Source organism: Hypanus sabinus, chromosome 14 (genome assembly GCF_030144855.1).
Source record: "Hypanus sabinus isolate sHypSab1 chromosome 14, sHypSab1.hap1, whole genome shotgun sequence".
Lineage (NCBI taxonomy): Eukaryota > Metazoa > Chordata > Chondrichthyes > Myliobatiformes > Dasyatidae > Hypanus > Hypanus sabinus.
Window position 1 is genome coordinate 62,253,695 of NC_082719.1, and position 250,207 is coordinate 62,503,901.

The 250,207-nt window shown below is 41.1% G+C and overlaps 2 protein-coding genes across 2 annotated transcripts; both read right to left on the reverse strand.

Moving 5' to 3' along the window:
* Positions 1-4,830: 4,830 nt before the first annotated feature.
* On the reverse strand, positions 4,831-189,659 carry LOC132404804 (uncharacterized). The gene is made up of 54 exons (XM_059989308.1): positions 189,572-189,659; positions 188,537-188,647; positions 186,141-186,300; positions 185,763-185,872; positions 180,960-181,119; positions 164,281-164,387; positions 154,610-154,769; positions 154,139-154,248; positions 148,172-148,337; positions 144,429-144,538; positions 143,488-143,647; positions 143,107-143,216; positions 141,344-141,503; positions 138,976-139,082; positions 131,029-131,188; positions 130,548-130,657; positions 129,335-129,500; positions 124,414-124,523; positions 116,495-116,654; positions 116,002-116,111; positions 111,893-112,058; positions 110,072-110,181; positions 108,093-108,252; positions 107,740-107,849; positions 103,683-103,842; positions 102,348-102,454; positions 98,466-98,625; positions 97,990-98,099; positions 94,147-94,312; positions 92,371-92,480; positions 89,917-90,076; positions 88,870-88,979; positions 88,304-88,463; positions 86,106-86,212; positions 82,005-82,164; positions 81,352-81,461; positions 80,395-80,560; positions 79,650-79,759; positions 76,995-77,154; positions 76,660-76,769; positions 74,955-75,114; positions 73,963-74,069; positions 64,011-64,170; positions 56,175-56,284; positions 44,764-44,929; positions 42,574-42,683; positions 36,335-36,485; positions 36,147-36,253; positions 34,882-35,065; positions 27,334-27,509; positions 24,348-24,440; positions 13,939-14,078; positions 7,794-7,949; positions 4,831-7,669 (listed from the first exon to the last, which is right to left on the reverse strand). The coding sequence occupies exons 2-54, from the start codon at positions 188,604-188,606 to the stop codon at positions 7,658-7,660; spliced, it is 7,050 nt and encodes a 2,349-aa protein (XP_059845291.1). The 5' UTR covers positions 188,607-188,647; positions 189,572-189,659; the 3' UTR covers positions 4,831-7,657.
* A 2,609-nt stretch (positions 189,660-192,268) lies between these two features.
* Positions 192,269-246,393, reverse strand: LOC132404806 (cytochrome P450 4V2-like). Its single transcript, XM_059989309.1, has 11 exons — positions 245,766-246,393; positions 241,549-241,661; positions 231,594-231,679; positions 223,702-223,892; positions 221,114-221,183; positions 216,023-216,149; positions 212,144-212,335; positions 206,465-206,567; positions 205,175-205,309; positions 196,196-196,375; positions 192,269-194,553 (listed from the first exon to the last, which is right to left on the reverse strand). The coding sequence occupies exons 1-11, from the start codon at positions 245,944-245,946 to the stop codon at positions 194,390-194,392; spliced, it is 1,542 nt and encodes a 513-aa protein (XP_059845292.1). The 5' UTR covers positions 245,947-246,393; the 3' UTR covers positions 192,269-194,389.
* Between the last annotated feature and the right edge of the window lie 3,814 nt (positions 246,394-250,207).

The window sequence follows — 250,207 nt, forward strand, 5'->3', positions numbered from 1 at the left end:
GGGTTGCTTTCAATGCTGTATTGCTCTGTGTCTATAAACCAGTCAATGTTAGCCTCTATTCTCTTCTCCATATGCTTATCCAGTCCTTCCTTTAATATGTCCTACTATTAGCTTCAATCATTCCCTGTGATAATAATCTTCATATTCCCACATGTATAAAGAAGTTTCTTCTGGATTTCTTATTGGATTTTGTTTTACTAGTCATGATGATGACTTCTATTTATATTCCATTTATATTTAAACATTCCACATGCATCTACTCTATAAATGTTCTATTATTTTTAGAACCAGTGTTAAGTCATTCGTTGGTGCTTTCTCAAAAGAAATAAACCCAATCTGTTCACCCTATCTTGATAAGTGTGCCTTTGTATTTTTATATCATAGTCATAAATCTTGTCTGCACGTCCTCCTTTGACAGTGCACCTTTTTAATAAATGGCACAAATCTTTGAGCTTGGAAGGCACTTGAGAAAGCATTTGCGATTTCTTTGAGCTTGCCTTGAGTTCCAATATTTTATATTGACCTTGCCTAGAGGAAATCATATCAGTGACCATTTTCAAGTGATACAACCCCATATAGACACCAACAGCATAGTAAATTTTATATTGTCCAATTCAGGCTGAAAGATTTAATTGCTGAGGAGGCTTTCTTATTCTTCTGGGTTAATGTCTTTCCTGACCAGGGAGATCTCTTTGCTTGGCAGGTGAAACTTGTGTCTGTGAAACAATCTCAGGTCCTGGGACCTCCTCCGTGGTGGTGGTAGGAGTTGAAACTGAGACTGCATGAAGTGATTCTGACAGATGTAGCCAACTTTCTTCTCTAACAATTGACTTTGCTCTCCTCAACTGATCGATGTGTCATTTCCAGATGATATCAAATGCAATCTCCACGATGTAGGAGAGTGGTCTAGTTTTGTCTTTAATTTTACTGTGTGTAGGTTAATGTAATTAGTGGAAAAACATAATTCACAGCCACTGACATTGAGTTGGGGTTCACGTTAGGAGGTGGGTATGTAGTAATTAAGCAAAGTTCTTTTCCCAAGCTTTGTCTTTAGTGTTTGGAGTACAATAAATGAGTTGTTATGGATTTTATTAAACATAAAATGACTCATGCCATTTTATTTGTGAAAACCTACATGAGTACCCACTTTTGATCACCTCTGTTGTCCTTCACCAGGACTGTTTGTCTGGGATGAAACAGTGAACATTTTTGTTTGAGGAGACTTCAATTTGTCTCAACTGTTTGTCCTGCGTACTCCTACTGAGATTGGGTTTGAGGAGATCCAAACATGAACACGAGCGACAACACAGCAACAGCATTGCTGGTAAGTTGTTGGTTGTGGAATATGCAGAACAAATAGCTAGGAAAAAGTGTGGGCTCTTCAAACAAAGAGCTTCAATATTTCACTCCTGGACAAGTAGTCCAGGCAAATGACTCAAGTGGTGATTAAAAGATGGTACTCAGAAAGATTAAGAACAGAACTGGACCACTCTTCTTCACAGTGGCGATTGCCTCTAATATCATCTGGAGATGACACATCAAACTGTTGAGGAGAGCAGAAATAATTGTTAGATAAGAAACATTTGCAAAGATATCCTCTATCCTAGTCAGAGGGTATTAATCAACTTTCAGTACTGCATTAATGGTATCCTTAAAATCATTACAGATCCTGGCAGATCCATTCTCCTTGGCTACAGGACCCACTACTGTTGCCCATGGGCGCCTCTCAATCTTGGAAAGAATTTCTTCAGCCTCAATGCGATCTTGCTCACCAGCTGCTTTATCTTGGATGGTGTAAGGAATCAAAAGGACTTTGTAAAAACTTGTGCATAGCATTCTCATTTGACTCAATTTTACCCTTGATATGCTTGAGTTTTCCAACGCCATCCTTGAATGCTGCTATGGCAGCATTCAGTACCACTCTTAATTTTCCAACATCTGCAGATTTTCTCATTTGTTCCTTCCATAATTTTTCTACTTTTGACTCTATTACAAGGATTGTGGCATGCAAATGGTGGATGGATCTCCAATCAGATTGTAGTTGTCTCAGCCACTCACAACCTCGCCCTCCTGTTTTTACCACATACAAGCCCAATGTGGCTTTTCGGCTGTTGTATTTAACTATAAGGAATGCGATTCCCATAAAAGTTATCTTCTCTCCAGTATAAGTTCTTAGTTAGATATCTGCAGGCTTCAGTACAGTATCTTTGAAATGCTTTTCAAACTCATTTTAGGAATGACTGAAACAGCCGAGCCAGTTCCTAATTCCATTTTAATTAATTTACCATTCATTTCTGGTGTAAGCCATGTTGCTTGTTTATTGTTACTTTTCACATTGTAAATCTTACGGCTGCACAGTCCTGTGTAACTCTCATCAATATCAGATTTTTCATCAACACCATGCAGGTTAATGTTCTTTTTGAAAATGCAGCTTAATGTTTTATCTTTATTTCTTCCCTGTGCAGTCCACTTATTTTTGTCTGCCCAACATACTCCTTGTACGTGTCCTACTCTGTGGCATTTTCTGCAAGATTCACCTTTAAATCTGCATTGGTCTGGTGTATGTGAATCCCTGCCACAACAGTAACACAATTTGTTCGGCCAGGCACTTTCTGTTTAGACATTGCAATTTTGTTCACACTCCCTTTCATTCCTGACAGTAACTCAATTGAATCTCTGTCTGCTGTTTCCATTGATACAGCTATTTTAACTACTCTTAAATGTAAATTATACTTCAGTTAGGAGCATCTTTGAATGATTCCTTGTAAGATTCCACAAACTAAATAATCTCTCAGTGCATCATTGAGCCCATCACTGGACTCAATTTCTCAATGCCAATGCTCAATTTCTTCATTTCAGCCACGTGCACTGAAATGGACTCCCATTCCTTTTGATTCTGCTTATGAAACTAAAAGCGTTCTGCTATCAACAATAGCTTTGGTTCTAAATGTTCCTGCATTATTTCCATGATATCAGCAAAGCTCATTTCAGCTGGTTTAGTTGGAGCAGGTAATCTTCTAAGCAAACTGTATGCCTTTAAATCTGATGCACTAAGCAAAAATGACCCTCGTTTTTCATTGGCTATTTTATTTGCTTCAAAATACTGCTTAGTTCATTCAATATATAAAATTCTGTTATCTTCTGTGCAATGGAATGTATCAATCTTTCTGATGTAGCCAGCCATCTCTACTTTTTTTTAGTTTATTTGTGATTATTATCTCCTGGTACTCTCTGTCTATGAACTGTGGATTTGTCCATTTTCTGCCTTTTTTAACTCAACCATGTTCTCTCCTTTCTGAAGAGACAAGTGCTGCACTTATTTTAAAACTCAAATGTCTCGTATTTCAACAGGTAGGTACCATCTCAAGTTCATTTTAAAAATACCTTGTCACCACGGTTATGTTTTCTAACTCCAAAACATTAATTAAAACAAAGACACAGAGTTGAAGAGTTGAAGAGATTGAGAGGAAGTTAGGTGTCATGACCAATAAGATCAAGCAGAAGCAGGGTTAAAAAAACACAGAAGGAAAGGTTGAAGTATTGTGGTGAAGGTGGTGAACTTAGAGCATGGATCAGTACATGGAGCTATGATGTTGTGGCCTCAACAAGGACTTGGTTGAGAGTGGAACAGGAATGAATGCTTTGTTTTCTACCATTTCAATATTTTAGAAATTATAGAAAAAGAGTTAAGAGGGGTGTGAGTTGCACTATTAATCAGGGACAATATCACAGCTGCACCCAAGAGGGTTCATCCACTGAGTCTACATGGCTAGAACTCAAAAATAAGTAAGGTGCAGTCACTCTGATACTATTATACTACAGACCCTGCAGTAACCACTAGGACATTCAGGAAAAGAATTGCAGGTAGATTTGGTGTAATAACAGAAAGGTTGTTGTTGTGAGTGATTTCAACATCCCTAATATAGACTCCTTACTGCAAGAAGTTTAAACAGAGCATAATTTGGTAGGTGCATCCTGGAGAGTTTCTTAAGTCAATATATAGATAGATCAAACAGTGGGGCCATACCGAACCTGGTGTTGGATAGAGTATGGCCAGGTGACAGAACTTTAAGTGGGAGAATAGCTAGGAAACAGTAATCAATACTTCAGTTTTATGATATCTATAGATAAGCATAAGTACAAGCCTTGCCAGAGATTATTAAGTTGGGTAAATTATGAGAATACGAGCCAGGAACTAGGGAGAGTTAATTGGGAAGCAAGTGAAGAACTTAAGAAGAGAACAAGGAGAGTCAAGAGGGGTAATGAAAAGTCATTTGCTGGCTTGTATTTTATATAACCACTCATATACTTGTAACTGCTTAGTATGTTTCCTAGAGGTCACAGTATGTAAATGTGGTTGTTCAGTGTATGCCTTGTGGTTACAGTTATTTATATCATTTGGAAAGTTCTGGAAGCTTCTCTGGTGTTGTGTTATTTGAATAGGGACTATCTGATTGGTTGACTTATTATGGAATGTTTATTATCTATGGTATAAAAACAGCTGACCACACTGCCTCACCATCTTTTTCAGTCTTTCACTTTCTTTGTTCTTAGCTACTAGACTATTGCAACTCTACACTTCCAATTTCGTTATTCTATTAGTACTTATTAAGATGATCATCAAGTGAAGCAACAAGTTTTATGCCTCTTCCTTGACTTCCAAGAGAACCTTTGATCAAAACATTGGAATCCAATAGAAGTAAAAGGACAAATTGGGAAGACCTCATCTTGTATATTCAGAATTAGAATCAAGTTTATTATCATCGGCATGTGATGTGAAATTTGTTAACTTAGCAGTAGCAGTTCAATGCAATATATAATCTAGCAGAGAGAAAAGAATAAATAAAATAAAACATAATAATAAATAAACAAGTAAATCAATTACATGTATTGAATAGATTATTTTTAAAATGTGCAAAAACAGAAATACTGTATATTAAAATAAAATGAGGTAGTGTCCAAAGTTTCAAAGTCCATTCAGGAATCAGATGACAGAGGGGAAGAAGATGTTGCTGAATTGCTGAGTGTGTGCATTCAGGCTTCTGTATCTCCTACCTGATGGTAACAGCGAGAAAAGGGCATGCCCTGGGAATAAATATTTGAAAATTCTTTGCCATGAAGGAGGTATTAGTCTTGTAAAGGTTTCACTACGGGCTCACTGTGAACTGAGCATCATAGGGGCATGGAAAGCGGCTCTTCATCCCACTGAGTCTATCCCCACCATCACATACATGTTTAGACTAGTCCTCACTAATCTCCACATCCCTCTCTGGCTTACATCTACAGTGCAGGATGCAGACCATCTGCGGCCAGAAGGTGCATGTTTCATGTCAGCCCTCATTTCCACATTCTACAATTTTATCATCCTCTTACTAATCATTTTTTACTTTCAGAATATTCCTAAAATTATCTTTTTCTTCATTATCTCCAGATCTTTCTTAAAATTCTTCCAAACTTCCTTTTTCTGGCTTTGTAATATAATTTGTAGTTTCTTCATTATTTCCTTTTACGCTGACATTAAAGGAAATATTACTTTTCTTACACGCCTTTTTTCAATGAGCCAGTTGAGTTATGATAACATTATTTACACATTGAGTTTAATCTTTACCTTCCTGTTTTGTGGAAATATCCAATCCTAAAAAGGAATATAATTGTCTATGGCTGATATTTTTTGATGGAAAGCACAGCAAAATATTTTTGTGTGAAATCAGTGATTTTTTGATATGGGAAATTATTTTATCTTGAACACAAATTACAGCCAAACGATTGGGATGATGAATTGTATAAGCTTTTGGTGGGAGATTAGATTAAAGAAGGAGAGGTCCCCTAAGGTTTTTCATGGTTTTCATAAGTCACATTTGAAGCATGGTCTCTTTTTAATTCTGGTCTCTTTGCCTGAATTAAAATATATTTGCTTTAGAGAGCTTTAACAATGATTTCTGACATTGGAGTGTAGTAATTGAGAAACCTCAATGCTCTCTTATATTTAGCCAAATGAGAAAGCATTTCATTGATTATTCAAGGAATTGAAGGAGCTTCTAGTTAGAGAATACAAAGTTAGAAGCAATGCTCTTAATATAATAGCCGCAATTTAAAAATGAGATGCAAAGAATGTTCTCTACAGAGAGTGTTGTGAATCTTTGGGATTATCTACCAAGTGTACTATGATTGCTTACTCTACATCCATTCAAGACTGAGATTGATAGAATCCTAGCACCTACAAAAAAAGTTAGCAGACATTAGATTGTTATCTAATCATTTGAATGCCCCATATAATGGAATGAACTTCCTTCTTCCTTTGTGATGAAGTAACATTTAAGAAATTGCATAATATTGGGACTAATTATTATTAACTAATAATGGTTCCTTCATGTTGTTAGTGAAATACTGACAAGCATCACAAGACAATAACTGAATTCTAGGTAGATCCACTATATTGAAAATTAAGTCCACTTCAAATTGAAGTCTGTCAAAATTTGATCCAGGTTCCATCAGGCCTGCAGTCCCCATCAGTAGCTGAACAGGTCAAGTTCATGGGGAATTTCACTATAAGAAAACAGGATCTAGTCTGCTGCAGCACCTCTATCACCAATGAACATGTCACCAGACAGGAACGTCGGGCTCTGCAGAGAAGAGGAGACAGCAACCTCATTCACATCGAACGGGAAATGATGTGGGCGACTGTAGGATCAACATTGCTCGCCACCGTTCATCCTCAGTAATGGCCATACTCACCATGCTGGCCAGAGTGCAGCCCAGAGCACGGAGCAACCGTACTGCTCAGCCTGGCTTGCCCAAAAACACAACACTAAGCCACAGGTGATTCTTTGCCGAAGAAGAATGCAGCACATAGGACAAGGGTTCATAGCAGGTCTGGCAGTGCAGTTTGCAATCCTCAGACCGAGCACAAATCACTTCTGAAGTACAGTGGTCAGTGATATGCATTCTGGTCAGTGTTCAGACACCAGGGACAAGAACTTCATAATGAATCTGCACTCCCTCTCCAGGGTAGTATTGAGCAAGGAATTAATGTACAGAAATGTTGCTGTCTGTGATCTTTGTAAGCATCTTTCTTTTGGCATCTGTAAGAGGATAGCCTTTTCTTCTGGTGGATGTGCTGAAGTGGGACAAGTTACTTTCATCATTAGTATTTATCTTTTGATTGTCTGAACTTAGGAATAATGTTACTTCAAATATAAATTTCCAATAAAAAAATTCAGTGCTTTGTAAAGTATAACTTTTAATCCAAAATTTTGGATCATCCAGTAAGGAAACACTATATGACTGGATTAGCAATTTCACTCATTTGCTTTTTAATATCTTAGCCATTACAGACAATTAAAAATAATAAATCTACTGGTCAATGCTTTCAGACTTTTTGAGATCATCATATTATGAAGGTTTTTTTTCTTCAAAGGCAATAAATGAATCTACTTTTTATAAGGCACCCTTCACCATTACAGAAAAATTTTTAAAAGCTATATTTCAAAGCTTTCAATCATTTCCAGAATAACAAAACAGATCATCAATATATTTTGGAAGTCTTTTTGTCCTTGCATACAACAAACAAAGCATGTTTTATGATACACAACTCCTCCAATGGAAATTGTTTCTCCCCAAGATTTCCAGGTGATTTCCAGCTGGGATTTTCAGCCTTCTATCGATGATGCTGGGATTTTAAAGAAAGACATTAAATCTCCTCACGTTTAAACTTACAAAATTATTTTGCCAAAACTGAAGAATTGCAAATAAAAATTAAAAGGCAGCAATGAATGTAAACTTTTGAAACTTACTTCTGAAACTTTTTTGTACACCCAACCACGCAATTTTGATAAACGGGTATACACTCCAGGTCTTCCTTCCTCACCACATCCATGGCCCCAGCTTGTAATTCCAACCAAGTACCATTTTCCATTATGTTTGCATGCTAAAGGACCTCCTATATCTCTCTAAACAAAATACATTAGACATTATTGCTTAAAATTTCCAAAATGATAAATTATTATCCTAATTTATTACCTGATAGAACAGCAAAATAAACTTCCCCAATCTCATCAGGGTGTAATGGAATTTGTCAGCAGAACAACAACAAATTCAAAATTCCATCCAGTATATTAAATGAGTCAAATATGAGGTCAAGCTCCTGCCTGGGAGTTTGGTCTACAGTGAACAAAAATTACAAGAAGTAAAATTATCTATATCCAGTAATCCATAAGCCGGAACCATGGTGACATGGGCTGCCAGCATAACGCTCACTGCTTTGACTTGGCCTGAATGATTCATTTCACTATATGTTTCAATGTTCATATGACAAACAAAACTAATCTTTCCAATAAATCTTGACTTTCATAATAGTCATAGTTAAGAATTAAAGTAGACGAGCAAGCTCCTCAAGCCTGCTGACCTGTTCAATAATTTGATAGCTGATTTGATCTTTGCTTCTCTATTTCTCTGTCCATTCCTTCTGACCCTCATTTTCCCTATGGAATGCTTAATATATAGATATTTGAATGTATTATCCATTGTTTCTTGGCTGACTATTACTCATATTTCTTCCTCCAACCTGCCTCTCTGTTGACGTTTGATATTTTCTCACCCTGCTGACCTCAAAAGAATCAAGTACAGTATCCTGCTTAGATCAACATACACCGAATTGTAAAAGTTAATTTAGTTTATTTGCAACCCCAATGGTAACAATCAGATGTTTCACTGTGTTGTAGGGGAAAGAATAATGAGGGCTAATAAGGCCATAAGACCAAAAGATATAGGAGCAGAATTAGGCCATTTGGCCCATTGAGTCTGCTTTGCCATTTCTCATTGCTCATCTAATTTTCCTCTCAGCCCCAATCTCCTGCCTTCTCCCTTTATTGCTTCATGCCCTGACCAATTAAGAAGCTATCAATCTCTACCTAAAATATATATAAAGACTTGGCCTCCACAGCTGACTGTGGCAACGAATTCCACAGATTCACCACACTCCAGCTAAAGAAATTCCTTCTCATCTCCATTCTAAAAGGACACCCCTCTGTTCTGAGGCTGTGTCCTCTTGCCTTAGACTTTCCCACCATAGGAAATATCCTCTTCACATCCACTCTATCAAGGCCTTCCACCACTCAATAGGTGTGAATGAGGTCACCCCTCATTCTTTTGAATTCTAGTGAATGCAGGCCCAGAGCCATCAGACACTCTTCATATGACAAGCCAACTAGTACACAGGGATAGATATGGAGTGCGCTAATGTTGTAACAGTAAATCACAAAGCCTCGAGGTCGAGACATGGAATGCACCCAAGTTTCAATAACTTCATTATAGTGCGCACCCATTCTTGTAGTATAAAATGGATTTGCTGTTAGCCCTGTGGGTAATCATTTTATTCTTTAATCAGTACTAGTTTATTACTCAACTACGTTGTTCTATAAGCACCATTCTGCTGTCAAAATGCAGCTTTACTAGTATTCTCATTAACCAAGAACTTAAAGGCTGTACCAAATTCATGTTCAGGTAGATCAGCTTTAGCTGGTCTCCCGATGTACAGCACTTTTTTCAATAAACTGTCCACTATTCTGAACATCGACTCCATGTGGCCTCTTCAGTTTTGTGTGTCTCTCAGCGTTCTTATCCATTAAAATTCACTTGCACAAATAATCCATTACTAATTTTTATATTAATGGTTCTCTTTTCCAGTGATATTTGCAATATGAGACAAGAATCTCAGCAGATGTCATTTTCAGTTGGGAGGTCAGACTTTAAAGATTGGTCACATGAGTCATGGTAATCCATGCCAACATTAATGCCCATTAACCTTTGATAGAGGTGGAGAGTTGGAGGTGAGTCTGTCCATGTAAATGGAAACAAAATCTTCAATTACTGTCATGATCAGAATTTTTATTATTTTATTTAAGGATACAGCACGGAACATATCCTTCCAACCCATCAAGCCGTGCCACCTACTTAACACTCACCTGGTCACAGGACAATTTACAATTAACCCACTAACCATTATATCGTTAGACCGTGGGAGGAAATTGAAGGACCTGCAGGAAACCCACATGGTCACTGGGAAAATGACAAATTCCTTACACACTGCACTGGAATTGAACTCTAATCTCCTAGGTTCTGAGATGTAACAGTGTCGCACCAACTGTTATGCTACCATAATGCTACATCTGATTTTATTCTAACCTTCACAAAATGGTGACAAGTTTAAAGGGACATTAAAATCTGACCAAGAGATTTTTTACAATATTCAAACAATGCAACTATAGTAGGAACCTATCTGCAGAAGACCAAGGCAAATAACTATCAATATATTATTTCACTCTGTAAATTCCTGCTTTAACAGAAAAATATACCTTTTTACTTTAAAGCAGTGATGCAAATTTTAACAGATCTTAACAGATTCCTTACAGTATAATTTCTGCCCCAATTGTGGGCAGAACGTGTGAATTCAGATCCGCAACATAGGAAGATTTTTTCAATGCTAGAATCAACCTGGAGATACAGCACAGAATGAATGAATGAATTGACCGTATTTCTTCCATCTTTCACATACATGAGGAGTAAAATCCTTTACGTTATGTCTCTGTCCAACATAAATATTTTTACTCCTCGGGTAAACATGTCCTTCTAGACTTTGACATTCTGCGGTCTACATCAAGTTCATTTTTCTTGATTTGCTTTGTGGTCAAGGGCTTTGATGGTAAGGCTGCATCTAAAACCGCTACATGAACAGAAAAGGGATTATAATAGGTACCATAGCTAACAGAGCTGCTGCCTCAAAGCTCCATTAACCTTGTTTCAATCCTGACCAGCACTACCTGATGGAGTGTGCAAGTTCTCACTGTGATTACATGGGTCTTCTTCCAAACATGTACAGGTCAGTCGGTTGATAGAATTACTGGCTACCGCAAGTTGTCTTTAATGTGTAGGGAAGTGATAGAATCAAAAGGAAATTATAGCTATATGGGGAGAATAATATCGGATTAGTACAGATGTGTCCTTGAGGTCTCAGCGTGGACTTAGTGGCCTCAATGGCCTCTGTGACCTTTTATATTTTTATTTATTTTTTAAAAATTAATACTTTTATATACCAAAATACTATATGATTCTGCACTTCAATTTGTCTAAGCAGGGCTGACTAGCGAAAGTAGCAGAAAGTAGCCAAATGACCTCTTTCTAAGCTACAGACAAGAAAGTAAGCCACTGACTTTGGTTTCACCAAAAGATCTTCCCTAGCTGCTGATAGTGTTTAGTTTCTCAGTCCAGAACCAAACTATCTGCAACCTCGGCATCCATGATGGAGTACTTGGTGACACAGGACAAGCTAGTGAGGAATTATATGCAGAATTTAAAAGGCCAGAACTTAATTGACTTATTGGCAGCTTGACAAGTCGTTCTGTGAGGATAATTTGTGAACAAAGAAGTCTTTTTGCATGGGAAAGCTTCTCAGCCTACTTTTATCTGTATGTGGTAACAATGTAGAACAGTGGCTCCACACACTATTCTGGGCTCACTTGGCTGCAGATTTTCTCAAGCTCAGCAAGCAGAAACTCTGTGTTGGCAACTGAGAATGCAAGCTTGCTAATAAACAGTATGTACTTTTAAGTAAGCGGTGTATTCCCAGGGTCTGAACCTAGAGGCCTCTGGGTAGAGAGGCAGGTTGACAATAGTACAAAGTCAGCATGGTTTCCTTCAGGGAAAATCCTGCCTGATGAGCCTGCTCGAATTCTTTGAGGAGATTACAAGTAGGATAGATAAAGGGGATTCAATGGATGTTGTATATTTGGACTTTCAGAAGGCCTTTGACAAGGTGCCACACATGAGGCAGCTTGCCAAGTTAAGAGCCAAGTTAATTACAGGAAAGCTACTAACATGGTTAAAGCATTGGCTGATTGGTAGGAGGCAGCGAGAGGGAATAAAAGGATCCTTCTCTGGTTAGCTGCCTGTGACTAGTGGTGTTCCGCAGGTCAGTGTTGAGACAACTTCTTTTTATGCTGTGTAAAAATGATTTAGATGACGGAATGGATGACTTTTTTGCCAAGTTTGCAGATGATACAAAGATTGGCAGAGGGGCAGATAGTGTTGAGGAAACAGGTAGGATGCAGAAGGACTTAAACTGATTGGGAGAATGGGCAAGAAAGTGCCAAATGAAATACAGTGTTGGAAAATGCATGATCATGCACTTCGGTAATAGAAAAAATGTGTGAACTATTTTCTAAACAGGGAGAAAATTCAGCAATCTGAGATGCAATGGGACTTGGAAGTCCTTGTGCAGAACAGCCTAAAGGTTAACTTGAAGGTTGAGTCAGTGGTGAGGAAAGCAAATGCAATGTTAGCATTCATATCAAGAGGTCTAGAATACAAGAGCAGGGATGTGATGCTGGGGCTTCATCTTGAGTATTGTGAACCGTTTTGGGCCCCTCATCTTACTGGCATTGGAGAAGGTCCAGAGGAGGTTCACAAGGATGATTCCAGGGAATGAAAGGTTTATCATATGAGGGATATTTGACGGTTCTGGGTCTGTACTCGCTGGAATTCAGAAGGGTGAGGGGGGATCTCATTGAAACCTTTCGAATATTGAAAGGCCTAGACAGAGTAGATGTGGAAAGGACGTTTCCCATGGTGGGAGAGTCTAGGACAAGAAGTCACAGCTTCAGGACAGAGGGGTGCCCTTTCAAAACAGAGATGCGGAGAAATTTCTTGAGCCAGTGAATTTATGGAATTCATTGCCACATACAGCTGTGGAGGCCAGGTTAATAGATGTATTTACGGCAGAGATTGATAGGTTCTTGATTCGACATGGCATCAAAGGTGACGGGGAAGAAGACTGGGAACTCGGTTTGAGGAGAAGAAAAATAAAGGATCAGCAATGATTGAATGACAGAGCTGACTCGATGGGCCAGATGGCCTAATTATGCTGCTATGTTTTATGGTTTTATGGTCTTACATTGATGGCACTTGTGCACCCAACTGGACAAGATAGCCTTCTGCATTGAACGCTAATAAAATATTGAGTATTAAATCACAGCATTCTGTTTGAAAGAGGAGATCAGTCACATCATGAGGTGCAGGTTGCAATTTTCAACTGCAGTCAAAATATGGACATCCAAGATGCAATAACAATTAAACCATTGATTTAAAAGGGTCCAAGTTTGATTTAAGATTGAGCTAGTTGATTTCAGTCATGGTTGGTAGGTATAATATTAATGTTTTCAGCTCCTCACATCCAGCGAGAGAAGATATTAAGCAAGAATTTCTTATGTCATGATTCCAATTTGAAAGTGCAGGCCTCAGTTATGAATGGTTGATTCTAGCATTAAAAAAATCTTCCTATATTGCAGATCTGAGTTTACACAACACTCTGTCCTCAACTGGGGCAGAGCTTATACCGTAAGGCATGGTGCATTTTTCAATATCCACCTCATCTATGCTAGCATATCTAAATATGAATTTTGTAATTTTTCTGCCTTACACGTTATTTCCTCTTCTCTTGCACAATGGAAATTCTTGATGCCTCTGCACATCAGAGGTAAGCATTAGAGCTGCAGTCTATAATTGGAATTGTGCATAAAAATTTAACCCATTGAATGTATGCCTACTCCCAGCAGGATATTCCCATCAGCCCCATTCTCCTTCCCTTGTTGCCTTTAAGCTCTGCAACCTACTCTCTCTCAAATGTCCAACAATGATGCTTTTCGATTCTTAGCCAAACCTGCTTTAAGTAGTAAATTGCTTAGATGAAGGAGTTAAATGTCGGTTCTGTGCAATTACCATTCTTTCACCGTAGGGCCAAACAGGCAGTTGCATTTGCTTGGAGTCACAGAAAATGCAGACTTGCTTTAATTCCTCCCCTTCTTGGGATATGTAGTGATAGAACAACAGTGAGAGTGTTCAGCTAACTGTGATCATTAACTATAAGTACACAATGATATGTATTACCTTGCATGTATCAACTTTTTCATCTCCTTTGCCAGCACACACCATGTTTTCCGTTATAATGCTTCCTGAATAATATGTTTGGCATCTCTCATTGTCTATTACAGGAACATTTGCATTCAGAAGAATTTGAGATGTTTTACCTAGGATGTTCAACAAGAGGGTATTGAAATGAATAAAATCAAAGGAATTCATTTCAATGACTAAACAGAAAACACTTCCACTACTCAGCAGGTCAAGCAAAACCTGTGAGAAACAAAGTTAACCTTACAGGGTGATGGCTCCAATGGAATTTGATAAAATGTTATTGACTGAAACAGTAACACTGTGATGGCTTGTCACAGTAATAAGAAATTATATAATTGGTTCGATAGAAGTGCAGGGAAAATTGTTGGGAGTGCAATGACCCTCCATGGAAAAATTGACCAACACTTATTGGATTTTAGGAGGATATGATATCAGAATCAGATTTGTTATCACTGACATATACAGTAGTGCTAGAAAGTTTGTGAACCCTATAAGTGTACTCTATTTCTGCATAAATATGACCGTAAGTCCTAAACCTAGATAAAGAGAACCCAGTTAAATAAATAATACAAAAAACATTATACATGTTCATTTATTTAGTGAGAAAAATAATCCAATATTACATGTATTTGTTGGAAAAAGTATGTGACCCTTTGAACTGGTGTGACCCCTTGTACTGCAATAACCTCAACCAAACATTTCCAGTAACTATTGATCAGACCTATACATCGGCTTGGAGGAACTTTAAACCTTTCTTCCTTACAAAACGACTTCTGCTCTGGGCTGGTGGTGGGCTTCCTTGCATGAACTGCTTGTTTCACATCCTTCCACAGCATTTCTATAGGATTAAGGTCAGGACTTTGACTTGGCTATTCCAAAACATGAATTTTCTTCTTTTTAAACCATTCCGTTGTTGATTTACTCTCACCTTTCGGATCATTGTCTTTCTGCCTTATTCAACTTCTATTAAGCTTCAGGTGATGGACTGCTACCTTGAGATTCTCCTGTAAAATATCCTGATACAATTTTGAATTCATTGTTCCCTCAATGATTGCAAGCTGTCCAGGCCCTGAGACAGCAAAACAGTCCCAAGGCAGAATGCTCCTTCCACCATGTTTCACAGTTGGGATGAGGTTTTGGTGTTGGTGTGCCGTGCCCTTTTTCCTCCAAACATAACGATGTGCATTTCTGCCAAAAAGTTCAAGTTTTATCTCAGCTGTCCACAGAACATTGCCCCAGAAGCATTGTAAAACATCCAGGTGGTCCTTTGCAAATTTGAGACATGCAACAATGCTTTTTTTTTAAAGAAAGCAGTGGTTCCCTCCATGGTGTCCTTCCACAAACACCATTCTTGTTCAGTGTTTCTTGATCACATGAACAGAGACTTTAGCAAGTTTTGGCAGGTCTTTTGCTGTTACCCTTGGGCTCTTTTTCACCTCCTTCAACATTGTACGTTGTGCTCTTGGTGTGATCTTTGCAGGATGCCCACTCCTACAAAGAGTAGCAACAGTACTGAGTTTCCTCCATTTGTAGACAATGTCTCTTACTGTGGACTGATGAACACTCAGGGCTTCAGAAATGCTTTGGTAGCCTTTTCCAGCTTCATGCATCACTACTACTCTTTTTCTAAGGTCCTCTGAAAGTTTGAGGCATGGTGCACATAAACAGATCTTCCTTGAGAAGAGCAAGCTCTGTCAATAACCTGACTGTGTGTCTTTTTTATGCGACAGGGCACCTCTACATTTCTAATCTCATCTCATTGATTAGAACATTCGACTCTAAATAGCTTCTGTAGAAGATATTACCCCAGAGGTTCACATACTTCTTCCAACAAACACCTGTAATAAAGACGGAGCTTTCATAGTGTGCTGTGTCTGCGAGGCTGAGTTGGACAGTGCCGTGGAAGTCCATAGCGGGGGTATTCCCTTCTGCCGCCGGCGTGGGATGGCAAGTCTGTCGGGACCTTGAGGACTTGTGGAAACTGTGTGGTGATTTCTTTTGAACTTTTCTTCTTTCTTTTTCAATCTTTTTATTGAATTTTATATATAATAAAAAACATATTGTGAAATTGAATAGGTTATGGGTACATTAGACTTAGTTAAATTAGTAATAAAATAACAATATCTTATTAAAATATCAGCAAAAAAAACAGTATATTAATCAATGTAACCTATATTAATTATACATGAAAAAAAACAAGAATCATCAAAAAAAGAAAAAAAAATTATAAAAATGCAAGAAAAAAATATATATATTGAAAAAAAAACCTAAACTAAACTAACATGGGCAATAGTAACAGTTTATATATATATATGATAGTATCAAAAACTCCGGAACTCCATACCAGAACAAGAATAAAAAGAGAAAAGATCTGAAAGAGATCAAATTAATTCATATGAAAGTGTCAAATGAACGGTCCCCAAGTTTCTTCAAATTTAATTGATGAATCGAAAATAGTACTAATTTTTTCTAAGCTCAGACAGGAAATAGTTTGAGAGAACCACTGAAATGTGGTAGGAGGATTTACTTCTTTCCAATTTTGTAATATAGACCTTCTGGCCATTAATGTTGCAAAGGCGATCATTCGTCTAATTGAAGGGGAAAACCGGTTACCATCCTCATTTGGGATACCAAAAATTGCAGTAATAAAATGAGGTTGTAAATCAATATTCCAAATTGAGGAAATAATAGCAAATATGTCCTTCCAATAATCATGTAAAGTGGGACATGACCAAAACATGTGGGTCAATGAGGCCACATCTAAATGACATCTGTCACATTGAGGGTTAATATGAGAATAGAATCGAGCAAGTTTATCATTAGACATATGGGCTCTATGTACAACCTTAAATTGTATTAAAGCATGTTTAGCATATATAGAAGAAGAATTAACCATTTGTAAAATTTTTTCCCATTTTTCTGTTGATATATTGTATTGGAGTTCTTTTTCCCATTCTTGTTTAATTCTACCTGATATTTCTGGTTGTATTTTCATAATTTTTATTCCTAAATTTTTTTTGATAACATTGATTCTAAAATTTCCTCATTTGTGTGGCAAAATAAAAATCCCAGGTTAAGTAAAAGGCAGTTACAAAAATCTAAAAAAAAAGGTGGTTTAGCTTTACCTAACTTTAGATTTTACTACTGGGCGAATAATATTCAAAATTTAATATATTGGAAATTAGATTTGGATTCACCATTGTGCCCACAGTGGGTAAATTTAGAATGCAATGATGCACAAGGATATTCTCTATTCTCTGTTCTTGGTTCTTCTCTTCCTACTGATTTAGTTAAATTTAATAAACAGTTATCCAATCCTATTGTCAAGCACACATTACGAATTTGGTTTCAATTTCATAAGTTTTTTCCTCTGAAAAACTTTGTTCTAGATAGCCCTATCTTACTTCACTTCTTTTTTAAACCTTCTTTGACAGATCAAGCTTTTAGCATATGGAAAAGGAAAGGTATAATATGTTTTCAAGATCTTTTTTTTTGAAGGTAGCTTGATGTCTTTCGACCAACTTTCCAACAAATTTAAGTTACCTAAATCTAATTTTTTTAGATACTTACAAATCAGAAATTTTTTACATAAAGTTCTACCGTCCTTCCCCAATTCAACTTTGATAGACTTTTCAGATATGATTTTTACCTTGAATCCTTGTCAGAAGGGATTAGTGGCTCTTATTTATAATATGATTATGAACTTTTAACATCATTGGACTATTTTTACTGTGCCAATGGTCTGTTTTTTTTAATCAATTATGCTATTGTTTGCACTGTCGTAACTATATGTTGTAACTATGTGGTTTTGTGCAGGTCTTGTAGCTTTAGATTTTGGTCTTGTTTTTGTCTGGTGGATTTGGAGCTCCTTTCCGGGGAACGCGCTAGACAGTAGTGCGATATTAATAAACAGCAGCCTCTCCGGACTCTGGATTGGGGATTGTCTAACGTTATGCAGATTTTCTGGTGTAGTCTGTTTTGTCATGTGCTTTTGTGATATCATTCTGGAGGAACATTGTCTCATTTTTTAAACTGCATTGCATTTGTAGTTTCTAAATGACAATAAACTGAATCTGAACATTGGATCATTTTTCTCAATAAACAAATGAACAAGTATAATGTTTTTATGTTATTTATCTAATTGGGTTCTCTTTATCTAGTTTTAGGACGCATGAAAATCTGATCACATTTTAGCTCATATTTATGCAGAAATAGAGAAAATTCTACAGGGTTCACAAACTTTCAAGCACCGCTGTACTCTATGATGTGAAACTTGTTGTTTTAATGCCGCTGTACAGAGTAAAGATAGAAAAATTATGATAACATACAAGGACAAATAATACAATAAAAAGGTTCAGAGACCATTCAGACATCTGATGGTGGAGGGGAAGAACTCACAAGTAATCTTAGGCCAAGTACATTTTATATTTCTGAACATTGCGTTATTCTCATCCAGTCCTCAATGATTCTCATTTTGAATCAAACAAGATTTCCATTGTTATTTGACAATTTCTTTGTTATTTGTCCAGTTTCATTTCCAAAAACCTAAATAAATCAATGTACTTTCACTGTTCAACTAGAAGAGTAGGTCAGAAATGGAACTGGATGTATTCTCAAGGGCAATTAAATAATCCATTACATTTTCCCTGTTCTTTTTTACCTTTCTCTCTGAATTGTTCCTACCATAATTATTCATATTTCTAATTCCTTAGATTTGTTTGTGAGTGTTGGATGTTCAAATACAGACAACTCAACAATGATTTTGATTTATTAAAATATGAACAATATGTTCCTTTTCTTCCCCCTCTTTCAGTTCATCAGTTTCTTCCCCATTCTAATCATTTTTACAATTATGTTTCTTTTCAAATAGAATAATTAATTCTAAATAACCAGTTTATTTCAAACCCAGCATTTTTAATCTCTTCACTACATTACTTCACCCTCTCCACAAGTTTATGGTTACCAGTTGGTTCAGCTGAAGGCTGCCCCTCCCTATCGTAAACTCTCCCTCCCTTCTGAACTATCTCACCATGTAATAATTTTCCTCACTGAATGACATTGAGAGCAACACAGAAGTTATTGGTCAGGACCCTGCTTTTCAACCTAGTACTAAAACTTTGTTTCTTTCTAAAACACAAATCCAATTCATTCCCCTCTAGTATCACTCTCCTCCATCTAGCACAACTTGTGCTACCCTGAAAAATCCCTCTTTTGATTCTTCCCACTTTCAAAAGTGTAATCATGAGCACTTGCACGGGCCTTAGCTACGCCTGCTTTCTCATTGGCTGCATGGAGCAGTCTTTGGTCCAAACCTACTCTGACTTCACTCCCCAGCTCTTTGATAGCTGCATTGGTACTGTCACAGGCACCCATGTGCTACTCGGCAATTCTGCTACCAATTTCCCCCATTTCCTCAAGTTTACTGGGTCCATTTTGAACACCTCTCTCCCCTTTCTGGATCTTTTTGTCTTGATCTCAGGAGACAAACTATCTACCTACGTTTACTGCAAACTCACCCACTGCTACCTGGAGCGGAAAGATTTAAGAGGAACTTGAGGGGGAAGCATTTTTACGCAGAGAGTAATATCTATGTGAACTCAGTTGCCAGGTGAGGTAGCTGAGGCAGGTACATTAACAACCTTTAAAAGACAGCTGGGCAGGTAGGTAGATTGGATAGGTTTAGAAGGTTATGGGTCAAATTCTAGCAAAATGGGGAATTTTGGTCAGCTTGACCAGTTGAGACGAAGAGCCTGTTTTCATGCTGTACAGCTCTATGAATCCAGGACTGTACCTCCTCCCACCTGTCTTTTACAACATCACTTTCTCTGTCTCCGCCAGACCTCTTCTTGAGATGAGGCCTTCCTCCTCAGACAACTGAGATGTCCTAATTTTTCAGGAAATGGAGCTCACCCCACCCTTCCCCTCATTCGCCGTCATTGGAGGATCTCTCAGCAGCACCTCCTCTATTTCCTGCACTTCTGCTCTTATCCCATCTCCCCCCAGACAGAAGAAGAATGGGGTTTCCTTGCTCAGTATGTTTCAGTCCACCGCCCTACACATTTCACACTTTGATACTACAATGTGCTACCACCACAAGTAACAGCTTCTCCTCTATACCTTTTTCCGATCTCCAGAAGTACCACTCTCTCCGTGACTCTCGAATGCATTCACCCCTCACGTTCCACTGGCACCTTCCCCTGTAACCAGAAGGGGTGTAACACCTGTCTCCACACTTCCACCATCCTCTTGCATCCTGAACAGTCCTTCCAGGTGAGGCAAAGATTTGCATGCAGTTTCTCCAATATTATTTATTGCACTTAGTGATACCTGACAACCTGTACACTCCAGACTGCGTGTCCACACTCTGCCCTAACATTTGTAGTGCATCACTTCTCAGATGCCAGCTGGTGGCACAGTAACACCGGCGCCAGACTCCGGAGCGAAGGTTCCAGAGTTCAAATCCGAGCGGGCCGCTCCCAGACACACTTTCCATCCCTGCTGAGTTGAGCGTCGAGCTCGCAACTTAGCCTCATTAAAAAAAAACACTGTGCTGTGAGAACTCTCACAGAATCTTTCCTCCAAGAAAAACACTTGAAAAAACAAAGTGGTCGCCAACGCTCTGGCAGACTATGGCACACAAAAAAATACCTCAGATAATGCAGAGTCAGAGTAGAGAAAGGAAAAGAGATGACTTGGTGTCATGAAAACAACATTTTCCTCCATGCCAAAAGAGAATAAAAGAGCTGGCCATTGACTTGAAAGTTCGGTTAATGTACTACCAAAGTACACATATGTCAGTATATACAACCCTGAGATTCATTTTCTTGCAGGAATACTCAGTAATAGAATCAATCACTCAGCAGGGTGGGCAAACAACCAATGTGCAAAAGACAACAAACTGCAAATACGAAAGAGAAAATAATAATAATAATGATAAATAAGCAATAAATATCTAGGACCTGAGATAAAGAGTCCTTGAAAGTGAGTCCGTAGGTTGTGGGAGAAGTTCAGTAGTGGGGCAAGTGAATTTGAACGAAGTTATCCCCTCTGGTTCACGAGCCTGATGGTGGCAGTGCCCCCATCGGAAAGGGGAAGTCGCATACTCCAATCTACACTAACATCCTGGAGTACCGCGTTCAGTTCTGGTCTCCTTACTTAAAGAAGGATATACTGACTTTGGAGACGTTGCAGAGGAGGTTCACCAGGTTGATTCCAGAGATGAGGGGGTTAGACTGTGAGGAGAGATTGAGTCGCCTGGGACTGTACTCACTAGAATTCAGAAGAATGAAAGGAGATCTTATAGAAGCATATAAAGTTATGAAAGGGATAGATAAGATAGAGGCAGGAAAGCTGTTTTCACTGGTAGGTGAGAGTAAGACTCGGTGACATAGCCTCAAGATTTGGGGGAGTAGATTTAAAACAGAGATGGGCAGGAACTGCTCTTCCCAGAGAGGTGGTAAATCTGAGGAATTCTCTGCCCGACAAAACAGTGGAGGCTACCTCAATGAATATATTTAGGACAAAGTTGAAAAGATTTTTGCATAGTAGGAGAATCAAGGGTTATGGGGGAAAAGGCAGAAAAGGTGGAGATGAGTCCATGGCAAGATCATCCATGGTCTTACTGAATGGCAGAGCAGGCTCAACAGGCCAGATGGCCTACTCCTGCTCCTATTCCTTATGTTCTTATGTTCTAACAGTATTGAAGTCCAGAGAGTTGAGAGATTCGAGTCCTTAGGTGTAAACATCACTAATCGCTTGTCCTGGTCCAACCTTGTTGATGTCACAACCAAGACATCTGACCAACACCTCTACTTCCTCAGGAGACTACAGAAATTTAGCATGTTCATACCAACACATACCCAATTCTGCACTGGAGAAAGCGTTCTATCAGATACGCATCCGGTGCTCCCAGAGTGAGTATATTAGTGAGACTTGACATAGATTGGGAGACCTCTTTGTAGAGCATTGATGCACCATCCACCAGAAAAAAACGGGATCTCCCAGTGACCATCCATTTTAAATCCTCTTCCCATTCCCATTCTGACATGTCAATCCATGGCTTCCTCCACTGTTGCGACGAGGCCAGACACTCAGGTTGGAGGAGCAACCACCTTATATTCCATCTGGGAAGCCTCCAACCTGAAGGTATGAACATCGATTTCTCAAACTTCCGGTAATTACCCCCCAACACCTGCCCCCCACCTTCACCATTCCCCATTCCCTTTTCCTTCTCTCACCTGATCTTCTTACCTGCCTATCACCTCCCTCTGGTGCTCCTCCCCCTTTTCTTTCTCCCAGAGCCTTCTGTCCTCTCCTATAAGATTCCCCCTTCTCCAGCTCTGTATCTCTTTCACAAATCAACTTCTCAGCTCTTTACTTCACCCCTCCCCCTCTATACTTCACCTACCACCTAGTGTTTCTTCCTCCCCTCCCCCCACCTTCTAACTCTAACTCCACATCTTTTCTCCCCCAGTCCTGATGAAGGGTCTCGGCCCAAAATAACGCCTGTTTATTCTTTCCCATAGATGCTGCATGTCCTGCTGAGTTCCTCTGACATTTTGTGTGTTGACTGCAATATCCAGCATCTGCAGATTTTCCTTTGCTCTCTTGATATATAATGGCTTGGCGTGGCAACTGCTCTGCACATGACTGCAAGAAACTGCAGAGCTGTCAACGCAACTCATCACATCACAAGAACTGGCATCCCTCGTCAGAGTCTGTTAGTTCTTCTCACTGTCTCAGTAAAGCAGACCCTGTTCATCTCAGACAGTCTCTCTTCTTCACTCTCATTGGACAGAACATACAGAAGCCTGAAAGCAAGTAACATCAGGGACAAAGACAGCTTCTTTGCCACTGTGGAATGGATCTTATACAATAATTTGGACTCTTGGCCTCACAGTATACAGTGCCTTCGTTATGATCTTGCACTTTATCATTTATCTGCACTGCACTTTTGCACTTTCTTCCGCATTTTTAGCATCTTACCTAATTCTGGCTCAATGCACCGTGTAATGATTTCATCTGTATAAACAGTATGCAAAACCAGCTTTTCTGCCAGGACTGTGCAAGCAGGCACATCCTGTTCTTCACCAAGCTAACAGGAGTCACCTTCCACTCATTTCCAACATCACCTGCGGCCTATTTAAACCCAGCTCACACCCGTAGTCCTTGTTTACCCTTTGAAGTAGCTAGCCTCAACCAGTTGCTGCTAGTCTTAATTTACCTTGTTGCCTTGTCCTATTAGGGATCTATTCCTGTTTTGTGGCCTTTCATTGCTTTTATTTGCAGTCTATATTAAAGTTATCATTCATCATTGAATCATCTCCACTGCTCATCTATCGGGTCAAGCCACCTCTACATTTCTTGGCACATGTGACAATAATAATAAGCCAGTGCTTTTGATGTGGCCTTGTCAAAACACAGATTATGCTGAACAACTTTGCCCCATTCACCATAATCTTTTGGAGCTCCTGACTGCTAACCATTGAAATTTCCCTCCCCATTTCACACCAACCTGTCTGTTTTTGTTGTCCTTCACTGCCAGTATGAGGCCAAATACAAACTACAGAAACAGCACCCTTATATTCCACCTGGGTAGTCTATAACACAATCGCATATACATTAAATTCTCTGATTTCAGGAAGCCACCTCCCCCCGTCCCTTTTCTCTCTCTTCTCCAAATTGATCCAGCTCCTCCTCCACTCAGTCCCCAATCACCCTGCTTTGTTCCTGGTCCCTCACCCAAACAATCCTCCCAATGAGCCACCTCCTCCCATCTACCCACTCAACTTCCCTTATTTGATTCCATGCTCCACCTTCCCTTCTATCGGATTCCATCTGCAGCCTTTTGTCGTCTCCACCTATCACCTCACAGACTTGATCGGTCTTTTCACAGTTCCCTTCTCCATCTGCCTCTCATCCTTCCTCAACTGCTCTACCGATCGCTTGCCAACTCTTGCTCTACCCCCTCCCCTCACTTCTTTATACTAGCTGTCTCCCCTCTGCACTTTCAGTCCTGATTAAGGATCTTGACCTGAAGCATCAGCAGACCCTTTTCAGCTACAAACTCTGCCTGACCCACTGAGTTCCATCAGCAGTTTGTTTCCTTAAACAGTCAAACTGTATTTCGATCTGTGGCATTGATTGCAAATACAGTAGACTATAACTTTTGCATTCACTGGCCCTTTACAATCGGTGATGTTCTTCATCCTGAGAAGAAGGAGCAGACTACCTGGGACTCATAATCACAGTTGAGAAAAGAAGCTGTCTTACTGCAAACTATCATATTTTGGTGCTGGGAAACTGTGCCTCTGGCGTAAGAATAATAGTAATTCCAGAGTTTGTGTTGCCAGTGGCAGCGATTCATCAGTTACAGTATAACTCACCTGCCTTTGTTTCTCCCCAACCTGTTACCCAGCACTGGCTTCCGGAGGGCACTTGCTTTTCTAAAGCTGGAAGGCATATTGGCATTTGATGATCTGTGTAAATATAATAAGATTACATAATTGTGAATAACACAATCAAGATTTCAAAATTAGCAACAGCTACTAAACTTATGACATAAACACCAAAGTGATTGCTTCTTAAAGCATTTCTGAGGCCCCTTGAAAGATCAGGACAACCCAGAAGAGAAAAAAATCTGGGTGTCACAGCACACATTGTGGAACTTGCCCCGTTTGGTCAGGAGGACCTTCATTTGCCAGAGTTCATTCAGTCAAAAATAAATGTCAAATAAATGAGGTCATCAATGGTCCAAAATTCAAATTTCACCCAAGTTACAGTTCTTAGTTACTCAAGGAATAATCAGAATTTTAGCCCTTGAAATCATGCATTTTAAATTGCCAATAATCATACAGCATTGCTTGTGTCACAGACCTCCTACAAGATCAATTTTTTTGAAATGAGCTTTAATGTACTTTGATCATGTCCGTTTAACAACTGTCTCTAGTGATTGCAAGTGCTGTGCATCATGCTGGCGATTTGTGACACATCAGAAAGAGATACTGCACTGAAAGTGACAGTATCAACTCCACCATGGCATTACATGGAGAAATCCGACACTGTCCTATGAACCTCACAACTGAAAATGTTAGTCTCAATGGTCACAAATTGCATAATGGTGACTTCCTTCTTTAGGGCTCTACACAAAATACATCTTTGAGTAAACTTTTCTCCATCACCCTGACACATATTTCCCACTGGTTTTAAATGTACCATCAAAACTGCATACATTAAGTATAAATATACTACTGTACATTTTCATTTTTAATATTATTAATTTGCCTGTCCAATTTTTTTTATAAAACTATGTTACATGTACATGATGTGCATTGGTTAGAATTAAATTTAGAATCTTCTTTGTAATATTATGGGAATCAATGTCAAATATCCACAAAAGGTTCAGAGAGCTAGGTAATGTTTGAGATCTAGAAGATTATAAGGTAATAGGAAGGAGCTTAAGAAGGAAATTAGGAGAGCCAGAAGGGGCCATGAGTAGGCCTTGGTGGGCAGGATTAAGGAAAACCCCAAGGCATTCTACAAGTATGTGAAGAGCAAGAGGATAAGACATGAAAGAATAGGACCTATCAAGTGTGACAGTTAAAGTGTATATGGAACCAGAGGAAGTAGCAGAGGTACTTAATGAATACTTTACTTCAGTGTTCACTATGGAAAAGGATCTTGGTGATTGTAGTGATGACTTGCAGCAGACTGAAAAGCTTGAGCATGTAGATATTAAGAAAGAGGATGTGCTGGAGCTTTTGGAAAGCATCAAGTTGGATAAGTCACTGGGACCAGATGAGATGTACCCCAGGCTACTGTGGGTGGTGAGGAAGGAGATTGCTGAGCCTCTGGCAATGATCTTTGCATCATCAATGGGGACAGGAGAGCTTCCAGAGGACTGGAGGGTTGCAGATGTTGTTCCCTTATTCATGAAAGGGAGTAGAGATAGCCCAGGAAATTATAGACCAGTGAGTCTTACCTCAGTCGTTGGTAAGTTGATGGAGAAGATCCTGAGAGGCAGGATTTATGAACATTTGGAGAGGTATAATATGATTAGGAATAGTCAGCATGGCTTTGGCAAGGGCAGGTTGTGCCTTACAAGCCTGACTGAATTTTTTGAGGATGTGACTAAACACGTTGATGAAGGAAGAATAGTAGATGTAGTGTATATGGATTTCAGCAAGGCTTTTGACAAGGTACCCCATGCAAGGCGTATTGAGAAAGTAAGGAGGCATTGGATCCAAGGGGACATTGCTTTGTGGATCCAGAACTGGCTTGCCCACAGAAGGCAAAGAGTGGTTGTAGACAGGTCATATTCTACATGGAGGTCGGTCACCAGTGGGGTGCCACATGGATCTGTTCTGGGACCCTTACTCTTCGTGATTTTTATAAATGACCTGGATGAAGAAGTGGATGAGTTAGTAAGTTTGCTGATGACACAAAGGTTGGAAGAGTTGTGGATAGTGTGGAAGGCTGTCAGAGGTTACAACAGGACATTGGTAGGATACAAAACTGGGCTAAGAAGTGGCAGATGGAGTTCAACCCAGATAAGTGTGAGGTGGTTCATTTTGGTAGGTCAAATATGATGGCAGAATATAGTATTAATGATACGACTCTTGGCAGTGTGGAGGATCAGAGGGATCTTGGGGTCCGAGTCCATAGGACACTCAAAGCAGCTGCGCAGATTGACCCTGTGGTTAAGAAGGCATACGGAGTATTGGCCTTCATCAATCGTGGAATTGAATTTAAGAGCTGAGAGGTAATGTTGTAGCTATATAGGACCCTGGTCAGTCCCCACTTGGAGTACTGTGCTCAGTTCTGGTCACCTCACTACAGGAAGGATGTGGAAGCTATAAGAAGGGTGCAGAGGAGATTTACAAGGATGTTGCCTGGATTGGGGATCATGCCTTATGAGAATAGGTTGAGTGAACTCAGCCTTTTCTCCTTGGAGTGATGGAGGATGAGAGGTGACCTGACAAAGGTGTATAAGATGATGAAAGGCATTGATTGTGTGGATAGTCAGAGGCTTTTTCCCAGGGCTGAAATGGCTGCCACAAGAGGGCACAGGTTTAAGGTGCTGGGGAATAGGTACAGAGAAGATGTCGGGTTAAGTTTTTTTTACGCAGAGAGTGGTGAGTGCGTGGAATGGGCAGCTGGTAACGGTGGTGGAGGGGGATACGATAGAGTCTTTTAAGAGACTTTTAGATAGGTACACGGAGCTTAGTAAAATAGAGGGCTATAGTTAAGCCCAGTAATTTCTAAGGTAGGGACATGTTCGGCACAACTTTGGGGGGCGAACGGCCTTTATTGTGCCGTAGATTTTCTATGTTTCTATCTATGAATTGTGTAAATTTTCAGCCTTACACTTACCATTAAAGACAATGGCTTGTTTGAGTTTAAGGAGAGCAATGTCGCAATCTTCTGTGTCACTGTTGAAATTTTCGTGGATAATTATCTTTTCAATTTCGTAGAAAGTGGTTTCATTTGTAATATCAGACAAAGTTGTTATACCAGCATATATTCTCCACTTTTTGTTTTTCTCAGCTCTGTTGAAATGTAAATTTTAATTAGCAAAAGATTAAAACATTATTTTCAAATCTATCATAACAACACCTGCAATACTAATTAAAGGGAATAATTCTAAGCTAAAGGAACAGAAAAAAAACACTAGAATATTTGTATAATGGCAATATCAATAGATAAATATTACAAAGATTAATTCTTTCTTTTATGTTACTAACAGATTATCATGTGCCATTTCCAATATTGAAGTGAGTTTTGTTTTAAAATGCAATTGCCTAAAAATAGGGTTTCATCCTTTTTTGGTGATGCTAAACTAGTAGTGCTTATAGTACTAATCTCTATTTGGTTTCCCAGGCAATAAAATTGAGAGGCAAGCCGAAAAGACATTGGTAGCAGTGTTGAGCTGGTCTTTCTTCAACATCATGTGCTAAGTCATGTTCTGGGCATCTCCTGACAGGACCAGGCTGCTGAATGCAGATTTCAACAATGTGCCATGCACAGCTAAGAAAGATGTACACCTCCTACAGCTTCTAGGCACCAGCAATTCACCCTGTGGCTGACATGTAGGAGACAAAGGCTGCAGAGCTGCTACATTCCTTGAAAGACAGCTGGCTTTCACATCAGACGAGTGAGATCAGATATACAGGGCCCGAACACTTGCAGAGACCGCCAAAGCAAAAAATCTGGTAAGAGGTAGCTAACATTGACTTAACCTGTTGTAAGAATATACTTAGGAATAATAAGACATCCATTCATTGTTATGTAAGCATAAGTTTCCATTGAACCACCCAGCCTCTCACTTCAATAACCCACACCACGCACCTACCTTCACCCTCACCTATCACCTGCTAGTTTGTACTTCTCCTCCTCCACCTTCTTATTCTTGCTTCTTCCCAGTTCCATTCCATTCCTGATCAAGGGTCTCAACTCGAAACATCAACTGTGTGTTCCTCCCCACAAATGCTACCTGATCTGCTGAGGTGTTGGGTGTTGCTTTGGGTTTCCAGCATATGCAGAATCTCTTGTATTCAAGATAATCTTTAGTTCCCCTCCGCTACCACCTTCCATCTGATGGAATTGGTCCTCACACTCAGCAATTTCTCTTCTGGTTCCTCCCACTTTCCAAACTCAATGTGTAGTCATGGGAACCTGAATGGACCCCAGTTCTGCCTGCCTTTTTGTTAGCTGTATGGAACAATCCATGTTCAAAGCCTTCCTTAGTAATTCTCCCCAACTATTTCTATAATACATTGATGTCTGCACCCACATTGAGTTTATCAATTTCATCAACTTTGGCTCCAAATTACATGCTGCCCTTAAATTCACTTGGTCCATTTCTGACTCCACTCTCCTCTCTCTTGATCTTTGTCTCCATCCCTGGAGACAAGCTAACTATGGATATCTTTTATAAACTGACCAACAATCATGGCTATCTTGATTATTTCCCTTCCTACCCTGTCTCTGTAAAAATGACATTCCCATGTCTCAGTTCCTTCAACTCCACCGCATCTGTTCACAGGAGGAGTCTTTCCTTTTCAGAACATCTGAGACATTCTTCAAAGCACAGGGTTTCCCTTCCTCTACCACTGATGCTGTTCTCACTTGTATCTCCGTCCTTTCCAGTCCTGAAGAGGACTCTCAGTCCAAGTTCAGAATCAGGTTTATTATCACTGGCAAAGTCGTGAAATTTGTTAACTTAGCAGCAGCAGTATAATGCAATACATGATAATATTGAAAGAAGGAAAAATAAGTGTAACCCCCTGGGTCACCTCAGGCTCGCTCAGCTCGTTCTCGTCTAGGGGGAGCAGCCTTCGGCCCCGCCAAACTGGGTAATCAGCTGGTATGGATGCTGTGTGATGTCCCCGCCTCGCCCAAAACCAGACAGTACACCATAAGCGATTAAATGAGTACAATTTATAAAGGTTACTATAACTAAGTGATTAATAATGATACAGTATATATGAAGAGAAACAATAAAGAAAAGGCGCCAAACTTATCAAAGTCCAAACCACTTCGTGCACAACCGTTGGAGCTCAATTACTGAAGTCTTCTGGCCACCATTCGATCCCCTCCGAACTCCTCGACTCGCAGCTCAGGACCCTCCGAACTCCTCGACTCTCCAAACAGCTCAGGACCCTCCGAGTGGTCAACCAAGCACATCTAGCTTCAACCCCCTCCTCGGTGTACCTCCTGGCCTCGGACCCCCGCTTGGGGTCCGTTCCTCGCCCAGCTTACAGCATTGCGTCCTCTCTCTCTCACCCCCTCGCACCAATCTCCCCAAAAGCACGTCAACAAAAGCTTACATACTCAGAAGAAAGAACATTAATCCCCATTTGGTTTACAAAGGAATACAATTCTCCCAGCACTCTCTCGCAACAAAGAAACATTCCTGCTTTTAACAAAACAAAAGAAGCCTTTTCCCAACAGTAACAAAGAAAAAAGAAGAAACCTCCTTTACACTCTCCCCCCACCAAATAAAAGTCATGTCCTCATGACTATTAAATAACTCGCCACCTTTCCTGCCAACACACCATAACCCAAGCACAAACAATGACATCTCCTCCCCACACAGTAAACCTCACGCCCTGTTCCTCAGGTGCTACTTAGGCCAACTATCTGGGAGTTCCCTAACCCTTCTGAGACCTCCGTACCCCCTCACCTAAACCCTTCAGGCTCGGACACAACTGGGGATACCTTGGGCCCACTACCATCTCCTCTCTCAACCTCTCAGTCATGCCCCACACTGCACACAGCTAACCCTCCCCGCTACACCTGACTCAATGGGAGAAGGGCCAAAGGTCTCTTCCTCAATCGAGGGAAAGTCAGCAAAAGGCAGCATGTACCACACATCCAGCACATCATCCATCGAATCTGTATTCTTCCTCATTTCTGTGATCGGTAGCTGCTGTTTGATCTTCTCCAAACGGAAACACGTGGCCTGCACTGCTCCCGTAGTCTCTTCAGCCTCCTGTTCAGTATTTACTGCACTTCTCTCCAGCTTTTTCTTCCTCATGACTTCTTCCAGATCAACTTGCAGGTTTTGCACTTCATTTGAACTGTCGATGGTCATCTTCAGGTTCCCTTCAAGCTTCCGCTTCTCTCTTCTGAGATTTGTCTATAATTTCTTCACCTCCGCAAACTCCCCTCTCCGGGTTCTCAGTTTGCTATTGCCCTCAGTCAGACAACTTTCTTCATTCTCTCCAACTTGTAAGTCTCCCGAATGGTTCCAGATCACTTTTTCCAGTCTCTCCGTCTTCATTTCAAACTTGATTCCGTAGAGTCAGTCACTCACGAGCTGCGACCTTCGCCAGCCCTGGCACATGTCCAGAAAACACTTTAACTCGGTAGTTCTCAGCTGCTCCTGCAACGACCTCACTTCATATTCTCCTGAGGCAAATCCAAATACCAATAGATCATCCACATACACCAAAACTCCAAACGCCTCCACATCCCCTATGGTCTTCCACCTGCCCCGCAGGAAGGTTGCAAGGGCTCCGGATATGCCCTGTGGCATCTTTTCAGACCGGAAGGCTCCTAGGGAATTTATAACAGCCGTCTTCTCCTTGTCGGCCCCACTCATCGGGATCTGGCAACATCCACTCCTCAGATCCAGCACCTTAAACCACATCGCACCACTCAGATAGGCCATCGCCTCTTCGGCCCTCAGGGCCATATTCTGGTCACTGACAGTGCGCCTCTTCAACGCAATATAATCCACACACACGCTGCCTACGTCTTCCACGGCTTCAGGGGCTAGTCGTCGCAACCTCTCTCTCTCTCCGAGGTGTCTTCAGCAGTCAACTCCCCTCCCTCGTGGTATTTCGCAGCGTCCACTAAGAGGGTCTCACCCTCAGATACTTCCCCCAGGCCGTACCACCACTGGCTCTTGTTTGAATTCGGTATCGGCCCAATGCTGCTACACACGTCCGCACAAACAGCTCGAAACTCTGGGTGCATCGACAATGCCTCCAAACAGCGCTCACCCACCTCCTCCGGGCAGGCCCCCAAGCACACCAGCAGGATATTGGTTCTCTCTAAAACAGAAACGCTGCCCGTCTCAACAGGGTCCGGACACATCAGCATTAACAATTCATGCATCTCAGTCACCTCCACTTTTGCCTCCAAGAACTCCATTTTCACTGACCAACAACCGTCGTCTGGATAATCACCGGCACTGGTACCCCAAATCTCCAGTGCCCTCAATGTCATCAAGGGTAAATGCTTCCAATAACGGTTATGAAACAAACTGTACAGCAACTTAACCGGCGCCCCGGTGCCAAGGATGGCTTTAACTTGACTTCCATCCATCCGTAACAACACCTGTGCACTTGGTCCCTCTAAGCCTTCAGGAATAGGGTCTGCTCCTTTCGGGAGTTCGTTGGTACATTGCTGGGAACGTGCTCCCCCAGAGACCCCAGGCCGTTCCCCCACTGGGCCTCCTCTAAGTTTCCTGACACCTCTCGAATCAACGGAACAACTGATCCCCTTGACAGATCCCTTTGGCACCGCAAGCAATTTATCTGCCCCCCTAGGCAAAAAGGGATACCCTAAAAACTTCCCACCAATCTCCTGTCACGGATATGATAAGCCCCCCAGCTGTGGCATTTTAATTCCAGTCGAACCAAACACATTTTCCCACACTCTCCCAGAACTGGCAGCTGTCACAATTGCGCCCAACAGTTCTAACAACGTCACCAGCCCACCTACTCAAACTTTCAACCAGTCCCTGTCGCTTTCCCTCAGCCAAGCACTGTCACTCACCCAACAACTGAGAGGTCCGCTCCGCCCACGCCTCCGCCCCTTTAGGGCTGGATATTATTCCAACAACCGGGCGAAGCCCACCACTGCTGAAACATCCCAACCTGTCACTCCTCACTCTCCAAACAGCACAGACAACCACCATTTCGTCAGCACTAGTCGGAACTTGAACAACGACCTCCAGGCTACCAACAGCAGTCACCCCACCTAACACACACGCAGTGATAATCAGCAATCGCACACCCACAAAGGCACACCAGCTCTTCGCCGCAGACACAAATGAAAGAGGGTGATCACACAGCTTCCACAGAAATCAATCCCAGACGAGCCCCCACAATGTAACCCCCTGGGTCACCTCAGGCTCGCTCAGCTCGTTCTCTAGGGGGATCAGCCTTTGGCCCCGCCAAACTGGGTAATCAGCTGGTGTGGATGCTGTGTGATGTCCCCGCCTCGCCCAAAAACAGACAGTACACCATAAGCGATTAAATAAGTACAATTTATAAAGGTTACTATAACTAAGTGATTAATAACGATACAGTATTTATGAAGAGAAACAATAAAGAAAAGGCGCCAAACTTATCAGTCCAAACCACTTCGTGCACAACCGTTGGAGCTCAATTACTGAAGTCTTCTGGCCACCATTCGATCCCCTCCGAACTCCTTGACTCACAGCTCAGGACCCTCCGAGTGGTCAACCAAGCACATCTAGCTTCAACCCCCTCCTCGGTGTACCTCCTGGCCTCGGACCCCTGCTTGGGGTCCGTTCCTCGCCCAGCTTACAGCATTGCGTCCTCTCTCTCTCACCCCCTCGCGCCGATCTCCCCAAAAGCCCGTCAACAAAAGCTTACATACTCAGAAGAAAGAACATTAATCCCCATTTGGTTTACAAAGGAATACAATTCTCCCAGCACTCTCTCGCAACAAAGAAACATTCCTGCTTTTAACAAAACAAAAGAAGCCCTTTCCCAACAGTAACAAAGAAAAAAGAAGAAACCTCCTTTACACAAGCAATAAATAAGTGAATCAAATATATACACAGGTATGTCTATTAAATATATTAAAATAGTGCAAAACAGAAATTATATTAAAACAAAAAAGTGAGGTAGTGTTCATGGGTTCAATGTCCATTTGGAAATCTGGTGACAAAAGGGAAGAAGCTGTTCCTGAATTGGGCCTCTGTACCTCCTTGCTGATGGTAACAATGAAAAGAGGGCATGCCCTGAGTGAGGGGGTAGGGTCCTTAATAATGGACATCGCTTTTCTGTGGCACCGCTTCTTGAAGATGTCTTGGATACTACAGAGGCTAGTACCTAAGATGGAGCTAAATAATTCTATCACTTTCTTTTGGTCCTGTGCAGAAGCCCCCACCCTCATACCAGAAGGTGATGCAGCCTGCCAGAATGCTCTCCATGGTACATCTGTAGAAGTTTTCGAGTACTTTAGGTGACAAACCAAATCTCTTCAAAATTCTAATCAAATATAGCCACTGTCTTGCCTTCTTTCTAGCTTCTTTAAATGCCAACTAATACATTCTGCCTGACCTGCAGAGTTCCTCCAACATTTTGTGTGTGCTGCTCTGGATTTCCATTGTTACGTACCCCATAACTGGGTTAACAAACCAGCAGAAATGGACTGATATGTTGGAGTCTGGTGGTACTGCAACTAAAGGTGTTTATTAGTACACTAAGCTATACAGTATTAAAAATAAAATGCAAATATGTATATCTTACAGGTTAGCAAATATATATATATATATGTATTTATACAGAAGTGTGGTAAAAGGAATCAAAAACCAAGCTCTTCCAAAGTCTAGGGGCAAATGAATAGTCTTTGGAGATTATGAAAGTTCAGTTCAGTTTAGCTTAGATTTAAGTAGCTGGTGTGTGTGTGTGTGAGAGTGTGTGTGTGTGTGTGTGTGTGAGAGAGAGAGAGAGTGTGTGTGTGTGTGTGTGTGAGAGAGAGAGAGAGAGAGAGAGACCCCCCCCCCCCATTCTCCGCTAGACCATTCTTCCGTGGTGGACTCGTCATTCTGGCGTGAGTGGATACACACACAAGCCCCCCCAACAGTCCTGCCGTCACACTGTGAGTTTTGTGACCGATCTCCTGATTCGGTCCTCCAAATCCCCACCTTCCTGTGGATGCACAACACTCTTGCAGTGTCTCAAGGCATGTCTCTCGGTGTCTCAACAGACCCGTCTTTTATCTCCCCTGATGGGGTATCAGCCTTCCATCAATTGACCATGTCCATGTCCATCAAACTGGCCACTCCCTCCTGTCTCAGCAGACACCTGGCGTCACTCTGCTGTCTCAGCAGGGATCCACACCAACAGGCCAAATGTCCTTGGCATCAACAATTAGCGAAGAAACCATAATATTAAATCATCCATTTTAATCCTCGTCTCTCTCTCATTAGCAGCATCAGTTCATGGGGGGTGGGGGGGGGGGGGGTGTCAGTGTCCAAAAGCCAACCTCGTTCTCCCAACATTTTAAAGTGATTGGCCACAGAAAACATGAACCCTAGGGGTACCTAACACCACCATCTGCAAAATCTATTCTGTTTAATTTGCTCTTGGACCAGCCATTCTAGTATTTATAGCTAACAAGAAATGTCTTATTTCTAAAGGCAAATAGTCATACCTTTCAAAGCAGTGTGCAGCTGTGATAATCCAATGATCAGATATAATGGATCCCCCACATGAATGTCTAAATTTACCCTTTTGTTTAAGGTGGAGAGATATTTGCCATGGCCATTCCCCAGGAAGAGAAACACGTCCACCATAAGCATGGGGTTCAGGTCCAGGTCCATTGACTTGCCCACAAGCTGGAATGAATCCATTAAACAAATTAATTGTCAGTGCACGAAAATGACATTCATTGATTAACTATGTCAAAGTGTGCCAACTATGGCTTGCTGTCCCAAAGGGGACCGTCAGTGTGCAGCCACTTCCAGATACATAGATCCCACACTTAAAATGAGTCTTTGTAGGGACATGCAGGGGAATATCACACTGCCACCTTACAGCAGCCACACATGGCTTAGGTTAAAGTTCCATTCACCTCAGCGGAGGATATAATGCTAAAGGATGTTAATTTTTCATTCATATTTTAATCAATTCTTGATAGTTTAATATGCTTTCATTGTCATTTTTTAAATTATTTAAAGCAATTTTAATCATATGTAAATGTCTCTGACTATGAGAGATTGAAGAAAATAACAGATTGGGCCACCTTTTATTACAGCTTGTCTCTGCCCATTGGAGGTTGCTCAGCAGTATGTATTCTAAATCATGGGCACTCTGCCTTACCCTTGTCAATGCTGAGATCTCACTGAAGTCAGGGCATCACAATCATTGCTTCAGCAAACAGTCATCTACTTTTCATATTTCATGTGCAGCGTAACTTTTATTGTACACAAACTAGCCACATTTTCATGGGTATTTCACAAAACCACGGGTACATCTTCATCTAACAGTTTTTTCAGTAACCAGCTTTGATTTACCGTGGTGGCTAAAATGCAATCTGCATATCAGACTGATCAGAATGAAGACAGCAGAGCTGCAGTGGGAGCCTGCATTGACCCCTACATGATGAACTGCCAGTGCTCCTGCAGATTACAAGCTGTTTGATACCATGATCCTTCTGCTTTACACTTTTCAATGGTCATAAACTAGATATAACCAAAACCTTTATCAAAATGGTGTCTGATTTCACACACATAGTGTGTATGCTGACACCTTTTCAGAATGGTGTCCTGTTTCAGAACTCATCATGGTTACCATCTAGGTCACTAAGGGTACTCACTCCCCTTCAAAAAAAAGCACAAATGATCCAAATACTTTGACAATCCTCTGTACAGCATGTTTAATGCTCTTTAGTTTTCACTCTACAGAAAATATACTTACTTCTGTTCGAAGCACATAACCTCAAAGAAAAGCCAGAGATTGCTCCAACAGATTCATCTATTCTGGATGGTATTCCATTATTAGATCTTTGTAAGTAGCAACTGTGCCTAAACCAAAGGAAAATGTGTTAGCAGAGGCTTTCAATGTTTTAAAATTGTAAAGCTAAGAGTAAAATAAAATGTTTGTACATTTTCTGATCGTGGGTTTCTTCAAGGGTAAAAAATTGGCAACGTCTGTGGTCTGTGCAACTTTCCTGACAGCGGCCATAACTCTCAACATGTTTAACTTGCAGTACTTTCCCTTCAAATGATCTGTCATAATAAACATCAGATTCACAGGCTGTAAAATAAGTACACTGAAATTGAGCAAACATGCGGACAGGAAAGAGGACAGATGCAAGTTCTCATATTTAGATATTCAGTGAGGAGGCAGACACTGCAGTAAAAAGATAGCAATCAATACAAAATCTTCCCAGAGCTAAGGAATTAGCCTCTGATATTTTATCTTGGTGGAGATATATATTTTGGCCGCAGTTTCATCTATGCATTTCTGGCAACCTCCTGGGAGTGCATATCTCGCACAAAGTCTCATAGTTCCAGAACACACAGGACGGCTCACCAATGCTGCTGCTTTCTGAAGAGGCTGAAGAGAGGTGGGTGATGCACATTTAAACTAATGTCATTCTACAAATGCACTGTGAAGAAAATCCTAACAAGTTGCATCACTGCTTAGTACGGAAACTGCACTGCAGCAGTCAGGAAGGCTCTACAAAAGTGCCCAACCCATCACCAGCACCAGCTAACCTGCCATCAAGGACATATGGAAAAGTGTCGGAAAAACGGCCATCATGAGGGAACACCACGAAGGATCCCACCCACCCTGCTCATGGACTGTTTGTACCAGTCCCTTCTATGCCAGGACCATCAAACTCAAAATGCAGTCACTTTCCAAAGCAGTAAGGCTGTTCAACACCTCCACCACTAACCCACCCCTCCACCCCTCCCAACCACTACTACTTTATCATTTCCTGGGCTAGTTTCACTTTATGGGCATACAATCAATCTAAGCTATCTTATGTTTTATATTTTTGAGTGTTTTTATTATCATGTTCTTTATCTTATTGAGGTTTTGCTTGTGCTGCATTGGATCCAGAGTAACAATTATTTCATTCTCCTTTACACCCGTGTACTGGAAATGACATTAAACAATCTTGAATTGTGCCTGTATCTCTTTCATTATTGGTGAAAAAGTGAAACACCGAGGGGCACCATAGTCCAACCTTTTGCACAGTCCCAGCTCTGACTTGCCCACAAAACTGCATAAAATGATGGTTTGGGCCTTCATGCTGGAAAAGCTGCCATGATGACTGGGCAGGCCAAGTCATTCACATGCCAGGGTCCAGACTCCCAAATAGATTCTCTATTCTGAGCTGCTAAAATTCAATTCAATACTTACCTTAAAAGAATAAATTTGGAGGTCTGTGGGGTAAGAGCAAGAAAATGGGACTAAGTTCATAAAGCTTGGGTGATGCTGACCTAGATGCCAGGTTCAGGGATGTCTCAGATCAGGTCTACAGCATTGTAGTCTGGTGAGCACCCAGGGGTTGTGGTACATATTGGTACTAATGACATAGGTAGGAAAAGGGATGAAGTCCTAAAGAGAGAATACAGTAGAGGGAGATTGGTAAGAAACTGAAAAGCAGGACCTCAAGGGTGGTAATCTCTATATTGCTGCCTATTCCACATGCTAGGGAGGTAAGAACAGTATGTTATGCCAGTCCTGAAAAAGGTTGACTGAAATAACCCAAAACGTTGACAGTTTACTCTTTTCCATAGATGCTACCTGGCTTGCTTGAGCTGCTCCATATTTTGTGCGTGAGGCTTGGATTTCCAGCATCTATGGATTTTCTCATGTTTGATATATGACAGATTAATATTTAGCTGAGGAATTGGAGTTGGGGGGCAAGGTTTCAGAATTTTGGATCATTGTAACTTCTTCTGGGGAAGGTATGACCTGTATAAAAAGGATGGGTTACACCTGAAGTTCAGGACAGCCAATATCCCTGCAGACAGCTTTTTAAAACCTATTTTAAGTTTATGGGAAAAGATAGGCAATTGATAAAACAAAATTGTAGTCCATGGGATGGTTAAAGTGTGTCTATTTTAATGCAAGAAGTAGAAACAAAGGTGATGAACTTAGAGCTTGAGTCAGTACATGAAACTATGATATTGTGGCAATTATAGAGAATTGGCTATCACAAGGGCAGGAATGGCTGCTGGTTGTTCCTGGGTTTAGAAGTTTCTAAAGGGATAGGGAGAGATAAACGAAGTGGGGGAGTTGCATGGCTAATCAGGAGTAGTATCAGATATGCAGAAAGGGAGGGGGGACATCCTGGAGGGATAGGGTGTGGATGGAAGAAAAGAAACAGGAAGGGAGCAATTACTTTATTGAATTGAATTTCAGTTTATTGTCATTTAGAAACCACAAATACAAAGCAGTTAAAAAATGAGACAATGTTCCTCCAGAATGATATCACAAAAGCACATGACAAAATAGACTACACCAGAAAATCCACATAACGTTTGGCAATCCCCAATCCAGAGTCCGGAGAGGCTGCTGTGTATTAATATTGTGCTACCATCTCATTGCGTTCCCCGGAAAGGATCTCGAAACCCACCAGACAAAACCAGACTAGCCAGACATACCAAGTCAAGAGACCAACTCTACCACCCGACAAACCAAAAACTAAAGCTACAAGACCTACACAAAACCACATAGTTACATATATAGTTAACATATAGTTACAACAGTGCAGACAATACCATGATTGATAAAAAAAAAACAGACCACGGGCACAGTAAAAAATAACCCAAAGATGTTAAAAGACTAAGTTCTATTTTTGGATCAATTACTTTATTGGGAGTTTTCTATAGACCCAAAGGAACAGAAATTCAGAGGTGCAGATCAGGTGGTAGATTTTGGAGAGATGCAAAAGTATCAGAGTTGTTGTCATAGGTAACTTCAAATTCCCAAATATTGATTGGCACCTCCTCAGTGCTAAAAGGATGGAGTGGAATTTATTTGGTGTGTTTGGAAAGGATTATTGATACTGTATGTAGACAGGCCAACTAGAGCAGAGATCATATTGGATCTGGTACTGGGCAATAAATCTGGTTGTGACACATCGCTCAGAGGCTGAGCATTTTGGAGACAGTGACCAAAATCTGACTTAACCCATAGCCCTTGGACAGGGTTAGGAGCAGACAGCATTGAAAAGCATATAACTGAGAGTGCCAAAATATGATATTATTAGGCAGGAACTTGGGAGCATAAATTGGGAAAGGCTAGACACAGAAATTTACAACAAAAATATGGTGATTTTTTAGGGAGCACCTCCATGGGGTTTTGCACAGGTTTGTCTCACTGAGGTAGCTGGAGGAACCATGCTGACAAATGATGTGGAACATCTGGTCAAGGGGAAGAAAAAAGCATACTTAAAGTTTAAGAAGCAAAGATCAGACAGGGCTCTGAGAGTTGTAAGGTAGCCAGGAGGGAGCTTAAGAAGGGATTTAGAAGAGCTAGAAGGGGACATGAGAAGGCCTTTGCAAGAAAGTTAAAGGAAAATGTCAAGGCATTCTATATGGACATGAAGAAAAGGAGCAGGACTAGAGTGAGGTTAGGACCGATCAGGGATAGTAGGGGCAACATGTGGTTGGAGTCAGAGGAGGTAGAGGTGGTCTTTAATGAATTATTTACTTCTGTATTCACCAGTGACAGGGACCTTGACAAATATGAGGGTTTTCTCACTAGAGCTTTTGTACACCATCCATATGTGAATTGTTTGCTAAATGATGCTTTAAAAAGTCAGCATTCCAAATATTACTCAACTTCTTCCCACTTCCAAATTCTCCAGCAATTTTTGCATCACAACAAAACACACAGGTAACAACTGTTTCTGTACTCTACATGAATATTTCTCATAGCTGCACATTCCTGACCTCATGAGCTATTGGTGTAGCAGTTTCTACTGTTTCATTAAGACACTTTGCTTTAAATGAACTAGCACAACTTTTGCACTTCATGCCCTTTGCTTCTTTGGAATTTGACTGTGGTGAATCAATAATTTCTTCAATAAATACAGTATAAATATGCCAGTTCTAAAATCTGTGGAAAAATCATCGCTCCCAATTGGAGACTCTATCAGAAGTGAAAAGGAGACAAAAGAAATTTGTAAAGCTGCAGAACAAGTGACATCGAACCCTACACCCTCCTTGATATTTTCTTAAAACTTACTAATAAGTTTAAATTGTCCTGGAAACTGGAAAAGGAAAAGGAAATATGATTGTGTACAATCGTGAAATATACTTAACATGCCAATGAGGTAGAGGGTGACAACGTTTTATGCAGTTTAAAATCTTTCATGTGCTAGCAAAAGATGTGTGTGCACATGCACGCACACCTTAGAGGGAAAACTGTCCTGGAAAATGTAAACCTTCGTAGACATTGAAGACAAAAGTTGCAAATTAAGTTTAAAGTGAGGTCATAGAAAACATATGCTCTGTAACTCTCAGTTCATTTATACAGGAGAAAAGCTATACTAACAACAGAAAGAAACCAGCAAAAGTCAAAGAAAAGCCACAGCTGCTGCAAATATAAAACAAAAACAGGCCAGGGCGCATATGTGAGAAGAGAAGCAGTCAATGCTCCTAATTGGAGACTCTATCAGAAATGAAAAGGAGACAAAAGAAATTTGTAAAGCTGCAGAACAAGTGACATCAAACCCCACACCCTCCTTGATATTTACTTAAAACTTACTAATAATTTTAATTATGTTTACATTCAGCGCATTTCACTGTTCTTGTTTGAGTTTAAACCAAATGCACATTTTTTTAAAAAATCCTGTATGAGAGTAAATATATTTAAAACTGGACAACATTCAAGCATGAATTTGAAAGTGGGAAGTAACATGGCCAACAAAACAGTCTAACCCAGGGATGTCGAATGTATGGTACGGCTGCCCAAGATAAATGAACAGTTATAATGACAATACTATTTATAAATGATGTTATCTTTCAATTGTCTTTTAAAAAGATTAATAATAATAATTCCTGAACAAGTTTTCTAAAATGCTTTATTCATTTCAATCTTTCTGTTATTAATAGTAAAACGATGAATATGCATACATAAGAACCTGGAGTCATCCTTTTTCCTTAGAAAATCTATAATTATTGTTAATAATTTATAGATCAATGACAATCTCTGCTCAAAATTACCATGGCACATGAGAAAAGACTTTCTGAAGATTGGTGTCAATTTGAACACATGCTCTAAAGAAGTTTTGCCATCCCTGGTATTGAATCTATCATTCACCCTTTCACAATTAGGTAGGGAACCCAAGAATTTTGCACACTACTGTAGTCATTTTACGTATTGCACTGTACTACTGCTGCCTCATAGAAAACTTTCATGACACGTGTGTGATGATAAACTTAATAGTAATATGGGTCTCTTTGTAGACTGAGATTGGGAAGGGGGCAGGGAGAGGGGAATCATGGTTGGGGAAAGCAGACGGGAGAGGGAGGGAGCAGGAAGCACCGTAGAGACATTCTGTAATGACCAATTGTGGGAATTAAATGACCTTATCTGGTTTCTCAGGGCTGGCTGTGTCCCCACCGACAACCACCACACTCCATCTCTGCCACCTGTCCGAAATCCCTCCCACATTAATTGAATACTATACCAAATGCTTTCAATCAACTAACTGCATAAATGAACTGGAGATGAGCATTGATCAGAAATTCAAACAGATCTGCCACATAAATACGAGAGTTGGATATCCAGGTCAAAATCTCACTTTGTGACATCCAAACGTCCTTCAGCACCTAGGATGTGCAACAGGAGGATGAGGCAATGCCCTCTACTTGCCTGGATAACTGCAGCACCAACCAGCCAGCCAGAACAAAGCAGCCTGTTTTATTGGTACCTCATCAACCATCCTAACCAGTCATTCTCTCCACCATCAACACTCAGTCTCTGCATGGGGCCCTCTCAAGAAAATACACCATAATTATTCACCCACGGCTACTCTGACAGCATCTCAAATCCATAGACTCCACCAGCAATGAGAACCTAACAAGCAGGTGCATCAGAGCTACTGTCAGTTTCCTTTCAAAATCCTGACTTGAAACAATATTGCGGTCCTGTCAACTTCACCAAGAACAAATCCTGGATTTTAGAACAGCAGCACAAGAAAGTCACCCCACTCCCCTCCCTGATCTTCTAAAGGGCAATTAGGAATAGACAACTATTTCTGACCTTGCTAGTGATAATTCAGTTCCCAAATTTTTAAAAATTACATCTGTTCATTTGTGTCAATAATAACAATGAAAAGAAACACAGAACTAGAAGTGATTACATATTTACTTACAACTCATCAGGTTTTGGCACCATTTGAGGGAATACCCACTAACAACGTTTTGTAACGGTGTTATCCTTGATGGTATTCCAGATGCAGTCTCCTTTAAATAACAATAAAATCTGGAAAATGTTAAGTTATAATGTTAATTAATATATTACAACCAATTGTTAACAAATTAAATAAAGAGAAGTGCAGTGAAATTCTAGGCTCTTTTGAAATAACCTCTTAACCCTTCTGAGTTGGACATAAGGAAAGCAAATGTTATTGTCAGCATTTATTTTGAAAGAACTGGAATATAAAATCAAGGATATACTGCTGATGCTTTATACTGCATTGGTCACACAACATTTTGGGACATTATGAGCCCGTACCTAAGGAGGGAGTCCAGTGCATGAAACTGGGAATGAAAGGTTTAGCACTTGTTGCCTCCGAGTCTGTGCTTAATGGAGTTCAGAAGGTTAAGTTTGCAACTTAGTGAAACCTACTGAACACTGAATTCTTGTGTTTGTGAATACTGAACTGCCTGGATAGAGTAGAGAAGGTGTAGAGAAGAGAGTCTAGAATGCAAGGGCACAACCTTAGAATAAAAGTAGATCCCCCCTGAAATGAGATGAGGAGCAATTTCTTCAGCTGAGGAATAGTGAACTAGTGAAATTCATTGTCATGGGAAGCTGTGGAGGCTGAGCTGTCGGGTGATTTTAAGGCAGAGATTGATACGTTCTTGTGTGGTGAGAAGGATAAGAGTTAAGGAGAGAAAATGGAAGAATGGAATTGATAAAAATTAAATCAGCTATAAATTAATGGTGAAGCAGACACAATGGGTCAAATGCCTTTATTCTGCTCTGATATCTTACGGTCTTAAGGTCCACACAGAATTACAATTTCTTCCAGTTTGTGGAAGAAAATCTCCCTCGCTGATAATAGGTAACGTATCGTATCTCAGAGCCTGTAAAATAACTTATTGATAAAACCACATTTAAAGTCACACTTTAAATGTCTGACAATTCCAGAAGTCAGGCAAAACTAAACAGCCATCAAACAATATAATAACTGCTGTGGAGCAAGATCCTACAAAGAACATGGTGATGATAGCCAGATAACGTTGTTGCAGATGACACTGTTCTCATCCATGTAAAGGAGAGGAACCAGGCCTTGGTTTACAGATGTCCGTCCTTCAGAACTGCACTGGAGTATCCCCTAGAATTGTGCACTTAGGTTTCTGGAAAAGGATCCAAACTCACTATTTGCTGACTCCATGGTACAAGTATATGCAAGATATACTTTCTTATCCCTTCAAAGTGTAATTCTTGACAACAAACAAAAATTTGGAAGATCCAGTTTCTCAGCCAGTGTTAGGAGGTGATAGCTGTACAAAAGTATGCTCATTCACCGTCTCCTTGCTCTCTTCCTTCCTCAGGGCTCATCAATAATTGGAGGCCTGTACTCCTTCTTTAGCTCTCTTTGTTCCAACGACACCACACTTCACGCACAGCCCCAAAACTCTTGTCTTTCGGGCAAGAGTTCAGACAAGAATTTAACACTCACGCACCGCCTGAAGAGGTAGTGGAGCCAAGCCCAATCACAAAATGTCACATGTACCTGGATGAACACTTGAATGGCCAAGCGGCAGCAGGCTATCACCAAGTGCTGGCAAATAAGGATTTAAATAGATGGGTAGTTGAAAGTCAGCATGGATATTGTGGGCCAAAGAGCCTTTTTTCTGTGTTGTGTGACTCTAACGCAGGCCACCTCACCCTCATCTTTTTTTGTGCAATAGACAGAAAATGTTGGGGTAACACAGAAGGTCAGGGAGCATTTATGGTGGGAAATCAGCAGCCTATGTTTCAGGCCACAACTCTTCATGAGTTCATGAGTTCATTCCTCATGAGTTGGATAAATCAATTTGATTTAAGAAAAAGATCTGTAAATCTACTGATGCAATGTTTGGCAACCAATCAATAGATAAACATCAAACAAATGAAATAAAGTGACAAGATCAATGAGGAAATAAACGTAGAGTGAGATTAATTGAACAGTTCTTTCAAAGAGCTGGCACAAGAACACTGGGCCAAGTGAGGTCCTTTCCTTCAAATCATAGTGCAATTCCAGTGCAGCTGAAACTTCACAATGAAGAAATAGAAATCTTTGAGGAAACTTTCAATCAAAACACATTACAAATCATATAAGCTGTATTGATACCTCCTATGGTCAGTGCTCCATTCTCTCTTCAGAAATGTGAAGAACAAACAAAGTGGGTGATAAGTGCATACTTTTTGACAGAAGCTCACGTCAGGTGCAAGGACCCAGGTGATATCATTTCCAGGGAAATCTACGTCTTCATAAAGATCACCTCTACATTCTGAAACTAAGCAAAATGGTGTACAACTTTACAAGGCAAGAGCAGTCATTTATTGATCTGAAATTAAAAGTGTAATTAAATAATTATTTTAAACAATCATGAAAGGAAAACTAATTTTAAAGGTCCGATCAATATTAGTAATACTTCACCTATTTGAAAAAAAAAGCATTAAGGAACTTGCACAATAATGCACATATAGTTCTGTAAACAAAATAGGGCTTTCACAATTTATGCTCATAAATTCTGCTGAATTCTTGCTAAACCTGATGTTATCCTGCTCATTTCAGCAAATCCGTGGGACAATATAAGAAGCGAGAGGTTTGCCGTTTAAATGCGCTACCCAGATTCACCAACCGTCATTGGGGTTCAACCAGCGGCATGTGAAAAGAAACCAAATGACCTCTGTACTAGACCAAAGATGCAAGCAAAGAGATGCCTCCACAAAGTTTCTCCCTGACCCGGTTCTCCATCATACCAATGTTCACCTCTGTTGAAATGCTGAGTTAAATAAAGGATTGTAAACTTAAGTCCTTGAGAGAATGGACAATAAGTTCCAGTAAATAACAGCAAACAAGTTGTTTTCTTTGTAAATAACCCCCTGCTCCCTATGAGCGTAAGTGATCCCCATAATGTTCTGAAAGCATCAATATTCTTCATTAGTATGCACATTGATAAATAAAAAGTTAACAAATCTCATTGATATTTACAAGAACCGACCCGTTCTGAAGTTACATTGCAACCAAGACTGCTCCCTATTCAGGCAGGGCACAGTTTTAAGGTGCTTGGAAGTAGATAGCTCCATAGAAACATAGAAAACCTACAGCACAATACAGGTCCTTCGGCCCACAATGCTGTGCCAAACATTTACTTACTTTAGAAATTACCTAGGGTTACCCATAGTCCTCTACTTTTCTAAGCTCCATGTACCTGTCCAGGAGTCTCTTAAAAGACCCTATCGTATCCCCCTCCACCACCACCGCTGGCAGCCCATTCCATGCACTCACCACTCTCTGCGTAAAAAAACTTACCCCTGACATCTCCTCTGTACCTACTTCCAAGCACCTTAAAAAAGTACAAAACTGCAAATGTTCACTAAGGACGAACAAAACTGTTCAATACATGTTTGATACTTGTTTGACCCTGAGGAGCCAGTGTCGCAGGTTTTTGCCAGTCAGTTTACAATTGACACCCGTGCGCTACGGAGTTGTGCTTTGTTCGTCCTTTGTGAACATTTGCAGTTTTGTACTTTCTCAAAAATTAAACCTTGCTTTTACGTTCAGTTACCCATCACAGTGCAAAAGAAAATGAGCAAAAGAAAAGCAGGAAGTGATAGTAAGCATGAATTCAATGAACAATAAGAAAATGAATTCTTATTTATAGCAGGTCCGTCTCACATAATAGAAGACATGATCTTAATAGGCACTATAAAACACAACATCAGACTGAAATAGAAGGAAAACTGAAGCTAGTACTTGGGTCTGAGTTACAGAAAGAATATGTGATTAAGAAAAAGGAGGAAATCAAAAGAAGACAAAATATATTTGTTAACAGTCTCACTAAGGTAAGTAATGTTTATCTTGTTTTTATATTAAATCAATATATCGTGTAAAAATGCCAAATATGTCTATATTAACATATTTTTACAAGAATTGAATGGGGGTACAAGGGTTGTATGGCGCACCTGAATTCTTGCATGAAAAAACTGATGCATGGAATGTAAAAGGTTGGCCACCCCTGGCTTAGGGCATTTCAACTCAGTGTTATCTGATGAAATGTTAGACTGCTGCCACAAGAGGTCCCCAATGAGTTTCGTACTGAGAACTTGGACAGCTAGAAAGAAACTCCTTACAGTAGGTAATATTAAATGCTTTACAGCAACATTACATACCTGTGCTCCTTCTCCAATATTCAGATACGTTGACTTCACTGGAGTTGTACATGTTTAATACATTGAAGATAGTTGCTAGCTTTACAAAGTCACGCTGCAGGACCCTCATCAGAGAGCTCCCTTAATCACCCCTGCCCCAACAACGTCAGCATCGGTGAAGAAACAACTGTATGCTTACTACAGCTCAGTGGATCATCCATGCATTAAAACCCCGCAATGGCACCACCTGGTAGAGGAGAGTGGCCTTCTATCTGATTAGCTAACCCCAGCCCTTTGTTCAAGCACCAGACCCCGACTCATTCTTTCTGTCCTCCTTCACACCTCGATAGCTCTATGCCCACAGATGGCTCTGAAGGATTCCGGTATAGCAGGCAACTTTCTGGACTGGACTCGGTGTGTTCAACTTGGACTCCCTTCCAGGCTGATCTGTCACCCATTCTGCATCATGACTATTGACGGGCCTTGGGGTCTGGGATGGGCAGAGCATGCAGGTCATGAGCATCAAAGAGCACCATGAGTCCAACCAATTTCTCCTTCTCGACTCACCCAACACTCCTCTCATCTTGGGTTACCACTCAGGAATCTCACCTCAACTGATCACTGCTGGGTTGGGGACCCACTTGCTGCAAAGTCAGCTGACTTTGCCCCGTAAATCCAAGGAGACAGAGGATACTCTCAACGTCACCAAACTTTCACAAGAATACCACAACTTTGCCTTCATCTCCAGTAATAGGGAAGCCAGCATCCTGCTGCCTCACAACTGTGCGAGCGACTCCTACTGGGCATCACCCCTCTCGGAGATTGTCTGTTCTTCCTCTACCATCCTGACACCTAAACCATGAATGACAACATCACCAAAGCACCACAGCATGGCTTCATTTGACCATCCCAGTCTCCAACTGCTGCAGGATTCATCTCTGCCAAAAAGAAAGATGGATGTCTTCATAAACTACTGTGGATTCAACAATATTAACAGTAAGAACGTTATCCTCTCTGCTTGATGGGTAGTGCATTTGAAACACTCCATCGGACCCAGATCTTCAACAAACTGGATCTAGAGGTGGACACATCTGACATGATCACTGAGGCCATCCTCTCCCAGTGAGGACAGGATAGGAAGACATACTCTTGTGCCTTCTTCTCACACAAGTTGAAATCTACATTGCACTGTTATGGAGTAGGTGACGGGGGAGAGACCGCCTCTGTCTGTCGATGGAGTAGCAGTAATTTTGTGCTGCTCTTAGTTTTCTCTCTCTCCCCCCAATTTAAGTTTTGAATTAAAAATTTTTAATTGCTGATTCTTGAAGGGGAGTAATCTGTCTATGCCTACGAGAAGTGGGAAGAATCTGCATGAACCTACTGACAAAGGTAATGGAAAAGGAAAGATGCCGAAGGAAAGATCTGATGAAATGCCATCATGGGCTGAAGATATCGTTCGGACTCTGAATTCAATTCAAGATCAGAATAGGGCAATTAAAGATCAACTGGAAAAGAATAATAATGAAATGAAGTTATTTCTGGAAAAACTTAAAGATGCGAAAACTCAAGTTACATGAAGAGGAATTGAAGTTAACTAAGCAAAAGTTGTCTGAAGCTACAACCCATTTGGAAAAATATCAAAATAAGATTATAGACATGGAAACTAGGTCTCGCTGAAGCAATATATGAATTGTTGGATTGCAAGGAAGAGCTGAAAATGGAGACTTAACGGTTTACTTTGGTAAGCTCTTTCATATTCTATTTCCAACTATTTTATCACAGCCGCCTGCTATTGAAAGAGCACATAGAGTGTTTACTTTGAAATTTATGGATTCAAGCAGACCAAGATTTATTCTGGTTTGTTTTCATCACTTTAAAATTAAAGATCAAATAATGTGACAGGCAAGAAAACAGAGAGTTTTCAGATTCAATGACTCTGAGCTCCGTTTTCATGAAGATTATCCAAAAGAAGTAATGGAACAAAGATCAAGATTTGCTTTGGCAATGAAACAAGCACATGATAAGAAACTATTTCCCTCTTTGAATTACCCAACAAGAATGAAAGTTTTTCCTCCTAATTCTTCTCCATGCATTTTCTTTGACCCAAAAGCCGCACTGGATTTTGTTCAGGCTATACCTGTCACCATCACTGACGCTACTACCGAATGAACTATCTGAAAAGCTGTTTGATTATCTGTATATTATTCACATTTTGAAAAGATAATATATGAAGGTTATTTGGATATTTCATTGAGAGATTAATAAAAGAAGATAAGAAAATCTGCTCATTATTGCATCCTACTGGATTTTTTTTTTGGAAAGAAGATTTACGGTTCAAGTTTGACTGTTTAAATGGCTAATTAGATATTTGACTGAGAAAAGAGGATAAAAGGATTTGTTCGTTTTATCTAATATTTGGTTTGATGTTTCTTTTTGTTGTTTTTTAATTTACTAATTGGTAGTTTTTTTCCTACTAATAGGGTTTCTTTTTTTTTATATATATATCCAGGAGAGTTTAGTTACTTATGATATTACTAATTAACATGTTTGTAAATTTAGTTTGGTTAAATATACTATTAACCTGTTTTTATCTGTTTTATTTTAGCATCCTATAACCGAATTTAAAGTTTTCTTAGAGTTTTAAAGCTAAACTTAAGATGGCGCTTGTTTTTTTCTCTCTAAGAGATTATATTATTTTGGTTCTTTTTTTGTTTAATACATGATGGAAAGTAAACACTTTCCTTTGTTGAGACGTTACTGTCTTTCTTGCAAGGTCATTTTATTTTTTGTGTGTTCTGGCTGGGGGGGTGGGAGAGAGGAGACCGACAGAATGGCCCATGGCTTTGATTCTATCTTAGTTTGCTTGCCTTTTCTTCGGGCTTTTGGGAGGGTGGGTGGGTCTAGAGTTAGGAGATGTTTCCCATTGCGTGTTTTTTAAATGGTTGTATTCTTCATCACCGCCATTTTTGATAATCCCGTATTGGTATGTGTTCTGCGCATGTATAAAGCAAATTAGAATAAAATTATAGTATGGCAGTTAAACAGATTAATGTAATAAACTGGAACGTACGTGGTTGGAATCATCCTATTAAATGAAAAAAGACTTTTAAAATTATTAATCGATTCCAACGTGATATAATTTTTGCTCAGGAGATGCATATCAGGGCGGGAGATCAAAAAAGGTTTTTTGTATGGTGGAATGGAATACAGCTCCATGCTACTTCTCAGAGTAAAACTAAAGGTATATCTATCTTTATTAAATCTAATATATTTGCTCAAGAGGATATTGAATCAGATTCTAATGGTAGATTTTTAATTGTTAAAGGAATGTTTTGGAATAGAAAAGTTGTTTTGGTCAATTTGTGTGGTCCTAATTTAGATGATCCTTTTTTAAAAAACATTTGCTTTATTGCTGGATTTAAATGAATATATGTTGATAATGGGTGGGGATTTTAACTGTTGTTTAAATCCTATGATTGACAAGAGCTCAACTAATCAGCGACTTCCAAATCGTTCTGCGTCAGTTATTAACTCCTTTTTGATCGATTTCGGGTTGATCAAATTATGGAGGCATTTGCACCCTGGTAAAAGAGAATATTCCTTCTTTTCGCATGTCTATAAAAAATATTCGAGTACTGATTATATTATAGTTGATCCCCATCTTTTGCCTAATGTTAAAAACTGTGAATATGATGCTAATGCTATATCTGATCATGCGCCTTTGAATTTGATTATGTCATTTTTGCCTGTCCACCATGGCGCATGTCTCAGACTTTATTGCAAATCTCTGATTTTATCAGTTTTATTGAAAGCCAAATAAAATAATTTTTTCTTTTTAACGATATAGGATGTATGTCCAAATTAATTATATGGGACACATTCAAAACATTTTTACAGGGTCAGATTATTTCTTATTCAGCTAAACTTAAAAAACAGACTGAAGCAGAATTAGATAAAATTTCAAAACAAATTAAAGATTTAGATAATATCAATGCAACTTCCCCTAATATTGACTTATTTAAAAAAGGGTGGAACTTCAATCATAATATAACCTATTATTAACTCATCCGATTGAAGGTTATCTACTTGTTAAAGAGCCAATTTTATATGTTTGGAGATAAAAATAACAAACTACTTGCATCTCAATTAAAATTGGCTGGAGCCAAAAGGCAAATTTCGAAAATTCGTAGAAAGGATGGTACCCTGGCTTGGGAATATGAAGAAATTAATAAGATTTTTCCAGATATTTATACTGAACTTTATAAATCTCAATGTCCAGTAGATTCTTCTGAAATAAATGCTTTTTTACAAAAGATTGCTTTTCCTAAAATTTCTGTTGAGGATCAAAAAACTCTTGATGCTCAAATTACTGAATCCGAAATTCATAAAGCTATTTTTTCAATGCAGTCTGGTAAGGCCCCGGGACTTGATGGTTATCCTGTAGAATTTTATAAAAAATTTGGAAAATTGCTTTCTCCATATATGTTGGAGATGTTTAAAGATTCTTTTGTGAAAAGTGATTTACCCTCTACTTTTTATGAGGCTTCTATTTCTTTAATTCTAAAAAAGGATAAAGATCCTACTGATTGTGCCTCATACAGACCTATTTCATTATTGAATGTTGATGCTTAGATTCTTTCAAAGACAATGGCCAATCAGTTAGAGAGTATTTTGGGTAAAATCATTTTTAAAGGTCAAGCAGGCTTTATAAAGGGTCGTTATTCTTTTTCAAATGTTCAGAGACTATTTAACATTATATATTCGCGCTCTTCTAAAACTCCACAATGCATTGGATCTTTGGATGCTGAAAAAACATTTGATCGAGTCGAATGGAAATATATATTTAATGTTTTAGAAAAAATTGGTTTTGGTATTAATTTTAATAATTGGATTAAAATGATATATAAAGCTCCTATTGCTACTGTTGTCACTAATAACTGTAGGTCTTTTTGTCAGCTATCACGGGGGACAAGACAAGGTTGTCCATTAAGTCCTTTCTTATTTAACTTAATATTAGAACCTCTTGCTATTGCTCTTCATGAAGCCAAAAATATTCATGGGGTTGTTGTGAATGAGACCATGCACAAGATCTCTCTTTACACTGATGACTTATTGGTTTATATATCTAAGCCTGAAGAATATATTCCTGCTTTGCTAAAATTATTTGACAAATCTGGAGATTTTTCAGGATATAAAATAAATTTTAGTAAAAGTGAACTACTTCCTTTAAATGAATCTGTCTCTATATATGATAATATTCCTTTTAAAGTTACAGATTCTTTTAGATATTTAGATAATTACTAAAAAATTTAAGGATCTTTATAAAGTCAATTTTCCTCCTTTAGTGGACTCTATGAAGTACTCATTTAGTAGATGGAGCCCACTTACATTTTCACTTGTTGGTCGTATTCATGTAGTTAAAATGATGATTTTAACAAAATTTTTATATTTATTTCAGAATATTCCTGTTTTTTTGACTAAGAAGTTTTTTGATCAGATTGATTCTATTATTCTATCTTTCATTTGGGATAATAAAAGACCAAGAATTAGTAAATGTCATTTACAAAAGTTGAAAAAGGATGGAGGTCTCGCTTTGCCTAATCTAAGATTGCATTATTGGGCTGTTAATTTGTGATATATGTCCTTTTGGTTATATTGGGTGATAGGAATGATCGGCCAATTTGGGTAGACCTGGAACTGAGAGCTGTGAAAGAGTTTTATTTAACTTTATTATTAGAAGTTGCTCTACCTATACAATTAGCTAAAGTTGATCTTTTAAACCCATATCCGGTGGTTAAACACTCTTTACAAATTTGGCTCCAGTTCCGCAATTTTTTTAATCTTAAAAAATTTAAACTTTGTAGTATAATTTATCGTAATTACTTTTTTAAACCTTCCTGGAGTGATCCAATTTTTTTACTTTGGAAAAATAAAGGTATTAATTCTTTTTTGGATTTATTTAAAGAAGGCAGATTGATGTCTTTTGAACAATTAGTCAATAAATATTCTCTCTCATATTCATACTTTTTACAATACCTTCAAGTTAGACATTTTTTACAAAAATATTTAAGTAATTTTCCTTACATATTAGAGGCTGACTTGTTAGATACTATTATGAATATGAACCCCTCAATAAAAGTTTCTATTGGAAGAATTTATAATTTATTATTACAATGGGATCGCGTCCTTTACTTAAGATTAAACAGGATTGGGAAAAGGAACTCAATTTGACTTTTATATGGGAGAATTGGACACGGATTCTGAAGCTGGTTAACTCTTCTTCGATCTGAGCTAGTCATTCATTGATTTCAATTTAAAATTGTACATCATTACCATTTGACGAAGGAGAGACTTTCTAAAATATTTCCCAATGTTGACAAATATTGTGATAGATGTAAAACTGAAATAGCTACACTGACACATATGTTCTGGTCATGTTCTATATTAAAACAGTTTTGGAAGGCAGTCTTTTTGAGAATTTCTGAAGCACTCAGAATCAACTTACAACCTAATAAATTGACTGTGCCTTTTGGAATAATTCCTCAAAATATCCATGGTATTTCTGAGTCTGACCAACATGTTATTGCATTTGTTACATTGATAGCTAGGAGGGCCATCTTGTTGAAGTGGAAGGAGAGATCAGCTCCTACTTTGTCACAATGGTTCTCTCAAGTGATGCCGTGTCTCAGCTTGGAGAAAATTAGAAGTCGAACCTTTGAACCTTTATTTGATTTTGAGAAGAGATGGGGATCATTTGCTCGTTATCATCATTTCAGTTAACTGAGATTTCCTCCACGATCTAAGAGTAATTTTTTTTGATATATCTTTCTTGTTGGCAGTTTGATGTTTATCTTTAGAAGCTTTCTGTATGATGTATGGCTCCGGGGTTGTACCCCCAATGGGTTTCTTTTTTTTTCCTCACTTTTCTTGCCTAGTAGGGTTTTTTTTTATTCACAAAAATTTTCAGTCTTTAAGATAATTTCTTTTTTTTTGAGACATTGTTAGTGTTGTTACTTCAATGTACCTGTGTTATTTTTGAATAATAATAATAATAATAATAATAATAATAATAATAATAATAAAAAGATTTGAAAAGAAAGAGAAGCTGACAGGGAGATTCTTGCCTTCAAATGGGCCTTAGAGGAATTGGGACATTGGCAGATGGGAAACACTGAGCCCTTCCTGATCTGGACTGACCACAAGAACCTCATATCCATTCAAAAGACACACCAACTCAACCAACAGCAGGCTCACTGGGCTCTCTTCTTCAAGTAATTCAACCAACCTGGCTCTAAGAACACTGAGGCAGACGCCCTTTCATCACAGTTCGACATAGCTGAAATGGTGATCGACCCTCAGCCCATCATTCCATCCTTGCCCAGTCATCTGGATTCTTGAGAACTAGATAGAAACATAGAAAACCTGCAGCACAATACAGGCCCTTCGGCCCACAAAGCTGTGCCAAACATGTCCTTACCCTAGACCTACCTAGGCTTACCCATAGCCCTCTATTTTTCTAAGCTCCATGTACCTATCCAGGAGTGTCTTAAAAGACCCTATCATTTCCGCCTCCACCCCCGCCGCAAGCAGCCCATTCCAGGCACTCACCACTCTCTGTGTAAAAAACCTACCCCAGATCTTCCAGGCCTTACAGCACGAGCTTGCTCTGGCTGACACATCTGACAACCTCGTACATTCCGGTGGCTGTGCACTCCAAGGCGCTCCAGTAGGTTCAATCCTCACCCCTCTCCAGCCATCCAAGCACACAGCAGATGCCAGACTTTATGCAACACCAGTTCAGGGGGCCCAACATGATTGCAGATATTGCTGACTGGCCTCAACGTACCCATCCATTTCCTCCATCCCGCAGCCCTCCCGCGACCCCAACAGACCCTCAACACCTGTGGTCCTACATTGCCACGATTTGTTTGCCTTTTTCCGTTGGGGCCAGGGTGAAGTGGCCATCTTCCTTGCCCTCCCCACACTTCCGTCAGCTGCTGAGATGGTGGACCTGGTTCTCCAACATGTAGTTCACTACCAGGTTTTCCCTCAGAACACTGTGTTGCACTGCGGCCCACAATTCATCTCCTGCTTCTGTCAAGCCTTCTGCTCCTTCCGCTGTACCTCAGTGAGCCTGTCCTCTGGCTCTCATCTGCAGACTATTTGTTGGTGGCCATGAAGCACTTTTCCTGACACTTCTATTATTCTAAACTGCAAAACTGTAAAGAAGGGACACACACTTGCAAATTGAAGAACTGTCATGCGGCTATCATAAGACCATAAGATATGGGAGCAGAAGTAGGCCATTCAGCCTATCGAGTCTGCTCCACCATTCAATCATGGGCTGATCCAATTCTTCCAGTCATCCCATCTCCCCTTTCACCCCATACCCTTTGATACCCTGGCTAATCTAGAACCTATCTATCTCTGCCTTAAATACACTTGATGAGTTGGCCTCCACAGCTGCTCGTGGCAACAAATTCTGCAGATTTACCACCCTCTAACTAAAGTAAATTCTCCGCATCTCAGATGTAAAAGGACGTCCTTCAATCCTGAAATTGTGCCCTCTTGTCCTAGAATCCCCTATCAAAATTATCAAATAACTTTGCCATATCTAATCTGTTCAGGCCTTTTAACATTTGGAATGTTTCTATGAGATCCCCCCCCCCCACCCTTATTCTCCTAAAGTCCAGGGAATACAGCCCAAGAGCTGCCGGATGTTCCTCATACGGTAACCCTTTCATTCCTGGAATCATTCTTGTGAATCTTCTCTGAACCCTCTCCAATGTTATTATATCCTTTCTAAAATAAGGAGCCCAAAACTGCTCAGAATACTCCAAGTGTGGTCTCATGAGTGCCTTATAGAGCCTCAACATCACACCCCTGCTCTTATATTCTATACCTCTAGAAATGAATGCCAACATTTGTCTTCTCCACAACTGACTCAACCTGGAGGTTAACCTTTAAGGTATCTTGCACAAGGACTCACAAGTCCCTTTGCATCTCTGCATTTTGGATTCTCTCCCCAACTAAATAATAGTCTGCCTGTTTATTTCTTCCATTCAAAGTGCATGACCATACACTATCCAACATTGTATTTCATTTGCCACTTCTTTGCCCATTCCTCTGAACTAGCTAAGTCTCTCTGCAGGCTCTCCGCTTCCTCAGCACTGCCCGTTCCTCCAACTGTCTTTGTATCATCATCAGGCATTAGAAATGAGAAATTCTGTTCATGAATTCATTAATTTACATGCTTTCTTACATGGACAAATCAGGTACTTTTGTGAGAAATGAGGAAGGAGGAACATGGTGCTGTGAAGGCATTTTATATTGACAGCTACTTTTTCTTCCAATTATCACTAAGTAAAATTGCTATGGACATACCTAAAGTATTGAATCCACATTCTCTTAATGGAAATCCAGATACAACATTCTCAAGAGTTGTTATCCTTGATGGTGTTCCTTGCTTGCTCTTTTTGAGGTAGCAAATATAACTGAAAACAATCAGAGAAAATCATATTTATTAAACCATTAACCAAACTGTCACACTTCTTGAATCATCAAAAATATTGCAGAAAGTGATCCGCGGTAAAATATTTACAGAATTGTCAAATATTTCAGCAACACACACAAAATGCCAGTGGAACACAGCAGGCCAGGCATCATCTATAGGAAGAAGCGCTGTCAATGTTTCGGGCCGAGACCCTTCGTCAGGACTAACTGAAAAGAAAGATAGTAAGAGATTAGAAAGTAGGAGGGGGAGGGGAAAATGCGAAATAATAGAAGACTGGAGGGGGTGGGGTGAAGCTGAGAGCCGGAAAGGTGATTGGCAAAAGGGATACAGAGCTGGAGACGGGAAAGGATCATGGCTCGGGAGGCCTAGGGAGAAAGAAAGGGAGAGGGGAGCTGATGCACTATCAATAACTCCAAAAGACTGGAAGTAGAGTAGATACTGAAAGGCTTTTATTAGCAGTAAACTGGACCATGTCCATGCTGGATGACTGCCCTGGACTGTGGGGGGAGCAGTGACACAATCACCTTTATACAGGGGTCTGTGGGAGGAGCCACAGGAGCAGTCGGCAGAGGGGCGTGTCCAGACACGTATACATGGTTTACCACATTCACCCCCACTGTGTTTCAAAAGAGAGTCCCACAGGGTGAAGTGACTGACAATATTTAAGACAAGTATATTTACTGGTTAAGTCTATCAGGCGGTCAAGTCCCTCGCTGCGATCTATGTAGCACTGGTGGTGATTGCACCGGTGACGGTGGTTGTGCTGGCACTGGCCTGACTTGAGGTGCCAGCCCATTAGGCATCAGTAATCCCTCGTGCGTGTGCGTCGCGCCCGGTATGGGAGTGTCGTGAGGTGTCTGTGTAGGGCTTCGCGTGCGCGGTGACTCGTGGGTATATACATCGGTGTGTACGGGGTTCATAGTCACCGTGGAGTGTTGAGGGTAGGGGTCTGGTGCTCCTGTGGGCACCAGGTCACGGATGGAGACCGTGTCCTCCCGCCCATCGGGTAAGACCACGTAGGCATACTGGGGGTTCGCATGAAGTAGGTGAACCCTCTCGACCATCGGGGAGTATTTATTGCTCCTCGCATGTTTCCGGAGCAGCACAGGCCCCGGGGATGTCAGCCAAGCCAGTAGGGTGGTCACGGTGGTTGACTTCCTGGGAAATGAAAAGAGTCGCTCATGAGGGGTGGCATTGGTGGACGCGCATTACAGGGAGCGGATGGAGTGGAGTGCCTCGGGGAGGACCTCCTGCCAGTGAGAGACCGGCAGTCCCTTTGACCTAAGGGCTAAGAGTGTGGCCTTCCACACCGTGGCATTCTCCCTCTCCACCTGTCTACTCCCCCAGGAATTATAGCTCGCGGTCCTACTAGTTGCAATATCCCTAGCCAGCAGGTATTGGTGCAGCTCGTCACTCATAAACGAGGACCCTCTAGCACTGTGGATATAGCAGGGATATCCGAACAGAGTGAAAAGCTGGCTCAGGGCTTTTATAACTGATGTGGTAGAGGTATCGGGGCAGGGGATGGCAAAGGGGAACCGCGAGTACTCGTCGATAATGTTGAGAAAGTAGACATTGTGGTCGGTGGAGGGAAGGGGGCCCTTAAAGTCGATTCTCAGTCCCTCAAAGGGGTGGGTGGCCTTGATAAGTTGTGCCTTTTCAGGACGGTAGAAGTGTGGTTTGCCCTCAGCGCAGACTTGACAGTCCCTGGTCATCGTCCTGATGTCCTCAAGGGAGTAAGGCAGGTTCCAGGCTTTCACGAAGTGGAAAAACTGGGTTACCCCTGGGTGGCAAAGATCTGCATGTAGGGCATATAGCCGGTTGATCTGCGTGCTGGCACACGTTCCCCGGGATAGGGCATCTGGGGGCTCATTGAGCTTTCCAGGCCTGTACGTGATGTCATAGTTGTAGGTGGAGAGTTTGATTTTCCACTGCAAAATTTTATCATTTTGATTTTGCCACACTGTTGGTTGCTGAACATGAACACAACTGAGTGCTGGTCGGTTAGCAAGGTGAACTTTTTGCAGGCGAGATAGTGCCTCCAGTGCCTAATAGCTTCCACTATGGCCTGGGCTTCTTTCTCCACCGCGGAGTGCCGGATTTCAGGGACCTGAAGGGTACGAGAGAAGAATGCCACCGGTCTTCCTGCCTGATTGAGGGTAGTAGCCAGCGTGAAATCGGATGCGTCACTCTCTACATGGAAGGGAATGGTCTCGTCCACCACACGCATCGTTGCTTTGACAATGTCCCCTTTAATGTGGCTGAAGGCCGCATGGGCCTTGGCTCAGAGGGGAAATGCAGTGGACTTGACCAGGGGGCGGGCCTTGTCTGCGTTGTGAGGGACCCATTGGATGTAATAGGAAAAGAAGCCCAGGCACTGTCTGAGGGCTCTGAGGGTGGTGGGAAGAGGGAGTTCCAACAGGGGGCGCATACGGTCAATGACTCTGTTCTCCACGACACACCCAAGGATAGCAAGACAGGTGGCTCCGAACACACTCTTGTCCCTGTTATAGGTAAGGTTAAAAGCTTTGGCCACTTGGAAAAATTTTTGGAGGTTGTTGTCGTGATCCTGCCAGTCGTGACCACAGATGGTGATGTTATCCAGATATGGGAATGTGGCTTTCAGTTGGCACTGGTCCACCATCCGGTCCATTTCCCTCTGGAAGACAGAGACACCATTCGTGACACCGAAGGGGACACGCAGGAAGTGATAGAGCCTGCCGCCTGTCTCGAAGGCAGTGTAGGGGCGGTCCTCCAGTCGGATGGGGAGCTGATGGTAAGCAGATTTCAGGTCTATGGTCGAGTACACCTTGTACTGAGCTATCTGATTGACCATATCCGCGATGCGGGGTAGGGGGTACGTGTCAAGCTGTGTGAACCTATTGATGGTCTGGCTAAAGTCCACGATCATCCTATTTTTCTGCCCAGTCCGAACAACGACCACCTGGGCCCTCCAAGGACTTGTGCTTGGCTCAATGATTCCCTCCCTGAGCAGCCGCTGCACCTCCGACTGAATGAAGGCCCTGTCCCCTGCGCTGTACCTCCTGCTTTTAGTTGCCACAGGTTTACAGTCGGGGGTCAGGTTGGTGAACAGCGGTGGGAGAGGGATCTGGAGGGTGGAGAGGCTGCAAGTGGTATCAGTAGTGCGGCTGTTGGCATGGTGTTGGGTGGGATGTGTGGGTCGGTGTGTGTGTGTGGTCAGTAGCAGGGTAAGTGACAAAGTTCCACAGAACTGAGGATTTCTGACAGTGATTGGTGGGAGGGGCCCATCATACTCCATTGTCACACTTTTCAGGTGGCTCTGGAAGTCGAGCCCCAATAGCACAGGGGCACACAGTTGAGGCATGACCAGTAACGTAAAGTCTCGATATTCTGTGCCCTGCACCACTAGTGTCGCTACACAATCCCCACCCGGATGTCTGTGGAATGCGACCCAGAAGCCATGATGACCCTCTGGCTTACCGGCCGTGTCACGAGTCCGCAGCATTGCACCGTGTCCGGGTGGATAAAACTCTCAGTGCTGCCCATGTCAAACCGGCAGCTAGTCCTGCGCCCCTCCACCAGGATGTCCATCATTGACCTTGCGAGCTTGTGGGGAGCGCTTTGGTCGAGGGTCACGGAGACCAGAGTTGAATCGCTGTTTTGGTCCGGTGCAGTGGGGTGCCCGTTAAGCACCCGTGGGTCGCAGGCGGTGCGAGGTGGCATCGACCAAGATGGCCACTTCCATGCCTCGCACGCGGCGGTGGGCAGGCAAGATGGCAGCAACCATGATGGCAACCCCCATGCCTCGCACGCAGCTCTGCTCAATCCCGCTCGCAGTTTGGACTTACAGGCCTTTGCAAAGTGGCCCTTCTTCCCGCAGCTGGAGAAGGTAGCTTCTCGGGCCAGGCAGCATTTTTGGGGGTGCTTCTTGAGTCCACAGAAGTAACACTTTGCGGACTCACGTCTGGCAGCAGTCGTGATCAATTCGCCGGTGGGTTGCGGGGTCTGCGGCGTCCACGAGGTCGTCGGGAGATCGCGTGCCTGGAGAGCATTAGAGTTGTGCAGAGCGGCCTCCAGCATGTCGGCCAGCAAAATCGCCGAATGTAAGGTAAGATCGGCGTGTTCCAGCAGTCGTTGGCGCACGTACACTGACCTGATCCCTGTAACGAAGGCATCTCTCACTAGGAGCTCCGAATGCTGTTCCGCAGTCAGCCCCCGGCAATTGCAGGCCCGCACGAGTGTCTGTAGGGCCCGGACAAACCCAGCGCTCGACTCTCCTGCCCACTGCTGCCGTGTCGCTAAGCGATGTCTTGCATAGACGGTGTTTACCGGCCGCAGGTGTTGTCTTCTGAGGATGCTCATCGTGTCGTCATAACTCGGCTGGTCTCTAATCAGGGAGTAGACATGTGCACTGACCCTGGAGAGGAGAACTCTGCACTTCGCGGCCGACTCGGTCACTTCAATCTCCTCCAGGTATGATTCAAAGCAGGCTAGCCAGAGTTTGAAAGCGTTGCCAGCCTCAGCTGTTTGCAGGTCGATGTCCAGTTTGTCGGGCCTCAAAACGTGCTCCATGTCTTAAAATTACTGCTAATAAAATTGATGCACTATCAATAACTCCAAAAGTCTGGAAGTAGAGTAAGTACTGAAAGGCTTTTATTAGCAGTAAAATGGATCTACGTCCATGCTGGATGACTGTGGGAGGAGCAGAGGCACAATCGCCTTTATCCAGGGGTCTGTGGGAGGAGCCACAGGAACAGTCAGCAGAGGGGCATGTCCAGACAGGTATACATGGTTTACCACAGGAGCACCAGAGTGGGATGGAGAACAGGCAGAGTGTTGGGCAGAGAGAGAGTGAAAAGGAAGAGGAGGGGGGATAAAAACTAAATACATCAGGGATGGGGTAAGAAGGGGAGGAGGGGCATTAACGGAAGTCAATGTTCATGCCATCAGGTTGGAGGCTATAAGGTGTTGTTCCTCCAACCTGAGTGTGGCTTCATCTTGATAGTAGAGGAGGCCATGGATAGACATATCAGAATGGGAATGGGGCGTGGAATTAAAATGTGTGGCCACTGGGAGATCCAGCTTTCTCTGGTGGACAGAGCATAGGTGTTCAGCGAAACGGTCTTCCAGTCTGCGTCGGGTCTCACCAATATATAAAAGGCCACACTGGGAGCACTGGACGCAGTATACCACACCAGCCGACTCACAGGTGAAGTGTCGCCTCACCTGGAAGGACTGTCTGGGGCCCTGAATGGTGGTGAGGGAGGAAGTGTAAGGGCAGGTGTAGCACTTGTTCTGCTTACAAGGATAAGTGCCAGGAGGGAGATCAGTGGGAAGGGATGGGGGGGATGAGTGGACAAGGGAGTCGCATAGGGAGTGATCCCTGTGGAAAGCAGAAAGAGTGGGGGAGGGAAAGATGTGCTTGGTAGTGGGATCCCGTTGGAGGTGGCAGAAGTTACGGAGAATTATACATTGGACCTGGAGGCTGGTGGGGTGGTAGGTAAGTACAAGGGGAACCCTATCCCGAGTGGGGTGGTGTGTGGATGGGGTGAGGGCAGATGTGCGAGAAATGGGAGAGATGCATTTGAGAACAGAGTTGATGGTGGAGGAAGGGAAGCCCCTTTGTTTAAAGAAGGAAGACATCAGCAAATATTTCAGCAAATAGTTTCTCCTTGGCTATTACTAATAACTAAGCTTAGTTCCCCAAATTGGTCCCACACGCGGCAGTGAGGTTGTAATCCTCGACAAACACTGCTGTAGAGTAAAAGAAATAGGTAAAAATTGCTAGAGGAATAGTGTTGTGCATTTAATATTCAGAATTAGTTGAGTAATATTCTAAATATATTGTTTGATTAAGCATCCTTGTTCATTTAAGTAATTAATTATGGGTAATATGTAAATGATGTGACTGGCATATGCCATCAGATCACCAGATCTCACGGGCATGCTTCAGTAGAAGTAAAAACAAAACTAGACATGTTATCTCTCAGCTCCCTTTTTTCCTTTCAATTAGTTCAATGCTTTGGAATTACAAAACATAACACCGGTGATGAGGAGCGTACCGTTAAAGTGAACACGAGACAACTACTTAACTATTAAACCGCAGTGGGACATTTGAGTTTTTAAATAGCGCAGCGAGAAACAGTCGAGTAAAAAAAACACGCAGAATGTTTTCTTTGGAAAGGACAAATAAGGTTGAGTTTTTTAAAAAAGGCAGAAAACGGAAGAATTGAAGGAATTATTTCCAAGGTTAGGTGGACAATGCCAGTGGACACAGTAGACAAGAAGAATGTGTCTGTCTGGAACTGTGGTTGCTTGAATGTCACCATCAACCCAGCATTGAAAGTACACTAACATCCTCTGCCCAGGATAGAAAATACGTATCTTTGCAAACTTTTCTGGAGGGAAATTCTTCAAAGAAGTGGACTCAGCTGAGGTCTACCTACAGTTGGAGATGGAATAGGAGTCCAAAGTGTTTCTCATCATAAACACTCACAAATGTTTTTGTCACCATAATGGACTTATTTTGGGGGTAGAATTTGCACCTGCAGAAAGCTATGGAGCAGGTGTTGCAAGGCTACCAGGCACTCAGTGTCACCTCATGACATCATTATTTCCTGTAAGGATGACCAGGAATATCTCCAAAATCTCAAGACAGTGCTAAAAGGATTCAAAGATTATGGGCTCCGAGCACGACGCAACAAGTGTGTATTTTTAAACCAAGGATCGCTTACTGTGGTCACACAATTGATGCACAAAGATTCACAAGTGTGCTGAGAAAATTCAAGCAACGGTCCAAGCCAAAGGACATTTTAGAGTCGTGGTTGTCTTTCAGATTTGTCAATTACTATAACAGGTTCCTGCCAAACCTGGCAATTGTGCTCCATCCCTTCAACATATTACTGCAGAGCAGGAAGAAATAGCAAAGGACAAAGCAGTGTGAGGTGGTATTACAAAAGAGAAAGGAAATGGTGACACCGGGTACTGCCTCGCACATTATGATCCACATCACCCAGTGAAACTTGCCACGCACTGTTTGGGATACCAACACATCCAGAAGGGCGGTGTCCAGAGCTGCCAGAACTACATCCTGCAGTTGTAGTGTCAGCCCCTACAACTACCATGGAGAAGGCCCCAGAACCTGAAAAAGTTTTACAGCCAGAAGTCTCTTCTGCCAAGCAGAGTGACCTCCCTTGTTAGGTAAGTTTCATATTCCAGAAGAATATGAAATCCTCCACGCTGATTAATTTTTTATGCCTGAATGGGACAATTTAAAATTTATATGCAGTGGGCATCTAAATACAAGCTGCATTATATAGTATATTATGTATATAGTTGAGATGCATTCTATACTGAGTTGAAGTTTATAGCTAAGCAGGGAGGAGCATTGTGTATTGAGTATTTCAGTAATATTTGAGTAATATTGTAAATATATTGTTTGATCATACATTCTTGCTTGCTTCAATAATTAATTATGGGTTAAGTGTAAATTATGTGAATGTGGTATGTTTTCACATCACATCATACGTGCACACCTTGCTAAAAGTAAAAATGAAACTGGACGTGTTTTCTCTTGGCTCCCTTGTTTTCCATTCAATTCTTTTAATGCTTTGGAATTACAAAATATGAAAAGGATTGATGAAGGATCCAAGTCAGCTATCCTCTACACAAAACTGAGTTTTTTTTTGTTCCTTGTTCCTGGGTTGTTTGAGAGTTTGACTCACCGCTGCCGAGCGTTGCGATAGAACCCATTTGCAAAGGTGAAGTACTGACAGTCAGGCTCCTCTGTACATTCTCTTTGGCAGCTGTGTTCATCGGCTACTACAAATTGACGGAAGTCATCTCCTGGGAAATCCAGGCCAACAGACAGGTCTTTAAAACAAGCTGAAAAACATGGGAATGGGTGCTGATGAATAATTGAAAAGCTACAGCAAATGGACAACAATCAAATTAGAAATGAATGAGAATAATTAATAGATTTAGCACATGTGTTTATGGCATAGTTTGCCTTTCCATAGACAACTTGAAAATGATGCTAGAGAGATAGTAATGGGGACAAATGATTGTTGGATGAACTGAAAAAGACACTACCAGTGTGACAGAAATTCAAGAGTCTTTCAGCAGAAGTAAGTGTAGTCACCGTTACTAAGGAGAAGGTTCTTGGGAAACTGAAAGGTCTGAAGGTAGATAAGTCACGTGCACTAGATGGATTACATGCCAGGGTTCTGAAAGCAGTAGTTCAAGTACATTTATCAAGTTATGATCATTATACATACTCTCCATTATACTTTATACATACTTCCCAGTTTGCTTATTGCTCAAATTAATCCACTGACGATACAATAGCCTCGGCCCTCCACTCTGCCCTGTCCCACATGGAAAATGTCGTCTCATATGCCAGACTGCTGTTCATAGTTCAGTGTTCGACACCATCATACCCCTGAAACTGGTGGGAAAACTGTCCACACTGGGTCTCAACATCTCCCTCTGCAACCAGAAACTGGACTCCTTAACTGAAAGGCCACAGTCAGTCGGCAACATCTCTCGTCCCATTGCGCTGAGCAATGGTGCTCCCCAGGGCTGTGTGCTCAGCCTGCTGCTGCTCACACTGCTGATGCATGACTATGTCGCAGGATTCAGCTCAAACCGTGTTTGTAGATGACACAATAGTGGTTGGCCTCATCAGCAACGAGAGTACTGAGAGGAAATGGAGCAGCCGTTGGACTGGTCTGAGAATAAAACCTGAGACTGAATGTGGAGAAGTCCGAGGAAATCATTGTGGACTTCAGCAAGATGCAGATGAACCATCCCCCTCCATGAAAACATGGCTCCTCCATAGAGAGAGTGAAGTGCACCAAGTTCCTGGGAGATCACATCACAGATGACCTCACGTGGTCCCTTTATATCAGCTCTCTGAACAAGAAGGCACAGCAGTGCCTCCAATTCCTAAGGAAACTGAGGCAAGCAGGGATCTCTCCCCCCCCCCCACCCATCTTAACTGTGTTTTATAGGAGCACCATTGAGAGCATCTTGACAAGTTGCATCTCCATCTGGTATGTGAGCGGTCGAGCATCAAACCTGAAGTCCCTACAAAGAACAGTGAGAACAGCTGAGAGGATCATGGGGGTCTCCTTACCATCCCTTAGTATTATTATGGATCTCACTCATCCATCTAGCATCCTCTTTGACTTTCTACCATCAGACAGGAGAGTCCAATGCATAAAAACAAGAACAGTCAAGATGATAAACAGTTTCTTCCATCAGGCTGTTAGACTTCTGAAATCTTGGCCGCATCATATTCGAAGTGTCACTGGTTAATCTGTTCTGTACCTTACAATATTTAGTTCATGCATTTTCATTTGCTATTTATGCATGACTCTTCTATAGATTTATCCTTACTTTCATAACTTGTGTGTTATGTGTACTACTGTGATTTACAACCTGGTTCAGAGAAACAACTCCTTTCTATATCCATTATTATATATGTTATATACATGAATATAGTTAAATGACAATAAACTTGACATGACTTGTCTGCTTACAGGCAGTCACAAAACAAGAAACCCAGGTGAACACATTATAAACCTGACAAACACACAATGTGCAGAGAAGGGGAAAAAAAATCATGCAAACAATAATAGTAAGCAAACTGCATATAGAATGAAAGTGAACCCTCAGACATGAAGCCCAGAATGTTACTGAGCCCAGAGCAGCCAGGGCAGGCCCACAGCCTCACCCTCAGTGCAGCACAGGGCACAGTAAATGTTATTGTGGTGAACTACATATACCTGTCTGGAAACGCCCCTCTGCTGACTGCTCCTGTGGCTCCTCCCACTGACCCCGGTATAAAGGCGATTGGAGGCACTGCTCCTCCCTCAGTCTCCAGGATGTTGTGTGGTCGTTCCTTGCAGCTAATAAAAGCCTATCGTTCGCTTCCCGTCTCCGAGAGTTATTGATGCATCAATTTTATTAGCTGTAATTTTTAAGACATGGAGAGCATGTTACGACCGGATAAATTGGACATTGATCCTCAAGGTCCCGAAGCAGCTATTGCCTTTGAACTCTGGCTTGCATGCTTCCAATCGTACCTGGAAGAGATTCCTGTGACTGAGCCTACTGTCATGCACAGAGTTCTCCTCTCCAGAGTCAGTCCGTGGCTGTACTCCCTCATCAGAGACCTGCCAACCTACCAAGGGGCACTGGACACCCTGAAAGGGCAGTAAAAGCGGCCGGTGAACACCGTCTACGCAAGACATCACTTAGCGACGTGGCGGCAGCGGGCCAGAGAGTCGAGCGCTGAGATTGTTCGGGCCCTACAGACGCTCGTGCGGGCCTGCGACTGCTGGGGACTGACGGCAGAACAGCATGCGGAGCTCCTAGTGAGAGACGCCTTCGTTACGGGGATCAGGTCAGTGTACGTGCACCAGCGGCTGCTGGAACATGCCGATCTTACCTTACAGTCGGCGATCGAGCTGGCCAACATGCTGGAGGCTGCTCTGCACAACGCTGATGCTGTCCAGCCGCGCGATCTCCTGCTGGCCCCATGGACGCCACAGACCCCGCCACCCACCAGCGAATCGACTTCGGCTGCTGCCACTCGCGAGTCTGTGAACTCCCCGCAACCCTCCGGTGAATCGACCACGGCTGCTGCCAGTCACAAGTCCGCACAGAGTTACTTCTTTGGACTCCAAAAGTACCCCCAAAAACGCTGCCCGGCCCGAGAAGCTACCTGCTCCAGCTGCGGCAAGAAGGGCCACTTCGCCAAGGCCTGGAAGTCTAAACCACGAGCGGGGTCGAGGAGCGCCACGTGCGAGGCATGGGGGTCACCATCTTGGTCGCCGCCATCTTGCGAGGCATGGGGGTCACCATCTTGGTCGCCGCCATCTTGCCTGCCCGCCTCCGACCCAGGGGTGCTTACCGGCCACCGAGACGGCAGTTCAACCCTGGCCTCCGTGACCCTCGACCAAAGCGCCCCACACCAGCTTGCAAGGTCAATGGTGGACATCCTGGTGGAGGGGCACAGGACTAGCTGCCTGTTTGACACGGGCAGCACTGAGAGTTTTATTGACCCGGACACAGTGCAACGCTGCGGACTTGTGACATGGCCGGTAAGCCAGAGGGTCACTTTGGCTTCTGGATCGCATTCCACAGACATCCGGGGGGGGTGCGTTGTGGAGCGACATTGGTGGTGCAGGGCACAGAATATTGGGACTTTACGTTACTGGTCATGCCTCAACTGTGTGCCCCTGTGCTATTGGGGCTCGACTTCCAGAGCCACCTGAAAAGTGTGACTATGACATATGACGGGCCCCTCCCACCAATCACTGTCAGAACTCCTCAGTTTTGTGGGACTTTGTCACTTACCCCACTACTGACCACACACACACACCGACCCACACATCCCACCCAGCACCATGCCGACAGCCGCGCTACTGACACCACTTGCAGCCTCTCCACCCTCCAGATCCCTCCCCCACTGCTGTTCGCCAACCTGACCCCCAAATGTAAACCTGCGGCAACTAAAAGCAGGAGGTACAGCGCGGGGGACAGGGCCTTCATTCAGTCAGAGGTGCAGCGGCTGCTCAGGGAGGGGATCATTGAGCCAAGCACAAGTCCTTGGAGGGCCCAGGTGGTTGTTGTTTGGACTGGGCAGAAAGATAGGATGGTCATGGACTATAGTCAAACCATCAATAGGTTCACACAGCTTGATGCGTACCCCCTACCCCGCATCGTGGATATGGTCAACCAGATAGCTCAGTACAAGGTGTACTCGACCATAGACCTGAAATCCGCTTACCATCCACCCGGAGGACAGCCCCTACACCGCCTTCGAGGTGGGCGGCAGGCTCTATCTCTTCCTGCATGTCCCCTTCGGTGTCACAAATGGTGTCTTTGTCTTCCAGAAGGAAATTGACCGGATGGTGGACCAGTGCCAACTGAAAGCCACATTCCCATATCTGGCTAACATCACCATCTGTGGTCACGACTGGCAGGATCACGATGCCAACCTCCAACGATTTTTCCAAGCAGCCAAAGCTCTTGACCTTACCTATAACAGGAACAAGTGTGTGTTCTGAACCACCCGACTTGCTATCCTTGGGTATGTCGTGGAGAACGGAGTCATTGGCCCTGATCCCGACCGTATGCGCCCCCTGTTGGAACTCCCTCTTCCCACCACTCTCAGAGCCCTCAGACGGTGCCTGGGCTTCTTTTCCTATTATGCCCAATGGGTCCCCCATTACACAGACAAGGCCCGCCCCCTGGTCAAGTCCACCACATTTCCCCTCTCAGCCGAGGCCCGTGCGGCCTTCAGCTGCATTAAAGGGGACATTGCCAAAGCAACGATGCATGCGGTGGACGAGACCATTCCCTTCCAAGTAGAGAGTGACACCTCCGACTTCGCACTGGCTGCTACCCTCAATCAGGCAGGCAGGCCAGTAGCATTCTTTTCTCGTACCCTTCAGGTCCCTGAAATTCGGCACTCCGCGTTGCAGAAAGAAGCCCAGGCCATAGTGGAAGCTATTAGGCACTGGAGGCACTATCTCGCCGGCAAAAGATTCACCTTGCTGACCAACCAGTGCTCAGTTGCGTTCATGTTCAGCAACCAACAGCAGGGCAAAATCAAAAATGATAAAATTTTGCGGTAGAGAATAGAACTCTCCACCTACAGCAATGACATCCTGTACCGGCCTGGAAGGCTCAATGAGCCCCCTGATGCCCTATCCCGGGGAGCGTGTGCCAGCGTGCAGCTCAACCAGCTATACGCCCTCCATGCAGATCTTTGCCACCCGGGGGTCACCCGATTTTACCATTTCGTGAAAGCCCGGAACCTGCCATACTCCCTTGAGGACATCAGGACGATGACCAGGGGCTGCCAAGTCTGCGCTGAGGGCAAACCGCACGTCTACCGTCCTGAAAAGGCGCAACTTATCAAGGCCACCCACCCCCTTGAGGGACTGAGTATCGACTTTAAGGGCACCCTTCCCTCCACCGACCACAATGTCTACTTTCTCAACATTATCGACAAGTACTTGCGGTTCCCCTTTGCCATCCCCTGCCCGGATACCAATGCCACATCCGTCATAAAAGCCCTGCGCCAGCTCTTCACTCTGTTCGGATATCCCTGCTATATCCACAGTGATAGAGGGTCCTCCTTTATGAGTGACGAGCTGTGCTAGTGCCTGCTGACTAGGGGTATTGCTACTAGTCGGACCATGAGTTATAATCCCCGGGGAAATGGACAGGTAGAGAGGGAGAATGCCACAGTGTGGAAGGCCACACTCTTAGCCCTTAAGTCAAAGGGATTGCCAGTCCCTCGATGGCAGGAGATCCTCCTCGAGGCACTCCACTCCATCCGCTCCCTGTTATGTACGTCCACCAATGCCACCCCTCACAAGCGCCTATTCTCTTTTCCCAGGAAGTCTGCCACTGGGACCACCCTACCAGCTTGACTGACATCCCCAGGGCCAGTGCTGCTCCGGAAACATGTGAGGAGCAATAAATACTCCCCGCTGGTCAAGAGGGTTCACCTTCTACATGCGAACCCCCAGTATGCCCACGTGGTCTTACTTGATGGGTGGGAGGACACGGTCTCCATCCACGACCTGGCGCCCGCAGGAGCAGCAGACCCCTATCCCGAACACTCCAGAAGTGACTATGAGCCCTGTACCCACCGATGTATATACCTACGAGACACCACACACACCAAACCCTACACAGACTCCTCACGACGCTCCCATGCCGGCGCCACGCACACACATGAGGGATTACTGATGCCTAATGGGCTGACATCTCAAGTCAGGCCGGAACCTGCACAACCTCCATCTCCGGTGCAATCACCACCGGCAATGGTGTAATCACCACCGGTGCTACGTAGATCACAGCGACAGATTCGACAGCCTGATAGACTTAACCTGTAAATATACTTGTAAGAAACTTCGCCCCATAGGGACTCTCTTTCGAAATAAAGTGGGGGGGGTGAATGTGGTGAACTACATATACCTGTCTGGACACGCCCCTCTGCTGACTGCTCCTGTGGCTCCTCCCACAGACCCCTGTATGAAGGCGATTGGAGGCACTGCTCCTCCCTCAGTCTCCAGGATGTTGTGTGGTTGTTTCTTGCAGCTAATAGAAGTCTATTGTTTGCCTCCCGTCTCCAAGAGTTATTGATGGTGCATCAGTTACTGAGCCCGGAGCAGCCAGTGCAGGCCCACAGCCTCACCCTCAGTGCAGCGCAGGGCACAGTAAGTGTCATGGAGCAGCAAGTAGAACCTCTTGTTCCAACAGCCTGCCTTTTCAATCCATCCAGCTCGGAGTTCAAATCGTCCAAATGTGGGGTCATTCCTCACACTAGGACCCAGGCCCTGTAGCATCAATACGCTCTGAACCTGGACCCCGCTGCCACATTTCAGCTCATACCCGACCTTTCCAAAATCAGCCTGGCGCTTAGATCAACTCAATCTCACTCTCGGTTTAGGTTGACAGGCTCCCAATCTACCTCTCCTCCTTTCCTCCATTCCACACACTCCCACTGTCTGCAAAGTGCCTTGACTCACTCTCACCTGTACACTTCAACCTTTGAGTCAGGCTCACTTTCGCTTGCCTCTTCCTTGTTTGCAGTGTTTTTTTACCACAATTTTTTTAACAGAAATAGTGTTACTAATAAAATACTTACTTGTATTTCTAGTTTTGGGAACTGGCAGTAAGTTATCACTTCCCTTCAGCAGTGCCATCTTAGAGCAGAAGATTTGAAGATAATGTGGAGGCATTAGTAGCGATCTTTCAAGGATTATTAAATCCTGAACAGCTGGTAAATTGCAAATATCACTCCACTCTTTAAGGGCAGTAAAAGACAGACAATCATATGCCACTTAGCCTGATTTCAATGATTAGAAAGGTGTTAGAGTTTATTATTAAGGTTGAGGTTTCAAGTATTTGGAGATAAATGATAAAACTGGCCGAAGTCGACATGGTTTCCTGAAAGGGGAATCTTGCCTGACAAATCTGTTGGAATTCTTTGAGGAAATAGCAGACAGGATAGACAAAGAAGCGTCAGTGAACACTGTTTACATGAATTTTCAAAAGGCTTTTGACAAAGTGCCGCACATGAGACTGCTGAACCAGCTAAGAGCCCATGGCATTTTAGGAAAGATACTCGCATGGATAGAAGATTGGCAGGAGGAAAATAGTGGGAATAAAGGGGGCTTTTACGGGACATTGATAGGATGCAAAACTGGGCTGAGAAGTAGCAGATGGAGTTCAACCCAGATAAGTGTGAAGTGGTTCATTCTGGTCGGTCAAATATGATGGCAGAACGTAGTATTAATGGTAAGACTCTTGGCAGTGTGGAGGATCAGAGGGATCTTGGGGGCTGGGTCCATAGGACACCCAAAGCTGCTACACAGGTTGACTCTGTGGTTAAGAAAGCATATAGTGTATTGGCCTTCATCAATCATGGGATTGAGTTTAAGAGCCAAGAGGTAATGCTGCAGCTATATAGGACCCTGATCAGACCCTACTTGAGGTACTATGCTCAATTTTAGTTGCCTCACTACAGGAAGAACGTGGAAACCATTGAAAGGGTGCAGAAGAGATATTGCCTGGATTGGGGAGCATGCCTTATGAGAATAGGTTGAGTGAACTCGGCCTTTTCTCCTTGGAGCGACCGAGGATGAGAGGTGACCTGATAGAGGTGGACAAGATAATGAGAGGTATTGATCGTGTGGATAGTGAGAGGCTTTTCCCTAGGGCTGAAATGGCTAGCACAAGAGGGCACAGTTTTAAGGTGCTTGGAAGCAGGTACAGAGGAGACGTCAGGGGTAAGTTTTTTATGCAGAGAGTGGTGATTGCGTAAAATGGGCTGGCGGCAGTGGTGGTGGAGGCAGAAACAATAGGATTCCTGGATGGCTACATCGAGCTTAGAAAAATAGAGGGCTATGGGTGAAGCCTAGGTAGTTCTAAGGTAGGACCATGTTCAGCACAGCTTCGTGGTTTGAAGGGCCTGCATTGTGCTGTATGTTTTCTGTGTTTCTGTGTTTCTATGTTTATTGGTTGATTGCCAGTGTCTAGTGGTGTTCCGCAGGAATTGGTGTTGCAACCGCCTCTTTTCATGTTCTATGTCAATGATTTGGATGACGGAATTGATGGCTTTCTGTTTGTGCCCAAGTTTGCAGACAATACAAGGTTAGGTGAAGGGGCAGGTGGTGTTGAGAAAGCAGGGAGGATTCAGAAGAACTTAGACAGAATGGGAGAATGGGCAAAAAAGTTGCAGATGGAATATAGTATTTGGAAGTGTATAATCATTCACTTTGGTAGAAGAAATAAAGGTGCAGACTATCTTCTAAATGGGGAGAAAATTCAGAGATCAGAGGTGCAAAGGACCTTGGGAATCCTCATGCTGGGATGGTAAGCTTGTAAAGGTTAACTTGCATGCTGAGTCGGTGGTAGGCTGGCAAATGCAATATTAGCATTCGCTTTGAGAGGACTAAAATATGAAAGCAAGGATGTAATGCTGAGGCTTTGAAGGGTACTGGTCAGACCATGTTCTGGAGCATTGTGAGCAGTTTTGAGCCCCTTATCGAAGAAAGTATGTGCTGGCATTGCAGAGGTTCCAAAGATGGTTCAAGAGCATGATCCCAGGAATTAAAGAGTTAACATATGAGCAGCATTTGATGACTCTGGGCCTGTACTGACTGGTTTTTAAAAGGATAAAGGGAGATTTAAATCTACGCAAGATTGCAAGGCCAAGATAGAGTGGACAAGGAGAGGAAGTTTCATATAGCTTGGGAGTGTAGGACCAGAGGGCACATCCTCAGAATACAAGGATGTCCCTTCAGAACCGAGATGAGTGAGAATTCCCACAGCCAGAGGGTGGTGAATCTATGGAATGCATTGCCACAGGCAAATACAGAGGCCCTGTTATTGTGTTTGTTTTCATGTTGATAGGTTCTTGATTTGTAAATGTGTCAAAGTTATGGGGAGAAGGCGAGAGAATGGGGTTGAGAGGAAAATCAGCCATGATCTAATAGTTGAGCAGAGTTGATGAGCCGAATGGCTTAATTCTGCTCCTGTACCACTGTATATGGTCATATGCCTGTATATGACTGAAGTGACATGTGACATGACTGAAGTGATTGTGGCATCCAACAACTGAGCCCGGGATCTCCTGTAAGTCCACAAAGTTTCACTTATTTAAGTGAAACTCTACATACAGCAATGAAAACGTAAATTCATTAAACCCACTCAGGGAAAACATACAGATCCCAACATATCAAACTTTCAACCAAATACAACTTCCTCCTCTAATCACCAGCTTCTGTCTTGACAATAAATCCCCAAGCTGAATATTCTTTTGGGGCATTGATAGCCTCTCAAAGCTACAATGTGTAAAACAGTATCTCTTGATTGAAGTGTCTGGGATTTCGCATTTCATGATACGCTACAGTATACAAGAGATAATACATTCTTTATTTGGGGCCTTAGACTCATTTCTTTGAATCTCATTCAGGCTGATCCATGTTGGACTAAATTAACTTGCAGATTCTTATCTTAGCTGGAGACTAATGATCTCTCCTCTCAAAATTTATTCCTACATTGCAATACATTATTTTACATGGAGGTAAGACAAGTAGCAGATAAAAACCAGAACTCAATACAACATGTCAATGTTTTACTTACAGTTATGCATGTTGCACAGTTTCAAAGAATACCCTGAGATAACATTCTGTAACTGTGTTTTAAGTGTTGGGTCCCCTTTCTCGTTCCTTTTAAGATAGCAATAAAATCTGAAACATAATTTGGGAAACAGCTTGTTAAATAATTTGAAGGTGTTTGTTGATCAGTACAGGGAGGATGTCAGAGGTAAGCAGTTTACAGAGAGTAGTGGGTGCATGGAACGTGTTGCCTGCAATGGTGATAGAGGCAGATACATTAGAAACATTTAAGCGCCTCTTACATAGGCATATGGATGATGAAAAATGGAAGGCAATATGGTACAGAAGGGTTAGATTGATCTTAAAGTAGTTTAAAAGGTTGGCACAGCATTGTGGGCTGAAGGGCCTTATTGCTCAGTGCTGTTCAATGTTCTATGCTCCAAGTTCTAAATACAGTGGGTTCTAGTTCATTGGGACACATCAGGGCGAGTACGTTTTAGCCCAATTAAGCAGCTGCCCCAATTAGCCAAAGCACTAACAAGCTGTGTTCAAATTCAAAAAGTTCCATTTATTACCAGAGAATGTATACAGTATACAACATGAAATACTTAGTCTTCGCAGACACCCATGAAAAATAGTATTCCAAAGGAATGAACAACAGAGACATGTTGGAACCCCAAAGCCCCCTCTCCCCCTCCCCTGCACCAGCAGCACCAATGCATAACCTCCTCCTCCCCACCCACCCACTGCAGCAAAAAGCATCTACACTCACCACCCACCAAGCAACAGCAAAGCCCCCAAAGACAGACGATGTTCTGCAGTCAACAAAAACTATCATTTACCCAACATGGCACAGGCTCTCTCTCACCAACAATGGACAGAATGTTTTCAGAATCTCACTCATAACCCTCAGCATAGCGGAACGCATGTTCTTTAGTGCCCTCAAACACCACCACATAAATTTCAGATAGATTTTTTGTATTTTGCTTAAATTTAAGAATGAAGTTATGAATTTACCTTCGTTGGTCCATGTTCCAATCGCTTGTCAAGTAGGTAAAAAACTGACAATTTTTATGCTCAGTACACAATTTTTGGCAGTAGTTAACATCTGGGGCAAGAACTGACTCAATATCATTTCCAGGAAAATCAACGTTCGCAGCCAGTTCATGGACACATCCTGAAATAAAATAAGATGAACTTATTTTGTATTTATTATCTGTAAATAAATGTTCATATTTGGACTAGTAAGGAATAACATCCAATTTTGATTTCCATAAATTCATCCGAACAGTTAACCTCATTACAATATATTTCAATATAACCCAAAATCTAAACCCATTTTAATGCCATCAAATATTCCAAACTATAGCATGGTCCATATTGGATCATCCACATTGCATCGTCGTGACAAACAACATTGGAATGCTGCTGACAATTAACAACACTCATCATTTTCTATCTTGAGGTTAATTTATCACAAATCCAGTGAATCTCAGTCATAGCGTCTTGGCTTCACCAAGAAGATGAAAGGTTGTTCTTGCTTTATGTTAACCACATGGATCAGGTCCAATGTCATTTCATCTCACGTTTTTACTCACTGAAGAAATTTTGAGGCCATTTTAATTGACTTTGAATCCATTTATTTCCAAAACAGATTTGTACTTACAGGAAAGGAAGCTTAGCATGGCCTTTCTCAATCAGCCTGTACATGTAACCTTGATGATCACGTGGAATGATGGAATCCATTCTCATTGTGCTCATTGTCAGAACTCTCCAGTGTATTTCTTCCTCAGGGTCCTTCCCCCAGAGGCCACAAACTTCTGCAATGCCTTTATGATTATCATTGAATTGACTTACACTAGTCATTCCCAACAGAATTATTGGCTATCTACAGTTGACATCTCAGTACACCCTGAACTTCTGTGTTCACTCACAGCAAGAGAGTAAAGTTCCATCCCAGCTTTACCTTCTGTCAAAGCAGAAGCAGAAATCTGATGAGAGCACATTTATCCACTCACTCTTGACTCAATCCCATTGTGCCTGAAGATACTACAAACCTTAGCGAGCCAAGGAGCTTTATATACCTCAGTATTCAAGCATTTAAAGGGACACACTGAACTGAATTCAAAAGGAGTAATGAATTAGATTTTTGTTTATTCTTCTTTGAATGTTTTCCATTCATGAAAAATAGATTAATATTCTTTAAATAGAACTACTAACTCATTTTAATATTGAAAACAATGTCAGTTATAAACATATTCATATGTTTAAAATGCTTAAAAATAAACATTACTATCGGTCACCATTTGCCATCATTGATTCTGCAATAACAGATGAGCTGTTTTAGTTACTGAAGTTTGAAAATGGCAGAATAAGAATCTCAAAGGATGGCATCACAAATACTATTTTAATTCAAGATATCGTCTGATTGATTTAATTGAGATCCATAATTTATTAGTTATGACAAATTCTTCAGTGCATTCTCTGAGTAATGAGTCAAAATGTTTATTATTAGTTTGCAGACACTGGCTATTTTATTTTATTACTAACTGCAGAAATTATACATGATGCATTATTCATCATTTTACTGCATTGCTTCCCACACTGTCTCAGCCATATTTGAAAAATTATCAGAATTAAACAGAGTAACAAAGAGAATTTGTATCATTAATTTCAGAATCACCGTTTTCACACTAAAGAGAGGAAAGTAAGTCTGACATACCTGTGTTATTGAACTCACATCTCCTCAAAGAGAATCCTGACATAACATCCGTAAGAACTGTTATTCTTGATGGAGTTCCTTTTTCATTGTTTTTGAGGTAACAAATGTAACTACAAACAATTAGAAAATCATTATATAGCTTGAATTCTTTACAAGATCACTAAGCCAATTTTGTTTTTGACCTAGGTGAATTAGTTCTGAAAGGTGTTTACTTATAGTGGAGATACTTGTTGAGCATGAAGAAATGACAATAAATCAAGAATCTGAGAAAACACTCCTCTATTTGAATGCTCTGATTATTTATTGCATTGCCAAATATTGGTTGATTGACTAACCGCTGTACTTCATTGTGAAATTCCTTTTTCACAAAGGTGAAAAACTGACAGTGAGGCTCCTCGGTACATTTACGCCGGCAACTGTGTTCATCCTCGACTACAGACTGATGGAAGTCATTCCCCGGAAAGTCCAGACCATCAAATATTTTAACATAACAAGCTGAAAAAAAGATATGAAGAGAAATTAATGATTGACCTGAAATTAATTAAAGTTATGAAATAAATGAAATCAATTAAGAAATAGTTCAAACGAATGACATTTTCTCATAATAACAGTTCTGCATACCCATTCAAAATATTAGGCTGAATCTGACCGCAATGATATCTGGGATTTTACACATTGATCACTATTGTCAAATGAGCACCCATCAATTTCTCCACTTGCTTAGTATAACATGGAAGTGTAAAATTTCCAGACAGTGATCCTGCACCCTTACCCCCCGAAAATCCTGAGTTTTCAGCCTTCCAGTTGATTTGCTCTTCAGCGTCTTGTAGACTTCACATCTTGTGGATGTTTAGGGCTGTCCAAATAGTAGAAGAGTGGCGTAGTGATTAGCACAACACTGTACTATTCAGCAACCCGGTTTCAATTCCTGCCACTGCCTGTAAGGAATTTGTGCATTCTCCCTGTTACTGCGTGGGTTTCCTCCTGGTGCTCCGGTTTCCTCCCACAGTCCAAAGGTGTACTTGTTGAAAGATGATTTGTTCGTTGTCAATTGTCCCACCATTTAGGTTGGGGTTAAATCGGGGGTTGCTGCATAGTGCAGCCATAGGATCAGAAGGGCCTATTCCATGCTGTATCTCAGTAACTAAATAAAAATAAAAGGAAAGCTCTTGCCAGAGAATGTCAAAGTGTTACAGTACTGTGCAGAAGTTTTAGGCACATATATATAGCTGGGATTGCTAAGACTTCCGCACGGTACTGAATTTGTCAACTTGGAGTGGAGAGCAAGTCTGTAAATCTGGCAGAAGCAAACGATGTTGGGAATGGTGAGGGTGCAGCAGCACAGGAAGGGCGCGGAACAGGTGGCAGAGAAGGAGTGCCAGGGCAGAGGGTGGTGCAGGTGCAGTCACACCCAGGCCTGAGACAGCAGGGATAGTCATTTGCTTCCAAACTATTGGTTTACTGATCATTACAGAATGTCTCTCTGGTTCTTCCTGCTCCCTCCCTTCTTCCTCCTACTTTTCCCAGTCATGATACACCTCTTTCTGCTCCCTTCCCATTCTCAGTCCACAATAGAGACCCATATCAGAAACAGGTTTATCATCACTCACACAGGTCATGATGTTTGTTTTTTTATTTTGGATCAGCAGTACAGTGCAATACATAAAACTACTAGAGTACTGTGCAAACGTTTTAGGCATCCTAGCTGTAGTATGTACATGTTCCTAACACCTTTGCACAGTACTGTATCGTCAGGGTCACCAGTGATCACTACTGCTGAAAGCTGAAGACTGGTGATTGAATTATAACCTTTTCTTTTTGTTATTGTTTTGTTATGGTTAAGAGCACCAGATTTCTTGCTGTTCACCTGGTGAGGAATCTCACCTGGTCCCTCAACACCAGCTCCAAAGCAAAGAAAGCCCAGCAGCATCTCTACTTTCTGCAAAGGCTGAGGGAAGTCCATCTCCCACCCCCCATCCTCATCACATTCTACAGAGGCTGTATTGAGAGCATCCTGAGCAGCTGTGTCATTGCCTGGTTCAGAAATTGCACCATCTCGGATCGCAAGACCCTGCAGTGGATAGTGAGGTCAGCTGAGAAGATCATCGGGGACTCTCTTCCCACCATTACAGACATTTACACTACACACTGCATCTGCAAAGCAAACGGCATTATGAAGGACCCCATGCACTCCTCATACAAACTCTTCTCCCTCCCTGCCATCTGGGAAAAGGCACTGAAACATTTGGGCTCTCACGCCCAGACCATGTAATAGTTTCTTCCCCCAAGCTACCAGACTCCTCAATACCCAAAGCCTGTTGTCGTGTTTATCATTTATTGTAATGCCTGCACTGTTTTGTGCGCTTGATGCAGTCCTGGCTAGGTCTGAAGCCTAGTGTCATTTTTTTCTGTGTTGTTTTTTACGTAGTTCAGTCTAGTTTTTATACTGTGTCATGTAACACCATGGTCCTGAAAAAACATTTTTACTATGTACTGTACCAGCAGTTATGGTTGAAATGACAATAAAAGTGGCTTGACTTGACTTGACTTGATATGTCATTGAATTGTTTTGCAATAAAAATGTTATTGACTTCAAGTTCAAAGATTGCTCCAATGACACAATCATCTCAGCAGCTCTGTGAACTCCTCTCATTCCATGCCCTCTACCACCAATGCAAACAAAGGATGCATCAATACCTATCAGTTCCCCAGCAATCATTCATCATCCTCTCTGGGAACAACATCACAGGCCTTTCATCTTCACTGGGATTAAATCCTGGACTTCACTTTCCTCATCAGACACACTACAGCAGTTTAAGAAAGCAGTCCGCATACCTTCTCAAGGCCAGTGAGTGAGGGACAATAGATTCTAGCCTTGCTATGATAACTAAATCCTGGAATGTGTAATTAAAAATCGGTCTACACGTAACTATCTCAATGAAAAAAAACTCAAATAAAAAACAGAAGTAAAAGTTCTTTTCTTTACTTACAACTCTTCAGATTCCTGCACTGTTTGTGGGAAAACCCACTTACAACGTTAAGTAGCTTTGTTGTCCTTGAGACTGTTCCAGTTGCAGTTTGCTTTAGATAACAGTAAAATCTGAAAAATGGTCAGTTATAATGTTAATTAATCCACTGTCAACCAAATAAACACAGAAAAGGCCACTGAAATTCTAATAACCTTCTAGATACAAATGCAATTTCATTTTTCCTGCTTTGAAAAAAAGCCTCTTCCTCAATTGGAGACGGATAACACATATTGTATGTAATAAAGTTTTGTGTGTATTTGTGGACAATAGATTCTGGCCTTGCTATCATAACCAAATCCTGAAATGTGTAATTAAAAATTGGTCTACACTCAACTATCTCAATGAAAAAAACTCAAATAAAAAACAAAAGTAAAAGTTTTTTTCTCATCCACTTCAAGGAGAAATGTGTTGTGCATTCAGAGATACCCTTCTGGAGATCACTGTTGTAACACTGGTGCCTTTCTGTCAGCTTGTCCGGCCATTCTCCATCAACCTCTCTCATTAACAAGGCATTTTCCACTGAATTACCGCTCACTTGAATGGCTTTTGCTTTTTGTGCCATTCTCTGTAAAGTCTAGAGACTGTTGTGTATGAAAGTCCCAAGGAGATCAACAGTTTTTGAGATAATCAAAGCACCCCATCTGGCACCAACAATCAAGATTTTCAGTACAAACATGTTTTTGAACACATACAGCTTACACCATACCTTCTGTGGTCTGTGCTCCATTCTCTCTTCACAAATGTGAAGAATAAGCATTGGGGATGATCAGTGCACAGTTGTTGACAGACATTTACATCAGGTGCAAGGACCCAGGTGATATCATTTCCAGGAAAATCTATGTCTTCAGAAAGAGCTGTTCTACATTCTGAAACTAATTAAAACATTATATGATTTAACAAAGCAGGAACTACAATTACAGCTAATTAAAAAGCAAACTAGTTTGAATAGCACCTCAAATTCCACCTGGGTGGTTTACCTCAAGCCATGAACATTAAATTCTCCAGTGTCACTATGAATGAAATTACATGTAGGCAGTATTTCATTAGAGCAGGTAACATTGAACTAAATACATAATTACCCAAACTCAAAATAATATCTATTAGATTAATGTATCCAGGACTCCTAGAACTGAAATGGCACGCTCAGGTTAATTACAGATACTAAACCAATTTCAAAATGCTTTGATTCATTTTAGTTTCTGTTTTGTAACGACACAGTTATATATCCTTGTTTCAAGTATCTTTTTCAAACGTGTGCTGTTTACCTTTCTTACATTGCTTTAACTAATGACGAGAAATTGCAGAGCATTGCAAAGGATAATAATTTGGTTGTAATTGATAGGCATGCAGGAGAATGAAAAGGGATTAGTACAAGATTAGTGCACGTATTTTCTTGACGGTTGGAACACATACAGTGGGCTGAAAACGCTGCAGCTGTTATGATTCCAACTGGCAAAACTGTAAAGGGACTCTCAACTGGAGAAGCATTATGGATGAGAATTACATGGTATGAATTCATTAGCTGCAAAGTTAGACTACACAATATCATCCTTATATTGAAAAAAATAAATAAATAAGATAGAATACAGTGTTGTGAAGATAATTAATAATGACAGCAATCTTGAGTTTTGCTTTTCACTAACTAAAGTTATTTTGGCCATACCTGTCTTATTGAACCTGCATTCTCTGAATGGAAATCCAGATACAACATTCTCAAGAGTTGTTATCTTTGATGGTGTTCCTCGTTCACTCTTTTTGAGGTAGCAAATGTAACTAAGAGTAATCAGTGAAACAATACCTGGTTTGAAATACTGACAAAATAAGCAACCATTTTGTTATTCTTTTTGCAGCATCAAAATCATGGCAATAAGCAGCCTGCTGTGAGATATTGACAAAACCATCAAACATTTCAGCACATACGCAGCTGACACTAATAAGCAGACAATACACACAAAATGCTAAAGGAACTCAGTAGATCATGCGGCATCGATGCACAGGAATAGACAGTCAACATTTCAGTCTGAATATCGACTGTTCCACTCCATAGATGGTGCCTGGCCTGCTGAGTTCCTCCAGTATTTTGTGTGTGTTGCTCAGATTTCCAGCATCTGCAGAATCTCTCATGACTAATAAGTGAACTTAGTTCTCAAACTGGCCATGGTCACTGCAAAGCTGTAAACATGTTTGTAGAGTTAAAGGAAATGGGTAAAAACTGCCGGAGGAATAGGATTGATGAAGGATCCAGGACTGCCGTCCTCTACACAAAACTGAGATTTATTTCTCCTTGTTCCTGGGTTGTTTGAGAGTTTGACTCACCGCTGCCGAGCGTTGCGATATAACCCATTTGCAAAGGTGAAGTACTGACAGTCAGGCTCCTCTGTACATTCTCTTTGGCAGCTGTGTTCATCGGCTACTACAAACTGACGGAAGTCATCTCCTGGGAAGTCCAGGCCAACAAACAGGTCTTTAAAACAAGCTGAAAAACATGGGAATGTGAGCTGATGGCGAAGAGAAAAGGCCCCTCAGCTCCTTGTATTGTGTGGAACTAATTAAACTGGTAAATAAATGCCTAAGTAAACTAAGCCCTTTGAATATACAATGACTGTATTCCTCTAGTGTCTAGTCTCTGCACTTTCCTGTGCTACTAAAGAGCCTCTAAGGCAGCATCTTGTAAACTTCTTCTGCACCTTCTCCATAGTGGATCAGAATTGAATTCAATACAGCAGACAGGGCCTAACTAAAGGTTCATAAAGCTGCCACAAACCATCCTAACACTTGAACCGAATGTTTAAATGAATAAATGCAAGCATGCTGAATGCCATCCTTACCAGCCTATGACCCTGTGCAGCCACTTCCAGGGAGTTTGGGACTTAAACCCCGAAATCTCTCTCTATATCCATATGGTTAAGAATCTTGCCATTAGCAAAGTACTGCCCTTTTACATTTGATTTTGCAAGGTGCAATACCTCACATTTGATCAGATTGAACACCACATGCCATTTCTCGACATATAACCTTAATTGATTTATATCCCACTATATCCTTCAGTATTCTTCAATATTACCTATAATGACAACAATTTATGTATCTTCAGCAAATTCCACCCACCTACATCTTCATACAGATAATTTACAAGCATATAACACAAACTGCAGAGGTTCCATTATGGAACCCTGCAGCTTACCGCTAGTCACAGACCTCCAGCTAGAATAAGTCTATTAATAAGTATTAATGAATAAGTATTATTCTCTGTCTTCTCTGTGCAAGCCAATTCTGAATGCAAACTGCCAAGTCACCATAAATCCCATGCATCTTCCGGATGAGGGACCATTGTGGTCTTGGGCATGCTAGGAGCCACACACATGTCCCCATCTACACCAATGGAGCTGTAGAGGAGCATGTATCAAGCTTCAAATTCCTTGGTGTCCACATTTCCCAGGATCTCACCTGGTCCCTGAACTCCTCCATCCTGATCAAAAAGGCACAACAGCGCTTTTATTTCCTGCGGAGCATCAAAAAAGCTCACCTCTGTCCCAGGATACTGACGGACTTTTACCGCTGTACCATTCAGAGCACACTCACCAACTACATCTCAGTGTGGTATAGCAATTGTCCCATATAGGACCGCAAAGCACTCCAGCAGGTGGGGAAAACTGCCCAGCGGATTATCGGCACCCAATTGCCCACCATTGAGAACATCTACCATAAACTCTGCTTGGACAGAGCAAGAAGTATTATCAAAGATGCATCTCACCCTAACCATGGACTTTTTACTCTCCTCCCATCCAGTAGGCACTACAGGAGCCTCCGCTCCCGCACCAACAGACTTAGGAAAAGCTTCTTTCCCGAGGCTGTGACCCCGCTGAACCTCACATCACAGCGCTAAACAGTATTGCACCCATATTGTACTGTCTCAGTACTTTTATATTTGTATGCTGTAGCACTTACTTTTTATTCGCAGTTATTCTGTAAATAACACTATTCTTTGTATTTCTCATTAGATGCTAACTGCATTTCATTTGGCTTTGTATCTGTACTCGACACAATGACAATAAAGTTGAATCTAATCTAATCTTATGTTGAACATCTTACTAAAATACATATAGACAACATCGACAGCTCAACCTTCACCACTCACCTTTATCACCTCTTTGAAAAATTTAATCAAGTTAGTAAGACATGACTTGCCCCACATAAAGCCATGCAGACTGTTCCTCATTAGGCCGTGGTTTCCAAATGCTCATAGATAATGTGTTCAGTTCTAGTCTCCTCATTATAGGAAGAATGTGAAGGCTTTAGAGAGGAGGTAGGGGAGATGCCAGGATGCTGCCTGGATTAGAGAGCATGTTTCATGAGGAATGGTCGAATGAGCCAGCGCTTGTCTCATTAGAGTGAAGGAGGAAGAAAGGTGACTTGGTAAAGTTGTATAATATGAGAGAGTATAATTTTAAGGTGATCAGAGGAACATATAGGGGGGATATCAGGGGTAGCTTTTTACATAGAGTGGTGGAACATGCTACCAGCTGTAATGGTGGAGGTGGATTCATTAGGGACATTTCGGATAGTCTTAGATAGGCTCATGGATGAAAGAAAAATGGATGACAATGTGGGAGAGAAGCATTAGATTGATGTTGGAGTAGGTTAAAAGGTCTGCACAACAGAAAATACCCTATGACTATTCATATTTGCACAATTCGTCAATTCGTCTTTTTTAGCACTTTAGTTGTTTGTCAGTGTTTGTAGTGTATAGTTTTCATTGATTCCATTGTATTTCTTTGTTCTACTGTGAATTGAGATGTATGGAGTGCCCAGGGAGGGGTAGCACCTCCAGAGAAAGAACTTGTCATGTCCACTCTGGGGCAGCTCACTCACCTTACTCAGTTACTCAGTCTCCATCGTATTTGCTCTGCCAGTGAGACTTTCTGTTAAGATGCATACCATCACAACAGATCAACAGCAGATGCTATTTCATTGGCTCTTCACTCAGTTCTGGAATATCCGGACTTTGAAGATGTTTTCAACAAGATGCTCTTCATTGACTACAACTCAGCATTCAACACTATCATCCTCTTGAAACTAATCGTTAAGCTCCAAGATCTAGGTTTTGATACCTCTTTGCGCAAGTGGATCCTCAAGTTCCAGTACGAATTGACAACAGATTCTTCTCCACAATCACCAGAAGTACAGTTGCACCAAAATGCTGCTCTACTTGCTTTATACCTATGACTGGGTGGCCAAGTACAGCTCAAATGCCAGGTTTAAGTTTGCTGATGACAGCACTGTTCTTGGCTGAATCAAAGCTGGTGACAAATCGGCACTTAAGAGGGAGATCTCATTCAACGTCAGCAAAACCAAAGAGGAAAATGCTGAAGTTCCATGAGCCAGTCCACATTGAGGCATCAGAGGTGGAGACGGTCAGTAACTTTAAATTACCATATCAAAGGATCTGTCCTTGGACCAACACATAAGTGCCATCACAAAGGCTTAACAGTGTTTCTACTTCCTTAGAAGTTTGCGTAGATTCGGCACATCATCTGACAGACTTTTACAGATGCACAGTATCCTGACTGTTTGCATCTCAGCTTGGTATGGAAGCACCAATGTCGAGAAGTGGAACAGCCTACAGAAAGAGGTGGATACAGGCCAGCCCATAACAGGAAACACCATTCCCACCATTGAGCACATCTACAAGGAGCACTGCTTCAAGAAAGCAGCATCTATCGTGAAGAACTCCCACCATCCAGGTCGTGCTCTCATCTTGCTGCTACCATTGGGCAAGAGCTACAGAACCCTTAGGTCCCACACCACCAGAGTCAGGAGGAGTTATTACCCTGCATCCATCAAGCTACTGACCAGTGTGGATAACTTCACTTGCCTCAACTTTGAACTGATTCCACAATCTACAGACTCAATTTAAGGGATTCGATGTTCTCACTTATTTATTTTTATTAGATTTATGCAATTTGTCTTCGTTTGCATGTTGGATGCATGTTAGTCTCTGTTTATGTTGCTCTTCACAAATTTTATTGTATTTATTTATTTCCCTGTAAATGACTGCAAGAAGTGAATATCAAGGTAGCATATGGTGACATATATGTATTTTGGTAATAAATTTAGGTGATGAAATGCATATACATTATAACAAATCAGGGAAAGCAAGTTGTGTCAGACATACAGTTCCCAAAATGTCAATCTCTCATTGAAATTCCTACATTACTCCCACATTGCATTTTTGAATGCCATAATTGGGAGGAGCAACAACAATTATAGTAATTGTTATCTTTTATTACTCAACATAAATATAACTTGTTTTATTCAATTTGCAATTTACATTGCAAAACATCATTTCCCATGGAAACAAGATAAGTAACAGATCCAAACCATAATTTAACAACTGCTTCTCAATGTTTGACTTACAGTTATATGTCCTGCACTGTTTCAGAGAATAGCCCGAGACAACATTCTGTAAGTCTGTTTTAAGGGTTGGTTCCCCTTCCAGGTTCTTTTTAAGATAACAATAAAATCTGAAACGTAATGAGAATCATTTTGTTAAATCCTAAATATTGATTTTCACTAAAAAATTAAAACAAAACCGAGTTTATAAATCTGAAATAAAAACAAAATTTGTTTATATAGCTCAGGTGAAAGACGATCTATTGAAAGAGGAAAAGCATTTGCATTTCATGTCAAAAACATTTCAGATGAAGGTCTAAAGGTCCAATCTGGTTTTTTGGGTCCAACCCAAAAACTGCTGGAAGATTCAAGAGAAGAAAAGAAAGAGTCAACATTTCAGGCCAAGATGCTTCATGAGGACTGGAAAGGAAGGGGGCAGAATCCAGAATAAAAAGGTGAGGGGAAGGAAAGGAGAGCAAGCTGGCAACTAATAGTTGAGATCAGGTAAGGGGGAAGGTGGTTGGATAGGGGAGGGGAACAAAGTAAGAAGTTGGGAGGAAATTGAAGGGAAAGGTAAAGGCTGAAGAAGAAGGAATCTAATAGGACAGTGACCATGGAAGAATGGGAAGGAGGAACCAAAGGGAGACAATAGACAGCAGTGGAGAAGAAGACACCTCTTTTCATCAACCAGATCACACCTATCACAGGCCAGCCTGCACTCCTTCCCCTCCTTCCACATTATTCTGGGTTCTGACCCATCCTTTCTAGTCCTGATGAAGGGTCTTGACCCAAAATGTCAACTGTGGGATGCCCAATTTGCTGTGTTCCTCTAGCATTTTTAATGTGTCGCTCAAGATTTCCAACAGAACCTCTTGTGTTCCTGTCTTTTTTTATTTTATTTTAAGTTTATTGACTTTGGAACAGGAATCTATAGCCCCAATTATAGGCATAAGGATGGCAAAACACAATTAATCCTCACTAAATATTTTGGATACTGTCAGAATACCAACACAACATTGCCTGCTCAGTACAGCCAGATCCATCCTTTCTGGTCATGAGGTTCTTATGTGGAGAAAGGTACAAAAGACAGACGGATCAGTGCCAGGACACCAATTATTCACCATCTATTTCAATGAGAGGGTCACGTATGGCATATCCAAGTCTGCTGTTGATCGATAGCTGGTGGTAGTATGGCTTTGAGGAGAATGCAGGAAGACTTCAAGAGGAAATACATAGGCTATGTGAATGGGCAAGTATATGACCAGTATGGAATATGATGTGGAAACATACGAGGTCATCTACTTGAGCAGAAAAAATAGAACAGATGGATTTTTAAAACGTATATTATTGAAGGATGCTGGTGTATAGTGTCCTTGAATATGAATCATAGAAAGTTACTATGTAGATAGTCCTCAACACTACCTACAACTTCAACAACCTCTGGGTCATCGGCAGATTTACAAATCAACTATCTACATTTTCATCCAGGCTATTTATTTACATCACAAGCATCAGTGATCCCAACACTGATTCCTATCAAACACCGCCGGTCATGGCCTTCCATACAGAATAACAACTTTCCATCACTAACTTGGCAAACTAATCCTGATTTCAAACTACCAATTCACTGTGCACATTACACATCTTAATCTCCTGGACCAGTCTACCATGAGCTCATCAGCCATTGATTTCTACAAGGATTTGTCACGTTGCACTAACTGAAGTCCATGTAGCTAACGATCTCTATCAAATATTTTACTTCCAATGGTTGTGAAGTGGGCTTCATGGTATTGTGCTATATTTTAAAAAGGTATTGGCTGGTCCATTAAACTCCATTCTGATGATGCACACATTTTCAATGCCATAATTGGGAGGGGTGACTCTAATTTTAGTAATTGTTGTCTTTTATTGGTAAACATTAATATAATTGTTATTTTTATTCAATTTATGGAATTGAAAATACGCAATTATAAATCATTCCTAACTGAGCTTCAGAAGCTACTGGTCACCCATCTTATAAGTCAACAACGCATGTTTCATAATGAAGGTAGTCCTTGACTTAGAATCTAAAAATGGTTCAATAGTTCCAAATCACAATGGCATAATACTTAGTGGAGAACTACCCTTGTCTTACTTGGTGATAAGAATCACTATTTAGGATGTGATCAGTTATCAATACTTTTCATGTGTCACTGAACGTTCCGAATGAAGATATGATTTACCTTCGTTTGTCAGTGTTCCAATCACTTGTCAAATACGTGAAAAACTGACAATTTTTATGGTCGGTACACAATTTTTGACAATACTTTACATCTGGGACAAGAACTGACTCAATATCATTTCCGGGAAAATCAGTGTTTACAGCCAACTCATGTACACATCCTGCAATGAAATGAGATTAGTTTTTTTTTAGCATCAATTACTTGTAAAGAAGTGCTTCTTTACGGGCAAGCCTGAACCTCGCTACAATATATATCAATGTTATCTGCTACATAATAACGCTAAAAGCAAGTATTAAATGACATGAAATATTCTAGAAACATTGCATCCATGTGACCAAAAATAATGTATAGTTAACAACATTCATCATTTTCTAATATGAATTAAATTGATTAAAGATACAGTGAATCTCAACCCCATAAGAGTCTGGCTATACTTGGATAAAGTACCACAGCTATACTTGGATAAATTATCAGTGCTAAATAGATAAAGAAAGAAAGGAATTTGTGCCATTAATTTCAGAAACATTGCTTTCAGAATAAAGAGATGGGAATAATTCTGGACATACCTGTGTTATTGAACTCACAATTCCTTGAAGGAAATCCTGACATAACATTCGATAGAACTGTTATTCTTGATGGAGTTCCTTTTTCATTGTTTCTGAGGTAACATGTGCAGCTAGAAAGAATTACAAAATCACTGTGTGACTTAAATTCTTCACAAGATCAGTCTGCAGATTTCATTTCCTTTCTTGTCGGTACTAGGTGAATTGGTCCTCTAAGGGTGGGGGGGGGGGTGTGTGTGTGTGTGTGTGTGTGTAGAAATGCACAAAGATGTGAGAGAAAATGATAGAAACATAGAAAATAGGTGCAGGAGTAGGCCATTAGGCCCATCGAGCCTGCACTGCCATTCAGTATGATCATGGCTGATCATCCAACTCAGAACCCTGTACCTGCTTTCTCTCCATACCCCCTGATCCCATTAGCCACAAGGGCCATATCTAACTTCCTCTTAAACCCGCCCCAACTGTTTCCTGTGGTAGAGAATTCCACAGATTCACCACTCTCTGTGTGAAGAAGTTTTTCCTTATCTCGGTCCTAAAAGGCTTCCCCTTTATCCTTAAACTGTGACCCCTCGTTCTGGACTTCCCCAACATCGGAAACAATCTTCCTGCATTTAGCCTGTCCAATCCCTTTAGAATGTTATACGTTTCAATAAGATCCCCCCTCAATCTTCTAAATTCTAGTGAGTATAAGCCTAGTCAATCCAGTCTTTCTTCATATGAATGTCCTGCCATCCCCAGAATCAATCTGGTGAACCTTCTTTGTACTCCTTCTATGGCAAGAATGTCTTTCCTCAGATAAGGGGACCAAAACTGCACACAATACTCTAGGTGTGGTCTCACCAAGGCCTTGTACAACTGCAGTAGAACCTCTCTGCTCCTGTACTCAAATCCTTTTGCTATGAATGCCAACATACCATTTGCCTTTTTCACCGCCTGCTGTACTTGCATGCCTACCTGCATGATGATAGATTAAGGGTCTGAGAATACTTAACTTCTATTTGTATTCCCTCATTATTTATTGCATTGCAGAATATTGGTTTATTGACTAACCGCTGTACTTCATCGTGAAATTCCTTTTTCACAAAGGTGAAAAACTGACAGTGAGGCTCCTCGGTACATTTACGCTGGCAACTGTGTTCATCCTCGACTACAGAATGACGAAGATCATTCCCCGGAAAGTCGATGCCATCAAAAAATTTTTCATAACAAACTGTAAAAAATTAAGAGGAGAAATTAATGACAAGTGGAAATTAATAAAAGTTATGAAATAACTTTAATCTATTTAGAAACAATTTAAATGATTGACATTTGCTCATAATAACAGTTCCCCATATCAGCCTAGATTTGGTTATAATGATGTATGGGATTTTACCCACATTGATCACTATTCTCAAATGCACAGCAATTTCTGCAGTTGCCAAGTGTAACATGGAGGTGCCATATTTCCTGACAATGATCTAGTCCTCTCGCACGCCCTGTGATTTTTCAGCCTCCTTCCTGATTCATTCCTCAGCTGTTCTGTAAACTTCAGGTCTTGCAGATACCATTGAGGGAAATGTTTAAGTTTTCTAAATAACAAAGGGGGTCAAAAAAATGAAAGTTCTTGCCAGAGGATGTCAGGGTGTTACCACTGTTTATCTGCAGAACGCTGAATGAAGAATAGCACTCGATTCATAAATGTTGTTATTCAAAGAAGGTCCTAGATTTTTTTTGTCAATGGAGGTGCGTTTGACTTCAAAGTTAACAGTTACTCCAATAACCTGATTGTCTTGGAAACTCTTGACAACAATGCCAAATTCCATGGCCTCTACCATCATGCAGGCACATGGAAACATTAACATCTACAAGTTGCCCTCCAAGCCTACAGCGTCTTCACTTGGAACAATATTACAGGCCTTTTATCCACACTTGGTCTAAATCCTGGACTGCATGTTCCTCATCAAAACACTGCAGTACAGCAGTTCAAGAAAGCAGCCCACAAACCTTCTCAAGGGCAACATGAGAATAGCCTTGTTCATGACATCGTTTAGGGAGATTTTAACAAGGCCAGTCTGAAAAAAATCACTAAGCAATTACCATCAACAGATCACTTGCAATACCAGAGGAAACAACACACTGGACCCTTGCTACACCACCATCAAGAATGCTTACCGTGCTATTCCACACCCTCACTTTGGGAAGTCTGATCATCTGGCTGTACTTCTACTCCCTGCGTATAGGCAGAGACTGAAGACTGTAGCACCAGCAGTGAGGACCAAGAAGGTTTGGACAAGGGAAGCACAGGAGCACCTACAGGACTGCTTTGAACTGATGGACTGGACTGTATTCAGGGATTCATCTTCAAACTTGGATGAGTATGCTGCAGTTGTTACCGACTTCATTAAAACCTGTGTGGATGAGTGTGTGCCTACAAAGACTTACTGTACATTCCCAAACCAAAAGCGGTGAATGAGCCAGCAGGTACGTCGTCTGAAGGCTACATCTGTGGCATTCAAATCTGGCTACCCAGGCTGGTACCAGAAAACCAGGTATGATTTGCAGAGGGCTATTTCAAGAGTGAAGAGACAACTTCAGTCAAGGTTGGAAGTAGTATCAGATGCATGGCAACTCTGCCAGAGTCTGCAAGACATTACTTCCTACAAAGCAAAACCCAATAGCATGAACGGCAGTGATGCTTCACTACCAGATGAACTCAAAGCCTTCTATGCCTGCTTTGAAAGGGAGAACACAACTACAGCTGTGAAGATCCCTGCTGAACCTGATGACCCGGTGATCTCCATCTCAAAGGCCGACATTAGGCTGTCTTTAAAGAAATTGAACACATACAAAGCAGAAGGTCCTGGTAAGGCTCCGAAAAGCTGTGCCAACCAACTAGCGGGTGTATTCAAGGATATTTTCAACCTCTCACTTCTACGGGCAAAGTTCCCACTTGCTTCAAAAAGGCAACAATATGCCAGTGGCTAAGAAGAATAATGTGAGCTGCCTTAATGACTATCACCCAGTAGCACTCACATCCACAGTGATGAAATGCTTTGAGAGGTTGGTTATGACCAGAATGAACTCCTGCCTCAGCAAGGACCTGAACCCATTGCAATTTGCTTATCATGACAATAGGTCAACGGCAGACGCAATCTCAATGCCTCTCCACATGGCTTTAGACCACCTAGACAATACAAACACCTAAGTCAGGATGCTGTTCATCGACTATAGCTCAGCATTTAACACCATCATTCCCACAATACTGATTGAGAAGTTGCAGAACCTGGGCCTCTGCACCTCCCTTTGCAATTGGATCCTTGACATCCTAACCGGAAGACCACAGTCTATGCAGATTGGTGGTAACATACCCTCAGACCTTCTCAAGGGCAACAAGAGAATAGCCTTGTTCATGATAACTATGTCCTGAAAATGAATATTTAAAATATGGCCTGAGTTCATTATCAGTATGTGAAGAAACCACCTAAAGGAAAAAACAAATTTAAAAATGTTTTAATATTTACTTACGACTGATCAGATTCTTGCACTGTTTGAGGGAAAATCCACTTACAACGTTTTGTAACTTTGTTGTCCTTGATACTGCTCCAGTTGCAGTTTGCTTTAGGTAACAGTAAAATCTGGAAAATATTCAGTTGTAATGAAGATTAATCCACTGTCAACCAAATAAATGTAGGAAAGTCCAATGAAATTCTAATCACTTTCCAAATACCAATACAATTTCATTTCCCAGTCTTTGGAAGATATCTTTCCCTCAAAGGTATTAGGTACCAAATATTTCACAGCATCTAAAATAAGCTACCAATGCAACTACATTTCCATCATTTAAATTCCTAACAAACCCAGCAATCAGCAAATGCTAAAGAGCCATCAAACCACTATGAAGCAAGATCCTACAAATAGCATTGTGAGGATGGACAGATTATTTATTATCGTGTTGCAGATGATTGGGTTGATATTAAACAGGACTTCAAAAATGGGGTCATTTTTTTCCAACTGGAATAAAAAAAACTAGGCACTTGTTTAAAGATGGCCTTCCCTCGGTGATACATGGAGCTTCAATAGAACTTGTGTGTCAGGAGTGGGATTGGACCCCAGAGCCTGCGGAACCATGAGTGGGGAATGCATACAAACCCAACATAGTACAATTCCTGACAATGGACATCAACCTGTTAGAAGATCCTGTAGGAGGGAGATGGCAGCTGCTGAGGAAGATAATTTTGCACTGCCTCCTTGCTCTCTCCTTACCTCAGGACCCATCAGAACTAAAAGATTTGTACTCCCTCTTTCTCTCCCTGCCTCTTACGTGTACTAGAATTATTATCAAGAGTTTGGGAATTCAGACAGGGATTTTTCACCCACACGGTGGGTGGATTGTAGTACACACTGCCTCAGAGGCTGGTGGACGCAGGTCCACTCACAATATGTCTATGCACCTGGATGAGCACTTGAATTGTCAAGCAATATTTGAGTACAATTGCAGTGTTGGTAAATGGGATTAGTATAAAAGGGTAATTGAAAGTCAGAATGGACATAGTTGGGCCAAGGGCCTGTTACTCTGCTCTATGACACCATGACAAGCCAAATCACCTGCAGTTAGATCAAGCTTTACCATACACAGCAAGAGTACAGAAGAGGAAACCAACAGCATTTGCATAGGGTTGGCAGTTCAATAGTTTTGTTATAGCAAGTGTTGAATTGAGGGCAGGGATTTGAAACTTTTGCTGACAGAATGAGGCCTACAACTTCATCAGCCAATGTTGTGTTCCCCCCTCCCCCTTGGCTCGTCAATTCACATCTGGGAATGCCTGTGCATGTATATGTTGTCAATAGCTTGCTGTTGATGGAACAAGTATTTCTGTGGTCAGATTCTTAAAGATGCTGAAAGCAACTTAACTTACAAGTAAACGAAAAAGGATAAGGGATACCTCCCATTCCTCCCAAGGATGAATACAAGTAAATTAATCCAACATAAGAAAGAAAAAACATATTTCTGACAAAAATACATTTCTGACAGAAAATCCAAAACAGGGCTACATATTACAGAGAGCAATGAAAAATGGGAAGAAAAAAAAAGTGGCAAGAGATATGAGTATCTGAAGTGGAGTAGGATTAATTGGATCTCCTCCGAAAGACATTGAGCAGAATATTGGGCCAAATTAGCTCAATTTCTTCATATCATGTTAGAATTCAATTGCAAACTGGAATTTCACTATCAATAAAGAGAATTTTTTTGAGAAATCTTTCAGTACCAACACATTACAAAACATACAGCTTCCATAATACCTTCTGTGGTCTGTGCTCCATTCTCTCTTCACAAACGTGAAGAATAAGCATTGGGGATGATCAGTGCACAGTTGTTGACAGACATTTACATCAGGTGCAAGGACCCAGGTGATATCATTTCCAGGGAAATCTATGTCTTCGGAAAGATCTCTTCTACATTCTGAAACTAATTAAAACAACATATGATTTAACAAGCAAAAACTAAAATTAGAAATATTTGGCATCTTTATTTTTTTCAAACCTGTGTTTGAAAGTTGACTTCTCTAGGATTAGAATGCAATTATATTGGTTACATTATCACACGACAAGACACATCGTGTTCTCAGAACACAAACTAAGTACGATCACTAAATCACTATTCTGCTCTCCTCATAGTCCCAAACCTCTTCCTTTCACCCCAGCCATATACTGCTGGATGACAGAATCTCTGGTCCTGATCCTTAATATAACTCCTCTCCAGTATGACCCCACTCCCATTGTCTTTCCCCTGAACAATGCTCTATCAACCCAACTCAGAAAGGCTAGGCACGTCTCCCCAGCAAACCTGTGAATCTAGGCCTGGCCCCACATTTACCTGCTATTTTCCTTTGTTGTTCCACATTATGACATGTGATACCTGTGCAATCAATGAGTTATCCACCAGTGAATTCACAACAAAATGCATCAGGCAACCCCGAAGGCCCCCATGAACTGCTGAGCCAATGTTCTCCAAACCATATGATTTGTGATTTTACTTCCCAGGCTATATCTATCACTGGACACACTGCAGAAAGAAAATTTTACAAAATAGCTTATTGTGTTGCTCACAAAATAAACAAGTTTGCTTTCATTGAAATTAGTGGAAAGAAAATCAAGTTGCCCATACAATTAGACAATTAGACAATTAATTTAATATCAGAGATAATATACAAAATTTGACCCAGCTGTGTTTCTTTAGTAACAACATTAATTTTCCCTTTCCTTTCCAGTACTGAAAAAAAGTCCTGGCCTCAAACATTGACTGTTTATTCATTTCCCTGGAAGCTGCCTGGCTTGCTGAGTTCCTCCAGCATTGTGTGTGTGTTGCTTTGGATTTCCAGCCACTGTAGGATTTCTCATGATTGTTATTTTTAGTAATTGTGCTTAGCTCATTTAAATATTACATCTCATGCAAGAAGACATATGAGAGCATTATAAAACCAGAAGAAAATATTGAAGTACAAGGTCAGAGCTACAAAAGTCGTAGAACTGAGGGAGATAAGTTTCTCGCTTTACAAATGAAGTTGCTGCAATGAGCGACTGAAGCAAACCCAACTGCAGGACACAGGCACGGAGATTGAGTTCGGATGTTCACATGGGCCTAAACGCCGAACAGCAAGCAGGAGGGATCTTGACATAGAGCCCTGATATGCAACCTTGGCACAGAGCTTTTACTTGACACACAGCCTTGTCTCAGAGAAATGGAGTCTCATAGGTAAACCTTGAAACTGGAGCTAAGCATAGAACAAACAGTTCTAAGTGATTGGGAATAGTAGTTTACTCACAGGAAAAAAAGACCAACAAACTGGCAACTAGTGGTTCTTATACTGAGTCTTTGATGGAAACCAGGCGTGCCATTATTGAAGAGATTTGGAATCAATTTGGGAAATTAACGATCGGGACCATGACAGAAGTATTGTGAAATGTCAGTTCCAAAATGATCAAACATGACATGAAGATGAAGTTCTGAACTCAATAAAGCTAACACGCAACAATTTCCAGCTATATTAAGCATGTTTTACATGCAGTGTCCCTCAACGTTGCAAAAACAAAGGAGCTGGTTGTGGATGACAGGTGGAATGGAGACAGGATAACCCCTATTGACACCAATGAATCTGGGGTTAAGAGGGTAAACAGCTTTAAGTTCCTCGTGAGGACCTCGTGTGGTCTGTTCACACCGGCTGTGTGGTGACAAAGGCACAACAGTGCCTTTTCCACCTCAGATGGTTAAGGAAGTTTGGTATGGGCCCCCAAATCCTAGGAACTTTCTACAATAGCACAATTGAGAGCATCCTGACTGGCTGCATCACTGCCTAGTATGGGAACTGCAGAGAACGGTGCAGACAGACCAGTACGCCTGTAGTTGTGAACTTCCCATGATTTAGGACATTTAAAAAAGGTGTGAGAAAAGGGCCCAAAGGATCATTGAGGACCCAAGTCACCCCAACCGCAATCTATTCCAGCTGCTACCATCCAGGAAACAGCACCACAGCATAAAAGCCAGGACCAACAGGCTCCAGGACAGCTTCTTCCACCAGGCCATCAGACTGATTAACTCACACTGATCTGAGTGTATCTCTATGTTACATTGACTGCTCTATTTATTATAAATTATTATAATTGGTTGAGTGAACTTGGCCTTTTCTTCTTGGAGCAACAGAGGATGAGAGGTGACCTGAAAGAGGTGTATAAGATGATGAGAGGAATTGATCATGTGGATAGTCAGAGGCTTTTCCCCAGGGTTGAAATGGCTAACAGGAGATGGCACAGTTTTAAGGTGCATGGAAGCAGGTACAGAGGAGATATCAGGGGTAAGTTTTTTTTACACAGAGTGGTGAGTGCATGAAATGGGCTGCTGGTGACAGTGGTGGTGGAGGGGGATATGATAGGGTCTTTTAAGAGACTCCTGGACAGGTACATGGAGCTTAGAAAAATAGAGGGCTATGGGTAACCCCAAGTAATTTCTAAAGTAAGTACATGTTCGGCACAGCATTGTGGGCTGAAGGGCCTGTATTGTGCTGTAGGTTTTCTATGTTTCTATGTTTTTAAATTACTATGATTGCACATTTAGACGGAGACGCAAGAAAGATTTTTACTCCTCATGAGAAGGATGTGAGAACTAAACTCAATTCAATTCCGTGCCAATATCAATGAAACGAACCACAAAACTTCAGTAGACCAGATAACATGAAACAAAATTCATAATGACCCAAACAAAAATAGTATCCATTATATTGAGGTATCAAGGATTCGAGAAATCTACTGCTCTATGCAGCTAAATAACATTCTCAGGAAGACTACAGATAAAGCAAAAAATAAAGTGCCCGTGATTCCCTTTTAGGTTCTACTTTGTAACTTCATAACCATGTGATTTTGGTCATGTGGCTTTGTCAACTTAAGAAGTATTGTACTGCCTATTTATATTTTTCTATACTAATTATAAGAAAATGCAGGGGTATTGTCAAGGAATAATGAGAACACAAATGAGGGATGCACCTGATCTATCAAATCCTAACAATTACTTAAACAAGGCTCACAACTCTTAGTGTAATATAAACGCTTGTGTAAGGACAATACAGTGGTACAGTGGGTAGCTTCACTGCCTCACAGTTTCAGTAACTCTCACTCAATCCTAATCTCCAGTGCTGACCATTTGAAGTCTGCACGTTCTTCCAAACATCATGTGGGTTTCCTTCAGCTTCTCCATTTTGCTACTATGACCTGAAGAAATGCTGGTTGCTAGGTTAAATTTCCACTGAAAATTACCCCAAATGTGAATTTGAATGGTAGTATTTAATTGGAGCTGGTAGGAAAGTGGGAGAGTATAAGATTAGTGCATTAACTTCCTTGACAGACAGAACCCATTTAGTGGGCCAAAGAGTTTGTTGCCTTTACAATTCCAAACAGCAAAACAGCTCAATTGATTAAATATTATGGATAAGAATTATATGGCATGAATTCATTAATTTAGCTCCTCGTTTATACTCCATTAATATCATCTTTTCATGGATAACTTAAACAAATAAGGAAGATAGAATATAGCACCATGAAGATAATCAGCAATCTTCTATTTCACCTTATTAAGTAAAATTATTCCGGCCATACCTGACTTACTGAATGCACATTCCCCTAAAGGAAATCCAGATACAACATTCTCCAGAGTTGTTATCTTTGATGGTGTTCCTCGTTCACTCTTTTTGAGGTAGCAAATATAACTATGAACAATCAGAAGAAAAATGCATCATTTGAAATAGCTACAAAATCACTAAACATACTATCATTCTTTTTAAGGAATCAAAATTATTTCAGAAAGTGACCTGCCGTGAAATATTTACAAATCCATCAAATATTTCTGCACATAGTTTCTCTCAGAGTGCCACTAATAACTGAACTTAGTTCTTGAACTGGTCATGCACACTCCAGAGAAATTTAACCCTTGGCAATCATTCCTGTCGAGTTAAAAAAAATGGGTAAAAATTGCCAGAGGAATAGGATTGATGAAGGATCCAGGACTGCCGTCCTCTACACAAAACTGAGATTTATTTCTCCTTGTTCCTGGGTTGTTTGAGAGTTTGACTCACCGCTGCCGAGCGTTGCGATAGAACCCATTTGCAAAGGTGAAGTACTGACAGTCAGGCTCCTCTGTACATTCTCTTTGGCAGCTGTGTTCATCGTCTACTACAAACTGACGGAAGTCATCTCCTGGGAAGTCCAGGCCAACAGACAGATCTTTAAAACAAGCTGAAAAACATAGAAACTGATCTGATAAATAACAAAATAAGAGGACCATCAGCTCATAATGGTACAAACTAGCTAAGCTAATCTCTTCTGCCTACACTATCTGCATACCCCTCCATTCTCTGCATATTCTTGTGCCTAAGAGTCTTTGAAGTCTCTCTGTCATGCTTGCTCCATCACCACCTCAGACTCTCAACATTGTGTAAAAAATCTTCCCCACACACCCTCTTTGCCCTTTCATCTTAACAACATGCCTTCAAGTATCAGACATTTGGACACTGGGAATACAACACGGGACGTCTCCCCTATGTGCCTCATGATCTAATAAACTTTCATCAGATCTCCCCTCAGCCTCCACCACTCCAGAGAAAACAAACAAATTTTATCCAACCTCTCATTATAGCACATGCTCTTGAATCCAGATGGCATCCTGGTAAACCTCTTCTGCACTCTCTCCAAAGACTCTACTTCCTTCTTCTAATGGGAAGGGCACAGCTGAATGTATTTCAGCAGATGTGGCCTAACCAGAGTTTTATGAAGCTGCAAGATAACTTTCCGACTCCTGAACTCAATGTCTCAACTAATAAAAACAACTTATGTAGTCATTTTCAAGGACTTGAACCCCAAGACCTCTTTGTATCTCAACAATGTTAAAGGTTCTGCTGTTAACTGTGTACTGGCCTTTACATTTGATTTTACAGCGTGTAACACCATGTGTTACGAATGGGCCGCAACTCTGAGGTGCCGAAGGGTACAAAGTCGCCCCCCCCCTCCTGTTTGAGAATTGCAAGATCGCTGTTAATTCGGGTCTGGGACCCAGGAAATGAGAGAGAGACACACAGAATCCACAAGGTTTGGAATGTGTCCTGGCCTCAGCAAAAACGGAACCATTGATAACGGCTATTGTCTCTTGGAGACGGAATTGTGTACTGAGTACTGTACTATTCATTGAAGCCCCTCAGGGGACAACCAGAGTGGGCTGGTTGAGGGATTGCATCATCCCAACCTAACTGACATCTGAGACCCCGTGAGTAAGGATAAAAGAGGGTCTGGGGAACAACCCCTTTAGACGCATCAGGAGAAACGCTAGAAATCCCATGACAGCGTTTAATAGCGACAGCTGGTGGGGGCTCGTGTGTGTCCTTCCCTTGCCTGGATTGGCGGGCTCACCATGGAAGAATGGCTTACTAAAGGAGAGGCCACAAGTGAACGGCCATGGCAATGAGACTCCAACAGATCAAAATCATAAAAGTAAAATCGGCAAGTTTCTCTCCAAATCTCTCTCTCTCTCCAACCATTGCAACCCAGCGGTCCCCAAAGGCTGCAGCCTGCCTGAACTGAGTGAACTTTATATTTCCATCGGACAATACATTATCCCCTAGACAACAATAGAGCTTATTTCTTATTGATTATTATTATACCCGCACTTTTAGATTTAGTATTGACGACGTATATTATCTGTATATTTGCATTGATATTATTTTTGTGTATTTTTACTAATAAATACTGTTAAAAATAGTATCATCAGACTTCAACGGACCTCTCTATCTCTGCTGGTAAGTGACCCAATTACGGGGTTCATAACACATGACATATGGCAGCATTAAACTCCATCAGCCATTTCTCTGCCTAAATCAGCAACTGATCTATTTTCCACTGATTGTCCTCGACACTATCCACAAAACCACCAATATTTGTATCATCTGGAAACTTATCCACATTTTTATCCAAGATTTTTTATACACTGTATGTATATCACCAACAGCAGAGGTGCCAGTTCTCACCTCTATGGATCATTGTTATCACAGACATCAGCCAGAATAACTACCACTCCCTACCTTCTATGGGCAAGCCAATTCTGCATCCAAACACTTAAGTCACCATAAATCCCGTGAATCCTAATGTTCTGGATGAACCCACTGAGAGGGACCTTGTCAAATACCTGACCAAATCCAATGTAGACTACATACACAGTTCTACCTTCATCACCTCTTTGAAAACCTCAATCAAGTTAGCAAGACATGACTGGCTACATACAAACATGCTGACTGTTCCTAATTAGGCTGTCATTTTCCAAATGCTTACTATCCACCACAACATTCTCTTTAATCAATACCTCAGTTAAGTCCTCGCTTACATCATCCACCACAAAGCACATGGTCCCTCCTTTATCTTTGAGTGGTTCTATCCTCACCTTAGTTATCTACAGGTACTTGCTCTTGATATGCATCATGGAATCATACAGCACAGAAACAGGCCCCTCGGCTATCTAGTCCATGCTGAATGGTTATTCTCGCTAGTCCTGTTGACACACACCTATACCATAGCCCTCCAAACATCTTCTACCCATGTACTTATCCAAACTTTGCTTAAATGTTGTAATTAAACCTGCATCCATCATTTCCACTGGCTATTCATTTCACACACACACACTTCTTTGAGTGAAGAAGCTCCCCCTCAGTTACCCCTTTAAATATTTCGCCTTTCACCCTTAACCTACGACCTATAGGTTAATTGGCAGTGGAGGCCAATTCTCTGGATGCCTTTAAGAAAGAGTTAGACAGAGGTCTTAAAGATAGTGGAGTCAAGGGATATGGGGAGAGGCAGGAACAGGGTACTGATTGTGGATGATCAGCCATGATCACAGTGAATGGCGGTGCTGGCTCGAAGAGCCGAATGGCCTACTCCTGTACCTACTGTCTATTGTCTATTGTTCTAGTCTCACTCAACCTCAATGGAAAAACCTTGCTTGTTTTATCCTATCTATACTCCTCATGATTTTGAATATCTCTATTAAACCTCCCCTCGTTTTCCGACGTTCCAAGGAAAAGAGGCCTTTGTTTCCCATTACTGAACATCTCCCGAACCCTGCAGTGCTGTGAGATAACTGAGGTGGCAGTTCCTGTGAGTCCACGAGTAAAGATTCACTTGTTTACAGCTTAATCCCCTACATATAGTGATGGAAGTGCCAAACTACTGATCCCAATTAAGGTGTGCCCAACAAGCAGATCCCAAAATTTCAAACTTCTAACCAAACGTAATTTCCTCATGTAATCAGCTACTTTTGTAATATACTTTGATAATAAATCCATAACTTGGATATCCTCTTGGGACATGCATGCCCTTCTCTAGGCAACAATGTGTAAAATTATATCCTTGATTGAAATGCTTGGGATACTTCATTATGCTACACACAAGACTTAACATATTCCTTATTTATAGTCATGGACTCATTCCTTTGATGCCCACTCACACTGGGCCATGTGGGACTATGTGAACTTGCAGGTTCTTATCTTGCCTAAAGACTAAGGGTAAACATGTTTAAAGATTAAAGTGTAAGCATTGCAGAAAACATATAATATAGAACATTAGAGCACAGTACAGGCCCTTTGGCCCACAATATTGTGCCAACCTTACAATCTACTCGAAGATCAGTTTAACCCATCCCGCACATAGAGCCCTCCATTCTTCCATCATCCATGTGTCAAACTGAGACTTTCATAAACGTCACTAATGTATCTCTGTCTATCTCATGCACCTACTAGTCTGTGTAACAAATATTACCCTCCAATCTCCTTAAAATTATGCCTCCCAGTATGAACATTGCAGAGGGAAATACCTCTCAAAATTTACACCTACATTGCAATACATTATTTCTTATAGAAATAAGTCAAGCAGCAAATACAAACTAGAATTGTACAACAATTTGTCAATGTTTGACTTACAGTCATATGTCTTGCATTTTTTCAGGGAATAGCCTGAGACAGCATTCTGCAACTTTGTTACAATTGATGGTTCCCCTTTTGTGTTGTTTTTAAGATAACAATAAAATCTGAAATATAATATGAGAATCATTTTGCTAAACTCTATGTAATAATTTTACTGAAAATTAAGCCTAAACTTCAGACACTGGAAATCTGAAATAAAAACAAAAAAGGCTTATATAGCTCAGGTCAAGCAACATCTTTAGTGAGAGAAATAGAGTTTAAATTTCCTATCAAAAGCTTTCAGATGAAGTTTTAAAAAAACCCCAAAAAAAATCCACTTAAGATCTCCCCCATCTCTTTTGACTCCATGCATAGGTTAGCATTCTGTTTTCCAGAGGACCAATTTTCTCCCTTGCAATCCTTTTGCTATTAACATACTGTAGAATCTTTTAGGGTTCTCCTTCACCTTGTCTGCTAGGGTAGCCTCGTGCCTTCTTTTAGTCCTCCTGATTTCTTTCTTAAGTGTTCTCTTGCATTTCTTATACTGCATAAGCACCTCATTTTTTCCAATCAGCTACGCACTTCTTTTATTGTTCTTAACCAGGGCCTCAATATCTCTTGAAAACCAACATTCCCTAAAACTGTTATACTTGCCTTTTATTCTGACAGGAGCGTACAAACTGTACTCCCGAAGTTTCACTTTTGAAGGCCTTCCACTTACCAAACACACCTTTGCCAGAAAACACCTGTCCCAATCCACACTTGTCAGATCCTTTCTGATGCCATCAAAATTGTGTTTTCTCCAAAGCAGAATCTCACCTCACACAACAGACCTATCCTTTCCATATTTAATCACCAGATACAAAACTTTCCCCTCCAGAAACTCCTGTCAGCTGCCCTGACTCTTTCCCTAATCGCAAATCAAGTATTGCAAACTCTCTCACTGGGACTTCTATGCACTTAGGAAATTCTGCTGAATGCATTTGACAATCAATCTCTAGATCACCTATCCAGTGACTAGTCTCAGGCACTTTTCAATTATTTCAAAATCAATATTCATTATAAATTAGTACTCTGACATAGCATTCACATATTTGCATAAGTTTACACATATGGATAGCACAACAGTAAACCAACATAAAGATGCTCACTGAAGCCCTTAGAAATCACCACATCATCAGTGGAATCCAGTGGACAAGGCAGACATGGACAGGACGGGGAATAAGAATGCTCTGTGAGATTGAACTATGTTTATTTTCTTTTGTGACAAAACAGGTCTCAATTTAGGATGGGATACCTTCGTATTACATTTTCATAAACCACTGAAGCTTCTGAATGAAGTTATAGATTTACCTTTGTTTGTCAGTGGTCCAATCACTTGTCAAATAGGTGAAAAACTGACAATTTTTATGGTCGGTACACAATTTTCGACAATACTTGACATCTGGGGCAAGAACTGACTCAATATCATTTCCAGGAAAATCAGTGTCTACAGCCAACTCGGGTACACATCCTGCAATGAAATGAGATTAATTTATTTTGCATCAATTATCTGTAACAAAATTATTATTTATGGGCTTGTCAGGTGATTATCCAATTTTGATTTACATAACACTTGGGCCTACACATCTAAACTCTTGAGCTCATTACAATTAATTTTGAAGTAATACGCTACTTAATTAAACTGAATACCAATATTTAAATCCCATCAGATATCCCAGAAACTATAGCATATTCCAAATTAGATCATTCACATTGTATCCATGTGACCAACAACAATGGGCTGCAATGCACAGTTAACAACACCCATTATTTTAAAACATGAAGTTTATTGATCATCAATACAGTGAATCTCAACTGTAAAAGCCTGGCTTCACAAGGAACATAAGGTTTCTGCTTCAGCTACAGCACAGCTTCCCATGGAGCAGTCCAATATTATCTCCTGAAGTTACTCACCAATGACATTTTGGGCCACCTTATTTATCATCAAGCACAAATCAATATACAAATGCTGACTTTTTTACTATTTAATTGAGAACTGTGGATATCATTCACAATGTATGAATTCATCAGTTCGGTCCATTGTTTATCACATTGTCTCAGCCATGCTTTGATAAATCATCAGTGGAGTAAGAAGCAGTGAATGAGAAAGTGGGATCTGAGCAGAATTGGAGCCATTCAAAAACAATACACTCATTGGGAGTGAATTTTACTTCAGCCAATAAAAAGCAGCGAAGTTTACACAGGGCGGCCATTGTTGGAGTAGGCATTGTTAGAGTGGAAAACTGAGGCTTCGGTTCGAAAGTCTTTGGTAAGAAGAGTTGGAGCCATAGGGGAGTAGCAGGTCAGGACAGGTAAGGTCACTTCAGTATATGTGTAGTGTTTAGTTTACATAACAATCCTTAGTTCTTAATTCAGTGTGCGCAGGGTGGTAGTTAAGGCAGTGTAAGATGTGGGATTTCAGGATACCTAACAGTCTCCTTGATGACTATGTCTGTGGGAAGTACACCCAACCTCAGCTTCTAACTGACCATGTCAAGGAACTGAAGCTGGAGCTGGATGTACTCAGGATCATCCAGGAAGTTGAAAACCTCATAGATGAAACTTTTACTATGGTGGTCACACTCAGAGTGCAAGCTTCAGAGAGCAGATGAGTGACGACCAGGAGAATTTAGGGCAGTAAGCAGTCAGTGCAGTGGTCATTCACCTCAGCAACAAGTATACTCCTTTGGATACTGCAAGGGGGGGTGACCAATGAGGGCACAGCAGCTGCAACCAGGCCACAGGCACTATAGCTGATTCTGCGTGTCAGCAGGGAAGGGTAAAATCAGGCAGAGCAACAGTGGGGGTCTTGCTGTTGATAAGAATCTTATCAACAGCAAGATGTTAACTAGAGAGAGGAGAGGACCATTCAAGGGTAGAACATTGCTTGAATGTGGAGGATGTGGATGAGATCCTTAATGAATACTTTATATCAGTATTTAACAAGGAGAGGGATGTGGAGGATAGGGAGATCAGCTAATAAGCTAGGACATTTTGAAGTAAAGAAATAGGTAATATTGGGTCTCTTAAAGAGTATTAATGCAGATAAGCCCCCAGAGCCTGAAGAGATATACCCCAGGCTTTGAGAGAGACAAGTGAAGAGATTGCTGGGGCTTTGACCAAAATCGATATGTCCCCTCCAGCCAAAGGTGAGATCCCGGAGGACTGACAACTGCCATTCCATTGTTCAAGGAGAGAATCAGGGATAATCTTGGAAACTACAGACTGGTGAGTCTCCTATCAGTGATAGGGAAGTTACTGCAGATACTTCTCAAGGATAGGATTTATGAGCATTTGGAATTCCATGGCCTAATTAGGGTGAGCCATTGTGGCTCTGTGCAGGGAAAGATGTGTTTTACTATCTTGATAGAGTTTTTTTGACAAGGTGGTGAGAGAGCTGTGGGTGTTATCTACATGGATTTTAGTAAGGCATTTGACAGCATCCGTCATGGGAGGCTCATCCACAAGATCAAGATGCATGGGATCCATGGTGACTTGGTAGTGGTCGAAGGAAGTCTTTGATTAGTGGTGATCTGTAGGCATCTGTACTGTGATCTTTGCTGTCTGTGATTTATATAAATGACTTGGCTGAAAGTGCAAAGTGCAGAGATCTTACAGGTTGATAGAATGGTTAAAAAGCCTAATGGCGTGCTTGTCATTCCGACCAGATGGTGGCACACTTGGATGCAGTGGCCTTCCTGAGTCCAAACAAAGGAGTAATCGTTCGTCTTTTATGTATTTTTTACAAGTTCAAGACATTGCTGGATATTAAGAACACCGAGTACTGCAAGTCTACCCCATTGGCCGGCTGCTTGACAGCAGTGGAGCTGGACTTGTTACACACACTATGTTGCAGCCTGCTTCAATCACCGGGAGAGGAAGACATCAGAGGCTGTGCGCAGAGCCCGATCCAACAGATGGTGTGGGGGATTGTCTTGGATGTTGTTGTTCTAATTCCAAGGCCATAGAGGGCATTGGTAATGTGGAACACTGAAGGACCAATTCACTGGTTCACTGGCGAGACCAACACCAGGGGAGAGGCATTGCCTCAGTTGTCGCACAGAAAGGCCGTCACGCTTGAAGATTGCCTGTTGCGGCTGTCAGGGAGGGAGACACGGGAACTGTCTGTTTGACATTGGATGGCGCACTGCGTTAGGGACTGACATCTCCCTTCTGTGCTGCTCTCCAGTGTTCGCTCAGTGGAAGTCAAGCTGGATTTTGCTCATCTGCGTTGCAATTGTACAAAATGAGGAACTGCGGGCTAGTTCTGCAGAAACATGGCTCCAGAACAACATCCATGCACCATCAATTTATGGGCCATGACACTCAGGGTCTAATTATTTATTAATAATAATAAATTGTTATTTTATATATTTTAGTAATATAATTATAAGTGCTCTACGTGCTGTGTGCTGTGCGTGACTGTTGGTAGTGTGTTTTCAACCTTGGCTCCAGAGATATGCTATTTCATTTGGCTGTATCCATATGGATGGTTGAATGACAATCAAATTTGAACTTTATTACTCAAGGCATTGAGTTGAAAAGTCAGGAAGTCGCAGTTTGAATAAAACTCAAGTTAGGCCACATCTGGGGTATTGCATACAGTTCTGGTTGCCCCATTACAGGAGAGATGTCAAGGCTTTGGAAGAGTGCAGAAGAACTTTAACCAGGATGCTGCCAAGATTAGAGGGCATGTGCTATAATGGGAGGGTGGACAAACTTGAGTTGTTTTCACCAGAGCAGTGGAAGGTGAGGTGAGATCTGATAGAGGTTTATGAGATGTTGAGAGGCATAGATAAAGTAGGCAGATAGTATCTTTATCCCGGAGTTGAAATGTTTTATACCACAAGACATGCACTTAAAATGAGAGGTGGTAATTTCAAAGGAGATATGAGGGTCAAGTTGTTGTTTTTTTGTTTTTTATTTTACACAGAGTGATGGTGGGTGCCTGGAATATGCTGCCTAGGTGGTGGCAGAAGGACTTTATCAACTTTTAGATAGGCACATGAATATGAGGGAAAGGGAAGGATATGGACATTGTGTAGTCAAAAGAGATTTGTTTAGTAGGCCATTTGATTACTAATTTAATTGGTTTGGCATAACATTGAGGGCCTAAGGGCTGTTCCTGTGCTGTATTCTATGTTCTATGAAGGGAATTTTTATCTTTAACTTTAGACCATAAGACTAAGGAGCAGAAGTCAGCCATTCAGCCCATCGAGTCTGTTCTGCCATTTCATCATGAGCTGATCCAATCTCCCCTTTAGTCCCATTACCCTGCCTTCTCACCATAACTTTGAATCCCTGACTACTCAGATACTTTAGAATCATTGCTTTCACACTAAAGAGAGGAAAGTAGTTCTAGACATACCTGTGTTACTGAACTCACATCTCCTTAAAGAGAATCCTGACATAACACCTGAGAGATCTGTTATTCTTGATGGAGTTCCTTTTTCATTGTTTTTGAGGTAACAAATGTAGCTACAAACAATCAGAAAATCATTATATAGCTTGAGCAATTTTTTTGTTTTCTTTGATGCTGGGACTGAGTGTATTAATCCTTTAAACTCTTTAGTTATGGGTGGAGTTACAAACATTTTCAGCATGAAAAAATGCATGAAGATGTAAGAAAATATTATTATAGATCAAGGGTCTGAGAATAATTTTTTCTATTTGAATGCTCTTATTATTTATGCATTCCAGAATATTGGTTGATTGACTAACCGCTGTACTTCATCGTGAAATTCCTTTTTCACAAAGGTGAAAAACTGACAGTGAGGCTCCTCGGTACATTTACGCTGGCAACTGTGTTCATCCTCATCTACAGACTGATGGAAGTCATTCCCCGGAAAGTCGAGGCCATCAAAGATCTTCTTATAACAAGCTGAAGAAAATAGGAAATTAAATTACTGAGTGACTGGAAATTAATAAAGGTGAGTTTATTTTGGATTAATTTAGAAAACGTCTAGATAATAATCATTTCCTCAGAACACCAGTTGTCCATACCCATTCAAAATACTGGTCTAGATAGACAGTGATGATGTTTGGGATTTTACCAACATTGATCCCCATTGTTAAATGGAGAGAAGTTTCTGCACTTGCTTCATTTGTTAATAGCAAGTTTTCTGACAGTGATTGTACACTCCTGAACACTTTATGATTGTTTGGCCCTCTGCCTGATTCACTTCTCAGCTTCTTTGTGGACTTCACATCTTGAGAATATTCAAAGTCAAAGCTGAGTTTATTGTCATCAGCACATTACAAGCTTGCACAGGTGCAATGAAAAACTTAATTGCAGCAGTATCACAGATACATAGCATCTTACACGCAGCATTCAGTAGGAAATCATAAATTTAAAATAAAGTATAGCCAATATACACAAGAAAGTAGATGTTCTCTTCTTGAGGCACTCTCAATGGTGGGGAGGGATGTATTCATGGTGTATTAGGCAGAGCCCACTACTCCATGCAGCTTCTTACATTCCCACGCATTCCCATTACCATGCCAGGCCAGGATGCAAACCAGTAAGGAAACTTCCAACAGTACACCTGTGGAGGTCTGTTAGTATTAGGTGACCATCCGAACTCCCTCACCAACCAGCCAGGTAGGTGACCTTGCTCATTCCAGGAAGCTTACTCCTGGCCACCCACAATTTGTGCAACAGTGGTAGGGTTGTCACTGAATTTGAAGACGCTGTTGGAAACGCGCTTAGCCACACGATCATTTGTGTATAGAAAATGGAGCAGGGAGCCTTGAGGTGCATCTACGTTGATGATGAGTGAGGAGAAGATGTTGTAAACAGTCCTTACTGATTAAGGTCTGCCAATAAGGAAGGTGACCTTCCAGAGATTTCCTAATAGCAAAGAGGGTCAAGGAAAGGGAAGTGCCTTGTCAGAGGATGTCAAAGTGTTACATTCAAGTTCACCACTGCTTCCCTACAAACGCTAAAAACTGTTGTTTGATTTGTTTCTTATTGTTCTCACAAATGTTCCTTTTTTTATAGCACTGGAAATGACCTTGACTTCAAGATCACCAAATGCAACAACAACATGACCTTCCTGGTACTTTCAACAGCATCCCTCAAATTCATGACTCCTACCACCAAGGAGAACAAAAGAAATCGGTGCACAGGAACATCATCATCTACGGGTTCCCTCCTATCATACAGCATCCCCATGGGTACCACGGTAACACAGCGGCTAGCAGAACGCTATTAAGTTCAGCAGTCAATCCCAGCATCCTCTGTCTGTCCTCCCCGTGGAATGTGTGCTTTCTCAGAGTGCTCCAGATTCCTATCACAGTCTCAAGATGTACAGGTTAGTAGGTTAATTGGTCATTGTAAATTGTCCCATGATTAGCTTAAGGTTAAATCGTGGTCGGGGATTGTTGGGTGGTGTGGCTCAAAGGGCCCGAAGAGCCTCTGCCTCACTGTATCACCGAATAAAAAATAAATAAACCAACACTATTACAGGTCCTTCTTGCATACAGGTCTAAATCCGAGACTTCACCTTCTTCAACAGCAGAAAACAGCAGTTCAAAAAAGTAGCTCACTGACCTCAAGGGCAATGAGGGATGGACAATAGATTCTGGCCTTGATATGATAACTAGATCCTGAAATGCCAGCTTAAAAATGGCCTGAGCTCATTTATGTTAAGAAGCAACTAAAAGAAGAAACAAAATTGAAAGTTTTTTTCATTACTTACTACTGTTCCGATTCTTGCACTGTTTAAGGGAAAACCCACTGACAACGTTTAATAACTTTGTTGTCCTTGAGACTGTTCCAGTTGCAGTTTGTTTTAGGTAACAGTAAAATCTGAAAAATGGTCAGTTATGATATTAATTAAACAACAGTCAAGCAAACAAATATAGAGAATGCCAGTGAGATTGTAATGATCCTATAAAATGAAATACGGTTTCATTTCCCCTGCCTTGGAAGAAACTTTCTTCCTCACTGGTAATAGGTTCTGGGCCAGCAATTAATTTACAAATTCATTAAGTCTCTGATAATCCCAGCAGACAAACAAAACTAAAAAGCCATCAAGCAATATAACAACTGCGGTGGAGCAGGATCTTACAAAGAATATTGTGATGATGACCAGATAATTTATTATACACAAGGGGTCCACGGACTCCTCAGTTAATGGCAGGGGTTCATGGCATAACAAAGGTTGGAAACCCTTGATGGCATTGTAGATGAATTAGCTGATATCACACAAAACATCAAAAAGAACACCTGGATATTCTTTGATCTCTTTGGGATTATGATCTTCCATCCAAATAGAGGACCAAGCTTAGTGTAAAGGTACAGTCCCTCAGTACTGAACTGGGATTTCATTTGGAAGTGTGCACTCCAGCCTCTGGAATGGGATTGGATCCCATTCCAGATACCAGAGTGCTAAATCATGAGCCGGGGAACATACATATCCCTGCATAGTACAATTCCTGACAATGGACACCATTCTGTCAAAACATTCTGCTTCCAAGCCAGTGGAAGGAGATGGCAGCTGCTCAAAGTGTGCTCTTTCATGGCCTCCTTGCTCACTCCCTCCCTCAGGCTTCACTGTAATTGGAAAGCCCATGCTCCCTCTTTTTCTTGCACACCGACAATACTCTTGTCCATCAAGCAAGAGTTCAGACGAGTAGTTTTCATTCATACAGTAGCTGGATTGTGGAACACACTACCTGCGAAGATGATAGAGGCAGGTCTACTCACATGTCTCTGGATGAGCACTTGAATCACCAAATGATACTAGACAACAAACTAAGTGTAAGTAAATAAGAAGAGTGTAGGTGGGCTATTGATGGTTCGCACGGACGCAGTGAGACGAAGAGCTTGTTTAATGCTGTATATCTCAGTGACAAGTCCCACCATCTGCAGCCAATGTAATCAAAAGAGGTGGGTGGACATGTCATTGAGGCAGCAAGTGTGGAGAAGAGGGAAAGCAACAGTATTGGGACCTGGTCAGCAGTTCAAAGGTTTACTGCTGGCATGTGTTGGGATGAGGTTGGGACCTGAAAATCTGGAATGAGGACTATTGATCATGACTCCATCAGCTAATGTGGTCATTATCAACTCACATTTTAGAAAGTCTGGACTTGAACATGTACGATATCTCTGTGGCTTACTGATAAGTGATTCTCTGGCAGATTCCTGAACAGGTTGAATGCAACTTGATGAACAAAGTTGAAGCACATCTGTAATTGTTCATTCCTCATAAGGATGCATACAAACCATTCATGGGAAGAAAGAAAAAAAATACAGTCCTTAAAAATTGACACCATACTGGGCAACTCATTACAGAGAGAGATGAGAAACAGTAGAGAAAAAAATGAAGCGAAAGAAAATGAAGAGGAGTGGAATTAGTTGGACAGTTAATTCAAAGGTATGGAGCAAGAATATGAAGTGCTTTTCTTGATGTCATACTGCAATTATATTGCAGACTTGAATTCCACCATGAGGAAAGAGAAAATTTTGAGAAAACTTTGTTCAAACATGTTACTAACACACATAGCTTCCATCATACCTTCTATGGTCTGTTGTCCATTCCTTCTTCAGAAATGTGAAGAATAAACATTGTGTATCATCAGTGCAGATTTGTTGACAGACATTTGCATCAGGTGCAAGAACCCAAGTGATATCATTTCCAGGAAAATCTATGTTTTCAGAAAGGTCAATTCTGCATTCTGAAACTAAAACAAAAGATATGATTTCCAAAGCAAGAACAGTAAAGGAAATCAAATCAAGTTTGATTATCATTCAAAACATTCAGACAGCATTCCTCTGGGACAAAAGTGCAAGCTTCAAGGTAACAAGCACAAAACCATTTTCACTCAAAAAAACATATATAGTGAGATCCAGATGTCTGGCAATTGATGGTACAGTCTCTGGGCAGTATGTATTGTACATATGTACAATCCAGCCTGTCATTCCACTGCTCAAACACAGGAGGGCAGCACCAACAGAGGAGGCCAGGCCGCAGCTGAGCTCAGATGATATGATGACGATATGAAGGGAAACAAGCAGGGAAGTTATGGAAACTATGACAATTAAAGAGGAGGAAGTACTGGAGCTTTTAAGAAATATAAAAATGGCTAAATCTCTGGAACCTGACAGGATATTCCCTAGGACCTTGAGGGAAGTTAGTGCAGAAATAGCATGGGCTCTGACAGAACTATTTGAAATGTCATTAGAAACAGGGATGGTGCCGGAGGATTGGTGTATTGCTCATGCGGTTCCATTGTTTAAAAAGGGTTCTAAGAGTAAACCTAGCAATTATAGGCCTGCCAGTTTGACGTCAGTGGTGAGTAAATTAATGGAAAGTATTCTTAGAGATGGTATATATAATTATCTGGATAGACAGGCTCTGATTAGGAACAGTTGACATGGATTTGTGCGTGGAAGGTCATGTTTGACAAATCTTATTGAATTTTTGAAGAGGTTACGAGGAAAGTTCACAAGGGTAAAGCAGTGGATGTTGTCTATATGGCCTTTGACAAGGTTCCGCATGGAAGGTTAGTTAGGAAGTTTCAATCATTAGATATTAATATTGAAGTATTAAAATGGATTCAACAGTGGCGGGATGGCTGATGCCAGAGAGCAGTGGTGGATAACTGTTTGTCTGGTTGGAGGCCGGTGACTAGTGGTGTGCCTCAGGGATCTGTACTAGGTCCAAAGTTGTTTGTCATATACATTAATGATCTGGATGATGGGGTGGTAAATTGGATTAGTAAGTATGCAGATGATACTAAGGTAGGTGGCATTGTGGATAATGAAGTATGTTTTCAAAGCTTGGAGAGAGATTTAGGGCAGTTAGAAGAGTGGGCTGAACGAATGCAGATGGAGTTTAATGCTGATAAGTGTGAGGTGCTATATTTTGGTAGGAATAATCCAAATAGGACATACGTGGTAAATGGTAGGACATTGAAGAATGCAGTAGAACAGAGTGATCTAGGAATAATGGTGCATAGTTCCCTGAAGGTGGAATCTCATGTGGATAGGGTGGTGAAGAAAGCTTTTGGTATGTTGGCCTTTATAAATCAAAGCATTGAGTATAGGAGTTGGGATGTAATGTTAGAATATTAAGGCCGAATTTGGAGAATTGTGTACAGTTCTGGTCACCAAATTATAGGAAAGATGTTAACAAAATAGAGAGAGTACAGAGAAGATTTACTAGAATGTTACCTGGGTTTCAGCACCTAAGTTACAGGGAAAGGTTGAACAAGTTAGGTCTTTATTCTTTGGAGCATGGAAGGTTGAGGGGGAACTTGATAGAGGTATTTAAAATTATGAGGGCGATAGATAGAGTTGACGTGGATAGGCTTTTTCCATTGAGAGTAGGGGAGATTCAAACAAGAGGACATGAGTTGAGAGTTAGGGGGCAAAAGTTTAGGGGTAATATGAGGGGGAATTTCTTTACTCAGATACGAGCTTCCAATAGAAGTGGTAGAGGCAGGTTCGATATTGTCATTTAAAGTAAAATTGGATAGGTATATGGACAGGAAAGGAATGGATGGTTATGGACTGAGTGCAGGTCGGTGGGACTAGGTGAGAGAAAGGGTTTGGCACGGACTAGAAGGGCCGAGATGGCCTGTTTCTGTGCTGTAATTGTTATATGGTTATATGGTAACTGCTTCTGCATCTTTCGCCTGGTCTGCAGCAACAGGCAAGCCTGAGGCTTGAGGCCTAGTACTTACTACAACCAAGGCCATGCAGCTCCCATGTCACCTGTCCACCCACCAGGCAAAGGCAAATAGCGTAACTTACATTATCATTGTTCAACAGAGACTTGTGATCACAATCTCCCACAGTTATATTCCAATGTCCTAACGGGCTCCTCCAATACACCGACCAGCCCCTTTAACACCTCAGCTGGCTCCTCAAACCTCACAGCTGGATCCCCTGATACTGGCCGGCTCTCCGCTGACAACGGTCCAGCTATTCTGATCAACGAGCAGTTTTCTGATGGAGTAGCCCTGTAGTACCCAAGATTCAAGTAGAATTGTCTTTGGATCATAAAAAGCTAATTTTACAAAGGAAAAAGCACCTTTGGTTGTCCCCAAGAGGCTACCCAAATAATTAAAAGTAATTACTAAGCAAACTAGAGGAATAACTCCTTCTATTCTACATGGATAGTCCACATCAGATACCATGGACACTGAATTTTCCAATTTCAAAATTCAAAGTAAATTTACTATCGAAGTTCCGATACAATATGTCACCATATGCAACCCTGAGATTCATTTTCTTGCAGGTATTTACATATTTTTAAAAAATACAATAAATTTTACTAAACAACTACACAGAGACTATATTGATTGTATTTTGTACAATCAATGTACAAAATAAGAAAAACTGTGCAAATAAAAATTAATCCCGAGAACACATGTTGTAAAGAGTCCTTTTGAAAGTGAAAGTAGAGTTCTGTAAAGTAGGTCGTAGAATCAGTTCAGAGTGGTGGTAACTGAAGGTATCCTTGCCAGTTTAGGAGGCTGATAGTTGTAGAATAACTGTTCCTCAACTTAATGGTGTGGGAACTAAGGCTTCTTTATTTCCAGCCCAAGAGGAGCAGTGAAAAGAGGGCATGGCCTGGTTGGTGAGGTTATTGGATGCTGGAATAATCATAAGCAAATAACACATAATCCCTCTGTTCTGTTCTCGCTTCTTCTGGTCTACCCAGTTCTTCCTACATACATCTAAGCCCCCAGCCCCCAATAACCTATTTTCTTTCCTCTGCTCCAGGTACTCCATCTGTCCATTACCCACACTCTCCACTAACTCTTTCCACCTGGCTGCCCCACCCTCCCTAATTTGGTCCCATTCCACATCTTCCCTTCACTTTAGATTCCACTATCTTCAGCATTTAACTCTTCCACCTGAAACTTCCAAACCTCTGTCACTATTTTCACTCATCCCTCTTCCATCTGTGCCAAACTGGGGCCAGATTTATGAATAAATCAAATGCAACTTTAAGATAAAACTAACTCGATGAAGATTATCTCTAGTCACTCATTCCTTGTACAAATAGATAAATCAATTCAATTTAACCCACCGACTTTGTCAAGAAGTTTGTTTCCAACTATAGTTAGGGATTTCCTTTATTAATCTGAAACTATAAGTACAATTAAATAATTATTTAAAGTCACCATGAAAAGAGAATTCTTGGGCCTAGCAATTTAGTAATACCCCACATATTCTGAGATCGTTCATTCAGAAAAAAAATTAAAGAGCTTGCACAATAAATTCCATAAATTCCAATCTGATCCATAACCAAATAAGGGAAACCACAGGGACATACCTTGTCCAACTAATGTTCATTGGTGGGAGTTGATAGAACTGCAGCAAATGGAAAGGGGGATTGCATAAGATTATTGCACAGACTTTCTTGATGGTCAGAAAAGCTTCAGTTCAATGAAGGGTCTGTTGTTTATATGTCTACATTCTGTTACACCGCAGTGATGGGTTCAAAACTCATTAAGTGTTATTGATGAGAGTTATACTGCAAGAATTTATTAATCTAGCTGCTTTGTTAGACCACATGATATGGCCCTTATGTGGATAAATTAAGCACTGTAATTTATACAGATAGCTATCTTCTATTTCACTCTTCACTGGTTAAAATCACATTGGCCATACCTGACTTATTGAACTCACATTCCCTTAAAGGAAATCCAGATACAACGTCCTTAAGAGTTGTTATCTTTGATGGAGTTCCTTGTTTGCTCTTCTTGAGGTAACAAATGTAACTAAGAACAATCAGAGAAAAAAATTACATAGTTTGAATTATTTACAACACCACCAAACATACTGTCACAGTTTTTGAGGCATCAAAAATATTGCAGATATTGCAAAAATATTGACCTGCCTGACATATTTACAAAACCATCAAACATTTCAGCATATACTTTCTCTGAGGTTGCCACTAATCGGTGAACCTGGTTCCCAAAGTGGCCAGGGAAACTGCAAAGAAGTTTTAATACTTTTCAAACGTTCCTGTCGAGTTAAAAGAAATGGGTAAAAATTGCCAGAGGAATAGGATTGATGAAGGAACCAAGTCAGCTATCCTCTACACAAAACTGAGATTTTTTTTTTGCTCCTGGTTCCTGGGTTGTTTGAGAGTTTGACTCACCGCTGCCGAGCGTTGCGATAGAACCCATTTGCAAAGGTGAAGTACTGACAGTCAGGCTCCTCTGTACATTCTCTTTGGCAGCTGTGTTCATCGGCTACTACAAACTGACGGAAGTCATCTCCTGGGAAGTCCAGGCCAACAAACAGGTCTTTAAAACAAGCTGAAAAACATGGGAATGTGACCTGATGAATAATTGAAAAACAGTAACAAATAGAGAGCAATCAATTAAAAACCACTAGTAGATTTAGCATATGCTTATAATAGCATTCTCCCATTTCCATTAAAAGAACTGAATCATTCAATTAATTCACATTTTTGATTTTTTACACCAAATACATTCTTCGATTTCAAATCACCAATCACCTTCTACCATCCTGTGGATTTTGCTGTTAAGCAGCAAGACAAGTGAATGATATGATTCAGCAGCAGAGGACCTGCACTGTATTCACCAAGTATTGGAAAATGTCAGGGCAGAGGTTCTCAGATTTCTGACCCACCAGCCTCCAACTTTAATTAATCATTCACCATCATTTCCAGCACCTGCAAAGAGCTTCCACCACCAAACACATCTACTCTCTTCACGAGCACAGTGGGTGGTGGAAATCTTGAGTAACACACACAAAATGCTGGAGGAACTCAGCAAGTCAGGCACCATCTATGGAGATGAGTAAACAGTTGATGTTTCGGGCCAAGATCTTTCATCAGCACTGGAAACGAAGGGGGGGAGAAGCCAGAATAAGGAAATGAGAGGAGGGGAAGCAGTTTTCAGGTGATAGGTGGGACCAGGTGAGACAGAGATTATATAGTAAGAAGCTGGGAAGGAATAGGTAGAAGAAGTAAAGGACTGAAGAAGGAGGAATCCAATAGGAGAGGACTGTTGATCAACAAAGAAAGAGAGGGATGAGGGGAAACAAAGGGAAATAACGGGCTGATAAGGACAAAAGAAGGGATGAGTGGATAACAAGAATAAGGACTAGAAAAAGGGTAAAGGAGGAAAGGGTGATGAATTACTAGAATTTATCAAAATTGATGCTCAAACCATCAGGTTAAAGGGTACCAGGGCAGAATATGAGGTTGCTCCTCCAACCTGAGTTTGGCCTCATCATGGCAGCACAGCAGTCCATGGACAGACAGGTCAGAATGGGAATGTGAGGTCAAATTGAAATGAGTTGCCCACGGGAGATTCCGTGTTTTGCAATGGACAGAGTAAAGGTGCTTAACAAAGTGGTCCTCAAACTCTACATCAGGTCTCACTCAAGTAGAGGATGCTGTTCCAGGAACACCGGATACAGTAGGTGACTCCAATAGACTCACAGTGAAGTGTCACATCACTTGGAGGGACTGTTTGGGAGGAGGTGTAGCACTTGTTCCACTCTAGGAACATGTGCAAGGAGGGAGATCAGTGGGGAGGTACAAGTGGACAAGGGAGTCACATCCAGAGCAATCCCTACAGAAATTGGAGAGGTGGGGAGGGTTGAAAAATGCATGCTTAGTGATAATTCTGTGTTGGAGATTGCAAAGTTACGGAATCTCGTGGGACAGTAGTTAAGTTCAGGGGACACCCTATCTTTTCTATGATGGCAGGGAGATGGGGTGAGATCAGATGTGCATGAAACGTAGGAAATATGGGTAAGAGCAGCACCAATGGTAGAGGAAGGGATACGCTGTTCTTTGAAAAAAAGAGGACATTACAGATGTCATAGAGTCTAGAAAAGTACAACAAAGAAACAGGCCCTTTGGCCTATCTAGTCTGTGCTGAACCTTTTAAAATGCCTCCTCCCATTGATCTGCACCAGGACTATCGCCCTCCACACCCTTACCATCCAAGTACTGATCAAACTTCTCTTAAACATTGAAATCGAGCTCACATGCACCACTTGCAATGGCAACTTGTTCCACACTCTCACCACCCTCTAAGTAAAGAAGTTTCCCCTCATGTTCCCCTTAAACGTTTCAACTTTCCCATGACCTCTAGTTATAGTTCCACACAACCTCAGTGTAAAAAGCCCATACCTCTAATAATCGTGAATATTTCTCAGCCTTACACGTTCTGGGGAATGAAGTCCTAACTTACTCAATCCATCGTTAAATTCAGGTCCTCCAGGCCTGGCAACATCTTTGTAAATTTTCCATTTGCTCTTTCAACCTTATTTACATCTTTCCTGTATGCCAGGATGTTGTTCTTTGACTATAGCTCGGCATTTAACACTATTACTCCTACAGTCCCGATTGAAATGTTACAGAACCTGAGCTTCGGTACCTCCCTGGATTCTCAGCTTCCTAACTGGAAGACCACAATCTGTGTGGATTGGTAATAAAATTTCCACCTTACTGACAATCAACACTGGCACACCCCAGGGATGTGTGCTTATCCTTCTGCTCTACTCTCTCTACACGCATGACTGTGTGCTCAATGTGATAGCTCAAATGCCATCTATAAATTTGCTGATAATACAATCATTGTTGGCAGAATCTCAGATGGTGACAAGAGGGCATACAGAAGCAAGATATACCAATTAGTTGAGTGGTGTCACAGCAACAACCTTGCACTCAACGTTCGTAAGACCAAAGAGCTGATTTGGACTTCAGAATGGGCAAGATGAGGGAACACATATTAATCTGCATAGAGGGATCAGAAGTGGAGAGAGTAGGCAATTCCAAATTTCTAGGTGTCAATATCTCTGACCTAACCTGGTCCCAACATATTGAAACAGCTATAAAGAAGGAAAGACAGAGCCTATATTTCATTAGAAGTTAGAGGAGATTTGGTTTATCACCTAAGCCACTCAAAAACTTCTACAGATGTACCATGGAAAGCATTCTGACTGGCTGCATCACTGTCTGGTATGAGGGAGCACTACTGCCAGGATTGAAAGAAGCTACAGAAAGTTGTAAAATTAGTCAGCTCCATCTTAGGTACTAGTCTTTGTAGTATTCAGAACATTTTCAAGGAGCAGTGCCTCAGAGAGTCAGCAACCATTATTAAGGACTCCCACCATCAAGGACATGCCCTCTTCTCATTGTAATGTCAAGAAAGAGGTACAGAAGCCTGAAGGCACACACTCAACAATTCAGGAACAGCTTCTTCCCCTCTGCCACCAGATTTCTGAATGGGCATTGAACTCATGAACACTACCTCACTACTTTATTTAAATTTCTGTTTTTGCACTACTTATTTTAACTATTTATATACTTGCTGTGATTCAGTTTTTTTCTATATTTATCATTGTACCACAGCATATGCCAGTGATAGTAAATCTGATTCTGATAGGTAGGTGACCAAAGGTACACACAATGCTCTGAATTAGGCTTCACCAATCTTATACAATTTCAACATCTCCTGTACTTACCATTTTGGATTATGAAGGCCAATGTTGCAAAAGTTTTTATTACAACCCTATCTACCTGTGGTGCCACTTTCTTTGAATTATAAATCTATATTCCCAGATCCCTTTGATCTACTGTACTCCTCAATGCATATCATTCACTGTGTAAGATCTACCCTGGTTCGTTCTACTGAAGAGCAAAACCCCACACTTGTCTGCATTAAGTTCCATCTGCCAAGGTTCAGCACATTTTTCCAGCTGGTGCAGATCCTGTTGCAAGCTTTGATCATCTTCCTTACTGACTACTACACCCCAATCGGTGTCATTCATAAATGTGCTGATCCATTTAATCACATTATCTTTCAGATCATGGAACAGCATCAATCTCTGCAGCACTCCACTACTCCTGGGCCTCTAGTCAGAGAGGCAACCATCTACTACCACTCTCTGGCTTCTCGCACAAAGCCAATGCCTAATCCAAGTTACAACCTCATTTTGAATGGCAAGCAACTGAACCTTCTTGACCAACCTCCCATGCGAACCTTGTCAAAGGCCCTGCTGATGTCCATGTTGACAACATCCGTTACCTTGTGGCGACCCATTTCCTGGCACATCCGAACCGGCTCACAATTAGATAGCCTACGGGGGTTTGCGAGCACAGAGCTTTGGAGCCTCTGCGCCATGGGGGGGGGGGGGCAGGTCGAGAGAGGCTTAAAAGTGAGGCTGAGGATTTCGAATAAAGTTTTTCCTTCGACTGCAGTTACCGACTCCGTGTCGTAATTTTAGTGCTGCGTGTAGCACACCGCAATAACCTTGCCTTTATCAAATTTCCCGGTAACTTCCTCAAAAACTTCCTAAGATTGGTCAGATACAACTTACAATGCATAAAGACATGCTGACTATCCCTAATCAGCCCACGTCTATCCAAATACTCATAGTGGTCCCTTACAATACTTTCCAATAACTGTCCAACTGCAGATGGCAGCTCAATGGCCTATAATTTCATGGTTTATTTTTATTCTTAAATAGTAGAACAACATTAGCTATCCTCCAATCCTCTGGTACCTCACATGTCGCTAAGGATGGATAAAATATCTCTGCTAGGGCCCCTACAATTTCTGCACTTGCCTCCTACTTTGTTCAGGCTCTGGGTATTTATCCACCTTGATTTGCCTGAGGACAGTAAACTCCTCCTCCTCTGCACTCTGTACTAGGTCCAGACCTCACTGCTATGATTCTGGATCCATCAACTGAGACTGGATGGTTTGGAGTTTGTAAAATGTGTGCAGGGTAGTTTTTGCAGCAATACATAGAGGTACCAACTAGAGAAGGGGCAGTGTTGGATCTTCTGTTAGGGAATGAAATGGGTCAGGTGAAGGAGGTATGTGTTGGGGAGCACTTCGGGTCCAGTGATCACAATGCCATTAGCTTCAATATAATTATGGAGAAGGATAGGACTGGACCCAGGGTTGAGATTTTTGATTGGAGAAAGGCTAACTTTGAGGAGATGCGAAAGGCTTTGGAAGGAGTGGATTGGGACGATTTATTTTATGGGAAGGATGTAATAGAGAAATGGAGATCATTTAAAGGTGAAATTTTGAGGGTACAGAATCTTTATGTTCCTGTTAGGTTGAAATGAAAGGTTAAAAGTTTGAGAGAGCCATAGTTTTCAAGGGATATTGGAAACTTGGTTACGAAAAAGAGAGATATCTACAATAAGTTTAGGCAGGATGGAGTAAATGAGGTGCTCAAGGAATACAAAGAATGTAAGAAGAATCTTAAGAAAGAAATTATAAAAGCTAAAAGAAGATACGAGGTTGCTTTGGCAAGTAAGGTGAAAATAAATATGAAGGGTTTCTACAGTTATATTAATAGCAATAGGATAGTGAGGGATAAAATTGGTCCCTTAGAGAATCAGAGTGGACGGCTATGTGTGGAACCAAAAGAGATGCGGGAGATTTTGAACAATTTCTTTTCTTCGGTATTCACTAAGGAGAAGGATATTGAATTGTGTAAGGTAAGGGAAACAAGTAGGAAAGTTATGGAAACTATGACGATTAAAGAGGAGGAAGTACTGGCGCTTTTAAGGAATATAAAAGTGGATAAATCTCCAGAACCTGACAGGATATTCCCTAGGATCTTGAGGGAAGTTAGTGTGGAAATAGCAGGGGCTCTGACAGAAATATTTCAAATGTCATTTGAAACGGGGATGGTGCCGGAGGATTGGTGTATTGCTCATGTGGTTCCTTTGCTTAAGAAGGGTTCTAAGAGTAAACCTAGCAATTATAGGCCTGCCAGTTTGACGTCAGTGGTGGGTAAATTAATGGAAATTATTCTTAGAGATGGTATATATAATTATCTGGATAGACAGGGTCTGATTAGGAACAGTCAACATGAATTTGTGCGTGGAAGGTCATGTTTGACAAATATTGAATTTTTTGAAGAGGTTACGAGGGAAGTTGATGAGGGTAAAGCAGTGGATGTTGTCTATATGGACCAGTAAGGCCTCTGACAAGGTTCCGCATGGAAGGTTAGTTAGGAAGGTTCCGTCGTTAAGTATTAATATTGAAGTAGTAAAATGGATTCAACAGTGGCTGGATGGGAGATGCCAGAGAGTAGTGGTGGATAACTGTTTGTCAGGTTGGAGGCCGGTGACTAGTGGTGCGCCTCAGGGATCTGTACTGGGTCCAATGTTGTTTGTCATAGGTGGCATTGTGGATAATGAAGTATGTTTTCAAAGCTTGCAGAGAGATTTAGGCCAGTTAGAAGAGTGGGCTGAACAATGGCAGATGGACTTTAATGCTGATAAGTGTGAGGTGCTACATTTTGGTCAGAATAATCCAAATAGGACATACATGGTAAATGGTAGGGCATTGAAGAATGCAGTAGAACAGAGTGATCTAGGAATAATTGTACATAGTTCCCTGAAGGTGGAATCTCATGTGGATAGGGTGGTGAAGAAAGCTTTTGGTGTGCTGGCCTTTATAAATCAGAACATTGAGTATAGGGGTTGAGATGTAATGTTAAAATTGTACAAGGCATTGGCGAGGCCAAATTTGGAGTATTGTGTACAGTTCGGGTCACCGAATTATAGGAAAGATGTCAACAAAATAGAGAGAGTACAGAGAAGATTTACTAGAATGTTACCTGGGTTTCAGCACCTAAGTTACAGAGAAAGGTTGAACAAGTTAGGTCTTCATTCTTTGGAGCGTAAAAGGTTAAGGGGGGACTTGATAGAGGTATTTAAAATTATGAGGGGGATAGATAGAGTTGACGGATAGGCTTTTTCCATTAAGAGTAGGGGAGATTCAAACAAGAGGACATAAGTTGAGAGTTAGGTGGCATATGTTTAACGGTAACATAAGGGGGAATTTCTTTACTCAGAGAGTGATAGCTGTGTGGAACAAGCTTCCAGTAGAAGGGGTGGAGGCAGGTTTGGTATTGTCATTTAAAGTAAAATTGGATAGATATATGGACAGGAAAGGAATGGAGGGTTATGGGCTGAGTGCAGGCCAGTGGGACTAGGTGAGAGTAAGCGTTTGGCATGGACTAGAAGGGCCAAGATGGCCTGTTTCTGTGCTGTAATTGTTATATGGTTATAAATACATATGCAAAAAATCCATTTTGATCTCCCTCATCTCTTTTGGCTCCATGCATAGATTATCATTCTGAAATTCCAAAGGACCAATTTTGTGCCTTGCAATCCTTTTGCTCTTCTAGAATGGGAAGTCTCATCCTGAGAACAAATGTAGCAGAGATAGGTAACTGAGAGAAGGAGAGAGCATTTTTACAAGTTACAGGGTGGGAAAAGGTATAGATCTATGGAAGTCAATAAGTTTGTAAAAGAAGACATTGGATGGAGACAGAGGGATTAAGAAAAGGAAGGAAAGTGTCAGAGATGGACTAAGTAAATTTGAAGGCAGAGTGGAAGGTGAAAGCAATGTTGATGAAGTTGACAAGCTCAGAATGGGTGCTGAAAGCAACAACAATGCAGTCATCAGTATAGCAGAGAAAAAGTTGGGGAAGCATTACCTGGGGGCTTGTATCATGGATTATTCCACAGAGCTGATGAATTGGCAGTGCGAGGAGTCAAAAAAGAAATTGTTAAGGCTGAGAACCAGTACTGCCTGCCAGATGGAGGAGGGTCGTAGTGGAAATGAAATGCTTAGGTTTGCTCTCCAGAAAGAAGTGGAGAGCTTTAAGGTCTTCCTGATGGAGCATGGAAGTGCATAGCTGGCCCACTCTTCTACTCACACCAAATATCTCCTTTTTACACCTTGCCTTGCAATTGGAGGCATTGCAACACCTGCCTCCTCACCACTTTCCTTCCCACCATCCAGGGTCCGATCTACCTTTCCAAGTGAAGTAGTGATTCACTTGCACTTCTTCAGTCTAATATGTTGCACTCAGTGTTCACAATATAGTCGCCTCTACATTGGAGAATCCTAACATTGTTTGGTTTGTTTTCTTCTGCATCTGTGTTTGGGCCTTGCTGAAAATAACTAAATGCTGAAAATGTATATTTAAAAATTAGCCTGAGCTCAGTTCTTAATGAAAAAAAAACAAAATGAAAGTTTTTTTTTATTTACTTACAACTGGTCACATTCTTGCACGATTTGAGGGAGAACCCACTTACAACGTTTTGTAACCTTGTTTTCCTTGAGACTCTTCCAGTTGAAGTTTGCTTTAAGTAACAATAAAATCTGGAAAATGGTCAGTTAAATGTTAATTAATCCATTATCAACAAAGTCCAAAGAAATTCTATTCACCTTCTAAACATAATACAATTTCATTTCCCAGTCTTTGGAAGATACCCTTCCCTCGGTGGTAATAGGCAACAGATGTTTCAGAGCCTCTAAATGTACCATTACAACTACATTGCAACATTTTAAACCTCTAACGATCCCAGCAATCAAGAAATACTAAACATCCATCAAGCAATGTAATAACTGCAGTGGAGCAAAATCCAGCAAAGAACATTATATTGATGGCCAGAGAATTTATTATAGTGTTGCAGATAATATATTAGACAGGATATTCGTTAATCTGCTCTGGAATCTTTCTCTTCCATCTGAAGCGGAAGACTCACTGTTGGTTAAAGGGTGGCCTTTCTCAGTACTCCACCAAAGTGCCATCTAGAATTGTGCACATAGGCCTCTAGAATGGGATCAGATCCCACAGCTTGGGAGAATATGCTCATTCCTGAGTAATACAATCCCTGACAACAGATACCGGCCTATGAGAAAACTCAGTTTCCAAGGCTCTGAGAGGACATGGCAGCTGCTAAGAAGGATGAACCTCCTCTGTTTCCTTGCTCTCTTCCTACCTCAGGTCTCACCAGAAATGGGAAGCCATCAAATCATAAACACAAGAGATTGTGCAGATGCTGGAAATCCAGAGCCACACACACAAAATACTGGACGTAATTAGCAAGTCAGGCAGTATCTAAGGAAAGGAATAAACAGTTGATGTTTCAGGCCAGGACCCTTCATCAGAATTGGAAAAGAATGGCGAAGAAACCCAAATAAGAATATGAGGACAGCGGAAGGAACACAAGCTAGAAGGTGATACATAAAGCTACAAAACACAAAAATACAACTGCAGATGCTGTGGATCAAAGAATACATACACAACGCTGGAAGAACTCAGCAGGTCAGGCAGCATCCGTGAGAAAAGAGTAGCCAAGAGCTACTTATAAAGTAGCTCTTGTAAAGAGTTTTATAAGTAAAGAGCTTTACTTATAAAGAGATGAAGGGTCTTGGCCCGAAACATTAGCTACTCTTTTCTCACAGATGCTGCCTGACCTGCTGAGTTCTTCCAGCATTGGATACGTAAAGCTAAGTGGGTGAGGGGAGGAGGGATAAAGTGAGAAGCTGGGAGGTGATAGGTGAAAAAGGTAAAGGGCTGCAGAAGAAAACGGAATCTGATACGAGAGGAGAGAGGACCATGGGAAAAAGGAAGGAAGAGGGGCACCAGCACTAGGCGATAGGCAGGTGATGATAAGAGAAGAGCCAGCCTGGAGAGTGGAAGATCAGAGAAGTGGAAGTTGGAAAGCTTACTAGGAGCTAGAGAATCGATGTTTATGCCGTCAGGTTAGAGGCTTCCCAGATGGAATAAGGTCTTGGCTTCCCAAGACCTGTCTCCTCTTCCAACCTGAGTGCAACCTCATTGTTGCAGAGGCCATGGACCAACATGTCAGAATGGGAATGGGAATTAGAATTAAAATGATTAATCAATGGGATATTCTGCTTGCTGGGATGAAGAGAGGGTTCATGATGAAACAGTCCCCCAAACTACACTGGATTTCTCTGATGTAGAGAAGGCCGAATCGGGAGCACTGGATTCAACAGACCCCCCCAACAGATTCACAGGTGAAGTGTTACCTCACCTGGAAGGTCTGTTTGGAGCCAGGAATAGAGGTGAATGGGCAGGTGTAGCTTCCCTTCCACTTGCAGGTATAAGTGCCAGCACGGTGATTGGTGTGGTGGGATGAGTGGACAAGGGAATCACAGCGAGTGGATTCCTGTGGAAAGCGGAGAGCTGGGACGAAGGTATAGATATGTTCGTTAGTAGGATCCAGGTGAAGATGGCAGATGTTGCAGAGGATGTGCTTAATGTGGAGGCCCATGGGCAACATTCCCTCTAATTTGTAATGACCAGTGTGCGCAGAAGTTTTGTGCTGTGCAATTTTTCGGCCAGTGACAACAACGTGCGCACTGAATAACTTCTTCAATAAAAACAGTATAAATAAACCAGTTTTAAACTCTGCAGACAAATCATCGCAAAGTCCACGTTGTCAACACCATCCGCATCAGAAGCTAGAAAAGGAAATGTGATCATGTACAATCATGAAATATACTTAACATGCCAATGAGGAAGCAGGTGCCAAGCTTTTGTGCGCAGCTGAAATTGCTTTGTGCGGCAGTGGCACACTCACACTTCAGAGGGAACATTGCTCATGGAGTGATAGGTAAGGACAAGAGAAACTCTGCCTCTGTTAAGATAATAGGAAAATGGGCGTAGGCAGACATTTGGGAAATAGTGAAGATGTAGATAAGGGCAGGATCAATGGTGAAGGAACAGAAACCTTGTTCTATGAAGAAGGAGGATATCTCTGATATTCTGGAAAGGAAAGCCACATTTTGGTGATAGATATGGAGGAGACAAAGGAACTAAGAAAGGGAAATCAGTTTTTTGTTACGGGTGACAGGGTGGGAAGAAGTATAATCAAGGTAGCTGTGGGAAGTCAGCAATCGTCTTCCTTTTTCTCCTCTCCCCATCCCTTGCACTCTTCCAAACTGTGTCTATCATTCAAGAGTTCAGACAAGTATATTTCACCCACTAAGTGGGTGGACTGTGGATCACAATACCTGAGGAGCTGATAGAAGCAGGTCCACTCACAACCTGTCAGGTTCACTTGAATGAGCACGAATTGAGAAGCAATATTTAAGTTTAGAAGAATGTGGGGGGGGGGGGGAATCTCATTGAAATCTACCAAATATTGAAAGCCTAGACAGAATGAATATTGAGAGAATGTTTTCAACAGTGGGAAAGTCTATCTAGGACCAGAGGGCACAGACTCAGAATAGAAAAATGTTTCTTTAGAACAAAGATTAGGAGGAATTTCTATAGCCAAAGGATGAGAATCTGTGGAATACATTGCCACAGATAGTTGTGGAGGTCACATCATTGGGTGTATTTAAAGCAGAGGTTGGTAGCTTTTTGATTAGTAAGAGTATCAGAAGTAATGGGGAGAAGGCAAGAGAATGGAGTTAAGAGGGATAACAAATCAGCTATGATAGAATGGCAGAACAGAGTAATACACCAGATGGCCTAATTTTGCTATTATGTCTTCTGGACATAATGGGCCAAAGGACCTGGTACAACTCTATGACAAATCCCATCCCCTGCAGCCAATGATGTCAGAAGAGTTGGATGGAATCTTCCAATTGGAAAAGAGGGTGACTCTTCAGGATTTAAGGACATAGCCAAGGACACTATCCAGGTCAGATGTTTTCCAGGGGTTCACGCCCTAGAGCTTGATCTTACATCCACAATAGCGATTATGTGTACAATGTGTTGGAAGCTGTCAAGGAGGATGGTGACAATTTCAATCCCCTTCTGTTCAAAATGTATATAGAATAAATGAAGCTCACTGGGAAGTGATACACTGTTGGCAGTAATGTTGTCCAGCTTCACCATCTGGCCCATTACAGCATGCAAGTCCTGCCATAACTGACAGCTGATCTGGTATTGTTTCTTAGCTTCCCTGATATCTTTATGGAAGTTGTATCTTGATTTCTTGTAAAGGTCCGAGTCTTTGATTTGAACGCTGTTGATTAGACATCAGTAGGGAGTGGATCTCCTGGCTTATCCACGGTTTTTGGTTTGGAAAAAGCCAGATTGTCCTCTTTGGCACACAGTCCACAACACATTTGCTGACGAAATCCATGGTGGGGGTAACGTACTCATCTAGGCTGTCCACTGAGTCTTTGAATATAGACCAGTCTATCAACTCAAAGCAGTCCCATAAAAGCTCAAACAAGAGAAAATTTTTAGATAGCAGAAATCCAAGTAACATACACAAAATACTGGAGAAACTCAGCAGGTCAAGCAGAATCTATGGGAAAAGAGTAAACAGTAGATGTTTCAGGACAAGACCCTTCACTAGGACTTGTAGAAACTCATCTATTTTCTTTGAGCAGCCCTGAACGGCTTTCTGCACGGGATCGACACATGTCAGCTTCTGACTGAACACAGAGAGAATAAGCACAGCCTGATGGTCTGATTTTCCAAAGTGTGGGTAAAGAGTGGCTTAATCAGCATCACTGATAGTTGTGTAGGAGTCAAGGATATTTAGGTCCCTGGAGGGAAAGGAGACATGCTGGTAGTATTTTTGTAACATCCTCAAAGGGATCCAACAATATTGGGCCAGGGCTATCAGTTCAGTTTTCCAACAGCAGATACTGGGTTGACAATAGATTGCAGCCTGAAGATCATGACTTCATCAGCCAATGTCGTGACCCCCACTTGGCTTGTCAACTCACATTTGGGAATGCCTGTACATGTATTAGTTGTTAATAGCTGTTGATGGTACATGGGTTCCTGTGGCCAGTTTTCTGAATAAGCTGAATACAAGTAACTGGAAGAAAGGTATCAATGATCAACCATTCTTCATAAGAATAGATATAAATAGATCAATTAAGATTAAGAACGAAAATATATAAGAAAATAAAATGCAATACATGTGAAGAATAAGCATGGAGCATAAAAGCTGGAGCATAAAATAAGCATAAAAAGTGACAAGAGATGCGAGGTAACTAGAGTGGAGTAGAATTAATTGGACCTCCTCTCAAAGACGTGGAGCAAGAAAATTGGGTCCAATGAGCTCAATTTCTTCATACCCTGTGGCAATTCAATTGCAGACTGGAAATTTACCATAAAGAAAGTGATCTTTTTTTGAAAAAACACTCAGTTTAAATACATTACGAAACACATACAGTTTCCATAATACCTTCTGTGGTCTATGCTCCATTCTCTCTTCACAAATGTGAAGAATAAGCATTGGGGATGATCAGTGCACAGTTGTTGACAGACATTTACATCAGGTGCAAGGACCCAGGTGATATCATTTCCAGGAAAATCTATGTCTTCGGAAAGATCTGTTCTACATTCTGAAACTAAGCGAAGTATCACATGACTTAAAGCAAGAACCATAATTAAAGTTAATTACAAACCAAATTAGAGGAACAGCTCATCATATTCTGTCTGAATGGCCATTTCAGGTTACATATATGCCTACTTGTCTGTTTCTCTCTCCTCCTGGTCTGCCCTGTTCCTCCTATACACACTCACCCCCCAATAATCCATCTGCCCATCACCCATAAACTCTACCACTAGGGTTCCATCCTTGCTCTGTTCCCACCTTTCCTTATCTGGTTCCATTCTAAACCTTTCCTTCATATTAGATTCCATTACCTTCAGCACTTTAACGCCTCCAACTAAAACCTCCCAGCCTCTGCCTCTACTTCCGCTCTGTCTCCTTCCATCCGCCAAACTTTGGTCAGATTTATTTTAAATGTGCTGTCCTTTAGACTAAAAGAAATAGGAACAGAATTTGGCCATTCAGCCTATTGAGAATACTCCACCTTTCAATCATGACTGATTTATTATCCCCTCTCAACCCATCTTCCCCCAGTAACCTTTCATACCTTAACAATCAAGAACCTATCAACATCCACTTTAAGTATAGCCAATGACATGGTCAATATGGTGTTTTGACATTCTCCCAGTGACTGTGTGCATTTCCTCCAGTTTCCTACCACACCATAAAGACATCATATTTGCTAAGCTAGTTGGCCACTTTAAATTATTCAGAGTGGAATGTGACTGGTAATATTTGATGGCAGCTCATGGGAATGCAGGGGAATAGAAAGGAATTAGTATAGGATCAGTGCATGTTTTCTTACTGGTCAGAACAGAAGGGACTATTGCTGTTATGACTACAACCTGCTAAACTGTAAGGAAGATGCTCACAACTTGTTGAGCATTATGAACAAGAATTATACTGCAAAGAATTCATTAATTTAGCTGCTCTGTTAGATTATCTTTCTTATTTGTATAAATTAAGCAAATAAGGAAGATGAAATACGGAGCCCTGATGGAACTTTATATTGATGGCTATCTTCTATTTCACCGTTCACTGGTTAAAATAACGTTGGGCATACCTGACTTATCAAACTCACATTCCCTTAAAGGAAATCCAGATACAACATTCTCAAGAGTTGTTATCTTTGATGGTGTTCCTTGTTCACTCTTCTTGAGGTAGCAAATGTAACTAAGAAAAATTAGGGAAAACATTACAAGGTTTGAAATATTTATAAAACCATAGACCAAACTGTCGCACTTCATGAAGCATCAAAAATATTGCAGAAAGTGACCTACTATAAAATATTTACAAAATGGTGAAATATTTCAGCACATAGTTTCTCTCAGACTGTCACTAAAAACTGAACTTAGTCATTGAACTGGCCGAGCCCACTGCAAGGAAGTTTTAATCCTCAGCAATCATTCCTGTAGAGTTAAAATAAATAGGTGAGAATTGCCAGAGGAATAGGATTGATGAAGGAACTAAGTCAGCTATCCTCTACACAAACTGAGATTTTTTTTTTGCTCCTTGTTCCTGGGTTGTTTGAGAGTTTGACTCACCGCTGCCGAGCGTTGCGATAGAACCCATTTGCAAAGGTGAAGTACTGACAGTCAGGCTTCTCTGTACATTCTCTTTGGCAGCTGTGTTCATCGTCTACTACAAACTGACGGAAGTCATCTCCTGGGAAGTCCAGGCCAACAAACAGGTCTTTAAAACAAGCTGAAAAACATGGGAATGGGAAGTGATGAATATCTGAATTTCAAATCCTAACCCATCCTACGTCCAATTATTCTCTTCAGTGGGAGAAAATAAGTAAGATGTATCAGCGGTAGAGTTAGGACTCTATTCCCTGGAGCATAGGAAAATGACAGGATATATGATAAAAGTATAAAAATTTATGAGGGGTACAGTACTGATGAAGGGTCTCAGCCAGAAACATTGACCATAGATGCTGCTTGACCTGCTGAGTTCCTTCAGGTTTTTTTTGTGTGTTAGACTTCATGAAGGGTATGGATAAAGTTAATGAAAACAGGCTTTTTCCAGTGAGGTTGGATAAAACTAGAACTAGAGGTCATGGGTGAAGGATGAGACCTCAAATACCTAAGGAGTATCTGAGGAGAAGCTCCTTCACTCAGGAGGTGGAGCAAGTGTGGAACAAGCTGCCTGAGGGAATTGCGGATGTGGGATCAATTTCAACATTTCAGAGAGGTTTGATTAGGTATGTGGATGGGAGGGGTATGGAGGGCTATGGTCTAGGTGCAGATTGATAGGACTAGGCAAAATAAGAGTTCTATGACCCTGACTCTGCCTAGGTAAGTGTTTGGTCATGCACTGTTGGTAGAAGGAATAAAGGCATAGCCTATTTTCTAAATGAGGAGAAAATTTAAAAATTCGAGTTGCAAAGAGGCTTGGGACCTTGTGCAGGATTCCCTAAAGGTTAACTTGCAGGTTGAGTCAGAGGTAAAGAAGGCAAATACAATGTTAGCATTCATTTCAAGAAGACTACAATATAAAAGCAAGATGGAGAATTTATGGAATCCAGTGCCACAGATGGCTGTGAAAGCCAAGTACTTGGGTATATTTGAAACAGAGATTGATAGGTTCTTAATTAGTAAGGGTGTCAAAGGTTACAGGGAGAAGGCAAGTGAATGGGTTCAGAGCAGGGTTTCCCAACCTAGGGATCCATAATCCCTTGCTTAATGGTAAAAAGACTTGTAACACTTAATTTAGAGGGTTAGTATGTCAGCCATGATGGGATGGCTGAGAAGAAAGACCCAATGGGCTGAATGGCCTAATTCTGTTGCTATGGTCTATAGAGAACATTCTATTTACCAAGTATTGGGAAATCTCAGGGCAGAAGTTCTCACATTTCTGGGTGGGTCATAGGGTGCCATAAAATGAATACTATGCATAGGAAAATATGTAAGGAAGAAATAACACACTAAAGACAGAAAATACCATCCAAACTCATGTGGCTGATGATCCATCCTGGTTGCCTGTGCTAATTCCCCATCCAAAGAAGGTCCTGCCCCCTCAGGCTTGGTGATATTGTGCCTTTGGAAGACCCAGAACATTTCAATACAAACCACAGTGAATGTACCAGTAGATACAGTTGTGAGGGGTATTGGGTTTGAATTGAAATCTGGTCGGCACAATTATCTTATGTACATATTTTAGAACATAAATATTTTGGGCAAAAGACTACAAAGATAGAAATATTTCATGCAATGCACCATATGCACCAATAATTTACTAAACAAACTGTTTAATGGGAGCCTGATAGAGCAGTAAAATATATGTGTAACGTTCTCCTTCGCGTGTCACAAACGCCGAATTTAACGTCGAGATAAACCAGTTAATAAGAACCAGATCGCAGTAAGATTAACCATTTACTGTTCACTCTTCACATTAACATATGGTGAAAACTGTTGATAAAACAATACAAGATTGATACAGTATTTGTTCCTTCCTTAATATCACATTTCAAGTGTAAATACTTGCAAAGGTGACTATAACTACATTACACTAAGGTGCAGTATACAGGGAGAGTTTACCTGCTCTATTGACTACTTTAAATACACTTCCATGCAAACTATCCGCGACTCTTTAACTAACGAAAGCATAAACATTATCTACCGTCGTTACTTCTAACAGGATCGGCATTAACATCTTAGTTCAATATATCGATTATCTATTAACTTACAGCGTTGCTCTCACTGTGATTTCTCATGCCTGCAAAACAACTTCTGCTCAGGTGAGCCTCGTGGTAAGCCCCCACCCTCGCGCTAATTTCAAACCGGTATTTTCCCACAAAAAGCGGCGAAACCGGATGTGACGTCATCGCATGCCGATATATTTTACATGCAATGAATATACTTTAAACACTTCTAATTCTAACTAGAAAATACTATTGAATGAATTACTAAGCGAAAATATTATAAACTAAATAACTGTCGTAAAGACAGCACATTCCCCGCTTGACCTTCGTAAGGTCACAATGAGCAGAGTACAAAACTTAGTCTCTTAATCAGTCATTGGGTAGAAGTAGAATAACTTCTGTAACTGGCCTTTGGTAAATTTTCACATCGCCTTGGTCGGTAGTCTTCAATTCGATCTTCCTGACATGTCCATCCCCGCTAGGGAATGTAGCAGTGATTCTGGCCATTGGCCAGCTGTTGCGGGTGATCTGCTTGTCCCTGAGCAGGACTAAGTCTCCAACTTGAAGATTCCTGCGGGGTTCTGTCCACTTTCGTCTCTGTTGCAACGAGGGTAGATATTCCTGTCTCCAGCGGGACCAGAACTGATTTGCCAGAGCCTGGACTTGTCTCCATTGCTTTGTGTACAAATCCTTGTCTGAGAAGTCTCCTGGTGGAGGAGGTGCTCCTGCCTTCTGCGTAAGGAGCGTTGATGGCGAAAGTATAAAGGGGTTTTCTGGGTCAGAAGACACAGGTAGGAGTGATTGTGCGTTTATAATGGCTGTGACCTCTGCCATTAGGGTGCACAGTACCTCGTGGGCCAATCGGGTGCGTTGCTGCATCTCAGGTTTCCTTTTCCGGGTTTTCCGTAAGGACGTGAACCGTTTGACTGCCTGCTCTTTGTTATCTGGTGAGCGCTGGCATGGTTCTCTGAAAGGCAATGGGGCAACCCCATTATTTGCTTCATCTCTGAAGACCTTGGTGTCTTTGGTTTTTAAAGAAATGGTATCTTGAGCTGATTGTGCAAGTTTATTGTCATACTTCGTTAGAGCGAAGACTGACTGGCCCAGCGACTCTTCGCTTGCCTCGCGCTTGTTAACGCCTTGTTGTGCTTCCTTGATATACATGGAACTTGTGCAGGGTTGAAAAATCGAATGGCGGCCACTCTCTAGCACATTGGTCTTGAGTGTGTCGACCGTCGGTTTGTGTACGTCACCAAGACACACCTCTCCTATCACCACCCAGCCCAGATCCAGACGTTGCGCGAAGGGGGCGTCGAGTGGTCCATTGACCTGCTGCCTAACCTTGTGTACCTGGATAACATCTCTTCCTAATAGCAGGAGTATTTCCGCTTTCGGATCCAGTTCTGGGATGTGTTTGGCGATGTGGTGGAGATGTGGCTGGTGTAGCACCGCACTTGGTGTCGGGATCTCAGCGCGGTTATTCATGATTTCATTGCACTCTAAGAGCAGAGGGAGACAGATGACGACTTTACCATCCAGGGACTCGATCTGGATGCCTTCTGCCTTCCTTCCTTGGGTTTCCATGTTGCCTGAGCAAGTTTTGAGGTAGTATGGGAACCGCTCACTCTCAATGTTGAACAATTTAAAGAACTCTGGACTGACTAGTGAACGATTGCTCTGATCGTCCAGAATCACGTAGGCTTTGATGGCCTTGCCTTTGGCTCCTTTAGGGTACACCTTAGTGAGGCAGATCTTGGAACAAGAACGACTTGACTGAGCTTGACCGCAAACTTCTGTACAGTTCGTGCTGACAGCTGTTGACCTAGAGTGAGCCTCTCCCTCCCCGCCGTCCTGTTGTGGGGGTGAAGGAGCGCTCTCGGTTTGCGGTGACAGGTCGGGATGTATGGCCCCGACGTGATCTGGGCTATCACATTCCGGACACTTCACGGCGATCGTACACTCTCTGGCGAGGTGAGAGGTTGAGGAACAGCATCTAAAACATATTCTTTTCTCCTTGAGAAGAGCCGTCCTCTCTTCAAGGGGTTTTTCCCTAAACATTCTGCATGCTTTCAGGGGGTGAGGTTTGTTATGCAATGGACAATACTTGCCAGGGTCGTTGTTAGTTGTAAGGGCTTCGGTCTTGAGCACTGACACGGGTTTATCAATGTTGAAAACATTCGAAGAGGATCTACCTGGCTTGGTGTAAATCGAACTGCTTCCTGGACCCACGAGGCTAGGGTCGTTTCGCCTCTTCGCCTCCTTGCACACAAACTCAGTGAGGTGCTTAAAGGGAGGAAATCGACCACCGTGGTCTTCCTTGTACTCTGAGGCAACAGTCAGCCACTTGTCCTGCAGCCCAAATGGAAGTTTGTCCACGATTGGTCTAATCCCGGATGGAGTATCTAGGTATACTAGACCAGCTGAATAGCCATCTTCTTTGGCGCCTTGGATCTCCATGAGTAAATCTCCGAATTCTCTTAACTTAAAGTGATCCTTGGCTGACACCTTAGGAAAGTTTTCCAGACGTCGATATAGCGCCGCTTCAATAATGTCGGGGGCCCCATATCTCTCCCAAAGTCTCTCCCACGCTTCGCTTAAGGCTAGCTCGGGTTTGTTGATGTACACTGAACGCATGCGTCTCACCTGGTCGCGTGATTCTTTCCCCAGCCATTTCGCCATAAGGTCCAACCTTTGGGTTGCACTGAGCTGGACCCCGTCGATCACATTGGTGAATGTGGAGTGCCATGCACGGTAATTTTCGGGTTTATCGTCAAACTGGTACAGTCCCGAAGTGACGAGATCCCGTCGTGCTAAATACTGCAGCGTGGGATCGGCTGTAAGCGGCATGCAGGCTGGAGAAGTACGTTGGCGCCTATATGACTGAGAACGCACGTTTCTCATGGAATTTGCCATCCTGGATTCGACCTCCGCGTCTCTTCGCATCGAACTTTGTAAGTTTGGTGTCAAAGAATATCGGTTGTCAGCTCTTTCATTCTTGACTTCATCACGGAGCCGTGAGGGTAAATTTCCTTCCTCGTATGGATGTGATGCAATCGTGACTCTCTGAGGTTCCTCGTAGCTGGGGAAGTTATCGAATACGTATGGAGAGGGGAGACGAGCCTGCCTGTCTATTTGAGATTGTACATAGTCGCTTGTGCGTTCCAGTCTGGTCCTTTCTAAAGTAGATCTTACTTCGGTCAGATCACGCGACCCTTCAGCTTCTTCTATGTACTTTGCTTCCGCCATGGCAGCTTCTTCTTCTCTTTCTAGCTGCAGCACTTGCAACTCTGTCGATATTTTTGCCATTTCCAACTGGATTTCGGCTTCTCGGGCGGCCGCTTCAGCTTCTCTGGCAGCCTTTTCTTTCTGGATTTCGGCTTCTCTGATGGCCTGTTCTTTCTGGATTTCGGCTTCTCTGATGGCCTGTTCTTTCTGGATTTCGGCTTCTCTGATGGTCAGTTTCATTTTCAAAACTGCCTTTTGTCTGGCGTAACGCAGTCGCACCTTGGCGGCTTCTGCCTTGGCTCTTGCCTGGGTGGACTTACTTGATGTCGGTTTACCGCCCTTGTCGCTGGGCGCCATCGACTTGATGCTGGATCGAGCTGACATTGCAGCACTTGAAACACCTAATAATGCCGCTTTTTCACTGTAACGTTCTCCTTCGCGTGTCACGAACGCCGAATTTAACGTCGAGATAAACCAGTTAATAAGAACCAGATCGCAGTAAGATTAACCATTTACTGTTCACTCTTCACATTAACATATGGTGAAAACTGTTGATAAAACAATACAAGATTGATACAGTATTTGTTCCTTCCTTAATATCACATTTCAAGTGTAAATACTTGCAAAGGTGACTATAACTACATTACACTAAGGTGCAGTATACAGGGAGAGTTTACCTGCTCCATTGACTACTTTAAATACACTTCCATGCAAACTATCCGCGACTCTTTAACTAACGAAAGCATAAACATTATCTACCGTCGTTACTTCTAACAGGATCGGCATTAACATCTTAGTTCAATATATCGATTATCTATTAACTTACAGCGTTGCTCTCACTGTGATTTCTCATGCCTGCAAAACAACTTCTGCTCGGGTCTGCCTCGTGGTGAGCCCCCACCCTCACGCTAATTTCAAACCGGTATTTTCCCACAAGACACGGCGAAACCGGATGTGACGTCATCGCATGCCGATATATTTTACATGCAATGAATATACTTTAAACACTTCTAATTCTAACTAGAAAATACTATTGAATGAATTACTAAGCGAAAATATTATAAACTAAATAACTGTCGTAAAGACAGCACAATATGAGAATGATAAATAAGGTTACAGAGGTAAATCGTGGCAGGGATGTCTACACCAGAGGGTTTAGGATTGAGGTATAAAGTAAAAAGATGTAGAGAAGAAATCTTATGCTCAGAGAATGATTAGGGTTTAGAATGCATGTCGTTTCTTCAATTCACCAACTATCCTCCTGGGGCACAGAATAGGCATTTTGCTCCACCCTGTTTACTCCAACTATTAGGTAGCCAGCTATAGTAATCAGCCTGCTCTTACCCCCACACAACTATCTGTTCTTTACATCTCCAACTCACATCACTCTGGTCTGAAGGCCCTCCACTTCTTCCTGAGAAGAGGCTCAACCCATTCCTCTCCACCAATGCACTCATTCACCTGGCCACACTTTCTACCCACACTGACCAACTTCCCCTTCAACTCCACTAAACTCTCCAAATCAAAGCTGCAGCGATGGACATTCATAAAGGTTGGGCCCATTCTTACAACTTCTTTTGGTACATCAGTGACTGCATTGGTGCTGCCTCCTGCACTCATTCATAGAACATAGAATAGTACAGCACATTACAGGCCCTTCGGCCCACAATGTTGTGCCGACCCTCAAACCCTGCCTCCCATATAGCACCCCCCACCTTAAATTCCTCCATATACCTGTCTAAAATAAATTCGGATCTCAATAATTTTAATACTTCTGCTGTCTTTTTCAAATTCAAGTCATCTGACTCTGCATATAATACTGTACAACCAAATGAAACAACGTTCTTCCGGACCACGGTGCACCCACAAAACATATAACACACACTGCACATAAAACAAAATAGTACCACAAATAAGTAAGTAAACTATATTTCAAAATGCATGTGAATTGTGCAGCACAGGTAAACAGTAAACAGCTTGTTGTCCAAGTGACGAGACCTCGGTGGTGGCTGGGAATTCATTAGTCTCACAGTCTGGGGGAAGAAGCTGTTACCCAGTCCTGCTAAAGGGTCTCAGACCGAAACATCAACTGTACTCTTTTCCATAGACGCTGCCTGGCCTGCTGAGTTCCTCCAGCATTTTGTGGGTGTTACTTGAATTTCCAGCAGCTGCAGAATTTATCTTGTTTAGAGTTGTTACCAAGTTTGGTAGTCCCAGCCTGATGTTCTTTTCTATCTTCCCCTTCCCTCAGCTTCACATGCCCAGTCCCTTTTCTGGATCGCTGCCTCCACCTCAGGAAACAGGCTAACATGACAAGCCTACCAGCTCCCACAGCTATCCCACCCTGTTTGTATTAATACAAACAACTCCTCATCCCACCCTGCCACCCATTCTCACAATTCCTAATGAATAACTTACCCTCTGCGCTCACTCCTCTCTTCCAGGTCAGAATACACCGTGTTGCTCAGACCCGATTCTATCCCATCATCCTCTATACCCAATTGATCATACGCCAATACTTCTGCCACAGTTTCCTACATTGCATTGTATTATTTCTCACGTAAGTAAGAGAAGTAGCAGGTACACCCATAATTCAACAACAGCATGTCAACGTTTGACTTACAGTTATAGCTCTTGCACTTTTTCAGGGAATAGCCTGAGACAACATTTTGCAACTCTGTTTTAATAGTCGGTTCCCCTTTCATGTTCTCTTTAAGATAACAATAAAATCTGAAACATAATATGAGGCATTTTGTTAAATTCTATATGCTGTATTAAGTTTTTAAAAATTAAAACATTTTTAACTTTAGACATTGAAAATCTGAAATATAAACAAAAATGCTTCTATAGCTCAGGTCAAGGTCTTTCTGTTGAAAGAAAAATCAAGTTTACACTGCATGTCAGAAATGCTTCAGAGAAAGCTCAAAGGCAATTTTTTTTTAATGTTTACTCTTTTTTCGTTTTTAAACTTTTAAGCTCATTCATTTGGGAAGATAAAATGATTGCATTAATAATGGGCACTAGGATCACAAAGCATGAGTAATCCTCAACCAATATTTTGGATGCTGGCAGAATACAAACATATTGTCGGCTCAGTGCAGCCAGGGCCATCCATGCTGGTCATAAGATTCTCATGTTAGAGGAGAGTACAATATTATGCAGAACCAGCCCCAACCCCAGGCATACATGGGCAGTGATGGTTAAAGATGAGTACTATGTAGCAGCAGCAGATGTCCAGTGCCCCTGGGATTTGATTCTGATGTGGATAATACTGAATAAATCCTCTAAGTGGCAGTGACTATCTCCAAAGTTTTCCAGTGCTTGGAGATCTGGACAAAGGGCAAGCAAATTAGAAATTACATGTTTCCTGAGGGAACGAGAAGGATTTCCAGAAACATATTGTACAGGTTGGCAAAGTTAGGTCCTGCAGCCTGAAGTCAAACCCAAAAACTAGGTAAGGCAACAAGTGGCCAAGGTCAATGAATGATTTATCACCTGATCACCTCTCCAATGACCAGCCTCGGACTCTTCTCAATTCATCACATCTCAGTCATCTCAAACCAACATTAACTGTAAATCAGTACTCAGACTTAGCATTCACATGTTAGCAGAAGCTCAGCACAGCTGGAAACCAACACTGGTGTTCGCAGGCTCGACCATATCATCAGCCCAGCTAATACTTGCAGCTCAGTGTCAGCTCAGGTACTGACAGTGACCAGAGTTTACACATTAACTTATAGGATAGACCTGCATATATTAAGATGTAGGTCTTGAATCTCCTGCAGCCAGGGCAAGGCGAAAGGAAAATGCAATTATTACTCTTCAATAGTAGCGGGGGGGGGGGTAAGGTGTGGGATGAGTAATTAATAGGGAATTCATACCAAATAGTGAGAGGGAAAACAGGGAGCTAGGGATCAGTTAGTCTGAGATCAGCCATAGGGAAATTGAAAGAATCTATCTCGGGATGTGGTAACAAGGCACTTGAGAAATAATAATCGGATCAGCATGAATTTATGTAAGGAAAAACATTTTGAATGTTTTGATGTTGTCAGGACAAAATAAATAAGAAGAAAACAGTTGATGTGATGTATGTAGACTTTCTAAATGTCTTCAATGATATGCTGGACAAGAAATAATCAGACAAAATTAAAGGGGAGTTACCTTATCCTGATGCAGAATGAGAGTGGGGTCATGGATAGAAAACAAAGCAGAAATATATCACGACAGAGAATTTGGTACAGCTACTCAAAAGTCTGTGTGTGTGTGTGTGTGTGTGTGTGTGTGTGTGTGTGTGTGTGTGTCTGTGTGTGTGTGTCTGTGTGTGTGTGTGTGTGTGTGTGTGTGTGTGTGTGTGTGTGTGTGTGTGTGTGTGTGTGTGTGTGTGTGTGTGTGTGTGTGTGAGACACTCAAAGTGATGTAGAGCAGGCAAAAGAGTGGAGAAACAAGCAAGTCCATTAGACGGGACAGTGAAAACGGAAGGCCTGTCAAACAAAATCACATCTCTTTTAGTGTGAGAAGCATGACAGAAACTCAGGCCATTGATAAGCACATTGGACTGGGATGGAATAAGTTGTCTGAAAGCAAGCAAACAAATAAACTGAGCACAGTGCCTAAATAAACTGAATCTCTTCCACCTGCACATAATCCATATTTCTTCATACCCTACGTATTCATATGTCGATTTAGCAGCCTTTTAAACAGCACTATCTTATATACTTCCACCAATTTCCAGGCAGGCCATTCCAGCACTTAATGCTTTCAATGTGACAAATGGGTTGGGAGATCCATAGCTTAGATTCACAGAAGTGAAGGGTTCAATATTCCAAGATCACAACGGTGTAGAACTTGGAGGGGATCCTGAAGGCATGGGTGTTTCCATTAGCCTGTTTCCCTTGTCTTTTGTGGGAATCCAGATCACAGTTTAGTATGTGATGCCTTCACATTATTTTTACACATTCCACTGAAAGTTTCGGATGAAGATGTTAATTTACCTTCGTTGGTCAGCGTTCCAATCCCTTGTCAAATAGGTGAAAAACTGACAATTTTTATACTCGGTACACAATTTTTGACAGTAGTGGACATCAGGGGTAAGAACTGACTCAATATCGTTTCCAGGAAAATCAATGTTCGCAGCCAGTTCATAGACACAGCCTGAAATAAAATGGGATTAATTTTGTATCAATTATCTGCAAAATAAATATTTATTTATGGGCTTGTCAGGATGAACATCCAATTTTGATTTCCATTAACATTTTTGGTTTACTCATCTAAAAAAATTAACTCCATTACAATATATTTCATTGTAATGAGCTATATGATTAAATCTATATCCCATTTTTAAATCTCATCAAGTATTCCAGGAATTACAGTGTAGCCTAAACTGAATTATCCACATTGCATTCATGTGACCAACAACAACAGGCTGCAGTGCACAATTAACACTCATCATTTTCTAATGTGAAGTTATTGATCACAAGTGCAGTGAACCTCAGCTATAGAAGCCTGGGTTTGCCAGGATGATGAAGCGTTGCTTTACTTCAGTTTAACCACATCTCCCCATGGAAAAGGTCCAATATTTATTATATCATCCTGAATATCATCATGAATATTGTTCATATTCATTAAAGGCATTTGGAGGGGGCATCTTAAATTTGTTTTGAGTTTATTTAATTCCAAAACAGATTTGTTCCTAACAGTAAAAGCAGCTTAGTATTAACATTTTCTAATTGCTCTGTAACTTTTCCTAATTGGTCTCATTGAGCTAACTGATTGACAGAGCTCTAGAGTGCATTACACTTCTCTATTCTTTTCCATAGGCTTGAAGCATTGCCCCTTCATGTATATCTCCAATTCCTTTATGATAGTCACAGAATTGACTTCCACCAGACTTTCCCTTCAGAATTATTAGCTGGCTACAATTGACCTGTCAGTACATCCTGAGCTTCTGTGTTCAGTTACAGCATCGAGAGAACAAAGCTCCATCCCAGCTTTACCTTCCATCAATGTAACCTGATGTGAGCACATTTGTTTTCTCACTCTGTCCTTCAATGTCGTTGTGTCCAATGACACAATGAGCCAAAGAGCCAGATACACCTCAGTTTTAAACCCGATCTTTAAAGGAAAGCTTTGAACTTAATTCAAAGGGAATGTTTAGTTAGATATCTTTTCTTTGAATTTAAATGTTTTAATTAATGAAAAGTGGATTAGTAATTCTTTAAATAAACCTATTATTTCATCCCATAATATTTTATACAATGTGAATTTACAAATACATCTATAAAATCAAACATTACCATAGACCAGCACTTGTGATCACAGATCTGTTCCAACAGGTGAACTGATCTTTAATGGGGCATCTGTTATTGCAGTGGGAAGGAAGATGGCAGAACAGGCATTTCAAGCAGTAGAATTACACAAAATCCTTTAATTACAATCATTTATGTAAAGATTTAATTCAGATCAGAATTTATTAGTTACAGCAAATTCTTCAGTGTGATCTCTAAGTAACTAATCATTTAATATGTTCATTATCAATTGGCGTGCAATTTGCAGATGCTGGCATTTTTATTATGTTATTGAGAATTGTGGAAATCATTCGCAATGCATGATTCATTATTTAGCTGCACTGTATATCACATCATCTCAGCCATACCTGGATAAATTTTCAGTGTTAAATGCAGTAAGAAAGAAGGGTAGTTATAATTTCAAAATTACTGCTTTCAGACTAAAGAGATGGAAGAAATTTCAGACATACCTGTGTTATTGAACTCACAATTCCTTAAAGGAAATCCTGACATAACACCTGAAAGAACTGTCATTCTTGATGGAGTTCCCTTTCCATTGTTTTTGAGATAACAAAGGTAGCTACAAAGAATCACAAACTCATTACATGGTTTAAATTCCTTACAAGATCACTAAGCATCACTTTTTTTCTTTGCTGCTGATACTCAGTGAATTAGTTTTCTAAACTATGTACAGGTAGAGTTACTTGTATTTGGCAAGCAAAAATATTGAACATGAAGAAGTGCTTAAGAGGTGCCAGTAACTGATTACCGATCACAGCTCTGAGAACACACTCCTCTAATTGAAAGTGTGATTATTTTTATGCAGAATATTGGTTGAATGATTGACTAACCGCTGTTCTTCATTGTGAAACTCCTTTTTCACAAAGGTGAAAAACTGACAGTGAGGCTCCTCGGTACATTTACGCTGGCAACTGTGTTCATCCTCGACTACAGACTGATGGAAGTCATTCCCCGGAAAGTCCAGACCATCAAATATTTTTTCATTACAAACTGAAAAAAATAGTAAGTGAAATTAATGACTGGAAATAAATAAAATGTGTGAAATAATTTTTATCAATTAAGAAATAGTTTAGATGATTAAAATTTACTCAGAATACTAGTTCTCCTTCTCACTTAAAATATTTTACAGTAATTATGATTTGGATTTTACCCGCATTGATCGAAGTTGCGAAATGGACAGCAATTTCTGCACTTGCTCAGTTTAACCTGAAAGTGCTGAATTTCCTGACAGTGATCCAGCACACTCTATGAGTTGCAGCTCTCTTCCTGATTCATTCCTCAGCAGCTTAGGAGACTTTAAATCCTGCTTTAAATATTCAGGATGATCCCAATCGGAAAAAAGGTCAAAGAAAATATTTTGTTTTGTTTTTGCTTATGGATGTCAGGGTGAGCACCACTGTTTGCCTGCAGATTGATGATTTGAATTATAAATTTTCTATGCGCTGATCCCACACAGAAAAAAAATGGAGCCAGCAACATCTCTGCTTGTGGATTCTCCTCCAATCATAGGGCATTCTCCTTTGGCAGAATATTGCAGGTCCTTCACCCTCACTGTATCTAAACCCTGAATTTCCACATCAGGAACATTGCAACAGTTCAAGAAAGCAGCCACTTATGTTTTCATGAGCAATGAAGAATGGTCAATAAATTTTGAATTTGCTAAGAATAACTACATCTTGAATATGCATATTTAAAATTAGCTCTGAGCTCATTTATGTTAATAAACAAAATTACAGAAAAACAAAATTAAGATTGTTTTATATTTACTTACATCTGACAAGATTCTTGCACAATTTGAGGGAAAACCCACTTACAACATTTTGTAAATTTGTTTTTCTTGATACTTTTCCAGTTGCAGTTTGCTTTAGATAACAGTAAAATCTGGAAAAAGCCAGTTATAATGTGAATTAATCCACTGTCAGCCAAATATATGCAGAGAAGTCCTTTATAATGCTAATCATCTTCTAAATGCAAATACAATTTCATTTTTCAGTCTTTAGAAGAAGCTGATACGTATATGGTACATAACTGATACGTATATTTCAGGGCCACTAAGATAATTTACCAATACAACTACATTTCAATATTTTAAATTTATTACCACAGCTGCAATCAAACAATGTACCAACTCCTGTGGAGCAAGACCCTATAAAGATCATTGCGATGATGGCCAAATAATTTATCATAATGTTGTAAATGAATGAACTGGTATGAGACAGGATATTGAAAAGAACCTCTGCACATTTTTTGATCTGCTTTGGAATTATTCTCTTCCATCTGAAGGAGAGGACCCTGAGAGAACAAGTAGTTATTTGGTCAGATTTCTAAGTAAGTGGAATGCATCTTTTTATACAGGTAACTGTTAGAAGACAACTTTGCAAATTGCCTTATTGTTATCATATGCAGCAAGCTACAGAGAAAGAAGTGCTTTGATGCCATCCATGCAGATCAGTTCATCACACCTTCACAGAAGTGCACGACAAACTGCTTTAGAAGTTTGCAAAGGTTTGGTGTGACATCTAAAATTATAATAAATTTCTATAGATGTGTGATGGAGAGTATCCTGCCTGGTTGCATCATGGCCTCGTATGGAAACACCAATGCCCTTGAAAAGAAAATCCTACAAGGAACAGAGAGCACTGTCCAGTTCGTCACAGGTAAAGCCCTTCCCACCACTGAGCACATCCGCATGGAGTGCTGTCGCAGGAAAGTAGCATGCGATATCAAGAAACCCCACCACCCTAGTGATGCTCTCTTCTCATGACTGCCATCAGGAAGACTGTACTCCAGCCTCTGGACGCTCCCCACCAGGTTCAGGATCAGTTATTACTCTTCAACCACAAGGCTCTTAAACCAGTGGGGATAAATTCACCAAACTGTTCCCACAACCTATAGACGCATTTTCAAGGACTCTTCCTCTCATGTTCTTGATATGTACTGCTTATTTGTTTATATTTTTCTTTTGAATTTGCACAGTTCGTTGTCTTTTGCACACTGGTTATTTCTCTGACCTGTTGGGTGCGGTCTTTCATTGATTCTATTATGTTTCGTGGATTTACTGAGCATGCCCACAAAAAACAAATCTCAGGGTTGTATAGCATATGGTGACATATATATACTTTGATAATAAATGCACTTTGAACCTTGACTTTGAACATCAATGCATTAAGGTAGTAGAGGGGAAGTCCATAACAGAATGAAGTGTTACCGTTACAGAGGAAGTGTAGTGCAGCCAGACAATAAGGTGCAAATCCATAACAAGGTAGATTGTGAGGGCAAGAGTCTATTCTTATTAAACCAGGGGAACACTCAGTAGTCTTATAACAGTGGGATTGAACCTGTCCTTGAGCCCGGTGGTACATGCTTTCAGTTTTGTTTTAATTTCTGCCTGATGGGAAGGAGTAGAAAAATGAGAATGTCTAGGGTGGGTAAACTCTCTGATTATGTTTGCTGCTTTACTGAGGCAGTGAGAAGTATAGACAGGTCCATGGACAGGAGGCTGGTCTCAACGATAAGCTGAACTGTGTCCACAGCTTCTGCAGTTTCTTGTGGTCTTGGGCAGATCAGCTGCCTTACCAAATCAGCATACATCCTTAAACCTTAGTGAGGATCAATGGGGACATGCCAATTTCATTTGACTCCCGATGAAATAGAGGCTCTAGTGACTTGCTTGGCCATGGCATCTATGTAGTTGGACCAGGATGAGTTATTGGTTATGTTCAGTCCTAGAAACCTGAAACTCTCAACCATCCCGTAGCGCCATTTATGTAAGCGGGAGTGTGTGTGCCACCCCACTTACTAAAGTCAACAACCAGCTCTTTTATTTTGTTGAAAATGAGAAAAAGCTTTGTTGTCATAACACCATGTCACTAGGCTTTCTATATTTCCTCCTGTTGTCTGAGACAATACTATCTGAGATTTGCCCCATTACAGTGGTGTCATCTGTCAACCTGGAGCTGTGATTAGAGCAGAATCTAGCCGTGCAGTTGTGAGTGTATAGGGAGTAGAGTAGATCCATTGTGGTGTGAGAATGCTGAAGATAATTGTGTAGGAGGGGTTGCCTATCCTTATAGATTGTGCTCTGTTGGTCAGGAAGTCAAGGATCCATTTCCAAAGGGAAGTGCTGAGTCCCAGGTCTAGAAGTCTCAAGGAATATAGAATAATGTCTATAATAAACCATTCTCATGAGAATGGATAAAAACATATCAATTCAACTTAAGAAAACAATATAATGAAAACCATACAAAAAGTACTGAATCCAAAACTGGGCTACTCATTACAGAGAGAAATGAGAAACAGTAGAAATAGTGACAAGGGATATGAAGTAACTGAAGAGTAGAATTAATCAGACCATTCTTTCAAAGATCTAGAGTAAGAATATAAGACCATAACATATAGGAGCAGAGTAGGCTATCTGGCCCATCGAGTCTGCTCCTCCATTCAATCATGGGCTGGTCTAATTCTTCCAGTCATCCCCACTCCCCTGCTTTCACCCCATACCCTTTGATGCCCTGGCTAATCAAGAACCTATCTATCTCTGCCTTAAATATACCCAATGACTTGGCCTCCACAGCCACACGTGGCAACAAATTCCACAGATTTACCACCCTCTGACTAAAGTAATTTCTCCACATCTCAGTTATAAAAGGACTTTCTTCAATCCTGAAGTCATGCCCTTTTGTCCTAAACTCCCTACCATGGGAAATAACTTTGCCATATCTAATCTGTTCAGGCCTTTTAACATTCAGAATGTTTCTCTGAGATGCCCCTCATTCTCCTGAACTCCAGGGAATACAGACCAAGAGCTGCCAGACATTCCTCAATGAAATTCCCTTTCATTCCTGGAATCATTCTTGTGAATCTTCTCTGAACCCTCTCCAATGTCAGTATGTCCTTTCTAAAATTAGGAGTCCAAAACTGCACACAATATTCCAAGTGTGGTCTCACGAGGGCCTCAACATCACATCCCTGCTCTTATACTCTAGAAATGAATGCCAACATTGCATTCACCTTCTTCACAACCAACTCAACCTGGAGGTTAACCTTTAGGGCTAATTGGGCTAAATGTGTTCACTTTCTTCATACCATGCTGCATTTCCATTGCAGATTTGACATTCCTCATTAATAAAGAAATATTGTGGATAGTCAGAGGCTTTTTCCCAGGGCTCAAATGGCTAGCACAAGAGGGCACAGTTTTAAAGTGTTTGGAAGTAGGTACAGAGGAGATGTCACTGGTAAGTTTTTAAACGCACAGAGTGGTGAATGCGTGGAATGGGCTGCTGGCAGTGGTGGTGGAAGCAGAAACGACAGTGTCTTTTAAGAAACTACTGAATGGCTACATGGAGCTTAGAAAAATAGAGGGCTACGGGTAAATCCTAGGTCGTTCTAAGGGATGGACATCTTCAGTACAGCTTCGTGAGCTGAAGGGCCTGTATTGTGCTGTAGGTTTTCTATGTTTCTATGTAAAACTTTCAGTATAAACATGTTACTGAATGTATACAGCTTCCATAATACCTTCTGTGGTCTGTGCTCCATTCTCTCTTCACAAATGTGAAGAATAAGCATTGGGGATGATTAGTGCACAGTTGTTGACAGACATTTACATCAGGTGCAAGGACCCAGGTGATATCATTTCCAGGAAAATCTACATCTTCAGAAAGATCTCTTCTACATTCTGAAACTAAGCAAAACATTATATAATTTAACAAAGTAAGAATTATGATTAAAACTATAAAAAGCAAACTATAGCAACAGCACCCCATGGCTATGATCAGTGAATTCTCCTGTTTCAGGTAACACTCAAACACCTCTGTGCCTTTCTCCTTCCTCCTGATCTACCCAGTTCCATCTAAGCACACCTAATGCCCAGCCACCAAAAAACCACTTTCTTTCTTCCCTCCACCTACTCCATCTGCCCATCATCAAACTCTCCTCCCACTGTGTCCTATTCCCCCACTGCTCCCATCTGCTCAACCCACCTTCCTTATTTGGGTCCATCATCCATCTTCCTTTCATATCGGATTCCATTATTTTCAGCCCTGTGTGACCTCCACAACCAAGCCTCCTTTCACATTTTCCCCTCTTCCTCCTTCATCTCTCAATCACACACCCTCAACTTGTCTCTATAGACAGGTTGTCTCTCTCTTCTCTTTCAGTCCATCTGAGATGACCCAACCCCCAAATGTCAACTGCTCATTTCCCTCAATAGATGTTGCCCGACCCACTTAGTTTACTTCCATAAACTAACGGGTGGTGGTTAATATTGTACAACCCATACCCACAGATCTTGCTGCAGATTTGCCCAACATGGTGGGAACTGACTCACTTTAGCAGATCTGTAGCACAAAAGCCAGAAGTCAGAGATGTCCTCTTTGAAGGTACTATCTAGATTCAGCAGCCATCACTGGGGTCATATATATAATCAGCCAAGGGCCTGTGAGAAGAAACCGAAATGGCTTCTACACTAGGCTGAAAACGTAGGTAAGGAGATGGCTCCAAAAGTGTTCTTCCTGACCTAATTCCCAGTCCAGCCAATACTCACCTCTATTGAAATTAATCCTGCTGCCCAACCAAGAACCCACTTTGCATTACATAATTTAGTGTCACTGGTTCACTGAGTCATATAGCACAAAATACAGCCTTTTCAGTCGCTGCATCGACACACTGAACATCAACCACTTGTTTATGCTCATTCCACATTAATCCTATTTTTTATTTATCCTCCCCACAATCAACTTCTCCCATATTTTGTTCACCTACACACTAGGGAAATTTTACAGGGGCCAATTAACTTAGTAAGCTGCTCACCTTTCGAGTGTACGTTGGAGGTGAGCAGAGTTTGCAGAAGAGGTACGTGTGGTTACAAACAGAACATGCAAGTTGTATGCACACAGCAGCCCAGGTCAATGTTGAACCTGGATTGCTAGAGCAAGATCCACTAGCTAATCCACTTTGGCAGCAGTGCTTGTTTCTCAACATGTACACTTGAATATAGGTGTTCTTGTTTATAAATAATTGTGGTGGAGCCTGTGTCTGTACATGGATCTCAGACAGAAAATCAACAGGTTATGATGGTTTAAACCATAATTCTGCTCAACATCAAACCAATAAAGTGCTGAACTGCTGCCACAAGAGGTCCCCGCTGAGGTTTGCACTGATAGCACGCATGGCAAGAAACTCACTATAAGTTGATAATGTGCTTTACATCAACGACCACACAATTGCATTCCTCCTCCAGTATTCAGAAAACCATAAGACATAGGAGCAGAATTAGGCCATTTGACCCATTGAGATATGACTGACCCAATTTTCCTCTCAACCCCAACCTCCTGCCTCCTCCCCTTGTCCTTTCATGCCCTGACCAATCAAGAATCTATCAATCTCTTGTCTTAGATACACATAAAGACTTGGCCTCCACAGCTGCCTGCGGCAATGAATTCCACAGATTCACCACTCTCAGGCTAAGGAATTTCCTCCTCATCTCCATTCTAAATGGATGCTCCTCGATTCTGAAGTTGTGTCCTCTGGTCTTAGACTCTCCCACCATAGGAAATATCCTCTCCACATACACTCTGTCAAGGCCTTTCACCATTCAATAAGTTTCAATGTGGTCATCCCTCATTCTTTTGAATTCTAGTGAATACAGGCCCAGAGCCATCAAACTCTCTTCATATCACAAGCCATTCAATCCTGGAATTATTTTCCTGAACCACCTATGAACCCTTTCCAGTTTCAGCACATCTTTTCTAAGATAAGGGGTCCAAAAGCTCACAATACTTCAAGCGAGGCCTCCCCATTGCTTTATAAAGTCTCAACATTACATCCTTGCTTTTATATTCTAGTCCTCTTGAAAAGAATGCTGGCATCACATTTCTTGATCTGTTGAATTCACTGCAGTGAATTGAGAAGACAAAGTGTGACATATTGATATTATTGTATAGTGCATGTATTAATTTATTTAGAGATACCACATGGTAACATGTCCTTCTGACCCAAAGAGCCTGCATAGCCATTACACCTATGTGACTAATTAACATATTAACTCATACGTCTTTGGAATGTAGGAGGAAACTGAAGCACAGAGAGGAAACCTACGTGTTCACCAGGACAACGAACAAACTCCTTACAGACAGCGACAGGAATAGAAACCAGGTCATTGGCATTGTAACAGTGTTATGCTCACCATTACGTCACTATGCCACCTATTTAGTGTTGCTCACTGGCAGGAATTTCTGGGCAGTGGCTTCCACACTGGCATTTTCTGCAAGGAAGCATCCCTTAAACAATGTGTTCAATTACTAAAGTAACAATCTCGTGGCATTTGCCATTATGACTACTCCTGTGGACTTAAAACTCAAAAATCATTTGCAACACTACTTGCTGCAATTGTGAGTTAATGACAGCAAGGTGAGTGTAATGAAATACCGTGGGTTTTAGTGAAAAGCAGCTGCAGGCAGATGTAATTAATGAGCGTCAAGAATAGAAATAAGAAAGAGGAATGCAGGAGAAGGACATAAATAGTATTGAGTCAGATTACATCAGAACCAAAGAGAATAATGAAACATAAAGTAGCAAAACTAAATTATAATTTCAAATTTGATCTTTTTAAAGTTTCTAAGTGTATGAAGAAATGAAGCAGGGAAGTATAAATTCTCTAACCTCTGGTCCAGAGAGTTTCACCATTATTACATTCACAATATCTATGTATCTACAAAGATACTTGTATGATTAATGTTCTATAAAGAGTCTAATACATAATTAAATAGTAACTCCAAAATGTTCTTAAAAATAACAGGAAGACAATAACAGGAATGTAAATATATCACCAAAGTAAACAACAGGACACGTAGATTGGCCAACATGGTGTGGAGCATTGCCATTTATCGTGAATAGATTCAGTTTGGTTAATCTCCCTTTTAGGACAACTACCATACACAAACTTTGGTCTTCCTTAAACCCTCCTATCCCATCCCATTCCAGTCATCAGTTCAGTCAAATGACATCTTTTGTGTCAATGTAAGTGCATTTATATTCACTATAAACTTGTATTTTCCCAAATGTACCAGTGACTGAACTCGTTTGAGCACCATGTGCAATGATAAGAGATGATTGGAATGGGATGGGATAGGAGGATTTAAGGGAAACCAAGGATTGTAGCTGGTCGCTGTCCAAGAAGGGAGATTAATTGGAAGAGAAGGTCTTTTACATACAAGAGGTACTCATCTGGTTAGAACCTGGCACCAATTGTGCAGTGGGAATTCATGCACATTGAAGTTCTTTAACAGCACTCTTAATCTTACAAAGTACTGAAGTACTCTTTATCTTATTTACCCTAGCATATTAGCACTCTCAGCACTGATCTCATTGCTCTCCACTTCCTTTTCCTGGGTAAGTACTGTTACAAACTACTAATAGGACCTCACCCATATCTTTTGTCTCCAAGCACACAGTCCCTCCTTTATCCACACCCTGGTCATCCTTTTGCTTTTGATGTATGTATGGATTTTGTTTAATACTACTTGTCAATGACATTTCATGGCCCTTCCTGACTCTTAATTTCCTTCTTGAGCTCTTCTCTAGCTTCTTTATCATCCTCAGGGTTTAACTCCCTTAACTTAGCAAGCACCTCCTTTTCCTTCTTGACTTAATTCACCACCACTCTCGATAATCAACCTTCCATTAACGTAACCAACACACACAAAATGCTGGTGGAACACAGCAGGCCAGGCAGCATCTATAGGAAGAAGCACTGTCGACGTTTCGGGCCGAGACCCTTCGTCAGGACCCTTGGCCGAAAACGTCGACTGTACTTCTCCCTATAGATGCTGCCTGGCCTGCTGCGTTCCACCAGCATTTTGTGTGTGTTGCTTGAATTTCCGGCATCTGCAGATTTCCTCATGTTTGTTCTTCCATTAACTTGGTGTCCCTGTCCATCCTTCATCCTAGAACATAACCGTCCTTTATTCTGTGCAGTTGGTCTTTAAACATCCTCTGTATGTGAAATACGGACTTGCCCAAAAACAGAAATTCCCAATTAACTCTCCCTAGTTCCTGCCTAACACTCTTATAATTCCCCTGCTCCAATTTAATAGTTTACCACTAAGTATATACATATTTTTATTGATAGCTATCCTAAAACTTAAGAGTTATGGTCACCGCTCCCTAAATTGAAATTAGATTAGCGTCACTTGTCGCATGTTCATCAAAACTAACAGTGGTAAATCTCATTTGCATCACATCAGATCAGCGAGGATTATGCTGGGCAGGCTGCAAGTGTCACACACACTTCAGGCACCTACCTAGAATGCCCATAACTCACTAACTGCACACCTTCCGAATGGAGCACCCAAAGCAAGCCCTCATGATCACAGGGAGACCATGTGAACTCCTTACAGAGAACAGTGGGAATCAAACCCTGATCTTACGGCTGATGCAGGATAGCGATTACACTAAGAGTTACACTTTTGTGCTGCTACCTATTTTCCCGCTGAATTGTCAGCTTATTTAAACATTGTGTAAACTAGCTGTGAGAAAATGTAGACCATGGGCAAGAGATAATGGTTATTATGCAGCACATGTCTAAGGTTACACCTAACCTATCATTCAACAACTCTGCTCACTGATTTAATTAAGATCCATAACACTTAGTATAACGTAGATGCCTGTGTAAGGACAACAGAGTGGTACAACTAGTCACTCTGTTACCTCACAGCATGAGCAACCCACACACAATTCTGATCTCCAGTCTTGTCCATTTAAAATTTGTACATTCTCTTATTGTGCCGGCTGGTGGCATAGTGGCATCAGTGCCGGATTTCAGAGCGAAGTTCAAATCCAGTCAACTCCAAAAACCTGGAGAAGGATGGGCACTGCCAGGTTTCAGATGCCCGTACAATGAGCAATCATCAAAAAGATCGGTGCAAAAAGCTTGTCATGACAGTGCCCTGACGACTCCACCAGAAGTTAAGGGCACACACACATTGTGAGAATCGTGTGGGTTTCCTCCAGTTTCTTCCATTTCCTCCTACACCCTAAAGACTTACTGATTATTAGTTTAATAGAGCTGTGTAAATAACTCGAAATGTGAGTGTCGCTGGTAGCATTTGGTTGGAGTTGCTGGCATACAGGAGAACAAAAGAGGATTTGTAACGGATCCATGTCCACTTTCCTGATGCTCAGAACAGATTCAGTGGGCTGAAGTGTTTTTGCTGTTATGATTTCAACTTGAAGAACTGTACAGAAGGGGCTCACAACATTCAAACAATGAAACTGGCATACTACAGTTGAGACCTATTGATGAGAATTACCCTGCATGAATTCCTTAACTTAGCTACTCTGCTAGACTATGATGCATTCTATCTTCCTTACATGGATACATTAAGTACTAATATAAAAAATAAAGACAGAATAGAGTGCAGAGAATTTATATTGATAATTATTTTCTATTTCACTCTTCGCTGATTGAAATTATTTTGAACAAACCTGACTTATTGAACTGGCATTCTCTTAAAGGAAATCCAGATACAACGTTCTCAAGAATTGTTATCCTCGATGGTGTTCCTCCTTCACTCTTTTTGAGGTAGCAAATGTAACTAGAAAAATCAGATAAAAATTACATTGTTTGAAATATTTGCAAAACCACTAACTATATTTCACTATTGTGAGGAAATCAAAACTATTGCAGAATTTTGCCGTGAAATATTCACAAAACCATCAAATATTTCTGCACATAGTTTCTCTGAGGCTGCCACTAATAAGTGAGCATAGTTCTTTAACTGGCCATGCACACTGCAGAGTAATCTTAACCCTTGGTAAACATGTTTGTAGCATTAAAGGAAATGGGTAAAAACTGCCGGAGGAATAGGATTGATGAAGGATCCAGGACTGCCGTCCTCTACACAAAACTGAGTTTTATTTCTCCTTGTTCCTGGGTTGTTTGAGAGTTTGACTCACCGCTGCCGAGCGTTGCGAAATAACCCATTTGCAAAGGTGAAGTACTGACAGTCAGGCTTCTCTGTACATTCTCTTTGGCAGCTGTGTTCATCGTCTACTACAAACTGATGGAAGTCATCTCCTAGGAAGTCCAGGCCAACAAACAGGTCTTTAAAACAAGCTGAAAAATGTAGGAATGTAAACTAATGAATAATTGGAAAACAATAACAAATAGAGAGCAATCAATTAAGAACCATTAGCAGATTTAGTAGTGTTCATAATACAGTATTCATAATGCTGTTCCCATTCAGAGCAATAAATCATTCAGTTACTTTACTGGATCTCTGCATTTTTGGGCTTTTACACCAAACCTGTTATTGGATTTAGAATCACCAATCATGAAACACCTTGTTTCTAATTGTATTGTTTAGTTAGTAATACACGATATGAATCAGTAGTAGGGGGCCTATCCACCAACTTCTGGGAAATAGCAGGAACGAAGTTCTTAGATTTCTTGTTCAAACAGCATAATAAAAAACATGCTAAACCCAGGAAAATAATACACTAAAAGATGAAAACGCCACCATGTTCTTCATCTCTATTGTAGGCAATGGAAACAAAATCAACTCTGTATTAAATATCTTCTGTCATGTCATGGTACCATTCTGCTTGGAATAAAACAAGATGTCCTACATTCAAATGAGAATACATCATCTATTTTTATTTTAATGCAGATTTTGTTGCTATTCCTCCACTCAGAAAACTAGATTCAGGTATATTCATCCAACGGTGACATGTTACCATTTTGAATGAATGCTAATTAGTACTTGAGATGGGAACAAAGCATAGTGTCTAATTTACCATAAATGCTTGCTACACACTGAACTACTGAATGGAGATTTAGGATAGAAAACTTAAAACAAAAAATTAATCTGAAATCAAAATACTGTCATCTTGAGCCTCTGGAGGAACCAGAACAGTTCAGCACAAACCATAGTGAATGTACAGGTAGCCGCTGTTGCTGAGGATGTAAGGTGTAAGGCAGATATCTCACAAGTGTTACCACACTTGCATGTGTCAGAACATAAAATGTGGGCAAATAGCAGAAAAGGTGAAAATATTTAACACAATCTAAACAAAAACACTGATAATTGACTAAACAAAGTGATGGAGAGGGGTTGGGTGTAAAATTGTGAGGGGCATATACAGGGTAGACAGCGGCAGGTTTTCCCCTAAGGCAGAGATGGCTACACCAGATGGCTGCATCAATTTGAGATAATGTGTAAGAATTTTAAAGGGGATAAAAATAAGATTTTTTTTCAATCTGGGGTGGTTGGAGGTCAGAATGCACTCTTTAACTCACTGACGTGGCCTTAATTCACTAGCTGTCAAGGTTGGGCTCAAACCCACATCTCTGTTCATTAGTCCAGTACTCAGGATGCTTACATGACATACAACAGTTGTTTTGGCTGACTCCATCCATGTTGACCATTAGGTACCTAATTGTTACAACACCCACCCAACAGAGCCAGCTTCTGCATTCAGATGCCCCAACTCTTCAGACATGGATAGCTAGTGCATCCCCTTTAAGGGTTCAGGACCATTTCACTAATTGGCAATTAAGTTTTGGGGCCAAGAATTGAGGTTCTAAAGAGCACCTGAACTGAAATTTGGTGCTCAACTCTGGGATGAGATTGAAACAGGGAGACAACTGTACAAAATACAAAGGCAAGTTAGATACCAAAGAATATCAGGTGGGTATAGGAAGATAGAAGTGATCATCAGTCATTTAAAAATTGGACACACAAGTCTTAATTACACATTATATAAAATAGGGAAACATCCAACTGGGTTGTGCGAGTACTGTAATCAACCAGAAACAGTTGAATATGTATTGATAAAATGTAAGAAGTATGAAAGAGAAAGAGTGAAGATGATAGGAGCGCTTCAGATAAACAAAAAAAACTGCTGTGGGTATAGAAGACATTTTAGGTGGGAGTTCAAGAGAAATACAGACCTATATCATGAAGTATCTGAAAGGTTTATTATTTAGAATTTAGGGAATGCAGTTCTTTTCATTCCTCCTGTTTATCAAATGATTCACACTCCAGTCCTGTAGGTGGCAGTAATGCACCTTAAAGCCGGTTTGTCAACCTCCATAAAACAACTCAAGATGAAGAAGTTTGATGCTCAATTGAGTGGCAGCTGAGTCCAGGCTCAAGGGACTTGGCCAGGCTCAGGAGTGGCAGAGGGTGGCTCTGGCTGTGAATGGTGGGGAGATTGGAAAATAGTGTAGGTTTGTGCAGGGGGAGAATCTGGAAAAGGAACTGCAAATGGAGGGTTCGGGTGAGGGTGGAGGACGTTGGAAAGAAGTTGAATCCAGAGGTGGAAAACAGAAAAGGCAACATAACATTGGTATAATGTTGAGTGATGGAGAGGAAAGGATGGATATTTTAAAATAAAGGGAAGAAGTCTTCAAGGTATTGTTTAAATTTGAACCGGAACAGCTGCCCTCCATCAATCCCATTAAATAACTGCAGAGCTAAAGGCGGCCATAGCGAATATCGTTTAAAGAGGGAAGGTGTTAATTGTGTGCAAGGATTAAAAGCAGTGCGAGAAAGCATTACAGCTGAAGACTTCACTTGGCAAAAAGATAGTACCTATTTTGCCTAATGAAAATAGAGGTGTTAGGGGGTTGATATATCAGGTGTTCTGGTGGAGATTACCATAGAAGAGGTTAAATCTCATTTCTTGTAAAACAAGATTAAGGAGTTAAAGAGATTGCAAGTAGTCAGAAATGGGGAAAGGATGGATTGTTTATCTATATTGATATGTTTTGATGAAGTGAAGCTCCCTGATAAAGTTAGTTTGGGGTATGTTAGTTATAATGTTTGAGCTTAAATTCCACCTTGCTTAAATGTTACAAGTGTCAAAGGTTTAAGCATGTTGCGGCAGTATGTTATGGGGAAACTAAGATGTAGTAGGTGTGGTGGAGAACATAATATGAAGATTGTGAAGGGGGTGAAGTATCTGGGTATAACAGGTGCTATGTGGGAAGCTGTAAACGAAGCTCTGATGGGTGGGGTGTCTGTGTTTCAGTCTTGTTGTGAAGGTACTTAACGGGCATTCGAATATTGCAGTGGAACATGAGAAGCCTGTTTTCAGAAGTTTGTTTCTGATTTATCAAACCCACCTGATGTTATTTGTACTTGGGAAACCTGGTTGTGAACACATTTAAGTTTTTCTTTGCAGGATTATATTGTAACTGGGAATGATAGATTAGTTGGTAGAGGGAGTTGAGTTGCAAGTTTTATAAGGAAAGGGATAGGACATAAAGTTGTGGAAGTACATGAGGCATTTGAAGTAGAAGTATTTGATTCAACAGGTAGGGGTATTAAAGTAGTAAATTTTTTTAACCCTTGCGGAAAGCTTTTGATTGATTTGTTCGAAAGCACATGTGGCTCTAGCTCACTAAGGATTGTATGGTGTGGGGATTTTAATGCACATAGTTCACTGTGGGGCTGCTCTCAGAATGATGGTAATGGTTGATTGTAGAAGAGTTTTTAGATATTTCACATCTTGTGTGTCTTAGTGATGGGAGAGGCATGAGAATTAATGTTCATATAAGTTCTGAATCTGCTATAGATTTACCTTTAGTTTCAAACATTCTGGCTGGAGTGAGAGAGTGGGATGTCATGGGAGATGAAATACTGGGAAGTGATCATTTTCCTATATTTACAAGTTTGGGTGTGGATTTATATAGGGGACAGGAGGACACTTTTAGGAGGTGGAATTATGGTAAAGCATATTGGGAGAGGTTTAAGATCTTATGTGATGGATATCTATCAGGGCTGAATGCTGAGGATGATGTGGGTTTCTGCAATGAAAGGTAATGTCACATTATTCATCAAACCATGGTGGAAGTGATTCCTATTAAAAGGCTGTACCATGGTGGACTGAGTAGTGCGCAGACGCAGTTATGGAGAGAAATAAGGCATTTAGGAAAATTAAGAAATATCACTCTCTCCAAGTGAACTTATTAATTATGAAAGGGCAGAGGGTGTGGTGAGAAAAGTAGTGAAAGTCGTGATAAAGAGTTACCAGAGGTCATATTGTCATAGTTTTGGAAGAGGCATTAAACTTGGAGATGTTTGGGCAATTATTTAAAAAATGGGCGGGGGGATTCATAGGGCTAATAACATTCTAGTATCGAATAAGGAAGTTAGTAAGATTGTTACTGAAACAGAGAAGGTTGAGTTACAGGCTCAGTCATTTGCTGCAATTCAAAATCTAGATAACTTAAGTGAAGATCTAAACAATGTAGGGAAAAGGTTCTAAGTGAATACCCTGATGTGTTGGAAGCCAGCTGTAGCAATGGTAGTATTAGTGATGTAGAGTTTTTTTGCAAATTTATGGAAGTTATTAATAGCACAGCTCAGACGGCTCCAGGAAAGGATGATATATGTTATTGTATGTTTAAACGTGGGTGACAACTCAAAATAGTATTAAAATTTCTGAATCATATTTTGAATTTAGGCTACTTTCCCTCTTCATGGAAAATGGCAGTAATAGTGCTTATTCTAAAACCTGGGAAACCCCTGTAGGATCCTTCTAGCTATAGACCAATATCATTAATGTCCCATTTGTGTAACCTTATGGAATGTATGGTATCAGAACAGTTGAATTTTATTTTGGAAAAATGAGGTGATATAGCATTTTATCAGAGCAGATTTCATAAGAGTAGAATGACATTGGATTCAGTTCTGTTTGGAAGATGATGTTAGGAATGCACAGGTAAATAAAGAAGTTGTAACAGCAGTATTCTTTGATGTAGAAAAAGCATATGATATATTATGGAGGGAGGGTCTTTTGATTAAATTATAGAAATTAGGAGTGGGAGGAAGTTTATATAATTTTTTGAGTTTCTTAATTAGATGGTCTATGCAGGGAAGGGTAGGAAAGGTATATTTGGACTTCTATGAGATAGAGAATGGGACCCCACAAGGCAGTATTTGTAGCTCTTTATTGTTTAATATTATGATTAATTATATTTTCTCTGAGATAGGCACAGAGGTGGGTAAATCACTTTTTGCAGATGTTGGAGCTTCATTGGCCAGAGGGAAAAAATTCCATTTAACTGTATATAGGAAGCAATTAGCAATTATTAAGTTTGAACAGTGGGGAAATAGATGAAGTTTTAAGCTTTCAGTTGCTAAAACACAAGATATATGTTTTACAAAGAGGATCAATAGATCTGCACTTAATTTGAAATTATACTGTATAGTCAAACTCTTGAAGTGTCAGTGATAAGATGTCTTGGCACGTGGCTGGATAATAAGCTGACTTGGAAGCACCATATCAGTAAGGCAATTGACAAATGTAAAGTGGCATTAAATATCCTTGGGTGTCTATGTGGGTATTCCTGGGGTGCTATACAAAAATCTCTGACTTTATATATTTGTTTAATTAGATCGGTATTTGACTATGGCTGTGGGGCTTATGGATCAGCTTTATCTTCAAATTTAAAGTGAATTTGATGTGAAACAAGCTCAGGCTTTAAGACTGTGTTATCTCTAGTAAGGTCATCTCCTGCTTCAGCTTTACTGGTTGAAATGAGACAATTACCCTTACAGCTGTGGAGGATGAAGTTGTTGTTAGCATATTGGGTCAACTTGAGGGGGAAGAGGAATGATCACCCTGTTAAAAGTGTGCTGGAACATCACAAGACGAGTGTTTTTAGCTTTGGGTGTCTCGGTTCTCATAATATGGGTTTGCTGGATTATGTCATTTGTTCCACTGTAGTTTTATCAGTAACCCCACCATGGTTTTTTCTCCAATGGCTTTAGTTGATTTCAGGTTGCACGAATTAATGAAATCCTGAAATGCCCAAGAGTCTGTCGGTTCATCAGTATGTTAAGGAGAATTACTGTGATATGTTAACCATTTTTACTGGTAATTTAACAGGAAATGTTGGTGTGGCTTTTTTTGTGCCTGAATTTCAGGTAACAATAAAGAAACGTCTTGCTAATTATTTATCAGTGTACACTGCAGAACTGATTGCCATCATTTTGGGCAAACAGTGGGTGGAGGAAATCTGTCCTTGCAAAGTTATAATTTGTTCAGATTCTTCTTCCATTTTGACTAGTCTTAAAACAGATTGATCTAGCAGTAGGTCTGATTTACTGCTGGAAACTCTTTAAACTTTATTTCATATTCAAAGCATTGGTCTACATGTCCTCTTCTTCCGGGTCCCTGCACATAGAGGTGTTGAGGGGAATGGGTGGGTTAATTGTTTGGCCAAATAAGCTGTTAAAAGTCCATCTGTGGATTTAGATCTTCCACTTAGTAAATCAGAAGCTAAAAGGTTGGTGGGGCTAACAATTAGGGGATTATGGTGAGACCTGTGGGATAATGGGCATAAGGGGGAGACCTTTATAAAATACACAAAACTGTCCGATTGATGGGAGAAGGGGTAAGACAAGGAGGGAAGGAATTATGTTGGCTCAACTTAGAATTGGGCATACTATGCTTAATTCCTTGTATCTTGTCGGAAAACATCACTCTGGGGTTTGTAGATTTTGGCCTTGTGAAACAGTTGAACACAGTATTTTACAGTGTGAAGCATACAATGTTGAAAGAAAGCAAATGCAGGCTACACTACTAGCTTTGGGGGTTGACAGCTTTCATTTTAAAACTTTACCATGTTATGGAAGTGACTTTAATTCACAATATTGTCTTTCATTATTTAAAATGTATAGGGCTTTTGGGGGTAATTTAGTTTTCAGTTGAGAAAGAACTAGTATGGGTTTTATTTCCCAACTCTCTACACCACACTCTAGTCCAGTAGGTGGCAATAATGCACCTTTAAGTTGGACAGCCAATCACCATTAAGTCAGAAGATGATGAAGAAGAAGTCTGGTGCTCAATCTTAACTAGAGATATCGTCTAGGGCAGGAGTCAGCAACCTTTACCACTGAAAGAGCCATATGGACCCATTTCCCACAGAAAAGAAAACACTGGGAGCCACAAAACCCGTTTGACATTTAAAATGAAATAACACTGCATACAACGGGTTTTTTTTGCCTTTATGCTATGTATAAACAAACTATAATGTGTTGCATTTATGAAATTGATGAACTCCTGCAGAGAAAACGAAATTACATTTCTGCATGCAACAAAAACATTTTGAACGAAAAAAAGACGTTGGATTGAAGGTTACTCCATAGTTAGCCTACCTTGGATCGAAAAATTAAAAGAAATCGCGCACTGGCGGGTGTCAGGCATTGGCAGTTGTGACGTATATTATTAGCGATTAAAAAACATGTTGTAGCGGTGTGCTACACGCAGCGCTAAAATAACGACACTGCAGTCAAAGGTAACTTTATTCGAACTAAACAGCCTTGCTTTTAAGCCTCCCTCAACCCACCCCCCGTGGGCGCGGATGCTCCAAAAGACACGTACTCACAAACCCCCGTAGGCTATCTCCCTTAGCCGGAACGGTGGCTAATTGTGAGCCGGTTCGGATGTGCCAGGAAATGGAGTCGCCACAACGTTTTATTTAGATTGTACAAGATCATCATTATCTTCAAATTTTGAATTACATTTCAAAAACTAACAAACCACGGGGAGCCGCAGCACAGAGATCAAAGAGTCGCATGCGGCTCTAGAGCCGCGGGTTGCCGACCCCTGGTCTAGGGATTTATTTTGCTCAGTTCTCGTTTCATCTTTATACTGCGTCTTGATTCTAGCCTCAAGTACTCCAGCACTTGGATTCAAACCATCCTCGTCAAGGTCTCTCATCACAGTCTGATAGAGCCAACATGGATCCAGTGGGGTATCAGTGGGGTCTTGGCTGCTGTGCCCAGCCAGAACGTGGAGATACACAACCTCCTGCCTGCTGTGTACCAGCTATCACAAGGAGGCTGCCTGAGTCGCTCAGGTGAGGCTGTCAGTCACTCTGTGGAGCCGGCACATTTTCCAATCCCAGGGAGATTCTTGCCATGGCTTCCTCACTCAATGGCGTTCAAATTCCAGCTGTCCTTCGGAACATGGAAAAGTGGCCTTCATGATCTCTCTCCTGATGGGGAGAGTCCTCCAATGGGCGACCAAACATTGGGAATAAAGGTCGGATTCAGAAGAGTTCATGGCCCCCGTGAGAAAGATATTTTATCATCCCGCCAGCGCAAACAGATGTTCTGATGAAGCTGCATTAGAGAAGTTGGTCAGCAGCCGACTGTGCTATTGAACTCCAAACTCTGGCACAAGAGGGTGGTTGGAATAGGGAAGCTTTGGTTACTCTGTAAAACCACGGACTCCGGGACAAACCAAAGGATGCCTCACCTTGGGAGAGCCAGCACAGAATTTAGAGGTCGTCATCGAGCAATCCATTTGCATTGACAATTATTTGACAGAGCGTAAAAGGGACTATAGTACGAGGCCGAAGAGGGCTAGCCCAAGCCTGGCCTTACTCAATTGCGGTTTCAACCCCCCCCCCCGATCTCGGACCATGATCAGCCCACCTCCCACTGAGGACTCTGTGGAGCCCACGCAGATCGGTTACACAAGGCTCTCTGCCAGTGAAAGGTCCCGGCTTCAGTATCAAGGCTGCAGCTATTACTGCGGGGAAGCAGGTCACCTGCGGGCTGAATGTCCAAAGCTGCAGCCACCTGGAGAACTGCTAAGACCGTCCAGTGCTGGGGAGGACTATGATGGTAACAGCTACAACTCCCAGTCTGGCTTTGTGTTGAAAATGGAGACCACCTGAGTTAAGAACTAGAGCTAGGTGAAGGCTTTTCTGGACTCTGGGGCAGTGGGTAATTTTCTGGACTTAGGAACCACCTGTTGGCTCAACATACCACTTTGAGAGTTGAGTCAGTTCATACCCAGAATTGTCTTGGAGGGTCCCCTCCTACGTTCCAGGCAGATCCAGTAACAGACTGGCTTTGCAGATGAGAATAGGGGATCATGTGGAAGACATCAGTTTCTACATCATTGAATCGCCACTAACCCCCCCCCCCCCCCCCCCCGCCGATCCTTGGGCACACTGATTATTCCTTTGAAGCAGGCCATTTCTAAAGAACAATGTGTAAGTAAAAATTTGGAGTTACTTCCTCTTGTGATACTGTCAGGTCTGCACAGGAAGGCACCTCCCAGTCTCCACCCAGCTAATGGGAGTCACCTGTCACTCATTTCCAACTGAGCACCTGCAGCCTATTTAAACCCAGCAGTCATCCACAGTCCTTGTCCACCCACTGAACCAGCCAGCATCAACCAGTTGCTCCTAGCCTTTGGTTAACCACGCTGTCTGTGGTGTTTAGTATCAGTTCTCTCTTGTTTTGTAGCCCTTCATGGCTTGTTATATTTGCAGTCTATTATTAAAGTTATAGATCATTTCTCACTTGCTTTGCTGCTCTGCTTTTGAATCAAGCCGTTACATTTCCTGGGGCATACTACGTGTATTTGCTCACCTAGACATATTGCGTCTTTCATCTGCGGCGATCACATCATTTCTTTGAATCTCATCTAGACTAATCCATGTTGGGCTAAATGAACTTGCAAGTTTTCATCATACCTTGAGTCCAAGTATGAACACTCCAGTGAAGAAAACCTCTCGCAATTTACTCTTACATTGCAACGTAAATGTATTTTTATCAGTAGCAAATACAATGGTAGTGTGTCAATGTTTGACTTACAGTTATACGCCTTGCACTGTTTCAGGGAATATCCCGAGATAACATTCTGTAACTCTGTTTTAACGGTTGGTTCCCCTTCCAGGTTACTTTTAAGATAACAAGAAAATCTGAAAATATGAGATCATTTTGTTAAATTATTTATCTTCATTTTTACTGATGTTTTAAAAACTGGTAATCTGAAATAAACACACAAAAAGTGCAAGGATATCTTGGGCGAAGCAGAATCATTTGAAAGAGAAACAGACTCTACATTTCAAAAACCTTTCTGGTTTTAATTTTTAATTTTAGTTTAAGCTTGTTGCCATAGGAGGAAGAAATGATAACCTGAAAAAAAGGACACGAGGATCACAAAACTTTCAAGTTCAAGTTTAATTAACATTCAGCCATACATGAATAGTCATGAATACAGCCAGACAGGGCAACATTACTCCGAGGCATAATTAAACGTCAACCGGTACTCTGCATGCTGGCTGAATTCCAACTCCGTATTGACTGCCCAGTGTAGCCAGGGCCATCCAAAGTGGTTATGAGTTTCTCATGTGGAAAAGAGAAGCCTTTATGTGGGGCTAACAGCTCGTATAGATAGGCAATGGTGGTTAACGGGAGGTATATATGGTAGAAGCAGTTGCCTGATGCTTTCAGAAACTCAATCTGGATAATCCTGAATAAAGCCATGAAATGGGAATGGCCATCTCCACTTGGACAAAGGACGTGCAGAATATAAGAACTATCTACTTACTGAGGAAACCAGAAGAAATTCTAGCAACATGCTGTATGCCATAGATTCCAGTGTTTAAGCCGAGAATTTAACCCTAAATTTTGGTCCTAAAATTAGGGGGTCAGCTTATACAGAGGGTGCAAACTTTGGAAAAACGAATACAGGGAAGACAGGTCAGATTTATTGGCTGTTTTTGAGTCAAATTCGTTCCACTGTCGAAGCATGAATTCTTTGAATGATTTGTTTAAACTCACATCTAGTGTCTGGAGCACAGAGATCAAACCAGCGGGGATGCCTGCAACGTCCTTATTTTCAGCTTTCAATGCTGCTTTTGTCTCACCTGACAAGTGCGCTTTGAACATGTCCCAGACAAGTAGCGACTTTTCCTTCCTGAAACCTTCGGGACGTCAATGCCACACCTCTTTAACCCACTTCAAGCAACCCGCTTCATCCATCCAGCAGCGTTCTTGAAAGTAAACACCACCACCCCGCGGGGATTTTCTGAGCAATCTTTGCTTTTTGTCTCAACACAAGATCACGTCTATTCATAAATCGGGTGCACCAATTTCACGTAGCTTTGAAATTTTCGCTGACCTCACAGTGTTTTTCGTCCCATTTCAACGCTTGAACTCAAATCATTTCTCTGGTAACAATGTATCCAGACGATCACTGGTGATTTACCCATTCTTAAACTTTATTCTTCCAGTTCTGGCCACTGGGATGTTTTCCCGTGGTTTGCACGTTTCGTTTTTGGCATTTCCCTCAGTGTGTCCTTTGCCTTTCTCCACTCTCTCACTTGTTTCTTGTTTACACTAAACTTCTTAGCAGCTGCAGAATTATTTGTTTCTTTAGCAAAATCAACAACCTTCGGCTTGAAGCCAGCACCATATCACATATCTTTTGTACATGGTGGTCACAAACTCAATACTGAGTACACGAACTGATCCCGCCACCCCGTGTTATGTTTTAACAAGATTACGACAGGCGCTAAATGGTTTCACAGCGGTTACATTTTAGAGGATTCTTTTTCATTGGAAACCTAATCCAAAATTTCTCTCCCTGATTTATTTATTAAGAATTAGCCTGTATGTAGGCCTGTTTTCTTAGCAGGTACTGGTTCACAAAATTTCCAGGTTCTGGATCCAGCAAAGCTGAGTCCCGGCACATGAGATCTTGCGATCTTTTCTGGTTAAATCAAAAATCTCTAGAAAAGGGGTCAGATTATACAAAGGTAACATGAAAAAGTCACTTTTTTAACCTTGAAAATGGAGGTTGGCTTATACTCTGGGTCAGCTTATACTCTGGAATATATGGTAAGTAGCTGGAAAGTCTAGGCTGCAGTCAATGCCTGGAGCCAAAGAAGGTCAAGAAAATGAGTGGCCAAGCTCAAAGAATGATTCACCTCCTGACCACCCCTCTCAGTTAATCACATCTCAATCATCTCAAAACCAACAACCATTGTCAATCAGTTCTCTGAACAAGAACTCAAATCTCTTGCATAGCATGGTCATAAGCTTAGCACAGCTGAAAGGCATCACACACATATTCCTCGCTGACCTTAGTTGCCACCATGGCATCAGTCAACACTGCAGCTTTCTGTCAGCTCAGATACAATAATTTAAACAGTAACTTCAAGGAGGAATCGACATGGATCAAAACGTAGATCACAGGGCCGAGTTGGGGAAAAGGATACTGCTCCTCAAAGAGCGGGGGCAAGGTCACATGACCCAAGAGATTTTTGCAGATGCTGTAAATCTTGAACAATGCACACCAAACCCTGAAGGAACTCAGCAGAGTTTATTTCCCTCTTTAGAAGCTGCTAAAGCCTTTTGGGCAAGGCCACATAGTTCTGGTGAGCATTTCAAACATTCTGATTTGTAAACGATGCTTATTTGTTTTGTTTTTTTCCCATTCTGACCAGGCATATGGAATGATAATCAATAGCAGGAGGAAACTGGAGTATAGAATTACTGACAAAATGGGAATTGTGTTTAACAAATGCCTTGTTCATGGACAGAACATGGCCCCCTCACATTCTCCTTTGCCCCCTCCTGCTGCTTGCTTTCAGCTGCTGCCCCTGGCAGTTGCCTGCTGATAACCACCAGCTACAGCATAGCGCAAATTACTGTGAATCCTTAACTGCATGCTGTGTTCAACAGAGCTCCTGAGGATGCACAGGCGCCAGCGTCTTCGCTACAACAAAGTAATACTCTGTACCACCGTTCTCATGGCTCCGTCTATGCAACCTGTGTGTGACCGTGTTGACCACCAGACACATGATGCCTCTGCAGGGCTTCTCGGTGCAATACAAAAGAAAAAAGGAGCATCACAAAAGTCATGTGTCATAACTGCAGCCACAATATCAAGCACGGACTGCAAAATGCTTAGTAAATGCTTAGTGTACCTCGATTTTCAGAAGGCATTTGATAAGGTCCCACATAGGAGATTGGTGGGTAAAATCAAAGCTCAGGGCATCGGGGGGAAGACATTGACATGGATAGAAAACTGGTTGGCAGATAGAAAGCAAAGGGTAATGGTGAATGGGTGTTTCTCAGAATGGCAGTGCAGGCTCGAAGGGCCGAATGGTCTACTTCTGCACCTATTGTCTATTGTATCTGATCACATGAAAGCAAAATATCAAGGGATACAACCCCAGCTGATTGCAATGTATTTCAGAGTTGCCATGCAGCACCTGAGTGACAAACATGGAGCCAAAGGCCTAATGGCACCAGCATCGTTAGGGAAATACCAAACCTCATTAAGCCCCATAGCCACTACACCTGTTCCTTTGGGGATAATTAGCCAACACATGAAAGGTGCAGCCAGGGTGATCAGGAGTCACCTTGCCCTGTTTTCAGCTTAGTGCCCTGGATAGAGCCAATAATGAGGACATCTTTACTGTTACACTTGATTTTGAAAATTCTGCTCCACTTCAAGAAATTCTTCCAGTCAATTGCTCAGCTTATGTCCTGGGCTTACTCTCTGAGGCATGCAGGAGAATGCAATTTAACTAACCTGTCTCCACAAGCAACCATTCCAATAAGGGAGATAAAACATATCAGTTTGCCTCAGTCCTATGACATCTGCAGCAACTGAGGAATTTCAGGAATCTGTTGTAAGGAAATGTTAACAATGCACTTGGGATGTAATAATAGATAGGATCAGTGAGAATCAATGTGGATTTATGAAAGGAAAGTTACCTTTGACAAATCCATTAATGTTTTGAGGTTATAATCAGCAGAATGATTAAGAGCAACCAGGTTGATTTGGTGTATTTGGACTTTAAAGACTTTCAATGATGAGTTACACAACGGTTTGTTAAACAAAATTAAAGAGGAGCGGCCTTATCCATTTGAAGTATGAGAATTGGTTCATTCAGATAAGCCAAAGAATAAATGGGTTCTTATTAGGGTTAGAGGCTGTGACCAATGAGTGGCATAGAGATCAGTGCAGGCAACAGTTATTCATCTATTCAATGATTTGGATGAGGGTGTCCATGTTTGCTGACAAAAGTAATAGTAAGATCCCCATACGTTAGCACCATTAAATGGCTCCTCTTTGTGTGCAACTCTGGTGGGAATCATCAAATATTCATATTTAGGACTACTACAGCTGAAATCCACAATCACGGCCATTGGTACTTCATTAAACAGCATCGATATAAGAGTTTGAAGGATCTGTGGATACTCAAAGTTGACAAACCTCAGATGGCAAACCAGGGTTGTGAGTGCGGTTCCCCTTTAAGAAAACTGAAGTGGGGACACCATGCCAGAATACAGGTACAATTGAAATGTGTGGGTCTTAAGAGTTCCATTCGCGACTATCCTGCCAGCGAATGCACAGTGTCTGGAAAATAAAACTGAAGATCTAAGAGCAGAATTGCTGTACCAGAGAGACATCAGGGTGTGCTGTGTGCTCCGCTTTATGGAAACATGCTTCACACAGGCAATTTCAGATGCCGCACTGCAGCCTGAAAGCTTCACCATTTTTCATAAAGTCAAGACAGCTCAGTCTTTTATAGACAGAGGAGGTGGCACATGGTTTATGATTGACTCAACATGGTGCACAAATGTAGCAGTTCTGTCTCAGTCCTGCTCACCTGACCCGGAAAACCTCGTGATCAAGTGTCATCCACTTTAAGTGCCGAGGGCATTTTCCGCCATCATCCTGGTAGTGGTGTACATTCCACCTCAGGCTAACATCAGACAGGCACCGGAAGAGTTGAGCAATGTACTCAGCAAGCACAAAACTGTGCCCCCTGATGCCTCCCCGATCATTGCAAGGAATTTCAACCGGGCAAGCTTGAAGAAGTCTCTGAACCACTACCAGCAACGTATCACCTGTGGATTCAGAGCAGCCAATGCACTTCACCAGTATTATACCACCATCAAGAATGCTTACTGTGCCAGCCCATGCCCACACTTTAGAAAGTATCATCTGGCTGTTGTTACGTATTCAGGCAACAATAAATATATGAGTTCGGCAAGGGTTTATATAACAAATAACACGTTTATTAAACACTGAAAACAAATCCCCCCCAAAAGTAAACAAACACTAACGTAACAGGAAACAGCTGCTGTGCGGCAGCTTAAACAGTTCTTAAAGCGATGCAGCTCAAACAGTTCTTAAAACAATGTTGCAAAAACAGTTCTTTAAAGTAGTATTGCCAAAAGTTCGAAATGCTTACAGTCCATTTAAAAAGGAGAGACTTTATAAGACGATTTAAATTCTCTTTCACTTTGTTTTGCTTCGATCCCCAACATCAAACTTCCCATGAAGAATTTACGAAACGAAACGGCTTAAAGGCACTGACCTTTCCTTTATCACACTGTCCTCAATCTTCTGCTATCCCGCAGAGATTAACACGAGAACAGTCAACGAATTCCTTCCAAATAAGGATTAAGCAAGGTCGAACCCATTTCACCGTCGTAAATCGATTCTCCTTGATCTTTAACTCCCGTACTCCGATCTTCACTCTCCATTGATTCTCAAACTAGCAGTATTGTAAAGAAACTGCTGGCAATGACCTTTTAAACTTTAGGCATTAGATAAAACTTCATCTTTCAACTAAACTGTGTCATCACATTAAATCACACAGTGGCATGATGTCAACTTGGCAAATCCAGCCATGAACTGCCCCTCCTCACAGGATGGGGTCTTCCTTTTATAACCTGTGAAAAAAAACCTGTCACGTGATCTCTACTGGCGGGAAAATGACATCACTCCACCATCACAAGACCATCACCTCAAGTCCAGTACAGCTTCAACCCCAGTCACGTGACAAGGGTACCACTGCCATGTGTCACGAGTTTGTAACACCTCCCTCCAAAAAAACATTTTTGGTCTGACAAGAACAAAAATTTTTAACAAGTGCTTACAAGAAAAACAAATGTATAAATTTTATAACATACAAAATATACAATACCATCATATAACAGCTTATAACTCACAACACAGTAGGAGTGTTACAATTGAAAAAAAACGCTCCACAAAAAAAATTGCATTGTACATTCAACATCGAGATAGACAATCAGCAACCACATTATCTTTACCTTTAATATGAGTTATCACAATATTGCACTCTTGTAACATCAAACTCCAATTTAATAATCTTCTGTTTTTGTTTTTCATCTTACTCAGAAAAACTAACAGATTATGATCAGTGTAAACAATAAGTGGTTTTTGAGTTGTACCAACATATACCTCAAAATATTCCAAAGCTAAAACAAGAGATAAGAATTCTTTCTCTACTGTCAAATAGTTTCTTTGATGCTTATTAAATTTCTTAGAAAAGTAAGCTACTGGATGATCAACATCATCACCCTCATTCCTTTGCATTAATACTGCTCCTGCAGCCTCATCACTAGTATCCACAGCCAATGAAAAAGGGTTTTCAAAGTCAGGTGCCTTAAGCACAGGTTGTTGAATATCATTGTTTTCAATTTTTCAAATGCTTCTTGACAAGCCACTGTCCACACAAACTTCACATTCTTTTGCAGAAGGTTAGTTAATGGAAGGGCAACATTAGCAAAATTCTTACAAAATTTTCGATAATATCCTACCATTCCCAAAAATCTTCTGAGAGTTTTTTTCCCCGTTGGAGTGGGAATCTCTAAAATTGCCTGAACTTTTGCCTGAACAGGAGCTACCTTACCTTGACCCACAACATAACCAAGGTAAGTCACAGTGGCATGTCCAAATTCACTCTTAGCTATATTAATAGTTAAGTTAGCTTTTGAAAGCCTTTCAAACAATTTCTCCACCGCAATAATGTGTGCTTCCCAAGTATAATTTCCTGTCACTAAATCATCAATATAAGCATCAGTATCTTTCAATCCCTGAATCACAGAGTTAATCATCCTCTGGAAAGTACCTGGGGCATTCTTCATCCCAAATGGAAGAACATTATACTCATATAACCCAGATGGAGTTACAAATGCAGAAATCTCTCTACCTCTGTCTGTTAATGGAACACACCAATATCCTTTCAATAAATCAATCTTTGTAAGGAACTTTGCTTTTCCAACTTTATCTACACAATCATCTACTCTAGGAATTGGATATGCATGTGTTTTCGTTACTTCCTATAGTCCATACAAAACCTAATACTACCATCTGGTTTTGGCACCATAACACATGGTGAACTCCAATTCGAGTTAGAATGTCTAATAATATTATTCTCTAACATATATTCAATTTCTTTCTCAGCAAGTTCACATTTTCCTATGTTCATCCAATATGGATGTTGTTTGATCAGTTTGGCATCTCCAACATCTACATCATGTGAAGCTATAGTAGTCCTTCTCGGAACATCTGGAAGCAACTCCTCATATTTAAAAATTAATTCTTTCATCTGTTGTTTCTGCTCTAGCTGTAAATGTGCTAATTTCTCATCAATATTTTCCAGAATGGTTGAATTTGGTAACCTAACAGAAACAATGTTGGATTGAGAATGAAAGTCAGATGAATCACCTATCATGTTCCTAGTTAAATCAAACTCATTCTCACTAACCACAACAGTCACAGTATCAGATTGTTTCTCAAAATATGGTTTTATCATATTTATATGGCAAAGTTGTGTTGACCTTCTACGATCTGGAGTTTTTATCACATAATCCACATCATTGATTTTAGACACAATTTCATAAGGACCATGAAATCTAGCTTGTAAAGGATTTTTCTGCACTGGGAAAAGAACCAACACCTGATCTCCAGGCTTAAACATCTTCATCCTAGCTTCTTTATCATACCAAGTCTTCATTTTCTCCTGAGCCAACTTTAAATTTTCCTTGGCTAAGCTACAAGCTTTATGTAACCTGTCCTTAAATTTCAAAACATAGTCCAACAAATTAGTGTTTACTTCCTTACTAATCCACTGTTCTTTCAATAAAGCTAAAGGTCCTCTAACTCTATGCCCAAACACAAGTTCAAATGGACTAAAGCCTAAAGTTCCTGTACCGATTCCCTTACTGCAAATAAAAGTAAGTTTATACCCTCATCCCAGTCACTTTCATTTTCCACACAATATGTCCTAATCATATTCTTGAGGGTAGAATGAAACCTCTCCAAGGCACCTTGCGATTCTGGATGGTATGCAGACGAAGTGATTTGCTTAGCTCCCAATTTATAAACTATCTGTTGAAACAATCCAGACATAAAATTACTGCCTTGATCAGTTTGTATCTCCTTAGGTAATCCAAAATAAGTAAAGAATTTTATAAGAGCCTTTGTCACAGTTTTAGCTTTTATATTCCTAAGTGGTACTGCCTCTGGAAACCTAGACGAAGTACACATGTTAGTCAACAAATACTGATAACCAGTTTTTGTCTTTGGTAATGGACCAACACAATCTACAATAACTTTAGAAAATGGTTCACCAAATGCTGGAATAGGTTGTAATGGAGCTACTGGTGTAACCTGATTTGGTTTACCCACAATTTGACAAGTATGGCACAATTTACAAAACATCGCCACATCTTTTCTTAGACCAGGCCAGTAAAAATGTTTTAAAATCTTGTCCACAGTTTTCCTTACCCCTTGATGTCCACCTAAAGGCACACTATGAGCTAAAGTCAAAATCTCATTTCGATAAACTTTAGGGACAACTACCTGGTAAACAACATTCCAATCCTCACTTGTAGGAATTGTAGGTGATCTACATTTCCTCATCAACACTCCTTTTTCCAAGTAATATCCTACTGACACCTTCTCAATTTCACTACCTAGTAAAGCTTGCTCTCTTAATTTTATAATCTCAGGGTCTCTATTCTGCTCTGCTATCATCTCTTTCCGAGACAGAGATAAATCTTTATAGTCAGACTTACTCCAAGAATCTTGTTCAAACAACGAAGATAAGAAAGTCTCTGACACATCCTCAAAACTCGAATCCTGAGTTGAACAGTCATGAGTAACAAACTCATTCTGCGCATCAATCTTTTTAGCCATAGCTCTAGTCACAACACAGGAAGAATCTGTGTTAGATTTCAACTCTGGTTCCTCTGACTCCATTGTCAAATGCACTTCAGGAAAAACTTTTCCACCTGCCAAGTCATTACCTAACAATAAAGAAATACCCTTCACAGGTAAGCTATGCTGTAATCCTACTTTAACAAATCCTGTAACTAACCCTGACTTTAAATTTACTTTATGTAAATGTACAGGCATAAAATCACTCCCAACACCTCTTATGTAATTTACCTCACCAGTATCAGACTCTCCATTAAACTTCAACACACTGTCTAACATCAGTGATTGAGAAGCTCCAGTATCCCTAAGGATTTTTATTGGCACCAGAGTAGATCCTTCTTTCAAAGATACAAACCCTTCAGTTATAAAATGATCATATCCCTTTTTAACTTGGTCAGACTCTAACAAAGGCTCATTTGCGTTTATCAAACCCTGTAACTTTACAGGTGCTTCAGTATGTTGCACACAAGCATCTGGAACTGCTTCCTTCTTCTTTTTCAATCTGAAGCAGTTAGCTATTACATGGCCAGGCTTCTTACAATAGTTACAAATAGGACCAAACTGTCTTTCCTTCACAGGTTTTCCTTCCTCCTTACCTTTCTCATTAACTTCTGATTTAATTTCTGATTTACCTTGAGTCTCCATGTTATTTTTCCCCTTAAAAATTCTGCCCTGAGGAAATTTATTCTTATGGATTAAAACATACTCATCAGCTAATCTAGCACAGTCCTGCAATTTATCAGTATCCCTCTCATTTAAGTAGGTCCTTACTTCAACAGGAATGCTTCTTTTAAATTCCTCCATTAAAATCAGCTCTCCTTTTTTGTTCAGCCTCTAATTTACAACACTCCAATTTCATTTGTTCGATTTGCAACTGCATCTCCAGATTACTTATTGGAAACGACTCTAAAATCGATTCATCAAAAACACCCGAATCCACATAGTGTAACGCGATTTTTCTCTGTATCACAACCTTTGATGTAGTCTGCAAAATACCTTTAAGTTGCAATCTACTAGCTATCTCAGATACCTCAGTTTTTTTCGCCTTCGCCAACAACTCCGCGCCTGGCGAAACCAGAAACTCATCAATATTCATTGTTGCCGAATACCACTCACAAGCCAATCAAACAAAAGAATCGAGTATCCCCCTTTTCCAAAACACCGATCCAAAAGTCAGCAAGCACTTAAACTCAAACGATCCAATCCGGACGCAGCCCCCATATTTATGTTACGTATTCAGGCAACAATAAATATATGAGTTCGGCAAGGGTTTATATAACAAATAACACGTTTATTAAACACTGAAAACAAACCCCCCCAAAAGTAAACAAACACTAACGTAACTGGAAACAGCTGCTGTGCGGCAGCTTAAACGGTTCTTAAAGCGATGCAGCTCAAACAGTTCTTAAAACAATGTTGCAAAAACAGTTCTTTAAAGTAGTATTGCCAAAAGTTTGAAATGCTCACAGTCCATTTAAAAAGGAGAGACTTTATAAGACGATTTAAATTCTCTTTCACTTCGTTTTGCTTCGATCCCCGACGTCGAACTTCCCACGAAGAATTTACGAAACGAAATGAAACGGCTTAAAGGCACTGACCTTTCCTTTATCACACTGTCCTCAATCTTCTGCTATCCCATAGAGACTAACACGAGAACAGTCAACAAATTCCTTCCAAATAAGGATTAAATAAGGTCGAACCCATTTCACCATCGTAAATCGATTCTCCTTAATCTTTAACTCCCGAACTCTGATCTTCACTCTCCACTGATTGTCAAACTAGCAGTATTGTAAAGAAACTGCTGGCAATGACCTTTTAAACTTTAGGCATTAGATAAAACTTCATCTTTCAACTAAACTGCATCATCACATTAAATCACGCAGTGGCATGAAGTCAACTTGGCAAATCCAGCCACGAACTGCCCCCCCTCACAGGGTGGGGTCTTCCTTTTATAACCTGTAAAAAAAAACCTGTCACATGATCTCTACTGGTGGGAAAATGACATCACTCCACCATCACAAGACCATTACCTCAAGTCCAGTACAGCTTCAACCCCAGTCACGTGACAAGGGTACCACTGTCATGTGTCACAAGTACATAACACTGTACTTCTATATGCATCATCATAGCTTGTCACACCAGACAGACAGCCACTCTAGTGTTGTTTGGTTAACGCTGAGCAGGTCAGTGTCAGTTAAATCGGGTAAGAGCAGGCAGTTGTGCAGAACGTGTTCAATGTTCTGCACCCCTTCGCTACACTCACAGGATTCGCTGGTCTTTAACCCCACTTCACCATATTGTCTCCCATCCTACAAACTCCCACTCTCGCTCTGTTAAGAGTGCATCACTTCTGTCCAGCAAGCAGGGCCCCGTCTGGCAAGGTTTCTGTGGGGTCTTGCCCTGTATTGTTTGGTAGGCTTCTGGCTTCTGTTTGCTGCCAGAGGTCAATCCTGTACGTTTGGGTGGATGTTCCGTGCAGTAGTTCCTCCACTGTAGCAAAGCTTTTCCTCAATTTTAGGAGGTTGGAAACTAGCGCATGATGATGTAGTGGGTGCCGTGAATCCGAGTTCTGTTAACCTTTTTCAACTTTTGTTGTAATGTGGCTTCGAATCTCTGGGGGAGCAATGCCTGCAAGTCTGTAAATGATGTTAGCTGGTGTGGGGCGCAGTGTGCCCGTGATTATTCGGCAGGCTTCGTTAAGCAACAAGTCTATTTTCTTCGCATGGGCTGATCTATATGCAGAGACTAAAGATCACAATACCACTGGTGAAGACCAAGAAGGTACGATCAAGTGAGGTGGAGGAGCACTCACACGATTGCTTTGGGTTGGTGGACTGGACAATATTCAGGGATTCATCTTCAGGTCTGAACAAATATGCCACAGTTACCACCGACTTCATCAAGACCTGTGTGATTGAACGAGTCCCTTCGAGAACATACAGAACGTACCCAAACCAAAAGCTGTGATGAACCAGGAGATTCATAGTCCGCTAAAGGCTAGATTTGTGGCATTCAAGACCAGTGATCCAGAACTGTATGAGAAGTCCAGCTACAACCTACAGAAAACTACTTTAAGAGTGATAAAACAATTCCAGTTGAGCTAGAGATGGAGTCTGATGCACATCAGCTCTGGCAGGGTTTGCGCCATCACAAAGCTAAAGCCTAACATGATGAATGGCTGTGATGCTTCACTCCCAGATGAGCTCAATGCCTTTTATGCACACTTTGAAAGGGAGAATAAAACTACAGCTGCGTGAGTCTCTGGAGCATCTGGTGACCCTATGATCTCCATCTCAGAGGCCAACAACAAAACATCGTTCTAAAAGGTGAACCCTCACAGGGTGTCAGGTTGTGATGGTGTACCTGGCAGAGCTCTGAAAACCTGTGCCAACCAACTGGCAGGAGCATTCCAGGACATGTTCAATCCCACCTACTTCAAAAGGGCAACAATCATACCAGTGCCCAAGAAGAGCAGGGTACCTCAACAACTATCGCCCAGTGGCACTCACATCTAATGCTCTGAGAGATTAGTCATGACTAGAATCAATTCCTGCCTAAGCAAGGATCTGGAACCACTGAAATTTGCCTCATCACCACAGTATGTTTGCAATCTCACTGGCTCCCCACTCAGCCTTGGATCACCTAGACAACAGTAATACCTATGTCAGACAGTTGTTTATTGATTACAGTCCAGTGTTCAACAATATTCCACCCTCAGTACTAATCGACAAGTTCCAAACCCTGGGTGTCTGTACAGCCAGGACACCTTCAAAAGGTGATGCCATCATTAAGGACCCCCACCATCCAGGACATGCCCTCTTCTCATTGCTATTATCAAGAAGGAAGTACCGGAGCCTGAAGACACACACTCAACGTTTCAGGAACAGCTTCCTCCCCTCAGCCATCAGATTTCTGAATAAAAAATGAACCAATGAACAGTATTTCTCCTCTCTTTTTGCCCCCTTTATTTAATTTTTTATTCACAGTGGATTCTAGTTCACTGGGAGACATCAGGACCAGTACAGTTTGGCCCAATAAGCAGATGCCCCAAATAGCCGAAGATTCATAAAAATAGTTAAAAAGTTATAGAAAAGTCAAACTACCATTTAACTGAGTAACAAGTTACATGTTGAAGTGGAAAAGCCATTGCGCTGGGGGATTTCCACTTTCTTGACCCCAGATGTCCAGGTCAGGTGGGACGAGTAGGTATCACATCTGGGGTGTTCCCTAGTTGCAGTGGATGACCGTGACTTCTTCTAGAATATGAGAACGTAAGGAAGAGGAGCAGGAGTAGGCCATCTGGCCCATTCAGACTACTCCGCCATTCAATAAGATCATGGCTGATCTGGCCATGGACTCATCTCCACCTACCTGCCTTTTCCCTATAACCCTTAATTCACCTACTATGCAAAATCTATCCAACCTTGTCTTAAATATATTTTCTGAGGTAGTCTCCACTGTTTCATTGGGCAGAGAATTCCACAGATTCACCACTTTCTGGGAAAAGCAGTTCAAACATAGGACATAGAATAGTACAGCGCATTACAGGCCCTTCGGCCCACAATGTTGTGCCGACCCTCAAACCCTGCCTCCCATATAACCCCCAAATGAGTTCCTACTCATCTCTATCCTAAATCTACTCCCCCAAATCTTGAGGCTATGTCCCTTAGTTCTAGTCGTACCTACCAACAGAAACAACTTTCCTGCATCTCTTATCTATCCCTTTCATAATTTTATATATTTCTATAAGATCTCCTCTCATTCTTCTGATTTCCAGTGAGTACAGTCCCAGGCGACTCAATCCCTCCTCATAGTCTAAGCCCATCTCTGGAATCAACCTGGTGAACCTCCTCTGCAACGTCTCCAAAGCCAGTATACCCTTCCTCAAGTACGGAGACCAAAACTGCACACAGTACTCCAGGTGCAGCCTCACCAGTACTCTGTACAGTTGCAGCATGACCTCTCTGCTCTTCAATGTGCACACACCATCCTCCGAACATCGTTCGCAATCCATCTCGAAAAAAACAGGTTTCCCACTGGATCGTATGCTACGACCAATTCTCCCCAGCATCTTCTCTCTTCATCTCCTCTCGAACCAAAAGCCCAAGACCAACCTTAGTGTCCCTCACCAAGAAAAACTCCCTCTAATTGGATGGCACACATTCCACATCATCCCTCAACTTCACGTGTTTTAGAGAGATTGGTGAGAAAAGGAAAAAACTTGCCTGGGTCTTTATGAAGCAACTCTGTTGAATCAGGGGAGCGTTGGTCCCCCGTTGTTAGTTCGAAGTCCTTTTCGGTGTTATCAGCCACCTGCTCCCCAGGCAAAGGACAAAGGAGAAATGGAGCGCACGTGGCTTTGAATGGCTTCCAGTAATTACGGGAGCGCTGAGCGATGGTGTCCTTCTGGTGCGTCGCTAGGGTACCGCCTCCTGCAGTCCCCTTTTATCTTGACTGGCAGAGTTCATCAAAGTAGGGTGATGCAATCCCCACCCCCACATTGCCCGAGGGTGTCCATATCCATGGTAGCTGTCACGTAGCAGGGACAGGCAATTCACACAGGTGTCTCTAAGAACAATGGTCAAAACCGTTGCATTGTCTCTCATTTCCTGGGTCCGAGACCCGAATTAATAGTGATCTTGCGATTCTCCGGAAGGAGGGGGCTGCTCCTGCCCCTTCAGCCCCTCAGAGCTGTGGTACATTCATAACACTACCAACATCTCCTTATATGCATCCAAAAGTTATGAGAGGAGCGCCGCTTTCCTGCCAATACAAGTCACATGCACACGCCTCACAGATTCGTTCCCGCCAGTCTCATATTGGTTTTGGCAAGGTGTGGATGTGCAATCTTGCACTCTTAAACTTTTGTTTGTTTTACCTACAGGGCAGTGATTTTGTGCTTGAAATATTTAACTATGCCTCCTAAGCATCCGATGTCATGTCCGAGGCCATCAGCCGAGCGGCAGAGGACCACTTTAACACTTGAAGAAAAGTTGGAAATTAAAAACAGTGAGGCATCAACTCTGGGATGCTCCTACCAGGAACAGAAACTTGCCTTTAAAGTTCTTTTGTTAACCATATAACCATATAACAATCACAGCACGGAAACAGGCCATCTCGGCCCTTCTAGTCCGTGCCGAACGCTTACTCTCACCTAGTCCCACCGACCTGCACTCTGCCCATAACCCTCCATTCCTTTCCTGCCCATATACCTATCCAATTTTTCTTTAATGACAAACCTGCCTTAATTGAACCTGCCTCTAGCACTTCTACTGGAAGCTTGATCCACACAGCTACCACTCTCTGAGTAAAGAAATTCCCCCTCGTGTTACCTTTAAACTTTTGCCCAACTCTCAACTCATGTCCTCTTGTTTGAATCTCCTCTACTCTCAATGGAAAAAGCCTATCCATGTCAACTCTATCTATCCCCCTCATAATTTTAAATACCTCTATCAAGTCCCCCCTCAACCTTCTACGCTCCAAAGAATGAAGACCTAACTTGTTCAACCTTTCTCTGTAACTTAGGTGCTGAAACCCAGGTAACATTCTAGTAAATCTCCTCTGTACTCCCTCTATTTTGTTGACATCTTTCCTATAATTCGGTGATCTGAACTGTACACAATATTCCAAATTTGGCCTCACCAATGCCTTGTACAATTTTAACATTACATCCCAACTCCTATACTCAATACTCTGATTTATAAAGGCCAGCATACCAAAAGCTTTCTTCACCACCCTATCCTCATGAGATTCCACCTTCAAGGAACTACGCACCATTATTCCTAGATCACTCTGTTCTAGACAATGCTTGACATTGTTGCTTGACAATGCGCCAGCCCATCCTAAACATTTGGACAGCATCCCTCCTAACATAACAGTGCATTTCCTGCCGCACAACACAACATCGCTGATTCAGCCACTCGACCAAGGTGTGATCCACATTCAATGTGTATTTTTTTACGGCAAACTATCTCTCAGATGCTGCAAGCAACAGACGATTTTGAAATACAAATGTCGCCTTGTGATACTGCTTTTGTGTCGTATTGATATGAAAACGTGAATAAATTACAGATAAACCATGTTCAGGAAGCCCTCTGGAACGCATCCTTATTTTCTCCATTTAAATAATTATTCACATTATGCGTCAACTGCAAGGAACGTATCCCCCGCATATAACGAGGATAGGGTGTAGCTGAGTTGAATACCATCGTTACAAAGAGTTAGCTTAATTACAGACATTGCCAAGCTTAACATGTATAAGTCATTCCTCACTAAGCTTCTGAACCTGCTTTTTAAGCTACCACATGTTTCGTGGTAAGCGTTGATAGGCAGAGAGATCTGTAACTTAGATTCTGCAAGGATGAAGGACTGGGTTCAATATTTCCAGATCACAATGGTATAAGACTTGGTGATACAGATTACAAGTGCCAATGTGATGCCTCAGCATTAATTTTACACATTCCACTGAAAGTTCTGAATGAAGATATGGATTTACCTTCGTAGGTCAGTGTTCCAATCCCTTGTCAAATAGGTAAAAAACTGGCAATTCGTGCGCTCAGTGCACAATTTTTGGCAGTAGTGGACATCCGGGGCAAGAACTGACTCAATATCATTTCCAGGATAATCGATGTTTACAGCCAGCTCGTGTCCACATCCTGCAATGAAATGATATTAATTTCTTTTGAATCAATTATCTGAAAAAAATTATTTATGACCTGGTCAGGATGAAAATCTAGTTTTAACTTACATAACTTTTGGGCCTGTTTATTACATTGAAAACAATTTCAAAATGAAAAAGTATATAATTAAATCTCAAAACCAATTTCTAAAAAACAATATCCATGTGACCAACAGCTGTAGTGTACAGTTAATTACACTCATCATTGACCATCACGGAGGTAGTTGATCACAAATCCTCTCAATCACAACCATAGAAGCCTGGCTTCACCAGGAAGGTGAAGGGTTGCTCTTGACTCAGTTCAACCTCGTGTCCACAAGGAGCAGAATGTATAGACAGTGTCTTATCATCTCATGTTTTGACTCACTAAAGAGTTTCATTTTGGTTTCAGTGTATTAATTTCTAATGCAGATTTAATCCCAACAGTAAAAGCAGCTATTTTAGCCATTCTCAATATGTTTTTACATATAAACTTGATATTAAGAACTGTTCGCATGGAATTGTAGAAGACATTTTCATCAGGTCCTGGATTCCACATGTCAGGAAATGCAGCGGGGCTTGACCCAAATGCAGAGCAGTGGTTACAATTTTGTGGTGAGCATTAATTTTAATAACAAACTGCAGTATAACAAAACAAGAGAGAACATATATGTAACACAACAGGACAACAAGGTAACTGAAGGTCAGAACCAACTGGTTGAGACTCACTGGCTCATTGAGGTGAGCAGGGATTGTGGATGAGAGCTGGGTTTAAATAAGCTACAGGTGATGAGTTGGAAGTGGCTGGGTGGAGACTAGGAGTTGCCTGCCTGTGGAGAGCTGATAGGATCCGCCCCACTCCTAGAGGGGGCACCCAATGGCTCAGTGGGATCTGGATGGGTCTGGTGGAACTCCTTGATGAGCGATGGATTCAAGATGAAATTGAGCAGCACCCAAGACCTCCCCTCTGGGTTATAACCTTCCCAGTCAACCAGGTACTGCACACCCCGCCCACAATGATGTGAATCCCTCAGTCAGTGAACCAGGTATACTGGAACACCTTCCACCATCCAGAGCTGCAGGCTCATGTCAGTTGAGTGGTCCATGGACAACCGGCTTGAGGCAGGACACATGGAAGGTAGGTGAGATCCTGAGTAACTGGAAATGGTAAATAACAGGATAGATGAGATGGGTACTCTTTAAGGCACCAGTGAACTTCATTGAGATAGAGCAGGGATCGGTGCACAGGGGCAGGTCTTGGGTGGACAGCCAGACATGGTCCCCAGGCTGGTGGAGCCTGGCTGGACACAACCAGCAGTTAGCCTGGCAGCAGTCGGCTGTGTCCTCCTCTAAGCAATCCAGCAAGGCCCTGGTGGATGGAATCTCCACCGTTGGCTCCTCTGTGGGAACGATGGGAATTGATGGCCACAGAGCACTTCAAGCATCAGAGCAGATAGTCCCTCATGTGGAGAGGTTAGAGGAAGCAAAGCATCACAGAAACATTTCCAGTTGCTGATTGGCTCTTTCAGACTCATTGCTAGTCTACAGACGATGGTCAGAGGAGGAGGTGAGGTGTGGAGGAGGGAGCAGTACACTTGCCAGAAGAGTCCCTGTCCAACACATTGTCCTGAAGGAAACTGTGGCAGTGAATTACATAACCAAGTCTCAGAGGCTAACAGATGTCTTGGCAGGGCAATGAAGGGGGCCACCATGGAGAACCAGTCCACCACTGTCATGATCACTATGGAAGGTGGCAATCCCATAATGAAATCCATGGCGATGTGGAACCATGAGTGTTGGTAGATCAGCAGAGGCAATAGGAGTCCAGACCACCACCGGTTGGAGGAATTGGACTGGACACATCGAGAGCAGGCAGCAACGAACTGACATATATCTGCAATCATGGTGTGCCACCAGGAACAGTGTCACTCAAAGCTGGGGTCCATTATAAACCTGGATGGCCAGAGAGGGGTGAGGAATGGGCCTCACCGTACATGCGGTTGTCAGATGTGTCAGCCAGAGCAAGCTCATGCTGTAGGGCCTGGCAAATCAAGTTCCCAAGATCCCAGATGATCGGAGTGAGGATCTGCAGGATGGAATGATGTCAGACGGTTGATCTCCATTTCAGCCGAGTCGAATTGTCATGACAGGCTGTCCACTTTCGTGTTCTTGGAGTTGGATTGGTAGGAGATGGTGGATTTGAACTGCTCAGAGAAGAGTGCCCCGTGAGCCTGTTGTGGGTTAAGTTGGTGGGCCTGTTGTATGGATATGAAGTTCTAGTGGTCAGATCAGGAAGGGCTCGGTATTTCCCATTAGCCAGTGTCACCATTCCTCCAAGGCCCATTTAATAGTGAGCAGCTCCCTGTCTCCCCCTCCATAACAGCAGTGTAGAGGTGAACTTGCACAAGGAAAAGGCACAAGAGTGTGTCTTCCCATCCAGACCTCGCTGGGAGGAGCATGACCTCAGCACCCACATCAGATGGATCCATCTTTACCACAGAAGCTCCAGAGGGTTTGGATGGTGGAGAATCAGAGCAGTGGTGAAGAATCACTTGAGCTCCTTGAAAGCGTGATCCATGGAGGCAAACTAGGTTATCCATGAGGTAAGTGATTTGGTGAGAGAGATAAAAGAAGTGGCAATTTAGCTTCATCATTTTCCTGATGAACTGGTGATAGAAGTTGGAAAAGTCTAAAAAGCAATGCAGCTGTTTGTGGGAGCACGCCAGGACTATTCAACAACGGGACACACTTTCTCGGGGTCCATGGTTATGCCATGGGGTGAAAGGACATACCCCAGGAAGGAAATGACAGGGGTATGGAACTGGCATTTCTCCAACTTGCAATCCAGCTGGGTTTCAAAGAGATGCTGAAGGACTGAATGGACATGATAGTCATAGTCTCAGGGGTCTTTGGAGAAGAAGAGGATGTCATTGTGGTAAACAAGCACACTCCTGTTTAGCATGTCTCAGAGAATCTCATTGATTAAGGCTTGGAAAATGGTTGGACCATTGGAAAGTCTGCAAGGCATCACTAATTACTCATAGTAACCAGTAGATGTTATGAACGCTTTATTCCACTCATTTCTCTGGCAGATGTGGATCAGGTTGTATGCAGTCCACAGATCCAGTTTCATGAAGGTCTGGGCCCAGCCCAATGTTTCAGGTGCACTTTCTATCGGGGGAGTGGTAGCAGTACTTAATGGAGATTTTGTTGAATCCATAGTAGTCAATACAGGGAAGAAGACCTCCATCTTTCTTTTTGACAAAGAGGAAACCTGCACCAGCTGGGTAGTTGGAAGGACAAATGAAGCCATTCTGTAGTACTTCAGCGATGTAGTCACTCATGGCCTGGGTCTCAAGATGGGAGAAGGAGAACAGACAATCTCAGGAGGGGTGGTGCCTGGAAAGAGGTCAATCGTGTAGTCGTTTGGTCTGTGAGGCAGAAGGATGCTGGCTTCCCTTTTACTGAAGGCAATGGCTAAGCCACGGTATTCCTGTCAGAGTCGGTGAAATTGAGAGTACCCTCCATTCCCATGGATTCAAGGGGTGGTCAACTGAGATTGCAGGCAGGTGGTCCGGCAGGTGAATTCCCAACTCAGCAGTGAACCAGATGATCCAGTGGGAGTCATGAGTGGAGCAGCAAGGGTAACCCAAGATGAGAAGGCTGTTGGGTGAGTCAATCAGGAGGAATTGGGTAGTCTCGTGGTGCTCTCCAGTGCTCATTTGCACAGGCTGTGTGCACTCCAGACCCCAAGAGATGTCCATCAGTGTCCGTGATGCAAGAATGGGTAACAGATAGGCTTGGTAGTTTGCACGCACGGAGTCTGGTCCAGAAGATTGCCTGCTGCTTCGGAGTTTATCAGAGCCTCCTGTGCATGTAGAGCAGCTGGGATGTGGCGGAGAACAGAAATAGTAAGTGGGCAATGGTACTAGAATGACAGGTGTCCTTCGTCTCTAGCTGGTGGTGTTGTTTTCCCGGACACAGTGGACTTCCTCTGTAGTAAGCACACAAGTTGTTTCTCCGCCAACACTCACGCTCTTGGGGGCAGAGGGGGTTAAGGGAGAAAACATGGGTTCTGGAGGGGAGCTGATGAGGGCATGCATTGTGAAATGGTTCTAGGAATGGAACTGGTGGAACTGGGGTTCTCAATAGTGACCTGGAGAGTCATTCCATAATACGCTGTCAGTTCAGAGGCCCAGACTGATGAGGCTGGGCATCTCCTGGATAGACAGCTCATCTTTCAAGTGCTCTGAGAGGCCACGATGATAATGGGCCGGCCGTGTTTCCACATTCCAGCCCCACATAATCCATACAATGTAATTCAGATTATTTTAAGACTGATTAAATTCAGGTCCAGAACTTGTTACTTGTACAATTTTTTCAGTATGATTGCTGAATAATTAATCAGCAAAACTGTTTATTATCAAAGGTTTACAATTTGCAGACACTTAACGTATTGTTGTTTTGATTGAGAATTTTGGATATCATTCACAATGCATGTGTTTGTCATTTTGCTGCAATGTGCCACACTGGATAAATTATCTTTGTTACCTGGAGTAAGAAAGAAGGGAATTGGTATCATTAAGTTCAAAATCATTGCTTTTTGACTCAAGACAGGGAAATGCTGTGTTTTGGACATACCTGTGTAATTGAACCCACATTTTCTTAAAGAAAATCCTGACATAACTCCCAAAAGGAATGTTATTCTTGATGGCGTTCCTCTTTCATTGTTTTTGAGGTAACAAATGTAACTACAAATGAATCACAGAGTCATTACAGATCTTGAATTCTTCACGATCACTAAGCAAATTTTGTTTTCTTTGCTAACTGCTCTACACAAAATAACTTTCTAAGCTGTTAATTGGCATTATTTGTTTGTGCTGAACAGACATTTTGAGCATGAAGAAACACAATAAGAAGTGACAGGAAATCATTACATATGAAGGATCCAAGAACACATTCCTCTGTTGAAAACTGTGATTACTACAACACAGAATATTATTCAAATAATTGACTAACCGCTGTACTTCATTGTGAAATTCCTTTTTCACAAAGGTGAAAAACTGACAGTGAGGCTCCTCGGTACATTTACGCTGGCAACTGTGTTCATCCTCGACTACAGACTGATGGAAGTCATTCCCCGGAAAGTCCAGACCATCAAAAATCTGTTTATAACAGGCTGAAAAAAAAAGTAGAATGTGAAACTAATTACTGACTAAAAATTAATAATGAAGTGTAAAATAATTTAATTTGGTTAAGTTTAGATGATAGACATAAACTTATAATATGAGTTCTCCATATCCATATCTTTGCCTCCCTTTTCCACCTACTTTCTGATGCCTGCAGGGTAAACCCTCTCTGGAACTCCTTGGTGTCCACTCATCTCTGCCCACCCACAGCTCCCCTGGCACTTTCCTTGCAGCATAGGAGGTGCCTCACTTGTCCCTACCCCTCGTCCCTCATTGCCACCCACAGAGCTAAACAACCCTTCCAGCTGAGGCAGGGCTGGATTCTTCTACACTTCTTCCAACCCAGTCTATAGCATTCAGTGCTTTCAATGTGACTTCCTCACATTGGCGAGGCCCAGCACAGACTAGACAACCATTTTGTGCAGTCCATGCACAATGGCTTCTGGTTGTACGTCATTCAGCCCTTCTTCCCATTCCCATGGCAACCTGTCTGTCCGCAGCCTTCTCCACCGCTGTGTGACCCCATTAATGATCAGCCTTTATATACCCATACATCATTAAATATGCCAATCCTAAAGAAGAACGATTCATCACCCTTACCTGCCACCCCAACAGCCTCCACATCCAACACATTATCCTCCACTACTTCCGCTATCTCTAAAGGGATCCCACTACTAAACATATCTTTACCTTTCTGCTTTCTGCAGAGGTTGCTTGCTCCACAATTCCCTTGTCCATTCGTCCCTCCCGACACTTATCTCTACAAGTGGCCTGAGTGCTACACCTGCCCAGACACCTCCCACCTCACCTCCATTCAGGGTCAGGAACTTTTCACCTGTGAATCTGCTGGCATCATCTATCATATCCAGTGCTCCCGGTGTGGCCTCCTCTACACTGGTGAGACCTGCCATAAATTGGGGGTCTGCTTCATCAAGTACCTCCACTCCATCCGCCACAAGTGGGTCTTCCCAGTGGCCAAATATTTTAACTCTGATTCCCGGTCCTGTTCTGACTTGCTGATTTTTGGCTTCCTCTTGTGCCAAGATGAAGCCAATCCCAGGGTGGAGAAGCAACACTTTTTATTCCATCTGGGTACCCTCCAATCTTCTATCTCCCCACCCCCCCCCCCCCAATTCCCCCACTCTGACCTGTTACCTCTTCTCACTTCTCCTTGGGTCCACTCCCCCTTCCCTTTCTCCGATGGTCCATTCTCCTCTCTTATCAGATTCCTTCTTCTCCAGCCCTTGGTCTTTCTCACCCACCTGGCCTTACCTTTCACCTTCCAGCTAGTCGCCATCCCCTCCCCCCACCCTTTTATTCTGCTGTCTTAACCCCTTCCTTCTCAGTCCTGAAGAAGTGCCTCAGCCTGAAAGATCAACTGTCTACTCATTTTCATAGAGGCTGCATGACCTGCTGAGTTCATCCAGCATTTTGTGTGCGTTGCTGTCCAATTAAGTGTTAGGTTCAAGACAAAATAATGATTTAATTTTTTTTACATAAGATAGTGTAACAGACTCCAAACTGCTTATAGAAATATCTTCAAGGCCCAAATGTTGCTTCATAAACATCAGCACGGGTTGGTATAGCTTAATTTGCTCCCTCCATATTGTAATTCTCAATATAATTCCTGACGAAGGGTCTCGGCCCGAAACGTCGACAGCGCTTCTCCCTATAGATGCTGCCTAGCCTGTTGTGTTCTACCAGCATTTTATGTGTGTTGTTGTTTGAATTTACAGCATCTGCAGATTTCCTCATGTTTGCTCAATATAATTCTATGCTTTTCTAATCTCGCTGTAAAATTAGGACATTTTCTCAAAGACATTCGTATTAAATTTAATGAAAAGGTTAGGGCACTGTGGTAGCATAGTGGTTAGAGCAACGCTGTCACCGCTCAGGGAATTCCCAACCTCGGTATTCAATTGCCGTGTCCTTTTGTAAGGAGCCTCTGTATGTCCTCCCTACGGAATGCGTGAGTTTTTTCCAGATCTTCTGGATTCCTCCAACAGTCCTAAGATATATCAGATCAGTTAATTGTCATTGGAAATTGTCCTGTGGTTAGATTAGGGTTAATTGGGTTTGTTGGCGTTTGCTTGAAGGTCCAGTGCTGCCTACTCCATATTGTATTGCTAAATAAATGAATAATCTTGCTTCTAGAAAAGTCAAACTTTAATTAATCAACTCTTCCTTTGCACATACTGTAACAAAATGAAGGATAAAAAGACTTACCTTCAGTATCTTGTGAAAGAAATTCAGGTAAACCCACCATAAAGTAAAGAAGATATATTAGACTTTTCATTCCTCTGCTCCTCGATGCTGATTAATCCCTTCAGATAATTACTATGAAAATAGAGATGGTGATGTAAATTTGAACAAGAGCAAGCATTCAATATTTAATATACTCAAATATTGTTTCTATAGGAATATTTCTTCAGGAATATGAATAAAATTGTGCATTTAAATTCATTCAATTAAGCCTTTAGAAAGTAAATTTCTTGAAACTTGCCCACAACCCCAGCAGTTCCTATTTTATGATATGGAAGACCATTATTCCATTAAATTAACTCAGGTCTCAAAGCAAGTCTGTCAATCCATTCCTCCCACTAATTTTCCTGTAGCGTATTCTCTCATGTCCATCAGTTCAGCCTGATTCTCCTCCTACCCAACTACGAGTGATATCTACACCAGCCAATTAATCTACCAGCAAGTCTTTAGGAGCAGAAGGGAAATAACAGGGGTAATATGCACACACAGAGCACCCAAGGACAGGACCAAATCCAGATTGTTGGTGTTATACATAACACAGTATAACTCACCACAGTGCTGCTAACATCTCCACTGAAACAAGTAACACTGCTAAACCTGTGCCAGGTCTAACTACTGAAAGAATCACAGGAACTTCCCAGTCCACTGCTGCATTCCTCAAATCCAACAACAGAGAGCGGTTAGAATGATAGCAGCAATCAGACATGATGACATTCATAGCTTGCATCCTTGCACGAGAGTTCCAAACTTGCCCACGGTTATGAAGGGAAATGCAGGTAGCTCCACATTGCTGACTTTTTTTTAGAGAATATTCAAACCATCCTATTCCACTATGTTTTTGAAATGCAATTCTGAGTATGCCATAATCACTCAGAGACTCCTATTCTAAGTGTGGTCAGGCCAACTTAAAATGGCCACATTTATGCATTTATAATAATCTTTCCAAATAAAAAATTTGGAAATTCATTTAGTATAATCTTGTCATATAAAAATAATTACCTGTTTTTGTCTTGTGGCAAAATTTTAAGAGATTCTTGTTTGATACAGCAAAGTTTCCAGACTGTGTTTGTATTGTTTTGCTGTTTGCAGTCTGGAAAATGGAAACTACTGCAAAATATATGTACATTTGACCAAGGTCAGTGACTGAATGAACGCTGTTAAATTTTAACTAGTGCTTATAATGAAATGATTGCATTTACCAAAGACTTGATATTTGCAACTGATTTCCATACATGCCTGAAGATTTTAAAAGTGATTGGATTAACTTTGAGTTTGTTCATTTCTAAGCATTTCAATTCACTCCGATATCCAGTGATCTTGCTTAAACCTGCTTGAAAATACAGCTGTTGGGATGTTGAGAAGACAAGGAGCAGGCACCCTGCTACTATCAATGATATGTTGTTCTCTCTCCTTTAAAATTGCCTCTCAGAAATCCACTTTACAAATCATAAATTTCCCCTCGTTTAACACAAGGTCCATTACAGATCAACTCCCACTCAGTGTTCAATACCATCAGGCCCTCAAAACTTCTTGTCAAGCTGCAAGACTGAGCCTCTGAACCTCCCCTTGCAACTAGATTCTTGACTTCTTCACTGAGGGACCATCGAGGAGGAGTTGTCCACCAGTAATGACCTCCATCATCCACCCCGTTCCCTCTTTTAGCTAAAGCTAATAGGCAGGAGGTACAGGAGCCTGAAGACCCACAACTCAAGGTTCAGCAACAGCCTCTTCTTCACTGCCTTCGGGGTTTTGAGCAGATTTGAAAAACCCTACCTCAGACTATATTTCCGTCACTTGCACTGATGTCAGGATGCCCTTTGCAATAAATGTGTGAATAAACCTGACAATAAGCAATGAAGCTTGTAATATGCACTTTATATTTATAAAGGACTTTCTGTCACTTACAGAATGCATATTCATCCCTACCATCTGTTTCCATGTGGGCAGTTTTTCATGCCACTCCTGCCAACTTAGTTCAAGGTGTCCAAATATAGCTGTTTTCCATGTTGCAAGAACGGGCAGGTGGCTGCCCTGCATGCATGTACCGGTAAATTGTTTTATTTTAATCATTATTCCTCATTAACACTCCAACCTCAAATAATTTCACTTTTGCAGCTTGCTATTGCTGAATGGTTTATATCCATGTGTAATAACCTGATTCATATTTTACTGCTCTGCTGTATGTATTTCATTTTGGCAGCTCAGTGAGAGTACCATAGTCTGTTGTGCTGTGTTGCATGCTTGTTTCGGTTACTGTTGTATATAAAAGAGAGGAAAATTGTGTGCTGTCCAATTAGGATGGTTAGATTAAGGGGAAGTTTCTCTGGTGAGGGAGACTAAGGTTGGGCCTGGAGTTTTTGTTTGAGAGATTTAGAGAGAAGATGCTGGGGAGAACCAGTCGTAGCATATGATCCAGTGGGAGACCCATTTGTTCTAGATGGATTGTGAGCGAACATGCGGAAGGTGGTGTGTGCTTTCACGTTGACCAAGGGCCCAGCGCACAAGTGACAGAGGAGTTCAGGATGAGCTCCAACTTGTGCACATTTAACTGTTTAATTAGAATGGGCCATTTTCTTTTTTTATTCTTTACTAACCCTTTAGTTATGATTCAAAAATATAATTTCTTTAATCATATGCCATGTACTGGTTGTTACTTTGCAGCATTAATTTGTAACAGAGTAGCAAATGACACAGCAAGCAGGGTGTTTCACATGACACAGCTCATACATACCAATGAGCATTTTGAAACTAGTGTGACAGATTTTTCAGCTGCTGTGGGGCTGTACTGTAGGTATCTTCACCTGCCTGGGAACTCAGTTTGTGGCTACACTTCTAAACTGTGAACTGTTCAGGTTACAAATTGTTCACAGAACAGCATCCTGCCACAACAAAGGACTGACTTGTACACCATTTGATTTTTTCTAATTAATTTAAATATTTATTACGCCTCTTGTCTAAAGAGATTTTGCCTGTTTTTTCCATTCAGATCGCTCGATCAGTTTCTGGTTCAGTTAAAGCAACTTGTTAATGCTCTACGGATATTTTTAGGTAAGCTAGAAATAGAGTTAAACGTAACATTACAAAAACAGAACATGATGGAAATACTCCGCAGTTCAGTCAGTAATGTAACACGTTGAAGGTCCTTTATCAGAACTGAGAAAGAGAGGAGATACAGTCGGCCCTCCTTATCCACGAGAGATTGGTTCCGGGACCCCTCACGGATACCAAAAAAACGCCGATGCTCAAGTCCCTTCTTTAACCTCAGTGCGGTGGACTTTAGGACCCAGCAGAACTCCCGACCGTATTTAACCCATCTCCAAGCAGTGCTGTTTAGGACCCGGCGGAGCTCTGAATCCGCAGAGTTTCTGTTCACGAAGATAATCACAATCACGATTGAAAATAAAGTGGAAATAATAAAGCGATCGGAAAGAGATGAAACGCCATCGGTCATTGGAAAAGAGTTAGGCTACAGTCGGTCAACGATTGGAACAATTTTAAAAGATAAAGTGAGAAAGGCCCTACCCTGATGAAAGCTACAATTATAACTAAGCAATGCAGTGGTTTAATTATTGAAATACATACATTTCTTAAGTGTATAGAAAGGTAAAATATATACTATTTTCTAAGACAAACATTTGACTAACTGATGCTAAATAATACCAGATGTACTATATAATACCTAATACAATGTAAATAGTTGTTATACTACATTGCTTAGGGAATAATGACAAGAAAAAAGTCTGTACATGCTGGAACAAGTGCTAGAAGAGCGTTTCCAGGTTTTCTCAACTCGCAGTTGATTGAATTTGTGCATGCGAAACTCGCGGATAAGGAGGGCCGACTGTAATTCAGTCTTACTTTTTCTCTCGGTAATGATGAAGAGTCACTAATGCGTAGCATTACCTGTTTCTCCCCATAGATGCTGCCTGACCTACAGAGTACTTTCAGCTTTCTGTCTTTTGACATCTCCAGTTTTTTTTATTTTGATATTCAAACATATTTGCTTTAAAGATTATGATTCAGTTTATTCTTATCCATATTTTCTGTAAAAATATTCATGATCTGTAAAACAATAAAGCACAATATAAATGCAGAAAAGTTAATCTGGTCCTCAGATTTTATCTTCAAATAGAATGTTCACAGTACGTAGAACAATAATTAAACTTATATGCTTCTTGCCCAGTATCATTTCAAAAGATTAATATAGACAAAATTCACTTTTGTCAAAATCCAGTTTAATCTGCAAGCAGTAGTAATAGTAGAAAAACGTTATTCTAAACAAACACTCTTCAGTCGAAGTTTTATGGACTTTGCACCTGGTATATCAGGAATCGATGTTTGCTAATAACGCTTCGCCCCGTTGAATTAAACAGGACTGTATTCTTCTCAAAACAATTCAACTGCCGTCAGTATAATGAATTTGATTATCTCTCTGTTTTCCCAACTAAAATGTAATAAATGTCAGCAAACTCTAGCATTCCACTTTTTTGTTGTAGTCAAATTAAGAAATGTAGCAAATAAATCCTCAAATGTTCACTACATCACTTACTGATCTAGAAATTGATTAAATTAACTTAGCAACTTCACATTAATTGTAATCAGGGTTAATTTTATTATCAGAGTATGTATGCAGTATACAACTCTGAGATATGTTCTCTTCAGATAGCCATAATACAGAAAACCATAGTAGTTGAAAGACATCAATTCCCCTCTCACTCTCATATATTCATTTATGAATACTTTCTTCCTTCATCTGTACCTAATCTTCTGTATTTTGTAATATGATTTAACAGTTTATCAGAATAAACAGTTTGCTTTAGTCATTCTATTTGTTATCTAACTCACTGTTACAGCATACTTAAACATTCAAGTTAAATTCAAAATCTTGAAAATACATGGGGGTATAAATTTAGACTGAGACACAGGATAGATATTGCAAAGTGAAAATCCATGCTGTACTGTGCCTAAATTTCCTTTGACATCAATGGGTAAAAACAGAAGATGTGAGACAGGCTCCCAATTCACTATTGCTAGCCTTTGGTGAATGGCCAAAGTTCAAATTTCAACATTCAAAGTAAAATTCAAAGTAAGGTTTGAAATAAAATTTTCTCTTTGATTTATTTTTATTGCAATAAATCCACATCAAAAGCTTTCTTCATTTACTTCATTGTCTCTGGATCGGTATTCATAATGCTTTTATTTTGAGTTTAATTGTAAAGTGCACTTTATTATTGGAAAAAGAGGCTTCAATTTTATATTTTATCATGTGGAAAAATATTATAATTTTCCATCTGCATTATTTACAATTTATATTTTTACTAAGTAGTGAATAGCAATTGTTAGCCTCAATCAATAGGGTTATTACAAAAACAAATCACCTTTACAGACAGATAAAATAACCTTAAGGTTTTTGCAAGGAGCATTTACAATTAAGAAATAAATACCCTTCAACTCCACTCGTGCAATTTGTTTGCCCTGTAGTTATGATCAGAGATTAATAATCCAATGCTCATTGCAATATAATGTGTTATCATTTTTTTCTAAGATTGTAGAAAGCATTCACGCAGAAACTACACATCACAAGCATCCAAGCAGTTTGCAACAATGTACAGTAAAAAAAAGAGTTTCTAAATTTATAATGCTCTTTAATGCAACAAACTTGGGAAAAAAAATAAGATTAAGGCAAAAATATAGTCACTAAGGAATATCTCTGTATTTATAAAATTAATGTTCTGTAATAAGGAGAAAATTATACAAATTTCTCTGCATCAGTCAAACCAGCATCGTGATAGCTATGTGTGCTCCTTATGGCAAAATTTATTTTGTTCTGTGCTGAAGTTCTATCCAGATACCATCTCGTGGACGCAAAATTAATTCCCCCACAAGGTGAAGGTCTTCACAACTTTGCTTTGCTTCTACATGGAATCGTCGAAGAATAGATGATAAAATTACTTTTTCCTCAAGTACTGCAAATTTTTGACCTAAATTGAATGAAACATTAGTTAAATTTCAAGAACTAACCTCAATTGCACTATTTTAGTGCCATTACTATAATGAAGCATTTCAAAACCAGCTGATGTACTTCATGAACAGAAACAAAGTGCTAGGATGTGAGAAAGTTTACATAGCCTTTTTTCAAATTCAGACAGGACACAATGATTGACTGGACTCCTCCTGTGCACATAACCTTGCAGTATTCTTTGACATGAACAGAAACAGGCAAGCACTTACACATGTAACTAAAGACGATCTTAGAGATGGAGAGAGGTAACGCTATAAAGGAAAACTTCCAAAATAGGCAGCAACATCTGTATTGCTGAATACTATTGGCCACATAAGCAATAGAGATTAGCAAAAGAGGTGATAAAAGATTTGAAGCAGACTAGAATATGACTGATATCGTTTTGGACATGTTGCTGTTACAAATTGGAACAGGGGAGAATTGGAATCTTGTAGCCAAGTGCCAGTTGCAGTGGGAATTTCAGCGTGGTGGAATGAGCTGAGAGAGATGTAGATGATGAAATTGGAAACAGAAGAACTTGATTTGGCTAGAAAGAGGAGATTGCAGCTCAGCTCAAATTCAGGTGGCTCTGAGAAGCACTTTTAGTTGAACCCTTGCCAGTAATGGAGACGACAACTATGGGGAGAGCTAGATCTATTAATGTGCCTCTGGCAATTAAGAATGAGTAAGGAAAGCTCTGGATACGGTGCATGTTAAGCTTTCTTGAGACACAGGAGCTCACATGCAGGAAAGTAATATTCATATTATTTCCACTTTAAATCCAGTATGTTAACCTGCTGTTGTCTGTGGAGGACTGTTATGCTGGAGGGTAGTGATGTTATGAGAGAGGAGCTTTCCGTGGAAGACTGCTCAGATGGAGTGGCGTTTGGAAGCAATGTAGAGAGTGCTTTGGGACGCTCCTGCGGGAGGGACAGGTGACCCTGGAGAAGTACTTTCATTCTTCCTGACTCTAGAAAGATGCCACTTCTTCTTTACCAGCAACTTTTGATTTGATCCTGCTTCATAAAGAAGTCAATTTTTCTCTGCTCAGCCTCGCATTACAAACTGACAGCATGCCAATTTTCACAGATTCACAAGTTCCCCTCCCCTTTTGGACAGATCTCTGAGCCTCTGCAAAATCCCTAACTTCCTACCTACTGGCTTTAAGAACTCTCCAGCCCCGAGTTTATATGCAATAACTTGTTTAATCTTAGTTGCCCACTGGGATATAGTGCTAACTAATTGAAATCCTTAGTGCAGTTTTTGTGATAAACTCCATTTTCATCTTGATTATTAAAATTATTATTATTAAAACTGCAAAACTTTCAACAGATCAATTCCTATCTTTTGGTGAATGAGGAAAAAACAATATTCTGCTACATACGCTGCCAATTTGCACAGGTTTACAGAAAATTTTATGACTAAGCTTAAGTAAATTAATACCAGCAAAATCTTAAGTTGTAACTGGTCTTTGGAAAAATAGGTTATATTGCACCCTGTGTCATAGTGTGCACAATGTCCACCTAATTTTATATTAAGATAACAGAATGGTACTGTTACAATCTTGGTAAATAGCTGTTCACAAAACACGCTATAGATACTACTCTTTGAGGCATACATACCTATGCAGTTTCTAGGTCCACCTGAGAATGGAATAAAGGAATAGGGATTCATTTTACATGAATTCTCTGGCAGAAATCGCTCAGGCCTAAACTCCTCAGGGTCAGGAAAATACTTCGGATCTCTGTGTAGTGCATAAGGAATGATTATTGCATTGACTCCTTTGGGTACGTTAAACCCTCCTGAAAAACAGAAGTTAAAGATACAACATTGATTGTTTTAATGGCATTCATTCAGTCAACTGTTCTTCAGCAAATATTAAGTAGAGACATAAAAGTCATTACGTAATTGTGTATATGCGTAACATCTTACATTATGTAAAAGCAATGCCTTGGGCCGTTAAGTAAATTTTTGAGGGTAATAATAAGTATTCTGTATGAAAATTGATAAATTCTTGAGCAATGAGGTGAGTTTTTGATTTTCATATTTTCCTACATTTCCTTTGGAGAACTTTGAACAAAATGATTCACAGGACGATTTAAAACCACTCCACATGATCTCTAACGTTCATCACTAAGCTGTAACCATCTTTACAGCAGCCAAGGCTGATCATCCCTTCACTGCAGTTGGACCTCGAAGCCACTCAACTCACTGGCTTCATTGTTGCTGGTGATTTCAATCACGTCAACTTAAAAGCAGTCCAGCCAAAGTCTACAAAGCTTGCTGCCCTCATCGCAGATACTCAGTCCTGACGAAGGGTCTCGGCCAGAAACGTTGACAGTGCTTCTCCCTATAGATGCTGCCTGGTCTGCTGTGTTCCACCAGCATTTTGTGTGTGTTACTCAGACCACATATCTGTTTTGCTAACCCTTGCAGACAAGTCACTGGTTAAATGAGTCAAACCAGTTTACAGGGAGATCAGGACCTGGCCAGTGGGTGCCACCTCAGTGCTACAGGACGGACAGGAGCAGATTCACCGAGGCTGCTACCTATGATCATCATGTCAACATTGATGATTAATGCAAGACTGATGACCGGCTACATAGCAAAACACATCGAGGACATTAACGGATTAAATACTGCACTGTCAGGGTAAACCAGAAACCACGGCTGACTGAGAGGTTTGTGCACTGCTTCGGGATCAGGACGCTGCTCTCAGATCAGGGGTAGGACGAGTCTAAGGTCAGCAAGAGTTGTGCTCACATGGACCGTCAGGAAGGCAAAGCAAGAATACTCACAGACACCTTTCTGATACCAGGGACACGCAGCACATGTAGCAAGTATACAAACCATACTAAATTACAAGACTACCCTGCACATCAGACGGTGTTGCCTCCCTTCCTGATGGGCTGAATGCCTTCTATGCACAATTTGACACAAGAAATGATGTGACTTTCTGAGCCTCTGTACCTCCCTCGGCAACCGGATCCTCAACTTCAGCACCTATATTTCACTAGTTTGAGGAGGGTTGGTACGTCACTAAAGACACTCACAGTTTCTACAGATATACTAAGGAGAACATTCTAACTGGCTGCATCACCGTCTGGTAATTTGAGGGGGTGGGGGGAGATAGGGGGCTACTGCACAGGACCAAAGTAAGCTGCAGAGAGATGTAAAATTAGTCAATTCCATCATGGGCACTGGCTTCTGTAGTGACAGGATACCTTCAAGGAGCAATGTCTTGAAAAGGTGGCGTCCATTATTAAGGACCCCCATCATCCTGAGCATGCCCTCTTCTCATTGTTACCATCAGGTAGGAGGTACAGAAGCCTGAAGACACACAGCGATTCAGGAACAGCTTCTTCCCCTCTACCATCCGATTTCTGAATGAGCCTTGGACCCATGAACACTACTCACTGCTTTTTTATTTCTATTTTTCACACTACTTATTTAATTTAAATATTTAATGTATTTTCATACTGTAGTTCAGTTTTTTCTCTATTATTATGTGTACTGTTGCTGCTATGTTAACAAATTTCACGACATACGTTGGTGATTTTACACCCAACACTGATTCTGACATTGAGAATGGTCACTCTGGCCACAGCAAAGGTAAGGAGAATCCTAGCCAGGGTAAGTCCATGCAAGGCTTCAGGGCCGGACAACATACCCGGTCCAATGATGAAGGATTGTGCAGCCCAGCTAATAGAGATTTTAACAGACATATTTAATATCTCTTTGCAATAGTCCACTGTCCCTGTAGGCCTCAAAGTAGCCACCATCATTCCAGTGCCCGAGAGAGTGACAGTAACAGGCCCAAATGATTACCGCACAGTGACACTGACCTCAACAATCATGAAGTGCTTTGACTGGCTGGTAAAGTATTATACAAAATCCCAGCTTCCTGCTACACTGGAACTTGACCTGTTCACCTCCCACTCAAACCTGTACACTAATGATGCCATCGCCTTGGCCCTCCACTCCAACCTGTCCCACCTAGAAAACAGTGCCTCATACACAAGGCTGTTGTTCATCAACTTCAGCTTAACGTTTAACACAATCATCCTTCAGAGGCTGATGGGTAAACTGTCCTCGTTGGGGCTCAACACCCCTCTCTGTAGCTGAATCTTGGACTTCTTGACTGAAAGACCCCAGTCAGTCTGGGTTTGCAGCAACGTCTCAAACTCCATCACGCTGAGCACTGGTGACCCCAGCCCCCTCCACCAGGGCTGTGCGCTCAGGATCCAACTAAAACTGTATCAAGTTCATTGCTGGTTGGCCTCATCAGCAATAGTGATGAGTGGGCATACAGACTGATGTCAAATGGTGTGTGAACAGCAACCCGAGTTTTGACATGGACAAGACAAGAATGTGGGATTCAGGAAGGCACAGATCCACAGCTTTTCATTGCACCTCGATGGCTCTGCCATGGAGAGAGTGAAGAGTACGAAATTTCTTGGTGTGCACACTACAGACAATCTAACCTGGACCTACAGCACCTCCTCATTACTCAAGGTACAGTAGAATCCACATTTTCTGAGGAGACTAGAGTGTGCAAGGCTCCCTGCTCCCGTTCTAACAACATCCTACAGGAGCACCATTGAGAGTGTCCAATCTGGCTGTATCACTGTGTTGTACGGAAGCTGCAACGTCTTACAGAGGATAGCAAGAACCACCAAGAGAATCACTGGTGTCTCACTTCCCCCTGTTTGTGACAGTTACCAGGAGCATTGTACATGAACGGCTCAAACTGTACCTGAGGATCTCTACCCATTTCACTATCTCTCTGATCCATTTCCATCAGGAAGGAGATCTAGGAGCATCAGGACCAGCACTGCCTGACTGTGGACAACAGCTTCTTCCCTCAGGCTGTGAGACGAATGAACACCCTGCCACCATGAGGTCTCATCACCAGGACAACGAGACGTTTACAGTTTACCAGTGCTGCACACTCCATGCACATTGGCTTGTATTTTATTAGCTTGCCTGTGTAATATTTTGCTTTATGTACTGTGTGTGGCAAGTTTTGTGGGTGCACCACAGTCCAAAGGAACTGTGTTTTGTTTGGTTGCATGTATGTATGTATGTATGTATGTATGTATGTATGTACAGACATGTTATAATGAACCCGAACTTTAACTTAATTGTAAGAGTTCCCACTGTCAAATAAAACATTTACCAGCATTAGGGACGTAGCTGAATCCAAGGGCATTCATCTACATCCTTGATGCAGCTCCTGAATTGAACGCTAGGAATCATGTTGAAACCTGAAATCCTTTGACCAGGTGGTTGGACACTAACAATTGAACACTCTGTCACTTAATATCAACTGAACACTTTCAGTAATCCACCTTTGTATCGCACCTTCAGATAGATAACTCTTAATTTGATGGTAATATAATGATAAATTATAACTGCTAATAACCTCTAAACTCCCATGAACCAAGCACATCTCTCAAGGCAAAATTCAAATCATCTAGCCAATATCATAATGCTTTCCAATAATATTTGCATAAACATTAGCAACTCTCGGGAGAAATTCTTTCAGTGATATTGTGGTGCCTGCTTGCTATCAGAGGCAATAAAGCTTCCAAGGCGATGTCAGCACCCCATTTATTTCCACCAAACAACAAACAAAATACGTTGTCATGTGCTGTATAAAATGGGAACTGCCTGCATTGCATAGTGACATGTTTCCAGATATCATTCTTTGCCAGGCTTGGAGCCATTGGTTAAGGAACATGATTAGAACGATGCATTGTGACATGTGATATCACTAGTTAGTACTATATATAGTGCGACATATGACATATATAGGTCAACATTGCCTCTTTCAAAAATGACTACGCATTCTCAGGCCAGGTACTTCTATGTCTATTAAAATCACAGTGGAAACTTAGCCCATTGTTAAAGTGAATGGAATCCAATGTAACAAATACCCGTCTACTGCCCATTCAAAATATGAAGTGTGAGAAAGGTTTGTGAGTCCCTCATTATGGTTTATAAGAATTTTGGTTGAATGATAAAACTTTTATGCACTAGAATAGAAGAAACTATGTCAAAAATATAATTTTAACCCAAATACCTAGAACCACATATCAAAATCAAGGCACTCATTAAATGCAAGAAAAATGTTTATTTGCATTGCTCAATAGAACAAATATTGTCCTTACAAGATAAAGCTCTGCTATACTCTTATCAAAAGGTGGTCAATATTTGATTCAGTAACATGAAGACTATTCAGTAAAGCAGCAACACTTTTACTAAAACTAGCAGTTACATGAAAAGTAGACGATGCATTGATAGGTGCATGAGAGTGACAGTTTGGAAGGGGCCAACAAATAATTTGTTCATGGTCCTCTGCCAGGAAATCCAATGAGCACAAAGTGACTAAACAAGTGTTATTGTAGTGGAACATGCGAAGCAAATCAGATACAGCTACAGACTGCAGGTTAGGCAGGGAACATCAACCGGCAGAAAATCAGTGGGGCTGGGCTAGAAATCAAAAGGGCAGAGCTTGCCACCGATCAATGATCAGAGTTAACATAGACTTTGTACGACTGGAACACTTCCTGACTGTCAACTGATTTTTGTTTTTCCCAAAAACTTGACTACATTGTACAGAAAAAATATGGTGTTAAATGACTCAATGTGTAGGCCTGGATAATTCTTAGAAAGCAAACTCCACATTCAACGTCAGACTCACAAATCAGTCATCATGGGCTACATGGGGTCCAGGCTGAATTGCAAGCTTGATTCGGCACTAACATGCCCACTGAAAACAAAGGTTGTTATTCTGGTGAACCACCACAAACGGTGGTGTTCAGCAAGCTTCTGAACTGGGACTTCTGTTGTTTGCGATATACATCAGTGACCTCGATGAAAATGCAGATGGCTAGATTAGCAAATTTGTTGATGACATCAATATTAGTTGAACTTTAGACAGTATAAAGGACTATCAAAGAATACAGCAGGTTATAAACAAGAGAAAATCTACAGATGCTGGAAATCCAAGCAACACACACAAAATGCTGAAAGAACTTAGGAGCTCAGGCAGCATCTATGGAAAAGAGTCAAGAATCGCTATTTTAGACCAAAACCCTTCATCTCAGGACTACAGATAAAAAAGATGAGAAGTCAAACTATAAGGGTGGGGGGAGGAGAGAAAGAAATACCAGGTAGTAGGTGATAGGTGAATTTGAAAGAGGGGGAGGGATGAGGAGCTGGGAAATTGACTGGTGAAAGAGATACAAGACTGGGGAAGTGGGAATCTGACAAGAGAGGACATGAGGCCACGGAAGAAAGAAAAGGGGGCAAAGGAGCACCAGAGGAAGGTGATGGGCAGGAAAGGAGAGGGAAATAGGAATGGGGAGTGGTGAAGGTGGGGGGGGTGGGGAATTATGACCAGAAGTTAGAGAAATCGATGTTCATGCCTTCAGGTTGGAAGCTACCCAGACGGAATATCAGGTGTTGTTCCCCCAATCTGAGGGTGGCCTCATCGTGGCAATAGAGGAGGCCATGAACTGACATGTCGGAATGGGAAGTAGAATTAAAATGGGTGACACTGGGAGATCCCACTTTTTCTGGCGGACGGAGCGTAGGTGCTCGGCAAATCTACGTCGGGGATCACTGATACACAGGAGGCCCCACCGGGAGCACCGGATACAGTAGATGAGCCCAGCAGACTCACAGGTGAAGTGTCGCTTCACCTGGAAGGACTGTTTGGGCCCTGAATGCTAGTGAGGGACGTGGTGTAGGGCAGGTATGGCACTTGTTCCACTTGCATGGGTAAGTGCCAAGAGGGAAATCAGTGAGGTGGGACAAATGGACAGGGAGTCACGTAGGAAGTGATCCCTGTGGAAAGCTGGGGGGGGGGGTGGGGTGGGGTAGGGTAGGTGGTGGAATCCTGTTGAAGATGATGGAAGTTACAGGGAATTATGTGCTGGACACAGAGGCTAGTGGGTGAAGACAAGAGATATACTCTCCCTGTGGGGTAGGAGGAAGACACACGTGCGTGAAGTGGAAGAAACACGGTTGAGGGCAGCATTGATGGTGGAGGAAGGGAAGCCCCTCTCTTTGAAGGAGGAGGACATTTCCTTAGTTCTAGAATGAAAAGCTTCATCCTGTGAGCAAATGCAGCAGACATGGAGGTATTGAGAGAAGGGGGTGGCATTTTTACAAGTAACAGGGTGGGAAGAGGTATAGTCCATCTAGCTGTGAGAATCAGTGGATTTATTAAAGACATCATTAGAAAGACTGTCTCCAGAGACAGATGGAGAGAGGTTGAAAAAGTGGATAGAGGTTGAAAAAGGGGAGGGAGGCATCTGAAGTAGGCCAGGTAAATTTGAGGACAGGGAAGAAGTAGGAGGTAAATTTGATTAAGTTGATGAGTTCAGCACAGGTGCAGGAAGTAGTGCCAATGCAGTCGCCGATGTAGTATAGGAGGAGTTGAGGGGATGACACCAGTGCTGGCTTGGAACAGAGACTGCTCCATATAGCTGACAGAAAACAGCAAGCATAGCTGGGACCCATGTGAGTGCCCACAGCTACACATTTTGTTTGAAGGAAGTGGGAGAAGCCAAAGGAGAAACTATTGAGAGTGAGGACCAGTTCCACCAGATGGAGGGAGAGTGATGGTGGAGGGGAACTGGTTGGGTCTGGTGTCCAGAAAGAAAAGGAGAGCTCTGAGGCCTTCCAGGTGGGGAAAGGTTATAGATCAGTTACAGATAAGGGCAGGGAAGTGGCAGATGGAGTTTAATCCAGACAAGTGGGAGGTGCTGCACTTTTGGAGGTCAAATGAAAGCAGAAGGTATACAGTTAATGTCAGACTTCTTAATAGCATAGATGTATGGAGGAATTATAGGATCCTGGCCTATAATTCACTTAAAGTGGCTACTCAAATGAATAGAGTCATATAAAAGGAATATGGAATTATTACCTTCATTGGTAAAGGGGGAATAAGGAAGTCATGCTGAAGCTATTTAAAATACAGCCAGTCCACACAGAGTGCACTTCCAGTTGCCACATTATCAGAAGGATGTGGAGACCATGGTGAGGGTCTGCATTAGAGACTAGGAGGGTATGAGCTAAAGTATATGAACAGATTAGATAACCCTGGATTGTTCTCCTTAGGCCAAGTGGAGACCTGATAGAAATATTTTAAATTTATGAGACTCAAAGTTAGGCTAGTCAAATTAAAATACATTTTCCAGGGTGGAAAATTTTAAAATTTTATTCCACAAAATAATGGTTTTAAGGTTAGGAGGAGAAAATTTAAAGGTGATGCGAGGAACAAGTTGTTTTTTTTTAAATGTAGGAAGTGCTAGGTGCTTGGAATGGGTTACCAGGGGTAGGAGTGGAATTACGCAGTTTAGTGAAGTTTAAGCGCTTTAGATCGACACGGATGACAGAAATGGAGGGACATGGATGTTAAATGGGAAGCCATTTAGTATAAAAATCAGGACTATGATCAGCACAACATTGTGAGCTAAATGGCTTGTCCAATGCTGGACTATCTATTGCAGGATTTGTCAGGGCAAGGATTAAAGGCAGATAGGGAAATAAGATTCAGCAATGCAGCTTCCCATTGACTCCTCACAATTGACTGCACAAAATGCAGAAGCAGCATTGAAAACCTCAGGACCATACATCATGAGTGCACAGGGTCCTTGGGTGGGTGATAGAAGGAGCATACCACACCACGAACTACACAAACAGCCACCTACCCTATCAGTTAGAAGAGCCCACAATTGCCAGAATTCCCAGTCCCTGCCGAAGCTGGCTGGGAGTAAGGCATCCTCCATCCCAACGGGCTGCCTGAGAAGCTGTGCACCTGAAATACAGGTGGGCTGTGACAGAAAATCAGAGACCTCACACAACCATTATTCTCACTGCTTTACAATTCTTTGTCATAGAAACTGGGTGACATGGTACACAAAACTGTGATGTCACTTGATCCTATGTTTAAGGCTGGATATCACTTTTTAAGCAAACTCAGAGCACAGCTGTATAGCAGAATAGAGAAAATCATAATGTTCATCTCAAATTATTTGCGCAATTACTCTCTTTTTATGTTTCCTAATTAACTCATTCAATTAAATAATTCAACCATTTATATCAAGCACTGTAATGCAAGCTTTATATCAAGTACAGCAGGGGTGTCAAACTCATTTTAGGTCACGGGCCGGATTGGGCAAAATGCAGCTTCATGCGGGCCGGATCAGTCGGGCGCGTGCGAACGCAGCTTTTATTGCCTCCGTTTTTTCAGCCTGTTCTCATGTGTCTCAGTCTCTGCTATGACTACAAAGTGGTTCACTTCACAAATTCCGTTTCTTATGAAGAAGACTGCTGAGCAAGCATTATTTTTATGATTGGTATTAACTTACAATCATAGGCTTCATATCGCCGGGCTATTAATACTTAAAATAAGAGAGCTATCTAAAATGATCTCGCGGGCCTTGAGTTTGTACGCCGGGCCGGATATGGCCCGCGGGCCTTGAGTTTGACACCTATGAAGTACAGGATTCGAGTTATCCCACAAAACAATGAAAACAGATAATGCAACTTGCCCTCGACTGAGAAGCGATATCACACCAACTTACCAATATAGCAATCCTCAAGCAAAGTACGACCAAAAATTGGAACAGAAGGGAACAAACGCAGAGATTCCTTAATAACGCACTGTAGGTACTGGAGATTCTTCAGATCTTCCATCGAAGGGGGGTGATCTGAATTACCTGATAATAACATAATCAATTTCAAAACTAATTTTCAGATGAATGCCATTTTATCATGCAGAGGACGGTGGGGAGCACATGGAACAAACTGCCGGGGGGGTGGTTCAGGCAGGTACAATAGGTATCATTTCAATAGCTACATGGAGGTGTACAGCTTAGAATGACATGAGCCAAATGCAGGAAATTGGGACTAGCAGGGTGAGCATTGTGATTGGTATTGACCTGCTGGGACTGAACAGCCTGTATCTGTGTTGTATTCCTACATTGCCAAGACAGAAGCCAGGTATTAATGGAAGGGCTGGGGGTGGATTTGGGGAGAGAAAGAGACTGGAGTAGTTGACAGAAAGAACAGATAGAAAAGGTGAAATTTCATATTCTCAAACATCAAGCTATTAGGATACGCAAGAAATAAACCATGTTTGTGTGTATACATTATTATTATGATCTCAGACATTACTACAGTAAGATCTATTAACAGTAAAATACAGCATGTTTATTTATAAATCAGAATATTTCAACCTCCATCCTGAATCACTTTTCCTTTTATTATATACTTTCCACCTTTAACTTTTCTCTACTTTCTGATCTACATACCCTCAAACTCTTCCTCCCCATTCGGTCCTACCTTCTACTCCCTCACATTAAGTATGTGGCTACATATCACCCTTTCTAGACTCCAACTTATCTCAAGTATGGCCTGTTCCTTCTCAAATCTGCCCCCATCACCACTAAACAGAGCCGGGGAAAGTTAGCTGAAATACTTTTGATGAAAACTGCTAATCCTGGTGACGCATAGATGTGTGACTAGAAACTCATTTTGCAAGCAGACTGATTTGGTTGTGAATGTTTATTAGGGAGAGGTATGGAGTTGGAAAGTAAGTTAAACACTGAACTTTTCTTGGAACAATCTGACAATTCAGAAACAGTGGAGGACAGAGGAGAGGGGAAGTGATGTGAGCTAGAGAAGGGGGCCGTCTAAATATATATGATACTGAAACTGATTTGTCAGTTGGCTTTAGCTACTTAGCAACTGTTCAGATGCAGTTCCTAGTATATTAAAGGTTCTCCCAATATATTAAAATATTTCAGATGTTTTAAGTTACTATGATATGCAATGATATAATAATGACTTATAAAGTAAGTATTGGAACATACCAAAAACATCACCCAACTCTTCCTGAACTTTCTTTAGTACATCAGGATGGGACCCCAAGAGATGAAGAGCCCAGTTTATTGCAGCAGCTGTAGTATCATGGCCCTGATGGAAGAAATATAAAGTAACCCCTTTTAAAAATATAAAGTACACTGAAATTCATTCATGGCAAAAAAAAAAGCCATATTTTATAGATTGGGTATTAACAAATAGTTATCAGCATGGTTAAACAACAGAGTTAAAAATTTAATTAAACTGTCTTATTAATGGATGTTTATTTGATAAAAATGACAACTATTTTAACTCATAATTTAAGTAGAATATTTCACTCTTTAATACAATTTTTCATTAAATTTTATTTTCCAAAATTAACAAATCTTTTCTTAAACTCAGATACTCTGGCTAATTCTTATAGATTGTCAATTTGCTGTTTCTGAAGGATTTAAAGTGTCATGCAAATTATCGTTAACAGGAAAACAAGAAATTCGACTTCCTTGAATAAAAATGTTTTGACTTCAAATGCAATATTTCTGATGCATTTAATGAGTGCCTTGTGGGGAAGATGTTTCCTCTCGTGGGAGGACCAAAGGGCATAGCCTCAGAATAGACAGATGCCCATTTAAGACACAGATGCAGAGGAATTTCTTTAGTCAGAGCATTGTGAACCTGTGGAACTCATTACCACAGACAGCTGTGGAGGCAAAGTCATTAAGAGTATATTTAAAAAGGAGGTTAATAGTTTCTTTGTTAGTCAGGGTGTCAAAGGTAACGGGGAGAAGGCAAGAGAATGGGATTAAGAAGGATAATAAATCAGCCATGATGGAATAGCAGAGCAGATTCAATGGACCAAGTGGCTTAATTCTGCTCCTATGTCTTATGGAACAGCCATCAGAAGCTGTGAATGTGGGTTTGATAGCAACATTTTAAGAGAAGTTTGAATAATTACTTAAGTGGGAGGGGTATGAAGGGCTATTTCCAGGTGTGGGTTAATGAGACTAAACAAATAACAGCTTTGCATGGACTAGATGGGCTGAAGGGCCTGTTTTATGTGCTGCAGTGCTCTATGACTCAATATCCTCAATGTATTAAATTTAACACTTACATAAAATGCAACATTATAAAATAATATTCCAAGACCTCTCTATTTATCAAGACATTATTCACCATATTATGACTAAATTCAGCTGTTTACATAATGACTAATTATCTTCTTATAATGATAGCTTCCATTCATCTGGTACATTGAATGTAGTAACACCCCAATGGTCTTTCCAGATGCATTCTCAAGTAAACTGAAGCCAAGCCACACATTAAGGCAGATCACAAAAAACACGGTCAAAGGTTTAGATTTTAGACAGTTCTTAAGTGAAGTTAAAGAAAGTGGTAAGGGAATTCAGAGCATAAGGCCTTGGAAGCTGAAGGCACAGCCAATGTGAGTATGGAGATCACAGATGATCTGCATTAGAATTAGAAAATCTGAAAATATAAACATCTTGATTTTATTTCCATTACGATAAGACATGCATCTTTACTTAAAAATATTGGGTTTAACAGTTATCTACCCATGTAAACAAAAATCATCCATCATAATCTACACTTTCTAAATTTTGATCACTCTTATTTGTTCAACACTCACTGGTCCAGGGTCCATTAACCAAACTTTTCTGATATCTAACATGTTGAGATAGCAATTAAAGAACAGAAAATACATTCATTATAGTAGAAAATTACTACAAACTTTTACACCAAATTATTTCTGTGTTTCAATAATCTTTTATATTCTATAGAGAATACTATTTACAATGACCAATAACCCCTACAAGATTATCAATTCCTCCTTGGATTTTTTACTTGGTGGCTATTACATACAAAAATCTGCTTTTACAGCTTCTTCTATTTACAATACTGCTTTCAAGATCTAATTCTCTTGCTATCCCCATTTCCTTCCCTGACAGCAATCAGTTTGTTCCAGGTACACTTTCATTCTTTTCTTCTCTCATCACACACCTCATCTGCCCCAAACCTCACTTTTTTTTAAAAAAAGCATCAATATTGGCTCCTTTTACTCACTTGCATAATAAGTTGTCTTTATCACGGCAGTCCATCAAGAGTATACTAGCGCCCAACACAGCGAGCCCATCGGTCTCACTCTCTTGTTATTTTCCTGTAGTTCTGCAATTATTTCTCTCTCACTTGTGCATCAATGGCTCTTTCATTCTTATCTACAATAAGGACTAATTCACTATAGTCAATCAGCCTACAGACAATGCTTTGGGACCCGAAAAGAAATAAGATCCCTAAGTGGAGCAGTCAAAGTGAAATAATACAAGTTCCACGTGGACAGCACATAATGTAAGAGTTATCTCAAGTCCCTGGGCCTGAGATGCAGCAGCATCATCATCTCCTAAATTCACTCAGATTTTTCTGCACTTTCCTAAAGGTGCTCTTTTCCTTGGAATGGCACAAGTACAAACAGATATCCACAAAACCATTCTGTCTCTAGCAGTCAACAGACCTAGATCCCTGGTGTCATGGATTATTGATTACCTGACTGGCAGACCACAGTACGTACGCTTGCAACACTGTGTCAGACAGAATGGTCAGCAGCACTGGGGCTCCACAGGGGACTGTCCTGTCTCCCTTTCTCTTCACCATCTACACCTCGGACTTCAACTACTGCACAGAGTCTTGCCATCTTCGGAAGTTTTCTGATGACTCTGCCATAGTTGGATGCACCAGCAAGGGAGATGAGGCTGAGTACAGGGCTACGGTGGGAAACTTTGTCACATGGTGCGAGCAGAATCACCTGCAGCTTAATGTGAAAAAGACTAAGGAGCTGGTGGTGGACCTGAGGAGGGTTAAGGCACCGGTGACCCCTGTTTCCATCCAAGGGGTCAGTGTGGACATGGTGGAGATTACAAATACCTGGGGATATGAATTGACAATAAACTGGACTGAGAACTGAAAGAACACTGAGGCTGTCTACAAGAAGGGTCAGAGCCATCTCTGTTTCCTGAGGAGACTGAGATCCTTTAACATCTGCCGGACGATGCTGAGGATGTTCTACGAGCCTGTGGTGGCCAGTGCTATCATGTTTGCTGTTGTGTGCTGGGGCAGCAGGCTGAGGGTAGCAGACACCAACAGAATCAACAAACTCATTCGTAAGGCCAGTGATGTTGTGGGGGTGGAACTGGACTCTCTGAAGGTGGTGTCTGAAAAGAGGATGCTGTCCAAGTTGCATGCCATCTGGGACAATGACTCCCATACACTCCATAATGTACTGGTTAGGCACAGGAGTACATTCAGCTAAAGACTCATTCCACCGAGATGTAACACTGAGTGTCATAGGAAACCATTCCTGCCTGTGGCCATCAAACTTTACAACTCCTCCCTCGGAGTGTCAGGCACTCTAAGCCAATAGGCTGGTCCTGGACTTACAAACCCCATTTCCAGAAAATTTGGGGTATTTTCCAAAATGCAATAAAAACATAAATCTGTGATATGTTAATTCACGTGAACCCTTATTTAACTGGCAAAAGTACAAAGAAAAGATTTTCAATAGTTTTACTGACCAACTTAACTGTATTTTGTAAATATACACAAATTTAGAATTTGATGGCTGCAACACACTCAACAAAAGTTGGGACAGAGTTAAAATAAGATTGAAAAGTGCACAGAATATTCAAGTAACACCGGTTTGGAAGACTCCACATTAAGCAGGCTAATTGGTAGCAGGTGAGGTATCATGACTGGGTATAAAAGTAGAGTCCATCAAAGGCTCAGTCTTTGCAAACAAGGATGGGTCGTGGCTCACCCCTTTGTGCCAAAATTTGTGAGAGAATTGTTAGTCAGTTCAAAGGGAACATTTCCCAATTCAAGATTGCAGAGAATCTTAGGTCTTTCAACATCTACAGTACATAATATTGTGAAAAGATTCAGAGAATTCAGAGACATCTCAGTGCGTAAAGGGCAAGGTTGGAAACCACTGTTGAATGCGCGTGATCTTCAAGCCCTCAGGCGGCACTGCCTAAGAAACTGTCACGCTACTGTGACAATTATAGCCCCCTGGGCTTGGGAGTACTTTGGAAAACCATTGTCACTTAACACAGTCTGTCGCTGCATCCAGAAATGCAACTTGAAACTGTATTACGCAAGGAGGAAGCCATACATCAACTCTATGCAGAAACGCCGGCGAGCTCTCTGGGCCCGAGCTCATCTCAGCTGGACCGAAAGACTGTGGAACCGTGTGCTGTGGTCAGATGAGTCCACATTTCAGCTACTTTTCGGAAAAAACAAGCGTCGAGTTCTCCGTGCCAAAGATGAAAACGACCAATCCGGATTGTTATCAGCAAAAGGTGCAAAAGCCAGCATCTGTGATGGTATGGGGGTGCATCAGTGCCCACGGCATGGGTGAGTTGCATGTATGTGAAGGTACCATTGATTCTGAGGTGTATATTAGGATTTTAGAGAGACGTATGTTGCCATCAAGGCGACATCTCTTCCCAGGACGTTCATGCTTATTTCAGCAGGACAATGTCAGACTACATTCTGCATGGGCTACAACAGCGTGGCTTTGTAGACACAGAGTGCGTGTGCTTGACTGGCCTGCTGCCAGTCCAGATCTATCTCCTATTGAAAATGTATGGCGCATCATGAAGAGAAGAATCAGACAACGGAGACCACGGACTGTTGAGCAGCTGAATTCTTATATCAAACAAGATTGGACAAAATTTCCAATTGCAAATCTACTACAATTAGTATCCTCCATTCCAAAACGATTAAAAAGTGTTATTAAAAGGAAAGGTGATGTTTAACACAATGGTAAACATGCCCCTGTCCCAACTTTTGTTGAGTGTGTTGCAGCCATCAAATTCTAAATTTGTGTATATTTACAAAATACAATTCAGTTGGTCAGTAAAACTATTGAAAATCTTTTCTTTGTACTTTTGTCAGTTAAATAAAGGTTCACGTTAATTATTATATCACAGATTTTTGTTTTTATTGCATTTTGGAAAATATCCCAACTTTTCTGGAAATGGGGTTTGTATTTCCACTTGGCATGATTAACTTATTATTAGTTAATTATTTATGGCTTTATATTACTATATTTCTACACCATTCTTGGTTGGTGCGGCTGTAACAAAACCCAGCTTCCCTCGGGATCAATAAAGTATGTCTGTCTGTCTGTCTGACCTATGTCTGTAACTTAACTCACAAATTAAGAGATGTAATCAGGCTTTCAGTATACTTATAAATAATGTACATATCAGAAGTAGCCTGGAAAATGCATTGTAAAAAGTATTTTCAGATAATAATTGTTTCCTATTTTATGATGCACAATATTTAAACTTTAACACTAGTAATTCTGAAGATGTGGGAAATCTAGAGCCACAGACAGAAAATGCAGAGCAAATCAGGCAGGCTCTATAGAAGAGAGTAACTTGTCAACGTTTCAGGTTGAGACCCTTCATTGGGACTGGGAAGGAAGGGCACAGAAAACAGAATAAGGTGGTGGGGAGAAATTAAAATGTTAACACCTTATTAAGTATAAACAAAAGAGTATCATTTAACTATATAATAAATGTTTATCCACTCTCAGTAATCTCAACCCTCGTATTATTATTTGATCCTACACACACATCAATTAAAACAACTTGCTACTTCTGCACATGACACCTTACCTCAAATATGAATGTGTTCACTTCCTCTTTAATGTCCTGCTGACTCAGCTTTTCTCCATTTTCATAGGTTGCACTGAGTAACACATCAAGAAAGGCCTTACACTTCTTCTTGCTCTGTAATTCGGAGTCTGAATCGGAACCGTGACGCTGAAATTCTCCAGAATTCTCGATCTTAGATCTCTCAGCAATCACCTGAAATGGCTCACAAGTGAATTACTCTGGAACGGATTGTAACAGATCTTCATTCCCCTACTTCCAGCCAACATCTATCAGATCCCAACATCCCCAAAAGCAGATACTGAACATAGATGTGAGAGAGGTGAAGTAAAATCAAAGAGCTGAAAACAGTGAGCACACTGGGCACTGTCTGCGGAGTGCAAAATAGTCAGCAGTTCATTTTCAAATGTGTCCTCAGACCGAGAGATTAACTTTCCTAATGCCTCCAATCTCACAATCAAGATTACCTGCCCCAGAAGGTCAAGAAATCCTCTCTCGACTGTTCCCTATCCTAACTGAACATAGAACATACAGCACATTACAGGCCCTTCGGCCCACAATGTTGTGCCGACCCTCAAACCCTGCCTCCCATATAACCCCCCACCTTAAATTCCTCCATATACCTGTCTAGTAGTCTCTTAAATTTCACTAGTGTCTCTGCCTCCATCACTGACTCAGGCAGTGCATTCCACGCACCAATCACTCTGAGTGAAAAACCTTCCTCTAATATCCCCCTTGAACTTCCCTCCCCTTAACTTAAAGCCATGTCTTGTACTGAGCAGTGGTGCCCTGGGGAAGAGGCACTGGCTGTCCACTCTGTCTATTCCTCTTAATATCTTGTACACCTCTATCATGCCTCCTCTCATCCTCCTTCTCTCCAAAGAGTAAAGCCCTAGCTCCCTTAATCTCTGATCATAATCCATACTCTCTAAACCAGGCAGCATCCTGGTAAATCTCCTCTGTACCCTTTCTAATGCTTCTACTGTTACGCCTGTGCCCCAACTCTGAGGGGCTGAAGGGTACAAAGTAGCCCCCTCCTTTTTGAGAATCACAAGATCACTATTAATTCAGGCCAGGAGACCCAGGAAATGAGAGGAAGACACGCAGAATCCACAAGGGGTTTGGAATGTCCTGGCCCCTCAGCGATACAAAGCCACGGAAACGGCCATTGTCTCTTGGAGACAGAATTGTGTATTGAGTACTGTACTTCATAGAAGCCCTCAGGGATGACCAAAGTGGGCTGGGTTGAGGGATGGCACCATCCCTACCTGATTGACATCTGAGACCCCGTGAGTAAGGATAAAAGAGGGTCTGGGGAACAACCCCTTTAGACACACCAGGAGAAACGCTAGAAATCCCATGACAGCATTTAATAGCGACAGCCGGTGGAGGGCCCACGTGTGTCCTTTCCCGTTGCCCGGGATTGGGGCCTTACCACGGAAGACAGCTTAGCTAAAGAAGAGTCACCACCAACGAAATTTCAAAGGATCGACATCATAAAAAGGAAAAGCTGGCAAGTTCTAAAAATCTGTCTTTCTCCAACCAAAGGCTGCAGCCTGAATGAACTAAGGTGACTTTTATATTTCCATCGGACAATACATTATCCCCTAGACAACAATAGAGCTATTTCTTATTGATTATTACTATACCCGCGCTTTTAGATTTAGTATTGACGACGCATATTATCTGTATGGTTGCATTGATATTATTTTTGTGTATTTTTATCAATAAATACCTTTAAAAATAGTACCATCAAACTTCAACGGACCTCTCTATCTTTGCTGGTAAGTGACCCAGTTACGGGGTACATAACACTACATCCTTCATATAGTGAGGCGACCAGAACTGGACACTGTACTCGAAGTGTGGCCTAACTAGAGTTTTATAGAGCTGCATCATTACATCGTGTCTGTTAAACTCTATCCCTCGACTTATGAAAGCTAACACCCCATAAGCTTTCTTAATTACCCTATCTACCTGTGAGGCAACTTTCAGGGATCTGTGGACATGTACCCCCAGATCTCTCTGCTCCTCCACACTACCAAGTATCCTGCCATTTACTTTGTACTCTGCCTTGGAGTTTGCCCTTCCAAAGTGTACCACCTCACACTTCTCCAGGTTGAACTCCATCTGCTACTTCTTAGCCCACTTCTGCATCCTATCAATGTCTCTCTGCAATCTTCAACAATCCTCTACACTATCTACAACACCACCAAATTTTGTGTTGTCTGCAAACTTGCCAACCCACCCTTCTACACCAACACCCAGGTCATTAATAAAAATCACAAGAAGGAGAGGTCCCAGAACAAATCCTTGTGGGACACCACTAGTCACAACCCTCCAATCTGAATGTACTCCCTCCACCACGACCATTTGCCTTCTGCAGGCAAGCCAATTCTGAATCCACCTGGCCAAACTTCCCTGGATCCCATGCCTTCTGACTTTCTGAATAAGCCTACCATGTAGAACCTTGTCAAATGCCTTACTAAAATCCATGTAGATCACATCCACTGCAATACCCTCATATCTATGCCTGGTCACCCCCTCAGAGAACTCTATCAGGCTTGTTAGGCATGATCTGCCCTTCACAAAGCCATGCTGGCTGTCCCTGATCAGACCATGATTCTCTAAATGCCCATAGATCCTGTCTCTAAGAATCTTTTCCAACAGCTTTCCCACCACAGACCTAAGGCTCATTGGTCTGTAATTACCTGGACTATCCCTACTACCTTTTTTGAACAAGGGGACAACATTCGCCTCCCTCCAATCCTCCAGCACCATTCCCGTGGACAACGAGGACATAAAGATCCTAGACAGAGGTTCAGCAATCTCTTCCCTTGCCTCATGGAGCAGCCTGAGGAATATTCCGTAAGGCCCTGGGGACTTATCTGTCCTAATGTATTTTAACAACTCCAACACCTCCTCTCCCTTAATATCAACGTGCTCCAGAACATCAACCTCACTCATATTGTCCTCACCGTCATCAAGTTCCCTCTCAGTGGTGAATACCAAAGTAGTATTCATTGAGGACCTCACTCACTTCCACAGCCTCCAGGCACATCTTCCCACTTATATCTCTAATCGGTCCTACCTTCACTCCTGTCATTCTTCACATAACTGAAGAATGCCTTGGGGTTCTGAGCCCGAGGGTTCCTGATCTATCTAAACTGAAGGTAATGCTGATCTCAGTTCCATAGCCCAAGGCACTGATTGACTGTGCTCTTTCCTGTAAGTGCCACTTCAATAAAGAACCAGACCCTAAATACCAAGGAGTACCAAGGAAAAAGAGGAAGTTGTAAGAAAATCAGTGCCCTGTCCTTTTATATGGCAAATCAGAAAGGGAGGAATTCACACTTGAATCCTAATGAAAAGCTTAAAAAAAAGTATAAAGGTGGAAGGGCTTATTTTTACATGGAATGGAATTGTAGCCATTAACATCCCACCCATAACTGTCTCAAAAAAGGTCATTTGCAAGAGCAGATATTTAACACCAATAAATTATTCAGTACATCTGAAGACCATGTTACTATGAATACATTTTAAAAGATGCTTTATTAATGTCCTTGCTCATCTCCAAGAGTCAATTGGTCATTTAAAAAAGAAAGCTAATCAAAAGAACAAAAATTAACCTGCTGATACTAGGTACCTCAAACGATAAAAAATGCAGTCAAGAATTCATCTGCAGAAAGTGAAGACCAACACTAAGTATGATTTTGAACGTATTCAATTGTGCTGTAATCCTGCTGAGCTGTAATAACATTCCAGTTTTGGTAAGGAACTTCCACTCAAACTGTTCCATCTCCTGGTTTTCAATGAGCTGCAGCCCCACTTGCTAAATGCTTTTAATACTTTATGTTTTACTTTATCTGATAATAAACCTACCTTATCTGTGAAAGTGTGTAGGATTTTGAGGACCCTTTCATGTTCCTTCCCTTCTCCGAATGCGTTGTAAGCAAAGTCAGGCCAAAACCATGGCATTTTCTGCCTGCGGTGTATCAAGTCACTCATCCTAAATAGGGTGGAATAATTACCTACGTTATAGCACACTCAAGCCTCACTCTCCCAATGGTTCACATCTGTAAACAAACAGTCATCTGTTAGTGATCAATTTGTCTCAAATACCTACTGCCATTACCTTGGAGTCATATAATAGAAATCCAGAATTCTCCACTTTAACACCTTTGATGAAATGTCATCATTGCAATGTCAATTCAAGAATCCTACCTCCAGCCTGAATGAAAGCTTAATAAATGCATCACCTGCATGAGCACATTCGCGGCTACTTTATTAGATATACCTGTACACCTGCCCATTAATGGAAATATCTAATTAGGCAATAATATGGCAGCTGCTCAATGCATAAAAGCATATAGACATGGTCAAGAGGTTCGGTTGTTGTTCAGACCAAAGCTTCAAAAGGTTCATTTATTATCAAAGTACACCAACTCTGAAATTCTTCTTTTCCAGATATCCATGAAACCAAGAAAGAGAAGAAAGGCAACATGATCATCAACCCCCAAATTCCTCCTCTCTACCAGAAAAAAAGACAAACAAAAAAGGAACAGGCACGTCAACTCCCAAATCCTGCTCCCTTGTGCACAAAAATATGAGATTGGGCAAAAAACACTAAATACAAAAAAAACCATAAGACTGGAAAAAAAGTCCACCGTCCAAGTCCACATCCAAAATGCAGAAAATCTGGGCAACATTCTCCCTCTCAGTAGCAGAGCGATCTAACCAGCGATTAAAACGGCAGTCGCCCCTCTCCATTGCCAAGCGATAAAAAGGCAGACTCCCTCTCCGTAGCAGAGTGATCCCACCAACAATAAAAAGGCAGGCATCTGGCAGTAATCGCCCTCTTGGCCTTAATCTGTGTGCAATGGAAGCTCTAAGCAGTGAAATGGAGTCGAACACTGGCTCGCAGCCTTCGCACCATGAGGTTCCCGCACGCTGCCTCTGCCTCACAGAATCCCCTCGGAGACTGCAGAGCGCTGAAACACTCAAACGATCTCCAAACCTCAAATCACAGGCTCCAATAGTACCAGAACCATGTTCAAGATGAAAAACAAACGTAAAATACACAAAAGAAGTGAAACATATCAACGATCCATGACCTATCCAGACGTTGTCGACCAAAGTATTGTACGCAGACACCATCTTGACTGGAAGTCATGACCAAACAAGAATGAGGAAGAAATGTAATCCATGTGATTTTGACCACAGAATGGTTGTTGGTGTCAGCCGTGGTGGTTTGATTACCTCAGAAACTGCTGATCTCCTGGATTTTCATGCCCAACTCTCTGCAGAATACTGTGCTGTACTGTTCTATGTTCTAACCTGAGGTTGTGACTGAAATACTGAAGGAACTCAGCAAGTCGGTTAGCATCTATGAAAAGAAATAAACAGTCAACGTTTTGAGCAAAGGCCCTTCAGTGGTGCAAAAAAACAAAAAGCAAAATCCAATGAATGGCAGTTCTGTCGACGAAAACACCTTGTTAAAGAGAGAGGTCTGAAAAGAATGGGCAGACAGAAAGATGACAGCAACTCTAATAACCACACATTACAACAAGGGTGTGCAGAACAGCATCTCTGAACACACAATACATTGAACCTTTAAGTAGACTGGCTACAGCAGCAGAAGACCACAAACATACTCTCAGTGGCCATTATTTTTGGTACAGGGGGTGGAGGTGCTTAATTAAGTGGGCACTGTGCACGTAAATAATACAGCACCACCATGGCATTTCAGCTATTGTCAACCACATTGTCTACGACTGCATGTGTTGTTAGTTCAGTTAGTGTGTTTCAGGCATAACTTTCTTCTGTAGATGTGCACATTTGTGGTAGAAGGAGATGAAACTTAAAAATACTGATAAACATTGAAAAAGATAGGCACATGGATGAAAGAAAATTAAAGGGATATGTGGGAGGGAAGGATTAGATTGAACTTGGAATATGTAAAAAGGTCAGCACGGCATCATGGGCCAAGAGGCCAGTAGTGTTCTATGTTCTAAGATGAGGTTATAACTGAAATACTTAAGGAACACAGTAAGTCAGTCAGCATCCAGGGAGGGGAATAAATGGTCGATGTTTTTTGTGTACAGTTCTGGTCACCGAATTATAGGAAAGATGTCAACAAAATAGAGAAAGTACAGAGAAGATTTACTAGAATGTTACCTGGGTTTCAGCACCTAAGTTACAGGGAAAGGTTGAACAAGTTAGGTCTTTATTCTTTGGAGCATAGAAGGTTGAGGGGGAACTTGATAGAGGTATTTTAAATTATGAGGGTGATAGATAGAGTTGACGTGGATAGGCTTTTCCCACTGAGAGTAGGGGAGATTCAAACAAGAGGACATGAGTTGAGAATTAGGAGGCAAAAATTTAAGGGTAACACGAGGGGAAATTTCTTTACTCAGAGAGTGGTAGCTGTGTGGAACGAGCTTCCAGTAGAAGTGGTAGAAGCAGTATTGTCATTTAAAGTAAAATTGGATAGGTATATAGACAGGAAAAGAATGAAGGGTTATGGGCTGAGTGCGGGTCAGTGGGACTAGGTGATGAAAAGCATTCAGCATGGACTAGAAGGGCCGAGATGGCCAGTTTCCGTGCTGTAATTGTTATATGGTTTTAGGCTCAGGTCCTGATGAAGGACCTTGGCCCAAAGCATTGACTACTTATTCCGCTCCATTGATGTTGCCTGACTTGCTGAACCCCCTCTAGCATTTCAAAGTTCCAAGAATATTTATTAATAAAGTATGTATATTCTATACAATCTTGAGATTTATCTCCTTACAGGCAGCCACGGAACAAAGAAATCCAATAGAACCTGTTAAAAAAAGAGGAACTTGCTGACTTCCTCCAGCATCATGTGTTTTAGTCAAGGTTTCCAGTACAGGTAGTCCCCGAGTTATGAACATCCAACTTGCAAACTGAGAAAGGAGGACATCATCCGCCATTTTAAGTCGGATGGCTATGCCGTCCGCCATTTTAAGTTCGATCGCAACACTGTCTGACATTTTAAGTCGTTGCCATTGACAATGTGTTGAGTGTGTAACTTTGTATTTGACTTAAATATTTCTTAGCAAGATTCACACTGACCCCACACCCCCCCTCCAGTCAGCTGGTGACACAGTGAAATCAGCGCCAGGCTCAAGAACAGAGGGTCCCGAGTTCAATCCAGTGACAGATCGCTCCCGAGCACGCTCTCCATCTGTGCCAGGTTGATGTCGAGCTCATAACTCGACCTCATAAAAAAACACTACCACCTCCAGTTTAAATTCCCACGCGGAATATTGTGGAGGATCAAATACCCAAACCCAGCACAACCCCCACTTGTCCCATTTAACCTGTCTCAATGTGGTGGACTTTAGGACCCAGGGAATTCAGTGCGGTGGTACTTAGGACCTGGCGGAGCTCGGGAGCCGACAAAGTTCGGGACCCGCCACCCGCAGTGTTTCTGTTCCGTTGACAGGAAGCGATCACGATTGAAAATAAAGTGGAAATAATAAAGCATTTGGAAAGAGGTGAAACGTCATCAGTCATTGGAAAAGTGTTAGGCTACTGTCGGTCAACAATTGGAACAATTTTAAAGGATAAATTGAGAATAATGGAGCATGTGAAAGGCCCTGCCCTGATGAAAGCTACAATTATTACTAAGGAACGCAGTGGTTTAATTATTGGAATACATACATTTCTTAAGTGTTTTACATGCATAGAAAGGTAAAGTAGATACTATATACTAAGACAAACGTTTGACTAACTGACGCTAAATAATACTGGATGTCTTTGTTCCGCCTTACATACAAATCTGACTTAAAGACGGACTCAGGAACAGAACTCATTCGTAACCCGGGGACTGCCTGTATCTGCATAATCTATTGTGTTTGTAACTGAAACAGTAGTTCTTTTTTAGCTCCCAAAGCTTCCACCAGGAATTATGTTGGCAACTTATGTTGTTAACTGCGACCTTGCTTTTAACCAGTGGGCCACCTTACAATGCCGCAGACAGAGACAAGGGAAATTGTTTCTGGAAATTCTTTCAGGAAACTGGGTAGGAAAATCCCTTAAACTTTCTAGGCCTCAGTAGGGATGGATGGGAGGTGATTCTAAAGGACTACCCTACCTTAAATGAATAAAAGTTGTTTTCTTTTAGAAAAAGTTTTCATAGTATTTACATCCTGAAGCATTCTCTAATCAGTTATCCATCTCCAGCAGGTTAAAATTGAGGGAAAAGTGCAAGATATGTGGGATCAATTTTGGTTGTGTGTTAACTTAAACTTAAATTAAAAGCTTTTTTTCTGTTTCTTAGTTTTATATATTTTCCTGTCATGGGATGGCTGTATAAATATATTGTACTGTATCTGCTCCATGATATGCTGTGCTGCTTTGTAAAATAAGAATAAATAATAATAAAAATTTGAATTACAAAATAGAATTGCAGTTAGAACTTAACAATGTCATTAGATATCAAGATGTACAGTTTGGCTGCTGAATCTGACCTATGACCTTCAAGCATTAAAATCAGAGTTGGTGCAAGTCAGGCAAAATTCAGTCACTATGTCATTAGGAGAATTAACTGCCATCTACCTGACAAAAACAGATTTAAAATTCACTCCAGAATCGGGAATTTTGCCTGTTTTCAATTAAAAGCGAAGAAAAGGCATTTGGGACAATTATGTTTATTTACTGTTAGAAAACAGCTGCCAATCACCAGAGCCACAGTTGTTCTTTAATTTACTGCTTATTCAGCACAATAATAAGGGAATTTATTTCCTTAAACTATTCCACTCGAAGATATTTTGTAAATATTGTCTTATAAAGATAATGATTATTGCAAAAACCTATGGACCAGCCTGTTACCATTCCATTCTTCAGAAGTAGTTACTTTAAACATTTAAACTCTTACAGTGGAATTTACATCAGAGATCCTATGAATAAAAATAGTTAAAAAGCATTCAGATAGTTCCAATTACTTACTTGTAGACTGCATTAATGTATTCCGAGTCACTGTTACTCTGAGCATAGACTTTCTTGTCCATGGCAGTTTCTAAAGCAATATAAAAATATTTTAAGTAGCCCATTCTGGTGAATGAATTGTTCTCATCAAAACTTTTCTGTCTTAAAATTAGGAATACCCAAGTAAGCTTAGAAGTTACACATACTGGTGAGTCAGAATGGCTGAGAACAAATAGAAAACAAAGGAAATATTGGTGAGCCTTTATCACTGAGCTTAGAAGCAGGCACCAGGCCCACCATTATCAAACTATCAAGCACAATATACACTAATCCACTAATCCCACTTTATTCTCTGAGTTCCATCAACTCCTTCCTATGCCATCTACCTGCACACTGGGGGCTCATTAAACCAAACATAAACAGCGCACATGGGAGAAAAGCAGGGCACCTGGAGGAATTCGCAAGGCCAGTGATGTTGTGGGGGTGGAACTGGACTCTCTGACGATGGTGTCTGAAAAGAGGATGCTGTCCAAGTTGCATGCCATCTTGGATAATATCGCCCATCCATTCGATAATGTACTGGTTAGGCACAGGAGTACATTCAGCCAGAATCTCGTTCCACCGAGATGTAACACTGAGCATCATAGGAAGTCATTCCTGCCTGTGGCCATCAAACCTTACAACTCCTCCCTCAGTGTGTCAGACATTCTGAGCCAACAGGCTGGTCCTGGACTTATTTCCACTTGGCATGATTAACTTATTATCATTTAGTTATTTCTGGTTTTATCTTGCTATATTTCTACTCTATTTTTGGTTGGTGCAAATGTAACAAAACCCAATTTCCCTCAGGATCAATAAAGTATGTCTGTCTGTCTGAAATCCACATGGTCATAGGGGAAATGTGCAAATTCTACCACAGAAAGCACCCGTGGTCAGGATTGAACCTGGATCTCTGGAAGTGTGGAGCAGCAACACTAACCACTGTTCTGCTGTGACATTAGCTGTAACTCCTCAACCCCATAACTCATACAGTGACTTTTCTAGCATGCATCTCAGACAAATTACATGGGACACTTGTCAGCATGTTAAACCATCATTTTCACTTGTCACTGTGCACAGCCTCTGCATATTCTTAGGACTTGTCTTCAGTGATCCAGTGTCTTGTAATTATACCTTCTACTTCTATATAAACCTAACTTTACAAAGTTTTATATATGTCAGAAATACTTCTTTAGCTAAAATTCCTAGCTATTAAAGTCTAGAGTGTGAAAAAAAGACATTTAAGAATCAATTTAAACCAGAAAGGAATCAAGAGTATGAATGTCTCAGAAGATGACTGCTTCCCTACAACAGGCACACAATGTGAACTGTCTAAAATAAAATGCACTGCAGTACCTTGACCTAACTTCTTTAACAGCACTGCCCAACCGCATGATCTCTAGCACCAAGGAAGACAGGGAAGTAAGCACATGAGAACACCACTACCTGCATGTTCCTCACCAAGTCACACAAGAATCTGATTTGGAAGTACACTGTTGGTGTTTCACTGTCACTGGAACACAATTCTGGAAATCCCTGCCCAACAGCACTGTGAGAATACTTGTACCACAAAAACACCATCATTTCAAGGGTGAGACACAAGAGACTGCAGATGGTGAAATCTGAAACAACACACATAAAGCTAAAGAAACTCAGCGGGTCAGTCAGCATCAATAGAGGAAAATAGACTGGCAACATTTTGAGTTGGGACCCTTCATCAAGCACTCTATGTAGAAGCTCTACTGTACTTGATGAAGTAGGGGCCAAAACACCATCAATACCATAACACTTACACAAATATCCATCAGCATAAAGAAATAGTTTACAGCCTAGCTAAGTAAGCTAGCCATATGCTGCTCAGCAAGTGGCTCATCAACTTCGGCCTGTAATCCACTTGACCATTATCTGCTGAGGTCAAGCTTCAGTGTCTCACCATATCGCTTCTCCGTTTTTATTCAACATTCAAATTGGAATTCAGCAGAACACCTTGTAAATCAAATGAGGAAGGTACAGGAATAGTGAAAAAGAATCAGAGAGCACTTGGTTTCAATCTGATCCACTGCCCATACTTGGCTTCCATGTTGATGCAATGGTGACTCATACTTGAGGCATCAATCCATGGGATACATTGCACTGGAAACCTCCACTCTGCAGCCCTTCTCAGAGAGGAGACTCTGCCTCAGGCAATGGATACCAACTATTGTCCAGATTAGAATATTTAACAGATACTGTCAAAAGTATTTGAGCTGCATTTAATTGATTACAATACTCTGAAAGTTTCAATGGATACAAATATATTTAAAACTTTAAATTTAAAAATGCAATTTATTATTTTAAGCTAAAACCATAAAGCAAACTAATGTAAGCAAATTACAAAAGTAACCAGAATTAACCTTATCAAAGGCCAGCAAATATAGTATCTTTTTAAAGGGAGAGATAATTATGTAAGTAGGTTAAGACAAACTGGTGAGCAGTAAGGCATATACAACAGGCCACTTACCCCTCCCCTTCTATGCTTTAAATTCTTATATTTTCCTACATTTTTGATCCAACAGGCTGCAAAAACTCACCACAGATTATGTCCAAAGCACAGAGTGCAATGTCATTGAAGCAATTAAAAGGTCCCTTTCCCACTTTCTTCTCCAGTTTTCCCAGCAATATATTGGTCTGTTCGATCATAACTTCAACAAACTCGGTCAGAATCGCGAAATGAAATGCTGGAGTTACCAACTTTCTCCTAGCGCGCCATTTATTTCCTGTACTACACAGAACAGATTCAGGAAGTTATTTCTACAGTGATAAAACAAAATGATGCTGTAATTCATTTCAATTCAGTTACTTGAAAGAAATACTACACCAAATATAAAGTGAACATGGAGAAATACTCAGCAACTCAGGCAACATCTCTGGAAAGAGAAACAGAGATAACGTTTTGGGGGAATTACCTATCTGAAGCCAGGACACTGATATTATAGAATAACTTTGCTACTTGACTCGCAGATGATACCAGACCTGCTGATTATGTCCACCAGCTTTTGTTTTTATTTCAGATCTCCTCCAGCTGCAGTATTTTCATTTTGTCAATATCAATCTCACAACTTCAACTTGTATCAGGAATTTTAATAAAGAGGTCAACTCTCCCAGCACCATCTGCAGCGTAAACTTGTGCAGTGACCAATATGGCATGTTAAATAGGATCTTTATGATTGTTTGAGAAAGAATTCCATTAAAAATTAATATTTATGTAACTTCATAATGAGGGATTCATCCATTGAATAACCCTGAATATCAACTAAAATCAGCAATGTTATTGTAGATTGCTCCTTTCACCATTTTAAACAACCTTAGAGAATAATTCTTCGAAGTTTACTGCCAAATTTCTTTTTAAAGATAGTAATTTCAAAATTACTAAGATCAAGTGTAACACTATTACACAGCTAGCAACCTGGGTCCATTTCCATCGCTGTCCTTAAGGAGCTTTACATTCTCTCCATGACCGTGTGGGTTTGCTTCCACATTCCAAAGATATACAGGTCACAGGTCAGTAGGCTAATTGGTCACATGGGTGTAATTTGATAGCGTGGGTTTGTCGGGCCAGAAGGGCCTGTGACTGTGTTGTAACTCTAATTTGAATAAAATAAATAAGATCAATACATTGCCTGTCTTTAAACTTTCATTTCAGAGGACAGTTAATATCAAGCACATTGTTGTAAATCTGGGGCTATGTGTAAGCTAGATTGGGTAGAATAAAAGATTTCCTTTCCTGGAGGATATTAAATGGACAATCTGGTACGATTGCAGTCTCCATGGAAACCTATGGATATTATTCTTTGTTGCAGATTCACTCATGTAGAACAACTGTCATAATAGAATAATGAATTTGTGTCTTTGGGTTACAAGTTTGGGTATCTTAATCAATAGTCCACCCACTAACAGAAATACTTTCTACCAGACTGCATTCATGAAATAACAGATAATCTAATCAACATTCCAAGGCCCACTGATCAATCATGTGATGATTCAATAATTAGATAGAAGACTCAAAGATGCATCCACAGAAATTGAAGATATTAGTTTCCAGGAAACCATTTTTTTGAAGCAGACTTTTGTGGGATAAAGATTTTGGAGCTATTGAGATCAGTCAGTGGCCCCACCTTCCCAACTTGTGATGTCCACTTTCCTGAAGAATGTCCAACTGTATCTTTGTAACATTTCGTTCCACTGCCAGGGGAATCTCTGATCATGATTGAGTTGGGGATATTGTTTGGAAAATCAAGAATTAAGCACCCATTCAAAGGGTCCAATGCAATTCAGGTGCAGCTGAAATGCTGCTTATTTTTGTCCTTGCAGATAACACAAGAGACAGTGCAGCCACCTTCCCATTTAAAGATTACCAAAGGTATCAAAGTTTTGTGAAGATTATATAACTAGAGTAACACATACAAAATGCCGGAGGAACTCAGCAAGTCAGGCCACATCTATGGAGAGGAATAAATAGTCACCTGTTCAGACTGAGACCTCTCATCAGGCCTAGAAAGGAAGGGGGCAGAAGCCCGAATAGGATGGTGGGGTGGGGGGGGGGGGTAAGAGCAAAAGCTAGCAGGTGATAGGTGAAACCAGGTGAGGGGTGAAGGTGCGTGGATGGAGGAAGGGGGGATGTGGTGAAAGTTGGGAGGTGATAGGTGGAAATGCCAAAGGATTGAAGAAGAATCTGATAGACAAGGAGAATGGAGCATAGGAGACAGGGAGGGGAACCAGAGGGAAGAGAAGGGGTACAAAGGGAGCTAAAATAATTATTCATCATATGGCCTTTCTGAAGCAAACGGGGACCAGAGTGCACTGAACTCTGCCCTGCATCCATCATCAGTTTGCTGTTAGAGACCACTGGCCATCCAATAAAGAGAAATAGCTTACTCTCTCCAGAGTGTGTCATTGAAGGTGAATAGTAGACAGTTGTTTGCAGGGTCTTGAGCAGATTGATAAGGCACTTTGGTCCTTGATGTTAAATTAGAGTCACAGTCTTTGAAAAGCTGTTATAAAGTGCATTTGTAAAGCCTGTACGATGATGTGTGCACTCTTCCTCCGACAGTAACCCAGGCTCTGCGTCGAGGTTTTCACGCAAAAAGACCACTGACTGGTGAGACAGCTCAGACTGAGTGAGAGCCCCAGGTTCAGGCAGGATCTCGGAAGCATAGTCTAGAGTTTTGATGAGCAGCGGGGGGGGGGGGGGGGGGGGGGCTGGGAGGTGGTGGTGAACAGGGATAATATAATGGAATCGGAGAAGGCTTAGTTTCATGATGGGGAGGGAGGTGGCCACAATGAATTTTAAGGGCGAATAGATGTAGTTTTTTTAAATATATTTCAAATAAACTCTTCTTCCTAGCTAGCCAATGTGGAAAAATTTCATTAACAATAAAAATCAACTATGACTTTGATGTTAACACTGAAAACATCCTAAGAATCAAGTCATGAGGGATGAAGGGATTTTCAACAGTCAGTATCAAATAGAAAATGGGAACTTCTATCTAACTTGCTAGAATTTTCTGTAACAAACGGGGTGGTTACAAACTAAATGCATTTAGATTTCCTCCTGGTAAGTCACCACATAAAAGAGGCTGGATTCCCAGTGCTGGGGGTGATATACTGGCATGAACATGAGTCAGGCTTACAGGAAGCAAAGCAGCTGGTGATGTTCCGGAGTTCAGAGTTCAATTCCGGAGCTGCTGCACTGCAAGGAGTATCTGTACATCCTACCCGTGGAAAGCACGAGATTTCTCTGGTCCTCCGATTTCCTCCCATAGTCCAAAGATCTGCCAGGTAGGTTAATTAGTCATTGTAAATTGTCCCATGATTAGGTTAGGGTTAATTGGGTTTGTGGGGAGTTGCTGGGCCAACGTGGCAGGATGGGCTGTAAGGGCCAACTCCGCCCTGAATTGCTAGATAACAGTCAATAAAAAAATGGATCACTTTTGGATTGGCAATCAACTACAAATGATCACTACTGGGCCCTCACCTACTCACAATTGATGTTAATGAGTTGGATGAAGAGACTGAGTGGACTGTAACTAAATTTTGGATTTGCAGAAGGCAGGTTGTGAGCAGGACACAGGGAACCTGCAAAGGGATTTAAGCAAGTGGGTAAGAAGTTGGCAGATGAAGTGCACCCTGTGACCATACAAGGTTATTCCCCTCTGCAAGGAAGAATGAGAAAGCAGATCATTATTAAGACAGGAGGAGGTGGGAGATGTTGTATACCAAATGACCTGAGAGTTATAGTGCATGAACACTAAAATTAGGGAAGCTTTGATGTGACTTTACAGGATGTAGATTTAAGAATTGCTTGCCTTCAAGATGTCATATACATCTCTACGGTAAGTAAATCCTTCTTTCCTTTCATAAAGGTCATTGGTTTAGGGTGAAAGGTGAAATATTTAAGGGGTACCTGAAGGGTAAGTTCTTTATTTTCACTCAGAAGGTGGTGCACATGTGAAAAGAGCTGCCAGCAGAAGTAGTAGATGAGGTTCAATTGTAACATTTAAGAGAGATTTGTATAGATACATGGATAGGAGGGGCTTAGAGAGATATAGTCTGGGTGAAGGTAGATAGGAGTAGGCAGAAGATCAAGATGGCATGGACTAGATGAGCTAAAGGGCCTATAAGACCATAAGGTACAGGATCAGAAATAGGCCATTCAGCCCATCAAGTCTGCTTCGCCATTCAATCACGACTGATCCAATTCTTCCAGTCATCCCAACTTCCCTGCCTTCTCTCCATAATCTTTGAAGCCCTGGCTAATCAAAAGCTTGTCTATCTCTGCCTTAAATACACCAATGACTTGGTCTCCACTGCCGCTCGAGGCAACAAATTTCACAGATTTACCACCCTGACTAAAGCAAGTTTGCCGCATCTCTGAAGGACATCCATTTAGAACAATCCTGAAGTCGTGCCCTCTTGTCCTAGACTCACCACCATGGGAAATAACCTTGCCATATCTAATCTGTTCAGACCTTTTAACATTCAGAATGTTTCTATGAGATACCTCCTCATTCTCCTGAACTCCAGGGAATACAGCCCAAGAGCTGCCAGACGTTCCTCATACAGTAACCCTTTCATTCCTGGAATTATTCTTGTGAATCTTCTCTGAACCCTCTCCAATGTCAGTATATCCTTTCTAAAATAAGGAGCCCAAAACTGCACACAATACTCCATGTGTAGTCTCACGAGTGTCTTACAGAGCCTCAACATCACATCCCTGCTCTTATATTCTATACCTCTAGAAATGAATGCCAACATTGCATTCGCCTTCTTCACCACCGACTCAACCTGGTGGTTAACCTTTAGGGTATTCTGCACAAAGACTCCCAAGGCCCTTTGCATTGCTGCATTTTGAATTCTCTCTCCATCTAAATGGTAGTCTGCCCATTTATTTCTTCCACCAAAGTGTATAACCATACACTTTCCAACATTGTATTTCATTTGCCACTTATTTGCCCATTCCCCTAAACTATCTAAGACTCTCTGTAGGCTCTCTTTTCCTCAACACTACCCACTCCTCCGCCTATCTTTGTATCATCAGCAAATTCAGCCAAAAATCCATTAATCCCATTGTCCAAATCACTGACATACATCGTAAAAAGCAGCAGTCCCAACACTGACCCCAATGGAACTCTACCTGTAATCAGTAGCCAGCCAGAATAGGATCCCTTTATTCGCACCCTCTGTTTTCTGTCGGTCAGCCAATGCTCCACCCACGCTAGTAACTCCCTTGGAATTCCATGGGCTCTTATCTTGCTAAGCAGCTTCATGTGTGGCATCTTTTCAAAGGCCTTCTGAAAGTCCAAGTACACCACATCTACTGCATCTCTTTTATCTACCCTGCTTGCAATTACCTCAAAAAATTGTAGTAGGTTAGTCAGACAGGATTTTCCTTTCAAGCCAAAGCCAGCAATGGTTTCCTTTCTTGTCATGTGCTTCCAGGTATTCTGTAATCTCTTCCCTAACAATCGATTCCGACAACTTCCCAACCACTGATGTCAAGCTCACAGGTTCCTTTCTGCTGCCACCCACCCTTCTTAAATAGCAGAGTAACATTTGCAATTTTCCAGTCATCTGGTACAATGCCAGAATCTATCGATTCCTTGAAGATCATTGTTAATGCTGCCGCAATCTCTCCAGTTACTTCCTTCAGAACCCAAGGGTGCATTCCATCAGGTCCAGGAGATTTATCCACCCTCAGACCATTAAGCTTCCTGAGCACCTTCTGAGTCATAATTTTCACTGCACATACTTCACTTCCCTGACACTCTTCAATATCCAGTATAATGCAGATGCATTCCACTGTGAAGACTGATGCAAAATACGCATTCAGTTCCTCCGCCATCTCTGTGTCTCTCATTACAGTATCTCCAGAGGCATTTTCTATTGGTCCTGTATCTACCCTCAGCTCTCTTTTACCGTTTATATACTTTAAAAATATCTTCTTTGTTATTAGTCAGCAGCATCCATTCACAATGACCTTCTGAGTTTCCTTCCGCAAGTTTTTAAAAGCTTCCCAATCCTCCATCTTGCCACTAGCTTTGGCTTCACTGTATGCCCTCTCTTTTGCTTTTACTTTGGCTTTGACTTCACTTGTCAGCCATGGTAGTGTCCTTCTTCCATTCTAAAATTTCTTATTTGGAATATATCTGTCTTGCACTTCCCTCATTTTTCACAGAAACTCCAGCAATTTCTGCTCTGCTGACCTTTTCCAGTCAACCTTGACCAGTTCCCCTCTCATGCCATTTTAATTTCCTTTATTCCACTGAGATATCGACACATTGGTATTTAGTCTCTCCTTCTCAAATTTCAAAGTGAACGTGATCATACTGTGATCACTGTTCCCTAAGGGTTCCTTAACCTTAAGCTCTCTTGTCACCTCTGGATCATTGCACAACACCCAATCCAGCACAGTCGATCCCTTAGTGGCTCAACAACAAGCTGTTTTAAAAAGCCATCCCTTAGACATTCTACAAATTCTTTCTCTTGAGATCCAGTACTGGCTTGGTTTCCCCAATTCACTTTCATATTAAAATCCCCAACGATTATCATGACATTGCCCTTCTGACGTGCCTTTTCTATCTTCTGCTGTAATTTGTAATCCACATCTCCGCTGCTGTTTGGAGGCCTGTGTACAACTGTCATTAGGGTCCTTTTACCGTTGCCATTCTTAACTCAACCCAGAGAGACTCTACACCTTCCGATCCCATGTCATCCCTTTCTAACGATTTAATTTCTTATACACTGGGCCACACCACCCCATTTGCCACTAACCTATCTTTCTGATACACTATGTATCCTTGGACATTCAGTTCCCAATGGCAGCCATCTTTTAGCCAAGTTTTTAGAGATGGCTACAACGTCATACTTGCCAATCTGTAGCTGAATTTCAAGATCATCCATTTTATTTCTTATGCTGCGTGCATTCAAATATAACACTTTCAGTCCAGTATTTGTTGCTTTCTGGACAGTATCTATGGTGCAGAGAAGGTTAATTACAATGATTCTCTGGATGAATGTTTGATATTGTAGAAGAGAGAAGGCTGAGCTGATAGCCACTGAGTTCAGAAGAATGAGAAGTGATCTTATTGAAACATATACTGTTTTGACAGAGTTGATAAGGATGGCTACGGAGTGAAAAACTACAATAATTTCATTCTCCACCCCGGGGAAATGTGGAGGTAATTACTGAATATGCTCACGATAGAGAATGATAGACATTGGAAGCAAAGGAACAAACACAAAACTGGTCTGTGAGTTCCTCCAGCATTTTGTGTATGCTGCTCGAATTTCCAGCCTCTGCAGATTTTTCCCGTGTTTGGAATCAAAGGAAGTGTGAGAGAGGGAAATGGTAATGAGGCCAAGATCAGAAACACAACAGATTCTACAGTTGCTGATAATCCAGAGCAACGCACATAGAATGTTGGAGGAACTCAGCACATCAGGTAGCATCTATGGAAAGGGAAAAAAAGAGTTGATATTTTGGACTGAGACCCTTCATATAAGACCTGATGAAGGGCCATGGCCTGAAACACTGGCTTAGCTCTTTATTCCTTTCCATAGATGCTGCCTGACCTGCTGAGTTCCTCCAGCATTTTGTGTGTGAGGCCTAGATCAGATCCGTTTTACTCCTAATGAACAGCAAAGCAGTTCAAGGGGCCTTAATTGTCATGTTCTTAAATATTTACTGCAAACAACACTTAACTGACATTGCACAAGATCTACAGGTGGTAACAACCTTGCTCAGTTGCTAATTCAACTAATGTAACTTCCAAATGGAGACGGTATGCCAAATATACTAAGGATCAAAAATTAATTTTCTGTTGTCTTCAAAACACCCCTGAAAATTAATCTAAAATATTCTTAGGCTTTATGGTTTAATACAAAAAAAATTTGAAATGCAAATGTATAGTTGCCTGAACAATACCTTGTTAGCAATCCAGTACCAAGCCATGGGTGAAGAAATATGTACGAATAGGATTTATCAAGGTGCTTGGAACTGCTCAGTATTACCTGAAGAATTACAAGATAGAACCTAGTTAGATAACATTTCTGATGAAGGGTTTCTGACCTTTAACATTAACTGTTTATCTTTCCACCAATACTGACTGATATATTGAGTGCTTCCTGAAATTTCTCTGTTTGGATTTCCAGCACCTGCTGTTTTACTGGAATTTGCATTCTTCAATGTTTAGACTTTGATTGAAAATATGCACGTTAAATGGCTGGCTGGTTCCAAAACTAGCCAACACGTACTCCTTACAAACTCCACACTTTGTTTAAACTCAGGATGAATTTTGCAGTTTGCTAACTCCAGTTTGAAAATGAACAATTTTTCAGATATGCTGCTGAATCATGAATATTTTGCTTTTAGAAAGTTTTAACTTGAGATGAAGTTTGACTGAAGTTAAATAAGGTGAATAGTGGTCGAAACACTCAACAAGCCAAGCAGCATCTGAGGGAAGAAAAACAGTTAACTTTTCTAGTTAGTAACGATGCTTCAGTTATGATGAAAGATCTTTTTCATCAATCCTGTCTGAAGGAAATGTTCAGGCAGAAATCTTCATAAATTCCTCATAAGTAGCTAGTACAATGACAGAGATGAACTGTATGCTGCAATCAATCTACAATCTAATTAATCCCACGTACAATCGATAGCATGAACAAATAGGACTGAGTTCCAGACTGAAAGCCAGGAAGCTCTGAATAAATATGAAACCAAGTTTAAAATCAGTGAAAATCACTGGCTAGAGTTAAACTTGCCAGAAAAAAAGATATTTGGCTGTGCAAGACCAACCTTTTGCTCCAATATACCGTGGCAGATTATTTTCAGGTCTACATCATAACCCCAAACATATCCTGGCAGCTTCACTAATGACCTCTCTAATAACAAGAACAAAATTGGGGATGATTGCAACACTTACAGTAAACTGACAGATATTACCACTATCAAATATTTCACTTTCTTTATCATAGTCAACATAGAGCATAGAAATTTACAGCATATTACAAGCCCTTCGGCCCACAGTGTTGTGCCAACAATGTAACCTACTCTAGAGACTGTCTAGAATTCCCCTAGCGTATAGCCCTCTATCTTTCTAAGCTCCATTCATGTACCTATCTAAGAGGCTCTTAAATGACCCTATTGTATCCACTTCCATCAGACCATTTCACGCACCCATCTCGCTCTGTGTGAAAAATTTACCCCTGACATCCCCTCAGTACCTACTTCCAAGCACCTTAAAACTGTGCCCTCTTGTGTTAGCCATTTCAGCCCTGGGAAAAAGCCTCTGTCTACCCACATGATCAATGCCCCTCAACATCTTATACACCTCTATCAGGTCATCTTTCATCCTCTGGCACTCCAAGGAGAAATGGTCAAGTGCACTCAACCAATTCTCATAAGGTACACCCTCCAATCCAGGCAACATCTTTATAAATCTCCACTGCACTCTTTTTAGTATCCACATCCTTCCTGTAGTGAGGTGACCAGAACTGAACACAGTACTCCGAGTGGGGTCTGACCAAGGTCTTATATAGCTGTAACATTACCTCACGGCTCTTGAACTCAATCCCACGGTTGATGAATAACAACACATCATACGCATTCTTAACAATGCTGTGAACCTGTGCAGCAGGTTTGAGTGTCCCATCGACACTCAAACTGGGAGCATAAATTAATGATGTAAAACTCTGTCTTCAAATTGTACCTACCAAAATGAACCACTTCACGCTTACCTGGGTTGAAGTCCCGTTCTGCATCCTAGCAATGACCTGCTATAAACTCGGACAATCCTCCAGGCTATCCGCAACACCCCCAACCTTTGTGTTATCAGCAAACTTACTAACCCACTCTTCTATTTCTTCGTCCAGGTCATTTATAAAAATTACAAAGAGGAGGGGTCCCAGAACAGATCCCTGTGGAACACCACTGGCCTCCATGTAGAATACAAACCATCTACAATCACTCTTTGCCTTCTGTGGGCAAGCCAATTCTGGATCCACAAAGCAAGGTCTCCTTGCATCCTACGCCTCCTTACTCTCTGAAGGAGCCTTGCGTGGGAAACCTTATCAAATGCCTTAATGAAATCCATATACACTCCATCCACTGCTCTATCTTCATCGGTGTGGTTTGTTACATCCTCAAAGAATTCAATCAGGCTCATAACACATGACCTGCCCTTGACAAAGCCATGCTCACTATCCCTAATCAGATTAAGTCTCTCCAAATCCTGCCTCTCAGGATCTTCAACAACCTGCCCACAACTGAAGTCAGACTCACTGGTCTATAATTTTCTGGGTTATCTCTACTCCTTTTCTTGAACAAGGGAACAACATTTGTAACCCTTCAATCTCCCTGTACTTCTCCCTTCCCAATTGATGATGCAAAGATCATTGCAAGAGTCTCAAGTAATCTCCTCGCTTGCTTCCCACAGTAGCCTAGAGTATATCTCATCCGGTCCTTGTGACTTATCTAACAATGCCTTTCAAAAGCTCCAGCACAGCCTCTTTCTTAATGCCTATATGCTCAAGCACTTCAGTCCACTGAAAGTCATCTCCACAATTGCCAAGGACTTTTCCCCGGTGAATATTGAATCAAAGTATTCATTAAGTACCTCTGCTACCTCCTCTGACTCCATGCACATTTCCACTATCGCACCTGATTGGTCCTGTTTTCTCATAGGTCATCCTTTTGCTCTTCACATACTTATAGATGCCTTGGGGTTTTTCCTTAATCCTGCTCACCAAAGCCTTCTCATGGCCCTTCTGGCTCTCCTTATTCCATTCTTAAGTTCCTTCCTAGCAATTTCATAATTCTCTAGAGCTCTAACAGTATCTAGTTTCTTGAACCTTTCGTAAGCTTTTCTTCTCTTCCTATCTAGATTTTCTACACACTTTGTACACAATGGTTCTTTAACTCTACCATCCTTTTCCTACCTCAATGGAACAAATCTATGCAAATGTTCCCTGGACATTTGCCACATTTCTGCCATTCATTTCCCTGAGAACATCTGATCCCAATTTATGCTCCCAAGTTCCTGCCTAATAGCATCATATTTCACCCACCACAATTAAATGTTTTCCCAAATTGTCTGCTCCTATCCCTCTCCAGCACTATGGTGAAGGAGGTAGATTTGTGGTCACTATCTCCAAAATGCTCACTCACCGAGAGATCTGACACCTGACCAGGTTCATTTCCCAATACCAGATCAAGCACAGCCTTTCTTTTTGTTGGCTTATCAACAGATTGTGTTAGGAAACCTTCCTGAGCACACCTAACGAACTCTACCCCATCTAAACCCCCCTTGTGCTAAGGAAATGCCAATCATTTTTTTTCTTTTTCAATCTTTTTATTAGTTTTTTTAAAAAAAACATAACATAATATTGTATTAATAGGTTATGCATACAATAGATTTGAAATTAAGTTGGTAACAAGATAACAATATCTTATTAAACTATCAGCGAAAAAGGATCATACAATATCAATCTAATTTGTATTGATTATACATGAAAAGATTAAAAATAATCATCAAAAGAAAAAAATGTAAAATATAAGAAAAAATGTATATTTAAGGAAATAATAAAAAAAATAAACCTAAACTAACATGGGCAATAATAATAGTTTATATGTATATGATGGTGTCAAAAACTCCGGAACTCCATACCAGAACAAGAATAATAAGAGTAAAGGTCTGGAAGAAGTCAAATTAATTCATATGAAAGTGTCGAATGAACGGTCCCCAAGTTTCTTCAAATTTAATTGATGAATCAAAAATAGTACTTCTAATTTTTTCTAAACTTAAACAAGAAATAGTTTGAGAGAACCACTGAAACGTGGTAGGAGGATTTACTTCTTTCCAATTTTGTAATATAGATCTCCTGGCCATTAATGTTACAAAGGCTATCATTCGTCTAATTGAAGGGGAGAATCGACTATCATCTTCATTTGGTATACCAAAAATTGCAGTGATAAAATGAGGTTGTAAATCAATATTCCAAATTGAGGAAATGGTAGCAAATATGTCCTTCCAATAATTATGTAAAGTAGGACATGACCAAAACATGTGGGTCAATGAAGCCACATCTAAATGACATCTGTCACATTGAGGATTAACATAAGAATAAAACCGAGCAAGCTTATCTTTAGACATATGAGCTCTATGTACAACCTTAAATTGTATTAAAGCATGTTTAGCACACATAGAAGAAGAATTAACCATTTGTAAAAATTTTTCCCATTTTTCCGTTGAAATATTGTAATGAAGTTCTTTTTCCCATTCCTGTTTAATTCTACCTGATACCTCTGGTTGTATCTTCATAATCATATTATAAATAAAAGCCACTAATCCCTTCTGACAGGGATTTAAAGTAAAAATCGTATCTGAAAAATCTATCAAAGTTGAATTAGGAAAGGATGGTAAAACTTTATACAAAAAGTTTCTAATTTGTAAATATCTAAAAAAATTAGATTTAGGTAATTTAAATTTGTTAGAAAGTTGATCAAAAGACATCAAACTACCTTCAGAAAAAAGATCGCGAAAACATATTATATCTTTCCTTTTCCATATACTAAAAGCTTGATCTGTTAAAGAGGGTTTAAAGAAAAAATTAAGTAAGATAGGGCTATCAAGAACGAAGTTTTTTAGAGTAAAAAATTTACGAAATTGAAACCAAATTCGTAATGTATGTTTGACAATAGGGTTAGATATCTGTTTATTAAGTTTAACTAAATCAACAGGGAGAGAAGAGCCAAGAACAGAAAATAAAGAATATCCTTGTGTACCATTACATTCTAAATTTACCCACTGTGGGCACAATGGTAAATCTAAATCTAATTTCCAGTATAATAAATTCCAAATATTATTCGCCCAATAGTAAAATCTAAAATTGGGTAAAGCTAAACCACCATCTTTTTTAGATTTCTGTAACTGTCTTTTACTTAATCTGGGGTTTTTATTTTGCCACACAAATGAGGAAATTTTTGAATCAATGCTATCAAAAAAAGACTTGGGAATAAAAATTGGTAAGGCTTGAAATAAATATAAAAATTTCGGTAAAATCATCATTTTAACAGCATTGATCCGACCAACCAATGATAAGGATAAAGGAGACCATCTAGTAGTAAGTTGTTGAATTTGATGAAGCATAGGTAAAAAATTCAATCTGAATAAATCTTTATATTTCTTGGTAATTTTTATACCTAAATAAATAAAATTATCAGTAACAATTTTAAATGGTATCCTGACATTCAGTAAAGTTTGTGCATTTAAAGGGAAGAGTTCACTCTTATCCAAATTTAATTTGTAACCAGAAAAACTACCAAATTGAACCAACAAGGATAGAATAGCAGGAATAGAATTATCAGGATCAGAAATATATAACAACAAGTCATCAGCATAGAGCGATAACTTGTATAATTTCTCATTACGGGTAATACCAGAAATATTAGGGGATTCACGAATAGCAATGGCTAAAGGTTCTAATGCAATATTAAATAATAAAGGACTTAAGGGACAACCTTGTCTCGTACCACGAGATAATTGAAAAAAAGAGGATCTATAATTATTCGTAAGAACAGAAGCAACAGGTTTATAATATATTAATTTAATCCATGATATAAAATTAGAACTAAAATTAAAATTCTTCAAGGCATTAAATAAGTATGTCCATTCAACTCTATCAAAAGCTTTTTCAGCATCTAATGAAATAACACATTCTGGGGTTGTGGGTGAGGAAGTGTGAATTATATTAATCAATTTTCTAACATTAAAAAAGGAGTATCGGTTCCTAATGAAACCAGTTTGATCTCCTGAAATAATCTGTGATAGTACCTTTTCTAACCTAATAGCTAAAATTTTGGTAAGAATCTTAGAGTCTACATTTAGTAATGATATAGGGCGATAAGATGCACATAAAGTAGGGTCTTTATCTTTTTTAAGAATTAAAGAGATAGTAGCTTCTTAAAAGGACTGGGGTAGTCTCTTCTTAATAAATGCATCATTAAAAATTTCACATAGCCAAGGGGAAAGCAAAGAAGAAAAAGTTTTTAAAAATTCTATAATATAACCATCAGGGCCAGGAGCTTTCCCTGAATTCATCGATGAAATAGCCTCTCCTACCTCAGCCATAGAAATAGGAGCATCAAATAAACTTCAATCTTCATCTGTCAATTTGGGAATATTCAAATTGTTAAAAAAATTATCCATCATAGACAGATCACCATCAAATTCTGACTGATATAAAGATTTATAAAAATCTTGGAAAGTATTATTAATTTCTTTATGATCAGTAGTCAGATTACTGTCTTGTTTACGAATTTTAATAATTTGTCGCTTAGTCAAAATAGCTTTTAATTGATTAGCTAACAATTTACCAGTTCGATCACTATGGATATAAAATTGAGCCCTGGTCTTAATTAATTGATTCTCAATTGAAGAAGATAACAATAAGCTATGTTCCATTTGCAGTTCAACTCTCTTCTTATAAAGTTCCTTGGTAGGAGTAACGGAATAAATCTTATCAATTTCTTTAATTTTATCCACCAATAAACCTATATCTAAATATCTTTGTTTTCTTTTACCAACAGAATATGAGATAATTTGTCCATGAATAAAAGCCTTAAAAGAGTCCCAAAGTATTCCTCTGTCAATCTCTTCGGTATAGTTTGTTGAAAAAAAAAAGTCAATTTGCTGTTTTATGCAGGTAATAAATTCTGGATCTTGAAGCAAAGTAGCGTTGAGTCTCCAAGATCTAGTATTAATGAAAGAGTCCGAAATCTTGATAGAAAACTTCAAAGGTGCATGATCCGAAATAGCAATAGAATCATATTTACAATCAATAACATCTGCTAATAAACGATGATCAATAAGAAAATAATCAATTCTAGAATAACTGTGATATACATGTGAAAAAAATGAAAATTCTTTATCTTTAGGGTTCAAAAACCGCCATATTTCAGTAATTCCCGAATCAACCATAAAAGAGTTAATAAGTAAAGCTGATCTATTCCGAAGAGTTCGAATAGGTTTAGATCTATCCATCAAAGGATTCAAACAACAATTGAAATCTCCACCCATTATCAACATATATTCATTTAGATTAGGAAGGGTAGTAAATAAACGTTTAAAAAAATCAGGGCAGTCAAAATTTGGCAGTAAATATTTAAAGCCACTTTTCGGTTAAAAAGTGAACCAGTAATCAACAAAAATCTGCCCTGTGGATCAGATATAATTTCATGATGTATAAACGAGATTGAGGGGTCTATAAATATAGACACACCCCTAATTTTAGCAGTACAATTCGAATGAAATTGTTGACCCTTCCAGAACCGAAAAAAGCGTTGATTATCCTCCCTCCTGTACGAAGATAATATTAGCATTTAGTCTATGGAATACTTTAAATATTTTTTTTACTTTTAATCGGATGATTTAAACCATTAGTATTCCAAGAAATAAAATGAATAGACTTATCCATCATGCTAATATTAATTGTATATATCATGAAAGGTTAAAAAAAAACACATAACCCATAATTCAGGAAGAAGGAAAAATGGTACAGGAGCAACCGGAGAACATGACACCTCACCAATATTAATAATTTGAAGTCGGCCCATGAACTAAAAGCAAAAAAATAAAAAGCAAAAGCGTGAAAAAAGATCCCTACCCCCTCCCCCCAACCCTCGAAAGAAAGCCAAGCAGCAGGCGCATAAACTAACACTAATATTACCCCCATTTCAAGATGGCAGCTCCATAAAAAGATTTTTAAAAACTATATAACACCCAGACTTAAATATAGGGTTGCAAAGAGAAAATGTATATCGATCAGAATGAAAAAAAATAATATAATAAAACAAACGATCATTAATAAAAAAAGTATAAACATTAAAATTTGAAAGTGTAATATACCTTTAAAAAAAATTCCATGTTCAAATACAAGAAAAATGACGTTTCAAAAGCAAAGACTTATGGGAAGAAGAAATGACATTTTGAAAAAGCCATATTACAAAATATAAATGTAAGTTCAACAATCTATTAAAAAATTTAATAAAAAAAGTTATCAAAATAGGATTAAAAAAGATTTAATAGACACTACAATATATAATAAAAAAAAGACCAAAAAATCCAAAACATTCGTCCCATTTCCAAGTGCAGGCAAACAAATAAATGCTTACAGAAAGCAAAGTCTTATGGGAAGAAGAAACGACATCTTAAAAAAAGTAAATCCTTATTACAAAATATAAATGTGTATATCCAAAACAGAAAAAAGAATAATAAAAAAAAGATATTATAAAAAATTAAAAGAGCATCTATAAACGATGATGATAGTAAAAAAAAAGAAACCAGACCCGTAGATCAGGATAAGAAGTTATAACCCAGCTTCATAGGTTAAAACTTAAAATGAAATGGCATCTTCTCTCCAAAAAATCTTCAGCATAACACATAGTTCAACTTGCACTAGAAGATCGATATTCTTCAACGAATTTCTTCGCTTCTTCCGGAGTATTAAAAAATTGCTGACTGTTGTCGTTCAACGTAATTCTAAGATTCGCTGGAAATCTTAAAGCTTGTTTAAGTCCAATCGAATGAATCTCTGCCATCACTGGTTTAAAAGCGATTGTCGCTCTCATTACTTCGAAAGAATAATCCTCAACAATTCGAAATGTGTTGCTATTGTGAGAAATCATACCTTTTTTACCAGCTAATCGAATTAAAAGCTCTTTCTCCCGAAGATAATGAAGGCGAACAATCACAACTGATGGTTTGCCACTCGCAGCTGAAAACCTCGCAACTCTGTGAGTTCGGTCGATAACAGGTTTAGTATGCAAACCCTTCACCACCGAAAATTTCCCACAATAATTTAGAGAAAAATTCAGTTAAATCACCGGACTCAACTTTTTCGGGGAACCCGATAATTCGCAAATTCTGTCTGCGAGATCGGTTTTCGAGATCAGTAATTTTAAACTCATACTGATCTAATGTTTTAACAGTTGAATGTACCACCTTCTCCAGCGCTTCAATTGTACGTACCTTTTCACAAATTGATTTTTCAAGAGTCGTGATCTTATCTTCATGCCGCTGAATTTCTGATGCCTGCGATTGAAGCTTAGTATCAAGCGATCTAACAACTCCTTCAAGTTCAGATATTTTCGTGGTAAGCTTATTTTCCAAACTTGCCAGTTTACTTTCCAATTTACTTTCTAGCCTGCTTTCCAAACTTGCAAGTTTAGCATCCAGAAGATGAGAAATAGCGTCGATGGATAAAGGATCCTTAGACAATTTCTTGCTTGCAGCCATTTTAAGTTTGACAAGGTTAAATCAAATATTGTTTGAGGAAAAAAAAAGTTAATCAGAAGTATCAACTCATATGATTAGGTTCGAAAAGATTTGATTAAAGGGTGATTATATTTGAAAAAATGAAGAGCACCTAAAAGGCAGATGCTTACGTCGCCATCTTGAAACTCCACCCCCCAAAATGCCAATCAATATTAGGAAAGTTAAAATCTCCCATCACAACAACCCTATTGTTATTCACCGTTCCAGAATCTGTCTCCCTATCTGCTCCTTAATATCCCTGTTACTACTGGGAGCTATAAAAACACATAGCAGAGTTATTGTCCTTTTCCTGTTTCTGACTTCCACCCACACTGACTCAGCAAACCATCACTCTACGACTTCCACCTTTTATGCAGCTGTGACACTATCCTAATTAGTCAACTATTACCACTGATCAGAAACTAATTGGTGCAACCACTTAACTGTTAATTGTCCCCTTAATGAAAGCAGTAATTGTGGCTTTAGTATCAACATCCTCATCTCATGAATTAAAAAATAATATTTTTAAAAATTAACTTCAAAACTAAAGAGCATTAACATATTTCATACCTCCACGGTCTCTGCATGAAACAACACGACGAATGGTAGTGTTCCCAACCAAATTTTCATTAATGGTTGATCTCTAAATTGGGTTGTAAATTCTATCAGTTGAAGAAAAAAGTCTAAACAACAAAAAAAATAAGTTGTTGGAAAGGTGAAACACAAAGATACATAATAAACTTTCATTGAGCATTTTTAAGGCATAACATTACAATCCAACCGGTTTGATCTTAAATCTATATCATTCAATAAGACAATCATTCTAGAATTCCCACTCTGCAGAGTGGGAGATCACTGAGCGAGTTGGAGACAGTTCCTTGTGGACTTTATGTCCCTGTTTTAAAAAGCAAGCAGGGCCAGTCAAGACTTGTCTGGGGAGCATGAATATCTTGGGTTATTAGTAACATAGGAAAGGCTAATACAAATAAGAAAGATTTAAATGGAGCAACCATTGTTGGAGAGGACCAGGGTTAGAGTGGGAGGCTCTAGAGTCAGAGTTCAAGTCTTCAGCAAAAACAGAGGCTAAGGATGACAAGTCTTTTGGAATACTTTAATTAATTTTAGAATTTAAGCTTAGCAAGTTAAAGTTAAAGGCATAATGTGCAGGCAGGATGATAGTTGAGGTAATGGAATGTTCCTCCTGTAAGATGTGGGATTGCAGGCTACCTAATGGCCTCCCTGATGACTACATCTGCAGCAAGTACACTTAGCTTCAGCTCCTGACCATCAAGGTCAAGGAAGTGAACATGGAGCTGGACATAGTCAGGACAATCCAGGAGGCTGAAAACCATTTACTGAGGTAGTCACACCCAGAATACAGGCTTCAGGTAGTAGATGGGTGACTACCAGGAGAAGTAAGGGGAGTAAGATGGGTGCCAGGTCCCTCTGAAGCCATTACTGTCAGCAACAAGTATACCCCTTTGGTTACTGTTTGGGGTTGGGGGGTGGAAGACCTATCAGGGCACAGCAGCCAGACCAGTGGCACTTTGGCCAATCTGAGGCTCAGCCAAGAAGAGTAAAATCAGGCAGAATGATAACGATAGATGACTTGACAGTTAGGGGGACAGACAGGAGATTCTGTGGCCGCAAAAGAGACATCAGGATGGTATGTTGCCCCTCAGGTACTAGGGTTCAGGAGGTCTCTGAGAGGCTGCAGAATATTCTTGAGGAGGGTGAGCAGCCAGAGGTTATGGTGCATACTGACACCAATGACACAGGTAGAAAGGGGAATGAGGTCCTGCTCGGTGTAGAGAGAGTTAGGAAAGAGGCTGAAAAGTAGGCCCGTGACCGCAAAGGTAGTAATCTCTGGATTTCTCCAGGAGTCATACACTGATCAGGACAGGACTATGATGATAACAACAGATGAATGAGTGGCTGAGGGACTGGTGCAAGGGGCAGGGTTTCAGATTCTTGGATTAATTAGAAACTTTACTGAGGCAAGGGTGACCTGCACAAGAGAGATAGGTTCCATCTAAACTGAAGAGGAACCAATATCCTAACTGGGAGGTTCACTAGTGCTACTTAGGAAGGTTTAAATTAGTTTGGCTGAGATGGGAACCAGAGCACCAGGTCAGAAAGTGGATGGATGGAGAAGGTGGTAGATGTTAGAGCCAGTAAAAACAGGCAGCAGGAAAGTGAAAGTGAAAGATTTAATGGGATGGGTAGTCTGCAATGTGTATATTTAATGCTAGGAGCATTGTGGGTAAAGGTGATGAACTTAGATCTTGGAACAGTACATGGAACTGTGACGTTATGGCCATTACAGAGACTTGGATGAGAGAAGAACAGGAATGGGTGCTTAATGTCCCAGCATTTTGATGTTTTAGAAAAGATAGAGAGGGAGGTAAAAGAGGTGGGGGAGTTGCAGTACTAATCAGGGACAATATCACAGGGGCACTCGGAGCAGGCATACCGAAAGGCTCATCCACTGAGTCTATATGGGTAGAACTCAAAAATAGGAAAGGTGCAGTCACGTTGATGGTGTCGTAATACAGACCGTTTAATTTAATAGAATAGATTGGTTAGGTGGGTCGACGCCAATAATTGGCAGCTCTTTGCATGCAGCTCCAATGAGAATCATGAAATACTACTGTTTAGGACTGCAGACATCCACTGTCTCAGACATGAGTATTCCAGAAACTAACATCAGTTTAAGACGTTTAAAAATTACTGATCCTCAAAATCGGTGGAACCTGGAAAGCAGATTCAGTTCTCCATTAAGAAAACAAATGCGCATGACATTCTGCACTGCAGGGATGACTGAAATGTAGAGGACTGTGACCTCCACTGGTGAATGTACAGTCTCTGGAAAATGAAATTAAAGACCTCAGAACAGGATTGCAGTACCAGAGGGACATCAGGGACTGCTGTGTATCTTGCTTCATGGAAAAGTGGCTCACATCCACCATTTCAGACACACCTTTGTAGCCTGACCATTTCACCACTCACCACAAAGACAGAACATCTAAGGCTATAGGACTGGAGCAGAATTAGGCCATTTGACCCATCAGGTCTGCTCCGCCATTTGATCATATCGGATCCATCTCCCTCTCAACCCCATTCTCCTGCCTGCCACCCATAGTTCATGGGTTCACAGCCTTTTTTATGCCACAGATCAAAATCATTAAGCAAAGGGTTTGGGCACCCAGGTTAGGAACCCCTGTCACAGCCTTTCACACCCTGATTAATCAACAATCAACCTCCATCTTAAATACATTCAAACACCTAGTATACACAGCTACCTGTAGCAACAAATCCCACAAATTGACCAACTCTGCCTAAAGAAATTCCTCATCTCCATTCTAAATGGACTTCCCTATGTTCTGAAAGCATTATGTGAAGGCATTATCTGCACTAGGTGTCTGCACTGATTTTGTTCATTTACAGTCAATCAAAAGAACATGGTAACATGAATCTCTCTGACAATAACTATTAGGAACTAACACAGTTTTATAGTGCTGTAGTATTATTGCTACTGTGCTAATTTATATTTAATTTAAATAAATAGTCTGTACTCAGCTAACTGGTAGTTTGTCTTTTTTATACTTTTAAACTATTTCCATGAAACTTCGGCTAATTTGTTCAGCCCCTTACTTGGTCCAAAATGTACCAGTCCCCATGTGTCCCAATTAATCAGAATCCACTGCTATCTTGTTCAACCAAAATGCACCGTGAAATTAATTGAGCTGCATGAACACGATGTCACAGAAGCTTTTCACTGCACCTCGGTACACATGACAACGATAAAACAATTTCAATTCTAATTTACTCACAATAGTTCTGAAAATACGGGCATCTCGGAAATTCATTATCATCAGAATTGCACACTGTGATCGGGATATACCAGAAAATCTACCAAACATTTAAAATCTCTGTTTAACAGATTCTACCTCAACCATTTAAATGCAGATACAGGCTAGAATAACTATGCTGCACTTTGAACGGCATGAACTGATCTTCACCAACAGCGGATTCAATAACATTTTTCTTTAACTTCTGGTCTCTTGCTAGGAGCGCAATAGAGATTAAATAATTTCACTGTTCTACTGTTTAAAATCAGTTTGGATTCATTAAAATGCACTGACTGCGGCCAATGATTTATCTGCAACAGAGACTGCGTTAGCTGGTCGATGTCGTACATGCGCAGGATCGCACACGCTCCGTACTGGGGAGGGTACAACTTACCGGGGAGGGAGGAGCAGCCGCTGTGGCAGGAAGTTTGTTGCTCCCGATTCCAGCGTCCACACTTTCTCGTGTGTCACTTGCGGATAGCCAAGAGTAATCAGTAAGCCCGGATGACATGCTTTTAGTTCTGAATGATTAAATATTGTATTTTCCAAAATACAAGCAACAATTTTTTCTGTTTATTCTCCCCCCCCCCCAATAAAAAGATAAAAACAGTCAGGATAGCATATATTTGGAGTGAACCACCACTTTCCCCAAAGTATAGTATTCAATTCTTATATTTTTTCACTGAACGTTAAATGCTGCAAACTTATTAATTGTACAGAGTTCAAAAAGTGCGTTTGCACATAGATCCGGGAGTGTGACAGACCAAATCACGTTAAGACATCAAAAGCAAGTCGGAGACACAAGAAAATGCAGATCTTGGGATCTTGCGCAAACAGAAACACTGTGCTGGAGGAACTCGGTGGGCCGAGAATGAGTCTATTGAACTTACACTCAACCGCAGGCCGTCAATACCCGACGCTGAGGTGCTTGCTTACCTTCGCCACCGGGTTTAAAGAGTAGAGCGTTGCCCAGTAACGGCAAAGTCGGGCTAAGCCCGGGGATGCATTTTAGTTTGTTCCACGTTCGGATGTAACTGCTGAGCAAGTGGAAAACGACGAGAGCCAAGAGGGTGAGGAGCGCGGCGCCTAACAAAGCGCCGGACACAACCACCACCATCCTGCCGCTAAGCGAGTTGGTCGGAGGGGGAGAGGAGCTGCGAGTACAGGAGACAGGACCGGGCCCAGCAGTGTGACCTTCTACTCCATTCTTGTCAAGTTGTCACTGGTTTCCACTAATTAGAACTTTCAAACTCCTGCAGTAATGCCCACAGGTTTCCCAACGACAGGGTAATCTCCGCCTTAAGGCGTTCCTTATTCAGCTTCGGCCACATGATGTTTATTGCGTCTCTTCCTCTTTCGCGAACTGGTTCCCCTGAAAGTAACTAATTGAGGTTGAAGGGCAATATTATAATTCTTTTTAGACGGAATTTATGTTAGTGAGCGAGACCTTTGGATTTATAATCAGTCTTCGAAACCAAAAGTCGTGATGTTAGCGGCGGCAGCCGCCGATACGAACCCTCACCTGGGTGCCTATGCTCCAGAGCCGGAACCCAGGTGTGAACACCTCTGGTAACCAACCTTCGGTCGATGGCGAAGCTGGGGGCGGAGCTTTAGTTTCTGATAAACTTAAAGCACAAGTTGTATAACACGGGCGTAGATTCTTCGGCCCGCTATGTCTGTGCTGACCTTTTTTAAAAAAAATCTATCTACATCCATTATCCATCCAACTGGCTCCACCTCCTCCTCTGTAAGCGAATCCCATGTATCCAGTGTGGTAAAGAAAAACTTTTCCCTCAAATTCCTTTTAAAACTCCCTCATCACATCTTTCCCTCGCTAAAATCAAAAACAAAAATAAACAAAAACAAAATACTGGAAGTATTCAGAAGGTTAACAGCTACGAAAAGAGAAAGAACAGAAACTGGCCAACTTTTACAGAGAAGTTGTCGGTACGTTGAATAAGAGAAATCGTATCTGGACAGGGAAGTCAAGTCAAGTGGACTAATGGGGTCAGTGAGATGGTGATTATACTTTGTTCGTGTTTTATGTAGCTAACAATAGGACCTTAGGACATGGCCAGTACATCAAGCCATGCTAATGAAGAGCGAAACACTGAGCACTTATCACATTTACCGGTCTTACAGTCGAATTGAACACTCCTGACACAGAGAATGTGAATAATCAGAATCTGGAGAATTCAAACTTGAGCACTGAAGGCTGCAAAGTTTTTCAAAAGGTCATGAGACCTTTTCTCAGGCTTGCGTGGATCATGTTGTATACTGTATGTACAGGAAACCACACGCTAATCAGAGTGGGTCACGGGTACATGGGACTCACAGCTGCTGAGCTTTTCCAGCACTCTGGAAATGATTTCAGTATGAATCAGTCCTCTCCATTTACAAACCCCATTTCCAGAAAAGTTGGGATATTTTCCAAAATGCAATAAAAGCAAAAATCTGTGATATGTTAATTCACGTGAACCCTTATTTAACTGACAAAAGTACAAGGAAAAGATTTTCAATAGTTTTACTGACCAACTTGATTGTATTTTGTAAATATACACAAATTTAGAATTTAATGGCTGCAACACACTCAACAAAAGTTGGGACAGAGTTAAAATAAGATTGAAAAGTGCACAGAATATTCAAGTAACACCGATTTGGAAGACTCCACATTCAGCAGGCTAATTGGTAGCAGGTGAGGTATCATGACTGGGTATAAAAATAGCGTCCATGAAAGGCTCAGTCTTTGCAAGCAAGGATGGGTCGTGGCTCACCCCTTTGTGCCAAAATTCGTCAGAGAATTGTTAGTCAGTTCAAAAGTAATATTTTCCAATGCAAGATTGCAGAGAATTTAGGTCTTTCAATATCTACAGTACATAATATTGTGAAAAGATTCAGAGAATTCAGAGACATTACAGTGTGTAAAGGGCAAGGTCGGAAACCACTGTTGAATGCGCGTGATCTCCGAGCCCTCAGGCGGCACTGCCTAAGAAACCGTCATGCTACTGTGACAATTATAGCCACCTGGGCTTGGGAGGACTTTGGAAAACCATTGTCACTTAACACAGTCCATTGCTGCATCCAGAAATGCAACTTGAAACTGTATTATGCAAGGAGGAAGCCATACATCAACTATGCAGAAACGCCGTGAGTTCTCTGGGCCCGAGCTCATCTCAGATGGACCGAAAGACTGTGGAACCATGTGCTGAGGTCAGATGAGTCCACATTTCAGCTAGTTTTTGGAAAAAAAGGCGTTGAGTTTTCTGTGCTAAAGATGAAAACAACCATCCTGATTGTTATCAGCAAAAGGTGCAAAAGCCAGCATCAGTGCCCACAGCATCTGTGAGTTGCATGTATGTGAAGGTACCATTGACTCCGAGGTATATATTAGGATTTTAGAGAGACATATGTTGCCATCAAGGCGACGTCTCTTCCCGGGACGTTCATGCTTATTTCAGCAGGAGAATGCCAGACCACATTCTGCACAGGCTACAACAGCGTGGCTTTGTAGACACAGAGTGCGTGTGCTTGACTGGCCTGCTGCCAGTCCAGATCCATCTCCTATTGAAAATGTATGGCACAACATGAAGAGGAGAATCAGACAACAGAGACCATGGACTGTTGAGCAGCTGAAGTCTTATATCAAGCAAAAATGGACAAAATGTCCATTGGCAAATCTACTACAATTAGTATCCTCAGTTCCAAAATGATTAAAAAGTGTTATTAAAAGGAAAGGTGATGTAACACAATGGTAAACATGCCTCTGTCCCAACTTTTGTTGAGTGTGTTGCAGCCATCAAATTCTAAATTTGTGTATATTTACAAAATACAGTTAAGTTGGTCAGTAAAACTATTGAAAATCTTTTCTTTCTTCTTTTGTCAGTTAAATAAAGGTTCATGTGAATTAACATATCACAGATTTTTGTTTTTATTGCATTTTGGAAAATATCCTAACTTTTCTGGAAATGGGGTTTGTACTTTCACACTTACCAGTTCAAATTTAAGATGGAGCTACTGAGGATAAGTGACAACTTACTGGCAGCCCTCAAAACAAGAAATGCAAACAAATACTTCATTTATAAAACTTTCTCTACAAAAAAAAAACTGGTAAATGATCACCACTGCAGACAATGAAGAAGCAAGTGAAGACAAGGATGAGTCAAGGGTCAAGGCATAGAACCATAGAACGTTACAGCACAGTACAGGCCCTTCAGCCCTCCATGTCATGCCGACCCATATAATCCTTTAAAAAAGTACTAAACCCACACTACCAAATAACCCTCTATTTTTCTTTCATCCATATGCCTGTCCAAGACGCTCTTAAATACCCTTAATGTTTTAGCCTCCACCACCATCCCTGGCAAGTCATTCCAGGCACTCACAACCCTCTGTGTAAAAAACTGATGTCTCCCCTAAACTTCCCTCCCTTAATTTTGTACCTATGCCCTCTGGTGTTTGCTATTGGTGCCCTGGGAAACAGGTACTGACTATCCACCCTATCTATGCCTCTCATAATCTTGTAGACCTCTATCAAGTCCCCTCTCATTCTTCTACACTCCAAAGAGAAAAGTCCCAGCTCTGCTAATCTTGCTTCATATGACTTGTTCTCCAAACCAGGCAACATCCTGGTAAATCTCCTCTGCACCCTCTCCAACCAAAGCAAGTTTGAAGAGAAATGGTCGGAGCAAGGTTGAGGCATGTTCAAGATGGAGTCAGGGCATGCAAAGCAGAGAAATGTCAGAGCAGATGAGTTTTTGAGCCTGTCCACCCAAACTCAGAGCGAGTATGGGTCGATACTAAGTGCTGGGCCAATTTCGAGAGGTCTGGTGCGGGCCGGAAAGTGACAGTACGGTCCAAACCCAGAGCACATCGATGTGACAGGGCCCAGATCTTAGAGTGAGGAATGACCCAAAGTTTGTACGATTTAAACGCCAGGCCAGATGGATTATAAAGGCAGGGTGTTGGATTGCAGACGAGGGTCCGGCCGGCTCTGCTCACTGTTCCACTCTTTGTTGTACTGGAGCTACAGGCCTGCTCTGGGCTTTGTGACTATGGATTCACTTCCATTCTGAATGCTGCTGCTTGCTTTATTGTTTGCATTATTCGCTTTTTTCCTCCCTCCCCCCCCCCCCCATCAGGTGTTTGTTGGACTTTTTTTTTAAAAATTGGTTCTTTTGGGTTTCTTGTTTTATGGCTGCCTGTACAGAGGCGGTCTCAAGGTTGAATAATGTATATATACTTTATTTTTGTAATAAAGGCACTTTGAATTTTGAACAGTCTACTTCCCAATATTTTCTATATAGTATTATGTCAAATCAGTTGACAAGTTGACAACATCTAATATAACTTCCCAACTTCTAACTTCATTCCCCTTTCCC

Coding starts and splice junctions, on each gene's coding strand:
- LOC132404804 (XM_059989308.1), bottom strand. CDS start 188,606: ATGAAAAGTCTAATATATCTTCTTTACTTTATGGTGGGTTTACCTGAA. Junction 181,120..185,762: donor ATGTGGGTTCAATTACACAG/GTATGTCCAAAA, acceptor ATTTCATTGCAG/GATGTGGACACGAGCTGGCT. Junction 88,464..88,869: donor TTGTGAGTTCAATAACACAG/GTATGTCCAGAA, acceptor ATTTCATTGCAG/GATGTGTACATGAGTTGGCT.
- LOC132404806 (XM_059989309.1), bottom strand. CDS start 245,946: ATGGTGGTGGTTGTGTCCGGCGCTTTGTTAGGCGCCGCGCTCCTCACC. Junction 206,568..212,143: donor TGAACACATTCATATTTGAG/GTAAGGTGTCAT, acceptor TTCTTCCATCAG/GGCCATGATACTACAGCTGC. Junction 196,376..205,174: donor GCTTGAGGATTGCTATATTG/GTAAGTTGGTGT, acceptor TCTGTTTTTCAG/GAGGGTTTAACGTACCCAAA.